The sequence below is a fragment of the Rattus norvegicus genome, chromosome 6 (assembly GCF_021556685.1).
Source record: "Rattus norvegicus strain SHRSP/BbbUtx chromosome 6, alternate assembly SHRSP_T2T, whole genome shotgun sequence".
NCBI lineage: Eukaryota > Metazoa > Chordata > Mammalia > Rodentia > Muridae > Rattus > Rattus norvegicus.
The window spans coordinates 20,519,548-20,763,340 of record NC_141539.1 but is presented as its reverse complement, the minus strand read 5'-3'; the positions used below and the strand labels follow the sequence as shown (position 1 = coordinate 20,763,340).

Here is a 243,793-nt window from a genome sequence, read left to right as displayed (position 1 = left end):
CTCCACTGTTAACTCTTGCAGAAGGGTCTAGCACACTGTAGGGCCCAGCCACGCCTACAGGTGGTCCTAAACCGGCTGGTAAAGCTAGCTAATGGGGTATAAGCTGGGCTGTGAGCCAGCCATCTTTCATGATTCCTGATCTCTATTTTCTTTGACTGTAAAGCCAGTTCCCAGGTCAGCATGGAATAGAGCCACGCCTGCCTTCAAGTTCCTGCTTAGAGGTCCCGATGACTTCCCCCAATGACAGACTATGACCCGGAATTGTAAGCTGAATAAGCCCTTTCCTCCCCAAAGTTTCTTTTGATCAGAGTGTTTTTAATCACAAAACCAGAAATGAAAAGAGTTTACTGTTAGTCATCCTGAGTGCCATTTTATACCCCAGGTGAGAATAACCATTTTCAGAATCCAGGAAAAGGAAATAGCCATGATGGGGCGCAATAAGTGGTGGTGAGAGACTGGCCCTTAGGAAGTTTGACGTGCTTGGTGGAGAAAGCCTAAGAACTGAGCTTGTTCTTGGTCTTGGTGCCTCCCTAGTGCACGTCATCAATTGCAACCGAATGACTCTGGTGTTGAAAATATTTTTGTCATTTGTTTCTAGCATTCTGTGTAGTAACAAGATTTCCTGGGCTGGCAAAATGGATCAGCTGATAAAGGTCCTTGTTGCCAAGCCTGATGACCCGAGTTCAATCCCCGGGAGCCATGTGATGGAGAGAGAACCAATTTTTACAGGTTGTCCTCAGATGTCTACATGTATGCTGTGGTACATCTACACACACACACACACACACACCTGCCTCAGAATATACAAGAAGAAGAGGAGGAGGAGGAAGAGGAAGAGGAGGAGGAAGAGGAAGAAGAGGAGGAGGAGGAAGAGGAAGAGGAGGAGGTGGTGGCGGCAAAGGGGGAGGGGGAGGGGAGGGGAAGGAAAGGGAAGGGAAGGGAAGGGAAGAAAGGATGGACAGAGGGATGGATGGAAGGAAAGAAGGAAGGAAGGAAGGAAGGAAGGAAAGGAAGGAAGGAAGGAAGGAAATTATTTACTTCAGTTAGGTAGAACTCTTACCTAGCGATTTGCAAAGCTCTGAGGGTCAAACTCCAGCAAGGCCCAGGCAGGCAAAATTCCAGTAAAGGAAATTAACATTCCCACTATTGGCCATTGTCCTAGTTAGCTTCAGCTGTCAATTTGACACAGCCTAGATTATCTGGCAGAGTTGCCAAGTGTGGGCTTGCCCAGATCAGATTGCCCTATGGCATGTCTGTGGGGCATTTTCTTGATTGCTAATCGGTGTGAGAGGGCTCAGTCCACTGTGGGCAGTGCCATCCCTAGGCAGGTGGTTCTTGGCTGCATAAGCTAGGCAGCTGAGCGTGAGCATGCAGACGGTAAGCAGCATTCCTCTGTCATTTCTCTTTCAGGTCCTGCTATGATTCCCCTTAATGGTGGACTATGACCTGGAAGTGTACACAGAAATAAACCCTGCCCTCTTCAGTTGCTTTTGGTTGTGGTGTTTATCATAGCAACAGAAAGCAAAGTAGAATGTAAGGATGGCTGCCATCCTTACATCAGATAGACAATGGCCTCCAAGTGATTTCCTTCCTTCCCCAGCTTTCCCAGAATGACTCACTGAAGTCTGGCTTGGTGTTCACGTCTCATGACACATTGAGGAGCTTTCAAACAGCTGTGGCAGTGTACCTCAGGAAACAGTGGTCAGTGCTGAGGAGCTGAAGTAATTGAATCAGAGTGAAAACATTTATCCCTTCGAGACTCCCAAAATCCAGGCATTCAAGCTACAGAGATGTGTAACAGTCTAGATGAGTGGACATCTCTCCTCCACAAACGTTCAGGGATCCTGTGTGGTGATGGAAGTGATGGACGTATGCATGCTAGATAAGCACACTACCCCTGAGCTACATCCTCAGCAGAAGGACCTTTGTACTGGGTGCCCTCCAAGGTTAATTTAGTTATCCCTATTCAAGCCGAAAGGAGGGAAGAAGACAGAGGAAAGCCAGCAGTCTCCTCTTGATGAGAACTACAGTCTTAACTACAGTACCTCTCCTGGTGTCCTCTTAGCAACTTACTCAGCTTAGGTCAGAGCAGAGCGGGCACTGGGAAGGGTGATGGCAGGGCAGGCACAGCATGGCTGTCCGGGTGGCCAGCTCTAGGCTGCAGTGCTCACAACAGCTTCGAGGGCTGTGATGGAGAGGCTGACTCAGTTTCTGAGAATTGACATCAAAGCTGGTTGGGAGAGCACAGTTCTGGTTAAAATCTACTTCTAAGGTCTTGTCGACTGGAAGGTAGGACTTAGTTAATCCACTTCAAGATTCCTTCAGACTACATCCTGCTAAGAGAACGGATGAGGTATTTTAGAAGCAAAAACCCCAACTCTCCAGACCATTCTCAACAGAACCACGTAGAACTCTGATCTTTGTTGTTTCGAAAGATTGTTGGTAAAAGATTCTATGACTGTTTTCAGTACACTAGTCCAGAAAGAAACGGCCCATGTTAGGAATGACACGGAAATAAGGAAGACAAATCCCTGTTAAAGTTCCACTCCCTAGAGCTGTGTTGTCTGTGCAGAGGCCGTTGGTCACATGTGAGCCCTGGAGACGTGGCCACTATGGGTAAAATTGCACCTACATGTAAAAAAACATCCTGGGGCTGTTGCACACCTGTACTCACACCTGTGCACACATCTGTACACGTGCACACATACGGACGCATGTATAAACTTTAAAAACATGTTCTTATAAAGCAATGGTTCTCAACCTGTCAATCACTACCCTTTTGGAGGTCTCATATCAGGTATCCTACATATCAGATATTTACGTTATGATTCATAACAGTATCAAAATTATAGTTATGAATTAGCAATGAAGTAATTGTATAACCATGGCAACATGAGGAACTGTATTCAAGGGTCACAGCATTAGGAAGGTTGAGGACCACTGTTGTAAAGGCTGTCGTCACTAAACAATAAGAGACAGGGATGGGAAGGAGAAAGGGAGGGAGGGGATTGGGCTGGGTGTGGTGGTATCAAGAGGAGAACGTCTATGGATTTATTACTGAAAAAGATTCTCAAATCATAATACTCATTTTTTTTTTTTTGGTTCTTTTTTTCCGGAGCTGGGGACTGAACCCAGGGCCTTGCGCTTCCTAGGCAAGTGCTCTACCACTGAGCTAAATCCCCAACCCCCATAATACTCATTTTAATCCTGTCTAAAGATTGTGTTTTCTTGAGACATACTTAGCTAAAAAAAAAAAGTTTATTTTTTCGAGGCCAGCTAATTAATTCTTACCGGTTGATGGAAGTTGATTGGTTCTTAAACTTTTAACAAGACATATGAAAAACGGGTTGGGAAGTTCTGTTTCCAAGGTTTTTTGTTTTTTTGTTTTTTTTTTTTTTTAATGTGCAGTCATGTGATGTTTCCGTTTTGACATGTAACTCTACTGTTGAGGTTTTTAAGCATCGGACAATCATAAGACCCTTCCCAAGCGTGAGTTTTCAAGATAAATTCCCCAGAGCATAGGTTTCTTTAAAAGAGCAGCTGCTGTGTCCGCTGATGTTAACTCTTGTTTTCCAAAAGGTTGAAGCTGGGTTGCTTATAAATTATTAAAAACCTCTTATCGTTGCTTAAACGTCAACTTGTTTGGAATGCTTATCTCTTTGTTGAAAAGGTAACTCTTTCCCGAGTTGGAGGGTCCCAGTAAGGACTTTGTCTCAAGATAAACAGGGAACCTTTGGCCTCCTGATGCCAGGGTCTGGATGTTTCTGTCTCCTGGGATTCCTATGTTGAACCCTAACCCCAAATGCAGTGGTGACCAGTTGGGGCCTTTAAGAGGTATCCCGGGTTGAAGGTGGAACTCTTACCAGAAGCTCAAGGAGGGCTGGAGAGAAGCTCTCCAATGAAAAATGCTTTCTGCTTTTGCAGAGGACTTGGATTCCATTTCCACGTGGAGGCTCACCGTCCTTTGTCACAAACTCCATTTGCAGGGAACCTGGTCTCTTCAAACACCAGGCATGCTCACAATGCATGTATGTGCGTAGATGGGGATGAAACACTCACACGTAAAATAAAAATAAATCTTCTTTAAAAAGGTTAAAGAGCAAATGCATCTTTTCCACTTAAGTCTCAATTCCTTGTCTCTAGAACTGTTGTAGGAAGTCACTCACGGAGGCTGGAGAGGTGGTTAAGAGCACTGACTGCTCTGCAGAGGAACCAGAGTTCACAACTGTCTGTGACTCTAGCTCCAAGGGATCTGATGCCCTCTTCCAAGATTCTTCAGTGTCTGCACTCACACACACACACACACACACACACACACACACACACACACACACACACACACATATACACACACACACACTGAAAAATACAAGTAGGCCATTCAAGGTTGTGGACACCTTTAATCCCAGCACTCTGGAGGCAAAGGGAGGCAGATCTCTGTGAGTTCCAGGCCAGCCAGGGCTAGACTGAAACCTTGTCTCAAAAATGAGTTAATAAATAAGTCATAGAAACCACTCATTGTGTAGCACAGGCCAATGTCACACTTGTGGCAATCCCCCTGCCCAGCCTTTCAAGTACTGCAATGTCAGACGTGTGCTGCCACAACCAGTTAGTTTTTATTTTTTATACTGATTGAGTGATTGTTTTGTTTTGAGACAGGGCTTCTCTGTGTAGCCCTAGCTGGCCTGGAACTCACTTTGTAGAACAGGCTGGCCTTGAACTCAGAGATCCATCTACCTCTGCCTCCTGAGTGCTAGGACCACCTAACTTTGGCTTGTTTTTAAAAACACAGGAAATACCCGGGTAATTTTCCTACAAAGAAACATTCCGGTGGTGGCACTCACAATCCTTCTCCTCAGAGAGTAGAGGTAAGAGGATCAGGAATTCGAGATAACCTCTGGTTACCAATCAAGTTCAGGAACAGCATAGGCTGCTTCGTGGGACTCTGTCTCAAAAACAAAAAATGAAAAGGAGGCTGGGGAGAGGAGCTCGGGTTGGAGAGATGGCTCAGTGGTTAAGAGCACTGTCTGCTCTTCCAGTGGACCCAGATTATCCCAGCACCACATGGTGGCTCACAGCCCCAGTTCCAGGGAATCTTAAGCTCTCTTCTGGATTCTTCTAACACTAGGCACAAAAGTGGTACACAGACATTGCACATACACAAAATTTCATACTCAAAAATAAATCTTAAAAGCAATACCAGTTTCTAACCACCCAATATAAGGTATTTTGTTATAGCCTCAAACATGAAAATACAACCTCTTGAAATAACCAGGGCTCTTGTCTGAAAACAACAGAATTAAGCTAATTTGGGTAGAAAAGATATAGATGTCTAAAAAGAATAGTCAGAAAGGCAAACAAATAAAACAAACAGTTGGGTGAGCTTCTAAAAGTCTACTACAAACCTGCTCTTCAAGGGACTTGACACTTGTGTCTGATTGTTGGCTCCAAGACTATGTTGCTTAGAAAAACAAACAAAAAGCAAATAAACACTGAGCTGGGAGGTGGTAGTGCACGCCTTTAATCCCACTGGTGAGGCAGAGGCAAGTGGATCTCTGAGTTTGAATCCAGCTTGGTCTAAGAGTTCAAGAACAACCAGTGCTACACAGAAAAACCCTATCCAGAAATTGCCCTACAGGGCAATCTAATGAAGTCACTTTCTCAATTGAAGTTCTCTCTGCCTAGATTACCCTAGTTTGTGTCAAGTTGACAAAAAATAAAAAATTAAAAAAACACACCAGCAAAGCTACTTAGGAAATATAACTGTGGGAAAATATTCATCATCAGGGAAATGTAAATCAGAAGCACAAGTGGGCATGACTTTATAACACATCAGGATGGCTGTTATAACCCCAGTGGCAGGCATGGGGAACCTCCCTTCCAGTGGTTGGTTGGTCAGGGTGCTCCAGGAGGGACCCTAAACAGTAGAGGCTGTTACCATTGGTTGCTTCCCAGAGCTTCAACGTTGCTGAAGACAACACACCCTGCAGACACAGGACTTCGAGGAACTGAGCCAGATCTCACCTGGAAGCCTCCCCACTCAGGCCTAGCTCTCTTAACTTGCTGGTTGTAAGCCTTGGCCTTTAAGGACTGGGTCACCCCTCCAGCAACTGGCTCCCATTGTATCAGGAGGGGCCTTTCAAGTGCCAAGGAAGACAAGAATTGATAGCCCTGCCCAGTGTTAGAACCTGAAGTCACTGTTAGCCAGGACAACCACTGGCTGGGCAAGATATCCCCAATAGTGCCATAGTGGCACATACATCTTGGAGGTAACCAACGTGAGGCCCACTCAGTAAGGAATCCATGTCTGGTACTGTAAAACTAGCCAATTACCTGGGCTGGAAAAGTCATAGGCCACAGAGGGACCCTGCCACTGTCATTTCCCTAAGTCAGTACAGTTCCTAACTGTATTCTAAATAGTTATAACGCATGTCCCTTATACCCACAGAAAGGTGCGGCTTTTACCCCTCATCAAAGAATGGTCCTTGCAGAGATCCATACAACTGCTCAAAATGGAGAGAATGAAGGAACATAGGGAGCCCTGCCATTCATATGTCTACTCTCCAGCCCCACATCTAAGGCTCAGGGGACGTTGTAGAAGAGGTGGTAAGAGCCAAAGGACCAGTTTGCCAGATTTGAGAGACTGCCTTCTAGACACAACAGGGATGCTGCACCCTCTACAATACGATTGCCCAAACCTGACCTGCCTATGGACCACACTAGTCAACAGGCTCCTGTGGATGGGGGAAACTTTCCTAGGCCCCACCCCTTAGCTCAGTGGTTCTCAGCCTTCCTCACGTTAGCTGTGACCCTTTAATACAGTTCTGGTGTGGTGACCCCCAACCATAAAATTATTTTTTTTTGCTACTGTTATGAATTGTAATGTAAATACTTCTAGAGACTGAGGTTGGCCAGGGAGTCTCGACCCACAGGTTGAGAACTACTTACTTACTGTCTTAGATGAAGATCTACAGTCAATCGATATTACGAGAGGGAGAATCAGTCTTCCCCACAGATGCGAGCCCCCTGATTCGATTCCACGTGGTTAATGTGCAACACCAAACGGCTTCAGCAGATTTCTGTATTTCGTGCTTCTGTAATCCCCCTGATCCACTAAACTCGGACTGGCCCTGGGACTCAGGTTAGTTATGGGAAGTGGCACAAATAGCATCTTACCATTTCTGGGCCTCTGTCTGAAGGCCTGGCCATTTCTGCTTTGACACATTTTGGAGCCGTAAGCAGATATATGAGGTCCTACTCTCCTGCTGGAGGGATTATGTAACGAGCCTAAATGAGAGAGAGAGAGAGAGAGAGAGAGAGAGAGAGAGAGAGAGAGAGAGAGAGAGAGAGAGAAAAGACCGACTGTCCGGGATGATGCCATCTTGGCCGGCCTGCCCCCAGCCAGTGTCTAAGCACAGCCACGTGAGTTCCAGGGTCTGAGGAGTCAGCACAAAGACTCATGTTGCCGAGCTCCACTAACCGCGGAGAACTGTGGGAGATAATGCTTATGGCTGTTGGTTTTAGCCCTCACGTTTGGGGTGGTTGTTATGTAAGCAGAGATAACCTAACCAGGCATGTTTAATCTTCTGTTGGGTCACCCACTTCCTGCTCAAGTTCCAGAACACCGATCCCAAAATTCCAAGAACTGGAGAGAGTGAAGGGCTGAGGAGGCGAGATAGGCCCGGAGTGAGGCAGAGAAGAGCCCTCCCTACACAGGGCGAACCCTGAGGGAAAAGGTCCCCTGTGGTTGGAGCACTGGCTGGGTTTTCGATCTCTCAGGGAAAATTCAAACGTGAAAGTTTCCTTTTAGGCATCGCTATTTTCTGCCTCTGTCTTCCTTCCTCCTAATTGTCACAGTTTGCCTTCTAGTGTTGCGATAAACCCCACAACCAAACATCACTTGGGGAGGAATGCGCTTGTTTGAGCCTACAGTTATATCTCCGTTAAGGGATCTCAGGTCAGGAACTTGAGGCAGGAACTGAAGCCAAGGCGGTGGAGATTGGCATCTTCTTCCTGGTTTGTTTGGTTTGCTTTCTCAGACACCCGGGACCACCTGGTCAGGAATGCTCCGGATCGTGGTGGGTTGGGTCCTTCCACAACAGTCCTCGACGAAGCAAATTCTCCACAGGCTTTCATATGGGCTAACCCGACAGGGGCATTACCACAATTGAGGGTCCCTTTTCTCAGATGGCTCTAGCTTGTATCGAGTTGATTAAAAAACAAAACAAAATAAAACGGTATACCAGTCCTTTGTCAAGACTACTGCATATTTTTGTGAAATCGAATTTATGACTGACTTTATGGATAGGTCCCAGCAAAGGTGTACGAAGGACATCTACCCAACTCCTTCCTGCACTCTACAGCTTGGAGAAATTTACCTGGCTTGGGCGTGGCTCCTTAGTCTTCTTGGGAAACAGATGAGCTGTAAGCAGACGTGACAACCTTCCACAGCTGAGCACAGCATTCTGGAGGCAACGTGAGTCTCCACTGAGCTGTTTGGCCCTCTGGCCTCTGACCCAGGCCTTCAGTGTAGCCTGAGTCCCCTGATAAGTCACTCAGACCTGTTCCCAACCTGCAACCTGGATGAGACCTGAGGCAGCCAGGTCACAGAAATTGACCCCAAACAGGAGCAGGACACAAACATCTGCTGCTGGAGACTGCAAAGACCTTTGAGTTCATTGTGCTGTATAGTCTAGCAAAACTCAGTTAATGGAGTCCAAACTTTAGAAGTTTCCAGAAGGGAAAGATGGTTTGGCCAGTAAGAGTGCTCACTGCCTAGCCTGACTTCTTGAGTTTGAGTTCTGGAACCCTCTTTGTGGAAGGAGAGAAATGATTCCTGGTGACTTGTCCTCTAGCCTTTACCTTTATGTCCCCACCACCCTCAATAAATGAAATGAAAGAAAACGAAGGAAGGAAAAGAGGGAGGGAGGAAGAAAGGAAGGAAGGAAGGAAGGAAGGAAGGAAGGAAGGAAGGAGAGGGAATCCTATCTTTAGTGAAGCCTACAAACCCCCACATCCCCTGTCTACATCATGAAATCAAAGAAGAAAGCGAGAGTCTGTGGAAATAAGTCAGACAGAAAAGTACCCACTGGACGAGCATGAGGACCTGAGCTATATGCCCAGCATCCATGTGGGAAACCAAGTGGATGTACTTGGTTGCTCTGTCAGCCTAGAGTAAGCGGGGAGTGACAGGCTGGCCCCTGGAGGTCACAGTCTAGTCAGTCCATGAATGCAGGGTTCAGGAAGAAACACTGTTTCAACACACACACACACACACACACACACACACACACACACACACACACACACACTCTCACGCATATGCACACATGTATGCATATGCACATACACACTCACGTTCTGTTGAAGATACCCAGTATTGGGGTTGGGGATTTAGCTCAGCGGTAGAGCGCTTGCCAAGGCCCTGGGTTTGGTCCCCAGCTCCGAAAAAAAAAGAAAGAAAGAAAGAAAGAAAGAAAGAAAGAAAGAAAGAAAGAGAGAGAGAAAGAAAGAAAGAGAGAAAGAAAGAGAAGATACCCAGTATTGGCCTTTAGCCTCCACCCATATACATACATACACATACACTAAACACAAAGGAAAAATATGTATTGTTGAAGTTTTATCCTACCAAAATGAAGACAATTCACATCTATATCTATTTAACATCTGAATCTTCCAATATAGATATTTCCTGTATATGGTGGTATTTTAGACACACTGCTCTGGTCTTGGCTTTTTATACCTCTTAGAGGTAAAATACATGTCGGTCTACTTAAACAACCTATGATCGTCCCTTTGAGGTGTCCATTCAGCCATTTTGAGGCGATCATATTTATGTAAGGCTTATAGAATAATAACATGCATAGCTGTCCATGAGTTATCAATGGAAACTAAGTAGCCTATCAGGTGGCCAAGTGTGGGAGAGCTTTACTAGCATGAAAACCTGTGAGTAGCCCCTCTCATGTGCAGGAAATACTCACAACCAGATGCAAGCTTGCTAGTTGCTCTTAAAACTCCCCTCGATGACGAAACCATCGTGCCCTTTGTCCTAGTGACTTGACCTTTGGAATCAGAGAAGCAGTCTGGCTCTGGCTCCTGATCCAAGGAGACACTGGAGAAATGGCCACCAGGACACGAGAGGCAGGTCATATACTGCAAATCCTGACTCCCCTTTCTTCTCCATTGTGGGATCAAGCCCCATGCCACCCACAGCATGTCCCTTTTGCTTGCCAACAATTAGAAAGAAACACAGTTCAGGAATCCAACACGGTCCTTTCATTTGGTCCTGCAGGAACTGTAAGGCCAGTCCTAGCTAGAGGAACAGGCTTTTGAGATCATTCTGTCTGTCTGTCCATCAGAGTTTCCCTTCTGTCATCAGATGCCAGGAAACAATGTCAAGGAGAGGAGAGACAGGCTCAGGCCCAGATAGTCCTAAAAGCCTATGTGGCCACACCTCTTCTCTTTCCTTATGGTACTGACCATGTTGAAACAAAGAACCTTAAAAACAAACAAAATCCATCTATTTTGGACTGATTCTAGACTTATAGAAACATGATTATACTGGTAATTCCTCCATGATACATGAGGTATGTTTAATGGTAACATTACATGTTACCGTGGCACCCAATTAACGATCTAACAATGGCATATTACTATTGACAGATTTTATTTGAATTTCTCTAGTTTTTCCACTAAAAAAAAAAAAAAAAATTGCCCCTTCCCCCTCCCCTGTCCTACTAACCACTCTGGGACCACATACTTCTTCCCTGATCGTGACTGCTTTGTGCTGCTTATCTGTGGTAGTTTCTAGGTCCTTCTTTTTCATAACCTTGACAGTCGTTGTGTTTGATGATTGAGATGTGTTCCCAGGGGTTTCGCCTACCCATCCTCCCAACACCTGAACAACAAGCCCAGGCATAACTTTGCCAAAGTTCACCTTCTCCGGGGAACCAGTGAGTCTCCTGGGCTTCCTGACAGAGCTCAGGTGAGAAGTCACGGGGTGAGATGGGGGTGGGGCACTCCTTCCTCAAACAGCCACACCTGAAAAGCCTTATGCAGCAGGGTTGAGGCCTTCCCCACAGCTGCCTAGAAGGAGCCCCACTATGCTAACCTTCCTCTCTGTACTCTGGCACCTCTCCCAGGCCACCTGCAGCAATACCAGGTGGCTATGGAACAGCTGGAGACTCAAGGCAAGAATCTCCTGCCTCAGTCTGCCCCTCTGGGCAGGGATGTAAATTGACAATAAGCCCAGCTGGGATGAGCTTTTACAAGGGAGTTCAGCTAAAGGCCCCAGGATGACAGTTGCTTGGCTCAGAGGACACTCACTCTTGACAGATGGTGTCCTGTAATCCAGGCTGGTCTTGAACTAACTTTTCAGTTCCAGGGTGACCTTGGACTCTTGATTCTCTTTGTGCTGGCGTAGGTATGGACTACCACACCTGGTTTACGCAGTGAGCTACATTCCCAGTTCTAATATGCTATGTCTTTTTAAGATTCAGTTATATTTGTCTTTTGTGTGGCTTAGGGTTCCTATTGCTGTGATAAAACACTATGACTGTAAGCAACTTGGGGAGGAAAGGGTTTACTTCGTCTTACAACTTTTGGGTCACATCCATCACTGAGGGAAGTCAGGGCAGGAACTCGAGGCAGGAACTGAGGCAGAAACCGTGGGAAAATGTAGTTTAATGTTTTTATTATTTGTGGCTTTCTCAGCCTGCTTTCCAGTACAACTCAGCACCACCTGCCAGGGGTGGATCCTCCCATGCCTCCAATTGGCCCCATAGGCTGGGTCTGCTCACATTAATCATTAATCGAGAAAATTCACAGATTGCATCCAGGCAATCTGACGGAAGCATTTTCTCAACCGAGGTTCCTCTTTCTAGATAAGTCTAGCACGTGTCAAATCAGCAAAACAACTAAGCAGGACAATGTGTACAAGTGTAGGCCTGAGTATATATATGTACGCTACATACAGATGCCCAGCAGGTGTGAACCACTGGTGTGGGTGCTGGGAACGGAACCCAGGTCCCTTTACAAAAGTGCTCTTAACCTTTGATCCATCTCTCCAGCTCCTGCTCTTGACAGCTGAGAGGAGGACTGACCAGATGTTTACCAGATCTCTCCCTCAGTCTGGGTTCATCCGACGCTCTTTTCTCACAGTTAGACTGAGGCTATGGGTTATGGGGCTGAGACTGCAGGCCAGAGATAGGACATCATGATTTCTCAGAGGTGATACTGGATGACGTGGCTACGGTGGAGCCTCCAGGTCTCTTCACTGCCACATCACTGTTTCCTCATTCTCATGGTCTGCTCCTTAGGAGAGTCATGAAGCCCACCCCCTACGCCAAGGGGAGGGAGCTGATCCCTGACTCTTGGGGAAGAGTGTGTCCCCATATTTTATTTTAAATATTACCAGGAAAACTGCTTCTGTTTCTCCCTCTTCTCTTCCCACGGCTTATTCAGTCACCTGATTGTACACACAGCATTTTTTTCATTAAATGCAATGAATCCTCTGGGTAGGATATGTGTTATGCCTTTAGTAAAGCTGGTCTTCCTCAAGTGAGCAGAGGTCCGCCTTGGAGCTCCCAGTGGACATTGGAATAGGGGCTCCGAGAACAGACACCCAGACATCAACTCGACTCTTCCTCAGCTCTGCTGCCCAGGGCCAGGTATCCAATTTCTCAATGTTTTTAATTTTAGAAATATGGCTACTGAGACCTGTGAGATGGCTCAGCCAGCAAAGGTGCTTGCGGCCACGCCTGATGGCCAGAGTTCAGTCCCCAGACCTCTGCGGAAGGAGAGAACTGGCTCTACATGTGTGCTATGGCGTGCATGTGAAGATGTACACACACACACACACACACACACACACACACACACACACACAGTTATAAACCCATTAAGAACAGAGGCTGTATTATCTATGTGTATTGCTACAACATTCATAATAGTTAAGAAATGGAATCAATGGGGCTGGGGATTTAGCTCAGTGGTAGAGCGCTTGCCTAGGAAGCGCAAGGCCCTGGGTTCGGTCCCCAGCTCCAAAAAAAAGAACAAAAAAAAAAAAAAAAAAAAAAAAAGAAAAAAAGAAAAAAGAAATGGAATCAGCTTAGACGTCCATCAGTGGAGGAATGGATAAAGAAAATGTGGTATGGTACACAGTAGAATTCTTTTTAGTCCTAAAGAATGAAATAATGATATTTTCAGGAAAATGAATAGAACTGGAGATCGTTACATTCTGTGAAGCATACCAGACTTGGAAAGACAAAGGCAGAATATTTTCCTTCATATAAGGAATTTAAATGTGTAGTGTGTGTGCATGTGTATGTATGTGTGTACATGTGTGTATGTGTACATGTGTGTATACATGTGTGTGCATGTGTATGTGTGTATACATGTGTGTGTGCATGTGTATGTGTGTATGTACATGTGTGTACGTGTGTGCGTGCATGTGTGTAGGTCATGGAAGTAGAGAGGGGACTGAAAGAGCACAGATGAAATCCTAAAACATGGAGGGAGAGGGGGAAAGCAGGCGGTGGAATGTGAGTCATGTGGCACTAAGGCAGGAGAGGACAGATTTGTGGGGGAAGAGCAGAGCGGTAAGACAGGGCCAAGGGGCATGGAGGACGGCAAGTGGGGAGGAGTCAAATGAGGACAGACTATAATGGGAAGTGTGCATGAAACTGCTACAATGGGAGCCATCATATTGTATGCTACCTTAAAAATAGGTTTAAAACAAAAGGAGAGAGCAGGGTAGCTCAGCGGGCAGTGCGTACCGAGCATGCATTAAGCCCTGCGTTTGATTCCCAGCACCGTGGAAACTGGGGCTGCTGGCACACGCCAGTAATTCTAACACTCAGAAGGTGCAGGTGGATCAGGGTCATCCTCCACTACGTAACAAGTTTGTGGCCAGCCTGGGCTATATAAGACCCTGTCTCAAAAGAGAAATGGATACTAAATATGAAGAAATCATTATACAGGGCTGTGAAGATGAGGCACTGGAACATAGTCATATTGATCTATACTATTAGCCATCACTTCTTACAGAATTTTAGCCGATTAAGAAACTATGTGCACATCTGTACACGACAGAGAAGTCACCAGTTGACCTGAGGCTCTGCGACAGAACCTTGCCATTCTCCAGGAACACGGAAACAGTGAGTCCCCAAGGGTAAGAACGCGTGACCCTGCTGCAAGTGTGGGGAGTGACCACCGCCTCATGGCACTGCCGGGAAGAAGTGTCTTGGCAATGTGTCTGTAAGCAGCAACACGCTGCAGACTAGCTGACCCAGCAGCTCCATTTGCAGCTGTCTATCTAGATGGAAATCTCGGCCAGTGATGCATGCAAAGATTTAGTCATACGAATGCCCAAGGCATCGGTAATAACTGAATGCCCGTAAAATTACGAATATTTCTTTAAAAATTAAATTTACTTATTTTACCTTATGTATATGAATGTTTGGCCTGCCTGCATGTATATGCACCACCTTTAAGTCTATTGGATCCCCTGGAACTGGGATTACAGATGGCTGTGGGGCAATATGTGGGTGGGTGCCCTCTGCGAGAGCAACAAGAACTCTTATCCACTAAGCTATTACGGATATGTAACAGATTTAAATATTCACAGTATTTCAGGGTCACGAGAGGTAGTTACAAAAGGGATAGCCAGTGTAACTTTCTGTGAAATACAAGTGTCTGTACAAACAGAAGATTAAAATGTACATGTGTAGAATGTATTATCTCTAGTTCCAGAGGTCATGAGTGAGCTTCTTTATTACATTCTCTCTCTCTCTCTCTCTCTCTCTCTCTCTCTCTCTCTCTCTCCCTCCCTCCCTCCCTCCCTTCCTTCCTTCCTTTCTCTTTTTAATTAGGGTTTATCTATACTTTCCAGATTGCCTACAATAGCCTATTTTATCTATGAAAGAAGAAAAGCCAATACTATTTTTTTTTTTTTTTTTTGGTTCTTTTTTTCGGAGCTGGGGACCGAACCCAGGGCCTTGTGCTTCCTAGGTAAGCGCTCTACCACTGAGCTAAATCCCCAGCCCCAGCCAATACTATTTTTAATGCTCATCATACAAAATTTGTAAAATACTCAATCCAGCTGCAAAACACTACTAAAATGTGATTAGACAAAACATTCGTTGAGCATTTGACAATTTCTTGAGATTGTGAGAAAATATTTGAAGAAAAATAGTAACTGTTCATTGCCACCCCTGTGAATTTAGGGGTTTCCTGTTCTTCTGAATGTCCCCGTGGAAAACTCAGGCTCTATTTGGATTAGGATTTAAGAGGCATCGTCTCTACCATCCACATTCTTCATCAGAGAGCCTGCTGCGCGCTTACTGGGCATTCTTCCATCCCAGAGGGGCATCCAGGTCTGTTTGCGATCTGCCATTGTTTATGGCCAAGGAGCTTGAGCGTGCTTATTAGCGCAAGACCAAACAACAGCGACAACAAAGCAAAGCACCCAGCCAGGGCTAACTGCAAAACCACCGCGCAGCTCCTAGATAACGTTCGCTTACTCAAAAATGAAAGTTGAAAGTTGGGCTTGTTTTTTTTTTTTGTTTTTGGTTTTTTTTTTTTGTTTTTCTTTGTAAAGCAACCCCACCCAGGATTCTACACCACAGAACTTACCTTGTTTGTCGCAAACAGGAAAGAGTACGGGACTCTAGCAGTCGACTAAGAAGCTAGAGCACAAAGCGCAAGCTTTTTGCAATGCTAGCTGAGCATGCGCTCTGGCGAGGGCACCCTTCTCTGTCCTCACCCTGCCATTCCATCCACAACAGACCGAAGAAAAGATGTGTCATTTCACAATGCACCCGAGTGGGACAGATCCTAAGAGTCATCTTGCTTGGCCGTTGCCTACCATGAAGCCCCCAAGGGTCACTGCAGTTAGTAGCGTGATTTGTTCTAGAGGCCAAAGGTTATTTCTACCAGTGGATTTGTTTGGAAGAAAAGGCCCAGGCCCCATGCTTGGCGCCAGTTAAAAAGTTTGTTTTCAACATTTTAAAACCTTTCTTTTTCTTTCTTCCCTTTCTTGAGATAGAGTCTTATATAACATATTTAAGGCAGAATGTTGGGAGGGATTTTCTTAATTTTTTAATTAGTAGGTCATAATTAATTTTGGGTTTGTTCAATTTCAAGCCACAAAGAGTTCAAAAGAGCTGACGTGGTGATGACTGGAGGATTGCAGGGTAGAGGCATGGGGACCAGGAGTTCCAGACCAGCCTGGTCTACACAGGAAGCTCAAGACCAGACTGGGCAACCAGAGAGCCTGTCTCAAAGCAGCAGCAGCAGCAGCAGCAGCAGCAGCAGCAGCAGCAGCAGCAGCAGCAGCAGCAGCAGCAGCAAGGACAGACACCAAAAGTCAAAACACAATCTCCTGAGTTGCAGTTGAGGGGCAGAGACTCTGTGGTGCCCAGATGTTGCCCAGCCGAGTTCTGGGAGGCATTTAGCAATGGGAAAGGGGGCTTCTACTCTGAAGTTGAGGGAGGATGGCAGGGATCCCCAGACAGCGGCTTCAACACAGGTAACAAGCATGGACTTGTTTCTAGTGGCAAGCTAGTTATTGCTGCTTCTTTCCCCAATCCCAAACCTTCCTCCACTCCTCCCACCACTTGAGCTAGCTAGGTTCTAAATTGACCTTTGACCTATTTTGACCTTTGACCCACTCATATACTCAGCATGCATGCCCCTCCCTTCACGTTAAAGAAACAAGTGTAATTAAATTTTTAAGTCTTAGAGGGTGATGAAAATAATTAAAACTTAAATACCTTCTTAGATTACAAAGCATATTAATACAATTGTCTTATTGTTTCATATAATACTTTTTTTCTCAGTGTTGGGGTTTGAACTCAGGGCCTCAGGTGTGTTACGTTGCTTTCTCAGAGAGGAGAGAGAGAGCTGCCAGGCTTTAAAGACTCAGCCTGTGCCTCTGGAGGTCGCAGAGCCATCCTGGATGGAAGTGAGGTAGAATGAAGGGTCCATCACTTCTTTTTTAAAATTTTTTAAGGGCTGGAGAGACGGCTCAGTGGTTAAGAGCACTGACTGCTCTTCCAGAGGTCATGAGTTCAAATCCCAGCAACCACATGGTGGCTCACAACCATCTGTAATGAGATCTGATGCCCTCCTCTGGTGTGTCTGCAGACAGCTACAGTGTACTCATATATAATAAATAAATAAATCTTTAAAATTTTAAAGATTTATTTATTTATTATATATGAGTACACTGTAGCAGTCTTCAGACACACCAGAAGAGGGTTGTGAGCCACCATGTGATTTCTGGGATTTGAACTCAGGACCTCTGGAAGAGCAGTTAGTGCTCTTAACAGCTGAGCCATCTCTCCAGCCTGGGTCATCACTTCTTGATGGCAAGGGATGGATGGATGGATGGATGGATGGATGGATGGATGGATGGATGGATGGTTGGATGAATGGGAAGATGGATAGATACTTAGATGGATAGATAAATGTTTAAGAATAGGGTAGAGAAAGGATTGAGGAATATCTCTCATCTCTGACTTTCACATGTACCCATTGGTTAAGTATACCACACACAAGTGTTTGCATGTACACACCACACACAAACACATATGTACCTGTGCACACATATGTACCTGTTTGCACAGGCACGCCCATATACACATAAACACACACACACACACACACACACACACACACACACACACACACACACACACAGAAAACAGAAAGATTAACTCGAGAGAAAAGAAGTGAAGCAGGTTTGACAGAGACCTCACTCACTATGAATGCTTCTCTCTCTGCGTTTGATCCTGAGTCCATTTCCCCTTCGTAAGTCCACACAAAGTACTCTGCAAGCCGAAACTGAGGACGCAAGACCATGCTGCATTATATGTAGGACTATAAAGGGGCAGAGAAATACGCTGCTAGAAATTGAAACAGAAAGACTCTGGCAGCTTCCTGGTAAGGTTGCCAAGACGTTCTCAGGGCCAAGCATCTGGCTGGTCAGCTGGAAGAGATTTTGTTAGTTTCCCACTTGTAAAAATCCCTACAAGAGCAGTTTGCTGTGTCAGCTGTTCAGATATTACAACCTGTTGGAAAGCACGTGGTGGCGTTCAGAGAGAGAGGGGACAATTTTTCTCATTTAAGTATGACGGCATTAGATGATAGACTAATCATTGGTTTGAATAGAAATTAGAAGACAGAAACGTTTCTGGCTTTTATTAAAATAAATTAAAGAACAGTCAAGGTATATACACACATATACAGTCACTAAAGTGTTTAATCCTTAGCTTTCCTAAACATCTTAAGTTAAAATTTTAAATCCATAACATTATATGTTTCATATAATTCAAGCAAAACTACTTTATAGTAAGCTCTAATAGTTTAGACTATCATTATGTTAATTATTAAATGCTAATTGACAAGAGCTACAATTTCAAGTGATCTGAAATCACCCAGCTTCTGCATTAATGCATTATAAAATGAACTAAGCATCTTCTTCAGCGGGATGATATTTAGAGAAATGGCCAGTGACTACTGTCAACAACTCCTATTCGTTTGCTTTTGTTTTGCTGGAGAAGCCTCACACACTTGGCCTTGGCTAGCCCTGACCTTGGAATCTCCCTTCCTGCCCCTTGATACAAACACGGATCGTCATGCCTGGAAGACTTTAGCCCAGCATGGTCTTGAGCTTTTTATGTAGCCAAGGACAGTGACTTTGAATTTCTAATTTCAGGCAGGTGTGACTACAGCTGTTTTATTCCACACTGGGAGACAAAACCCAAGGGTTTCCTGCACATAGACAAGAACTGCACAGGTTCAGCTATGGCCCCAGCCTTTCACAAGGTTCAGTGTAGCTAAAACAGGTATGATTCTAAGATGTAGAGTAATACATACCCATTCTTTGATTTTTTTTTTCTTTTCTTTTTTTCGGAGCTGGGACCGAACCCAGGGCCTTGCGCTTGCTAGGCAAGCGCTCTACCACTGAGCTAAATCCCCAACCCCTTTGATTTTTTTTTTTTTAATCTAACGGTGATGCGGTCAGAAGTGAAATCCTAAGACACCTACTATGTCAAGAGCATTTAGCACACTTCTACTTCTAGCAAGATCTTTAGATATTTCAACAAATGAAAAATGGCATCTACACATGTAGGAATTATTCCTATCTTATACAGTCAGCGGCAGGGATTTGGTTCAAACAACCTTAGAGGGTGGGTGTTGAGACAAGGCTTTGCTATGTAGATCAGGCTGGCCTCCATCTTGTCCTTTGACTTTCACCCCTCTTCCTCTTTCTCATATGCACGAATAGATTTAAGAAGATAAGAAAGAGAAGCCATGGTGAACCAGCATAGCCTTAGAGGGGGCAGTCAGGGATCGAGGGACATTACTGTGATGTGGTGGGTGATTCCTTGTAGTCTGTCCACTACAGGTCATGTTTGGAATTTTCTCCAGCTCATTTTAAAAGCAGACTCATCAGTTCCTCATAAGAAGGAAAATAGCATCTGCCGTGAAGTCAAGAGGTAAACCTAGGCCACCTTTCATGAGCACCAGGCCGCAGCGACATAAATGCAGGCTAAAGAAAGACCCAGCTACACAGAGAAGAAATTCTGGTGAGCAGGCACAGGGCCATCTCCTCCACAAACAGCAGCCAGCAGATCTGGGTCTGCTTCAGGACGTCACATAGTCAGCTGAAGTGAGACGCTATATAGAGATCGTTTCCTAAGTTGAATTGTAGTCCACAGACTCGCAGTATCAACTGCCCTGAGGCAGCCCAGCTCCGGTGAAACTGGAAGTGTCTCTCATATGTGCCATTTTGGCATTGCAACGTTTAAAGAGAATGTTCTAGGAGATGGAGTTGGTGTGGAAAAAGCACAGGGAAGGAGCCTGTGGCGATCAGAGGTGCCTTCCCATTCACATCGCTCGTTTGCATTCGAGATGCGGAAGATTCCTATCTTGTACATGTGTATACACATCAAAAGAATACGCTGGGAAGGACAGGTTCCCTAAATGTTTGGAAGATGATCAAATTTTAACTGGACGGCTTGTTTTCTCCCATCAGGTGTGGGGGAGATGTGGCTTCCAGGTATGAGGGGCAGCAGTTGATTCTAACAGAACAAGACAAACATGAGAGAGTAAACTCAAAACCATTCCATAGGTACCACTTGGGCTAAAAGTGTTAAAACAACAACAACAACAACAACAACAACAATAACACACACACACACACACACACACACACACACACACACACACACACACACACACGCAGCACAAAGATGTCAAAGGTCACCAACTGTAAAAATTATGTTTGCTCCCTTTTCCAAAAATCATGCTCCTCTGATATCTGAAGGGAAGTGTGGTTCTGTGAGTTATTTTGGGGTTCCCACAGACATGCTGTTGCTTTCTTCAGTATGGTATTTCTGAGTGTGTAGTTGATATTTAAAAGACTTCCGTCAGCTATTCCACAAGAATTCCTGGAGACAACATTTCTGCTCATATCATGCTTTAAAAAGGTGAGGCCTTTCCTGTCCATTGACCCTGGTCTTAGGTCATCGCTTACCACAAAAGGATCCAGGGTCCATGTCTAGGTTCACACTTGAACTCAAGGGGCCAAGCCACAGGAGTGAACAGACCCATGTGTGACCTGTCCCCCTTCCTCCCCCTTCCTCCTCCTTTCTTTTATATGTAATGAGAACAGAACGGCAGCCACCCATCCGGGAAAGGACGCTGATCTATAACCACCCTTCAGGAGGGAGGTTGATTAGGAGAAAGGGCCTGGAGACCTAGACCTGGCCTTGAGGTGGGGGATGAGGGAGAATGTTAGACAGAGGTGGTAGAACACATGTAAGAGACAAACATGACTGGGCCTTCAAGGAAAGGAGAGAGGCTTCCTTATAAAACCTGGAAAGGACTTTATTAAGAGAATGGCAGTGTCAGGGTGTGTCAGGATGGCCAAGCGGTCTGAGAGTGAGACAGAGAGACACAGAGAGAAAGAGAGGAAGAGGCAAACTACCCTAAGACAAGATCTGCAGTGCAATCCCTAGAACAAAGGAGTACTAGGCTTCCCCATGCTTTCAGAGACGGTAGACACGACCTTTTGTCCCAGTTACACTTCCTTTATGGAACACATGGTAGTGAACAGACAAATGACCAGAAACTAGATCAAGGAGGGAAGATTAAGTAAACCTAAATATATCATTCATCAGCCACTGATAAACTGAAAGTTACCATGTGGGCTTATTAGTAAATAGCATCCATCTATTAATTCATCTCAGTGATACATATTAAGTGCCTTTTATATGTTAGATATTATTTATTTTTGATACTGACGGGGAAAAAAAAACTTCAAGACAAGCCTACTATCACGAAGTTTATGCTTTAACTTCGACGTTTCCTGCAGCCAATGCTTCTCACGAGAGCCTGCCATCTTGTTCTGTAATACTAGCCCACTGCATGATAGTTCTTGGTGGCTAGACCAGTGCTCCATCCCTGAGCTATTCCCAGCCCTGGTTTCTTCCTTTTGATCTGGAAAGGTTTGTGCTTGGCTTCTAGGAGAAGCCTAGAAAAGGCAGTCTTGGCTGCTTCCATGGGCAAGAGACGGGCATTCAGAGGCTTCTGAAAGGGGTGGGAGTCTGTCCCAGTGGAAGCAAAATTCAACCCTTGTGGTCAGGGCACCCTTGTTAGGTTTTAGGTAGGTCATTGTATATCCAACCCATATAACAGAAAGGATGCAATATTGGATTCAAACACAAACTGAATGCATTGCTGTTCACGTCTAATCCCAGCTACTTGGGAGGCTGAGACAGGAGGGTCACTTGAGCCCAAGAACTGGAGACTGGCCTGGGAAACATGATCGGCAGCCCCTACTGTAGACTTAAGAGTAAGATTCTTCAACAAGCTGGCTAGCCTCACGGCTGTAGGTTTTTTTTACAGCAATCCCTGATGTTTACTGAGATACATACAACCAAATCAGAACAGCAGCAACAAAAGTGTTGGTGTTCCTCCTGCCTCACTTGGAAAAGTAGAAAAGGGGAAAAACCCACGTCCTTTTCTATTCGCCTCAAGTTAGGAACCGAGAGGTACCTGCTGACGCCTTCGGCTTCTCCCCTCACTGCGGGCTTTTCTTTTCATTTGGTCCTCTTGAAAAGACTCGAAGTAGGTACTGTCCAACAGCTGGGCACAGGTCAGCCTCTCATCAGGATCCATCTTCAGACACCCCTTTGGAAAGGGAAAAAAAGCAAAAGAACTTTAAGAGGTTGGCTTATTTGGTTACTGTGTGCCCAAAGCTCTGGAGTTGGCAGACATGGTTTAAGAAGGCAAGTGGCCAGTCCAGGACGTAGGGAGTAGGGTCCTTTGCCAAGCACACATGAGGTTTAACACCAGGATAACATAAGCTGGTTGCCTGGCTCAGGGTAAAGGCACTTGCTGCCAAGATGGACAAGGGTTCCATCCCAGGAACCCCCACAGCACAAGAAAGAACCAACTTCCGTGGGGCTGGGGAGTTAGCTCAGCGGTAGAGCGCTTGCCTAGCAAGTGCAAGGCCCTGGGTTCGGTCCCCAGCTCCGAAAAAAAGAAAAGAAAAAAAAAAAAAGAACCAACTTCCGCAAGTCTCCCTGTGACCTCCACACACATTGTGGCATGTGTGTGCATACACACACAGTAATGGTAAGATAAATGACCCAAAATTAGACCAAAGATGAACGATTGAGCGAACACAAAATGTGTCAACCATCAGCCTCTGGTAAATTGAAAATTACCACGTGGGTTTATTACTAAATAACATCCATCTATTTAGTTTATTTCAGTGATATATAATAAGTACCTTTGTATGTTAGATTCTAGTATTGGTGTTCTTGAAGAAATAAAAAAAATTAAGGACATCCACAAGAGCAGACATCAGCGTAGAGCTTCACTTTAGTGCCCAACTTCACCTTCTCAACTCTCACACAATAGGATCTGAGGCCCAAGGAATGGTTCCACCTACTGTGGGCAGGGCTTCCCACCCCAATGAATTTATTCAAGGTAATCTCTCATAAACTTGTCTGTGGGCCAACCTAATCTAGAAAATCCCCCACTTCCCAGGTGACTTTAGGCTATTAAAGCTAACCACCACACTTTCAAATACATCTCGATTTCACTCACATTTTTAGGTGCGGTTTCCAATCTATGGAGATATAGGTCACTGTCTTAGTTAGGGTCTTACCACTGTGAACAGACACCATGACCAAGGCAACTCTGATAAGGACAACATTTAATTGGAGCTGGCTTACAAGGTCAGAGGTTCAGACCATTATCATCAAGGCAGGATCATGGCAGCATCCAGGCAGACATGTGCAGGAGGAGCTGAGAGTTCTACATCTTCTTCTGAAGGCTGCTAGTGGAAGACTCACTTCCAGGAAGCTAGGGTGAGGGTCTTAAGCCCACACCCACAGTGACACACCTATTCCAACAGGACCACACCTCTGTATAATGCCATTCCCTGGGCTGAGCATATATAAATCCTCACAGCCACTAAGTGAGTTTTGTTATTTAAAAACCATTTTCAGAGTCTAAGAAGAGGCTGCCACTCTGAGTTCTCTGGAGCTTCAGACTGAGAACAATGTCTTGCTTGACTAATCGTGTGGGCACTGATAATGTGGACCCGTCTTGTCTCTCAGCAAGCAAGCTCCAAACCTGGTAAAAGATCTGGAGTCAGGGTGCAAGAAACAGACCACAGTGTCCAAGGTGGAGTTCTTTCTTCCTAAAGGGCAATTTAAAAGTTGTTTGTGTGTGAGAAGAGGTTATACCTGGCACATACGTTGTGGAACATGTCAGGCTGAAGGGTGAGGGCAAAGGATAACTCTGTGAAGCTGGTTCTCTCCATTCTACGTGGGTTCCAGGGATTAAAGTCAGGTCATCAGGCAATGCGTGTCCTTTTACCCCCTTAGCCATTACCGCTCCCCCTTCCTCTTATCATCTTAAATTACTATTCCCTGCTTTGGTTATATTCCTCACGGCTCCCCCACCTCCATGCTGAATAATTATAATTTACAGTTAATTCCTGCATACCTTCATGAAACTTAAAGCCATAGGCTGAACATTTGAGAATTTTTCTTCAAGAGTCTCCTGGAAAACAAAGAATTTCAGTGTTACATTATCAGAAAGTAATAAATATGTACATGTATGTATGCATGCATGCATGTATATATGTAGTTCATAGTCCTGGGGAACTTTACAGGCCTTATGCATGCTAGGCAAACGCTCTCACATAGAGTGCTCTCCTCTCCACCAGTGTGTGTACCTGACAATAAGAACACTTTGGGGGGCTGGGGATTTAGCTCAGTGGTAGAGCGCTTGCCTAGCAAGCGTAAGGCCCTGGGTTTGGTCCCCAGCTCCGAAAAAAAGAAAAAAGAAAAAAAAAAAGAACACTGGAGAAACACACTTATAGTATGTTTGACAACTCCTTTGAAGTTTTTTAAAAACATGCTTTTACATAATTTCATAGTATAGTGTAAAGGTTCAAGAAATATAAAACTAGGGCTGGAGAGATGACTCAGCGGTTGAGAGTACTAACTGTTCTTCCAGAGGTCCTGAGTTCAAATCCCAGCAACCATGTGGTGGCTCACAACCATCTGTAATGGGATCCGATGCCCTCTTCTGCTGTGTCTGAAGACAGTGAGAGTGCCCTCACATACCTAAAATAAATAAATCTTTAAGAAACATAAAACTAGAGTGCTTTCTTTTTTTTTAAAAGATTTATTTATTTCATGTATGTGAGTACACTGTCGCTATCTTCAGACACACCAGAAGAGGGCATCAGATCTCATTACAGATGGTTGTGAGCCACCATGTGGTTGCTGGGAATTGAACTCAGGACCTCTGGAAGAGCAGTCAGTGCTCTTAACCACTGAGCCATCTCTCCAGCCCTAGAGTGCTTTCTTAATGACTTACTCTTGGTGCTAAGACTCCTGGGAGGGAAGGGGACAAGGATTGATCCACATGTGAAGTCTGGCTGTTGGTGCCTGGCATATTAAGGGGGGGGGCGCTCTGGGCATTCTTGAAAACATAGTCACCTACTGGAAAACACTACAGCAATAAACAGGAAATGAAGCATCTCAGAATCGCAAGGAGGGGAGGAGATGGAGACATTGCAGAGCTCAGAGTAACAACCTACTTTCTTCTTTACATTAAACATGTTACATAAATAATCCTTGCGTGGCATTTTCTTTTTCCATTTTCACATTTGTGTGCATGCGTGTACCTGTGTGCACATGTGTGCACGCGCGTGCGTGTTTCTGCGCCTGTGTGGGTGAGTGTGCACATGTGTGCTTGTGTACACAGAGGCAAAGGTTGTTGTCAGAACCTCTTCTATCTATGGTTCTCTCTGCAGACTCAGAGCTCACCAGTGAGGCTAGTCTTGCTAGGCAGCTGGTTCCAGGACCACTCTCTGAGGTTAGAACTGTAGGCAGGCCACCACAGCCAGAGACCTTTCTATGGATAGGGGTGACTCCACACTCTGTTCCTCACACACACGTGAAGCAACAGCCCTAACTGCTGAGCCATCTCCCTGCTGTTTAAAGATATCCCAATCGTTTGATTTGACTAATGAAGACTGGGGAGCCGGAAGCTGGGGTGAAAGCCTGGTAACTCAGAGAGGCCAAGGAAGCACCCAGCTGACTTCCTCCTTAGACAACATCCCAGAAGCCATGTCCCTCTCTCATGCTGTCTCAAAAATCCCTCCTTCCAACTCAATGCCCCTCCCTTCTACTTCCTGTGTATCTCTTCATGCCCCTCCCTTCTACTTCCGGTATGTCTATCTATCCTCCTCCCTCTCACTCTCTATGGTTTTCTTGTCAACTGGTTGCTTGCTCCGCCTCTTGACCTATGGTTGACTTTATTTAATCCTGTTTACAATATTCAAGCAGAAGGCTCTTGGATTAAAGGTGTGTGCCAAGGCTAAGCCACACCACGACTAAAAAGAGGTTTTTCCAGTAAACAATACAATCTCGGGGTTCACAGTGTGGCCAAATACCCTACAACATCTCCCAGGCCTCTTATTATTTAAGGTTTATCTTTGTAAGTAAACCTTTATCCTCTTATTTCTGAAAATTTTACAAAATGTTTGTAGTAAAAAAGAAAAAACTTGGGGTTGGGGATTTAGCTCAGTGGTAGAGCGCTTGCCTAGGAAGCGAAAGGCCCTGGGTTCGATCCCCAGCTCCGAAAAAAAAGGACCAAGAAAAAAAAAAAAACTTAGTTAAATCAAGGTGTTACATGAAATTATGGACTTAAATCTTATGCCACGTGTCACCATTTGGCTTTTCAGATTTCCGTCTTTAAGCTTCCCTAGTCACAGCATGGTGGTGTGTGGCTCTCCTGAAGGTGCTTTCCTTCCTTTCGTTGGGCAGATTGGAAGACAGAATAGAAATGGTTTTGGTGGTGTTATTCTGAGTCAGAATCTCCTGGGTGTTCTGGAACTCATTATGTAGATCAGGCTGACCTCCAGCTCTGGTATCCTCCTGCCTGCTGCTTCCCTAGTGCCAGGATTGCAGACTTGGACCACAACACCAAGAACAACAAGGAATTTTGGAGGTCAGGCACTAAGCTTAGGTGATCTAATAAAGCTAGACAAGGCCAGACCAGGAGCACACACATCCATGGATCATGAGTTACAAAGGTTTTAATAGTTTAAAAGTTTAATAGGTTTTGTAGAATGAATTTCCAGAGGAAATTATGAAAAAGGGGGTAAGAATATTTTTTATTCGCCTGAGTAACTATCATTTCTGAGGTTTACTGCCTCTGTCTGCTAACCCAGGACTAGCCCTGGAAGCTTCTAGTCTCCATACAATCTTCTCTAGGCCTAAAATGTTTTTAGCTTCTGAGACTTACTGCTGAATAAGCTCACCCTTTCTTATTCTTTCTGAACTCTGGCTGGCTGGTTCAACTCAGCTTCTGGCTCAAACTCCTCTCCAAGATAACTGACTCCATCTGACTTCTCTCTCAGCTTCTGACTTTTTGCTCTGCTTGGCCTCATACCAACTCTGTCAATCTGTTCTAATCTTCTGGCTCCTTCTCATTCTCTGGCTTGTTCTGTCTTCATCTATGTCTAGCTTGGTCTCTTCCCTGCAAGCTGTCTCTCTGTAACTGTCCTGGTTAAACAGGCTCCTCTCTCTCTTGGGACTGCCTCTTAAGTAGCTTCCCTTTCCTTTCTCTTCTTGTGAAAGTTGGGCAATTCCTATCCTGCCAAATCTTTCTCTGATTCATCACTTTGTCTGTCACTCAATTAGACATCACTTTCAAACATGGGTGTTTCCTTCTACAAACTAACTTTACCTTCACTGTTTGGGATTAAAGGTGTGTACTAAGGGTGTGCCTGTATTCCAGCCAAAGGGATTAAAGATGTATATTAAGGGCTGAACAACACCACAACTAGAAAAAGGGTTTTTGTTTTGTTTTAAGTAAATAACACAACCTCAGGGTTCACAGTGTGATCAAATGTCCTGCAACAAAAAGGTATGGGTTTTATTTTGTTTTGTTTTGTGGAGGGTGGTGGGTAGCTCAGAGTCTCCCTTTATGTTTCAGGCTGGATTTAAACTCATGATCCTGCTGCTACTGTCTCCTACAAACTAGGATTATATAGGTAAACTAAGTCTGACTTGAAAATGTTTTTATTTATTTGTTTCTCTCAACTTTGTTCTATGAACTGGAGAATAATAAAGACAGAAGATACCTTCAAAATAAAGAAAATGGTTTGAAGTACTATTCACAAGGAAGTAATTATTTGAAGGCAAATTAACTTCAGTGTTTGACTGAAAACATCAAGGTGTTATCCTAGATACTAAGCATGATTTAAATTTAAATTACTTGAATTATGGAAGAGAAAGGACAGGCAAGCTGTTTTTTTCTCCCATTATCTTTATTAATTATTATCATTTTGATATTATGTGGGGAGTAGGTACACATGTGTGCCAATGTGTAAAACCATATACCCGTACAAGGAGGCCACTAGGAGTCCATCACACTCCTCCTCACTTCTTTGAGGGTTTATCACTGAGCCTGGAGCTGTTTATAAGCTGGGCAACCCTAATGCTTCCTGTTCCCAGGGACTATGCACAGTCACCCTCACTTGTGCTGGATCCTCACGCTTGGGTGACAATTACTCTAACCTATGAGCATCTCTGTTCCTGTTTTGTTGTTGTTTTGGTTTGGGTTTTTTTGGGTGACAGTTTCACTATATAGCTCTGGCTGCCGCATTCCAGAATTTGCTGCATAGCTCAGGCTGGCGTCAAACTGTGTTAGTCAACCTTCTGAGTGTCAGGATTATGACCATGACACCATACCTGAATTTTTATAAATAATTTTGAGTTAGGACATCAAAACTGCCCAGGCTGGCCTGGAGCTCTTGAGCTCAAATGATCCAGCACCTTGAACAGTTGGGAATTCTGTTGTGTCCTACTGCGTGTCGAGTCCTACTGTGTGTGGCTTATACATTTTAAACTGACTTATTTCAGTGTTTCAAATGGAAAGCAGCAGCTCAAAGCACACACATGAAACAACCACCTCCGTACGGAAAGGAACAGCACAAATGACAGACCGTCCAACAGACACAGAGCCGTTTACCATGTCCTCAGGTTCGGGTATGCTGATGCCACGGAAAAACTGGTTACTTTTAAAGATAGACTGATGCCTTGGGATCAGCTTTCCTGTAAGACACAAACAACACAGCTCATCATAAAGAGCCCCTAAGCTGCAGGTACTAAGGAAGCGTCGTGCCTGAGTGCCTCCTCCAGACAGGGGCGGTGTCAGCCTGGGCAAAGCCCCTATGCTCAGGTGAGGACCACTCTCTATACAACGCTTGATAGATCAAAAACCAACTGGGGACAAGGACCTTCCGCATCTGGACGTGCAGATTCAAAGCACTGGCACCAAGCTCCGACACCAATCGGCCTCCATCTAAGCCTACGTGACACCGTACTGGGCTCTTCATCTGCTTTCCTAATGATCTCTCCACAGAATTGCTGGCTTCCTTCCTACCCTGGTCTCCTCCCTCCCTCTCTTCTTTCTTTAGTTCTTTTTATTTCTTCCTTTGAGGCAGGGTTTTGTCTATTCCAGTCTGGCTTCGAAGCCAAGCATGACCTTGAGCTCTTTAATTAATTAGTTAGTTAAATAATTAACTTTACATCCTGACCTCAGTTTCCCTCCCTCTGCTCCTCCCAGCCCTTCCCCATACCCATTTACTCCTCCCCGCTTTCTCTTCAGAAAAGGGCAGGCCTCCAGTGGATATTCACCGTCCCTGGCATTTCGAGCTGAAGTAAGACTAGGTGCTCCTTCTCCTACTGAGGCAGCCCAATAAGGGGAAAGGGTCCCAAAGGCAGGCGACATAGTCAGAGACAGCCCCTGCCCCACTGTTAGAAGTCCCACAATGAAGACCAAGCTACACAACTGTTAAATCTGTGCAGAGGGCCTATGTCACATCCACACCTGCTCCCAAGTGGGCAGCTCAGTCTCTGTGGGCCCCCACAGGCCCCTAGGTTTTCCTATGGTGTCCTTGACTCTGACCTTAAATTCTTTAATATTTCTGCCTCTGCTTCCCATGTCTTGGGATCACAAGCAGTGCCATGATCAAACCTAGGCATTTACGTACACTCAGCGAGCACTCCACCACTCACGCCCAGCCTGAGAGTCAAGAGTTTTCATCTCCATTGCATCAATGAGGAGAACGAGGCTGAAAGAGGTTCATTAGCCGGTCAGGATTCAAGTCAGGTCTGTGTAAGGAGTTAGGGACTGGAGCAAGAGACCCACACACAGACGGTGTGACCCGTAGAGACGCTCTGCCCCACACATTCATGTTGCCTAGGAGAGTGAGCTGGAGAAGAAGCAGAGAACGGACCAGCAGGTGGGAAGCCAGAGCAGCTCCAGGGAAGATTCTGTGGTGTGTCCAGTGGAGAGAGGCCGATGGCTTTACTTCCAGGCTCTTGGAGTAGGTCTGTGGGTTAGATCTCCTTCCAGAAGATTTAACTCCTGACTGTCAAGGATAACACAGTGACCAAAGCTCATGAAACAAGCTTCCAAGTGGACTTGCTGATGGGGAGCTCAGTGGAAGACGGCTTGCTTAGGGCACATGAGAGGCCTTGTGTTGCCAGAATCACACACACACACACACACACACACACACACACCATACACACACACACACACAACACACACACACAACACATACCATACACACACACACACCATACACACACAACACACACACCATACACACACCATACACACACACACACACCATACACACACAACACACACACCATACACACACCATACACACACACACACACCATACACACACACCATACACACACACACCATACACACACACACACACATACACACACACACACACCATACACACACACACAACACATACCATACACACACACACACACCATACACACACAACACACACACCATACACACACCATACACACACACACACCATACACACACACACTAAAACAAATCTTTCATTGTTGTTGCTGTTGTTGTGGGTTTTTTGTTTTTGTTTTGTTTTTTGAGCTAAGGTCTCCCTACATGACCTTGTCTGGCCTGAAACTCACTATGGAGACCAGGCTGGCCTCTGTTTCACAGAGATCCTCCTGCTTTTGTCTCCTGAGAGCTGGGATTAAAGACACGTGCCACCACACCTGGCCAAAGTAAAGCAAACCTTTAAATAAAATATAACTTCCTTAACAGTGTTTAAAGTTATTTTAATATATATATATATATATATATATATATATATATTTTTTTTTTTTTTTTCCGGAGCTGGGGACCGAACCCAGGGCCTTGCGCTTCCTAGGTAAGCGCTCTACCACTGAGCTAAATCCCCAGCCCCCTTAATATATTTTTTTACTTATATAAGGTACAATGCAAGCTGCCGAAGGTGGGGAGCAATCAAAAAATCCAGAACAGCTGCGACATCCGTGGACCAGGACAACCACCAACACTGCAAGAGGTGCTCAAAGGGGCAGGAAGAGGCGCTCACATGTCGGTGGTAAGCAGCAGCCGTCTGACTGGACTGTTTGACAGGAGGGAGGTCCCCAAGCCAGAGGAAGGGTACTGGGCACCTAACCAGCTTCCCTGACCTAACGAGTCACGGACCTTAGAAAAGAATGTTCTACAGACACTTTTCCAGACAGCAGTAGTTCCTTACCACACTCTAAATTGCACTCACACCCACAGGTAAGTAAGGCTGCCACCCTTCATCAAAGAAGCCTCTCTGACGGCAAATGGAGACCGTCACCGATGGCCATAACGGAGCACGATACTGAGCTCCGCTGATCATGGGGAGCTCACCACAATGGATATAGACCTACACCCAGCTATGGTTCAGGTTACACCTAGGAGGGGGACACAAAGATTGCGAGAGCCAGAATACGAGGAAGTCTGCTGCAATGGGGGCATGAAGAAGACTGGATCAAACTAGAGCTGCAGCACCAGACATGCTAATGAGGAAGTTCCCCGGGGTCCCACTCCTGACAAAGAACAGCGGGGCTACTGATGACTGCTGGGAGGAGGAGACACATCCTTGTCAGGGGTAAGCCCCTTTCCAGTTGTCCAGTGCAGAATGGTCAGGCTGAAACCACATACCCACAAATAATAGAAGAGTGTGTGTGTGTGTGTGTGTGTGTGTGTGTGTGTGTGTGTATTAGTACATACACATGGTCTTAGCTAGGGTTTCCATTGTTGTGATGAAGCACCATGGCCAAAAAAAAAAAAAAAAAAAAAAAAAAAAAAGGCAAGTTGGGGAGGAAAGGGTGTATTTGGCTCTCACTTCCATATCCATTGTCCATCACTGAAGGAGCTCAGGACAGGAACTCAAGACAGGGCAGGAACCTGGTGGCAGGGACTGATGCAGAGGCCATGGAGGGTGCTGCTTACTGGCTTGTTTCCCATGGCTTACTTAGCCTGCTTTCTTAGAGAACCAAGAGATGGTACTACCTACCGTGGGCTGGGCCCTTCCCCATTTTATCACTAACTGAGAAAATGCCTTACTCTGCATCTCATGGAGGGGTTTCCTCAACTGAGGCTCCTTCCTCGCTGACGACTCCAGCTTGGGTCAAGCTGACACAGAACCAGCCAGCACACTCACATACATAAATGTGTAGTTATAAAACAGTGATAGTCAAAGAAAAATAAGCTGTCAACTTAAGGGGTGGGGGAGTGCACGTGAGCAGTTGGAAGATGGATGAATGGAGGAAAGATGTGATATATTTCTTTTTCAATTTAAGACATAATAAGAAAACAATAAAAGATTAGTTTGGGGAAAAAGGAATTACTCTAGTTTACGTATGTGTATGTTGGGGTGGAAAGGCTAAACACATGTATAGGGGGTGTGAATCCTCTGGAACTGAGGTTATAGGAAGTTATGAGTCACCCGAATCAGGTGCTGGGAACCAAACTGCTTCTCTGTAAGAGTAATCTTAACCCCTGAGCCATCTCTCAAGACTACAAGGATTTTTTCTTAAAACTGAGAGTTCATAATGTTTAAAGGATTACACAAATGAACTATGTTAATGTTACTTTAAATGCTGGCTGCCATTTAGATCGGACTCTCTGGATTTTCTTGGCAAGGCCTTTGCAGACTCATTGCTGGCGCCGTGTGTTCAGACAGGACTAGGCTTCTGCTACAACTGACAGCTCAGAGAATTTCCCCACAGAGCATTAGAGAAGCAATGAGCCTCTTGCTTTCGTTCCAGTATTTATCATACGGGTGCTACAACGAACACGTAAGCCGCAAAACACAACTCATACCCAATGTCCTGATGATCAGATAAAGTTGGTCCACATCTGATTTTCCTGGCCAGAGTGGCTGACCGGTCAGGAGCTCTGCAAAAACACAGCCGACAGCCCATATGTCCACAGAGGAGCCGTACTTCGTGTCTCCCACAAGAAGTTCAGGGGCTCGGTACCACCTGGTGGCAACATAGTCTGTGTAGGCATCTCCTGGAACTGTGAAGGAGAACGTCAGGCAGCTGATCCAGTCATCATCTTACAGCCCCAGGGTCTCTGACCCAGTCCCTGGAGCAGCAGTCCCCCTGAAGCTAAGACACTCACTCAACCAAGGCCCCAGTGAGCACAGAAGGCACCCTAGCTGGAGACCTCGGAAGAATCACCCCAGGCAGGTATGAGAATTTCTGTCACAACCTTAAGTTTAAGCCAGTGTTTCTATATTTTTTAAATACATTTAAAAAATTTTTATGTACATTGGTGCTTTGCCTGCATGTATGTCTGTATGAGGATGTCAAATCCCCTATAACTGTAATTTCAGACAGTTTGTGAACTGCTAGGTAGATGCTGGGAATTGAACCCCAGGCCCTTTAGAAGAACAGCCAGTGCTCTTAACCCCTGAGCCCTCCCCCAGCCCCACTTGTTTCCTTTTTTCCTTAGCACAGTGCTTATTGTTGGCTAAACTGTGTTTGACTCCAAAAAAACATAGGTTTGAAGTCCCAGTCTCTGGTACCAGTGAGTCTGACCTCATTTGGAAATAGTCTTTGTGGGTGTTACTGAGTTATGGTGAGGCCACAGTAAAGTAAGGTGGAGCCTGAATCCAGGGGTGGGGGAAGGACTGTATACGTGCCTGAGTGTGTGTAGTCAAAGATCAGCCGGCCTCAGGTGCCATTCCTCAGGCCCCTGTCCCTTTTGTTTTGTTTTATTGTTGTTGTTTCAATCATCCACAGTGTCCTTGAACTCCTAATACCCTGCTCTCTCTCTACCTTCCAAGCCTTGAGGTTAGAGGTGAGCCACATACCTGGTTTATAAAGTGCTTTGTGTGCTAGGCAGACAAGTCAGCATCTGAGCCACATCCCTAACCCTTACCTTGATTTGAGAATTCAGATTCTCACTTTTACCTGGACTCTCCCAGTCTGCCTAGGCTGTCCGGCCAGCACAGCCTCAGGGATCTACTTGTCTCTGTCTCCACTACGCCAAGATTAGAAATAGGCAACATCATATCTAGACTTTAATTTGTTAAATGTAGGTTCTGGGGGTTGAAATCAGGTCCTCACAGTTGTCCAGCAAACACTGAACCATTTGAGCCATTTCCCCAGTCCAGGGGGATTTCACAGGGACACAGAGATAGACAGACAGACAACAGTAAGTTAGAGCAGAAGCTGAGGGATGTGGTTGCCAGGTAGAGAACAGCACAGCCTGAGGTGCAGGAAGGAAGATCCTTCCCCTCGAGCCTCCAGGACCAAGGGAGCTCACGTTCTGTTGCTCTAAGCCCCATGGGTTGTGGCTGTCCACTGTGGCAGCATAGAGAGCCATCATGGATGGCTGCACCCAGGGACTCTCTGTCTACGTTCATCTTTTAGGACTACTGTGACAACTTGGTTGGAATCCTTGGACTATGAGTCATGCCTGTCTGACAGAATACGGAGAGCTGGGGAAATCCCTCTGGTTAGACACGTCCTACTGCCCTGAGGGTTGCACTGCCCATGGTCAGGTGGGTGGAACCCTATCCCACCATATGACATGAGCTTGGAGTCCTGGAATCCCAGCTTTTCTCCTCTGAGGCTAGACGGAAGTTGACAGACAATTCCAATAGGCCTTTTGGTGGTAAGAGTCACATGGGAGAAAAATTGATAACATCATGGCTTGCAGGGACTGGGGGATGGGTATCACTCTGTTTTTAAAAAATAGATCTGGGGGGGTTGGGGATTTAGCTCAGTGGTAGAGCGCTTGCCTAGCAAGCGCAAGACCCTGGGTTCGGTCCCCAGCTCCGAAAAAAAAGAAAAAAGAAGAAAAAGAAGAAAAAAAATAGATCTGGGGGGTTGGGGATTTAGCTCAGTGGTAGAGCGCTTGCCTAGCAAATGCAAGGCCCTGGGTTCGGTCCCCAGCTCCGAAAAAAAGAAAAAGAAAAAAAAATAGATGTGGGCCAGTGAGATGGCTCAGCGGGTAAAGGTGCTTGCCGCCCACCTTAACTACCTGAATTCTAACCTTGGAACTACACATTAGTAGGAGAGAACCCACTTGGGTCAGTTTGTTCTCTAAGCTCCACACATGCTCTGTAGGATATACACGCTCTAAATACATATTTTATTTCTTTCTTCCTTTTTGAGACAGGGTTTCTTCATACAGTCCTGACTGTCCTGGAACTCTCTAAGTAGACCAGGTTGGCCTCTAACTCACAGAGATCTGCCTGTCCCTGTCTCCCGAGTGCTGGGATTAAAGGTAGGTGCCACTATGCCAGGCAATGTGTTTTGTTTAGTGTGTTTGAGACAGGGTCTCACTATGTAGCCCTGGCTGACCTCAAGCTCGTAGAAATCTGCCTGCCTCCCCTCCTAAACTCAGGAGCCACTACAGCTTGAGACGGGATTTAATTATGTAGCCAATGCTGGCCTTGAAGTCTGGATCGACTCGGCTTCATCTGTACACAGCTGGGCATGAAGGTGTGAACTAGGTGAGAGTTCTCCTTAGTAAGGGACACACAGATAACGATCCGACCACCACAAAAGGCAGCTCAGAACCCAAGGGTTGCAGCTCATCAATCAATAGTCCTCACAGCAAGAACAGGAAACAACCTTGACTCTCTGTGGCTCTTTCATAAAATTATATAAGCTTTTTTTTTTTTTTTTTTTTTTTTTGGAGACAAGGTCTTATGTAGCCCAGGCTGGCTCAAACTCCCTATGTAGTCAAGGATGACCCATGACTTCGAACTTCTGATCTTCCCCTTTCTACCTCCTGAAGTCCTTGGGTTACAACCGCGTTCCTCCATGCCCAGCTTAAGCAGGCCTTCCAGGCCTAAGCAAGCACTCTGCCAACTGAACCCCAGCCCTTTCCCCTGTGTTTCCTGTGTAATTTCACTCACGTTGCCTGTCTAATTTTAGCTCACTTTTTTGGCGTATGGTGGTGTCTTGAACATTTTCTTTGTTTTTAAATTTGGAATGTATGTATGAGTGTTTGTATATAGCAGGTGTTCGCAAAGATGTGCAGGGCAGAGGACAACCTCTGGCCTCAGCCCGTCACCTTCCTTGTTTCAGGGCATCTCTGGCTTTCCGCTCTATCCTTGAGGCTGCATGCCTGTGAGTTTCTGGAGTTCCTATCTCAGTCTCCCACCTCATCCCAGGCACGCCAAGATTACAAATGCGTGCTGTGCACCCAGCTTTTTTACATGAATTCTGGGAATTCGTGATGTCTGTAGACCAGGCTGGCTCAACTCCCTGTGTAGTCAGGACAAGTGCTCTACCCTGAGCCATCTCTCTAGGCTTTGAACATCATTTCTCACCGGGGTCTCCTACTCCGTGAGATGAACACAGTTATTGCACGGTTCCTGGCTTAGGTGTCTCTGTTTGTCAGTGTCTCTTTTCGGCCACAGGGCAGGACCTGGGGACCATCCAGGTCCTACTGCTTTGCACCACAAAGCACAACCACCAAAGGAAACCTTGGTCACCTTTCTGTGCTGTTGGAGTACTGAGGACTCTCAAACCCCACAGTGAAGTGTGTGTTGCTAACACAGGTTCCTGTATACTTAGAGAGAACTCGTTCTTTCTCCCAGCTCCCTCAGGCTCCTCCCTGCCTAGGCTGATATGCTTTTTCTTAGTACTGTCTCTGAATCCTGGAGTCTCTTTACTTTCCAGATGGCTCTCACAGCATCACCAGCTCTGTGGAGCTTTTCCAATCGCTGGAGCCCATGTTGTGCTCTCTCTCTCCAGGGAGCCATCTGCTTTAGTGCTCCACGGCCAACCATCTTGTTTTATTCTTTCATCTCATTTAATTTAGGTTACAAATGCCTGGAGAGCAGAAATGCACCTTACGATTCCTTTCTACTCATGTGGGACCAAACGCGAAAAAATGTCACCTAATAAATTCTGGCTGAATTATCAACTGATTCTGAAAGGGTAAAATGAGATTCCCCTCCTCTTTGAATAACAAGACTTTTAGCATTTATCCGTTAAGTAAGACTATGAATGATACCAGTTTCTAGTCACCTGAATCAGACAAAATAGGTAAAACAAGCTCGTACTTACTTAGAATTCGTGCAAATCCGAAGTCACAAATCTTTATCACTCCTTGCTTGGCTATTAGGATGTTTTCGGGTTTTACGTCCCGATGGATACACTATAAGATAATATTTGATCAATTATCTGAGCTATCAAAATGACAAAGGATCAACAGTACCTATTATTAGTCTAAATGTTGGATACGTGCCTTACAACTGAAAAGCAAATAATCACCTTCACTTTTCTGGAAAAATTTAGATTGTCAATTTTCACATACGAATCTTGCCAAATAAAAGAAAAAACTTTATCTAAATGTCAGTATGTTATCAAGGAGATTAAAACTATAATTGTTAGCTGGACAGTGTTGGCACATGCCTTTAATCCCAGCACTCGAGAGGCAAAGGCCAGAGGTCCTCTATGAGTTAGAAGCCAGCCTGATTGATCTATAGAAAGTTCCAGGACAGCTGGGGCTACACAGAGAGACCTGTCTCCAAAACCAACACCAAACCAAACCAGTAAAAAAAAAAAAAAAAACCAAAACACAAATCTATCGTTTGTTACACATGGAAACTGCATCTGTCTGGATCTTTTGAAGAGAGGAACACAATACAGCAACTCTGTTCACTTTCTACTGTAGCAGAGGAAGAAACAGGGACAGAAGGAGAGTCCCTGTGCCTTTACCAAGAACCACAGTTATTCAGGAACCATGATTCAGGTTGAATATTGTAGGTTTGAGAAGCTGGACACAAAAGGGCAAACCTCAACATTGCTGAGATGGAAACAAAGGGGCACAAGGAAACCAGTACATCCAGAAGAGAGTTTCATTTCGGGGTTGTTAAATCTGCCTAGAAATTCTTACTTGCTAGCAAGAATGCTCAGCAGGAAAGGGCGCTCACTCAAGTCTGGCCACCTGAGTTTGATCCTTGGAACCCATGTGAAAGTGGGAGAGAACCAGCTCCCCAAAGTTGTTCTCTGGCCTTTCATATGCACACTGTGGTGTGCAGCACCCCATCATGAACATATACACAATAATAATCATACTAAGAAATTTCCATTTTGAATAGCAGCCACAGATTGTCAGGGAAGTTTGCAGTGTTTTAAAGCTCAGAGTACAGGATATGTTCTTTCAAGTGGGGATGTAACATCTGTCGCATTAAACTACAGTGAACACTTGGTTACAATCAGGTATAAAGGCTGAATGACTAGAGAACCCATCTACCTCTCTAATTATTCAACAGTATTTATTGAGCACTTTTTATATAAAAGGTCTGTAAAAAGATTTTAAAAAGGAAGAAGTATGAGCCTCGGACATTGTATCAGTAATTTGCATCAAGTGAGTGTCTTGATGTACAGATAAGAAGCTCGAACACTTAGGGTAAACTGTATTTTTTAAAACCATCTTAACAGGGCTGGAGAGATGGCTCAGTGGTTAGGAACACAGCTGCTTTTCTGGAGGACCCAAGTTCAATTCCCAGTACTCATATGGTGGCTTACAAAGAACTCTAGTTCAAATTCTAGGGGATCCAGTGCCTTTTTTGGCTCTGCAGGCACTAGGCATGGCTGTTGTGCACAGGCACACATGCAGGCAAATATCCAAGTACACGCCAACTTTAGGTGAGCATTCTGCCTCCTGTAGTACAGTGGAAAGCAACAGACTGCACAAATTAAGTCTCAAAACCCAGGAACTTGTTTACAACACCCATCTGCTGTCACAGAAAATAAAAGGCGTTTGCTTTGCTCTAATGGAAATTTCAGTGGCTTTTTAAAAACTAAGTACAGATATTTAGTTCCCTGATCTTACTTTCTTTTCCAGTGATGCCAACTACCATGATACTGTCATCTTGCTGGCATCAGAACTGCCCATATGGTACTTTGTCAATGTATTCGTGACTGAGCACAACAGGCAAAGGCAACAGGCGTCTTGCTTTAGTGTGGGCAGTAGAGGACACCACATGCACTTAGGCTTCCAAACCAACCCAACTTACCCATGAATGCATGCATGTATGCACGCACATATGTCCCCACCCACAGCATGAACCCACACACCCAAACCAACACACTGTAGGCAGGCACGAAAGCGCATGCATGTGCCCCAAACCATACGCATGTATGTGTGCACAATCATATGCAAACACATATGAATATGCATGAGCCTCAACCAGCCACACGCAACGTTTATACACGCATGTATATGACCCCCAACCGAATGAACCCAACGCAGTTAGACACGTAAACATGTGTCCCAAGCAATGGCAAGCGCATGCGCATTCCCCAACCAATCACATGCACCCACGTACAGGCATGCATATGTGAGCCCCAACCAATCATATACACTCACGTAAACACATACGCTTGCATGTGGTTCCAAACCAACACAACACAGGCAGGCGCGCACACCTGTGCGTTCCCATGTACGCACGTCATGTGCTCCCAACAACTCAACTCAAACGCATGCGCATGCTTGTACGCTCAACACATACGCACGCACGCACGCACAAACGCATGCACGCACAAACGCACGCATGAATGCACGTACGCACGTCCACACGCACAAACGCACGAATGCACACATGTCATGTGCCCCCATAAACCCAACTCAAACGCCTGCGCATACTTGTGCCCTAACCCAAAGCACGCGCGAACGCACGCGCGAACGCACGCGCGAACGCACGCGCGAACGCACGCGCGAACGCACGCGCGAACGCACGCGCGAACGCACGCGCGAACGCACGCGCGAACGCACGCGCGAACGCACGCGCGAACGCACGCGCGAACGCACGCGCGAACGCACGCGCGAACGCACGCGCGAACGCACGCGCGAACGCACGCGCGAACGCACGCGCGAACGCACGCGCGAACAATTCTAGGAATTCTGTGGTGAAAGGAAACATTAAGGCCACACAATTTTGAATTCACAAGGCATCATAACTTGATAGTCATGGAACGAGAAGATGAGCCGTAAATGATGGAACTGCGTTCCTCCCATGGCACCTGCTTTGTTCTTCAGATTCCTTCTCTCCATCACTAAAGTCACTACAGAGAACTTTCCAGTGTTAGACAATGTTACTCACATTATGTTTGTGGCAGAAGTTAAGGGCTTGAAGGGTTTGCCACAGCACACTTTTGATAACTCCATCAGAAACTCTGGAGAGAAAGATCAAAAATAGAAATAAAAACTCTTGGAATGGGGGTCCCAGGAGCAAGGGCTGGGAACAGGGCGGGGCGGGGGGGGGGTAAAGCAAAGAGCACAGAGTAGGGAATAGGGCACTAGAATTGCTTTTGAAGTTATCTGTATGCTTCCACCTGCTTGCTGTTGACCATAGTCATCCTGGGCACTAGGGGGCAGAGTATTCAACTTCAAACCCCATTATGCCACCTTCTACTTTTATAACCTTAGAGAGTTATGGAAGCTTCCATTTTCTCCTCTTTGAAAACAGAATAACACCCTAAATTCACTGAGAAAGCTACCACCCAAATGCTTTAGCCTAACACTTGTGTTTGGGAGTCGGAGGTCAGATGAAGCCAACAGAGAGGACCACATCCCATGCACAGAGACCAGAGGTCCCAAAGGCAGAAGATGGCCCCAGGACTGCAGTTTCTGGATCACCTACCCGTTTGGGTTTCTCTCCAGCTCATTTAACAGCGTGTGATCACAGTACTCGAAAACTAAATGCATCTTTCTCTTTCTTCTGAACACCTCGATGAGGTTCACAAGGTTTGGGTGTTTCAGCTGCTGCAAAAGAATTGAAGTACACAGGTTAGCGATGGGTTTCCATTCAAAGCTGCCCCAGATCTGCTCTGGTGCTAAGAGGACAAGGCCCTTTTATCATTCTATCTCCTGGGCAGAAGTTCTTTTCCTTTTATTGTATGTTGGTGTATGTGCATATATGCCAGGTGCACGTGTGTGTGTGTGTGTGTGTGTGTGTGATGCCTAGAGGTTGGCATCAGGTGTTCTTTTTTTTTTTTTTTTTTTTGGTTCTTTTTTTCGGAGCTGGGGACCGAACCCAGGGCCTTGCGCTTCCTAGGTAAGCGCTCTACCACTGAGCTAAATCCCCAGCCCTGGCATCAGGTGTTCTTAATTGCTCTCCCTTTTAACATTGTATTACTAATTGATTAACTAATTGATATATGTGTGTCTGAATGCATGGCCATATGCACACGCATGGATGCACAGTGTCGCATATGTGGAGGGCAGATGACAACTTGGGATTGGTTCCTTCTATCACTTAAGTCCCGGGGATTGAACTCAGGTTGTCAGCTTGGCTGCAAGCATCTACCTGCTGAGCCATCTTGTCTCCCCCTCTCCCTTTATCTTTGAGACAGGGTCTCTCACTGAGATGTGGGGCTTACCAACTCAGTGAGGCTGGCGGTCCAGCAAGCCCTAGGTATCCTCCTGCCTCTGCCTTCCAGACCGGGAGTTTATAGACGTGTGCCACTGAGCACAGTATTTGCCATCGGTGCTGGGATCTGAACTCGGGCCCTCATGCTTATACAGTGGGATGAGCCATCTCTCCAGCTTCTCATACAGAATTTTGTTATGGTGTTTAGATCAATTGATTGTTCCTAGAGCCATCAACTTCAATGTGGAATGAATTTAAGATTTGTAACAAGTCAGTAATGATAGTAGCTAAACTGTTTAACCACCCTCCAACCACCCCCCCCACTCCCCACCCCTCAACCTCCCACCCCCTACCCCCACCCCCCCTCCAGGGCCAAGTTCAAGCAAAGCCCTTCGGAGAAGGCAAAGGCAGGAATGCACAATGCAGAACATAAATGAAGAATTGAAGAATTATCATGCAAAAGACTATAAAATTGTTGTGGTTTGCCCTGGAGTCATCTGTATTTTGATGCTAATTCCACTGCCCCAAGGAAGGCTGCCGAGGTCTACTCAGGACTCAGGTGACTTCACCAGAACCTTCTCCCCATTGAATTTGTAAAATACAGGTGTGGGCTGGTACAGGATAGAAGGAGACCTGTCATTGGACGAGAAGGAAGGATGGATGGGGGGAGAAAAGTTTGAAGGAGGAGGAGACTGGAACGGAAAGAGGAGAGACAGAGGATGGAGGGTAGTCACGGTGGAGAGAAAATGGAAGCTGACGTTAAGATTCCACTCTGTATTTACAGGTTGTTATTAATGTTAAGGGATGGATGTGTACTGGGCTTTGTATGTTTAGGTGGGCAATTATATCTTATCAACTGGGTGAAAGGTTATTGTGTTGTATGTTCTTTTATGTGATGGTTTGAGTGTAGGAAAGTGCGGTGGCTGGAGACACTGGGCTGCCACAGAGTTGGGATGTGTGTTTCTGGCATGGAAACCTGCCTTGGGAACTAGATAGGTAGAGAGATTGCTGAAGGCTCAGACAGAGGCCTTTGGCAGTGTGATATGGGATGGAGCAAAGCGGGCGAGAGGCTTTGCTGACTGAGAATTAAAATATCTAACAGGTATCTCGGGGCACTGTGGTATAGACCTAGAGCAGGATAAAGGGCAGCATTTTTATTTTTTATAATTTTACAACAACCTAAAATGATCAGCATTTACATACCTTACACATTAGACTAAAAAATGGTTTATTTTATTTTTAATTGTGTTTATGCACACATACGTGAATGCCTGCAGAGTCCAGAAGAGGGCGCCAGATCCCCTGGAGCTGGAGTTACAGCAGTTGTGGATCTCCCCATTCCCGCACACCATGGACTTATGCCGATCTTGGCTGCATTTAAATGCAGTCTGGTTTCTAGTGTTGGCTCTTAGCAATACTGGACCCTTGCTCATACGTTTCTGTTATACTTCTTAGGACTCTCCCAGGTCCGTGCTTTTCCCTGAGTTCTGTCCTCTGCTTGATTCTGCTGCTTGCTCTGATGTACAGATGGTTTATGTGTGGCGTTTTACTGCCGTATAGAAATGATTTGGAAAGCAGTCTTTCATATTCTCTTCCTTCTTTTTTGTTTTTCTGTGCAGTATATTATATACATGTATTTTATAGAAATGTTTTGCATGCATGTATGTATGTATGTGCATTACTGGTGTGTGCTCAGAGAGGCCAGAAGGTATCTAGAATATAACTCTTGGAATTAGAGTTATAGATCGTTGTGGAACTAAACCCAGGTCCTCTGTGAGAACAGCAAGTTCTTAGCTGCCGTGCCGCCTCTCTAGCCCCTTGTTCAATATTGCAAATCAGAATTAAAATGCCGATGAAGTTAGGCAACCTGTCCCTAGAGCGACCTTAAAAATCTTAGTAGAGAAGTCAATACAACAGGCAGAAACCAGAACAGTTATAGTCAAGGTCCTGCACATGGCTAGTCTGCCTATGCCAAGAGACACCGAATGGTTCAGTGTTCACACTAGCACACTTCCGAGACTGGGGGGTATTAGCTACACAGGGTGAAAAAACTAAGCCAACCAGGACATATGACCTCACCTATTTGCAACTCCTTTCCCTTGTATATCTACCAGACAGATCAATTTTCCAACACGCACGCGCGCATGCACACACACACACAAGCACACACATGACAACTGTCGCTCAACAGTTAGGGAAATGATAATCTCTTCTACATGGGAAATGTGTCTGGAACCCCAGGTCAGTCTGCATTCTGTATAGGCCACTGGCTGGAAGAGCAAAAGGTCAAAGGGCGACAGGGGTGCTTTCACAAGAGAGCCGCTGCTTTGTGCTCTAGCAAAAATCGCTGTTTGGAAGCTGGACGGTGTCCCTGACAGGTGGACAAGGGATTCACAGACACTGCGGCTACCTAACCTGGCCAAACCGTCTGTGGGCAGGCCAGCGACGCAAGGCTATTTAGCAAATGACGTTGACTTAGCCCACACCGTGGTTGCCTAAGGTGTAATAGGTCGTGTGAGGAAGAGGCCATAGGAGGAGAGTGTGAGGAAAATAAAGAGGGATGTGTTCCCAGGAGCAGTGCGGCAACAGCCAGAGGCATTAGATTTATCTGCAGACCAGGGAGGGTAAGGAAGAAGGTTAAGGCTTTTTTTTGTTTTGTTTTGTTTTGTTTTTGTCTTGGTCCAGTAATGTCGGCCAAGCAGGCTGGCTCACTAGCGCCCTCTGCTGACAAAGTGTTAATATCGACACACACCCCTCCCTTTTTAAATCAAGTTATATTTTAAATGAAACTACAACGTAAGGGGGAAAATTCTGCATATGATATTTGAAAAAGTAGAAACAATGTAGTTGTTCTTCACATTTACAAGCTGAAATTCCATAAAGAATAACATAAGATATTTAGAAAATGAAGGTTGGCTGTGTGCCCTTCGAACTGTAGCGTCTTGATAATGAATGTGTGTGTGCTCGCCCATGAGTGGTGGGAGCTTTTTAAAAACTAGACGCTTTGGGAGCCATCCCAAACCCCTCCACTTCCAAACTCAGCATTTCCGTAGATCCTTAGGGCTTCCCGCTGATGTTCACATTGGGGCACATTATCCCGTGGCCTTAACAAATGTGAGGATTTTTAGGCTGGGAAAACATTTCCATCGAGAACATATGAAACTTCTACACGGAGTTCCATCAGAGGGAAAACAATGGCTGGGTGATAGTTAGGCAGAGGTGGAACCCGTTGGTACCTCCAGGGGTACTGGGGGCCCCTCTCTGCCAGGAAGGGAAGTGCTCCTACAGTTCTGCTGGTTGGTTGGGAAAGTGTGTTGGGGCAATGGTCAGGCAGCTGGTAAATAGTGGGGTCAGGACACTTGGGACAGGGTGGATGTTTCCCAATCAGGATGTGGTGTACTGAAGGCCAAGTACGTCCATGTTTCAACCCTCTACTCACACACATAAAGTCAGAAGTCAGAGTCCAACAATGTTTCCCAAAGTGGCTGACCCGCAGGAGTTAAGTCGGATCTTAAGACTCCACCCACACCTTCAGAGTGCAGATGCCGCCTGCGGAGTGACCTACCTTCAGCATGCGGATCTCTCGCAGGGCTATTTTTCTAACGACGGGATCATCTTCGGATTCCACGAATTTTTTGATAGCTACTACTTGTCCGGAAGATTTGTTTCTGCACTTGAATACGACCCCATAAGACCCTTCTCCAATCTTAGCCAGCTTTTCGTACTTTTCCATTGTAGTTAGAGAGACTTAATTTAGTGAGCCGATGGACTTGACGTACGGCGCGGCACCTGGGAAATAAGAACGACTTTTCTTGATCAAGCGATAAGGGACGGTTTGCCTGGGTTTCCAAGGGTTTATTTCTACCTTTAATGTTTGCTTTCTGAGTGCAGTGAGCACACAAATGGTGTTTTGTTAGCACAGCTCTCTATTCTGGATATTGCAAAGCCCGCAGGGGTCATTTCTGATGGTGGCTCTGTTGCTGACACAGTTTAGTGAAAACAACCCGGGGGAAGAAGCCATGCCGACTTTATTGTTCTTATTACCTGGAGAAATGATAAAATACAGGGCTGTAAAATGCAGCGGAAGGGGCTGGACCCTAGCTAGCTCACCGGAACCCCACGGTGAAGGGAAAGAAGTGTGTAACAAGACAGAGTGCAAAGCTCGATACCCCACCTGGTGGACAGAAGAGGGAAACTCTGGTCGCCAAACAAGGCAGCTTTTTTCAGAACATTTTCCTTACAATGTTTGAATTATATTTATTCTGATTGTTGTTGTTGTTATCATTGTGTGTATATGATTGATATGTGCATAGACATTATGTGAATGTGAGGTGTATATGCCCGTGTTAAAGGTGGTAAATTTGTGGTATGGATTTGAGGTGGTGTGTGTGTGTGTGTGTGTGTGTGTGTGTGTGTGTGTGTGTGTGTGATAGCAAGAGTGTGATAGTCAGAGGACAGATCCTGGGTACCGATCATAAGGATGTGACCCAGGTTGCAAATTTGCCTGGCAAATGCCTTTATATTCTGTAACATCCTGTTGGTCAAGGCACTATATTTTTCTTTCTTCCTTTCTTTCCTCTCCCCCCCCCCCCCATTTTGTTTTATTTGTTTTTTTCTTTTGAGACAGAGTTTCTCTGTGTAGACCTAGTTGTCCTGAAACTTGCTCTGTAAACCAGGCTGGCCTTGAACTCAGAGCTCCACCTGCCTCTGCCTCCTGAGTGTTGGGATTAAAGTGTGCACTGCCACCACTTTCCTTGTTCTTAGCTTTTATTTGTATTGAGGTGACCAATTCTTAGACCACCCCTAAAGAAAATAATTATAATACAACAAAAAGGTCAAATTTTCTAATTTTCCCTCAATCGACAGGACTTCTAGGAAAAATACTGGATCTCGTTTTTATTATTTTTGCATTGTTTATTTTTATAATTGTTACTAGATTAAACACTCAATAAGAAATAATGCCAAGGGGTTGGGGATTTAGCTCAGTGGTAGAGCGCTTGCCTAGGAAGCACAAGGCCCTGGGTTCGGTCCCCAGCTCCGAAAAAAAGAACCAAAAAAAAAAAAAAAAGAAAAGAAAAGAAATAATGCCAAAATGATTAAACAAATCAGGGTATCAGGGTAGGAATTAATTAACATTGTAAAAGTTTGTAATTAGCCTCAGTAAGTCTTCCCATTTATCCAGCAGAACCTTGTGTGTATCATCTGGTAACGGTAGGAGCTAGCCCTGAAACAGCACTGTTCGTTTACATAGTCTGCACACACAACCACTCTAGGGCTGCTTGACCCAGTTCACAGATGAGAAAACTGAAGTGCAGGGAGGCAAGCACAGAAGTGCAATCAGGCCTCCAGGTTCCACAGCGTACATCTGAAATCACCACACTGCCCTGCCTCTGGGTTGATTCACAACACAGCACAGTTTAAAGAACTGTTTTGCTTAGGTCTTGGTAGTAGTGATATTAAGTGGAGGAGCTAACAGTTAGCATTCCTTGTCTAACTCAGATATGCTTAATAGATACTGTCGCTCAATCTTGTTAGAAATCTGCTAAATGTGATGTTAAATGTTTAAGCTTAATATATAGATAGACAGAGACTCCCAAATCCTTTAGTTTACCCCCCAAAGACTCCAAGAAGATATGGGCACAGTGACAAGATTCTACCTGGATTGTGGTATGATAACCACTGAGAAACACCACTCCATTGCCTTGCACACTGTCAGGGCTTGGCCTACGCTGTGGACAGAGAACAGTTGGAGAACTTAATGTCTCTATTGCCCAAGTCAAGGTGAGTCATTTCTCCCATGTTCCTACTCCATAGGAAAAAGCTTCTCAAAAAGCCTGAGGTCCAGACTGTCTCTGCCCAAGTTACCATGGAGACCACAGGGACCTGGGAACTGTTTAGGTCGTGGCCTATTGACCTACCTCTGCCATTTTAATTAATTAATGACATCTAGATTATAATTTATTCTTCCCAGACCTCTGACTACATTGACAGCTAACTGCAGCTTGACAGCTAGAAAACAGACCTCTAGCTCCTTACCCCAAAGTAATCCACTCATTAGCTCATTAGTCAACTTGTTACAGACAGGTTTGCCTAACTCACAGACTTCACAATGAAGAATAGGCAAGTTCAGAGGTAAGCGTTCACAGACGGCGTTTTCTGCTGCTTCCGTATCTAAACTCAGTTCCCAGTGACTAAAACATATTTCCTCCCCTTGTTACGCCACTGTCCTAACATTAATCAATACAGTGCTTATAGATTAGCCTAACTCTAATAAAACATTCTACTATAATATCCAACTTTTATATCACGAGTTCAAATTTTAAGTTTCCTTTGCCTTTTAACTACAGACTTAAAATGTTTCTCATGCTAAATCTATAAGTCAGCTTCCATGTTCACAAGGTCAAGCTTTTGAGTTTCCTTTGGCTTTTAAATGTAAACAACATTGTTTCTCGTTATGCTAAATATATATATGATATATGGTATATATATATATGTATATATATATATATATATATATATATATATATATATATATTCTCCTAGACAGAAGAAAGCCCTTCTTGCTTCTTCTGCTCCACAAAAGGTTTTTTTCATCCCTGAGTTCACCGTAAAGACTCTTCATGCTGTTAGTAAACTTACCTTTTTTGTAAACTTATAAGCTCCAGGAAACCCACTCAGATCTACTTCTCACGGACCAAACAGACTCCATCTAGATAAATGCTCTTGCCAGTCAATAGCCTAAGTTCCCGCTTGCTACCTACTCCGGAAGGTGGGATTCCTCTCCTGTGCCCTGGGATTGTGACTCCCCTCACTCCAACTACCAAGACCCAAGAGTTTCAAATGTACACCTAAGGAAAAAAATTTTCCCCTGAATACATTTAACTTTATGCTCTACCCCGTGTGTGTGTGTGTGTGTGTGTGTGTGTGTGTGTGTGTGTGTGTTTCAGCATCTTGTGAAGTCCAGGCATTTACTCAAAGTCTACATCACCCCAAAGTCAGCAGGAAGTAGCTAAGATCACGACACCCTATTCCTGCTTCATCATCACCTCTTTCTAGCTTTTCCCATTTTAAATTAAACCAAAATGGAGGAATGTTAGCATCCCTTCTAGGCTCTGCCCCACAGCTACCTGGCAACAGCCAGGTATGCCTGGCTTACTATAAAAGGGACTGTTTGCTCCTCCCTGGTCTCTTACTCTCTTGCTCTCTTCTCTCCCTTGACCCCTTTCTTCCTCTCTCTCCTTTCCTTCCTCCCTCCTTCTCTCCACATGTTCCTGGTTGGCCTCTCCTCCCCCACCCCTTCCCTCTCTCCCCATCTCTACTCTCTTCCCAACTCCCCTCCCCATGCCCTAAATAACTCTTTCCTATACTATATCTGTCTATAACTGATACCTCAGGGGGAAGGGATGCCTCAGCTCAGGCCATGCCTGGTGCCTCTACCGAAACACATCCTGGCCTCTTCTCTTTTTTATAAAGTACAACACTAACCACAAAAAATTTCCCATGTTCCAAATGAATATACACATATATACTCAATATATTATTGAATTCAATATATTATTATTGCAGATATTAATATTCAATCTTTTTCATTCATAGATAATCTCAACGGAGAGAGACATAATCTACCCTTATTTGATACATAAAAAGACACACTAGGGGCACATATGCGACTCACCTGGTCCAATGCTTGCCTAGCACGGTTGGAGCTCTGGGTTTGAGTGCACAGTAGTGCTGCATACTTCTTTTTTTTTTTTTTTTTTTAATAAAAGTCTTAATTTGGATGGTTATCTGCCTTCTTTTTTTTTTTAAGATTTATTCATTTATTATATATAAGTACACTGTAGCTGTCTTCAGATACACCAGAAGAGAGGTTTGGATCTCCTTACAGATGGTTGTGAGCCACCATGTGGTTGCTGGGAATTGAACTCAGGACCTCTGGAAGAGTAGTCGGGTGCTCTTAACCGCTGAGCCATCTCTCCAGCCCATTGCTGCATACTTCTAATGCTGGCACTGGGGAGAGGTACAGGCAGGATGACCGGGACGTTCAAGGTCACCCTTAGCTACAGAGTGAGCTTCGGGATAATCTGGGTTAGTGAGACCTTCTCCCAACACACACACATACACATACACACCACACACACACACCACACACACACACATACACATCACACACCACACACACCACACACATACATACACACATACACACACACATACACACATACACACACACCACACATACACACACATACACACCACATACACACACACACACCACACACATACACACACAACACACATACACACACACACCACACATATACACACATACCACACACACACCACACACACATATACACACACACACCACACACATACACACACAACACACATACACACACACACCACACATACACACACATACCATACACACATATACACATACACACACAGACACACACCACACATCCACACACACACACCACACACACACACCCACACACACACCACACACACACACACACCACACATACACACACACACCACACACACACACACACACACACACACACACACACACACACACACCAGTAGCCCTTGGGGATGCTGAGGTGGGAAGATCATAAACCAGTATAGGCTATACAGCGAGACACTGTCTCAAAAAAAAAAAAAAAGGAAAATGTATTATGGTAAATAATGTTTAGCTGGGTAGATACTACTACTACAGTGTTTTTTCCAATTTTGTTATTTTTTTTAAATAGTGGATTCGAATCCCTATTAAAGGGGGAAAATAATAAACCCCACAAAAATAACAGGGAAAATCTATGACAAATATTAAGTCCTGGAAACTTTATTGTATACATTGTATTTTTTTTACAATGTATATTGTATTTATTTAATGTATGTGTTCTATATGCATGTCTATCTGCAGGTCAGAAGAGGGCACCAGATCCCATTACAGATGGTTGTGAGCCACCATGTGGTTACTGGAATTGAACTTAGGACCTCTAGAAGAGCAACCAGTGCTCTTAACCGCTGAGCCATCTCTCCAGCCCTACATTGTATTCTTTACAGAGTTGTCATTAACTTAAAGGTGGCGTGTATACATTTGCCTAATTAGCTTTGCGGGTTATTGGTATATAACTATATAACTATATAACTATTCATTATTTTACCTAGTTTATAAGCACTACAGCTACTGGGGGTGGGGGTGGGGGTGGAGGGTGGGGGGTGGGGATGGAGCAGAATTCCCCCTAGTTAATTGATTGGATAATAAAGACAACAGGAAGCCAATCACTGGGCAAGGAGGAGGGGGCGGACCTTCTGGGTTGGAGAGAGGAAGAAGGGACGCAGGAAGAGCAGCCTGTTTTGTACAGTGAGGCAGAGTGAAAGCAAGATGTAGACCAAGATGTAGACCAGGGACTGTTAGATCTGTGGCAGACTCTGCCACTGGAAGATTTCAAACAGAGTAGTGGATGAGTTTAGGATAATAGATTCCGTGCCCAGTGGTTGTGTCATCTGTTGATTTTAAACTAAGATTGTCTGGTGTTTTACATTCGTTGTGGCTCAGGTGGGCCAGAGCAGAATTTGACCAGCTTTGGAACAGGAAGATTGGGCAAGGACGGAACTCCAGGAGGAGAGGTAGCCGCAGGTGAGCTCAGGGTGAGAGTCCGCCCCTGCAGCTAGCTGAGGAAACTTGGGAGTGCGGAGCGGATTGGCAGCAGCTGGCTGTGGGGACCCAGAGAGTGATCTCGGAGCTCTGGAGAGGCGGAGCCACTGTTGTGGGAGAAGTGGTGGCTAGGAGAACCGTGCGTTATCGGTCTCGGGCTATGTACTGGGCTGGGAACAGACTGAGACCTCTTATAACTAGCTGGCCATAGCGTGGATTGTTTTTTTAATATTACATGCTACTGGGGGGGGGGGACCTGAAAACTAACACAATATTTAAAATAAAACTTTTTGCTTTTGGAGAGCCTTCTGTATTCAGTGTGGTGGTTTGAATATGTATGGCCCCCACAGATTCATGTGTTTGAACGCTTGGCCAGAGGGAGGGTCACTATTAGGAGGTGTGGCCTTGTTGGAGAAGTATGTCACTGTAGGGGAAGGCTTTGCAGTCTTACATATGCTCAAGCTCTACCAGAGTGGAATCCAGTCACCTCCTGCTGCCTTTGGACTAAGATGTAGACCTCTCTGCTCCTTCTCCAGCACCATGACTGTCTGCTTCCTGCCATGCTGATAATGGACTGAACCTCTGAAACTGTAAGCCAGCCCCGGTTCATTGTTGTCCTTTATAAGAGCTGCCATGGTCATGGTGTCTCTTCACAGCAATAGAACCCTAACTATGACATTTAGGCTGCCCTCGAACTCCCTATGTAGCTGAGGACGACGTTGAACCTCTAATTCTGTTTTGCCCTCTTGAATGCTGGGATGATTGCTGTGTACTGTGGCACCTGGTCTTTTAAAATACGGCTTGGCTTTCGTCTATGCGCTTTCCTTATTTCCGTCTAGGTAAGTCATCCCATAGATTATCTACACCTCCCACTTTTTTCCGGCAGCTTTGTTCACTACTGACTGATTCTTCCACACGAGCAGATAGAGCTCAGTCCTCTCAAACTGCTGACTTCAGTAAAATAAAGCTCGAGCCAGGCATGTTAGCTGTCAGGAGGCATCAGTCTGATCTGCATAGCACATCCAGGCCAGTCAGGACTGCACAGTGAGACCTGTCTCAGAAAAAGGTGCTTCACAGAATTCCTCAGTATGATCTTCCCTTATAGGAGGAATCCGAATGCATCTCAGCAGGACTTAGAGGAGGCAGGGGTTCTACAGAGGACTTCATGGTAATTCCCACTCTTTTACCTGAGGTCCAGGCTGACTCTCCAATAACCATTGGCACCTCTACATGTGTGGGTGGGGCTGTCCTGACGGGGAATGTGCTAAAGTGATGCTGGCTCTGCTCTCCGGCCCTCTTCCTACCCAAGGCTCACAATGCACTCTTACTTAGAGATGACACTGTGATCTCTTTGTAGATAGTGCACAAAGCTGTACAAATCAACCACAACACGCAGACATAAACATCCAATACTTTAACAGCATGGACTCTACAACAAATCGCGGAGCAAAGCTCAACTCGGGAAGCTTCAACGCCCTTTTAAAACGTTTATACAGAACAAAGGGCAAAGTGGGTGAGGGGACAAAAGGGACAGGGCGGACTCAAAATCAAGTGCATGTGTACTGATGCCAGCCAGTACAGTTGTTATGCTTTGGGTACAGAAGAGAAGGCAGAGGGACAGGCGCCCATTGGAGCCTCAATCATGAGAGCAAAAGGAGCAAGTGGATACAGTTGGGATTTTGCAAGGCCCAGGAGAACCCTGAAATCAAAGGGCATATAAACCTTTCTTGTACATTAGTGTGTGTGTGTGTGTGTGTGTGTGTGTGTGTGTGTGTGTGTGTACGGGTGACTGCACATGTGCATGCCTGTGAAGGTCAGAAAACAACATTGTAAAGCCGGAAATCTCATTTTGTCCTGGGTTCCTGGGACTGAATTCAGGTTGCTGGTCTTGTGCAACAAGAGCCTTTATCTGTTCATTGTCCCAGACTTTCAAATGAAGGGAGATTGAGGAATCCAAGAATTAGCAGTCTTATCATTCACATAAAAAGATTCTTAAAAAAAAACAGAGGAGTGAGACAGAGGCAAAAAAAAAAAAAAGGTTTTTTTTTTTTTGATAAAATAATTGAATGAAGAACATTGGTCCACACTTTGAAAAAGTTCAATACATTACAACAAGAAAAAGGTATAGACAGGACAAGCATGATGCCCATTCCCTCACGGCACACTGCTGCAAACCACAGACAGAGACCATCAATAAAACAGAAAAGAGCCAGCTTCCCCATAGCTACTCAGAGAACGGCATGGAAACCGCCGAACAAGGCTGGGCCCATGTCAAGATCAGCAAGACAGACCAAGGAACGAGCATTGCCCTTCAGACCCTGCTGAAGGTTCAAGGGGACAGAAACAAACGTGTTCACAGACCCGAAGTAGTGAAGCTGGTTGGACAAATACCTAGCAGGACAAATATACTCAAGAAGAAACAGAGATCTGACTATATAAAAAAGCAAATTAATAAAATAATACTTACAAATCTACCTACAAAGAACAGCCCAGGATGGGATGGCTCATAAGTGAATTCTACCCAATAGTCAAAGAATAACTGATAAAAACATAAATCTTCCTAAACATTCCTAAACAGAAGAAAAATCACACTCCATCTATTCCACAGGGCCAATGTCATCCTGGTTTTAAAAAACCAGAAAAAGGAATCGCTACACACATGAGGACAGTCAGCAAAATAACTCTCAGACCAGCCACAGACACATAGGACAAGGACTGAATGACACGTGGACGTGGAATTTACCCCAGAAATGCAAGGCTGGTTTAACATGTCAATTACAAAAGATGGTAATGCCAATAGAATAAAAGACAAAAATCGCATACCTATCTCAATAGATAGAAAAGGCATTTGACAAACTCAGCCGTCAGTCAAGAGAATTATCAACAAGAAGAGAAAGAAAGGAACGTGTCAAGGTTGTAAGTGTAAAACCTGCAGTCAGTGCTGTGCTTAGTGATAGAACTCTAGGACTCAGAACAGTTTCATCCTTTCTCCCTGTCTGTCCATCTTTCTCTTTCCTTCTCTCTCTCTCCTTCCTTTTCTCTCTTTCTTTTTCCCTCCTCTTCTTCCTCTCTCTCCCTCTCTCCTCCTCCTCCTCCTCCTCCTCCTCCTCCTCCTCCTCTTCCTCTTCCTCCTCCTCCTCCTCCTCCTCTTCCTCCTCCTCCTCCTCCCTCCCTCCCTCCCTCCCCCCCCCTCTCTCTCTCCCCAAAGTCTCATTATGTATCCCTGGAACTCACAATGATCCCTCTGCCTATGCCCCATCCAATTACTTGGATTATAGGTGTGTGCATACCCCTCCCGCAAATGATTTCATTTTAACGATTTATTAGAAGCTCTTGCATATCTAATGATACAACTAAGGAAAAGTGTGTAGACTGGACGTGAAAAGCACCTTTGCCATGATCAGATGAGGAAAATGCTAACGAGTAAACAGAAATGTATTAAACCGATGACCACGTGTGCAGTGCAGTCAGTGAATGCAGGGTCAGCATGCTCAGTTGGATTTCTATATTGGCTGTATCCATCTCGACAACTTGGAAATATAATGGAGAAAAGAAATCTACTCCCAGGGGTGTAAAAATACTGAGAAATAACTTTAACAAGGCTCAAGGCTTACACACTAAAAACTATGGAACACTGCAGAAGAAATTAAAATAATCTAAAATAGACAAAAATGTTAAATTTGTTGAGGGAAAACGGAACAAGATGCCAACTCTTAGGAAAGACTTTTTGTTGTGTTTTAGTTTTGGTTTGTGAGACAGAGAGTCTTACTCTGTATCCCAGACTGGCCTCATCTGTGGCAATCCTCCTGCCTCAGCCGCCTAACTAGTGATTCCAGGTCAATTCCTGGCTGCCAATACACAGTTTTGATCAACTGATTGAAGTTGATCAGATAAATTTGAAATCTATATGACAGTGCTCATGACCCTGAACACCAAATTTAATTACAGAATACAAAATTGGGAGATTTATGTCACCTGACTCAAAGGTTCCCAAAATTATGAATTGTTTTAACGAAGTTATAATAAATCAAGTGAGATGTTGCCATAGAGACATGTGTCACTGGCATGTAACACTGAGCCAAGAATTAACCTTTTAAGTTTATGTTTGCTTTTAGTCTGTCTTTGATGCTGTAACACCACACCTGTGACTGGATAATTTATAATGAATAGATGTATACCGGCTTATAATCCTTGACTCTGGAAGTCCAATATCAAGATGCTGGCTTTTTCTTGCTCTGTCAAATACATGATGGGAGGTGGGGAGTTAAGAGCAATGGAGGGCGGGCGGAAATCCTGCCTTTATTAATAACCCACTCATCCCACTCCCGAGGCCTCATGGCCTAATTACCTCTTGAAAGTCCTATCTCCCGGTACAGCTGATGGTAATTACATTTCAACATGAGTTTGGGAGAGCCACCGCAATTTCAAGTCACAGTGCTTGCTAATTGTCTTTTGATAATGGTGCCAGAGTGCTTCAAGAAGGACAGAAGAGTCTCCACAAATGACGTCAGGACAAATGAGTATCCGTATGAAAGGAATAATAAATGGGCCCATGAGACAGGGACGTCGTAGGGTGCGCTGGGGTTCCGCTTTACTCTAGTACTTGGGTGGCTAGCCTGGGTTCCATTGCAAGACCCCATTTCAAAACACTGACCCCTACCCCAGTACAACAAACAAAACACATACAAACAGGAAAAGCAAGACAAAGCAAACAAAAACCAAAATCTAAGAACGGAAAGCTAGGTTGAAGTGCACACCAGATACACTCCCACCCATGCATACTGTATAATTCTATATACATAACATTTCTAGAAAATACAAAATATCGAGATGGATACAGCATCTCCTTTGTGTTACTTTTCAGCAGGCATAGCCACGATGGAGTGGCTCCTACTGGCCTGGACTCTCACCTGGAAATGCCGAGGTCAAGAAGGACAAAGATCAAAGCTCCAGATTCACAGAGACTAAAGAGGAAATGCAGTGTGGTTCCCTAATCCCCTTCTGCAGGGCAGGAAACCTCTGCAAAGAGCAGTCCTCAGGCAATTGGAAACCTAAATGTCATGTGTGGTCTTGGTTTTAAATTCTTTATTTTGGTAAACTATACTGTGGTTATGTGACAAAATCAGAAGGAGGAAGAAGAGAAGAAAATTGGAGGAGGAGGAAGAGGAGGAAGAGGAGGAGGATAGCTCAACCACTTTATACAGGCACCAGTTATATGAGCCTAGTGACATGGGTTCAGTTCCTGGGGTCCCTGTAAAGGTGGGGGAACCAACTTCACAAAGCTGGTCTCTGACTTCTGCACATGCACTGTGGCATGCCCATACATTAATAATTAATGTTTTAAAAGATTTATTTTATTTGTGAGTGTGCATGTGCAGTGTGCATGTGTGTACATGTCTGTGTGTGTGTGTTGTCCATGCAGAGGTCAGAGTAGGGAGTCAGATCCCCTAAAACATAGAGCTACAGTTGGTTTTGAGTTGCCCAGTGTGGGTGCTGGGAACTAAACTCAGGCCCTCTGGAAGAACAGCAAGCACTCCTAAGCACTGAATCATCTCAATTCCTAGTACAATTTGGTTTTAAAGTACATTATGGCCTCTAAAGGCTGCAGAATAAACTTTGAACTATACTCAGTCCTTCCCACCCAACCCTGTTTACCTGTCCTAGTTTGTCTCTTGGAGCTCAGACACCTTCAGTCTCCTCTGCTTATATCTCGGTCTGGACTGTCTGACCTTTCTTATTTCAGTCTTCTTCATTTCTCACAGTCCCACTCAAATGTCCAATCCCCAAAGGCAGGCTCTTCTCTTCACAGCTGACTCTCACAGTGCCCACCCCAGCCCTGCCCACCCAGCTGACTCTCACAGTGCCCACCCCAGCCCTGCCCACCCAGCTGATTCTCACACTGCCCACCCCAGCCCAGCCCCGCCCACCCAGCTGACTCTCACAGTGCCCACCCTAGCCCCGCCCCGCCTACCCAGCTGACTCTCTCAGTGCCCACCCCAGCCCTGCCCACCCAGCTGACTCTCATAGTGCCCACCCCAGCCCGCCCCGCCTACCCAGCTGACTCTCACAGTGCCCACTCCAGCCCCGCCCACCCAGCTGACTCTCACAGTGCCCACCCTAGCCCCGCCCACCCAGCTGACTCTCACAGTGCCCACCCCAGCCCCGCCCACCCAGCTGACTCTCACAGTGCCCACCCTAGCCCCGCCCCGCCCACCCAGCTGACTCTCTCAGTGCCCACCCCAGCCCTGCCCACCCAGCTGACTCTCATAGTGCCCACCCCAGCCCGCCCCGCCTACCCAGCTGACTCTCACAGTGCCCACCCCAGCCCCCGCCTACCCAGCTGACTCTCACAGTGCCCACCCCAGCCCCACCCCGCCTACCCAGCTGACTCTCACAGTGCCCACCCCACCCCCGCCTACCCAGCTGACTCTCACAGTGCCCACCCTAGCCACGCCTACCCAGCTGACTCTCAGTGCTCACCCCAGCCCCGCCCACCCAGCTGACTGACTCTCACAGTGCCCACCCCAGCCCCGCCCACCCAGCTGACTCTCATAGTGCCCACCCCAGCCCCACCCACCCAGCTGACTCTCATAGTGCCCACCCCAGCCCCACCCCGCCTACCCAGCTGACTCTCACAGTGCCCACCCCACCCCCGCCTACCCAGCTGACTCTCATAGTGCCCACCCCAGCCCTGCCCACCCAGCTGACTCTCAAAGTGCCCACCCCAGCCCCGCCCCGCCTACCCAGCTGACTCTCATAGTGCCCACCCCAGCCCTGCCCACCCAGCTGACTCTCATAGTGCCCACCCCAGCCCAGCCCCGCCTACCCAGCTGACTCTCACAGTGCCCACCCCAGCCCTGCCCACCCAGCTGACTCTCAAAGTGCCCACCCCAGCCCCGCCCCGCCTACCCAGCTGACTCTCACAGTGCCCATCCCAGCCCTGCCCACCCAGCTGACTGACTCTCACAGTGCCCACCCCAGCCCCGCCCACCCAGCTGACTGACTCTCACAGTGCCCACCCCAGCTCAGCCCCGCCCACCCAGCTGACTCTCACAGTGCCCACCCCAGCCCCGCCCACCCAGCTGACTGACTCTCACAGTGCCCACCCCAGCCCCGCCCACCCAGCTGACTCTCACAGTGCCCACCCCAGCCCCGCCCACCCAGCTGACTCTCACAGTGCCCACCCCAGCCCTGCCCCGCCTACCCAGATGACTCTCACAGTGCCCACCCCAGCCCCGCCCACCCAGCTGACTGACTCTCACAGTGCCCACCCCAGCCCCGCCCACCCAGCTGACTCTCATAGTGCCCACCCCAGCCCCGCCCACCCAGCTGACTCTCACAGTGCCCACCCCAGCCCTGCCCCGCCTACCCAGATGACTCTCACAGTGCCCACCCCAGCCCCGCCCACCCAGCTGACTCTCACAGTGCCCCGCCCCGCCCCGCCCACCCAGCTGACTCTCACACTGCCCACCCCAGCCCCGCCCACCCAGCTGACTCTCACAGTGCCCACCCCAGCCCCGCCCACCCAGCTGACTCTCACACTGCCCACCCCAGCCCCGCCCACCCAGCTGACTCTCACAGTGCCCACCCCAGCCCCGCCCACCCAGCTGACTGACTCTCACACTGCCCACCCCAGCCCCGCCCACCCAGCTGACTCTCACACTGCCCACCCCAGCCCCGCCCACCCAGCTGACTCTCACAGTGCCCACCCCAGCCCTGCCCCGCTCTCATCCTCACATCACAAATCATAACGCCAGGCTTGCACTGCCACCGTATTCTCTGGCATACAGTAGGCTAAGTCTTATTAGACTAATTTTCTAATTTTCTTTTTAAAAGCAAAACCTGCAAGAATATGTTAATTATCATTGGCACAGTGTTTGGGCAAGATTAAATGAATACAGCTGTTGGTTGGAAATATTTGCCAGAGTTATCAGTTGCCTTCAACCTCAAGTGGTGTACCTTCAGAATCTGTAAGTATTTGACCGTCGAGTTAATGAAGTTCTGTCTGCAAAGACAAGGACAGGAATTGGCTGGGGGCCACCAGCAATTTTAAGACCCACAGACGAGGGCAGGGGTAAGTGAAATGACCAGATTTTTAAATTCCTTAGAAAGTTGCTACAGAATTTCCTCACTATTAAGGAAGGATTTACAAAATAGGGGTTGGGGATTTAGCTCAGCGGTGGAGCGCTTGCCTAGCAAGCGCAAGGCCCTGGGTTCGGTCCTCAGCTCCGGAAAAAAAAAAAAAGGATTTACAAAATAAAGTACACAGGAGAAAACACTTGGAGGTTAGTTTTCAAGACTGTTTCACAAACTAGGTCCTGGCGGAAGACGCACAAGGAATATATAGGCAAACAAAATTAAGACGGTGTGGAAGGGTGGACAAATGACTTTCCTAACCTAAGAGGTCATAGGAAACTGGTAAAAAACCAACCAGGACCAATCCCTGGCTTTAGGAATGTTGAGAGGCAAGGACAGTTTCAAAGCAGGGAAGCTCACCCAGGATGCTTACCCAGTTTGTAGTTAACTGTTTCCAACAAAATCAAACATGCATTTCTATTTAATAAACTTGATCGGGAAAACGGATTCTACAGATCATTTCGACGTTTCTTACTGAATTACAATTTAAAAGCACACACCTGTGCACGAAGGCGTTCGCGTCAACGAAGTCGATCTTGTTAAAATTCTCAGAAACTAAGCCCACCACGTAATTTACACAACCTACACAACTTACTTTCTTTATGTCCCACGCTTCAGACGTGCGCACAAAAGACTTGGAAGTTTGGTAAAAACCCACTGTATTTCCAAGCCTCTGAGACTTCGCTTGTCCCGTGTCCAGGCCATAAGCGGTCTCTAGGTCTCTAGATGCACAGCTGCGTCCCTGTCCCTCCCTGGCACCCCCACGGCCCACAAGACCACGGGTGGCCGGCTCTTCCACGGGTGAACCCCTCCTGCCCTCCCGAGCTCCCCAGACCCCGCTCGAACCTGCACTTACAGCACAGCCTCTGGCGAAGGTGACGCACTGTATAGCCTCAGGGGGTCCCAGTGGCTGCAACCCTAGAAATCCCCAGAGACTGAGCCGCTGCGGTGTTGCCGGGGCAACCAGGACGCGCAAGCTGCACAGCTTCCACACAACTCGCTTGGTTCTTTCCGTGCCAGGGCAGCCTTTCATCCATCACCCTTAGCTCTTACCTTATTCCTAGTGCTGTTTGGAGTCAGCCGTGGCTCATTAACGCCATTTTCATAACTCAGCGACTCTGCTCAGGAGACCCAGGGTGGATTCAGAGTAGGGCGGGTTTGTCACCCAGTGGGGAAGAAAGCAAGGCAGATGTCATTGAATGTGGCATTGAGAGAAACATGTTAACCTCAGGAATTTTAGAATTTTACTCACAGAATAAACAGAACTCCAAGGCACACACACACAAACACCTACCATATGGTTCTCTTTGTCATTTATCCATAGGTCGTCTGAACTTCCCTTAACAGGCCTCTCCTTTCCCCTTCTACCTTACCTCCCCATTCCCTCAGTGATATACTCAGGGATCACATCTTAAACGAAATTAAACCTGGAAGCACATTTACCTCACTGGTTCAAGACCAGACCACGATTCCACTAAATTCAACTAAACTCACACCTACCCATTTTTATATGATTTCTGCCTTTATGCTAGAAAACACTTCTCATCAGGTGGACAGACATGTTGGCCTGTTTCTATCTTTACTGGACGTGTGTGTGTGTGTGTGTGTGTGTGTGTGTGTGTGTGTGTGTGTGTGTTACACGCTCTCACCTTGAGACAGGGTCTTTGTCCTCTTTTGTGTATGACAGGGTAGCTGGCCTGTGACTTTTGGGAGATTCTCATCTCTCCATCTTGCCCCAAGAGCACTGGGGTAACAGATGATGGAGCCCAGCCTCACCTGGATTCTAGGGATTCAAACTCGTCTTTTTTTTAAATTTTATTTTTCTTGGATATTTTATGTATTTACATTCAAGTGTTATACCCTTTCCCTCCTCCCATACCCTCTCCCCTTCTTCTGTGAGGATGCTCCCCCTCCCACCCACCCACTCCCACTTCAACACCCTGACATTCCCCTACATTGTGGAAACGAGCCTTCACAGGACCAAGGGCTTCTCCTCCTATTGATGCCAGATAATGCCATCCTCTGTTACATATGCAGTTAGAGTCATGGGTCCCTCCATGTGTACTCTTTGGTTGGTGATTTAGTCCCTGGGAGCTCTGGGGGGGGGGGTGTGTGTGTCTGGTTGGTTGATAGTGTTGTTCTTCCTATGGGGTTGCAAACCCCTTCAGCTTCTTTAGTCCTTTCTCTAACTCCTCCACTGGGGACTCCTTGTTCAGTCCAATGGTTAGTTGCAAGCATCCTCATCTGTATCAGTAGGGCTCTGGTAGAGCCTCACAGGAGACATCCATATCAGGGGCCTGTCAGCAAGCACTTCTTGGCATCAACAGTAGTCACTGGGTTTGGTGGCTGCATATAAGATGGATCCCCAGGTGGGGCAGTCTCTGGATGACTTCAGTCTCTGCTCCACTCTTCGTCCCTGTATTTCCTCCTGTATTTTGTTCTCCCCTCTAAGGAGAACTGAAGCACCCACATTTTGGTTTTCCTTTGGACTTCATAAGATTTGTGAATTTTTTCTTAGGTATTCCAAGCTTTTGGGCTAATATCCTCTTATCAATGAGTGCATACCATGTGTGTTTTTCTGTGATTGGGTTACCTCACTCAGGATGATATTTTCCAGTTCCATCCATTTGCCTATGAATTTCACAAAGTCATTGTTTTTGATAGCTGAGTAGTATTCCATTGTGTAGATGTACCACATTTTCTGTATTCATTCCTCTGTTGAAGGGCATCTGGGTTCTTTCCAGCTTCTGGCTATTATAAACAAGGCTGCTATGAACATAGTGGAACATGTGTCCTTGTTATATGTTGGGGCATCTTTTGGGTATATGTCCAGGAGAGGTATAGCTGGGTCCTCAGGTAGTTCAATGTCCAATTTTCTGAGGAACCTCCAGACTGATTTCCAGGATGTTTGTACCAGTCTGCAATCCCTCCCCCACCAACAATGGAGGAGTGTTCTTCTTTCACCACATCTTTGCCAGCATCTGCTGTTGCCTGAGTTTTTGATCTTGCATGGAAAGATCTATGCACTGAGCTATCTCCCCCAGCCTGCTGCCTCCTGTCTTTTCTTTCTTCTTCTTCTTCTTCTTTTTTTTTTTTTTTTTTTTTTGAGACGTAGTCTCTGCAATCCTAGTGGTTGTCCTTGAACTTGCTATGTATAAGAGGCTGGCCTCAAACTGAGAATTTGTCTGCCTTTGCTTCCCAAGTATTGGGATTAAAGATCACGATGATTGGCTCCTTGACCTTTCTTGAGGTAGGATCTTATGTTGTCCAGGCTGACCTGGAACTTGCTATGAAGCCAAGACACTGTCTCCACAGGTGTGCATGCTCCTGATTTCTCCGGGCTGCCTATCTACAGTCTCTTCACTGGCCCCTTTGCTCTCCAGCACTGCGCCAGGTCCTTTGTCCAGACACCCTAAGCTCTACTGCACTTGGCACCACTGTCCCTCGAACATGCAGTATTTTTGCATGTCTGAACTATAGCATCTCCCCTGCCAGCCCATCCTTGTATACCAAGTTCCTTTCCCTCTACCAAGGATGTCTGCAGCTGTCTCTTATGTTCTCTTTCCCCAAAGCACATCCAAGGTATCTTTTCTTCTCTCTCTCTATGCATAGGTGTGCTGTGTGTATACTCAGAAGAGGGAGATAGAGGAAACATGAGAGCACTTTGCTCTACCGTTCCAGCTTGGCTTTGAACTCATGATCCTCCGTGTCAGCTGGGATTAGAGACATGCTTGCCTACACTCCTTACACCTGCTTACTCATCTTCCCAAGCACACTAACTGGACGGATTTCTGTCTTGTCTCCGTTCTGCAAAAGAACCTCAATAGAAGATCACCAGCAAATGTTCCAAGTCCTTTCGGTGTTTATAGGCTACTTTCCCTCGCCCACACTTTCCCTTCTGTTGGTAGTGATGAGAACGACTACGACCTTTATTTTTGTGGTCTCTACTAAAACGTGACTCACACATGTCCACCAAAACCACCCGCAAGCAACGGCTGCTTTTGAAACTAGTAAGGACACAATTAATTAACAAGAAAGCAGACAGAAGAAGATTGCTCCTACCATTTATGTGGGGGATCCCTTTGTGGAACCTAGGAATTGGTACCTGAAACTGTCATATAACGGATTCTTCGAAACCAGTGGTCTGTGGACTTCAATGTAATCTATTGTCAGTGGTTCCTCCTCTGTGGTGGATATCAGAATAATTTATACTTCGTAAAGACAAAGGTTAGTGGGCCTTACTCCCTAAAGAGTTTGAGTTCAAAGATATCTTTTAAGAGCTTATGGTTAATAAGCAATGAGTTATGTGCATTAGGGAGGGGCAGTATTTCTAAGTGCTTGGCAGTTTAACTCGACCATTGAGATGTACCGTACAGGAACTGGGAAGAGGAATAAGCATCAGCTGAGGTTTAAGAGCAGCGACTGCCCCAAGAGCAGAATCTGGTTTCCTTTTTTTTTTTTAAAGATTTATTTTATTTATTATATATAAGTACACTGTAGCTGTCTTCAGACACAACAGAAGAGGGCATTGGATCTCATTACAGATGGTTGTGAGCCACCATGTGGTTGCTGGGAATTGAACTCAGGACCTCTGGAAGAGCAGTCAGTGCTCTTAACCGCTGAGCCATCTCTCCAGCCCAGAATGTGGTTTCCTAAAGACTTTCCTCCAAGTTTGTTTTTTGGCTAGTTAGTGATGTTGAGTGGATTTAAAAGAAAGTGTCATTAGTAATTAATGTTGATTATTCCTATTAGAGAAAGTAATACCCACAATTGCTACGATTCTTAGACTCACTCATGGCTCTGGAAGAAATGATCCAAGGTCACCCTAACAGACTGTGGGAGAAGCAGTGTGTCCTGTTACTCAGCCAGTTTTTCCCATTTCCTGCCCCTGCCCCTCAGAACTCCTTTGTTGTGCTATCCCTGGCTGTCACAGCCTACTTTCTGTAAGGGCCTGACAGTAGACATTCGAGCTTTCAGGCCAGTGTGTTGTGAAGCCACTGCAATGTTGCTGAAGTGTGGGCACAGCCTTAGACACAGGTCATACATAGGTGGTGCTGTGTTCTCTTACAACTTTACTGACAAAAACAGGAAGGAGGTGGGTAGATCTGACGAGGATATAAGTTACCAACTCCTGCTTCAACCAAAACACTAAGAGTGTTTGATTTTCCTGACAAGAATTCAAGAGCCTACAAAAGATGTGGGAATATGAGATTTGATCAAATACTGATTATGGGCGAACTGGATACCTCAGGCCTGACTGAACACAAAGCACTCCCTTCCATGACACTCAGCCAGAGGGTAGGCAAGTACTCAGCAGCATGTTAAAAAACATGTTTATTTTACAGTATGTACAATCAGGAACGTATTTAAAACCATTATCAGTTAAAATAAATGAAGCATAAACCACAATTTAGCTTGTTCTTAGTGTATACATACTCACATCAAAATATAAAGAACACATGAACGTATACCAGAGTCAGAGGCGTGCGCTTCGCTACACCTTGCCATCGATCTTGGTAAGACAGATACACTCCATTGGAAAAACCCATCAATAATGATTTTAACCAAACTAACTTCCTGTGATCTGTAGTAACCATTATGATGTCTGTATGAGGTAGTAACTAAATTATTTTGGCCATGTATTAATACTCTAAATAAAAAGAAATATGGAAGTCATAATAAAATAAGGCCAACAGAAGTAAAAGTCCATGAAAAACGCGACCATGTCACTGTGGAATGTGACGGCTCTTCAGTGTGACTGAAATGTCTAGTGTGGAGTCCTCAGCAGTGCCAGTCTCTCCTGTGCACACTGTCGCCCTGGCGACAGCTGCAGTGTTCTACCACGGTACCGCCATTCTGTGATTTACGTTTTGCAAAGGTGTGTCCTAAGCACAGACAAGCTATCGCACACGATTCTGCTTGATAGGAAAAGATCAGTTACTACAGTAGGTGGTTAACGGCTTTGTTTCACGTAGAAAACAATCCAAATACACGTAGAAAAGATGTTGTAGGACCAAATGCGTAGTCACGGCTGGCGTCACAGCCTCTCTGTGACAGCACATCACGTGGCAATACTCTGTGCAGGAGAAACACCAGTGCACGTGCATTCAAATTAAAAACAGGATTATAAAATGATTACAGCTCGTTACCATTTTAAAAGTTACAAGATTTATGTCCATATTACTAAATTACATATAATAAAAATACGATAGTGTTAAATGTCTTGTTTCATTACCAGCATCCCATTCTGTAATATGACCACACCCAAGAATTTACTAAGAATTCTTAAAATATTAACCCAGCTGCATTTTAATCCACATTTACATCTGTACAGATAAGACACTTTTACATCTCATGAAAGTACATTATCTACATCAATCCTTAGTGTATGCCTTCAGCAATATGAAGTCTCACAGAAAAATACTGCTTCTATGTACAAAGATTACATAACAATGGCTGAAGCACTTGTGTGTTCAATATGCTAAACAGATCCATACCACTTAAAACAAAGCCTTCTCCCATCTGCCTCGCCACAGTAAACTATAAGGAACAGAGCCAGGTTCCTGCAGCGCCCGCATAGCTTCGCGGATCCACTAAGGTTGCAGCGGCTGTGGCCCCCTGTCTCCACAGGTCACTGTCACGACACCAGTGTCAGTAGCTGTTTTCGTGGCCCGCCAGGATGTATAAATTGCTATTTGCTGTTGGGTTGTCAGTTGGTCTACTTTCCAAAACCACAACCCTAAAGGTAATAAGAGACACAAAATAGAACGAAGTTATTTATTTATGAAAACTAACACCAGCCAAACCAACCAACCAACCAACCAACCAACCAACCAACCAACCAACCAACCAACCAACCAAGCAGCCAACCAACCAACCATGGCTCTTTTAAACACCTTTCTAAACACTGCTCTTATGGGCAGAAGCCATTTGCAGTCACTATGATTCCAGTCTGGGAGGTGCCCACTGCCCACCTCTAGATCAGTGTTCTTCTAGGGCCTGAGGGTGAAGGGCAAGGGTTGGGGAGAAACCAGTAATATACAGGAGGAAAGGGGGCCGGGGAGGGAGGGGAGGGTGCTAGTCCTATTAATCCTAAAACAGTTGCAGTTTTCAAACCTAAGGATAATTCAGAATAAAATAATAATAATAATAATAATAACAACAACAACAACAACAACAATAATATTTGTCATGGACCTCTCAGAGCCGTGTTTGTTGACATCCAGCATGCCTGCCTTCTGCTGTAAGTTGCTACCAACAGTAGGACTGAGGCAACAGCACCATCAGAACTAAGGGTGCCATTAGTTCTAGTTGGAAGACTAGTTTTCAGTAGTTAATAACAAGTTAATAGTGTTGAACACGCAGAATTTCAATTCTTCCAAAAAAGGAAGCAGCCTTACACCGGGTTGGGAGCCCATTCAGTACTAGACAGTTCACGAGGCCCAACTTCATACCTGTCAGATCCAAGAAGTCTGAAGATTCTTGTGTTATCTGAAATTTCTTGTGTTACCTGTTTAGTTAAAACATAATTTTTAAGATTACTCAAATTAAAGATAGAAAATCTTTTAAAAATTCTTCCCCTCTTCTGTGACAGAATTAAAGATAGAAAATCTTTTAAAAATTCTTCCCCTCTTCTGTGACAGAATCTTGCTGGATAGCCCAGGCTAGATCTGAACTCTGGATCCGTGCCTGACTCCAAACATACTTTTTTTTCCTTTATTAACTTGAGTATTTCTTATTTACATTTCGATTGTTATTCCCTTTCCCGGTTTCCGGGCCAACATCCCCACATACTAACTTTTGTTTGGACAGTTCATGGACAATATTATATATAGCAAACGCCCAGCCCCCCTCTGAACTCCCACAATTTGTAGGATGGAAAGGGTCTTCTCATTATTATGTATTTTAAGTTTGTAATCACATCAGTTTGTTAGCTCAGGGAAAATGTGGCAAACTTGGAATTAATCCTCAAATACTTCATAGATTATAACTTCCAGCAAAAATTTTAATGAAAAGCACAAAATTCATTTTTTTTCATCCAAAGTGTCCTGTCATCTACATTAATGTGAGTGGCAAGACCACAGACACCATCCAGCCACTCACATCTGGCTTTACGCCTTGAGCAGTTGCTGTGTGGATGACAGGAACATTCAGAGGCCAGCGCAGAGTTTGGATTTATTAGCTGGGATTTCAGACGAGATGTGCACTGTGGGAACAGCTCTGGCTCCTATACCTGGGGCAGGAGTGAGCCTCCCAGCATTCCTGTCAGTACAAGCAAGTCTAACGTGCTCATGACGAACAAGCATCTTTCCCACACCTTCCCTGCTCTCCTCACGACCACTTTCTGATAGAATGCATCAGTGTGACCAAGTACTGACCACCTGGCAATAAAGACTGAGGCCACAGAAAGGGAGAGGAGCTCAATGCTGATGGCTTATAAAACACAAAATAGTCCAAAGCATGCCTCTAGCAATAACTCCTTCAATAGTGAGGCTGAAACCTAGAACATTTAATTTGATGCTGAAATAAAATTTATTCCATCAAAACCCTATAATGAGCTGTTCTAGAAACACTAGTGTTCCTTCACTTCTGAAGGAACTGAACTGGTGAAGGAAACTCCTTTATGTCAGCAATGGTGGCTCTGGCCTGTACATGCAGGGGAGGCAGGGCTTTGTCAGTTAGAAGGACGTGGAGTTCATGAGGATATTAAATATCTCTCTGTGTAGTTTGAGAAATGCCTCTGAGGAACTTTTGGACAAACACTTTCCTTCTGCTACTGAGCCCCCTTTCTATTTAACCTGCTCGAGTGATGCTACGGAGATCGGCTTAAGAACCCTGGGGAAGTCTGTGATGGTTTTACCTGTCAATGATATCTTAGGTCAGCCATTCCTCTTGCTCACGCTAAGGCCCCGCCAACAGAAGTGGTGAGATGAATTAAGTAAGCTGTGTATCTTAGACCTAAGTTATTTCTGTGCAGCAGGAAGGGCTCAGACAGAGGGGCCAAGAGTCATGCCTCGTGAATGAAGACAGCCAAACAGGAGCACTGTTGTTAAGTGCAAAGCCTCCCAGGTCTGGGCAGCTGAGGAGTCAGCCGACGCTTTGGGAGTGTCAAAGGCTCCTGTCTGGAGTCTTAGGGGAGTTACGGAGGCAGGAGAGGTACAGGTTGAAGTCTGCTGGCTCACAGACGAGAGAGAAGGCTCAAGAATAGCAGTTCTCACCTGTGGGGTGCCTTCACAGGGGCTGCTTAAGACCACTGGAAACCCGGTTATTTATATTATGATTCAGAAGAGCAGTAAACTTACAGTTATGAAGTAGCAATGAAATAGTTTTATGGTTGGGGTCAGCACAGCAGAGAACTGTAGTAAAGGGTGCAGCAGCACCAGGAAGGCTGAGGGCTCTGCTCCAGAGCACAGAGCATGTGCTCACCTCACCACTGCCTCAACACTCTAAGCACAGACACACTTACGGGGTCACCTGGGAACTCTAGAGAGTTGAAAGGACTGCCTGAAACAGACTTCGTGTCTTCTACTTAACATTTTTAAGGAGACAGGCTTCACTACGTTGCCGCCGTGTAGTCAACTCTGCTGTTGCTGTGTTGCCTGAGGCAGACCTGAATTCTTGAGTTCAAATGATCTTCCTGCCTGGGCCTCCTCCCATTAAGACAACAGGAACAAGTCACCATGGCTTCATGTGACCTCACAATGAACACACTTCAAAAGATTACTTACCTCGTTAGATCTAAAACTTCTACCTTGCATCCCGTGTTTCCAGAAAGCTAGCACACTGTCTTGTAGACAAACTAGTAGACAAGAACAGCTCAGTTACTGTTAAGTAGGGACGTTCAGTGGCAAGCGTCCCGTCATCCCCACCTATCCCGTACAGCAATGGGTCCATGGATAACCTCAGTACTGCATACTGATATTAAATTTATGAATTTCATATACATGGCACATTCATCTTTTTGATATGAGAAACGTACTGAAATTTGTTTTCTTAAAGTGACTAACAAGCCGTCCGAGCACACGGAAGCCCTGATAACAGCACAGAAGCCGCAGGCACATTCCGTCCATTACAGATTAAATACTACATTTGCCTTTGCTCCAAACAGAGAGGCAGCTGGACCCTCAACGCTGGCCTCGCTGCCCCTGCCTCTCAGACAGTGCTGCATTCACTTCCGCATTACCATTCTCAGACCTGTTTACACGGATTAGCTCCACACGGCCAAGGTAAGCTTTATGCTGAAGTTTCCAACTGTCATCCATTTATAACACGAACAACTATTTCTACTTTTCCTTACTATAAATGATGGCATAAGACATTCCTGTGCATATTTCCTAAAACCTGCACACGATTTCCCAAGGCATGGCATTAGGAAAGCAGTGGGACACAGGCAGAGTCATGAATAAGGCAGCTTTCAGTTTTGTATTCACATCTTTGATAGTGTCACTGCGAGGAAGAAATCCGATTGTTTCCCGCAGAAAACAAACAGTGCTGGCCTCCTTTTCCCAGGGACACACAACCCCTGAGTTCCCATTCACAAGTGGCTCTGCATTAGCCCTTCTTTCTGTCCCATTTTGCTTTTCTGTTTCTGTGTTCACTCTTGGCCTTACTCTGCCAATGTATGTACATGAAAAAACCACCTCACTGGTAAAATACATAAAAAGCCCCTCAAACGCTTGTGCATGTAAGTGCACATGGCTTTATTTCCCCCAGCCCACGAGTCGTTGTCACTTTTGACTTCTCAGCACTTTACTGATCTGCCTGTGGTGGTTTGAATAGCTTGGACCAGGGAGTGGCACTGTTAGGAGGTGTGGCCTTGTTGGAGGAAGTGTGTCACTGTGGGAGTGGGCTTTGAGACCCTTCTCCTAGCTGCCTGGAAGATAGTAGTCTTCTCCTGCTTGCCTTCGGAACAAGGCGGAGGACTCTCAGCTCCTCCAGTGCTATGTCTGCCTGCATCCTGCCATGCTGACAGTGGACCAAATCTCTGAACGGTAAGCCAGTTAAATGCTGTCCTTTAAAAGAGCTGCCTCGATCGTGGTGTCTCCTCACAGCAGTGAACCCTAAGACACTGCCAGAAATCACAACTCTCACGAGAAAATGGCAACGAGGAACTTTTCTTTCTTTTTCTGACACAGGGTCATGTAGGTTTCTGAGGCTGGACTAGACTAGAACTTGTGATGTTGCCCAGGCTGGCCATGAACTCGCAGTTTTCCTATCTCAGCACCCTGAGCTCTGGGGCTACAGGGATGCACCACTACTTCTGGCTGAAGACCTGCTGCCAAAACTCCCTGACAGCAGGCAGGGACAGTGACAGCACAGCAGGAAGCACCGAGGGCCACGCTTTAGAGCCCTTGTGTGGATTCTCTAGGATTGTGGAGGAAGTGTAAATTCAGCAGTAGCACAGGGGGAAGGACAGAAACATTTACAGTGCATGTGACTACTGCACACACTCAAGGGATTCGTAAGAAGGAAACACAGCTACTCTGTCCAAACTAAAAGGTCTTAACAGTAGAATCATTTACAGCGTCAGTAACCATCACACAAGCCATTTTAAACGCTCATGATGCAGAGAAATACGGACGGCAACTCACCTATGGATTCTATCTGGAAATCGAAGGTGAGCTCTGAAGATAATTTTCTGCTGGATTTCAATCTTCCTTGGAGATTCACTATTTTTATACAACCTGGAGAAAAACAGAAGTCACTCAAAAGTAAGAGAAGAGAAATCTTTTCAGCAGACACCCACAGACAGAAACTTACAATCCAAGCACACGAGGATGGTGTCTCTCTCCAGCTGGGTCACATGGGTGACGTTTGTCTGCGGGGTATCTACAACACAAACACAGCTGGTTCACTTATAGAAATCTGCAATACTTACAATGTATTCTTTCTTAAACAGAAGAGAACTGTGGCCCGCTGCACTGGGAATGGGGGGGACATCTCTTGCAGAGCTGCACTGGGACACTGGGGTTCTGTGCTGATGTGGACAGCAGAGCTGGCCCCTCAATTCTACTGCTACTGAGAAAAGTGTTTATATTTAATCTGAAACCAGGAGTCCTGCCTTGTAAGGTACAGTTCTGGTCACTTTCTGATTTTAAACTCAGACCATCTGGGCTGTGCTTTGAACATCATGTGATCAGTGTGTATTAAATGAAAGGACTGGAGAGTTAAACAAATTACTTTTTAACTAAACATAAGCTAAAATATTGAAACATTTTTTCAGAAACTCATCATGTGTCTGTGGGATGGTGTACTTGCCTTGGCTCTGTGTGTAGGCCAGATGTCAACGTTGGCTGTCTTCCATCATTTTCCCATTTTTTTGAGACAGGGTCTCTCACTGAACCTGAATTTTCTGGCCAACAAGTCCCTGACTCTGTTCCCCAGTACAAGGTCAAAGATGCAGAACACGTGGGTACCAGGGATCCAAACTCGTGCAAATCATTCCCTGTATCTTTATCTCCTGACTTCAGAGAGAGATTTCTGTACTTATGGAAATCCTTTGGATAAACCATGTGAAACTTCTGGGTGAAGTTTCTTGGAAGGAGCTGTTTTAAGGCCTGGTCAGGAAATGAGTCCTTTCATTTAACAATTAGTGTGTTTAAAATACTTCAGAGAATTAAGGCGTTGTTGAGACAGACTGATAGCAAACTATTTCTCATCCAGCAACCTTTTCCTGTTAGCAGGATGGACAGCAGGTGGACCCCAGCTGTCTCACCGGGAGACAGTGATGATAGTGTGAGACTCTGAGAAAGCCAGAGAGTCCCCATACTACTGCAAAGAGCTCACCTCGCCTTCCTTCAGCAGTGTCTGTGAAGAGACCTGCTCGGATTCAGTGGCTAACACCCTGGGCTGCAGATGTGACCTGTCTTCTGAGCCCTCCCCGTCTCCCTCCTTCTGAGCCCCACCCCCACCCATTCTCTGGTTGGCATCACTCTTTAGTCCAGGCTGGCTCGGAACTTATTATGTTGCTTGGGCTGGCCTTCACTTCCAACAACTTTCCTGCTTCCGCCTCCTGAGTGCTGGGGTTCCACATGTGAGCCACCAAGCCTTTGCTTACTTTTGCTAAGAACAGTTCCACACACTTCCCACAGACTCCCGCCTAACATGTCTTGCTAGAAAACTGTTTCACATTTCCCTATGAAGTGTGCATTCTCTACTGCATAACAGAACATCCCATAGGTGTCCACGCGTATATATGCGCATATATGAGTGCGTTGTTTGGGGAGAGGTCTCATATAGTCCAGGCTGGCCTCGAACTCACTATGTAGCTCAGACTGGTGTCGAACTCCTGCTCTTCCTGCCACCACTTCCGAAGTGCTGGGATTACAGGTGTGTACCACCACACTTGGCTCTACAGTATTTTTAAAGAGAAAAAAGTAAAAGGGGCTTTTCACCATCAATAAGTTGTTTAAAAACTAAAGATATTGAAAGCTCATGTTTTTTAAGTGAGAGTTCAATTTGATCTATTTACCACAAAATTATTTTGCTACAGTACAATACAAGTTTCAAAGTATAATCAAATTTCTATAAAAAGACTATTTGGACCCAACACTTGTAAGGTGATTAGGGTTAGCTGTCAAAGGAAGTTCCTGTACACCAACTTGACAACATACATTTAATATGAGAGATAAATTATGTAAGAATTATTATTATTATTATTATTATTTTTTTCGGAGCTGGGGACCGAACCCAGGGTCTTGCGCTTCCTAGGTAAGCGCTCTACCACTGAGCTAAATCCCCAGCCCATGTAAGAATTATTTAAAAATTCTCACAAATACTTTAGGAATAGTAATTAACTCACATACGTATCTTAACTTTAAATCACTTAAAGGTTTTGTTAAAGATATTGAGTATTAGAGTACCAACTACAGAACATACCTGTACTCATGGTCTATGCTGACCTCCCTCTGAAGGCACCTTTTCTATCAGTCTGAGATTTGTGTGCACGTGAACTGAAAGAAAACTCGTGTTTAAGTATTGTGGGTGTTTTGCCTGCATGTAGGTCTGTATATCTGTGCATCACCTACCTGCCTGGTACCTGAGGAGGCTCTTAGAAGCCATAAGGGCCCTGGAACTGGAGTTACTGGAATGAGCTGCCATGTGGCTGCTGGGAACTGAACTCAGAACCTCTGGAAGAACAGCCAGTGTTCCTAACCACTGAGCCATCTCTCCACCCTAACACATAAGCTCTTAAAGCATGGTGTCTCGTTTCAACATCACCAGCACTGACTGCAGGCCAGCCAAAGCAAGCACTCTGGGTCTGGAGCCTAGGAATGCTCTCTGAAAGCTCACATTTGGGAAGCACTGGCCTGCACTAAATACTCAGCAGTGACCATGTATATCGACATCCGTACTAAACAGAGACTAAAATGGTAGAATTAACTGATGATATAGACAGGGCAACTGGAGCTAAACAATACGTAAAAGTTTAAATCTATACCACTTAAAATTATATTTAAATGCTTGAAAATACCAGTGTTGTAAAATGTCTATGTTTTTTTTTTTTAATCGAGACAAGGTCCTTGTGAAGTAGCCTAGGCTAGCTCTGGAATCCCTTCTTTCTGCCTCTGCCTCTGAAGTGGTGGGACTCTTGGTGTGCACCACCATATCTGGTCCCTGTAAATGTTCCCTCAGTAATATGATTTCAGTAAGATTTGCTCTTCCTATGAATAGTAGCACCAAACAACTGAGTTTTCTAAAACCCTAAAAATAAGGACAAAAGAAATGGAAAACACTATCAAAATGTTAAGAATATTTGCTCATGTATTAAACTATTACTTGGGTTTTGAAAACTATGACTCGGATGGTCATATTAATATAGCTTTTTCCAGGTAAAATTACTAGAAATGAGTGTGATTTCTGAATTTTAAGAGAGGAAGAGAGAGTGCTTGGGACTGAACTCCTGGTCTCTCTCTCTCTCTCTCTCTCTCTCTCTCTCTCTCTCTCTCTCTGTGTGCTTTTTAATATTTTATTTTTAATTATGCATCTATGCATGGGGCTTTGTATAAATGAATGCAGGTTCCCTTGGAGGCCAGAAGAAAGCACTGGGCTCTTGGAACTGGAGTTACAAGGAGTTGTGAGCTGCCTAACGTGGGTGCTAGGAGACAGAATGCAAGAGTAGCGTGTGTTCCTCAGGGCTGTGTCGTCTCTGCAGCCCCAGCCACAGCTCTGTGTGCACTCTGCAGTATGACTCTAGTCCCCAGCCACACCAGCGGCCCACAGAACCAAAGCTTACTGACGCATGTTGTGGCCTTTGAGAGAAACAGCTACCTAGAGTGTGTGACCTTGAGTAACACAGTCCTCAAAAACGAGGACCACGCTGGTAGCTCCTTATTTTATTATAAGGCATGTTTTCCTAGGAAAGGTATTTAATAAACATGTATGGCTATGGTCTGGATCTGAACTCTTCAATAGACTCATGTCTTAAACTTGTTACCTGACATTTTAAAATTTATTTACTTATCTGTGTGCATGAGAGTTACAGTGTGGTGTGGAGGCCAGAGGACAACTTGCAGGAGCCAGTGTCTGCCATGGATCTCTGGGATAATTCTGGTTGTCAGGCACCTCTGCCCACTGAGCATTCTCGCTGGCCCCTCATGTCCCCTTTCTGCTCCTCCTGGCTGGTGGGACTATTGTGAGAGGCCGTGGGACCCTTAGGAAGCAGGGGACTCCCTGATGAAAGTCACCAACAGGGCCGGGCTCTGAACGTAACAGCTTGGCTCCTGCTTCTGGTTGACACAACCTCAGTGGGGCTCACCACGTGCTCCCAGTGCCAGGAACTGCTCTACTCCAGGAGCCCTTCTCTGCCATGATGGCTGAAAGGTTTTGAAACCATGAGCCAAAATAAATATTTCTTTAGTTGTCCCTGTATGTATTTTGATCACAATAATATATAAATAACCAAGACCCATAACAGATTCACACACCAATTTATTTCCATCTAAAGAGTGTATGCACACTCTATAGACATGTTTTCCAATCAATTGTTTTAAATGTGTTAGGCACACTAACTACATTTTATAGCATGTTATTCCTTCTCCCAGTTTACCGGTATAGTCATGTAAGACTGGCTTTTCTTGCTGGGATATTTAGAACACTCACTGCCTTTACGACAGCCATTGGCACTGTGTTGACAATGACAGAATGATCACAAACCTGACTCTGTGAACCATGACGAGGTAGAATTTGGATTGACGGTCTCAAATCGCACCACTTGGTTGAAGTCTCGCCCTCTACTGACGCCAACACAGACCAGAGGGTACTCCTGCTCTGGCACCACCAGCATCTCGAACATCCGGAGCGGACACGGCATTGGAAACTCTATGTGCTGGAGAGACAAACATGCTGAGCAGAGGGACCAAGGCCACATCACCCAGCGGGAGCAGCAGGGAGGCCGGAACCTCCCCAGACGCAGAAGAACCTTCTGCTCCAGGAACATAGAGCGTGCACATAAACCTGAAGTAAAGTATCTTTATTAATGTTACATTAACAGGGCTGGGGATTTAGCTCAGTGGTAGATCGCTTACCTAGGAAGCACAAGGCCCTGGGTTCGGTCCCCAGCTCCGAAAAAAAGAACCAAAAAAAAAAAAATGTAATGTTACATTAACATTACACAATTTTTGGATATTAGTACTTGGAAGAACTCTTGCTAGTCTTGTCTCTTGAGAGCTAGACAAGTTCAGGAGCTGAGTGATGGCCCCGTGTCACCCGGCTCCTGTAGCAGCCTCCCATCTCAGATCTTCAGTTATACTCGTTGGCTTTCCTTACCAAATGAGCAAACACGGAGGAAAGACAAGCAACGTCAGTCAGCACGCACTGAACAAGAAATCTGCCTCCTAGCTCAAGGGATCTCATCAACACGGTAACTTTGATACAATGCCACTTTTTCATATAACTAAATTATTTTTCATGTTGCTATAAAGAAAACAAAAACATTCCCAGTTTAGAGATCTGGAAATAGAAACCACGAACTTCATTAATAACCAGGAATGAAACAAAGTTTCCCCATGTCCACCAGAATGGCTGAGGTAGAGAGGCCTGAGAGCCCAGTAAGGGGTGGTGGGGACAGACATCAGGACAGCCACTCTGGCTCACTTGCTGTCTCCAGTGTTGAACCTATGCGCTCCTCACGGCTCAGCCACACCTGAGGTAATCTACAGGATGAGGGTGGGCATTCACGGGAGACTACGTCAAAGTGAGAACTCAGAAACATCCAACTGGCTGTCAGCAGTCACTGGGATAAAAATCAGAACACACGGAACAGAAAATCAAGAGCGAGCAAAGGGAACAAAGGCCCTACCCAGCCACTGAATAGGACACTGCACACGAGGAGACGACCGCACACTGAATCATGCTTTCTGACCCGACTTCCTACTGTGACCCTAGGATCAGCTCTCACACTGCAGTAGAAGGTAAAGGACTGGACTTACACATACTTTAGCTCTTTCTTTTTCTTTTTCTTTTTTTTTTTTTTGTTCTTTTTTTCGGAGCTGGGGATCGAATCCAGGGCCTTGCACTTCCTAGGCAAGTGCTCTACCACTGAGCTAAATCCCCAACCCTTAAGCTCTTTCATTTAAACACATTCTTTCAAGTTTGTATTTTGTTGTTTTTATAAGTAGGTTGCATTTTAACTATATTCCAAATGGTTACAGCTAGTACTTAATTAATTAGTACTTAGCAATTAAATAGGATTTGCTTTGTAATCTGGCAACTCATCCATGCCAAGGAAAACAGGTGAAAGGGGTTTGCAAGTCAAATGACTAGTTTGAAGTCACAAAGACCTTGGTGGCTCGAAGGCACAGCTCTGCATACACCTGGCACACCAGCCACCTGTGAGCTCTCCCCAGGGATACTGGACTGCTTCTGTCCCAGACACACAGCTCCCTACTGCATCTCTCTAGGAACTCACCATTTGCTTAGGGCAGATTTTAAGTAAAACCTCTTTCTCTTCCCCATGATCTTGCTAAGGTGCTCAGACTTCCTTTAGACTCTCCATGTAGCCGAGGCTAGCCCTGAACTGGTGACTCACCCACTCAGCCTCCCAAGTGCTGGAATGATGTAGACAGGCATCACTATGCTTGGTCAAACCTGTCATTTCTTAAACAGTTTTAAAAACATAATTTTATGTGTATGGGCATTTTGCCTGCACATTCATGTGTGTACTAAATGCATGCCTGGTGCCAGGAAAGCCCAGAAGAGTGGGCTCTAGAGGGTCAGATCTAGAGCTGAAGTTATAGATGGTGTGGTGGCTGTTCCTGGGTGTCAACTTGACTACATCTGGAGAGAACTACAATCCAGAATTGGAGGGCACATGTGTGATCCAGGTCTTGAGGCTGGAAGACACAGGTTTCTGACCTGGATCTTGGCATGGAGATGTTGAGGCATAGTAGCCATGAAAAGCTGAGGCCCAGGCAAGGTAGTACACACCTTTAATCCCAGGAGACTAAGGCAAGGAGATCTCTGAGTTCAAGGTCAGCCTGGGACAAAGGAAGTCCCAGATCCAGTCATGGTGGGTACACATCTTTAATCTGGGCCACACCTTCCACTGGAGGTCTACATAAGGACACTGGAAGAAGAAAGATTCATCTGTTGGAACTTATTTCTATAGAAGCCCAGCTGAAACTACTGCCTCGTGGGACTAGCAACTACTGGATCCTTGGACTTCCATCCACAGCTGCCCATTATTGGGTTAGTTGGGCTACAATTGTAAGTCATCACAATAAATTCTCCCAATATTGAGAGACATTCCATAAGTTCTGTAATTGTAGAGAACCCTGAGTATTTTAGATGGCTATAGGTGCTGGGAATTGAATATGGGTCCTCTGAAAGAATAACCAGTGCTCTTGACCACTGATCCATCTCTTCAGACCCTAACCTACCATGTATGAATGTATGAATGTGACCACAGGTGCCCGAGGAGGCAGAGGTGTTGGGGCCCATGGAGCTCTTAATGGCTGAGCCATCTTCAGCTCAGCCTTCCATATTTATGATCAGGCAATTGAAAGAACTTAAAGGCTCTTTCAGATGTGGTTAAGATTAATGAAGTAGGCAGAATGATATGTGTGGGTCTTTATTTTTTTCTGAGCATGTAAGAAGCCTACAGGTTTTGACTCTGGGCATCTGGCTTCCTGTAATGATTAGGCTAAGTCACAAGTCGCTAGCAGCAGGGGCTCCTGACTCAGGCACCCACATGTTCTTGGTGACTGCGAGTGGCCCTCACATCTGACTTACTGTAGCAAACAGCACCGAGTCGTCTTTAGAGTAACAACATAGTGTTGCTGGGGAGATCTTTAATTTAATCTTGTTTATGATAAAAATGTAGCCTAACAATGCAAACACTCTAACATGCTACCAAGAGGACAGAAGAATACAGAAAGCAAAAGAAAATATTTGAATGCACCTAACGGTCACAGAAGCACCAAGAAAACTAAATAGATTCAAATTCACAAATAACAGTGCACAGAAGTCATGAAGCACATACAGAAAGGGACATTCAAGAAATGTCAGCTAAGGGTGTAAGACACTCCTGGAGAAGAGCAGGCTGTGTACTGACTCCTGTCCTAGAGCTGACCACAGGCCTCACCAGTCAGTCAGGTCAAACTCTCCAGTGTCATCCACTTAGGAAAGAGAAGCCTCAGAGGGACTGCCAGTGCCATTACTGCATCTAGGAGCACACAGTCCCTCTTGCATGTGTGTGTGTGTGTGTGTGTGTGTGTGTGTGTGTGTGTGTGTGTGTGCTCCTCTGCTAGGATCAGCCCCAAAGGTCCTCTGACCCTCTCCCAAGGCTGGGGACACAAGTACACATGGTCATGTCCTGCTTTTACTGGGGGGCAGGGTGTCCCAAACTCAGGGCCTCATGCCTGAACAGCAAGCACTCTTACTCGCTGAACCACATCCCCAGACCCCGCACACTCCTGATCTTTCTGGCTCAAAGATAAGAAGAAATGGTCTAAGAGAACAGAAACTGACACTGGAGTTTACTCATGCTAAAACTCAACCATCCTCTTCATGTGTGTGGCTGACACCACAGAAGTATTTTTCCCTTTATAGAGGTCAAGAGTAAGGGTAGAGTTCAAGTAGAATAAGGAAGAAAGGCAGGAGGAGACTGTGGAAAACTCAACTGTATAGACAGATACTCCTGCTCCACCCAGGGAAAGACACACGTTTCCACACTAGGCAAGATAAAGGAGAGGCTGAGAAAAAGCTAATTTTGCCATAAGTAGGCTGCACTCTACAGGATATTAACAAGGCTCCTTTCCCTAGGCTTCGGAATATTTTTGAGTAGGGGTCTCACATATTCTAGATGGGCCTTGAACTCTTGATCCTTTTGCCTTCATTTCAAGTGCTAGGATTACAAGAACACAAAATCATACCTAGATCCTCCTTGAAAATATTCTGAAGATGAGTATTAGTCAAAGATCCTAGAGAGACTTAAACAGTTCCCCTAAGGCCATTGGAAGGCCTGGGACCTCGCTCCTGTCTTTCACTAGCCTACCCTACGCGACCTCCCTGGTTTCCTTCAGAACCTCTATGGGGCCACCATGCAGCTTTCACAGCCTACCACACACCTGAGAAGTAGCTGAACTAAAGTCTTCTCTAAAAGACAAGCAAGGCTAACACAGGGTGTGCACTGTAGAAGTCATGAATGCTTACCTTAATTAACATAAACTTCTGCATTGGCTCAACCCATTCTAATAGAACAATGCTAGTCTGAAGTGCTCCGCACAGGTACTTATGGCCCGTGTAAGGATTTCTCACTGAAAAGGCAAAAGAGTAAACATCAGTTTTCTCAGTATATAAAATCCTTACAATAATAGTTTTATGTTCCAAAAATAGAGATTACAAAAAAACGAAAGCAGGCTACCATTTCTTAATACTTGGATATTAGAGGGAACGAGAAAGATTGTTTTAGAGAATAGTGAGAGGTGCCTAGCACTTAAAGGTTTTTGTTTCAGTGCACACATGCAACTGCTGGCCACCATCAGGTGTCACGTGTACAGTGGCAGTGAAGGTAGCTGAGGCTGTGCCATCCTGAGGAAAGTGACTCTGGTGAGAAGACGTCGAATGACACAGTATACACTCAAGTTGTTCGCAAGGCGCTTTTGACAATAATGTACAGAGGCTATAATGCCTGGCTTCTAAGAATAAGTATTTACTTATCTCCTTTCAACTATATCCCTTTTAGGATCACTAGAAAACATTATAGGCACTAATCAATAACACACACTTGAAAATAATAAGATCGAATTGCCTCAATTTGAGCTTTTCTTACATTTAAGATATAATGTAAATACATAGAAATAAGGAGGTTCTTGAAAGCCATATAGAGGACAATAATAAGATCCTTAACTTCACCTAGATTCTAAAGTTAAAAAGCAGAGGCAGTGAGGGACAGTATGACTCAGGCAAAGCCAACAGAAAAGCCCAGGTGGTGAAGCAGGGTCAAGGAAGCCCCGATGTCTCTTTCCTCACACAGGACCAGTTCTCAGGGCAGCAAGGCCACAGCAGCCCTGTCACCTGTCTGTCGGGGCCAGCAGCTCTGATTTCTGTTGAGCTCTCTGCCCAGCCTCAGCCTCTGAGTCTTCCCCTTCCTGTCTCTGCACCGCTCGTGTACAGCTGTTTGCTCTTGGTGGTATAGTGAGTCCCTTCTTGGCCACAGTAGCCTTCAGCATTAGAACCCGATCTGTACGCTCAGATGCACTGGCCATCTCTCTGCTACCTGCATCCAGCCTGCACCCAGCGACGAGCAAGCGTTTAACTTGTAGTGCTGGGATTTATCCCCTGCACGTTTATGTGGCTCCGCACGCAGTGCTCTCCAGCTCCTCGGTTAACTCTTCAGCGGCTCAGCTGCCTGTGCTTAGCGTCCTTCCACACCGGCAGTGTCCTGACCGTGAGCTCGCTCACTTCCCTCTGACAACAGCAGTGAGTCAAGGGAACACCACTTTGCGCTTTGTTGTAGTTAGGTGTAAACAGTTATAAAGACGGGAGAAATACAGTCGAGAGGCCTGTGCACAGAGGCCCTCTGTCATTAGAGCATTAATATCGTGAATACACGGTTCACAACTGCAGGCCTGAGGGTGCAGGCCGAGAGAGCAAGAGCAGCCCCGGGAGCACTCAAGGCAGAGGCGTGACTGTAAGGAGCTGCTCACAGACAATGTGATACGCTTATTTCCTGCGATGAGTTACCCCACTGTTCCATTTATCATCGTCATCACCTATCCCCTATAGACTGCAAGCCTCACAGGCTCCCTTACACTCCGCCATGCAGGAAAGCCACACGGCACTGGAGTCTACTTACCCACGCAGCACTTCTGACACCACTTGGTTTCAGGAATCTTTGCTGATACAGCAAATTTCCTAAATGTGAATGGAGAAGAATATAAGACACAGGCAAGCAAAGTGTCCACTGCAAAGATGAACGCTCTTACACACCAGTGGGGAAAGCATGAGCGAGAAGTTAGTGCTGTTAAGTCCATATTAAAGAAAGAATATGGGGGCGGCCAAATGGCCCATATACTACCAAGCCCGAAGGACACACACACAAATATAAAAAGTTAAAATATACTGGATTGCTTTTTTGGTCCCCATCAATTCCAAATGGAATAAATTTTTAGTTAAAAACAAAACAGAACTGTGAAGTATTTTGAATTCAGAAGAATATGACCTTGGGATTTCTTTTTTAAATGCAGAACCAGTAAACTACATAAAACATACACTTAAGCAGTGGCAGTCTTCATCGTACATCTAGTCTGTCAGGTTACAGACAGCATTCAGTGAGCTGCATCAGTAACTCTGGTTTACCAGAGAGGACCAGTGACAAAAAGGAAGAGAGACTGGGAGCCGGGAGAGGGTCTTTCAACACATGTGATGGCTTCAGCTTCGAGGGGCTGTCTTGTTGGTTGCTGCCCAGCAATTAAGAATGTGTGCTGCTCTTCCAGAGGGTGTGACGCCCTCTTCTGGCCTCTGCAGCTACCTGCATTCAGGTGCAAATACCCACACAGGCACACACAGAACACACATAAATAAAAATACGTGGGATGATGTCATGGGTGAGGCAGGTACAAGACAGACGGAGGCCTGTCATTGGGCAAGAAGGAAGGATGGGCGGGAGAAAAGTTTGAAGGAAGAGGAGGAGACTGGAACGGAAAGGAAGAAGAGACAGGAGGGAGAGAGAGAGAGGCCATGGCAGGTGACGTTAAGACTCCGCTCTGTGTATTTACAGTTGTTATTAATGTTCTTAAAGGATGGATGGTACCAGGCTTTGTATGTTTAGGTGAGCAATTATATCCTATCAATTGGATCTAAGGTTATTGTGTTGTGTGTTCTGTCGTGTGTAGATTTAAGTGTAATGGACTGTGGGCTGGCTGGTCTGGGCCACCACGGAATTGGAATGTTTGCTTCTGGCAAGATATCCAGCAGATGTCTTGGAACACTGTGGTGCATTTCTAACATGTGTAACAAAATGCCCAAAATGGTAATTTAGGGGTAAAATACACACAAAGGGGTAAAATCTTCCACCATGGAAACCTCTTAAAGGAAGAGGCAATATCTTATTCACCTGTGTCTCATCTATTCTTGGAGACTCTTCATGTACAGTCAGTAAAAACTGGGAAAAGGAAACAAGCAAAAAGCCTCTAAAACATGGCCTGTGGGCGATATGACTACAGCAGAACACACACCTGTAAAATATTAGGCCGTGTGACTTTTGCCTGCATGTATGCCTTGCATCACCAAGTCTCCAGTGATCTGGTACTGGTGACCCTCTGGATTCACACAGATGGTTGTGATCCCCCATGAGGTGCCCTCAAGAGACCCTGAATCCTCTGGAACAGCAGCCAGTGCTCTTAACCACTAAGCCGTCTGTTAGGCCCCCAACACAAAGCCTCTTTACAGTCTATGTGCGTTGTGGTTCTGTCTGGTCTGTGGGGGCAAGTTACATGAGTTTCTTAGACACACACTTGGTAGTAGTTTTTATGTCCACACACAGTTTGGATTATTAAGTTACAAAGTCAGAATGGAAAGGATGAATAGGTAGGCAGACAAACAGAAGCACACAGTGGTAGCAAATGACAACTAGGGACAACAACCTTAATTACAAATACAGCTATTACCATAGAACCTGGAGTCCCCAATCACTATCCTGAGCAATTATGAAAACACTAATTAAAATTGATATATCGACTTTAAGACAGAAAAGCTTAAGTTTTTAAATGACTTTCATCAGAAAGCTATTTAAAAAAAACTTTATTAGGATTGGAGAAAGCTCAGCTGTCAACAGCACTTCCTGCTCTTGTAGAGGACCTAAGTTCAGTTCCATCAGCGGTGTTGGACAGCTCACAACCATCTGCAAGTCCAGTTCTGGGGATCCAATGCTTCTGTGGTTACACACACACACACACACACACACACACACACACACACACGCGCACACGTTTGTGCATACACAAATGAAAAAAAAACCTTCCAAAGACATCTGTGCACAAAGGGCTCAATCCTACTGTGCTGTAGACCTAGCAGGTAACAGCAGATCCTCATGGATCTGAAAGCTCAGGGTTCTCAGCATTGACTTTACAGCCAGTCTTAAGAGGGACGACTGGGTATAGTAGAGTTTGACTTAATAGGCTGTTTAGTCAGCAGATGCGGACCAATAGGACAATAAATAAGAGAGCTCAGCATGATTAAAAATGCCGAGAGTAAAAAAGCAAACTCCTCACCTCTAATTATCTCCCAATGAAAAAAAATTAATTCAAATGGCTTAGAAACTGTGCTTTGAAAAAGTTCACTTTATGTAAATTGACAAAGCATTTTAAGAGCAAAGGCAGTATATGTAATGTATAATTACATGAAAAATTAGTTTTAGTTTTGCAGAAAAGATAGAAACAAAAATTGAGGAAGAAAATGTTTATGTATCAGAAAGCACAGATTATGACAATTTCAGAACAAAAGTATGACGAATAAGTCTTGTTAGATAGAATACACTGCACCATGAAGACTTTCCATCAGTCCACCCTCCCTTTCTCCTGAATAAGAGCTCCTGTGTAAGCACGTGACCTCTAAGGACAGACACACAAGTTACCTGGGCAGTATTCGATCCGGGAGCTTGTGTGCTGGGATGGCTACAGGTAACTTCTGCATCTGTCTTGCATAATCGAAAAGCCCTGGTAAATTGTGGGAATAAAGCTGAGAGGCTTTGCCTGTGAAGAGATGAGCACCACATGAGAGCAGTCACAGGCAACAAGGTTCGCTAGGGCGCATGGAAGCCAGACTTACCGGATACGGACAGTAAGCAGTTGTTCATTACATACAACCACGTACACCTGCGGGGGAACAGCTACGGAAACACAGAAAGTTACAGTTACACAGAGAAGCACACAGGAACTAAGCTGCATGTCAAGAGGCCAGTTCACAACTACATCAAAAGAAGCCCATTCCAACATGGTCTGAGTTTGATTATAAGCACAATTAACTCGTCATCATGTAAGGAGGAACCATATAACTCCAAAGAGAATCAAAACATTTTCAATAACATCCACTCCTTTATTTTGGCCCTGGGGTTAAATGATTAAGTCTTCCTATGCACTCCTGAAATGTACTTATCAAGTACATGCGCATATATGATGTAAGACAAAAAGAAGAACAAGGGACACTGACAACTAGGTCTGCACAGGAGAAAGGCTGAGAGGGGGCCATGATGAAGACTTTCAAACTGCAAATGCTGAGGCATGTGAAGGCACGTGGAAGTTGAGAGGAAACATAGGAACCCATCTGTCCATGCGGTGTGGAACAGCTCAGGAAGCCTGATGTTTGAGTACTGGGGCAAAGGGGAGCAAATCAATGTACTTTAAGGACAGAAAATAGCAGCTCGGATGGAGACAGTCACAATAAGCACCAGTGCTCGGCATGGTGGCCCCAGGGCTGCCAGCAGCAGCAGCAGCAGCAGCAGCAGCAGCAGCAGCAGCAGCAGCAGCAGCAGCAGCAGCACCCAGGCCTGTGTTAGAAATGCCAGTTTCCAGGCCTCACTCACACCCAGCAGAGCAGTTCTGAATGTGGGCCAAACATTGCACAGCTGGCAACTCTGAGAGCCGCCAGGGCACACCAGCTTGTTTGAGGGCTTGTTCTGCTAATTCCTATGGGTCTTTCCAAAATGGACTGGGATGAGGGTAGGGAATAGGAAGAACGGAGAGGTGATGAAACAGGTGAGACTCTAAGGAGACTACTTTATTAACACAGCAAGTCATAATGAAATGCAATAATAGAAGGGAGAAACAAAGTAAAAATCCTCATCAATAAACTCAAATAAAATAAAGCGGAAGGCTCGCAGTCCCCTTATCTGGTATGCACACTCATGAACCACTAACAATCACGGGCCCTGAACTGTCTCTTAGATTCAGATTTCAACACATATCTGCTTCTTTCTGCTTTCCATTAAAAAGCTGTAACCAAAGTGGGGTGGCAGCAGCAGGAGGCTGGCACCAGTGCCGACCTGGGTAATCTAATGCGAGCACAAACAGTACTTTGTTGGTGTCGTACATGGGACATGTGTTTTGTGACTGTCAACACTCATAAAGGGAGTGCAGCACAGAAGCCTTTCATGTGTTCAGCACAGGGCTGGCTTGCACTTACGGTTAGTTTTAGGCAAGTGTTGGATTTCATTTTAGATTTGCTTTTTAACCACCTTAAAAAATACTAAAAGTTTTTAGATCATCCATGCTTCCTTTAGTAAGTTAGGTTCTGGGTAACATATTCAGTTATAGAAGAACGCACCAGTTACGAAGGACACAGTCAATGTTTTGCCCAGGTCTGTACTTTCTTGAGTACTATGTGACTTCAGTTAACTTACTTTTGTATTTTTTGTTGTTTTCTTCTTACTTCGTTTTTAATAAAATGTAATTTATATATTGGACTCTTCTCTGGAAGATGGAGTACGTGGGTGTGTGGAGGTGACTCAGTGGTTAGGAGCACTGGCTTTCTTGAGGAGGACCTGGGCTTGATTCTTAACTCCTACATGGCAGCTCAGAACTATGTGTAACTCCACTTCAGGGGATCCGACACCCTTTCCTAGCCTCTGTGGTACTAGGCACCCACAGTGCACAGATACACACACAGGAAAGACACCCATGCTCATAAAAGTTTTGAAAAATTAAAAAGTTGAGGGGCGTTGAGGGTATAACTCAGTTATATAATTCAGTTGAGGGTATAACCCTGCCTAGGTTGTGCAAAGCCTTGGGAGTTTGGTCACGTACCCTCTTAAGAAAAGTGTAAGTAGCTTGTGCCCCTCAGAGACACTGAGGAGAGGACAGCGTGTGTAAGCACTGTGTGTGGCCCAGCATCCTTTTTTGGCAATACTGAGGTTTGAACCCAAGGCCCTGAACATGCTATACAAGAGCTCTGCCAGCGAAGGCGCCTGACTTCACATTAACTTACACAGGCCTTCGATATTAGTATCAACATCACTATCACCAGCCCTGCATAGTGTTTAGTGCTCCTGGTCAAAGTGCTTCCGTCTCTGTATCTGTTTCTTTTTCAATACATTTGCTGTATTACAGTTGACGTGTGTGTGTGTGCGCGTGTGCGTGTGGGTGTGGGAGGTGCATGTATATGGTACACATCCCATGGACGCCCGAGGACACCTTTGTGAAGTGAGTCCTCTCCTTTCACCTCTATGTGGGTTCAATCTGTGGACTGAACATGGATGGAAAGTGGCAACAATCCTTTTGTTTAAATTATTTAGAAATTATACGTGCATTAGAATCTGCCTGCATGGAGGTATGTATGTCGCTTGTAAGCCTGGTGCCTGGCGAGGCCAGAAGAAGGCTCTGTTTTCCATGGAACTGGAGTTACAGATGACTGTGAGCCACCGTGAGTGTGCTTGAACCAATCCCAGGCCCTCAGCGACATCAGCAAGTGATCTTAACCCAAGCCGCACCTTAAAAAAATACTTTATTAATTAACATGTTAGGTTTTTGAGCATCATGTATCTGTGTCAATACGGGTGTATGTACATGTATATGTGTGGGCATTCACCTGTGTGCACAGAAGCCAGAAGAGATCCCTTGGGGCTGGAGTCACAGGTATTTGCCTGATGTCTGGCTTGTTAATGTGGGCATGTGCAGATCTGGACGCCAGTGTTTACAACTGTGTAGCAAGTGCTCCTAACCACTGAGCCATCTCTCCAGCTCTCTGTCTGAACTTAACATATCTTCACCCTTTAACTACAGTCTCATCATCTCCCACTATTCCACAAACAGAGATTTCTAAAACACAGTTCTGACCTTTAGCTGGGTATAGAAAGCTCTGGGGTTTGGCAATCTATTGTTATTATTCTAGATTCCAAACTGTCCAATCACTGCTCCCCAGATGCCACACAATTCCAAACTGTCCAATCACTGCTCCCCAGATGCCACACAATTCCAAACTGTCCAATCACTGTTCCCCTTGCCAAAGCGGAGCTGTGACACTTCTGTAGAGGAGCTTTCCCTTTGAGAGGTGCAACATTTGCCTCTGTGGCCTACCCTTTAGAGAGCTACCCAAGTAGTGCTGAGTCTGTCTTTCACTAATAGTGTAAGCTTCCCAAGGGTAGGAACGGAGACTGTGGCCTTCTTCAATATGTAGCATATGGATGCTCTGTGAATGTTTTACAAATAAAAGAAGTGTCAATCATAGCTGAAACTTATTTCTAATGTCTACTTAAATAACAAGAGAGAAATACAGATGATAGTTTACCTGTTCCATTGATGTTTCATGAAGTTCATTGAGATTAAGGGTATAAATGCCCTCTTCAGCGCCAAATATCAAGTACTGGTCTGAAATAACAGAGGCTTCATTAATTGACTTCAGTAGGCAAGATACTTTAAAGGTTTACACCAACTAAGATTCAATAAATCTGTGTTACCCCTGAAAGATTGTGATTTTTAAAGGTTTACTACACAGTGGAATTAGATTCTCGTAAACTAAGTTACACACAAATGTTATTCTCAGAACAGTGAGGAGGCATTGCCTGGGAGGATAGAGGAACCAGCTGCTAGACTCACTCACAGAGGGTGTGGCTGACTGCCAGAGTCTGCAGCGGCTTTTTCTAAAGTCCCCTAAAGAGAAGATCATGCACAAGTAACGCCACACGAAAACTAAGAACTAACTCAAATTAGAAATTATTTTTACCTATGTGGTGATTTGAATTAGAATGGCCTCCATAGGCTCATATATTTGAATGCGTAGTCACCATGGAGAAGGACGGTTTGAAAAGATTAGAAGGATTAGGAGGTGTGGCCTTGTGTGTTCCTGGGGAGGTGGACTTGAGGTTTCAGAAGCCCTCGCTAGGTGGCTCTCTCCTGGCCTGGGTGGCTCTCCCCTGGCCTGGGTGGCTCTCCCCTGGCCTAGGTGGCTCTCTCCTGGCCTGGGTGGCTCTCTCCTGGCCTGGGATCAGGATGCAGTTCTCAGCGACTGCTCCACTACCTGTGCTGACAAGCTCCTCACCATGAAAACCTCTAAGCCTCTGAAACTGTAAGCAAGTCTCCAGTCAGTGCTTTCCGGAGCTGAGGACCGAACCCAGGGCCTTGTGCTTGCTAGGCAAGTGCGCTCTACTACTGAGCTAAATCCCCAACCCTTTCTTTTTCTTTCTCCGGAAGTGCTTTCTTTTAGAAGAGTTCACGGCAATAGAATGGTGACTGAGTCTACTATCTTTTTGGCCATTACGGTAAGCACTAACACAAAAGCACAGGATCTGGGACTTGAAAGGCAGAGAAAACAAACTAAATGAAATAGGTGCTGAGGATAGAGCTCACGGGAGAGGCCCTGGGTTTGATCCAGCACCACACAAACTAGACATGGTGGCATAGGCGTGTAATCACAGCACTTGGGAGGTCCACGGCACAAAGTGGACCAGAAGTTCATGATCATAACTGTGTAGATAGGAGATTTGAGCCAGCCTGTGCTAAAGACTTGGTCTAAAACCAACCCAAACCCACCAACCCAAACTAGGACCTGATCAATGTTCAATTCCCAGCACCCAGATTGCAGCTCACACCTGTCTAACTCCAGTTCCAGGGGATCCAACATCCTCACACAGACATACATACAAGCAAAACCACCAATGCACATACAAATAAATAAAAAATTAAGACCTGGGTATCTGTGAAGTTACATCTTCTAGATGATATGAGAAATGTAGCCAGCAGCCTATCTGATGGCTCTTAAGACATAAAAAGGAATTCACCCTGACCTTCTCTAGCTGAGCTGAAGTATGCTAGGCACAACTTAGAACACGAGAACTGCTAACCTGTGCAGGGCTGGTTTAGGGCTGGTTTAGGTTGGCTAGGGTTGGTGCTGGTGTAAGACCTGCAGTCAGACAGCAGCGGGTTTAAACCAAAGTGCTCCATCAGCCACTTGTGGACAGTGAATCCCAGTGTCAAAACAAAGTACAGAGTTTAGACTTTTAGGAACATATACATGAGTCTTCTTATGCATATCCATGTAAGAATACATACATATGTGTCTTCTTGTACACATCCATGAGTCTATGGGTGTTCACACAGCTAAAGAGAGCTGCTGTGAGGCGGGCATGCAGATAGGAGGCCTGATCCTGTGATGTCAGGCAATTCCTAGAGCTAACTGCAGCCTCAAACTACAAGGAGAGTACAGATAAATATATTTACCTTAAATTTACAGAAAACGGCAAAACTCTTAGAGAAAGACTCCCAGAAAATAAATAAAATGAACTGGGGCTGGAGAGATGGCTCAGCAATTAAGAGCTCCATTTCCTTCAATAAAATACTGTCGTTGCCCTTCCAGAGGCCCTAGAACACATACAGCAGCTCACATCTGTCCAGGGGGTCCAAAACCCTCACACAGAATAATAAGCAAAACAGCAATGAACATTAAAGAAAAGAAAAGGAGCAGGAGGAACTGTGGAGATACCTCTCGTGTCCGGATTTATCCAAGATGTGGCACAGTGGATTTTCAAGGGACATCCATTAAAAACCTTTGAAAAACATGCTCCCATCTGAAAAAATAAGGACTCATCAACATAACAGTGACAGACAACGGTCCCTGACATAACATATAAGGCGTAACTATATGGGAGAGCAGAGGGTACACTAAAATTAGGATCACTTCAAATTTATAGAGATAAGTGTGTCAAGCCAGCTGTCCATCTAGCTTTTCTCTGGACACCCACAGTACGGCCACACGCAAAGTTTCTTGGTATAACAACAATTTTGCTGGAGAGAAAAAAAATCTGATATTTATTTCCTGTGTCATTTTACAATAAATAAGTCAGTCTCAATAATCAATTCTGTGTCATAAATATCTTGCCAGTAAGAGTACGAACCCTTTATCAAAACAACATAATGCTCTTAGGTAAGAAGAAAATAATAATCCCCACAAAGGAAATGTTCTTGTTTGGTTTTATGATAAAAATGCCATCTTTGAGGTCAGGCTTGCCTATAATTCTAGCAGTCGGGAGTAGAGGCAGGCAGCAGACCTTTGTTATTTTGTTAGTTGAGGCTAGCCTGGTCTACAGAGGGAGTTCTAGCACTTCAGAGAGAGACCCTGTCTCAAAAACAAACCACCACCAACAACAAAACAATCCCCCCAAACAAAGCCAGTGATAACAAACTAAAAACCAAACCAAACAACCACACAACCCCCCCCCCTCCCCCCCCCCCCCCCCCCCCCCCGGCCACCAAAGAAAACCTCAACAACGATGACAACAACAAATCATTGAACTTTGCATTGTAAACTGAAAGCATGCAGGGGTGACTTAAAAGCTATACATATTTCAAACGTAAAACACACACTCTAAGCGGAGCAATCTGCAGACAGGAAGAGGGTGCGGCAAGCAAAGGCCCTTGCCTCCAAGCCAACCTGAGTTTATCCTTAGGTCCCACATGGTGGGCGAGGACTCATTCCAAAAAGTGGTCCTGTGACTACCACAGATGTGCTGTGACAGAAGCACATACATACTTTCACATATATGTGAAAGTAAAGAGACACACACACAGAGACACACATGCACAAATATATACACAGCAATGCACATGCATACACATACTCAGAGAATACACATGCATGTGTACACATAAAAACATACGTGTGTGTGCACCCACACAGACATGTCCATATACACATGTATGTGGACACACAAACACACATACATGGGCTCACATGTGCAAACATACAGAGAAACACATGCACACACATACACAGAGAACACACATGCATGTATGTGCACACATGTGCACACATAAACACACACGCACACAGAGACATGTGGACACACAGACAGACAGACAGACAGACACACACGTAAAGTTTTCTTTTTTAATATGAGGAAAGGTTCAGTGTGACTGTGACAGTGCCTGCTAGCATGTCGGTGGTAGGGGGTGGGTGGGGGAGCAGGCAGACACAGTCCAAGACGTATACTGAAACAATTCTCACTATGTTTACTTTGAAAAATCAGGTATTCGATACCGAGTACTTACATGCACTTTAGGTGTTGGGGGAAGGCCATTACTAATTGGCTTCTAGAAAAGGAATACAGTGTTATAATTTTTTTGCTGATACTTGGCAAGAAAATACTATATTTCAAACATTTCTTTGAATAAAATACACAAGCAGAATATCACCACAAAATAAAAGAGCTATTTTTAATTATCCATGTTCTTCCCAGAGCTACTGACTGCTCCCCCAAACCAGTTTGGCGCCATCCTTTCCCTAGGGAACTGTATAGTTCCTATAGCAAAGGCACCGCTACGACGTAAACAAACACTACCACTACAGTCAGTCCAGACTACAGTATCCGTACAGTAGTTATGGAGTACACACGGCTCTGGTGTCAGCCCATCCAAGAGTGAGAAGAACGGAGTGTGATGCGGACACCGACACTTACTGGCACGTCCTTCTTCTCTTTTCTGGAGAGGTTCGTGCCTCTCTGCTCACTCTGCTGCTGATGCACCGACCCGTCCCGTTCACCATTGAGCTGGAAGGAGCTCACCCCATTGCCTTCAGTAAAACATGTTGTAAGATATTGTGAGAGGACGAGTTTTAATGAAAAAGTTCAATAATTAAAAATTATTAAACAGGAAAGAGGTTCATTCTGAATTTGAGATCTCTCATTAAGAACATTCATCCGTGAAGTATGTGTATGTTCTTCTAGTTAAACCTATTTTGGGCATATTGGGTAAATTTAAATTCAGCTCTTATCTGATTTAACATTTATTTCATTAAAAAGAGAAAAATAGTAAATTCGTAATTATGTTTAAAGAATGGAGAACTCCTATTACAAACAGTTATCAAGAAATGGTAACAGCTCTTTAAAGTTTCTCTGGACATCAGAGGAAAGTTATTAGATGGTACCTTCTAGTATCAATTTATAGACAATATCTATAAATACCAATCATTTTTCTAAAAGTGATGAACTAAAATTAAGGAGTAAAAACCCCAGCTTTATAGTTGCTAAAATGAAAGTAGCTTGCACTACATGTTGTTTGTTCAAAGCTTGACCTCCTTAGACACTGTAGGCAGTGGTGGGATCGAGTGCACAGCAGTCTCCAAAAGAGGGAGCCTAACGGGGTAGACGCTGTGGGGAGGACTCAGTCATTCCATGCACTTGCTGCTCTTTCCAAGGATCCAGGCCCACATCTCAGTACCACTGCCTAACTCCAGGACCAGATCTGACGCCCTCTTTTGGCCTCTACTGGCATCAGGCTTGCAGGTGAAACACACACACACACACACACACACACACACACACACACACACACACACACACACACACAGAGCAGGGAGTAGAAAGCATGTTTAACAGCCATGCTCTTGAGATTTTCTCCCACAAAGGATTTCAGGCATCTCTTGAACAGTACCCTTCACTTCTTGTAGAACAGACCTTGTGAGAGCTGGATCTGTCCTCCACCCTCACCTAAAACAGCAGGCTTCTGCGGGGGTAGCCTGGGGGGTGGTGGTCTAGGAGGAACGTGGGATGGCTTTGCTGGGCTCCCTGATGAGGGACATCTCTTGATTGTGCCTTGATTACTGTCCTCAGAAGAATGTGTATCCTGTGGTATGGAGATGGATTTAGGCTAAAATAACACAGAAAAGGCAATCAGTGATTACATAATTAGTGTGGACCACTGAAGTAAATATTAGTGTGGGTCAGCGATATTCAAACTGTGTTCACAAAGGAGAGCCAAGGGTGTTTAACATTCAGGATATCCTAAACGTGTACACTAACATGTCGAGTTTTGCAACCGTGGAAGGGGTATGAATTGGTTGCTATTCCCTTCTATTAGTGTCTCGGAGCCCTTCCCAAGCAAAAGCGTCCTTGTCTTCTGAGTACATCCACCTTCTCTTCTAAGTCTGAAGCTAATCACTGAGTGTCAGGTCACTCTACACTGTCCCTTACGTAACTGGCATGTTTTTGTTAAAGTGTGGTCCTTCAGGTTAGGGAGAATGGAAGGAAGCGCCTAGAATGCTCACTAGCACAGTAAGACAGGATGCTGGGAAACTTCTGTGAGGCAGGAGAAACACCTCCCATAGCTAAAGGTTTGTAGAATGTATACATTCTTCCAAGTGTGCCCTTAAGGTGCCAACAATCGTCACAAGCAAGTGCAGCCCCTGTCATCTGTGAGAGCTGAGATCTTTCTCAGTAATACAGTACACACAACAGAAGCCAAGGCTGCACGGCTCTGACTCAAGCCACAACATGACTCATCTTATAACTGAAACTTGTTACGAATACCAACCATACTGCTACCACACCCCTCGTTTCTCCTCAGCGTCTGCAGATGCTGTCTCCATGCATCCGGCATGTTGGGATTACTTTACTACCCATGACGACCTTGTTAGCAGAACGCTTGCCTCACATGCAGAAGGCCCAGGCTCATCCCCCAGTGCAGCCAAGGAAAGGAGGGGGTTGTCATTACGTTGTTTTCCAAAGCTGCTCTCTTATTTTTGTATTTTTCACTTACAATTCTTTTCTGAAAATTAAATGGCTGTGATGGTAGTTTAATCTTTGTCCACTTTCAGCAATCAATAGTAAATTTATAGATTTTCAAGGAAAAAAATCTTATGAAAATGTAAGATTTCTAGCTAGGTTGAAAAACACCAACCTCGAGATTATTTCACAGAATAAATATTTAAGATGTGCTACTTAAATTAGTACTAAGTCAGCATTTTCAAAAAGGCAAAAACGAAATTATGTTTTTAGGTAATAATGTCAACTCTTCATTTTTCCTTGTGGATGGGAAATAAAAGTCAGCTATGGTAGCCAAGGCAGCGCTAGTGGGAGAGCTCTCAGAGCTCGTGGGCAGTGGGCGGGCAGTGGGCAGGCAGTGGGCTGGCAGTGGGCGGGCAGTGGGCGGGCCTACCTTTGGTGGCAGAGGAGGTGGGACTTTTGCTTTCAAGGTTGAACTAAAAACACAGAAAAAATAAAGTCAGAACTCTCCATTTGACAAATGAATAATTAAACACAATTAATTTTCAAAGACATAGAAGAAAAACCTTCAGAGACAAATACTGTTTTCTGGGTCATGAGGTTTTTTTTTTTTTCCCCCAAATTATTTTTGTAAAATGTCCAAATTCTCTTGAATGAACCATTTAGAAGTGGGTAGATGTGCGTCTTCTTGGTCTCCAATGCTGTAATGGATCCAAATGGGAAGATGGCCACAACTCTTTTATTTCCCTCAGAAGGTAAATAGGGGGATAGGGAGCCATTGTGCTGGGATGGTTAGAATATAAACACTGCACACTGTCTTTCTTGGTCTCTTCTACTGCAAGGATAGAGTCCTGACAAAACCGACATAAGGTACAAAGGGCTCATTCCTGCTCCAGTTCAAGGTGCCTCCAGTCACAGCAGGGAAGTCAGGTAGCATGGTGAACTTGAAACCTCTCCTCAACCAGAGTTCAGCAGTGCTCAGTTCAGCTCACTTCTCTCTCCACTACAGTCCAGGGTCCTCCCACCCACAGTGACAGGGCCTTCTCACACTACTTATCCAATAAGATAACAGACCACAGGCATACCCAGAGGCTGTCGGACACTCCACTCTGGATCGGTCAGGGTGAAAATTGATACTAACCTTTCAATTTTGCTACCAATAGTCAGGGTGGTAATTGATACTAACCTTTCAATTTTGCTACCAATAGTCAGGGTGATAATTGATACTAACCTTTCAATTTTGCTACCAATAGACATGGCACTATAATAAAACTACACACACACACACACACACACACACACACACACACACACACACACACACACACTGATATATAGTCTATGAAGTGACAGGGAATCTCAATAAAGCCAAGATTCACTATAATTCAGAATCCATTTCAGAAACAAGGCTGTAAAAGATGATCAAGCACAACATTTTTCCTAAGCCCACAGGACGAAGCGACCCAGGGTCACAGGAAGTCTGTGTGCCTGTCAGTCTGGTGCTCCAGACTGGTGCAGGTGTCTACTGTTAAGTTGCCTTATCTTTCTTTACCAACCCAAACCAATTCACATAAAGGCCCTTATCCCTTTCAATGAACCTCTGTAAACGTGTTCTCTCTTTAAAAATTGTTATATCCAAAGCATTTATTTTCTTTGAAACACATCAGATGAGATAATTAGGCTTTCTAGTGACGGCAGTCAATGCTGACTGACAAGGCTCTATGTGGACCTTTCCCCAGTGGCCTTTGCCGAGCTCTCAATCCTTAGCTGGTGTTCAGGTCTGGGGAGGCTGTAGGCTCTGGGACATGGTGCCTGGGTGATGGAGGTTGCTAAAAGCAGCCTGACTGGATCTTCTTTCCAGTTCCAGCTCTGCTTCCTGGTTAGCACTACCCGAGAGTTCCGAGCTGCAAGCCCCTACTGCCACGGACGAAGCTGCTTGAACCACCATTCGGCCCCCTACCACTACCAACCATATTCTCTGAAACTGTGTGTTGTAAAAACTGCAACAACTATGGGCTGCGGCAGACCTCTTTCTTTTTTTCTTCTTTTTTTTTTTTTTCCGGAGCTGAGGACCGAACCCAGGGCCTTGGGCTTGCTAGGCAAGCGCTCTACCACTGAGCTAAATCCCCAACCCGGCAGACCGCTTTCTTTACTGCGCACCTCAGCAGACCCTTTCCCTAACTGTGTACCGCGGCAGACCCTTTCCCTAACTGTGTACCGCGGCAGACCCTTTCCCTAACTGTGTACCGCGGCAGACCCTTTCCCTATGTTGCTTCTTCTGGCAGGTGTTAGATCACAGCGAGGGAAGAAGTAACTATACACAGTCTAAATGACAACTTAAAATGCTCTTTGTTGATGACCTTTTTTCTTTCCCAATACTATGTCTTCAGTTAGCATTGTAGACTGACTTTTATTTCCTTAAATTATCACATTATGAGAGAATTCCCAGTGTGTTACATACATGGATAGGGCTTTTAGGAGGTCATTAAGTTTCTGAACTAAGTTTCTGTCTAACCCACTCAGATTGTTCTCCCAACCTGAAGCTGATAAATCCAGGTGGAACGGAAAAATGACAGCACGGAGACTGGTTCAACCTACATAGCGTGCTAATTACATTAAAATTATTATTGAGCTGCTAGGACTACACCACTAGGTCAAATGAAATCTTCTCTTTGTGCCAAAAAAAGAGCAACGGAGCTTACTGTTTAGAGTCGTCATCGTCCCCTTCGTCATCTTCTAAGTGTGCCACGTGTCCTCTAGAGAGCAGAAAGCATGGTTAGACCTGCGCCTCAGAACAGCTGCAGCAATTCAGGAGGGGCCTCTGCAGGACAGGACAGATGCCTGCGTCTTTATAGGACAGACTGACAACTAAAACTAAGAAACCACACGTGACAGACAAGGGGAAAGGATTTATCTCCTCTCTGACTTTAGTCCTTCAAGCTTAATTAAAAGCTGTAATTACCGCTGGTGCAGCTCCTCTTCAACAGACTTCAGAAGACTCCTAAGGACAGACAGGAGCGAGGTGAGTAAACCGTTTCTAGTGTGTGCTTCTCGTAGTTTCTGTTTACCCATCAGTTTCCTGAACATATCTGCCACACCGACCATTTCTGTGTCACAAGGCTTATGTTTTAGTGAGACACCTTGATTTTAAGTTGCTACTGTTTTTTGTGTGTGTGTGTGTGTGTGTGTGTGTGTGTGTGTGTGTGTGTGTGTATATATATATATATATATATGTATATATATATATATATATATCCTAAGTGAACAAAAAGAAACAAACTCTAATTTCAACTGAGAATTACTGACTCAAACGTGAGACCGCTCAGCACGAGAAGCCACGACAGAACTGACAAGACAGCTGTGGGTCAGAGCAAGGATTCCCAGGCTCACACTCCGTCTGGAATATTACACCTGGCATTGGAGGTTATATTTCTCTTTCTTAAAATAAGGAGGGTGACATACTTTGGCAGACCCATGCTCTCAGGCAATCCTGCACAATGGAACTCAGCCCGTTGGTTCTCTGCAGAAGCGTGCATGCGTGTGCCATGAACACAGGAATGCGGTAGCAGGCTGCTTTCCTGGAGGACACTCACTCACCTGAGGACTGCTCTTTGGTGGTGTAAGGGCGTAGGGGCAATGTTTTAAAAAGGCTTTTGTTTTCAAGAACGTGAGGGAACTGGGGTGCTCTTGAACACAGCAATTAGGAAGCTACCCACTGTTTGTGTGCTGAAACTCAAACCTTCGTCAGGCTGCTGCAATTACTAGGAGAAATGTCTCTCCCTCAAGCTTGTGAGGTTGTACATCTAAATTGCTTTTCTTACAGTTATCATAGCATGAAACCCAAAGGCATTGTTAGCTGTCTACAGTAGACAATGAGCAGAAGGCTTAGCTACCAAATTTATTAAGCAGGCCAGTCTGAGACATTTTTAAAATGACAAGTTATGAGTCTGAAATGGTAAATGACACAGAAAAACAATAAATCAATTCCAATTTCCATTGCTAGAAAGAACACTGAAGTATCATAGTTCAATGTCATGCTGACTGTGAAGCTCTCCCAGGGCCATAAGCAACAGGAGCTTTTGGCCAGAGTGGCAGGGCAAAGGGAGACAGAGGTGGCTGGCTGCTGAGTCCTGCTGTCCCCTCTGCAGGCCATGTGGCCTTGGTATTTCCACATGAATAGGCACACTTCAGTTCCTGGTATGTACAGTGTGAATTACAGCAGCAGAGGAAGTGTCCGCACTGAGAGGTGGCTGAGAAAAGCACTTCAGCGGCTTGCGGCAAGCACTGAGCACCTATGCTCTTAAGGACACCTGTGGGACACACTCGCAAGACCCACTGTTTGCAGAATACATAACTTTGCCTACTCTTATTTCTGCTGTGGCTTTCTACAAACTATGTGCTATGTGATATGACAGATTAAACAAAGTAGCAGTCATCTTGCAGCAAGTAGAGGAAATATGAAAAAAGAAAACAACACCACTTCCTTACTATTATTACTTTCTCAGAGGAAAAAATAGCTCTTTTCATAAGAATATTGCCTGTCATTGCCCCAGCAGTTTGCTGGACTGCATGGGTGTAGCTGGGATGATTTGCTCCAGACTTGTGAGAACCAGGGGTACTTTGTCAGACAGCCAGGAGCTAAAGAGGAGACACTTGAGCTGGTCCCTTAGGGTAAGACTTTTGTGAAAAACTGTATGAAATACATACTTTATTAAATGAAGATATATCATTATTTTAACATAGTTAAATAAATATATTTGGAAAACCTTTTGTTTGATTTTCCATACTAAAATACTACACTAGCAACAGGAAGGCCTTGGCATGGTGATGAGGCTTTCCCAAGTTAAGCACGGTCTCTGGGGCATGGGGGTCTTTATCATCCCAGAAGATAAGCCAAAAACAGCAGCAACTGCCTGCAACTGGGCCACAGGCCTGGGCTAAACAGTGAACAGCCTTTCATGAACAAACAAGTAGAAACTACTTTTTCCCCATCATGTGGCAGCATTTTTTAAAGGCATTAATATATGAAAATAATTAGCAAGATAGTTTATAGTTTTACTTTCTGTTACCAGAACCAATGGGATCCATATGGCATTTGGCTTTGTGTGTGTGTGTGTGTGGGTGTGGGGGGGGAGGATGGGGATGTGTGTGTGTGTGTGAGATGGGGTGTCTGTGTGTAAGGGGGTGGGGGGGGGCACAGGCTTTCTCTGGCCCAGGCTGGCCTCAATCTTGCTCTGTAGCTGAAGATGGTCTTCGATTCTGATCCTCCTGTTTCCACTCTCTGAGTGCTGGCGTGGATCACTTCATCCATTTAGGCTTGTATGTGGGTGCGGTACTGGGAATGCACTGAGGGCTCTGTGCACACCAGGGGTAGCTGTGCCCCAGCTCCCACACTACTGAAGCAAGAGTCCTACAGGGAGGGCTCTCTCTGTGCCAGCAGCACTTCTACTCACTTCTTCTATGAACGAAGGCATGTTGCTAACAAGTTACAGAGCCCGTAGAGTGGAATAAAGGACATGTGTCAGACTTGTGGCTTTAGAGAAAATGACACATAGCTCAGTTTGCTGAGAGATCCATTACAGGTCCCATAGCAGAGAGCGCTGGAGAACATGGGGCCCTGAGTTATCCCCAAGGCTCTGTGCCGACAAGAACAAAGTTACCTCTGACACTCACTTGCCCTTGGCTGTTGAGGGAGGTTTGGTAATAGAACTGAATGACTATATTGAAATGATGGAAGGTCTGGTGAAAAACTCTAAATTGGAACAATGTATGAACACAGATTTAAGTGACAAGGAGGGAAACTGAGGTGGGAAGCCACCGTCAAGCACAGAGTACATCTGAATTAGCAGAGGGAGCCATGCGGCAGGCTACCAGGCTCACACAATGGCCAGGCTGACTCAAAACAACTTGTGTATGCACTTCCCTGACTGTATGTAAGCACAAGAAACTCGGTATTTTTCTAAAGTGAAAGAGGAGTTCTATCTACCTCCTAACACAATCGCCAACTACTAGGTTGCTACTTACATGTAACAGTCAGTACCTGCTGGGCCCCACGAGTACTAAACAGTTCATGATGGTTATTCATTTCTCCCTCAGCATCCTGAGACTCAGGCACTACTAACCCTCATTTTACCAGAGACAACAGCAGTCAAGGGAAGTGTTCACGGGAAGAGCCAATGCAGGCATGGCACTGGCTTCTAGCGCAGTCTGCCGTGGGAATGAGGATTTGACTCAGGCTTTATTCCTGTCCAGAGACAGTTATCTTTACAACTATGCTCTACACTACAGGCAAAACCAGACAGAGTTTAACTTCCTTTAAAAAATAACTGCTTTGGTTAAAAAATAAAAAAAGGTCAGAAGAACTGATCCCATTGATACCAGAATTCAAGAGAAAAGGAGTTAGTTAGCTGGTATTCTGCTAGGGAAAGCAAAGGCCTGCAACAAACCTAATTCAAAGGTCCCTATGGGGCACCAAACAGGCAGAAGCCCACTAACGGGATCTGCCTCCCTCAGTCTTAAAGCGCTGCCCACTGGAGAATAAAGTAGACATATCGATACAGTAAGAGAAGTGCTACATCCACGCTCACGTCACATGTATGTACACACCTACACATGTCACATGTATGTACACACCTACACATGTCACATGTATGTACACACCTACACATCAAACAGCCAGAGCTAAGACTTTGGCAAACCTACCTTGCCAATGACTCGTTATATAGAATACAGTTCCTTAAGCAGGGATCCAATTCATCAGAAAATGAAGGGTGGGCAAATTATTAACATTTTACCTGGCTAAAGTGGCTACACACACTAAGAAAAGGTCTAACAGTAGGAAAATCAGACAGTGGGATCTGGGAAATCTAGAAAAGCATTTGTAGCTGTATTGTTTTCTAAGCACATTAGTTTTAAAGAAATGGTGAGTAACATATAGTCAAATTATTCAGCCTCTTTAGGTACACGAAAATTTGGCTGCAACAGGGTCCTAAAAAACCAACAGCATTATCTTTAGAAAAGAATGTTACTCAATTTTCAACGTCACTATGCCACAGTGGCAAATAATTTATTCATTGTTGTCCACCAAAACCAGACAATGAGTGGTAATTAAAATTAACTACTGCTTAGGTAAAACTACATCTTCTGTCGGGGTTTTAGACTTATCTTCCCACGTTAAGAAAGAAGGGTCTAGTGGACGGCATCTTTAACTTCAGCACTCGGGAGGCAGAGGCAGAGGCAGAGGCAGGAGGAGCTCTGTAAGTTTGAGGCCAGTCAGGGCTACATAATGAGACCTTATCTCAAAATATACACACAAATAAACAAACAACAAAAAAGATTGAAGAAGAGGTAGGCTAATAAATGACAAATTCCTAATATTTCATATCTAACAAACTTAGATTAAACAAAGTTAGCACACTTCTTTAGCTTTTCATTGAAAACCCTTTCTCTATACTAGGCAGTGTATTAAGTGAAGACAAAAGAAGAGAGTGGTTTACAGTGCTACCCATGAAACTAAGGTGTCTCTCAGTAATCGGTATTCCTCAGTAAGGCAATAGAGGAATCAATGGTTTGAAATCTTAAGTTCTAACTTAATAAATATGTACATCCCCAGAATACTTTGGTAATTTAAATACTCCCTTACAGACTGGTTTACAGAATGAAAATTCATCAATGGAATCAAGAATTAAGGAAAGGCAGGCATCTTGGATTCTCAGCCCTGGCACATGACGAGCTCACAGAAGTCTGTAAACCAAGCATGCCGTGCTTTCACCGCCATGGTGCCTGGTGCGGAGCAGTCATCAGTAGCCGTGGAGTCTACTTCTCCCATGAAACGGCTTTCAGGGATGCACGTCTACTTTTATTCATTTTACTAGCATTTTATTTTACTAGTATACTTTAAGAGACCAGCACAGTGAAAGTTAAAGCATGGATTTCTAAGCAGGGTGAATGATTTTAAATGGTTTTAGCTGTTCTTAGTGGCCAGCACATCTGGGAGATGTGCCAAGCCAAGCCAGTTTTGAAGAGGGTGAACAGGTCAACGTTAGAAAGAAATCAACCACTGAGATGCAGATTCATCATAGCTGGGGTAAACTGTAACAAGAAAGATCTGCAGATGAGGTCAATACACAACGTTTAGGCTCATGCTCCCAGATGACAGTTCCTGACGAAAGATGGCCAGTGGAAATGAGAAAGTCAAGGGCACGTTGCACAACATCTACTGGCTCGATACCGTTTACTACCTTAAATATTAAATGTAAAATATAATAATACTAAAAACAATTTTTGAATTTAGGTTTTAAAAGAACTTTACTTACTTGTTTCCACCTAAAAAGTAATTACTTTGGTGTCCTTGCCCGTACTCTAATTGTAGATCCTAGTGACACACAAAGCAAAATATTTAGCACAAAAGCGTAGCAATCAGCATGCACTAGTATATATTACTTTTTAAAAAGAAAAGCCCCAAGCCCCAAATAAATCTGTATTGCTATACACTCTTGAAAAGGAGGCATGGCGGCACCTCCAACAGTACAGGATACAGGGTAGTATATCTTGGTTATTTGAGTACTTTTCTGGGAATTTTTTAAACAACATCTAAAAGTTTTATTTATGGATATTGCTATCTATTATAATTTGTATTTGTAAAAATTAATTAGTTTATTATCTCATAGAGAGAAACAAGCTCACATAAAGCATTGTCAAGCTATAATGAAGCAAAAAAAAAAAAACCCCAAAAAACAAAAAACAAACAAACAAAAAAACCCAACAAAAAACGGAAGACAAAACATAATAAGCAACAAAGCCCATCCTGGTTTGACTTGTGTGTGGTATCTAGAATGACCGTGTCAGTGTGTGTGTGATAGACACACACACTCACGTTTCTATTACTGCTTCATTCATGCAAGTAATTCATTGATGTTTTAAAGACATAAAGCTACTGCAGAAGTGAGGTATGCATGTGAACTAGTACAAGCCCAGAAACTGCACTGAAGGAGGGTTAGGAAGGTCTTACAGATTAAAACAGTAAAGTTCATTCAAATAAGTACTGAAGAGTTCCTTGCCTACAAAAGCATTTTGCCTGAATGGTGCAGCCTGGAGAGAGCTAAGGATTAAAATTCAGAAGAATGAGCAATATACAGGTTCTACTTAAACACCTTCTTGAGAACAATGTATATCCACCAACCATATAAGAATTAACTGAGGAACAGCTAATGGCTGAGAAGCACATAAAGAAATGTTCAACATCCTCAGTTGCCAGGGAAATGCGAATCAAAACAACCCTGAGATTCCACCTCACATTAGCCAGAATGGCCAAGATAAAAAACTCAGGTGACAGCAGATGCTGGTGAGGATGTGGAGAAAGGGGGACACTCCTCCATTGTTGGTGGGATTGCAGACTGGTACAACCATTCTGGAAATCAGTCTGGTGGTTCCTCAGAAAACTGGACATAGTGCTACCTGAGGGCCCAGCTATACCTCTCCTGGGCATATACCCAAAAGATGCCCCAACACACAACAAAGACACGTGCTCCACTATGTGCATAGCAGCCTTATTTATAATAGCCAGAAGCTGGAAAGAACCCAGATGTCCTTCAATAGAGGAATGGATACAGAAAATGTGGTACATTTACACAATGGAGTACTACTCAACTATTAAAAACAATGAGTGCATGAAATTCTTAAGCAAATGGATGGAACTTGAAGATATCCTGAGTGAGGTAACCCAATCACAAAAGAACATACATGGTATGCACTCACTGATAAGCAGATTTTTGCCTAAAAGGTTGAAATACCCAAGATATAATTCACAAACCACATGAAGCTCAAGAAGAAGGAAGACCAAAGTGTGGATGACTCAGTCCTTTTTAGAAGGGAGAACAAAAATATTCATAGGAGGAAAAATGGAGACAAAGTATGGATCAGAGACCAAAGGAAAGGCCATCCAGAGACTGCCCCACCTGTTGATCCAGCCCATATACAGCCACCAAACCCAGACAGTATTGCGGATGCCAAGAAGTGCAGGCTGATATAGCTGTCTCCTGAGAGGCTCTGCCAGAGCATGATGAATACAGAGGCAGATGCTTACAGACAATCTGAGAACAGGGTTCCCAATGGATGAGTTAGAGAAAGAGTTGAAGGAGCTGAAGGGGTTTGCAACCCCATAAGAACAACAATACCAATCAACCAGAGCTCCCAGGGACTAAACCACCATCCAAAGAGTATGCATGGTCAGACTCATGGCTCCAGCTGCATATATAGCAGAGGATGGCCTTGTTGGGCAACAATGGGAGGAGAAGCCCTTGGTCCTGCCAAAGCCTGATGCCCCAGTGTAGGGGAATGTCAGGGTGGGGAGGCAGGAAGTGGTGGGTAGGTGGGGGAACACCCTCATAGAAGCAGTGGTGGGAGGATGGGATAGGGGGTTTATGGACTGGAAACCAGAAAAGGGTTTGAGATGTAAATAAAAAATGTCCCCCTCCCCCCCCCCCAAAAAAAGAGAGAGAGAAGCCACTGTACTCCAATCACTGCTAAAAGGGTCTTCTATTTGAACACAGGAGGCTGTGCTTTTGTTTTACAAGGTAACATCAGACGTAGGACTGGAGTTCTACAGAGGTCCCCTTGGAACAACCTCCCAATGTCAGAGATGGCTCTAATGTTTCCACAGTTACCACACAGATCTCTTGTACACTTATACTTACTCACATGCATTTTAATCTGTCTACAAGTCTCTTAAAACAGTAGCCAGGCCACGAACTCCTTGGACACAGCAAAAAAGGCCAAATCTGTACACAGCACCTGACACATGGACTGTCTCTGAGTAACAATCACTTGTTCAAATGTCACCTGTTTCATTTCCTGGAAACAGACAAACACTTCCCCAGTGTACAGACATGCAGAATCACAAACATCTCAAGTCTGGAATCTGTTAAGTCTACGATTAGGATGCAATTCTACACAACACTGTACTTTAAAATTAACTTCGGGACCTGTCCAAAAAATATCTGCTGAAAAATCAAAATACTGATTTGGACAAGGCTCAAATTTTGTCAAACCCCTTCAATGTCTGAGTTCCGTCACAAATAGCATATAGTAACTGTTCTTACTAGTGACAACAAAGACAATCGTAAGTGAAAATGATTAGTTGACCATCATAGTGGGATCACATGGACTTCTAATAAAAAAGGACAGCAGCTCTCTTTAAATTATGAAGTAGTAAATAGGACCACATCACCAGGTCACAAGCCTGCAACAATTACATCACTTTGACTTTTAGTGGCCATGACGGTAGACTTTATGTCCTAGAATCCAGCCAACAGTACACTCAGCTCTAGGGACATGTCTAGGTTCAAACTTGTCTTCAGGGACAGATAACCAAGCACTGGTGCCAGAGAAGTGACAGCTTTAGTCACTACAGTCTCCTGAGTGTTCACTAACCCACACTTCACCAGTATGCATGTGTGCAGGGGGATATGCCTCCTGCTGATGTGTAGGGACACCCACTGAGCTGAGCTGACAACCAGGCAGGTGACAGTAATAACCAGAACAAACGCAGAGCAATGGCGTATGTAAGTTGTAGGAGGTGCAATCGCCAAGTTTGATGATTAATCCAACAAGGAGAGCTAAAACAGAAAGGGCTACTCTTCATTGTTTCTCTCCTGGAATCAAGTTACACTATAATAACCATGTGGGCCGTCAGACGGCTCAGTGGGTTAACATTCGTGACACCAAGCCTGACTGAGTTCAATCCCCAGAACTAACATGGTGGCAGGGGAGAAATGATGCTTAAAGGCTGTCTTCTGACCTCCACCCTCAACATGGTGCCCCCCCCCCATCATGCATTACGAAGTAATGATGAATTTTTTACAAAAAGGATTTAGAAGCTGTTCTATACTAGAAAAATGCTACCAAAATTATGTTCGGAAAGCAATGAACATAACCAAGATGATGGCATCATTTGGCTCTTTGATAAGTTAATCAGAATGTACTTGAATATGCAAGCATCAAAAAGAATTAGCAGTATTAGACAATTAATGAATGATAACGCTTAATCACAGCACAATGTCACAGCAGTAACAATGCACTGCAAACATTCAGTAAGCTCAGAAAGACTCAACTTGGTGCTCAAACAACAATCTGAGAAGCTCACCCTGGGGTAGACTAAGCAACCTTATGGGTGACACATGTTAATTTCACAGGTTCCTTTCACTGAGGGGCCAGGGAGACCATTTCTAAATCTAGGGTGACAATTCTAAGAAATTAGTAATATCTAAGAAAGAACAAAGAGCTGACTGTGAAATGCTGGAAAGGAAGGACATTCATGCTCAAGAAGTATGTGGTTTTTTTATGTTAGGTCACTCTGGAAGACTAGTCTATCCCAATGAGAAAACAGCAGGAAGTCAACAGATCTGAGACCACTGGACACAGACAGACACACACAAATGTGCACACACACACACACACACACACACACGCACAAAGAAAACAGGAAAGAATATTTTTCCTCATCATAAAAATGAGAAAATTATGGCAGGAATAAAAATGGTTAATAAAATCCTTTTTAATATGATGATTACGTGTGGAAATAAACTAGGAATGAATCCAAGAGAATACAAAACAAATTTCTTTGAAAGTCAGAGAGGCAGGCTGAGTTGGATGTGGTTGATAAATGATGGCCACTGAGGCAAGGGCTAAGGGACATGTCTGAAGAACATGACTTCCATGCTGATCCTTAGAAAGACCATCTCAAGGTGGTGGGTACACTCTTCAGGGCAGTGAGTGGACTAGTATTTTTTATGTCCTCTCCTAACAATTAACATGGGGGTTTAGCCCGGCACAGTGGAACACACGTGCAATCTGAACACTCGGAAGACTGAGGCAGGCATGTCCCTACAGAGAGAGCTTTCTCAAAACAAGATAAAACAGAACAAAACAATAAACAGATAAACCAAAAACAATCAGAATACGATTTTATTATTAACTTTCAATGTATTATCAAAAGTTAGTGAGTAAAGTTGGGCATGTAAGTGAAAACAGTGTCAGTTCTCCAGATTTGAAATACAATCTTGTAATTAAAGACATTTTGCAGATCGGATCAGACCATTTCATGACTACAGACAAAACTCTTGCTATCCAATTATTGCCTCAGTGACTTTTAGTAACGTCAGCAACTTTCAAAACTCTGACTTCAAATGTAAACACCTAAACCTAGGTTTTATTCTTCTTTACAAAGGTTTGCTTCTTTAAAAATTAGTTTTGGGTAGCAACAGAGATTCAGGGTATAATATTCAAAATTCATTTACAAAATCATTGATAGTGGGAGATAGTTAATACCCCAGCCTGCTCAGGCGTGAGGCGGTTGTGTCTACTGCAGCTTCCCAAACCCTGTACTGTCATGTTGGTGTCTGCTGCCCACTAAGACAAGAGCTAGACATTTGGTCCCCTATGTGTCTGGTGGCAAGCAATAGGTTTTCCATGTTTTGAGTCAAAGCCCAGGCTATCTCTGAGAGCTCTGTGTAGCCAGGGATGACCTGGGGCTCCTGACAATCCTTTTGCCTCCACCTTCCAGCTGCTGTGATTGCAGGCATGAGCCATACTCCTGCCACAGCATCTGTGGGAGCTGAAGTGGACGGACACCTCACACTCACCAGGACAACTGCTACCACAACTGGAAAAGAGGAGGAAACAGAAAGGTAAGTGGTGAGGGTGTGGGGGCAGAGCCTGTCCAGTGGTATACAGGTACACGAGCAGCTGCTATGGAGGACACACGACAGCCGCTGAGTCATTTAAAGACAGAACTGCCATGCATTCCAGCAACCCCAGCTCTGCGTACAGAAGGGCGGGGATTTAATGTACACTTGCAGATCTGTGGTTCTCGGAATTATCCACAGCAGCCAAAAGGTAACAGCAACAAGTGTCCATCAGTAGATGAATACAAATATAAAATATGGCATTTACATAAATAGATTTTTTTTCTGTGTGAAAAAGAAATTTCGGGCTGGAGAGATGGCTCAGCAGTTGAGAGCACTGACTGCTCTTCCAGAGGTCCTGAGTTCAATTCCCAGCAACCACATGGTGGCCCACAACCATCTGTAATGGGATCTGATGCCCTCTTCTGATGTGTCTGAAGACAGCTACAGTGTACTCACATAAAATAAATAAATCTTAAAAAAAAAAAGAAAGAAATTTCTGAGATGTGATGTCATACAAGGAAACTCTAAAGCTGGAACCCTGTGCTGAGTGATGTGAGCCAGTTGGGAGAGGACAAGGAGTTAGTATTCCACTTAAATCCATGGTCCCTAAAATAGTCAGACCCATAGAGGTAAAGAGGTGGTCACTGGGCTCAGTGAGAGCAGTGGGAGCTACTGAGTTGACACGGAAGTTCAGTCTATGAAGAAGAAATGTTTTGGAGATGCGAGCAGTGAACCTTTAAAAACCACTGGACTAGGACATCTTTAGGCTGCTACTCCTAACGGTAAGCTTGGCTAATGAAGGACAGTGACAACTGCTCAGTTTCTTTGCCTCCTAAATGTTGCATCTGTAAAACAAGGGAAATAACAGTCTCATGTGCCAGGATGACTGTGACATCAGTAGGTGATGCAGTCATGGGGCCTCTGTTAAATAAATACGCTACATTGTTGATGAGAAGTCATACTTAGTGTTTAGAATAACACATGACCTGTAAAACTATCAACTTAAATGCTGGGTTTTTGGTTACCACTAGGAATGGGTTCTTACAGCTGACTCTATATTGTAGAATCTAACAGTGTCTCATTTGTCCTTCTTCCACAGCTGGAGGTTACAGGCTTTGTCCCTTTCTCTGTTATGCACCCTCCCCTGCATCATAGGACGCTCCTGACTCCAGGACAGGGATGGAGCAGGGGTCTCAGCAGATCTAGAAAGGAGGCAGATGCGGGTAACTCATGTCTGATATTTCTGCTCTTACGTCACCTGTTCTGCATGAGGGTATTAGGAAATAGTGGGGCTGGCTTCGACTTCTGAGTCTGTGGCCTGTTTCCTCTCCAACAGTCGCCAAGTGTCATTCTAGTCTGTATATCTAATTTTGAAGAACATTATGATCAGAAATCCCCCTTTTCTTTGGACTTCTCTCACCTGGCCTACCCTCCTCTCGCTTAAGAAGCCTTTGTTTGACGCGTGCTTCCTGCTCTGGAGTCACACCTGTTCACCTACATGGCTTCCTCATGGCCTCTTCCTGACCTCTAACACTGCTTCCACATGATAGGCAGTTTTTACATTCTTTAGGACAGGCTCTCATTCTGAGGTTCAGGATGCCCTAGAATTCAGTATGTAGTTCAGGTTGACCTTGAACTCAGTTACCTTTCTTAGCCTGTCCAGTGCTGGAATTATGGACCTGAGCCTCCAGACTCAGCAGCACTGCTCCTCTACCCCAAGACACTAACTGTAGGCAACACACAGAACTTCACTGCGTCACCATTTCCTCTTTGAGGATTGAGCTCCATCTCGTTCAGCCAACTCTCATTTCTAGTCGTAGTGTTAATTAACCGTGTCAACTACCTCTTATAACTGTGGTCTGTGACCCGACTCCTCTGACACACAGGCACAGCTCTCTCTTCCCTTCCTTGAGAGTCCACAGGGATCTTGTATAATACTGAAGCCAGTCCTAGTTCCTCTCAGAAGCCAACTGAGCCACACTGGCCTCAGACAGCTTTGGCTTCCTGAGCTCCATGGCACCCACTGCGGCTGCTCCACTGGTCAGCAGGTGACAGTTGGCCACATTTTGGTAATAGAGCTTATGGTTTTGTTGCACAGCTAAGAATTTCTATAAGTATTGTTTTATCCAAAGAGATAGAACTTCCTGCAGAAGAATGATGTCTAAAATCTTTTGTTTTATAAATAAGATGTGGAATTCAGCACTTATATAAATATTTAGACTAACCAGAACACAAAGAGAATTCTATCAAGTTAGAGAGGAAGAGAAAGAAAATCCCACTGGAGAGGCAGAAAAGCAGAATCTGGGAATAAATGTTGGGGTAATGGGGTTCTGGCCAGCCGTATGAATAGAAAGACTACTTAGTATCTTAGAAAGCACTAGCTATCCAGCGTTTACTAAGTGAAGATTTCTATGAAACCAGAAGACAATCTTACTATGTACAACTTCAGGGATATAGCGTCCCTGTGAGAAAAGCAGAGATTGTATAATGCTAACAAATGCAAAATTCATCTTACCCTACCATCAACTTAGGGATAAATTACTCATCCAAATTACATATGATGCATGCACTATATATAATATATAAAATATATCAATATAAAACATGTAACATGTAATGCTATAGAATTCATTGAAACAATATACATTACTAAAATTGGACATTTTTACAGGGAAATGTTTCTAAGAAAACTTTACATTTGGTAAGAAATTTAAATACTATTCTTTTTCACAAAAGAAAACATTTGTTTACTGCTGCACGTTTACATTTGAGTAGATTTGACTTGTAATAGGGAAAGTTACTACATCTTTAATATATGGAAGCCTGCCAACTGACAAGCGCTAGCTTATAAAACAATAAAAGTGGTCATAATGTCTGAGCTTAGGAGAATTAAGACTAAACAGGGCTGACACAGAAAACGAGAAGATGAGAAATACCAGATTAGATCTTGCAGTGTAGTACATTTCTTCTGAGCTGTCGAAAAAACCATCACTGTCGGGCTGTTTAGACCAAGAAACCCAGGTTATTGACACTCAGACTGACAGCCACAGACTCACAAGGAAAACTTTCACAAGGGAGCTGGGGCCTGCTAACATAATTTTATTAAGGCAAATGCAAAATCAAATGATAGCAAGTGGCTTGCACACAAGCAACATCACAACTGCAGGATAACACAGTTACTAAGTTAGGACAGACCCACTGTGCAGACTGCCTTAACAAAACACAACTGGCATTCACAGACATAGGACTGCTTCTAAGTCTTAGTCTTCTGTAGGCGTGGCAGGCTTTAACCTTAAAATATGATCATTTGAAGAGTTTAACATCCCCTTCTTCTAGGCTAGTACAATGAAATTGTAAGACAGGCTGATGTCTTCCTGGGTGCCAGTCAAGGGGTGAAAATGCACTTAAACTTCCTAAGAAAGCTCGTGCTTGTGTCCTTCAGCGTGTGTTAACTAACCATTATCTTCTAACTTATCAAATAGGAAGGGAAACCCACCATACTGATAATCTCTGGCCTTGACAAGCAATTTTATTAAAATTATTTTTAATCTCATTTTATTTCTCTATAAAGATACTAATGTATCTCAGATCTTTGCAGAGCACCCTGCTCTGTACCCCGTCTCCAAGACTGGGCCAGAACACTGCAGTTAGACAGCAGCACATGGACGCCGCCCACCCCCTACCCCCCAAGCCTCATGAGCCTTTGCACACGGCAGGTGGTCTGCCGCCCTCACGCCTGCTCTGGCTGAGTGTTAGTCCTCTGCTCCTACACTCCCACGCCACTGGGATGTGCAGAGACCACGGCCCTTTTCCTAGTGGACATAAAAAAAGCACCTCAAAACCAAACACAAATAAAAAAAGTAAAAAGCCAGCATTTAAAACAGTTAATCAGAGTAGTAAAACTTGTCTCTTCAAATAATTTTAAAAATACTCATTTTCAGCAACACAGATTTATTTATTCAGCATTTAGAATTACCATTTTTCTCCAAATATGAAAACATTAAGTCCTAGCTAGTCAGTACCAGTATATCACAAAAGCAACTTTAAGATTCATATTCAGAGGCTAACATTCTAACACTTACAAGTTCATGATGCGGCTCTGTCTCCTTCCTTAAGGGCGGGTCAAATTTTACCTGACCAACTGAGAAGAAAAAGAAGTTATGTGAGGATATGGCTTTTTTCCCTTGTGATTTTGAGAGAGGGTCTTATTATTTTAGCGTAGGCTAGCCCTGAGCACTGGAACTTCCTGTATATATTAACTGGGGTGATATTTTAATGCATGCCTGCCGTGCTGGGGTTGACCAGGTCCTTGATCATCACAGGCAGCTGTTCTATGCGGAGTTGCACTCTCTGTTTATTATGTATTTTATGCTGTAAAAAAAAAAAGAGTAACAAGCAAAATGGCATGTTGAAATCAGGACATAACTTGCTTGTGTGCTGTGGTCCAGCATAAGAGATTTTTGAACTTGGTATCTGGCCAGGTAGCCATCAGTTGGTGCCAGCAGGTGGGTCAATCACATGCAAGATGGTCCCAATAATTCCTGTGTGGTCCTCTTAAACCATATCCGAGTTTGTATAGATGACAAAGCGAACATGGCGGAGTGAACATGGCAGAGCTAACGGCTGACCGTCATGGTAAGGTTCTGTCTTTCTGGATCATCTAGTTTGGGGGAAACTCCTTTGTGAGTCCTAAGATGAAGGCCTTTAGCCAGCAGTAACGGAAGCAACCATCTAGCCTAGCCAAGCATTCCATGACCCCAGTTACAGGTAACATCCTGACAGCTATGTCACCAGAGGCCCTGAGCCTGAAACACTGCCACACTGAGGTGGTTTGAAGAAGACTGACTCCGGATACTTAGTCAGCAGGATTAGGAGGTGTGGCATAGATGTTGGAATAGGTGTTTCCTTGTTGGAACTCCATCAAACAGCAAAACTTGGAAACTTCAGCCACATGGTTCTAGCTTTAGAGTCAAGGACATGAGAAAGGGGCTGTGGGATCTCCAGCTGTGGCTAAGGAAAGTCTTTAAGGCCAAGTGTGTCTTGCATGCTCAGCGAGGCCTTTTGCAGAGTTGTGAAGATGGACTCTGCATTGTGTTTGAGAAGCTGACAACTGGCACGGAGCCAGCTCAGGAGAGAGGTGCGTACAGTCAACAAACTGAAGGAGCGGTGATCTGCAGGGTGGATACATGAAACATGAGATGCATGTTTGCCCTTCTGGGTTTCAGTCGTGCTTTTGGTCCAGTATTTCTTCACTGTGATTCTTTTTCTCCTTTTGAAATGGTTATGTTTGGTCTGGGCCATTTTATGTTGGAAGTAGGTAATCTGCTTTTTGATTTTAACTTATAGTCAAGAGATTCCTTTAATTTATAGTCAAGAGATTCCTTTAATTTATAGTTAAGAGATTCCTTTGAGTCTCAGAAGCGACTTTGGAATGTAGGAGTGTGGTCTTGATGGAGTAGGTGTGGCCTCACTGGAAAAAGTGTGTCACTGGGGGGGGGGTGGCTTTCAGGTTTCAAAGTCCATGAGAGCTCAGGCTCTCTGGGCCTGTGGTCAGGACGTAGATCTTGGTTACTGCTTCAGCATCACATGTACCATTCTGTTCAGCGGCCCTCCCTGGTCCTGTACTCTGTGGAGGAGAATATATTCCTAGGAGGAGCAAAGTTTCACAGAGACTCATTCTTCACAGCCAACGCTGACGTCACTCTTCTGTTATGACGCTGAGACATGCTTCTGCCGATCTCTTCCAGCTACTGTTTAAATGACTGATGACCACCCAGTACCCAACACTGCGTTACTCTTTAATGTCAGGCCTCTGTTTATAACTGTCTGTCAGGCTGCATCTGTGTTTTCCACCACTTCCTTGTACTTACACAAGCCATTCTCTGTAAGCTTCCATCTAACTATCCAGGGGAAACGTTCTGAGTTTCTCTGAGACAGCTGACCCTTCCAAAAGCCACTATAGGTCAAAGCCAATCCTACGATGTGGAGCTATGAAGAGACTGGGAAGGTGACGTAAGACTTTGCTTATCACATTTAGCTGAAGGCAGCAGGGCTTTCTGAAACCAAAGGCAGCACACGGTTTTTCTAGCTGTTGTTTGGATACTATTAGTTAAGATCTGGTTGTACGAAGGAAAGCCTGGCAGCTGGAGACAACACTCTGACCACTGTTCCAATGCCCATCTTTATAGACAACATCGTGGGGCACTCTTCTATATAGGAAACTTCATACATAATCATAAACTACCCTATACAATTTTATTTTATTTTTTTTTTGTCAACTTGAACAAACTAGGGTCATCTAGAGGGAGGAAATCTTAATTAAGAAAATGCCCCACCAGACTGGCCTGTGGGCAAGCATGTGGAGATTTTCTTTACTGATGACTGATGAGGGGGCCCAGCTCACTGTGGGTGGTACCACCCTGAGACAGTGGTCCCGGGTTCTATAAGAAAGTGGGCTGAGCAAGGCATGAGGAGCAAGCCAGTAAGCAGTGTGCATCTATGGCCTCCGCATCAGCTCCTGCCTTACCTTGAGGTCCTGTCTAGTGCCTTCCCTAAATGACGGCCTACACGCTGTAAGATGAAATAAAATAAGCCCTTCCCCCTCCAAGTTGCTTTCTGTCATGGTGCTTTATCACAGCAACAGAAACCCCATGCAAGACACACCTGAAACATTCATGAAAACAGTGAGTCAGACCCGAAAGCATCAGTTACCGGATCTACAAAAAGGACGGAGTGGAGGCCTCAATCCTGTTGCTCCCTCAACACACAAAGAACGTGATGCTTACTATCTGTCTCCACCCAGAAAGAGTATCCCAAGGAGCCTCAGAGAAGCTAGGCCACAGGCGTTTAGGTTCCTGCAGCGTGCACACACGCGCACACAGACGCACACAGACACAGACACAGACACACACACACACAGACAGACAGACAGACACACACACACTCACACACACATTCACATGCACACACACACACACTCACACGCACACACAGACACAGAGACACATACACACACACTCACACACACAGACATACACATAGACACACACAGACACACACAGACAGACACACACATACACACACACTCACACACACATTCACACGCACACAGATACACACACTCACACACACACAGACACACACAGAGACACACACATACACACACACTCACACACACATTCACACGCACACAGCTACACACACACTCACACACACACAGACACACACAGAGACACACACTCAAACACACATTCACATGCACACACCCAGACACACACATAGACACACATAGACACACACAGACACACACACACTCACACACACATTCACACACACACATTCACACACACAGATACACACACACACACTCACACACACATTCACACGCATACAGACACACACACTCACACACGCACACAGACATACACACAGAGACACACACTCACACACACATTCACACGCACACACCCAGACACACACATAGACACACACAGACACACACACAGACACACACATACACACACACTCACACACACATTCACATGCACACACACAGACACACACACATTCACACACACAGACACACACACTCACACACATTCACACGCACACACAGACACACACTCACACGCACACACATAGACACACGTACACACACAGACATAGACACACACACAGACTCATACACACATTCACACACACATGCACACACACACGCACTCACACGCACACACGCACTCACACACTCACATGCACACACACACAAACTCACACGCACACACACACTCACACACAGATACACACGGAAGTTGAGGGTCACTGGTGCAAAAGAGCAAAGAGTGATCAAGAGATCAGTGGGTGGACTCTGGGGCCAATCTAAGACCAGCCCTCAAGAAGGCTCTGGACGAGTGACTCCTGAGAAACGACTCAGAGTCGTAGGTAATTCACAGTTGGCTTGCAGACCTCTCTCTTCAGTTCACACATACAGTGGCCCTTTAGCGCAGGCGCATGCACACACAGGAAGTGTGTCAGAAGACACTCGCTCCATCCCTGTCCACTGAACCACAGGCCGCACTCAGCAAGGTCTCTAGGCAACGTATAGGACCTCAGCAGCGAAGGGGCATTCCCATGATGACATCCATCTTCTCTAGTCTGACGCCTTACTTTTCCTTACAAGTGTAACATATATAATCCTTTTCTTGTTACCCAAAGGTCCAGAGGAATAAAGAAAATAAAATTCATATAGCCTTCTTTAAACTTTACATATAACTGTGTGTTTACAAAGAAAAAAACCTTGCAAAATTAAAAAGATAATACGTCTTAACTAAACTACAGCTTAGAATCTCTTCTTGGTCACTGACTTATGTACGGATGGTAGTTTGTACTCACAGTTTATCTCTGAGCGTGTCTTTTCTTCTCTCACATTCCTACTAGTTGAAGGAATTCTATGTGGTACAGCAACAAGAGGCTTAAAAAAAAACAAAATTATTGATATGTAACACTTGATAATCAAGTTACAAAATTATTCAAGTATAAATGAAATGTTTCATTTTACAAAAATGAGAATTAGTAAAGTTTAATTTAAAAAGTTAATCACAGTACCGGTTCAAACTATGAAGATAAAAGTAATATTTTAAAGTTATCCACTCAAAGCAAATTGTTTTTTATTCTAGTAGAACAAGCTCCCGTGATTGGGTGAAATACAGAATTAAATCATGTATCTGTTATTTGTAGCACCTTAGACAAGCACAGTTCATTTTATAAGAATGAACAAGTTATACCCAGGCAGAGAAGCCAGAAACAGTGGGGAACACGTACGGTCCCAGCTAGTGTGGGGGTGGGAGCTGAGGTGGAAGGATTGATCCCAGGTGACCAAGGGCAGCCTGGGTAGTATAAGATTTCCTTCAAATGAAAGAATGAAAAGAAAATAAAAACATTTCAAAGAGAAAGAAAAGACAGCATTCTGAAGATCTGTAGACAGCGTTTCATAATAATGGAGCCCACGGCATCTTATATTCTTCTGAAATTTTTATTTTACTTCAGTTATTTATGTGTGTACATGCATGCACTTGTGTGGAGGTCAGAGGACCACCTGGGAGAGCTGGTTCTCTCCTCCACCATGCAGGTCCCAGGGATGGAACCCAGGCCGTCAGCCGGGTGGCAAGTTTCTTTACCCACTGAGCCATCTGGCTGGGCCTCAGGTGCATTTTACAGCTTCCTCTGTGACTTACGGGATTTTGAAATGACACATTTCCTTGCACATGGCAGGAGATAAGGACATCTTCACTTTGTGTCACAATGTGACCTGGACTGATGGAAGTAAGACTGTTCAAAACTATCACTGATGTTTCTGTCACCTCTGGCATTTGTTTCTCAGGACCATCTCCCCGAGTTCATTAAAAGCATGTTCTTTGTTCATCTTCGTCTCTCTGGACTTTAGACACGCCATTATCATTTCCACTAGCAAAAGGTAAGCCAGTAAGAACGGTGTAATTTTAAAGGAGTGTTCATAGAGGCTGCTTTTGGAAGCTTACTCTGCACACCTCAGTGTGAGAGCTGCCAAGGGCTCAAGGCATCAAAAGAATGAAACTTATGGTTTAAGGAAACTCTTTGGGAATGAAATCTCTAGCATGTAAGGAATCAGATTCCCAGAAGTTACTTGGCTAGATGAAGACAGATGGTCCAGAGGCCATCTTTTTCCCAGCATGGAGAGCAGAGGTGGATCAAAGCCTGACGGTGTCTTCCTCACATGTACTGACTGACAGCTGTACAAGAGAGCCTCCCCCACAACAACGCATACAGAAAAAGATTACTGAGAGAAAGGGCTGTCACAACACTGATCCTTAGAGCAGAGGGGATCACACTGGGCAGTCTACTCTACAGCCCGGAAGGAAGACATGGAACAGGCAGCATGGCGCTCTGGATCTAGGGAAGGCCAGCTTCTGGAGGGACAAAGGCTGCAGGCACACATCCTCAAAGAAGAGACTATTTAAGTTTGACCTTTCAATAACTACAGTACAACCAGCCACAGAAATCTGCTGTGGTGAGGCAGCGAGTACAGCAGGAAATGATAATTTACAAAAGCGATGGTGAGGTAAGAGCCATCTGAATGACACTGAAAGAAACAGCCATGAGTAACTTCCCACTTTCTCTTTAAACAATAAGACAGAAGTTACTGTCCTTTCTCCTTCCCTCCCCACTCCATCCCTCCCTCCCCCTTCCCTCCTTTCAGAAAGGTACTGGTTGTGTTGGCTAGTTTTTGGTCAGCAAGCTAGGATCAATGCTCCCATCAGAATGACCAGTAGTTAATTCTATGGGACATTTAAAACACTAATACGGGCAGTGTCACCCCTGTGCAGGTGTTTCTGGGTGGTGTAAGAAAGCCACGAAGAGCAAGACAGTAACCAAGTGTTCCTCCATGGTGCCTACTCCACCTTCCGCTGTCAGGTCCCTGCTCTTCTTGAGCTCCTGCCTTGCCTTCCCTCAGTGATTGGCCATAGTGAGACTGTAAGCTAAGTAAGCCCTGCCCTCCCCACGCTGGCTCAGGTCACTGTTTTACTGCAGCAGTGGGAAACAAACCACGTCATGGGCACAAACAGCAAAGATCTGGAAAAATTACAGTAATCTTTCAAAGTTCCTTTAACAGTTTAAATATACTTATATGATGTACTGTATGTGGCTTATTTAATGTAAAGAAATCCATTATTAAAATACTTAGTCATAGGAACCCAGCAAATGAGAAAATAAACAACTCTTTAAGATGCTGCTGCTGGTGCTTATATTATGATTGCGTACATGTGAGTGTGTGCGTATGATGTATGCTTGGCTGCACATGTACCAGAGGTGCATGCAGAGGACAGAGGACAACTGTAGTAGTTAGGTCTCTCCATGGGAGGTTCTAGGGATGGAACTCAGGATGTCAGGTTTGAGCAGCAAGTGCTTTTACCCTCAGAACTATCATGCTAATTCCCACTGATGTTTTCTTACTCATTTATAAGTTTGCCTTGATTATAGTCATTGTATAGGACATTATTCAAGGATAAAGCATGTTTAAACAATGAACTCAAGCATTTAGATATGGGAGTTTCATTCCCAGCACCCATATCTGGTGGCTCACAACCACCTGCTACTCCAGCTCCATGGGGACCTGATACCTCTGGCCTGTCTAGGCACCTACACTCAAGTGCACACACCTATACAGACATGCACACACACACACACACACACACACACACACACACACACACACACCATTAGATAAACAGTCCTGATGTTTTCAATCTTAGGTCCTATGCCTCCCTTAAGTCACACTGTGCCTGATAGTGTCAGTTTTTCTGCAGCACCACCTCTGAGTTCTCTCACAGGAGGGGTCTCTGAGGTCTCTCACAGGAGGGGTCTCTGAGTTCTCTCACAGGAGGGGTCTCTGAGTTCTCTCACAGGAGGTGTCTCTGAGGTCTCTCACAGGAGGTGACTCTGAGGTCTCTCACAGGAGGTGACTCTGAGGTCTCTCACAGGAGGTGTCTCTGAGGTCTCTCACAGGAGGGGTCTCTGAGGTCTCTCACAGGAGGGGTCTCTGAGGTCTCTCACAGGAGGTGTCTCTGAGGTCTCTCACAGGAGGTGTCTCTGAGGTCTCTCACAGGAGGTGACTCTGAGGTCTCTCACAGGAGGTGTCTCTGAGGTCTCTCACAGGAGGGGTCTCTGAGGTCTCTCACAGGAGGTGTCTCTGAGGTCTCTCACAGGAGGTGTCTCTGAGGTCTCTCACAGGAGGTGACTCTGAGGTCTCTCACAGGAGGTGTCTCTGAGGTCTCTCACAGGAGGGGTCTCTGAGGTCTCTCACAGGAGGGGTCTCTGAGGTCTCTCACAGGAGGTGTCTCTGAGGTCTCTCACAGGAGGTGTCTCTGAGGTCTCTCACAGGAGGTGACTCTGAGGTCTCTCACAGGAGGTGTCTCTGAGGTCTCTCACAGGAGGTGACTCTGAGGTCTCTCACAGGAGGTGACTCTGAGGTCTCTCACAGGAGGGGTCTCTGAGGTCTCTCACAGGAGGTGTCTCTGAGGTCTCTCACAGGAGGTGACTCTGAGGTCTCTCACAGGAGGTGTCTCTGAGGTCTCTCACAGGAGGTGTCTCTGAGGTCTCTAATAGACTGTTTCTGATTTCTCCAACAGAAAGTTGGCTGTTCTGTTTTCTTATCCCTCAGACAGACCTTTTAAAGATTAGGGAATGTATTTCACCCACAGTAGCTTCCTAATAATGTTCACTGGGTCAAAGAGAAATATTCAAATCTTCCGTAATCTAACAGCTGTGACTAGAAAGGAGACATAGAGGACTAGAGCATAAAAGTGCTCTTGCTCTGTGTCTTGAAGTCACAGGACAAGGTGAGACTACGTAGCCACTGGTCAGCAGACTGTAGGGTGGGGAGTGGTTGGCATTATTTTTCAACATGAAAATTAAGTACACAAATATTAGCCTTACTTCCTATTATATCTTAAACATTACATAATATTATCCACTTCCCAATATGTCTATAATTGATACTAAGAGTTTTTAATGTTCTGACAAAAATTTAAAATGTAAACTCAATTATCCCATTGAGACTGCTTTTCAGGATTGCATGGTCTAGGGTATCACTGTATACTCCAGGCAGTCCTTGAACTTACAACTTTCATGCTTCGGCCTCCCCGAGTGCTGGGATTAGCATGTACCCACCCCTGGCCTGGAGGTCCCTTTTACAGCCTCTGCAGGGTTCAACCCTACAGATGCAGGACCACCTGTGTACTAATTACATTTCTAAAGCCAAGTTCCCTAAAATTATACAAAATAACAAAAAACAATTTTCTCCCAAGTATTAGATCAAATATACTTCACACTTAAATTTCATACTTCGAAACTCCCTTTCAAAACTCATTAAAAAGAGAGTATTAGTGTATAAATATGGTGGCCTAGAATGATGGTAAATTGACAAAGGGTTGTCCCCGAGGACAATCTGATATCTACCCGTTTATGGAGAATTCTCTTTCCTTCTGTGAGTGCCTTGCAGTTGGACTGAAGGCAGTGAGAGAACGTGGCTGTGTCACACACAGAGTCGGGCTCAGGCACATGGCTGTCTTAAGCCAGGAGTGGTAGATCTGCTAACAGAGACAGTTTCCGCTGACACCAGTGTTCCTGTCATGTTAGGGTGATTTTCTACCCTCATGCATGCTGGCTTGTTTTTATTCCAAGTGGAGAATCAAGGTTTTATTTGCTGACACATCAATTCTACCTTAGCCAACTCCCAGTATCTTATGGAGCCTGGTACAAGGGCTCTTCTAAGACGACTAGGGATTGTGTGGTTTTTCATTTAATGACTGAGCAGCCTACATGACTACTCTGAAGAAACTAGTGGCCTCACGTGGATTAAATGAGCTTGCCTTTGCCTTCTTCCACAAATGTCACCACGTGACCAATATGGACAATCTAGCAAGTGAATTCCCAGGACAAAGAATTGGTCACCCTTCCCAAACAGTAGTTTGTTTAAACAAGAAACAAAAAGATGATTCACTCATACACACACACACACACACACACACACACACACACACACACACACACACACACGCACACACACATACACACACACATACACACACAGAGTTAGTAAAAACCATCCCTACCTCTGGGTCATCATCGTCAAAGTCGTGGTATGTGGAATGATCTGGATTATTCACCTTGTCCAGCAACTCGATTGCCAAAGACCTCGTCAGAGGCTGTGTGACAAAGGGATGCTATAAAACACACAAAACACATTAGACATTTGTTAAACATCTCAACCTGTGAAAGAAAACGAATGTTTCAAGGTAAAACAATACCTGTAGCAGCTTTTCTGCAGTGGGTCTTTTTTTTGGATTTTTGGTAAGAGCCATCTTCACAAAATGATGGAAACTATTTGACCTAAGAAAGGTTGAAAATTAAGCTTCTGTATTTTAACTCTTGCTCGTTTCGCTGTGAAAGTCAATAAACAAAGATACTTACCACTTCAACTTATCTTTTAATTTAGGAGGCTGGAAATTGCTTTTTGTCATTAGAAACAATGCCCTGAAAAACACATAAAACATTTTCACATTCTCAGGACGGAGCACATTCCGATCTACTCCCAGCTAAAGTGGATCCTGACACAGTAAAGAGCCTCCGTTAGCACTGGGCTTATGCAGGCACACTGACCTCATTGGGTGAAGGTCAAACATGGGTGGCTGGAGCTCCGCCAGCTCGATGGCAGTGATGCCCACAGCCCAGAGGTCACACAGCTGATTGTACCCTCCTTTCCGCTCAACAGCCGCGACTTCTGGGGCCATCCTGCAGGAAAGAAGCCAGGACAGAAAAACCTTGTGTTTAGTGTCTTTCCTTACTCTCTTTACCAGAGGCACACAGACTCACTAACAGCTAAATTAAATTCTGTTTAGTCCTTTGATGTCTGAAAATAGATACACCATATTTAAAAGACCCACTTTCCCCAGCTTCTTGAAGTCTCCTGTAAGAATCTCAGGTGGCCAGTGACTGCTTCGTAGGTTAGCTCCCCTGCAAAGTGTGAACATTTCCCAGTCTGACAGTGATCTGCCCCAGCTTTGTTCTCATCTGGAACGCTTTTCCCCAAAATTCCATTAAAAAGGTTGTAACCAGCGGTGGTGACGATTTCACACAGCTTACAGCACCACCCTGCAGTCTAACCATTGTTCAGTTCACATTTACTATACACTTTCCAATGCTTTTAAAAAGTTTACATTCCACTAAGAGGAAAGTTATCAAAATGTGTGCCTCTTTTTCAAAGTGTTTTGTTCAGAGAGAAATTACAAATTTGGTAACTTTTTAGTTCCTTTTAGCTTTGCTACTGTTTTAGTCTAATTATACCTTGACTTGTTTGAATATTAATTTTCCAAATACACAAACTTTGAAATCCCAAACCAGTTTTGGAAACAACTGAGAAAAACATGGAACAGTTCAAAGAGCAATGAGTGTGTCTTACACGTGCACATTTGTTTCTAGCACGACCACAGGAGAGTCAGGTCAGTTACATTAAAGTAAGAACCATACAACTTTCAAAACATTTGGTCTTAAAAGCAATTTGATATCAAAATCTCCCTCATGGAAATTCAAATCACAATAAGAACAGTAAAATGTCGAGTGCTGGGTCTTAATCATTGACAACTAGAATGTGGCCACAGGAGAGGGCAGCCCCTCAGGGCAGGGCAGCACTCAGTCCCTGAGCTCAGAGAGCATCAGCCCTTCCCCAGCAGTGACGATGTCCGGGTGGTGCTTCTCCTCCTTCCACCTGACTCCCACGTACCCACTCGCCTACGAGCTATGTTTCAGGGGTGCTGGCTACCACACACACGCACGCGCGCGCACACACACGCACGCGCGCACACACACGCACACACACACAATCTGATGAACACTCTTATTACAAAGGTAAAAGACTAAGCGATGACCAGAATGGACGTAAATGTTTTAGAAAAGTTGTTGAAGATAAGCTGATAAAGACAACCAGAGAAGCCTAACCACTAAGGTAACAGCATAAGAATCACAAAGTTCCGTGATGGTCCCACAAGGTGTGACTCCATATGCAAGACATCTGAAGAAGGGGCAGCAGAGCTACAGACAGCTCAGAGGAGTCGCCAGAGGTGATGTTTCTCGATGGTGGAGGTCTGTTTTATCTTGATGTTCATCTGCCACAGAACTATACACTGAATAAGAGTGACCATGTCAAAGGGAGGGAGGGAAGGCCTTGGCCCTCCACCAAAGGCTGCTGAGTAAGGGCCAGCTCCACCACCACAGATGAGATGCCTAGGGGGCATTGACTACTAACTCTTTAATTTTCCTGCTTCAGCAGACTTTCCAGGCTAATCACTTTGCAAGAGAGATTCTATATTCTTAGATAAAGATGGGAAAGGCGTGGTGCTAGACAGAGACAGAGAGCAGGAGTGATACCTCACCTAATCACAGCTTCACAAGCTCCAAGGTATTTCCCACTTTACAGCATTTAACCTCTGGAGCTGGAGGGAAAGATCAGTCCTCATCAGGAAACAGTAACTGAGCATGTGTACAGAATTAAATCTGTAGAGAATCCTGAGGTGTGTGGTGTGTGTGTGTGTGTGTGTGTGTGTGTGTGTGTGTGTGTGTGTGTGTGTGTGTGTGTGGGGTATATGTGTGTTCTTCTAAATGCTTAAAGACAAACTGGGCAGAGAGTACGTGGAAAGGGTAATGGGTTGTCTTCAAATCCTTGCTCTTCTCTGAGAGCAAACCAGACGTGAAAAGCAGGATAAGGAGAAACATAAACACATAGCCTTTAAGGTTCTAGGAGACATACCTTACCTGGAGACAAGAGGGACTAAAAGGGAGTATGAAATCACACAGATGAGGGAAATCAAGGAGGCACATGAAGAGGACTCACAGCTGATGAGCCTCAGAGACTGCACCCAAGTTACACGCTAACAATGGTTAGGGTGAGGCTGGCTGAGGATAGGAATAGCAATGAAGTGTCAGTAGTTAATCCTAGAAGCTAATCCTCACCCTCCGAGCCCCAGAAATCAGTCCTTCCTTGTTTGCACAGCATAAGGATAAGTAGGAATATGACAGGATCACTCAGGAACTGCGTAGGTCTGTGAACAGAACATTGCCTGTCCACTTTGGGAACATTTAACCACCAGGCCCCTAGCTTGTCTTTCCTGCACACTGTGATGAGACTCTGCTTTGCTTTCGTATTCTGAGATAGGCTCAATTTGCTCCAGGCCGTCCTCAACCTCTCTGGCTGCAATGAGTCTCCTGCCTCAGTGTCCCCCCAAAGTGGGGCTATAGATATAGACACCATCCCCAGCTCTAGAGCTGGCTTGTAGCACCTTGCTCTTCGGTATGAACTAACATACAATGACTTTTAAACTTTTGAGGGAAGCCTCCATCATACAAGTATGAACCTAAAACACTGAGAAATTCCTGCAGAAATCTGGAGATTCTTTGACCCTCTTAACTCTGAAACAGCGGCAGGCCTGCAACTTGCTCTGTAGACAGACCACCAGGCTAGCCTTGGACTCACAGAGATTCATCTCAATCTTGAACATAACTTTTTTTTTTTTTAAGTGGGAGAAGTAGTTTGGAATGGGCCTTTTATCCCAGCACTTGAGAAGGAGAGGCAGGCAGATCTCTAAGTTCAAGACCAGCCTGGTGTACACAGTCAGTTCCAGGACAGCCAGAGCTACATAATGCAATCCCACATAGAAGAAAAACAAGCAAACAAACAAAAAACAAAACAAAACAAAAACAAACCTCCAATTAAATGAAGTGGGGGAAAGTGAGAAAACTAGTGAGTTGATTCGAGTGGCCCAAGACTTAAGTTAAGACATCCCGGAGAGAGCGGGAAGAAATACAGCAGAGGGATGACCAAGTCAACCCTGGAGAAGTACTTCCCAGGATGGCCATGGAGAATGGGAAGGATGTTCATCTCTGAAATAAAGATCAAATGACAAGTATGAATGAATGAAGGTCAAAACCAAGCAACATATCTGGGATACAGAAATACCAGGAACCATCTTGGAATATGAAAATGAGGCATCCCTACAGATGTGCACTACATTACAAGAAGCACACATCATGATGGCTTCACATGGCACCACAGAAGCTACACGGACAATGCTCAAATATTCTAACCTAGTGCTTTAAACCCAATCAAATGTGAAGCTGGAAATACCAAGCCCTACACTTTTTACCAGAAAGAAACTAAAACATGTTTCAAGGAAGGTAAAAGAAGAATACAAGAAAGGAGCTCCCAGGGCAAAGCTGTTAGAGAGCTCCACAGACTGGGAGAGGATAGAAGAGTACAGAAAGGGCTACAGCAGGAGCACAGCTCGGGGGTGTAGCTCACTGTAGATGCTAGCCTGACATGCAGCTAAGTTCCTGTGTGCCCGCACATAAAGGACTGACAGCCAGGCAGGCTTTACAGGCACAGAAGGTCATAGACACATCTTATGGACCTGGGCAGTGGGAGGAGGAATGGGATGTCCGACAGGAGACTGAAAGAAGATTTAAGCAAATTAAAAACAAAAAGATTGAGGAAAACAGTGAGGAGTGAGTGATGGCAGACTCTACGGACTCAGCCAGAGTACTGGAAGACAAGGAGAAACCTTTTACAACAAAGTCTACAAATGATGAGTGGTGCTAGACACAGCAAAAGGCAGGGCTGTAAGCTTTTGTTTTTAAATAAAAGCTGTTTTAGCTCTAGTTGACTTTAAAAAATTATATTTGAGAGGTTGGGGATTTAGCTCAGTGGCAGAGCACTTGCCTAGCAAGCTCAAGGCCCTGGGTTTGGTCCCCAGCTCCGAAAAAAAGAAAAAAAAATATATTTGATAGAGATAATTCAATATAAGAAATAATGTTCATCATGCTCCCAGCTTAAACCAAAACAAACCAAAACCTCAGTGCACAGCGGTGTACTGAGGGGTCAGACTGGAGCTGTCTGGGGAGGGGCAGCACTGAGCTGAAGGCTTGCCAAGGCTATGCAGCCTTAAACCCAAAGCAGCGCTGTTCCTGCCGACCACGCAGCCAGTGAGGCTGCCCAGCATACGTAAGCCATGACTGCTAGGATGGTTTTCCTGTGATGGGAAAGGCCGCCTACAAGACAGGAACGGCCATAAGGAAGGTCTGAGGATCAGAGTACCAGGAGGAGGGTGAGGAACTGAACTGAGGCCGGCCTGCCATAGACATGCTTTTCACCACAGTCACGCAGGACGGCAGAGGCGTTGGAGGACCCTGCTTGCTGAGCGTGTCTGAGGCCCTGCGTTCAATTTCTGCTAACACCGAAACCTGAAAAGTTTTCGAAAACTGTGAATAATGTAATAGTTAGAATATGGAAGTAGAAAAAGACAGATATAAAAACATCTACTGAAATACGAGTTAAGCATCAGGAGGCTAACAACTGCATGAAACTTTATAGACTTTTCTGTCTGTAGTACTTTTTGACCAAGTAATCCGTAAGAATACACACTTAAATTACTAAACTGGATGATCATCTTGTCTTCAACGGAAGATCTCTGGCTTTTTTTTTTTTTAAAAGAAACATTATATACAATAATGACAGGATAATAAAAAAATTTAAGTTAAAATTACCAATATGGGGTACCAATGAAGGACTTCCGTTTGGCAATTGTAGCTGTTATCTGTGCGGAAACTCCAAAATCAGCTATTTAAAAAATGAGAGAAGAAAAAAAATCACTTAAGATAATACCAAAAGTACCTTCTAATACTTATTTTTATCAATTTCACAAATATGGAACAATCTCAAACATGTTACAGCTTCTAACTTTGATGGACTATTAAAATATCACAAAGTAGTGTGTAGCATAGCCAGATGGATTCCCATGTAATTCATACGGTCCAAACGATACTGAGATGAAAGAACTGGTAAGAAACCACGGCCTTAGGAAAACTGAAACTGACACGGCTATGACGTCCGTTTTGTAGGCCCTCTACTTCAAGGAGTCTTCCTAGAAGGGGCCTTTCAGTAGCTGTACATTCTGTTCACTCTCTGCCAGACAGACTGACACCTGCAGACTTAAATGGACATCTATCTAGCCTGAAACGACACAGGACACAACACCCCGGAGCCTGCCTTCTGCAGCACACTCTGCAGCGGAAGCCAGTGCTGACACGGTTGGGATTAGCTGCTGTTCCTCAAGTATGTTCAGGTCCAACACTCTGCAGTGTGTTTAACAGTTCTAAAGCATCCTGAGGGACAGGAAGGTAGGGAACAGTGCAGCAGACGCAGGTGCTCATAGAAACTGCTCAGTAAGCAGGATGCCGAGGGCACAGGGCGGTACAGAATAGGGTGAATCCTTTCTGCTTTTCTCACTCACAGGCTGTGTAGGAAAACTATCTTGTGTGTTAACACAGATATTTTTGATCTGATTAGTCCTACAGTAGGATGTAGTTTAAAGCAACTTTATCTGTCTGTTTGTACTGTGCGGCTGGGGACAAACCTAGTGCCTTGTACATTGGGAGCAAAGGCTCCCCCTGAGCTGACACCCAGAGCACTATTAGCATTTTTACAAAACAAATGACGATTTTGAAATTTGGTTTGTCCTAAATAGTTCAAAATAATAATTGTTCCATATGTTACCACATTCTCGTCACCATTTACAGTTACTTTATTGAACACATTTTTTTTTTTTTGTTTTAAACTCATACTAAGTCATTACTGGTTTTGCACTTTGTTTTAATCATACCCTGTAAGTTACTGTTTGAGGTAAAGCAACCGTTAGCATCTCAAATATACTCATATCAATAATAGTGTGATTGCTTTTTAAAGTTAAATATATATGCAGGACTTATGGAGTTACTGGATTTTTAATTTTTTGGTCCTCTCATTTCAATTTTGTACAGATTTTCTACTAGAAGCCCAATCTCTTGGTTTAGAGGTAAAAGGGTTACCAATGCATATTATTTCATGGTATCTGTAAAAATCTGTTTCTTGTGAAGTATGTTTATGCTTCTTTAGGGGAAGAAAAATCAGACAGAGAATCTGGCTCAGCAATGATCTCCATTGAAAAAAGGGATATGCTGTCCCGAGGACCATCGAGGACCTGGGATGTGCACTCCTGGAAAACAAGCAAAACCCAAACCAAACCCAACTGCACTTTAGGAAAGACCTGCGTGTGTGGGTGCGTGTGGGGAATTCTGATTTACTTACCTAATTTCACATGACCGTTATCCGTTAGTAGGATGTTAGCGCCCTTCAAAGTGAGAACATTTTAGTTGAGTGGTAAGCAGACATTTTATTAGGTGAGAATATAATAGGTTAACCATACACATAATAACCACAGCCTTAGACTTAGAAATACTTAACTTTAAAGATGTGTTCAATTAGAATGCTACATAATTATAGGAAACACTGTTGTCCACTTCCTAGGTAATTTCACTGATGTGCTCCCTCCCTTTAAAAGGGCTCCTTGCTAACATGGTATGAATGCTAACACATTTCCTAAATGCCATTTCCTGGTTGATGACATACCACTGCTACATTAGAATGTTATTTTAAACTAGTGCTTCAATGGGTCTGATTATACTTTAAACTTGATTACTATATTTCCCATCCTTAAAAGCTCTTTTTCTGGAACTCTGGCATGTGACTGCCCTGCTTCTTGGTACCCTAATGGTTTCTTTGTAAAGAGTTTAAGTCAGCCAATCACTAGCTGTGGGTTCATAACCACCCCCTGCAACATTTAAATGAGGAAGACAAAGTAGGCAGCTCTTTAATCCAAGGTGCTAGTGTGATTACAGCTTGAGGAAATGTTCTTGGACTCCCCTACTCTAACCAACATGAGACAGAGTAGAAGGGAAGCAAAGGAGAATTCTAAACCCTAGAATACCATCCATGAAATGGAGCTACACCATGCAAAATACCCCTGACCTATGGGATCATGGGAAAGGGAGAAATGTTAAGGGGTCACATCAGGGCTTTTACTGTACCCCTCTCCCTATGGCTAGGGACTTCTGCTGAAGTCTTGCTATGTTCTATCCCCACGGTCAGGTCCATTCTCGTAACTTCTGCCGTCACACATACACACCACAGCTCCTGACCCATCTGTTCTTCCCTCTCCCCCATCCCTGTCTCTGAGAGACGACTGACTGACAGCCAGCCACTTAAATTCTGGAGTACAGTCCAAGCAGGTTGTCTTCGTGTATGCAGGTGAGAAAGAAGAGAAAAAAGGGTTATCCCTGGCCCAACAAAGAAAGGCTCAACTTCAGGCAGGACACTGAAGACCAAGTTTGGGAAGGAAGTCCTCTGAAAGCTGAGGATATTTAAGCAGAGGTCTCGATGAAGTAAGGATGGACAGCTACACTGAAATCCGGGACGAGGACATTCTAGGAATAAGGAACAGCAAACACGAAGGCCTAGAACCACGAAGACCTTAAAACATTTCCAATGACAAAAAATTCAGTGTGGCTGAGCCACAGTGAGTAAAGCAGAGAGGAGTCACAGGAGGTGAGCTCAGAGGAGGCCTGCAGGGCCTGGGTGGTGCGGAACACTGCTGGCCATGGTCCACGCACCTGCAGCTCTCAGTGCCCACTACAGGGAAGGAGTGGAGCTGACGAGCAGGGCAGCCACATGCCCTGGCTGTCAAATGCAATGTAACAATAGAAGCACTCAAGAACAGAAGCCATGAGACCAGGAAGAAGGCTACCAGAGACATGCAGGTGAGACAGAGTATGAGAAGGCTTAGACAAGGGCAGAGGCTATGCAGATGGTCAGAATTTACTCAAACTAAAGTCTGACTCGAGTCCTTGCACAACAGAGCACAAAACTGCCCAGACAAGTTTATGACCCATGAAACCTTCTCACTAATATAACACAGATTTTTGTGGTCTCAGACTTCACTGCACATGTTTGTTCATACTGTTCTTTCAGTTTGGAGAACATGCCATTCTTTATTTTTGACAAAACCTACCAGTCCTTCCCAGTCACATATGGCTACCCTGACCTCCTCAGAAGCTCATTTACCTTTGAAGCACAAACCCTCCCCTTTGCCTTTGAAATGGCTTACAGAAAATACCTGCATGTCCACTTACATCCCATGGAGCAGTGAGTGTGTGGGCATACGGGCATTCTCTGAGGACAGAGGCCAGGGCTTGCATCAGGGATGAGGAAAGCAACATGAACCACCTACCCCCACAGAAGGCTAAGAGGTATTACGCTACAAAAACTTAAGAAAATAAAAGAGGGAGAGAATTGTACTAAGGAAGCAAACAAAGAAGGGAGAAAAAAATAAATGAAAGAAAGAACCATTTTGATTGAAGAGCACAGTGTCCTTAGAAACACCTCCAGAGTCTTGACTGAGCTAACCCCAGCTTGTCCAGAGGATACTGCACTCTTCCAGGAACCAAAGAGGAGAGAGAGCACAGAAGGTGTAAGGGTTGCACTTAGCCTCCTTGGTACATTACTAATGACATCTTACATCACCATTTGTAAGATACATTTCCTTAGGAGAGACAAACTTAGTAGAGGATATGGTAAGCACACAAGTTACTGATTTTATGGATGCTATTGAGCTAATCTGTGTCTGATCCACAGTTACAAATGAGCTTTAAAAAACCTATTAAAGCTTAATCCAGCCAGGTGTGGTAGTGCTTGTGAATTATAATTCCAGCCCTCAGGAGATGGAGGCAAAGGGAGCAGGAATTCAAGTGTATTCTCAATGACACGGTGAGTCTGAGGACAGCCTGACCTATGACGCTATGTCTCAAAACATCCCCAAACCAAAACCAATGAGCGACTCCAAACTCACCACACTTTAAGACCCCACACTTTAAGACATTGTGTGTGATCCTGACTCAACAAGGCTACTTAAAACATGCAGTGGAACTTATCATAGCTCACTCGTGTTTATTACTGTAATATACTTCAGGTGGCAAACTCATCAAGTAGCATAATTGCAAGAAGTCTGCTCAGTGATTAATCTAGAGAATTTAAAAGTGATAAACAGGTTATTTAAAAGAGAAAAACAGACCGATAATATAATGTATACCTTTATATCTCTGTGCATTTTTCCTTTACTGTGAAGGTAATACAATCCCTAGAGTTTAAAAAAAAAATAGAAAAATAAGCAAGATTTATCACACAGCACACCAAATAGTAGTCATTATTTTATTTACTCTACAGAAAACCAAGTAGTAAGAATCGACTCATTATAATAAAAGGTTATAGTAGATAACAGAGTCAAGAGAAAGATAAAGGAAGCTCAGGCAGAACTACTGATATGTCTTTCTTTTTTCTTTTTTCTTGTTTTTTGGAGCTGGGGACTGAACCCAGGGCCTTGCGCTTGCTAGGCAAGTGCTCTACCGCTGAGCTAAATCCCCAACCCCTTCTACTGATATTTCTAAAATAACATTTAGGAAACTCTGCAAATATTTTGAATTTGTAAAGTGTACATCTCACTAAAATCAGAATAAATTTCAATTCTTCTGATGTTACTGAACTGTTAGCCCTTCTTTGTCATTAAGAGGAATATACAGACCCAGAGTGCTGATTTCTAGGTTATACTTTATACTTTTATAGTATTTCATTGTAAACGCAGCCTGGATTTATAGCGATTTTTAAATGTATTAAGGGCCAGATACAGGTTGGCACAGAGCACATGTGTGAGGTCATGGGTTCAACCCTAGCACCACAAAAATAAAAAACACCAAAGTAGAATAGTAAAACTGTATTATAGTTTTCAAACTAGATTATCTTGTCCCTTAAGGGTAATGTCTAGTAAGTAAACATTTAGCAAAGAATAGTGGCTGAAATCTGACTTGCCTGGAGTGTTTCCCTGCTAACGTATGCAATCTGCAGCTCTGAAAGGGGGCCAGTTACTGTAAGAGAAGAAGACGATTACGGTTATTACGGTCAGCAGGATGAAGCAACATGTTTTCCAGTAGATGACCAAGTTTATAAATCCCACTAAGAATAGACTCAACGTACCTGATGCCAAAAAGGCAGAGATCTTATTATGACGCTTTTTCTTTTTTTTCTTTTTTCTTTTTTTTCAGAGCTGGGGACCAAACCCAGGGCCTTGCGCTTGCTAGGCAAGTGAGCTAAATCCCCAACCCCAATGACTCTTTTTAAATGTGATATACTCACTGTCTCCAGTTTAGAACAGTGCCTGTCATGTTTGTAAAAAACTGAGCAACTAAAATGATTATATTTTTATTTTACACCTTGCTAGTCTGATATTCATAGATAAAAAGTTTGGTCTATAATCTGTAGAATACACGATCTTCAACTTACAATGGGTTATGTTCTAGATAAATCTATTTTACATTGACAATATTTTAGGTCAAAAATGAATTTCATGTGTCAACATGTGATATCACAGCTAGGCAGCATTGGACGCCAGGAAGGATCAGTTGTTTACCTCAGGGTCTCGTGGCCCAGTGGGATCTGCAGCATGCTACTACCATCTAATAGTATAAGCAAGAGTACATACACTCTCACTGTACATGTTCTAGCTTGGGCTGGCCCCAACTCTGTAATGGGGAGAAAGAAACCCAGCAAGAGCAACGGATGTTAAACACACTGCACCCTTGAGAAGAGCTCGAAGGTGAAGCATCTTCAACAGAGGCCACCACAGTTCATCTCCCATATACAAAATGCCCATGGGAGAAAAGTTGCAAACCCTCCATACAGACAGAGTTCGGCTGGGAATTCCAGCTGACTGCAGTTTCCCTGGTCAGTTTCTGCTCGGTGTTGGTTAAGTCTCCAGTTTGATGGTGCTGTCTTTGCTCTGTCATCAGGCTACCCAAGGCCTTCCTGTTGGATGCTGTAAAATCATGATTTGATGGTGTGCTATCTTCTTGAAGTTTATCTCCTACTTGCTACCTGTCCTTTTACTTTTGCTTGCTATATACTTAATGACTTCACTCACTAAGACCAAAGGATGGCTGTCATAGATCAGTCACTGGATGTATAGAACTACACAAACAGTTATTTCCTGTGTGTGCATTTGCTATGGCTTGAATATATTCTCCTCTAGAATGCATATATATAAAGCAACTCTGGTCTCACCATGATAGATGTCCTGTAAAGAGCCACCTCCACAAAATTCCATGCAAATCCAAAGTTTATCTCGCCTGTGAAGAGAGCAGCCGTGCATTACATCTCTGTGATTAAAATGTTCTGTGATAGCAGCTTATGTGCTATGACGCTACACAGCTACAATGCAGTGCCCTATCTTCTTAAAAAGCAATGAATCCCCGAGTAAACAACCCATCTCATTGCTGCACTCCAACTCTAGGCTTAGTACCAAGACACACCATTTACATGCCATTTACATGCCATTTACATGTCATTGGGCATATTCTCAGGGGACCTCTCTTTAGCTAACACTTCCTGTTCTACAGTTTATCCATTTACCCAGATTTAGCACAGAAAAAGAAAATGCCAATTCATCCTGAGCACATCACTTTGATAGCACTCCTTTTGTTTGTTTGCTGTTTTGGGACAGGGCTTCTCTGTGTAGCCTTGGCTGTCCTGGAACTCACTCTGTAGACCACCTTGGCCTTGAACTCAGAGAGATCTGCCTGCCTCTGCCTACCAAGTGTTGCGACTAAAGGTGTGTGCCACCACAGCCCAGCTTGACAGCACTCTTAACCAACAAATGTAGATGTTACCATCAAATGAAGACTCCAGAATGACATTTCCAGAGCCTACAAAATTGATCTCTGCTGCTCATACAGCACTTCTCACTCACAGCCTAAGATGGTGTGATCATGCAATGACAGAAGTAGTCAGCAAAGATTTACACAACTTTCCCTTGTCTGTCCCTTTATTCAGTCATCTACTATTTTTCCTCTTAGAGCACACCAGGAACTGTACCCCTGTCTGGGGCAGAGGTGGGGTAGGGAGTCTCTGGATCTGGTAAACTCTAACTGTTCTATTGGTGAACGAATGTATGACTGACTGAAATAACAAAGCAATTAGACCAGAGGCCATAGAAAATATGGCCCCTGGCCCAAATCTAGTCCGTTACCTGGTATACAGTCCTGCAACAATAAATGATTAAATGGTTGGGGGAGATCAAGAGAATATATTTGACATGTGACAATGGTGGGACATTTAGTGTCATAAAGCTCATCAGAAACCAGTCACACCCATTCACTTATGTACTGTCTAAGCTGTACTCATACCAAGACAGCGGGTTTGAGTAGCTGTGACTCACAAACCCTCCAATTTTATTATACACAGGTCTTGATAGATACATATTGAAGGACCAGGAAAAAATTCAGACCCCCTAGCAAACAGAGTAGAGCCAAAAATGTAGGTTAGCCAGTACAGTGACTCTGCTCCAGGAACTCGACTGACCATGGAACTGCAATGACACCAGCCGGTTCAGCAACTCTCTCCCAGGAACTAGCTGACCATAAAGTTAGATTAAGATCTTAAAGAACAATCTTGAGAAACAGGAAGCATCTCCTTGTGATTTTTCACTGGTATTCTTGACATTTTCCAATGACGCCATCCCTACCCCCTTGGGTTGTGGTTTCTTCCTTTAAATACCCCTTTCCCCAGCTACTCCTTGTCGAACTCCTCTACTCCTGCGTGGGATACGAGTCTCGACCCCAGTGCACTGGTTCCTATCAATAAACCTCATGTTATTACAGCAAGGATGGTCTCATTTGAGTTCTTGGGGGGCTGCATCATTCTGAGACTTTAGTGAGGGTTTCCCCGCTCCGGGGGTCTTTCAATACCACATATTTTCTCCCGTGCAGAAACTAAAGCACTTAAAAGTACAGTAGGGGCTACTAGGGAAGACAAGAGAAGCCAGAAATGGGGGTGGGGGTTGAGGATGTGCAGGGCCTAAGCAAACTACACACTTATATCATGGAGTCACCACTGTCTTAGTGAGGACTGCCGTTACTGTGATGAAACATCTTGCTCAAAGCGACTCCAGGAGGACAGCGTTCATTTGGTTTACCCTCTCACACCACTGTTCATCACTGACTTAAGTCAGGACAGGAGTTCAAACAGGGCAGGGACCAATGTAGAGGCCAAGGGTCTTCCTCTCCCACAGTAATCACTAATTAACAAAGTACCCTACAGGCTTGCCTATAGCCTAATCTTATAGAGGTTATTTTCTTGAGATTCCCTCCTCTCAAACGACTCTAGCTTCTGTCAAACTATCAACAGGGAACTTAATAATTTATACAAATAATATACATCTATAATTTTTATAAGTAAATAATAGTTATACAAGTAATAATATATATTTATAATTTTTAATTAGAAATAAAGTTACAAGCATCTGATTTATAAAGAAAAGTTTGCTGAATTTTGGCTGTGTGCTATGAGACCCCATGGATGAAAATGTCTTGGCAAATCAAGGTTTTGTGGAGAGACAACATTCAAATTGGGTCTTGAAGTTCAAGTAGGCATTCACCAGGGAGAGATAGAGATGGGCCTGCGCAAAAGAATGGAAATTGGAAAGAAGACACCACATTTGAGAGACTGGCTAGTAGAACACATGCTACCTGAAGAGACGATGACCACAGAAGGTGCTAGAATAGGCTGGGTTGCACTGTAGAGCAGTTCTGGGAATGGACCCGTCGGTACAGCTACCTTCACTAGGAGAATCCTTAGTTTATCAACATCTCTCTTAAGATGTGGCATTTAAAACCAAGCACTATTCTGATGCTACACGAACAGTGCATTAAAAAGCAAGGTTGTTGGTATTAATAGGGGTCAAATATGGTGGTGTGTGGGGCGGAGGATCCTGCCACCAGACACAACTGGTAAGGTTGTAGCAAAAGTTCAGAACCCCAATAAAACTCATAATTGAGAATGGCAGGGGCTTGAAGTAGCTCCCAGTCAGGTTCCTGTCCTGGAGTATGTGACCACGACACCCCACTAGGAGGACCATGACAATCAGTCACGTAAGGATAACACCTGAAGTCCTTCCCCATGCAAACAGGGTGTCCCTAACTTCTCAGACTAGATCCCACCCCACAAATGTTTATAAGGTTCCTGTCAACAGGGAACAAATTGATAAGTCATTTCACCAAAGACCATCTGAGGGCACCTGTCATATTGAGCTGTAACACTCCAGGGCTTGTCTTCTCTCCAGAAACAGTAATTGAGCATCTAGCCGCCTGCCACCAGCTCTGGGAGTGGGGAGACAGTAACACTTTGGTCATTCTGGCCATGCCCAAGCCCCACGAGACCTTCCATTCCCCAGGCTGGGCTAAGGAGTCCCTGGCCTGCTACGCACCAGTGAGCAGAACAGCACTGGTGGTTGGGTTAAGTAGACCTAAGCATTGGCTTGGCTGTGTACACCTCGTGAGCTACCAGGGGGAAGAGGTCAGCTAGGTTGATAGTGTGGAATAGCGAGTTACCATGTTCTAAGGTAAGGCTGAAGAGAGTAAAGCCCTAAAGAAATCAGAAACCACTTAAGGCTGACAGTTTACCAGTGTGCCGTATAAATGGAATGGTCCACTACCACCACGGCTAGTGTAGGCATTTCTTCTGCTGTTTCTGATATGGTACATTCCACCATGGCTAGTGTAGGCATTTCTTCTGCTGTTTCTGATATGGTATATATACCACCATGGCTAGTGTAGGCATTTCTTCTGTTGTTTCTGACATGGTACATACCAGCAAACATAGCCCACAGAAACATGACCTGCTGGCCAGTAGCCACGTTTTAAGAACTCTCAGAATTGTTGGCTATGGTCTTATCCAAAATGCAGAAGGTGAGGAGGACTGGCTCGACGGTTAAAAGCACTTGTTCTTAATTGAGAACCTAGGTTCAATTCCCAGCACCCATGTATCAGGTCACAACGGTCTATAATTCCAGTCCCAGGGAATACATGGCCCCTGAGGGCATTGGACACATATGTGGTACACGTTAATGCATACAGGCAAAACAGTCAAGCATATTAAACAATAAAATAAATTTTAAAAATTAAAAAAGATGAGGGCACTTCTGTCTAGAAGTCACTATGCTAACATGTTTAATTTCTCCATGGAACCCAACAGCTATCTTCTTCACTCAAACGCCACAGTCCATTTCATATGGTGCATGTATATTGAACAATTATGTGGAGGGCAGAGGACGAATGTGGGTGTAAGTCTTGGGGATAAGGTCCACGTCTTCTGAGACAGGGCCTCTCACTGACCTTGAGCTTACCACTTAGACTAGGAAGCCCCGGCGGTTCGCCTGTCTCTGCATCCCTATCACTGCGATTGTAAGCTGGCTAGCAGGCCTGGTACTTTTATGTCCGTCTCGAGGGCTGAAGTGACGTCCTTGTGCCTGCAAGCCAACTGAGCTATTGTGCCATTCCTGGACTTCCATGTATATTGATTATCAATTCCTGGTTGGGTCTAACAAAGATTTCCTATCTGCAGGCTGATCTTCACTTGTATTATAATTTACCTTATAGTCATTTAGTTAATCACATTAAATTATTCCAAGAACTCAATGTAAAGTTTAAAATGTAAAGTTATCAACTGTTCTTTTTTAAGAATAAAAACATTACAATCAGAAGGGATTGATTTGGTATTGCTTTCCACAAAGGCCAGGTCATTTGCCAACTGTTAAGTGCTCGCTGATGACATGATTAATAATTTACTCATGATGTTTGCTGGGGAATGGCTGACATTTGATTTGATTGTATTTTTTACAAGTCATCTTTCTCCCTTTTGCAAATTAGTCATTGATTATCTCTAATCGTCAATGTCTCCTCTACTGTGAAAGGACATCTACTGACAGTGATGACAACCACATCTGCTGAACGTTCACCGTTGAGCTAGAGCTTACATAAATCTAAAAGCTTGGATTCATTTAAGGAGTCAGCTGCCTTGTAATTACCGAGTCACCTGTCTTGTGCTTCGGCTCCACATCAACAATGGCGTCCCTGCCCCTTCCAGCGTGAACAGTTCTCCACCGTACAGAAATGAACAGGGGACCAGTTTTCTGGTGTCTTTCGGGGCCACTGCCTCATCTTCCATCCCCTGCTTCATCTTACTTAAACACGGTGTTAGTTTATTCTAGCAGTGACTTCCTAGTTTATACAGGCAGAGAAATAATATGGCCCGCCATACATGCTGATACTACTTAAGATGCCAAAGCTGCTCACATTTGTAACATTCCATTTGGTTAAAATCTCCTGTTATAAAAAATAAATAAAGCCTGAATAGCCAGAATGTCTTAGAAAAAGGACTCCGTCTGTTCACAAATGTCCCCACTGTGATGATAAATCTGCAGGCCACTGGGTCATCACCGAGCCATCTGTCCAATAGGACCGGGCTGAGACAACCGGCCCAGTTTTCTCAGGCCAACAAATTATATGGGTCTTCCTGGCTAGGCATCTAAATTAAAATAAAAGTAACCACAAGACCAATGTGAAATGAACCAGCACTAATGTTCTGCCTCAATAAATGTTTAGAAGCCTTCTCTTATTTTGTAAAATTACCTTACTCATAAATGAATGAATGAATGTAAGTGTGTGTGTGTGTGTGTGTGTGTGTGTGTGTGTGTGTGTTGTGTCACTATTTTAATCTTCCAGTTTGATCTATATTAGAACTTATAGGGACAATGTTCTAACAACTGTTATATTGATATGAAAGTCTTATTCCTAAAATGTACTTTTTCATCTTCCCATACACCATAGATTTAAAATAATACATTGTTCACAAACACCGGAAAACAAAACCTGTGGTCAGAGTCACCTGGACCCCATCCTGCCTGCTGGAATGGCATGCCCAGCTACTTCTCCCTGGGAGAGCCCTCTGTCTAGCAATCATGGCACCACTGTAGTGACAAAGTGACTCAACTTTATCTAAGTCACCAGTGTGAAAACTATGAAGGTCAGTGAACACTAGATATTTTCATATGGGATAATTCACTGGGAGTCAAATTTGAAATCTGTTGGTTCATTTTAAAATAGATGTTCAAAACCATAAAGGCAGGTGTCCCACCCAGTGTGCTCTGTCCGTAGGGAATATAAAGTGACCAATTTATTCTAGCAACCCTCAGTACAGCCTGAAGTTCTCCAAAGTCTCAATCCCCTTGCAATCTGACAACACCAGCAGAAAACTGAGACCCAAATGAAGTGTTAGGCGTGCCAAGGCATCAGTGTGACGCTCAGGGCCTGATCTCACTGATAGCTGTGTTCACACTGGGACAGGTGAGGGAAGGATCTACACAAAGAACTCTATTGCCTTCGCCACTCTTCTGTAGTTAGAAAGTTTCAAAATCAAGGGTGCCCTTCAAAGGGTAACTGTGACAATAGTGACAACTTTAGTCTTTTTCTGTCTAAAAAAAGTTAGAAAGACCTGGGAGTTAAACTATCCTTGGCTCTAATGGGGTTAAAGGATATCTGGTGATTTTTTTCACAAATATTCAGAAAATATGCATTAAATATGCAGCATGCTATTAGTTAATTCTAAGTCACCAGAGGAAAGCTTAGCCTGTGTGGCCCTTGATAGACTTCATGCCGTGATGCTACACCCTGCTGAGATCATCAAGTACTCAGCGCTATGGATACTAAGTTGGGATCTCTCCACGAAGTGAGTGTAGACAGCCTGCTTGCTTGCTATAAAAAGGTCTTCTGGACCTTAGCCACTCACTGTGCGTCTACTCAGAAAAGCAGTGTCTGATCCCTCGGGGCAGGCCTGTCAGATCACATCTGCACTACATCCTTTTGTCTAACACTGCTATAGTACACTGTAACAGCAACACCAGAAGAACCTCGTGACAGAGCATTCTGGGGTTGTGCACCAAACCCCTACTCCCTTGACCTCTATAAAACAAGCTGTTCCATTTGGCTTTCTGGAGCTAAGTAGTCCTGTAGGCCAAAGAGGCATCAGTGAGGGAATGGGCAGGCGTACATCCTGCCAGTGACAAGCAACTGAGCCTCAAGGAGAAAGCGGTTCTATTACATCCTGTTTTCTTATCTGTGAAAGAGCAGGCTGCAGGACAAGATCTCTCTGTCCTTTCCAGCTTGAATACAATACAAACCTAATTCTTAGGATTCCATGCCCCTCTTTGGTCCAAGTCTGTACTTAATCAGGAATAAAGACTCTGCAGAAAGGAAGGAAGGACTGCTATTTTATTCTTCTGGATGCTTTCAAGTCTGCACCATTGGTAATGCCAATGGCAGAACAGTCACTGGTCTACAGTACCATCTTCCTGTTACATTCCCACAGTACTAAAGAACACGGTTTTATTTTTTAAAATGACCATAACTTTGTTTTAATTTTGGTTTGAGGTGGGGGCAGAATTCACTATAACCTTTTTTTCGTAATAAATCCCTGTATTTCCTTAGAGGCATTCAGAGTGTCAACAAAACAGCCTCGATGTTTACAGCTACAGAGTGGTGTTCAGTGGACAGAACAACAGTGATCTCCGTATACGCTGCTTTAGAGACACCTGAAGATGGAAAAATAAACCCGAGATAAAACCAAAAGAAAAAAACAAAACAGAACCAAAACTACTGTCCCCACATATAACTAATTTGTGCTGTGCACCAACAAGAAGCTGCTTTAATTTCCATGCCAATTGACACCCACCCCCCAGACTGTACCAGGCAAGGTTGGTGGCTACTGAAGATACCACCAGGACAGGGCTAGCTAAAGACACCCTTGGTAGTGTGTTAACTATACAAAAAAAGACACTGTACAATTTAAAAACAAATCTTACACAGCCTTACATTTCAATTCTTTTCTTTAAAAGGAGTGAGTTGTGTGTGTGTGGGGGGGAGTAAATGATTTATAGACAAGAAAACTGTGCTGGAACAACTTATTCATTCATCATCTTCCTCTTTTCCTCATCCTCCTCACTGTCTTCCTCTTCCTTCTTTTTCTTGCTCTTCTCAGCCTTGACCACCCCCTTTCTCACTGCATCAGGTTTTCCTTTAGCTCTGTAGGCAGCGATATCCTTCTCATACTTCTCCTTCAGCTTGGCGGCCTTCTTCTCACAGGGCTGCTTGTCATCCGTGGCCGTGTTGGTCCACATCTCTCCTAGTTTCTTTGCACATCACCAATGGATAGGCCAGGATGCTTGCCTTTGACTTTTGGGCGGTACTCAGAACAGAACAAGAAGAAGGCTGAAGGAGGCCCCTTGGGGGCATTGGGGTCCTTGAACTTCTCTTTGGTCTCTCCTTTGGGGGGTGTGTTTTCATTTCTCTTTCATAACGAGCCTTGTCAGCCTTTGCCATGTCTTCACATTTCCCCTTCTCTTTAGCAGACATGGTCTCTGAGCACTTCCAGGAGAACTCTAAAGTGTTAACAGAAGCATCCGGGTGCGTCTTCTTGTGCTCCTCCCGCAGGTTTGCACAGAGAATGCGTATGAGGGCATTCTGCCTCTCGGCTCCTTAGGATCTCCTTTGCCCATGTTTAGTGATTTTCCTCCGCGAGGCACAGAGTCGCCCAGTGCCCGTCTGGCTCTCGCTTGCCCCTGTGCTGTCTCTATGGAGCTCAATGTACTGCAATGGCTGTGAGAGCGGGAGCCAGACGCAGCCTCCTCATTCTCTCCTCTGTCACTTTCTCAATATCATCTTTACATTTGGATAGACCTAAAAAAAAATAAACTTGGTGCTAACCCTTTCAGGGGTCTTGTTTGTAAGTTGGACATAACATGTACTGGGGCACGCACACTGCTCACGGTGTTGACATAATCACAGAGGCACTGCTATGGTCTGAGGACCATGCTGGTGGCGGCACTAACATGCGGTGAGTGTTGCTATGTTCAACGGGTAGCCCTTTACCATCCACATGTTCTTTCGTCTCGTCCTCCTGGGTACCAACCCCACCAGTGCTGTCACCTCCATTTACAGAGGAGGAGCTGGGACAGGAGGTGACAAAATAATCTGCCATCACCCACATCGTTAACTGCCAATGGAAGGAGGATTCTGACCTTTCCACTCAACCCTAACTTCTACACCACACTGCTGTCTTCCTGCAGGAAGGCTGCGGCCGTTTTACCACATGAAGGCCATTGAATAAGTAGGTTTGGCTTCATATGTTGTACAGTGCTTTTCAAACATGATTAGAACCATGTCCCAGGGAAGCACAGGCTTTCCTTCCAAGACCAGCCTGCCCTAGGAAGCAGCAGGGAAACAAGGCGTTTTGGAGCGGTGATTTTTACTGTATCTGGAATCAATTATTAGTACCCTAAACTTAATTGATTTTAGGAGACTGCTTCTCAAGCCTGGACAGTGACTGCCCTGCTGGGCCTACTCCCACCACATGGGCAGGTGCTGAGATGGACTTGTTGGGCTGCTACCATCGTGCTGAGAGCTAAGAATGCACACAGGACTGTACAATAGCACTGACCTACCCCGTCCCTTTCCCGTCTCCATCCAAACTACCCTGCTTCCCGAGTGCAGCTACAGTGAGGGGAAGAGCTGGTCTGGTTTGTTACACAGACTGAGGAGACAAAGGACAGACCTCCCGGGCTCTTTTCTCTCTTCTGCTCAGCAGTGTTCTGTATGTGGGTTATGTGAGAACGGAGCCTGTAACGGGCATCCCGGCCTCCAACATAACAGAGGAAAACATTCTCCACTCTTCCTGGTAGGAGGATTTTAAGAAGTTACGAGGTCATGACGTCACACTCAGTGAACAAGCAGAAGTGAGAGGAGTCAGGTAAGTCTGGGGGAACCCTCTATGGCACATGATTTGATGAAGCTGGCCTGGTCCTGCCAAAATAGCACAAGAGCTAGGACTACAGCCAGAGGTTCACTTTGGGACCTGGAAAAGTGTGGTGTGGAAAGAATTATAGTTCCTAGTCTTTTGAACAAAATGAAGCAAAAGAAAGAGGCCAGAAGCATAAAACATTAAAAAAAAAAACTTAAAAGAAAAGAGTCTATCTTCTAAGCAAGGATCACAAATCTCAGCGCTGGAGTCAATGTTATTCTGTTAGTGATAGAACAGTACTGCTTTTCAAAAGGGAGATGAACAATGTACCTGAGATAACTTCCAAAATAAGCAACGATGTTTGCATGTTTGCAGTCTTTCATCATAATGATTTCTTGCTGTACAACCGCGAAGTCTTCTCCTAGGACACAGAGCAAGCATGTTGGACACTGAATAGGTAAAATGCTCATTTACTTTAAAGCATGTGAGGGTGATTATACTTAGGATTAACTATTACACAGCTAATGAATTTTATATCCAACACAACCAATGCCTTGACATTACTTTTAACAACAATCTCAGTCCTGGCTTCTGTACAGAATACTGTACTTCGGTGAAAAGTACGAATGCCCAACCCAAACTTCTGGGTCCCAATTCTGTTCTCACTAAGCGCTTAGACAAATTACTATCTCTGTGCTAATTTCCTGCTCAGTAAAGTAATGACTATTGACCTCACAGAGCCGAGTGAGTTACTACCTACAAAATGCCTGGCAGGGTGATTTCCATACACACATTTCCTGCTAGTACTGGCACACCTTTGGGCACTGCAACTAGGAATACATACTATACGAACGACCTTCACTAGGAAATGCCCATGGCTTCCCTTTGTTACTGAACAACATCTGGCTGGTTGTAGCGGCACATACCTATAGACAGGCTGGAAAGGAAGAGGCAGGAGAATCATTGAATAACCCTGGATAGAAATCCAGCAGAAAGATATGATCCTTTTTAAAGTTAAAGACCACTGGTCCAGCGGTGTGTGAGCTCTGCAGTGGGGACGGCCCACATTGAGCAGTGTGAGTTAAGGTGACTCCCATATGCAGCATCTCCACTTAGGCCACTTAGGAAAGGTATTCCACCTATACCTGGACAAACTATCAGGCATCTGCCCTGTCCCCTGCTTGGCCAAATTCTTCAAAATAAGACCTGGCAACCTTAGAGAGCCATCATACGGTGGGATGTTCAAAGAGTACTTGTCAGGGAGAAAGAGAGGTGCAGGAATGTGAACCAGAGGTACTGTAGAGCGAAAACAAAGGGGAGAGAGTGCTCATGGCTAAGCCAAAGCAACTCAAGTTTCAGTATTATAATCAAAGACAGCTCAATAAAGCGGATGTTAGTGACTGCTCACATCCAAGCATGAGGCTGTCAGAGTAAAAAGTCCTGGCATTTCTGGTCGTGGCTTCTTCCTATTGTAAATGTTGCTGAGACCTGAAATAGCCTAGTCAGGAACCATGCCAACCCCGACTCAAGTCCGCCCCACTGTAAGTCCTAATCACAATGGAAGAAGTAGTGAGGAAGGGAGGATTCTCAGAACTTAACTACTTCAGCTTGTGTGTGCAAAACCACAGCTTCCTGGAAGGAGGAGAGGGAAGTCTTCAAACTCCACATGACTGAGTCTCCTTAAGTGTTTCACCCTCTATGGCATCTCAAGAGGAAATAATAGTCATCCTAAGACTACAGGACTGGAACCAAGTTCCATGGCCATGTGGAGTATTCTGGAGGGTCTGTACACGGCCTTCTCACTCGTCCTAGAATATCACTGGCTGCAGTCAGATGGATGAGTTGTTCCTGGTAAGGTTGAGCTAGTCAGCACAGTACGTGACTTTCAGGGGCTGAGGCGCTCTTTCTGGGGTAGGCCTAAGGGTCATTAATGGTCATTGTAAAGAGTGTTGATCCGTGCAGGGCTGGTACTTATGGAATAACAAGTACCTCCTCTGGTAAGATGCATACATATCTGCACAAGACCAGCTCTCCTGAATCATGGGGCCACCTTCATGGGCTTCTCTTACCTATTAACTACAACAAAGTTCTCGTGTAGTGATCTTTACATACATCACATCTGTGTTTCCTCTAGGACAGGATCAGGCCTAACTCATTTCTGTATCCTTAGCAGATGATGCATGACTGCATGACTTTCCTCCAGGGGGACATCAGTTGAGAACACCAGCACTGGCGTTAAGTTTTAAGCAACAACTGGCATGGCTTCTACTTTGAGCCATTTACTCTTCTTTTTCTCTCAGTGGCTTTAAGCTTTCACCAATGTTTCCCATGAAATGTTATTGATCCAACTATGTATTCCCTCTCCTCCAAGTCAACCTCCAAGCCAACTGTGAGCAACAAGTTAACTCCTACATTTCAAAATCCAAAGAAAGTGTTCATACATTCAATTTCTAGAGATAAGTGAAATGCGTAAGTCTAGGTAGGAAGAAAGAAAATACAGCTTAATACATTAGTAACCCAAAGGAGTTGAATAGCTGACTCAGAAGACTTTCTTCAAAGCTTGTATGAAAGTCCAAAGAGGCATAAACAAGGAAAACATTCCTAATACACTTAACTGTGATACCAAAGAGTACTTTACTTATATGAATTCAGATTTCAGAAGGTGCACCCCTCCCCCCCAAAAAAGGCCCTGAAAACCAATGATGGTCCCTGGGGGTGAATGTTACATGGCAAAGGGCCTTGCAGGTATGATAAAAGTGATGACCCTGAGATGGGAGAGCATCCTGACATCAGGTGAGTCATACTGGAGACAACAGGACAACCGGAGCAGGGCGCCCGCCACAGCACTGGCTCTGGAGGCAGAGCAAGGGGCCAAGAATGTTGCTTCAGAAACTGGGAAAGGCAAGAAAGTAGATTCTCCTTTAGGAACTCAGGACTGACATACAAACAAATGGAGAAGCTAGGGAAATAAATCACACACACACCTGATCAAAGGCCCTTTCATAGGGATGCCAACCTTACCCAACAGGGCAATGGCAATCTTTACAACAAATGCTGAGAGAACTGGATAGTCACATGCCAAAAACAGTACTCTGCATGTATAGAGACAAAAATGACTCAGAAAAGGCTTAAAACCTAATCAAGACCAGAAACTATCAAGTTCCTATGAAAAACAAGCGAAAACATTTGTAATATTGGTCTTAGCAAATGATATCAGGAACAAGACCCAAAACAAAACAATGACAAACAGTAAGACTGTGTCACATTCAACCTTTGTGTAAAAAAAGAGACAGAAAAGGCATCCTTGTCTATGGAGAAAAACATCTGCAGACCATCTACCTGGTAAGAAGAAAACACCTGGCAGACCATCCACCTGGTAAGAAGAAAACCCTGGCAGACCATCCACCTGGTAAGAAAAAAACACCTGTAGTCCACCTGCCTGATAAGGGGTTACTGTGTAAAATACAGGAAGCAAACAAACAACTCCACTAAAAACTGAATCAAGAGTGAAGGGGTAACGTAATTTTCATAAGATGTACAAAAGTCAAACATCATATATAATCTAAAAATACATACAATTTTCACTTGTCATTTTTTAATATTTGAAATTACAAAGAATAAGCTGAGAATATCAAGAAATTGGACCCTTTGGGCATGGGTGGTAAGCATGTGAAACTGTACAGCTGCTATTGTTAAGGGGAGCCCACAAGAGAAGATCACTCAGACACAGTTTATAGCCAACTGAAAGTCTTCATTCCAGCTGGCTAGGACTACACTCAGGTATTTGGGTTAGGTGTTTTGTATTAATCTCAGTTTACTTCGTCCTCATTTTAAGTGTTACAGTTTGGATGGAAAGGTATCCTGGCAGTTGGGAGCCAAGAAATACCACAAAGTCACACCGAACACCAAACTCAAATGAGATTTATTGGGAGGGTGGCTACTTGTGCTCCATTTAAGCAGCAGAGAACTGAACAGAACGCAGGGTTTATGTTAGGCTTCTTTGGGTGGGGGGAGAGGTGTGGCGCTTTCCTGGGTGGCCTGGGATTAGAGGTATTATGTGTCCTGATTTTGGGGCAAACTTGAGGATTGGTGGGATTTTTTTCCTGTAGGGTGGGGCTGAGAACAGCAGTTAGAGCTGTTAGGGAAGTCTGGGGCAGGGGGTAGAGGTGGGTGACAGTCATGCACAAGCCTTCATAGTTGAAAAAGTTTACAAAGGGAGTGTCTGCCCAGCACAGAGAATGCCTTCCTCACCAGGGAGTATCTGGCCACTTAAGTTGTGAGTAGCCCTTGTCTTGGCTGACCTCACCTAACTGTCTACAGTAGCCTGAGGGTTGATTCTTATTCTGACTGGGCTAACCATGGGACCCTGCATTCCCAACTGCATGGCCAACTACATCAGAGAATAAACTCAGTTAAGCTACTGGTACCCTGTGCCCCCCAGAACATAACAAGTCCTTCATTTGACTCATTCCTATAGAAGCAAAGGGGAATGTGACCGGGCAAGACAGTGCAGAGGCTCCTGCACAGAGAATTACCAAACTCTACCCGAGGAGCCCAAGGTCAAGATGCCTTAGCCAGCTTCTGCTAAACTGCCTGTGCAGAGACCCCTCCAGCTCGCCCCTTATCTTAGCTTCTGCAAAGCCCCCTGAAGCTGCCGAGCAAGATGCCACGATGTGCCTTTTGGCTTTTTGTTGTCGACACTTGGACTACACTTAGGACCTGAACACCTGAGTGAAGTCCCACCCGCCTGGGATAATAAAGAATTTTCAATTGCTATAAATTGACTGAGGTCATCTCTGGTAGGGTCCCTGTAACACTATGGAAAACAATTCTAAGGTTTCTCCAAATTAGATCCATACAACCCAGCAATACTGCTTGTTAGTAAATACTCAAAAGAATGGGACACATGATCTGAGCATATCCGCAACACCAGCATATCACAACAGCAATCACCTAATACTCACTGCCACATAAACGGCTAGGGACATGTTAACACTTACACAACGTTATATACATACACACACAACAAAGTATCATTCAGCCATAAAATAAAAAGGAGACCCTGGCATGTGCCTTGTTAGTGAAAATTCCTGAAGAAGCTATGTCTGGCTGTGAATGAAAGACCCCAGGAAGGAGTCTGTGTGCAGAGACTGATGGACCAACTGGACATCTAATACTGTGGAGAGATTGGAATTTTACAGGTCTAGAGCATAACCGCCTTAAACTTGGCCTAGTTTTAGCCTTCTGGAATATCTCTGCCAGATTCTGTAGAGGAACTAACATCCTGTAATAATAAATAGAGACCTTTTAGAATCTACTGACTTAGCAGACCACTAGCTTCCGCCAAAAAGCTAGGAATGTCACTGGAGACCTATAGAATAGATAGCATCCTAGACCTATAAAGGAGTAGATAGTGTCTTACAATTATAGAATAGCTAGGATCTTAGACCCATAAAATAGACAAGTGTCTTAGACCTACAGAATTGCTCCCCCTTCCTGCTGTACCCTCCTGTTCGGTGTACTCAGCAATGCTAACATATTTTAAACTTGCCTTGATTTATGAATTTCTTTGTTCTGTAAAACTGTGTCCATGTTGGGAATTGGGGTACTCTCCATCTGTGTTCCTGGGCCATGCCACTGCGAATAGCTCCAGAGTACACTAGCTTTCATTCCTTTTAAGATGTAAATGGTATTGTATGTCGATGGCTTCAACATGAATGGAACTAAAGGCTAATATGCTAAATAAAAAGCCAGTGACACAAAGAAAAGTTCTACATAATTCTAACCTATATGAAGAATTAGCATAGCCAATCTAACAGAAAATAGTCACTATCAAAGACTCTAGGAGGAGTAGGACAGAGAATAGATGTTCAGAGAGTCCAAACTTCAATCATACAAGATCACACACTCTGTTGTATAATATTCTTCTTATAGCAACAAGACTATTTTATACCTAAAGTTATTAAGGGGGGGGTGGATCAGGCTCTATACTCTACTAAGAGAGGGTCCTAGGGACACAGAGAAGTTTAAACATGGACTGTAGAAAACAAACAAGGTTTCTTGTCCCAATGTTGTCACATTAAAAACAAAGTGCTAATAAGTAATGATCCACTGATCAAAGGTGGAAACGAGGAACAAAGGGCAGATAAAATAGAACACCCCGAGTTACTTTACTTCTAAGCGTCAGTAATTTCAGGGGGAAATCCCTCGTCTATCCAGTGCCGTCTGTCTGGAGTTTGTAACATGGTCTGATACAGTAGAGTGGCTAAGCAACAGTGCATCCTTTGAACAGTATCATAAATGATGTCATGACAACTCTACCCGTTATGACAACAGACACAAGGCAGTGCGGCGCAAACAAGTGGTGCCCAGGGGTCTGCTCAAGGACACAGGTGCCGGGGAAGTTCCTTCCCAAAAGACCTGTCCGTCTATGATGAATCATGAGGATGGAGTGCCTTACCAACCTGTAGACACAGAGAACTTACACCAAAAGCTGACAGGGAAGCAAGAAATAATTACCACCGTGGAAAAACGAGTGGGTGAGCCTTACCAGCATCCTGTCACTTTTAACTACTGTACTGCAGTTTAATGCAAGCTGCTCTCACAGAACAAAAATTAAAAAAAAAAAATCTACCCCTCCTCCCATGACTGTTCCTGCTCATCTCTGTCGCATCTTTCACTGTGTTGGAATGGGATACATGCTCTTGTTTCGGAGACTTTCTCCTATAGCTGATAGCTAATTAATCACATGTCTGTCTGAACTTACGTCCTACTTCAGTAACTGGTACTGTAGGTGACAAGTAGTTACTCGCAACTTTAAAGACAGACTTTAAGTCATTAAGGAAGGAAGACTCAGGTCGTCTGTGGCAGACAGGATGCCCCTTGTCCAGTCTGAGCCGAAGGCCCCCGTGTGCGTGCACTGAGCTCCATGCTGCCTGCCAGCTTCAGTGGAACCAGTTATCTTGACCTGTCTTTACATTTTGTTCAGACTGGGTCTCAAGAGTTGGCAGTGTTCTAGCCTAAGCAAATTTAAGAGCAAAGAAGCAGACCTTTAATCTCACAGAATCGGGCTCACTAATGCACTCACGGAAAAGGAGGGAAACGGAGGGGCAGTGAACCATTTCAGCAAGTGCACAGAAAGCAGTTACTCCAGGATAACCCTGTCTGGACAAGAGTGGAGCTGAGGTGAAGTCCAAACAAAGCAGTGTTTTTTTTTTTTTTTTTTTTTTAAAAGGATTTATTTATTATATATGAGTACACTGTAGCTGTCTTCAGACACACCAGAAGAGGGCATCAGATCTCATTACAGATGGTTGTGAGCCACCATGTGGTTGCTGGGATTTGAACTCAGGACCTCTGGAAGAGCAGTCAGTGCTCTTAACCGCTGAGCCATCTCTCCAGCCCCCAAAGCAGTGTTTTGATAGGCTAAGAACGAAGCCACACACTGGGCTGCAAGACAAAGGCAAGGTCCACTCTTTTGGACTATGAAGTCACAACAGACTGGCTGCTGTATCATCCAAGTTATAAAGCAACATGATTCTTTTGAGACTTATTTTATTTTAATCTGTATGAATGTTTTACCTGCATGTATTCTATGGTTTGCTCCTGATGGCTGTGGAGGCCAAGACAATATTGTCCCTTTGGAACTACAATTGTAGGTGGTTATTAGCAACTAAGTGAGACCTTGTAACTGAACCCCAATCCTCTGTAAGAACTGCTGACCCCAGAGAATATTAAAAGAGTCCTAGCTCAACAGAATTAAAGACCCAGAAATGAACCCACACACCTATGGTCACTTGATTTTTGACAAAGGATCCAAAACCATCAAATTGAAAAAAGACAGCATTTTCAGCAAATGGTGCTGGTTCAACTGGAGGTCAACATGTAGAAGAATGCAGATCGATCCATGCTTATCACCCTGTACAAAGCTTAAGTCCAAGTGGATCAAGGACCTCCACATCAAACCAGATACACTCAAACTAAGAGAAGAAAAACTAGGGAAGCATCTGGAACACATGGGCACTGGAAAAAATTTCCTGAACAAAACACCAATGGCTTATGCTCTAAGATCAAGAATCGACAAATGGGATCTCATAAAACTGCAAAGCTTCTGTAAGGCAAAGGACACTGGTTAGGACAAAACGGCAACCAACACATTGGGAAAAGATCTTTACCAATCCTACAACAGATAGAGGCCTTATATCCAAAATATACAAAGAACTCAAGAAGTTAGACCGCAGGGAGACAAATAACCCTATTAAAAAATGGGGCTCAGAGCTAAACAAAGAATTCACAGCTGAGGAATGCCGAATGGCTGAGAAACACCTAAAGAAATGTTCAACATCTTTAGTCATAAGGGAAATGCAAATCAAAACAACCCTGAGATTTCACCTCACACCAGTGAGAATGGCTAAGATCAAAAACTCAGGTGACAGCAGATGCTGGAGAGGATGCGGAGAAAGAGGAACATTCCTCCATTGTTGGTGGGATTGCAGACTGGTACAACCATTCTGGAAATCAGTCTGGAGGTTCCTCAGAAAATTGGACATTGAACTGCCTGAGGATCCAGCTATACCTCTCTTGGGCATATACCCAAAAGATGCCCCAGCATATAACAAAGACACGTGCTCTACTATGTTCATAGCAGCCTTATTTATAATAGCCAGAAGTTGGAAAGAACCCAGATGCCCTTCAACAGAGGAATGGATACAGAAAATGTGGTACATCTACACAATGGAATATTACTCAGCTATCAAAAACAATGACTTTATGAAATTCGTAGGCAAATGGTTGAAACTGGAAAATATCATCCTGAGTGAGGTAACCCAATCACAGAAAAACACACATGGTATGCACTCATTGATAAGTGGCTATTAGCCCAAATGCTTGAATTACCCTAGATTCCTAGAACAAATGAAACTCAAGACGGATGATCAAAATGTGAATGCTTCACTCCTTCTTTAAAAGGGGAATAAGAATACCCTTGGCAGGGAATAGAGAGGCAAAGATTAAAACATAGACAGAAGGAACACCTATTCAGAGCCTGCCCCACATGTGGCCCATATATATACAGCCATCCAATTAGACAAGATGGATGAAGCAAAGAAGTGCAGGCCGACAGGAGCCGGATGTAGATCGCTCCTGAGAGACACAGCCAGAATACAGCAAATACAGAGGCGAATGCCAGCAGCAAACCACTGAACTGAGAATAGGACCCCCGTTGAAGGAATCAGAGAAAGAACTGGAAGAGCTTGAAGGGGCTCGAGACCCCATATGTACAACAATGTCAAGCAACCAGAGCTTCCAGGGACTAAGCCACTACCTAAAGACTATACATGGACTGACCCTGGACTCTGACCTCATAGGTAGCAATGAATATCCTAGTAAGAGCACCAGTGGAAGGGGAAGCCCTGGGTCCTGCTAAGACTGAACCCCCAGTGAACTAGATTGTTGGGGGGAGGGCGGCAATGGGGGGAGGATGGGGAGGGGAACACCCATAAAGGAGGGGAGGGGGAGGGATTAGGGGGATGTTTGCCCAGAAACCGGGAAGGGGAATAACACTCGAAATGTAAATAAGAAATACTCAAGTTAATTAAAAAAAAAAAAAAAAGAGCCCTAGCTCTATATTAATTAGAAGTACTTCAAAGTACTTTAGTTTAACTATAAGAAATAGGGGTAATAACATAAGGATTAAACGCATGCACCTTCTCCAGGCCAGTGGCACAAATGGAGTTTGAATAAACGTTAGCTATTGTAGTAACAGACACCATGGCTCGCACTAACTCATCCCTATTTCCATGTTCGTCTCTGTGCTGTCGTCACTCATTTGATTTATCAACAAGTATTCCCTGAGCGCCTAGGAGACACTGGGACTCTTGTGGAAAACTAAGTTTGTCCTCCTAGAAATGCTAGTCTAGGGAAGTCTGTGGCACCATGTTCTTTTTAATGTGAAAGGGTTTTAATGCTAAGAATATGGACTTATCATGGGGAAAGACATGATGCTCCTCATTGACCTGTGACAAGACAGTGAGTGCTTTTGGGACAGTATCATATTTTGTATTGAAAACTCCAACACTAACCAGGAAGAGTCTTAACGCAATACTCAGTACTTGTAGCAGTTTTTAAATTCTTGGCATTTTATAGTTCTCATTATATATTCATGTGTCTTGCTTTCATATTCTTCTGATCCACACATGTGCACAACTAAAACAGCTGCTATCAAACAAATAACAGCTAAGGGATGATCTCTGCAATTCAGCGATTTCAGCCCTAAAACCAGGAAAATCTTATGCAAAAGCTGATGAAACTGCCACCAATTTACAGCAGATGGTGTTAAAGAAACAAGTTACTACATACAGGGAATCTTTTTTTTTTTTTTTTGGTTCTTTTTTTCGGAGCTGGGGACCGAACCCAGGGCCTTGCGCTTCCTAGGTAAGCGCTCTACCACTGAGCTAAATCCCCAACCCCACATACAGGGAATCTTAAAGGTCAAACAAACTCTCCAACTTCTTAGGAACTGACTATACAAACCCCCAAATCCCACTGTACACCCTAGCCATGTGCTCAAGCCCAGACTACAGCCCCAGGCTCAGTGCTTGGCTCTAACCTGGCATTTTATCACTTACCACTCATAGAGAAATCACCTTTCTTTCTTTGACCATTTGCACGCATGTGAACATGCACACAGGCGTTGGGGTGGGAAGAGTATTAACATAGACACACATATATGTACATATAGTACAGCACAATTTAGAGCTAAGTTCTCCACACTAGTATGTGGGCAACAGCTACATACTAGACTTACGTATTAATTTCCACATTTGATTTTCCATTGGACGTGTATCAGTGTCAGACAGTGTATACACATATTCATAGAAATTCATACAGATATCCATATATACACAAGTATCTGGGGGGAGAGAGAAACAAACCAACTCCATTTTCCATACTGTTTCACGTTTGTCTCTGTCACTGAATGTCAACACAGCCCAGTTCTCATTCTGGGGTGGTAACTACATCTTATGGGTTAAAAAAGAAATGGCCCCACTTTGACCAGAACTCTCTTCTTCTTCAGTTACTCCAACCTAGCTGCATGAGCATCATATTCTTCTACCTCCTTGTGATGTATTGTGTACCCTGAATTACAAGTCCCTCTAACTAACGGTGCACGTCTTGCCTGCCCCTTTTCACAGGAGGCCTTGAGAGGAGACTTTACTGCCTTTTCCACTCATTTCCCCTCATTCTCTCACACAGCTCCTTCCACACGCTGAACTGCCCTGAACGAATGCTTAGCCTGCAGTGCACTGCGATGCACACACCTTAGCATCATACCAGTTCCCATCCCCACCTTCCTTCAAGACCTTTTCCTGGAGTTTGATAAAATATTCATCATGTTGTGTCCTAGCTGAATGACTTTGGTAGCTTGTGCTTAAGGTTTCTTTGCTGAATTCTTCTCTAGTAGACCTCTGACATTAAAATTTAACCTCAGGGGGTTGGGGATTTAGCTCAGTGGTAGAGCGCTTGCCTAGCAAGCACAAGGCCCTGGGTTTGGTCCCCAGCTCTGAAAAAAAGAAAAAAAAAAAAAAAAGAAAAGAAAAAGAAAAAAAAATTTAACCTCAGGCTCCAACTTCAGCCCTTTCTCCTCTATCAATATCTTCTTCCTGGGTGACATTACCATCCCTATATCTTGCTTTAAGAGCTACTTATATCCTAAGGATCTTGAAATTGCACCACTAGCCTGATTTCTGGAACTGCAGATGCATGGCCACTGTTAGCATAGGCATGCTAAGACATGTAAAACAGACCGTCAAACCCAGTTATTAGTTCTATGATCCTGTTTCCCAGGCAGACAGCCCTCTAAAAGCCTTTCATAGGATCCTCTTTATCACAGTCCTTGGGACATCTATAACCCAGTCCTAATTTGGAAGCTCATTTCATTCCAATGGGAATTGGTTCACACTGATGGAGCCATGGTGGCCTGTCTTAATGTTGGTGCCCGTTCTTACTTCAGAACACTGGCCTTGCTTGTGACTACCTGGAATGGTCTTCTCCAAGAGTATCCAATGACTGCTATCACTCAGATCTCAAGCCAATGTCATCAGTTTTGAGCAGTCTCCTGTCAGGCACTATGATACTGGCTGAGGTAGTCCTCAATCACTTTCAAACATGACATTTCATTTTGGCTCATGAAATTAGCTTCCTCATTCATACATTCCATATTTACTGTGCCAGTGTTAACTAAAATCTAAGCTTCTCAAGGGTCAGGCTCATCTGCCTCAGCTACTCTGTCTGGCACTGGACAATTGGCACTGACAGTGAAAGATACTAATCAGATGACTGACATGAATGGTCTTTCTCAGAATACAAAGCCATGAGGTGGAGTGAGACAGCCTCACTAGCCCCAAAGGAATGGCAATTACCAACAGGAGAACAATTTTTGTTCAATAATAAATACACTACGACTTTCACAAAGGCTTAAGAAAAAGAAATCTTGGGACTGGAGAGATGGCTCAGTGGTTAAGAGCACTGACTGCTCTTCCAGAGGTCCTGAGTTCAATTCCCAGCAGCCACATGGTGGCTCACAGCCATCAGTAATGAGATCTGATGCCCTCTTCTGGTGTGTCTGAAGACAGTGACAGTGTTCTCATAAACAAATTAAAAAAAAAAAAACAAATAAAAAAATCTTAAAAAAAAAGAAAGAATCCTAAAAACATTAAGGTCGACCTTTCTGATAATAGCATCTCTAGTAAGACGGCCACCAGTCAGCTCCAACACTGATGACAGAACCAGAGTGCCCTTGTAGCCTGAAGTATGCAGGCCTTTAATGCCAGCATTCGGGTGCCACAAACAGGCAGAGCTCTATGAGTCCCACACCAGTCTGCTCTACATAGCGAGACCTTGTCTCAGACAAGAAAACACACATCCTCTCTCAAACAAAACAACAAAAACATAAACCCCACAAAACAACCAAACAAAACCCCTAATGCCTTGTCAAGGGACTAGAGACGTGGCTCTGTATTAATACAGAGCACTTGCTGCTCTTTTAGGGGACCCGGAGACCCATATGTTGCTACCAACCATTTGTAACTCCAATTTCAGGCAGTCCAAAGACATACATTTGGGTAAAGCATCCATACACATAAAATATTTAAAAAAAAAAAGAGGGTAAGTTTAGAAATAGTAACATAGAAAATACTCATGATGCACTATTAGATCCATAAAATATACAGGTTTGGTATCTGTGATGGGTAAGGCCAGGCCCACTTCAAGCCTGAGGACACAGTCAGAAATGGAGCCTGGCTGAGGACTGACCAGTGCTCTTGCTTAGCAGTGAATAAGGACCATGGCCTGATTCCCAGAGCTGCAGTGCAGTGGGAGATGGGAGTAAGGGAAAACACCAGAAATCACCATCTTTTCTCACAGAACTTACACCTGCTGATGAATGGTATGGCCTTTCCCTACCCAGCCTGATGCCAGCAGCAGGGAGATTACTCACAGTACCTACAGGCACTTGTGAGCCTCCTCTCAGAACTGTGCCCAATACATCTATCACATCTATCCTTCACAAGACTTGTTTTCTGGTGCAGTGGTATGCTAACAAAGTCAGCTGACCTGTAGAGAGAATACTCATGTACTATATGGATGCATCACTTGTCAATTACAAAACCTGTGGCCTATAGGAAAGGGTAGAATAGAAGGTGGGACATCCGGGAGGCAGAGAGAATTCTGGGATAGAGCCGGGCAGGAAGAGTCACTGAGGAAGGTGTGAAGACACAGAAGCTTGGTACCTGAGCTGAGTACAGGAAACCAGCTGTGTGGGAGACTGTGGATTAGTATAAATGGGTTGTTTTAAATTATTAGCTAGTCAGGGAACAAGCCTAGCTATATGGCCCAGGTATCTGTAAATATATTTTAAGTCTGAATTGTTGTGCAGGGAACTTGGGGGCTAGGAGAAAAACAGCACATTATTCTGACCTACAGTATGGTCTTGGTCTTTGACTAGCCCCTCGAAATCTGCTTAGTTCACTGTAAACATAATTATGTGTATATATGAGTATTTCCATGTAAATATCAAAAAATCTGGAGAAAATAAAAAGTTGAAAATGGTTTTACAAGTCAGAATGATGAATGGCTTTAATTTCTACCTCAGTTTTAATTCTATTTTCCTACTTTCATTACAATGATCAAAATTGGTTTTGCAATTTAAGTCCACAAAAAGGTAGACTTATAGTTAAGCAAAAACAAAACAAAACAAAAAAACCCCCAAACCCAAAAAACCCCAACACCTCCCCACGAGTGCGTGAGCGCGCGCGCGCGCACGCACGCGCGCGCACACACACACACACACACACACACACAGACACGGTCTTGAGAAAAGGAAATACAAACTGAAGTCACAGTGAGACACTTCCAACTAACTTCACACGTAAACAATTTTGCCAAAGCATCTCAAGTTTTCACCTTATCAGCTATTAAAAAAAGAAGAAAGGAAATAACGAAGTCAAAGTCCAAATCCTTAAAGTCTCTCACACTGCATTTGACTGTTGCAGCATTATGCTTTATTTTTACAAAGGAGATCGACCACCAGAGCTCTGAAAAGGTGTGGGTACTATACTGCCCACGAAGACAGACCTTTCCCACACCAAGCAAAGCCTGATTCTTCAGTTTTCCCAGCTAAGAATTCACAACATAGTATCTGACACAGAGGGGCAACTAGCACACTTCATCCTGAGGACAAATTATAGGACAGATGATCCAGCTTCTTCAAAAGATACTGTAGAAAAAAAGACAAAAAAAAAAAAAAAAAAAAAAAAAAGAGAGAGAGACACAGACTTAAATGACCGTAAAGACACATCAACTGTTTCTGACATGGGACTTTATCAGTAAGGAACTATTATCAGTATTGTTAGTTGTCACTTGGTTATACATTGAGTACTTTAAAGAAGTTCTGTGTGTGACACACACATGCTTGTGTGTAAGAAGAGCAAGTCTGTGCATATATGCAGAGCCCAGAGGATGACATTGCCTTTTCTGGTTATTACTCTTTACCTTATCCCCTCGAGACAGGGTCCCTCAGCGAACCTGAAGACCAGGCAGCCCCAGGGACCCTCCCGTCTCTGCCCTCCATGGCGATGGGTCACAGGCAGGGTCACTTTATGTGTTTGCCACGATGACGCCAACATGGGGGTATTATGAGTAACGGTGCTCGTGTGCAAGCTGGGTGGCTAGACACAGCAGCATGACTGCTGAGTCAGCACAGCAAATCTACAGTCACTTTTAAAGGAAGACCTAGGGCCAGGCACAATGGCACAAGTCTTTTAACCCCAGCACTTTGGAGGCAGAAGTATGAGGATCTCTGAGTTCAAGGCCAGCTTGTTCTACATAGAGAGTTTCAGGACAGCTAGGGCTACATAGTGACACCCTGTCTCCAAAACAAACACACAAACACAATAACAAAAACCCAAAGAACTCAACGTTTTCCAGAGTGGCAGAACTGCCGCACTATCCCATCAGTAGTACATACAAAGGTTTTGTCACTTTTCCTTTTTTATGCCCTTTGTACACGGAAATATTAAGTTTAGAGATGATTTGATGTTTCAGATCCGATTCAAAACAAACCGGTGTGGTGTGGTGTGGTGTGGTGTGGTGTGGTGTGGTGTGGTGTGGTGTGGTGTGGTGTGGTGTGGTGTGGTGTGTGTGTGTGTGGGGGGGGGCAGTAGCACCTTTCCTATGGTAAGAACTCAGTGTGGGACACCAGGTTCTACTGTCGGAACTTTACTGTAGATGAGGCTGTTACTATCCCTCCTTATATCTTAGGTAACAGGACCAAGTCCTGACCAGCAGGAAAACAGCTGCTTTTAGAGTCTGACTTCAACTGTCCAGCCAAACTCAGAAAGAAGTAAACATTTTCCCAAGCCAGGAACAAAGATACGAGAATAGTGCAAACGAGTGTTTTTCTTGTCTTCCTTTAACTGTGTATCTTCTAATAAACAGCAAAGTTGAAGATCAATAGTACCACAAATCACCCATTACACACATCAGAAAACGACTGAGCTAATGAAGGACTCTTAGTCTCTAGTTTGATTTTTTTAAGGAGATTTTAAGATATACTGAATAGATTCTATGCCAGGACCTTAGCTCAGAGGTGAGAAAATGTGTTTTTATTAAAATGTGGAAATAAGGAAGAGCGAGGGTAGAACTTTAGCAGGCTCATCCCCTCAGAGTTGTAGAAGTTTTGTGAAGACACGCAGCCTATGTGGGAGAATGACATTAAGTCCTGGTGACTTTGGACAACTGGCCAAATCATCAAGTAATTTCTACTCGCTGATTGAAAATGAAAGACCTGGTGACAGTGCCAGGTCCTCAACTGTTGTGCGGAGGTCACCAGCCTCAAGCATCTGCCGTACAAACTGAATAGAAGAGGAAATGAAGAGTCCCTGCAGGTGATACAGGAGGTCGTTATGGCACAGGGAACCAGTAACTGCACCTAACCGAAAATGTGCTTTGTGCTCATGCTATTTTCCTGTGGTTTACACAAGCACGCAACACATCCTCCAGGTTCCATCTCAAAGGTTCTTCTCAGGAATTGACCAAGGAGCGAAGTCAATGGTAGGCCAAGTCGAAGGTTTGGAAGCTCACAATGCTACTTCATATTTCAGCCTGAAGCATCTAGAACATTACTGGTCATTCAGAGAAAAGCTGGCCCATCCCTAAAAAACGTCTCTGAATAGATTTCTGTTCCCTCTGAGGCTAGAAGCTAAAGTGTGGGGCTGCGTCCACACGTCAGCACAGCTGCCTGCTTACTTAGCAAGGATGGAGTGAGGTGGTTCTAGGGAGGATATAGGAGCAATGGGTTTAGGGGAACACAAAGGAGAAGAGAGGAGAGCAGACAAGACGCACAAGGAGGTTCTAAGAGGCTTCCTAATGGGCCGATCAAGTCAAAAGGGACTAATTAGATATTGACGACACACAGGTGCTAAGAGCTGGTGAGAGCTGTTGAGAAACTCAGGACACAGAGCAAGAGGTCAGGACACAAAGACCCAAACTACAGCTTCCCAAATGTTAGGCCGGCTTTCCCCACTGGACCACACTTGCCTCTCATAACAGAGCAATGCCATCTGGAAATAAATAAGCTTGTATAAACGTGTCACAATTAGTCTGAGGGGGTTCTGATGATGTCATCCCCTCAGGACCTCCTCTCCTTCCCAGAGTTAACAACCATTTTTCTAGGAAAACCTGAGCAAAGCATATGCGGGCTCAGAAAGGAAGAAGAGGGAGAGATGGCCATCTCTCTCCCTACGAAGCACTGAGAAAATAGGTCATGGTAGTCAAACATTACTAAAGTAAGCATTAGCCAGGCATGCTTAATCTCAGGACTCAGGATGCTGAGGTACGAAGATCAATGGTTTATGGCCAACTTGAGCTGCAAACACCATTTAAAAAAATCTGAACTATAAAAAAAATCATTCTATGATATCCAATGACTTTCTAGCAATAAGAAACATCAAATTTCAAATAATTTACCTGGTTCCAATTTTATCACTTTAATTGCGGCTAATTCTCCAGTGTTGACATTCCGTGCCTAAAAGAAGAGGAAAGATCATGAAAAATAACTGTTATGAAAAGGTATTTCCATTTATTGTTTATTTTCCATCATACAGAAATAATTTTAAAGTATCTAATTTATATTATAATTAAATTACAATCTAATTACAAACAGCCAGCACTGTGTCCTTCCTCATGAATTCCAGCACTGATCCAAGTGTACACTGACTGCCATAGCACCTGGGTACTGCTCTAAGTGGCTTGACACTCACTGGGTTCTTACAGCACTTGTAAGGTACAAACCAGTACTGTTCCCATGCTGCAAATAAGAAAAATGAAAGTGGAAAGACGCTTGGTTATACAGCTGGCTAAGTGGGAGCACTGGGATCCACGGCCAGGACGTCTCCTCCAGACGCATTATACTACAGAGTTCTTCATGCCACGGCTGCAAAGCTGAGTGGACTGGCATTGGAATCTTTAATTAGAATCTAATTATGAAAGCAGCCCCAATGTCCCTTCAAATCCACATGATGCCAATAAAATCAATGTATTCAAAACAAGCCACTAATGAAAAATAAAATTAATTTTAAAAAATCAATCCATGGGGCTGGGGTGTGGCTCAGTTGGTAATACTTGCATGGCAGTCTGAAGCCAAGTTCTATCCCCAACTTGGTGAAAACAGGCATAGAGGTGCACATCCGTAACCACAGTCTCCACTGTAATCCAGTGGTGGAGACAGGAGGATCAGAGATTCAAGGTAATCCTCAGGTACTACAGAAGTTGAAGGATCGCCTGGGCTGTATAGCATCTTGAGTCTAAGAAAGGAAGGGAGGGATGGACAGACAGATGGACAGGAGCCAGCCAATTCATAAGCGGGGTATCCTGGACATGCCCACCAGTCCTAGCACTCTGGAAGTCAGGAGGGCTGTTAAAAACTGAAGACCACCTTGAGCTAACACAGCCCTGCCTTCTGCCTCAAAAATCAATCAGATATTAGATCTGAGTGTTTACAAAATATCTATGAATTTGGGTTTAAAAAGTGGCAGTAAATCTTTAACAATTTAAGATGCTATAAAACTAGATCAGAATTTTCAATTTCAAGGTACTTTAGGTGTTTACATTTAATTAATTTTATATCAGTCTAAAGGGAAAAAGCACACACAATGCCATGAGTATAGGAAGATCATATGATATGGCCAGGATTGGATTTAGCTGCAATACTCCCTTACTAATAGATTGGGAAAATCTGACAATTCTGACATGAGCCAATGACACCGTTCTAAAAGTACCCAGGCACTAAAAATGCCGGCAGAGGGGCTGGGGAGAGAGCACAGGGGTAAAGCACTGGCTATGCAAATGTGAGGATCAGAATGGAGTTCAGTTTCCCAGCACTCATATAAAACCCAGGTCTCTGGAGGCCCCGGCAAGGAATTCTGGAGCAGGCTGGCTAGACAGACCAGCAGGAATGGCAAACTGGATTCAGTTAGAGCCCTGTCTCAATTTACAAGAGGAGAGCAACTGAATGATGTGAGATCCTTCCAGCCATCAAATCTGGGTCTCTGAACACATCTGCATACATGCACACACCTGTGTCCTCATACACAAAAGCATGCACATGCAGCATACGCACACTCATTCCCTCCACCCACACACATGTACGCAAACACATATATGCCAAGTATACAAGAAAGTGGAAAAAAGGTTAAGTCATCACTAAAACTACAAAATTCAGATTCTCCAAGGTCTGAGAGGGTTCCCTTGGTAATGTGCTTGCTGAATAAGCAGTAAGGCCGGAGTTTAAGTCCTTGGCCCCACAGACAAGCAGAGCATAGCCACCGAGTACAGCAATACACGCCTGTAATCCCAGCATTGGGGCGATCTAGGCTTCAGAAGGTAGGTTGGAAAATGATGGCTGACACTGCTGCCAACTTCTGACCTCAGTACACAAACATGCACACACCCACACATGCACACACCCACACATGCACACACCCACACATGCACACACCCACACATGCACACACCCACACATGCACACACCCACACATGCACACACCCACACATGCACACACCCACACATGCACACACCCACACATGCACACACCCACACATACATATGCCACACATACATATGCCACACACTATTTTCTTTAGAGTCACTGTGGTGGCACAGATCTTTAACCCTGGCACTCTCTTGATGAGAGGAAGAGGCAGGTGTGTCGACACAAATTTAAGACTAGCCTGGTCTACCAAGTTAGTTTCAGGTCAGCCAAGGTTACAAAGTGAGACTCTGCCTTAAAAAAAAAAAAAACAATTGGCCCTAGTCACTCAGCTGCCTCCTCCTCGAGTCCCCTCACTTCCCGACGCTCCCCGCCCCTCCGCCCCCCCTTCTCCCGCTGCCACCTTCCCCAGGATGTTTCCACCAAGGAAAAGGAATTGGAATCCTATATCCGCCATCAAGAACCTCCACTCTTTCGACCCCTTTGCTGATGCAAGTAAGGGTGATGACCTGCTTCCTGCTGGCACTGAGGATTATATCCATATAAGAATTCAACAGAGAAACAGCAGGAAGACCCTTACAATTGTCCAAGGGATCGCTGATGATTACGATAAAAAGAAACTAGTGAAGGCGTTTGCCTGCAATGGTACTGTAGTTGAGCATCCGGAATATGGAGAAGTAATTCAGCTACAGGGTGACCAGCACAAGAACACATGCCAGTTCCTGATAGAGACTGGACTGGCTAAGGATGGTCAGCTGAAGGTTCGTGGGTTTTAAGTGCTTGCGGCTCTCTGAAGCTTAAGTGAGGATTTCCTTGCAATGAGTAGAATTTCCCTTCTGTCCCTTGTCACAAGTTTAAAAGCCTCACAGCTTGTATAATGTAATCATTTGGGGTCTGCTTTTAACTTGGACTAGTGTAACTCCTTCATGCAATAAACTGAAAAAAGCCATGCTGTGTAGTCTTGAAGTCCCTCATTTAAATAGGTTAAGCAGTAAGCCCGGACAGTCCACCCTGGAACAAAGCAATAACAGGATTTCAGCCAAGTCAAGAACCCCCAAATCACAGGAGGCTATGTCTGACCAGAAGTTCCTTGGGACTCCCTCGACACAGTCCCCTGCCCTAGAAGAGTGTCACCATTTGAACAGCCCAGGTGACTGAGTATGGGTAACTGCCCCAGCTATGTCATTAGAGGAGTCTCTCTGGCTGTAAAAAGAACCCCTGGTGTCTGACCAGGTAGGCAGAATCCAGAAAGGGTCACCTTTCCAGAGAAGTCATGGACATTAGCTCACCACCAGGGCAGTCTTTTTAGGCAGATCTCTCCTAGCCAAGGGATGTTGAAACATGAAGGGTAAGGTCAGCCTGGTAACAGTTAAACTTACGACAAGGGAACAAATACCAAGCTGGTGCCATTGGTCTTGTGGCTAGCTGTAGAGGCTTCAACTCAATACAAGGCACTGCTCAGTGCCATGTGCAGGAACAAACTGGTCTTTTGGTTTTCTTTTCCCTTCCAGTTTTAATGTTAAGTAATGTATTTAAATCCTTATTTAAATAAAGCTTATTTTCAGAAATAAAAAAAAAAATCTGAAAAATCCCATGGGGAAGAGAGTGGACCACCCAGGAGTGAGGCTGTAGGACAGACTGCCACCTCTGCACCCCTCAGCCCACATCCCTGGTCCAAGGGGAAACTGCACAGTGCCTCTGGACACAGGGATATAGGAACAGACAGTCACTGGTACCCGCAGTTCTGGTCTGTGCCCAGGACCGAACTGAACCAGCCAAACAGCTCCCTGCACCCAAATCCCATGGGGGAGAGAGCTGGACCCTCAAAAGAGTAGATACTCCTGAGAGGTCACAGGAAAATACCCTCTGCCCACAGTCCAGACCCAAGAGGAAATCGCATAGTGCCGGCTGTGCCCTCAGGGTGCAAGGACCTACACGAGCAATCAGGGGTAGGACCCTTTGATTCCTGCCTGCACCTAGAGCTGGAAGACAGTCTCCAGGAGCACCGACACATGTGAAATCAGAGCACCAGTTCTCAGGAAAGGCTGGAAGAAAACAGGAAAACAGTTCTACAGCAGTGCTGACACAGAGGCCTACAGCAGGGTCAAGTCACTTTCAGAAACAGCAAGACAAGCAAACACCAGAGACAACCCAATGGCTGGAGGCAAGTGCAGGAACCCAAGCAACAGAAACCAAGACTACATGGCATCATCAGAGCCCAGTTCTCCCACCAAAGAAAATACTGGATATCCCAACACACTAGAAAAGCAAGACTTAGATTTAAAAATCACATTTTTTAATGATGGAGGACTTTAAGAAAGACATAAAGAACTCCCTTAGAGAAATGCAGAAAAACACAAGTAAACAAGTAGAAGCCCTTAGACAGGAAACACAAAAATCCTTGAAAGAATTATAGGAAAACACAACCAAACAGGTGAACGAATTGAAAATGGAAATAGAAGCAATAAAGAAAACACAAAGGGAGACAACCCTGGATATATAAAACCAAAGGGAGAGACAAGGAGCCATAGATACAAGCATCACCAACAGAATACAAGAAATAGAAGAGAGAATATCAGGTGCAGAAGATACCATAGAAAACATAGACACAACTGTCAAAGATAATGTAAAACACAAAAGCTCCTAGCCCAAAACATACAGGAAATTCAGGACACAATGAGAAGACCAAACCTAAGCATAATAGGTAGAGAAGAAAGTGAAGACTCCCAACTTAAAGGGCCAGTAAATATATTCAACAAAACTATAGAAGAAAACTTCCCTAACCTAAAGAAAAAGATCCCCACAAACATACGAGAAGCCTACAAAACTCCAAATAGATTGGACCAGAAAAGAAATTCCTCCCATCACATAATAGTCAAAACACCAAATGCAAAAAACAAAGAAAGAATATTAAAAGCAGTAAGGGAAAAAGGCCAAGTGACATATAAAGGCAGACCTACAAGAATTACACCAGACTTCTTGCCAGAGACTATGAAAGCCAGAAGATCCTGGACAGATGTCATACAGACCCTAAGAGAACACAAATGCCAGCCCAGGTTACTGTATCCAGCAAAACTTTCAATTAACATAGATGAAGAAACCAAGATATTCCATGATAAAACCAAATTTATGCAACATCTTTCTACAAATCCAGCCCTACAAAGGATAATAGACAGAAAACTCCAACAAGGAGAGAAACTACACCATACAGAAAGCAAGAATATAATTTCCTGGCAATAAAACCAAAAGAGAGACAAACAAACATAATTCCACTTCTAACAATGAAAATAACAGGAAGCGACAATCACTATTACTTAATACCTCTCAACATCAACAGACTCAATTCCCCAATAAAAAGACATAGACTAACAGAATGGATACGTAAAGAAGACCCAGCATTTTGCTGCATGCAGGAAACACACCTCAGAGACAAAGAAAGACACTACCTCAGAGTGAAAGGCTGGAAAACAACTTTCCAAGCACATGGACTGAAGAAACAAGCTGGAGTTGCCATTCTAATATCAAATAAAATAGACTTTCAACCAAAAGTCATTAAAAAAGATAAGGAAGGAGACTTCATATTCATCAAAGGAAAAATCCACCAAGATGAACTCTCTATCCTAAATATCTATGCTCCAAATGGAAGGGCACCTACATTCATACAAGAAACCTTAGTAAAGCTCAAAGCACACATTGCATCTCACTTGATAATAGTAGGAGATTTCAACACTCCACTCTAATCACTGGACAGATCATGGAAACAGAAATTGAACAGAGACGTAGACAGACTAAGAGAAGTCATGAATCAAATGGATTTAACAGATATTTATAGAACATTCTATCCTAAAGCAAAAGGATATACCTTCTTCTCACCACCTCATGGAACTTTCTCCAAAATTGACCAAATAATCGGTCACAAAAACAGGCCTCAAAAGATACAGGAAGATAGAAATAATCCCATGCATTATTATTATGATGCATCCCTATCAGATCACCATGCACTAAGACTGGTCTTCAATAACAACAATAATGACAGAAAGCCCACATATACATGGAAGTTGAACAATGCTCTACTCAATGACAACTTGGTCAAGGAAGAAATAGAGAAAGAAATTAAAGACTTCTTAGAATTTAATGAAAATGAAGATACAACATTCCCAAACTTATGGGACACAATGAAAGCTGTGCTAAGAGGAAAACTCATAGCTATGAATGCCTCCAAAAAGAAACAGGAGAGAGCATACTTTAGCAGCTTGACAGCACACCTAAAAGCTCTAGAACAAAAAGAAGCAAATACACCCAGGAGGAGTAGAAGGCAGGAAATAATCAAACTCGGAGCTGAAATCAACCAAGTAGAAACAAAAAGGACTATACAAAGAATCAACAAAACCAGGAGCTGGTTGTCTGAGAAAATCAACAAGATAGATTAAATCCTTACTTAGCCAGACTAACCAGAGGTCACAGAGAGTGTGTCCAAATTAACAAAATCAGAAATGAAAAGGGAGACATAACAACAGAATCTGAAGAAATTAAAAAAAAATCATCAGATCCTATTACAAAAGACTATATTCAACAAAACTGGAAAATCTGGAGGAAATGGACAATTTTCTAGACAGATACCAGGTACCAGAGTTAAATCAGGAACAAATAAACCATCTAAACAACCCCATAACTCCTAGAGAAATAGAAGCAGTTATTAAAAGTCTCCCAACCAAAAAGAGCCCAGGTCCAGACGGGTTCAGTGCAGAATTCTATCAGACCTTCATAGAAGACTTCATACCAATACTGTCTAAACTATTCCACAAAATAGAAACAGAACACTACCCAATTCCTTCTATGAAGCCACAATTACTCTTATACCGAAACCACACAAAGACCCAACAAAGAAAGAGAACTTCAGACCAATTTCCCTAATGAATATTGACGCAAAAATACTCAATAAAATTCTTGCAAACCGAATCCAAGAACACATCAAAATGATCATCATCATGATCAAGTAGGCTTCGTCCCAGGGACGCAGGGATGGTTAAATATACAAAACCCCACCAATATAATTCACTATATAAACAAACTCAAAGAACCACATGGTCGTTTCATTAGATGCTGAGAAAGCATTTGACAAAATTCAACATCCCTTCATGATAAAAGTCCTGGAAAGATCAGGAATTCAAGGCCCATATCTAAACATAGTAAAAGAAATATACAGCAAACCAGTAACTAACATCAAACTAAATGGAGAGAAACTTGAAGCAATCTCACTAAAATCAGGGACTAGACAAGGCTGCCCACTCTCTCCCTACCTATTTAATATAGTTCTCGAAGTCCTAGCCAGAGACAGCAAAAGGAGATCAAAGGGATACAAATTGGAAGGGAAGAAATCAAAATATCCCTATTTGCAGATGATATTAAGATAGTGTACTTAAATGATCCCAAAAGTTCCACCAGAGAACTACTTAACCTGATAAACAACTTTAGCAACATGTCGGGGTATAAAATTAACTCAAACAAACCAATAGTCTTCCTCTACTCAAAGGATAAACAGGCTGAAAAAGAAATTAAGGAAACGACACCCTTCACTATAGTCCCAAATAACATAAAATATCTCAGTGTGACTTTAACCCAGCAAGTGAAAGATATATATGACAAGAACTTCACATCTCTGAAGAAAGAAATTGAGGAAGATCTCAGAAGATGGAAAGATCTTCCATGCTCATGGATTGGCAGGATTAATACAGTAAAGATGACCATCTTGCCAAAAGCAATCTACAGATTCAATGCAATCCCCATCAAAATTCCAACTCAATTCTTCATAGAGTTAGAAAGAGCAATTTGCAAATTCATTTGAAATAACAAAAAAACCCAGGATAGCAAAAATTATACTCAACAGTAAAAGAACTTCTGGGGGAAATCGCCATTCCTGACTTCAAGCAGTATTACAGAACAATAATCATAAAAACTGTATGGTATTGGTATAGAGACAGGCAGATAGATCAGTGGAACAGAATTGAAGACCCAGAAATGAATCCACGCACCTATGGTCACTTGATTTTTAACAAAGGAGCTAAAACCACCCAATGGAAGAAAGAAGCTTTTTCAACAAATGGTGCTGGTTCAACTGGAGGTCAGCATGTAGAAGAATGCAAATCGATCCATTCTTATCACCATGCACAAAGCTTAAGTCCAAGTGGATCAAGGACCTCCACATCAAACCAGATACACTCAAACTAACAGAAGAAAAAGTTGGGAAGAGTCTCAAACACATGGGCACTGGGGAAAATTTCCTGAACAAAACGCCAATGGCTCATACTCTAAGATCAAGAATCGACAAATGGGACCTCATAAAACTGCAAAGCTTTTGCAAAGCAAAAGACACTGTCATTAGGACAAAACAGCAACCAACAGATTGGGAAAAGATCTTTATCAATCCTACATCTGATAGAGGGCTAATATCCAAAATATACAAAGAACTCAAGAAGTTCTCCAGAGAGCCAAATAAACCTATTAAGAAATGGGGTACGGAGCTAAACAAAACATTCTCAGCTGAGGATTATTGAATGGCCAAAAAGCACCTAAAGAAATGTTCAACATTCTTAGTCATCAGGGAAATGCAAACCAAAACAACCCTGAGATCCCACCTTACACCAGTCAGAATGGCTAAGATAAAAAACTCAGGTGACAGCAGATGCTGGCGAGGATGTGGAGAAAGAGGAACACTCCTCCATTGTTGGTGGGATTGCAAGGTGGTACAACCATTCTGGAAATCAGTTCCTCAGAAAATTGGACATTGCACTACCTGAGGACCCTGCTATACCACTCCTGGGCATATACCCAAAAGATGCCCCAACATATAACAGAGACACGTGCTCCACTATGTTCATAGCAACCTTATTTAAAATAACCAGAAGCTGGAAAGAACCCAGATGCCCTTCAACAGAGGAATGGGTTAAAAAAATGTGGTACATCTACACAATGAAGTACAACTCAGCTATCAAAAACAATGACTTCATGAAATTCATAGGCAAGTGGAATGAACTAGAAAATATCATCCTGAGTGAGGTGACTCAATCACAGAAAAACACACTTGGTATACACTCATTGATAAGTGAATATTAACGAAAAAGTTCAAATTACCCAAGATGCAATCCACAGACCACAGGAAGCTCAAGAAGAAGGATGACCAAAATGCAGATGCTCCCACTCCTTAAAAGGTGGAAAAGTATCCATAGGAGGGGATATGGAAGCAAAGTTTAGAACAGCAACTTAAGGAATGGCCATTCAGAGCCTGACACACATGTTGCCCCATATATATACAGCCACCAAAACTAGGTAAGATTGATGAAGCTAGAAAAATGCATGCTGAAAGGGACCGGATATAGATCTCTCCTGAGAGACACATCCAGAGCATGTCCAATACAGAGGTCAATGCTAGCAGCAAACAACCAACCTGGAAACAGGACCCTCTTGGCGGGAATTAGAGGAAGGATTGAAAGAGCTGAAGGAGCTTGCAACCCCATAAAAACAACAATGCCAACCAACCAGAGCTTCCAGGGACTAAACCACTACCGAAAGACTGACCCAGGGCTCCAACTGCATATGTAGCATGAATATGTAGCAGAGAATAGCCTTGTTGGGGCACCAGGGGAAGGGGAAGCCCTTGGTCCTGCCAAGGTTGGACCCCCAGTGCAAAGAAATATGGGGGGAGCAATAAGGGGGATATATAAAGGGAATACCCGTATTAGGGAGGGGGAGGGAGGGAATGGGGGCTTATGGACAGGAAACCGGGAAGGAGAATAACGTTTGAAATGTATAAGTAAAGAAATATATCTAATAAAACATTTTTAAAAATCCAAAAGATTCTTTGGTTGGTATTTGTGTGTGATTCCTGACCCCTTGTAAGCCTCAGTTGTTTGAAAACTTGGTCCCCAGTTGGTTGTCTGGGAAGCATTATGAGGAGTGACCTTGTTGGTGAGTGTGTCTGTCATGGGTAGGGGCGGTTGAGGTTTCAAAGCCTCCGACCATCTCCAGTGCACTTGGTGCATCCTGCTTGTGGTCTGAGATGTGAGCTCTCAGCTGTTCCTACCCCGTGCCTTCACTCCATCCTCAAGGACTCTAACCCTCTGGAAATGCCAATCCAATGAAATACTTTCTTCTTTAAGTTCCTTTAGTCATGGTGGTTTATCAAAACAATAGAAAAATAACTAATATATTCCCTATAAAAATTTAAAACTTAAAAAAATACAGGAAAAACTCATTTAAAAATCATATCTTTAGGGGCTGAAGAGATGGTGCAGTGGTTAAGAGCACTGGATGCTTTTCCAGAGAACCTGAGTCCAGTTTCTAGCACCTATGTAATGGCTTTCCACCGCCTTTGACTCCTATTGCAGAGGATGCAATGCCACTCCTGGCCCCATGGCACCAGGCACACACAACACAGACATACATGCAGGCAAACATACATATAAAATTCTTCAACATCTCCTCTCCACAGCTAACAAATGCTCACGATGCTCATATGGAGGCAGTAGACAGATCTGAATACTTCAAGCCAAAGTTCCCTTCTTTTACGTGTGACAAACCTCCCAATAGCACTGAATAAATTCTTTTCCTTTCTCCAGGATGAGACATCACATAAACAATGAGCCCAGAATATCACTGTGGGAACATCTGTAAACAAAGGACAGGGGGATACACAGGGCATCTGCAAATAAAACAAGATGCTACTCCTTGACTTAGTGCATCTTAAAATCAGACCTGTTACAAAAAGTCTTACTTATTTATTGAAAAGAAGTTCAGAGTATGGTGGCTCTACATGGGACAGCAGACAGTATGAAGTCACAGAGTGAAGCTGATTGACCAGAGCTGAAAATTTGCTCCCCGAGGCCACAAGGGGGCACACTCTTTACTGACAAGGTCAAGAATGTCCTTTCAAAATGGCTGCTGCACTCAAATTACTTGGCTAAGAGATGATTTACTCAGAGTTCTCATGAGCTAGCTATATTGAGCTGAGAAATCGACAGTAAACTGCTACTGAGCAGGTAACATAAGCCACTATTCACTACGCTTTCAGAGGGTCTGTCACTAACTCTTTGACTTAATATAATTCAGAAGGTCTGTCAAAAACTTGCTACAAGGTAACAGTTCCAAACTCTGGTTTCTTTGGGGTGAATAATTAGCTTAAGGTGTTCTCTCCAGGGCTGCTGCTCCTCCTGCTTTCTGAAGTGCTACTCATGCATCGTACTTGGCAATACTGAAGCAGTCACTCTGAGGGTAGGGTAGGGGTCCAAAGCAGGTCAGGAAAGTTCCATTTCTGAGCCTTTCCTCATCAGAAAGCATGTTATATACCAAGGGTTTTTAAAGCAGTATGATCGTGTGGCACACAATGGTGGCTGCAGACATGAGATTTCAGTAATTGGGATGCTGAGGCACTAGGAGAGTACAATGCCAATCTGGACTATGTAGCAAAACACTATCTTAAAAAAATACTATTTCAGAATAAGTCAATATTATCTCTAATATTTATTCTGGATTTACCAGTTTTGATTCAGCTCAAACAATTTCGTTTTGAAATGAGCAAGGTTAACATTCTAAGGTATTAAAAAAAACCAAGTCAGTAATACAACAGATTTTTCAAAGTTCTTAAAGGCAGAGCCTAGAGCAAAGCGCTGAGCATCATCTACAGTTGTCAGTGGCAGGCCTCAGAGAGAACCCACAGACTACAGTCTACCTCTCACTGCGGACCCACTGCCCTGCACTTCACATGCTGGAGTTAGTGGAGCACCATAGCCACTGATTCTAGAGCATTTCCCCACCAAAACAAAGACAAAACTGTAAGCCCAGCAGCTCTCACTCCTCCTCTCGTGGCAACTCCTACTCAGCTTCCCTTCCCTGTGGACCTGACTATTGTGGATGTTTCACTAAATGGAATTGAGCAACATGTGGTCCCTGGTAACTGCTTCTTTTGCTCAGTATGTTTTCATATTAATACAAATAATATTATACTGCAGAGAAGTACATTGTGTTTTTCCACTCATTGGCTGAAGGATATTTAGAGAGGCAGTTAATCTTCAGTGTCAACTCCACTGGCCTTAGAATCCCCAAGAAGACCTACTCTGGGCATATCTGTGTTTGCAGAGATTATTAAATAAGGAAGAAGGCCACTCTGATTGTAGGTGCCATGCAATGAGCTGAGGCCCCAGACTGGACACGGGGAGAGGAGGAAGCCAGATGAGTGTTCCATGATGGTCTGGGGCATGGCATGAGTAGTCCCAGATCCACACTGCCAACACCGTGGAGCTACCTGCCCAGGCATGGTGGATCATGCCCGTCTGACCATGAGCTGAAGTAAATCTTCCCTCTTTCCCTTAAGTTGCTTCTTGTCAGGTGCTTGATCAGAGTGACAAGAAAAATACATATAACACACGGGTTCTTTTTTTTTTTTTTCCCCCAGAGCTGAGGACCGAACCCAGGGCCTTGTGCTTGCTAGGCAAGTGCTCTACCACTGAGCTAAATCCCCAACCACACGGGTTCTTTTTATATTTGTTATACTTGTTTTTATGTTTGTTATATATGTGTATATATAGTACAACTTACTACTGTATATGAAACCATATAAATGTCTGGGTAAACCTGATTCTGTTTCTCTCAAATATACACCTTAAGTGTACTAAGAAATATTGGGCTGTATAATATTCTAGGCCCATCACTTTGAAGAGCTGCCAATTGTTTTCCAAAGCAGCTCTTGTGTCTTGTATTAGTTCAACTAACATAGAATGCTCCAGTTTCCCCACACCCTTGAAAATCTGTTACTGTGTGTTTTTTCCTTTAGCTCTCGGGGATCACAGGTGTGCACCACCATACCTAGCATATCCATTTAAAATGCCATCGGATGCCTATATCTTAAGCTGCACACTACACTGCTCTCTCTTACATTAGGAGCTCTTTTCATTTCCCGTCCTGTCTCACTGGACGAGCAGGCAAGCACATCACCATGGAGCTACACTGTGCCTTCTTCATTTCCTTGGTGCATCAATGCATTTATTTTTGATGAAGTCCATGGCTTGTTTTGTCCCTCTGGGTTTCTTGACAGTTAAGAAAGCTAGCATGACAGATTTCTTTGCCAACAGTCTTTACTTTCCACCCTTACATTAAGGTCAATGATCCTCTTTTAGTAACTTTCTGTGTGACATTGCACCATAGGGAGTTTCCAATTTCATTCTTGTGCATGTGAATATGAAGTTGTGAAATACAGTATTTTTAACTTCAACAAAACCCTTTATTATCTGGCACCCACCTATCTTTCTAGTCACTCCAAGATTTTTACTTTACACTCTGGCCAAAGCAAACAAGTTGTGGTTCCTCAGTACTAGCCACACTTCTACTCCAGCCTAGGTCCCAGACCTCATAGCCTAGGTCCTAGCCTTAAGAGCTAGGCTTGGGCTATCCTGACTCTGTCATTTATTTTTACATAGGCACTTCCCAGGCCCTCTACCACATTCCCACAGACCCTAGGTAATCTTTCTCAAATTGGAGAGGGCCTGATGAGAATCCTGCAGATTTAGAAATAATCTCAGTTTACAAATGTTCTTGAAAACTCTTGATTTCAGATCTGCTTGAGATTTTGTTTGAATATGCCATGGGAGGCTTTCAGATTAGACTAGCATGGAGAAGCTGTTTTCCTGAGCTGACGTCACACTGCCGAGGACTCAGGTATGAGGGACATCCTCCACACGTCAAAACACAGGTAAGCAAGCACCCAATCAAGAAGAGTCATGGCTGACCCAGGGCATGCCAGGTACCACACTGAGAGTCAGAGAAGTGTCCTTGGTAAAACCTGAGCCTTGCTGGTGCTGAGCACTAGAGCTTTCAACACTTACTCTGTGGAAGGGGTGTGCCCTGTGGACATGGAAACAGGCTGTGCACTGGCAGCCAAGAATGCAGTAGGCCGCAGGATGGGTCTGAGTTAGCAGTAGCCACTGCAGCCTTTTCCTGACCCTCTACTCTACAGAAACAAGGTGGACGAGGCTATTTCTAAGATTCCTTCTAAAACTACGGACACAACAAATTCATTCTAAACAGCTTCCAAATAGTAACCCGGCTGGCAGGGTATATGCAAACAGTATCCTTAAATAGAAAACAAGCAAACAAAAACATTGGCATTAGCCCTAAACCAAGGGATTCCAAGTGCGACCCAGGAACCTGTCCCTAAGACCAAGCTACTTCTGATGCCCAGCCAGGTCTGAGGATGTGACCATAGACTCCATTTGTGCTTCTAGGTCTGACGACCTCCTTATGATGATACTGTTCCTGCTGAGACTGAAAGACGGGAAGTGTCTAACATAGGAAAGGGGTGACGAGAAAGGACACAGAGAGAAAAGTGAGTTTTGAAGGCCCACAGGGAAAAATACAACAAACACCAGGCTATTTTGAGCAACAGGGGAGGATAACCACCGGGTCTCTCTCTCTCTCTCTCTCTCTCTCTCTCTCTCTCTCTCTCTCACACACACACACACACACACACACACACACACACACACACACACACACGCCCTTTCAGACGGAAATGGATAATCCACACTCACTCCTGAACAAGTATTCTTGATTGCTTTTCCACAGCTGATTGCACCAGGTACATGCCCACTGCAAAGGACACCAGTTCACAGGAGAATGACAGGGTGGCAACGATCCCCAGCTTGCTCAGGATAACTCTTCTGCATGTCTGCTTCTATCATTACTAACAGTGTCCTTCCATACTTTTAGAACTAAAATTTTATTTAATTTTGATGATATATTTTAAGGTTATTCTACTTGAAAACCTTGAATTAGCATGAACAAATGTCTCAGAACAGCCAGATTCTCTAAGGATAAGCAAGCATGCTTGCTTTTATAAATAAAGTTTTCCTAGTATACAGTCACGCCCATTTCCTTTAGTGCTGTCAATGGCTGCTTTCTCAGTACAGTGGCAGACAAATGAACAGCTGGGACAGGGCTCAGTCTGCTGACCACAGCACTTCACGGTCTGATGTAAGAGCTCTGTGCTACCTGTACCTATGTTCCATTGAAAGCTAATCAAGTGAAAACCTGGCCTTTCCAATTATATGTACGTATATAGTAAACCTTTAAATGTTTTACATCTGACAATATGGGTTGTGTAGGTAGAGGATAGCTTTAAAATAGACACAGATGCCACTATGACCACCAGGCCAGCAAAGCTCCATGGTTACAAACCCTCTGGAGAAGGTGGGCACCTCTCGGTGCCACTACAGGCCCATCTGTTGGCAAGCCATGTAATCACTCAGGACGCAGTCTCTCAAGCCATGTGATCACTCAGGACGCAGTCTCTCAAGCCATGTAATCACTCAGGACGCAGTCTCTCAAGCCATGTGATCACTCAGGACGCAGTCTCTCAAGCCATGTGATCACTCAGGACGCAGTCTCTCAAGCCATGTGGTCACTCAGGACGCAGTCTCTCAAGCCATGTGGTCACTCAGGACGCAGTCTCTCAAGCCATGTGATCACTCAGGACGCAGTCTCTCAAGCCATGTGGTCACTCAGGACGCAGTCTCTCAAGCCATGTAATCACTCAGGACGCAGTCTCTCAAGTCATGTGATCACTCAGGACGCAGTCTCTCAAGCCATGTGATCACTCAGGACGCAGTCTCTCAAGCCATGTGGTCACTCAGGACGCAGTCTCTCAAGCCATGTGGTCACTCAGGACGCAGTCTCTCAAGCCATGTGGTCACTCAGGACGCAGTCTCTCAAGCCATGTGATCACTCAGGACGCAGTCTCTCAAGCCATGTGGTCACTCAGGACGCAGTCTCTCAAGTCGCCTCTTGTACTGAGCTGTTGCGCATGCCACTAGCTCATGCCTTTCTGCTGGAATTCAGATTCTGTCCGCTTACCCATTTGCCAGTCAGAACATTTCCTGACATGAACAAATCTGGTTTTCGTTGTTTACTTGAGTGTGCACATGCATACACATCCCTCCAGACCTGAGGATTGAACTCAGGACCTCAAACCTCAGTACCCATAGTCTGAAGGCTGCCAGGGCTGTTTTCAATTTTGGGCAAATATGAACAGAGTTCCTACAAACACCATGTTCAGGTTACACGAAAACTAAGGTGTGGAACTAGATGCTCTGATGGAAGGTCAGGTCCGTGTTTAACTCTAGCGTGATGGGCCTCGCTCATCTCAGTGACGTGAGGGCTCACGTGCCTTTCTTTGCAGTCATCCTTGCAGTCGATGGCAAGGATGACTCTCACAGAGTTTGCATTTCCACAATTGCTTAGGACACCAAACACCTATTTGAGTCCTCGTCTGCCATCCTTTGGTGAAGTCTGTCTTCTAGTCCTTGCCCATGTTTTAATCGAGGTATTTCCTTACTGACTTCTGAGTATTCTCTACATATTCTAGATACAGCTCGTCATTCATGTGAACAGAATGTCTGGACTAACTTCTGCACCCCACTGAATTCTCTGCGTATATCTAGGTCCTCAGTCACAGTACAATATCTGGAGACAAGCAGTTTAAACACATAACCAAGGTTACATGACACTGTACGGGTCAGTTCTGTAGCTGATACCTTTTCAGAAAGACACTAAGGTCTGAGGCCCATGAAAACACAGTGAGAGGGCAGCCAGCGCTCTGCAGACTCAAAAACCAGCCCTGCCAGCTTCTGGCAGAGACTCCATGTGCCCAGGCCTGTGCTAACTGTTATGGCAGCCCCAGCCAAGGAGCAGCACCCCTTTCGGATCTGCCCACTCTGTCCCACGGTCTTCAGTGGACTGTGCTTCAGATCTCATCCCGAGATCATCCCTTGAGCCTATCCAAAGGTCTCCTCCTGCACCTCACTCCTGCACCTCACTCCTGCACCTCACTCCTGCACCTCACTCCCCCTGTACCTCGCTCCTGCACCTCACTCCTGCACCTCACTCCTGCACCTCACTCCTGCATCTCACTCCTGCACCTCACTCCTGCACCTCACTCCCCCTGCACCTCACTCCTGCACCTCACTCCTGCACCTCACTCCTGCACCTCACTCCCCCTGCACCTCACTCCCCCTGCACCTCACTCCTGCACCTCACTCCTGCACCTCACTCCTGCACCTCACTCCTGCATCTCACTCCCCCTGCACCTCACTCCTGCACCTCACTCCCCCTGCACCTCACTCCTGCACCTCACTCCTGCACCTCACTCCCCCTGCACCTCACTCCTGCACCTCACTCCTGCACCTCACTCCCCCTGCACCTCACTCCTGCACCTCACTCCCCCTGCACCTCACTCCCCCTGCACCTCACTCCTGCACCTCACTCCTGCACCTCACTCCTGCATCTCACTCCCCCTGCACCTCACTCCTGCACCTCACTCCCCCTGCACCTCACTCCTGCACCTCACTCCCCCTGCACCTCACTCCTGCACCTCACTCCCCCTGCACCTCACTCCTGCACCTCACTCCTGCACCTCACTCCTGCACCTCACTCCCCCTGCACCTCACTCCTGCACCTCACTCCTGCATCTCACTCCTGCACCTCACTCCCCCTGCACCTCACTCCTGCACCTCACTCCCCCTGCACCTCACTCCTGCACCTCACTCCTGCACCTCACTCCTGCACCTCACTCCTGCACCTCACTCCTGCACCTCACTCCTGCACCTCACTCCCCCTGCACCTCACTCCTGCACCTCACTCCCCCTGCACCTCACTCCTGCACCTCACTCCCCCTGCACCTCACTCCTGCACCTCACTCCCCCTGCACCTCACTCCTGCACCTCACTCCCCCTGCACCTCACTCCTGCACCTCACTCCTGCACCTCACTCCTGCATCTCACTCCCCCTGCACCTCACTCCTGCACCTCACTCCTGCACCTCACCCCTGCACCTCACTCCTGCATCTCACTCCCCCTGCACCTCACTCCTGCACCTCACTCCTGCACCTCACTCCTGCATCTCACTCCTGCACCTCACTCCTGCACCTCACTCCCCCTGCACCTCACTCCTGCACCTCACTCCTGCACCTCACTCCCCCTGCACCTCACTCCTGCACCTCACTCCTGCATCTCACTCCCCCTGCACCTCACTCCTGCACCTCACTCCTGCACCTCACTCCCCCTGCACCTCACTCCTCCTGCACCTCACTCCCCCTGCACCTCACTCCTGCACCTCACTCCCCCTGCACCTCACTCCTGCACCTCACTCCTGCACCTCACTCCCCCTGCACCTCACTCCTGCACCTCACTCCTGCACCTCACTCCCCCTGCACCTCACTCCTGCACCTCACTCCTGCACCTCACTCCTGCATCTCACTCCTGCACCTCACTCCTGCACCTCACTCCTGCACCTCACTCCCCCTGCACCTCACTCCTGCACCTCACTCCCCCTGCACCTCACTCCTGCACCTCACTCCCCCTGCACCTCACTCCTGCACCTCACTCCTGCACCTCACTCCTGCACCTCACTCCTGCATCTCACTCCTGCACCTCACTCCTGCACCTCACTCCTGCACCTCACTCCCCCTGCACCTCACTCCTGCACCTCACTCCTGCACCTCACTCCTGCACCTCACTCCTGCATCTCACTCCCCCTGCACCTCACTCCTGCACCTCACTCCTGCACCTCACTCCCCCTGCACCTCACTCCTGCACCTCACTCCCCCTGCACCTCACTCCTGCACCTCACTCCCCCTGCACCTCACTCCTGCATCTCGCTCTGCAGCTGGATCCGAGCTGTGCAGCTCTTTGTAGATTACCTTCTGACACGTCTGAGCTCACGTTTGCTGAAGAAGCTGCTTAGGTCAAGGAGTTTTGTTTGTTTTCGGGCCCACATGGGACTGTCCCGCTCTGCTTACTAGAGAGGCAGTCGTCCTCCACCTTATACTCCACACTATAGGGACCCCTCGCTCTGTGGTGACCCTTACTAATGTCACAAGCCTTGCTTTGATTCTACTAACTTTTTCAGAGTTCTTTATATTAAGTGTTTTGCTTTTCATGTCAATTTTTAAATCACCTTTTTAAAAAAACTGCTTTTCTTTTTTTAATGGAAAGAATATTTAATCTGATTAATTTGTGAACTATCTTTCACAGGCTGTCTTCTAATCCATGAATAATTATCTGTTTAGGTTTCCTCTGGGCTCTCATCGGTGTTCTACAGCATCAGCAGAGTGATGCTACATTATTTCACTTTGGATTTTAATAGCCACATAAGGCTCATAAAGGTTGTTTTCCATGTAAGCGTGACATTGGAAATGCTGAGAAGCACCCCAAGCAGCCTAGGCGACTCCATTTGATGATGCCATCAGACTGGGAGCCTAGGCGACTCCATTTGATGATGCCATCAGACTGGGAGCCTAGGCGACTCCATGTGAGTGGTGCCATCAGACTGGGAGCCTAGGCGACTCCATGTGAGTGATGCCATCAGACTGGGAGCCTAGGTGACTCCATGTGAGTGATGCCATCAGACTGGGAGCCTAGGCGACTCCATGTGAGTGATGCCATCAGACTGGGAGCCTAGGCGACTCCATTTGATGATGCCATCAGACTGGGAGCCTAGGTGACTCCATGTGAGTGATGCCATCAGACCCATAAGAGCTTAGGTGACTCCATGTGAGTGATGCCATCAGACTGGGAGGGAGCCTAGGCGACTCCTTGTGAGTGATGCCATCAGACTAGGCCAGTAGTACAGTTGGCAGAACTGAGGGGGTGGGGGCAAGTTTCTGAAGAAACAGTCCCAGACAACAGAGAAGAAGTGTACAGCAAATAGACTTCAATAAGGAACACATCTCCAAACTGCCTTGATCCCTGAGGACTTTCTGCCCGTGTCATGCTTCTTCCACGGCCTCTCTTTTCAAGAATTGATTGCAATGGCTCTTCACTTCTTGAAACAAGGTAATTAAAGATCAAAGTTTCTAAGATCATATCATCTTCAAAAAAAGAGAGAAAACAGAGATGACCGCAGTAACTTTAAAAAAAAAATGCAGCTAGCAGATAATGATTGGATGTAGTCCTGGAAAATCATCCGTGGATGATGAAAAAAACAGCAGGCATGAGCAAGTTCAAAGACTTATTCTGAATCCTGGAATTCAAAATGGAATTGAGCCATATCAACAACACTTAAAAAAATAAAAGTTTTCTATCCGAACAACCCATTGTAACTCTGTAATTATGAATCTCGCTTTTTAAATTTATTTCTATGATGTGGCAAGGAATAGATATGTCCATGTGAGCGTATGTGGCCTGCAGACCCCCTGGGACTGGAGTTACAGATGGCTGTGTGCCATCTGGCGTGGTGCTGGGAATCCAACTCAGGTCCTCTGGAAGAGCAGGAAGTGCACTTCACTGCTCAGCCATCGCTCCAGCCCCTCAACAGTACTTTCAAGTGCTAACTCCCAGACAGTAAGTGTCAACCAATAATGAGGATAGAACTTAAGTGGCACCAAGGCTAGGAAAGGCTAAGGAGCCAAGTTACCAAATCCCAGCTTCCTATACAGAACCCATAGTACACGTGTCTGTGGCGCAGTGGTGCTCAGGCTCCAGTGTCTGTAACAACCACACACGCGGGCTGGGGCTGTAGCTCAGCAGCAGTCTTGTGTGGCATGCACGAGGCCCTAAATTCATAATTCCAGGGCCACTTAAAACAAACAACCAACAAGAACCACGGAAGACTTGTACTTAGAAGTATGTCAGACGAGATGTAAAAGTCCTGCCATTAAAATACCTAAATGGGGGCTGGTGGGATGCTAAACAGGTAAAGGTACATGTGGATCTGAGCTTGAACCTGGAACCCTCCTACAGGTAGAAGACTGAATGACTTCCAGAGTGGCCCTCTGATTCCACATATGTGCCAACACACAGACACACAGACACAGACACAGACACACACATACACACACACACATACACACTCACATACACACACAATCATATACACACACTGTCACACACATGCACACACTTATACATACATGCTCATATACACATACATTCACATGCACACACTCATATATACACACTCACAAGCTCATATATGCACACTCTCAAACACACACACACATGCTCATATACACACTCACACACACTCATATATTCTCTCTCTCTCTCTCTCTCTCTCTCTCTCTCTCTCTTACACTGCTGAATGTCACTATGCTCTAACAAAAATTACATCTACCTAGAATTACATTCTCAGTAAAACACCGTACTCATGAAATAGGACAAACCTAGTATTTCCTGGTAAAACTTGAGTTTACCACCAAATGATCTACAAAATGAATTCTAGAATATATATCTCATAAAAAGACTCAGAAAGAAATTTTAAAATGAAAGAAATTCCAATAAAAATGAGCAGTTTTGGTAATATAATCAATATTGATAACTGCAGAAAACAATACTAATGATGTCTAGTTTTTGCTACTGGAAAAAAAAGATTGACTAACAATATTGAGCAATATGTCATAGAAATGAGGGAATGTAGGGGACTGAAGTTAAGTCATTTTAAGGACCGTACACTATTTGGGAAGCTGCAGAGTGACAAAGCTGGCTTCTTGAACAGTAGTAATGGCTATTGAATGGTGAAGACAACAACTTGGGTTGAGAAATGGTTCTGTGAGGAGGAGTCATTGGTTGCAGGAAGGTCTGGGCTAAATCCTGAGCATGTAACTAGAAGACTGGGCACAGTCATTTCTGTTACCCCACCCCCAACAACTGTGAGGTGCTTACAATCAGGAGGCTCTCTGGGATTGCTGGTTGCCAGGTTCAGTGAAAGTCATCTCTGTGGCACAGGGAGGAGGAAAGTGATGGAGCAGGACACCCTACCTCCTTCTGTGACGTCCGCATGAACATACACAGGCATTGGTACACATGCGCATGTACACACACACACACTCACACACACAACTATTACAAAAACAAATGTATTCGTGGTCCTTCACTGGGAGGGACCTCACCCCACGGAGTAGACAGGAGCATTTCAGCTGTCTTGATAACTGGAGCAGAGGATGGCATTCAGAAGGTAGAAGGAATGATGTCACACATTCTGCTAAGTCTACCAAATGCCACACAATGACAGTCCTTGCCAGAATGTCAAAAGCATGCAATGGTTGGGATGTTTGGCTGTATACCCCAATCTCATGTGTTGTTGGCACAATGCCCAGTTGTGAGCAATAGGAGGTGATGTGAAACCTGTAAGAGGTGGGGCCTGGGCAGGCCCTTATATCACTGGAGTGTGTCCACAGAGGATTAAGAAAGCCCAGACTTTTTGGCTTCCACTCTGGTTTGTGAGTCTTTCCCATGACACTGTCAGGTCCTCACCAGAAACCAACACAGCTACCTAGGCTTCCAGTCTTGAATTTTAGCTTCTGAATGTGAGATCAAATAAACTTTTTTCCTATAATACTGACCTGTCTCACGTATTGCATTGTGGTAGTAGAAAATGGGCTAATACCAGTCCTACAGTGGGAAATACTGTGCACCTACCAACAAACAGAAGGCAAACAACTCAATTACAGAGATTAACTCAGTAAACATGGCTTGCTGCTCTCACGCCATTACACATTCACAGATCCTGAACTGGTAGTGAGTTCCAGAACCTGATTCCAATGTCACCAGGTGACTGATTCGATCAACAGTTTACCAGGCAGACACTGAATGGGGTCCAAGAGACCCCACTAAGGGCAGGGCACTGGGGACAGATGTTCAGGGCTCAGGAAACAGAGTTTCTGTGAGAACATTATCAACCATTCCCACCAGAACCTAGAAGGTGAGCAGGAAAAGTGCATGTCCAGATGAACAGCTAGAACAGAGGCAGTGTGCTTTTCTGTCACCTGCGTTAACAAGGCAATCCAAACCAAAGCCATAATCAATCACACCCATGGCAGAAACTCAGTCACGCTCTGACCTCCTTCCTTTGAGCAACGACCTTTCTCCACCAATCCCTGACACCTGGGATATAGCCATCACAGAACTGTATAGGAATGATTTTCTGTGGTCCAGAAACACTGCAAATCATGTTCACTAGTTCTTCTTCCTATAGATTATACACAGCAACACAAAAAAGGCTCTAAAGGATGGGATGAGGAGGGATGGAGAGACGGCTCAGTGATTAACAGTATCTGCTATTCTTCCAGAGGAGCCGGCTTGAGTTGTGGCTCACGCCCATCTGTAACTTCAGTTCCAGGGGATTCAGCACCCTCTTCTGGCTTCCTGGGCACCAGGAATACATGTCACACACACACACACACACACACACACACACACACACACACACACACACACACACACACAGGCAAACACTCAAATATAAAACAAAACCACTTCTCTGTGGGCTGAAGAGATGGTTCAACACACAGGGCTAGTGACCCACAACCACCTGTACTCTAGCTCCAGGAGACCCAATACTTCTGGCCTTTTGTACCCCCCATACGCATAATTTAAAAATTAATAGTGTATGTGCAAGAACCACTTCTCTACATAGACCTGGGCTTTCTGTTTCTTGATTTAAACTTTCGGGCTGTCCTCTCTCATTAGGCTATTGGATCACTTTCTCAAGCCACCCCTACCTGCTCACTTGCTCCAGCTAGAGAAACTGGGAAATATATTGGAAAAAGCTGTTCAGTACCTCAGAGGGCTTCACCAACATGTAAAATAAAATGAAAAGTGAAAGTGGGGGCAAACAGGTAAATTAAACTTCATACTTTTGTGCATGGATAACTGTTAGTCCAGATTAACTACATTATTACTAAAACATATAATGTTCTAGCCAATAAAAACTTGGACTCCTTACCAGCCTTCTGGTAAGGCACAGTAGGCATACAGAAAGGACAGCAGCAGCCCTGACACAGCCTTTACATAGGCAGCTTTAGTTACAACTGGTCAACTATGGTCAGAAAATATTAACTACAACAGTGCAGAAACAGTGAGTGGTACATCAGGCAGTCTTCATTACAGTGCACTGCTAAATTACTCTACGTTTTCATGTTATTATTAGTGTGTCAAAGAAACTTTACTATGGGGATGTATATCTAGGAAAAGTAAAACACAGCTATATGGATGAATGAGTGTTCCCTATACACACACACAACGTTCACACACAGCAGTTTGACACTAGTTCTGACACCCATGAGGGGTCTTGAGGCACAACTCAGAGAATAAAGGGGTAAACTGTGTTCTGTAAAATTTAGCGCCCATACACTTTAGTGTTTTTATCAGTAACTAAAAATTCTATTTTTATAAAAGTTTACATAACAGCAAACTTCATTTTTAAATCCCTTATCTTAGATCTAAGGCTTTTTAAATAAAAAACCAGTGGAATATATGCCTACCTTTATTACAAACAATGGAATACATAGGTGTTTGCATGATGCAAAGTTGAAAGTCAAACCAAATGAGCACTAACCTGAAACACTCGAAAGGGTTTCAACCCCTCCTCCCTGTCACCTTTTCCAGGATGGCTGGCCAGCAAGGGTACAGCCCACATGCAAAGTCCCTGTTTCCAACATCCTCCAGTGGCATCCCATCTGCTCTGTCTCTGCTGGCTTCTACCTCAAACTGTAATCTCAGGACGACGTGAACATGGCCAGGGAGGATAGCGTGGCACAGATTTGACAGTCACATGCCTAGAGCAGGCACTATGTCTCCTAATGGAGATGGGGTGAAAAGGTTGAGATTCTGTGTCTTCTAGGTTGCAGGTCTTCAGAGCAAGTTAACAATGTTGCACTAGCAGCACTTCCTGACAAATCCCTGTGAGTTTGGGTTTGGCTGAACTTTTATTCCAAGAGTAGTCCTCAAAGGAGGAGCAGAATGGTGCAGCCCCTCTCCCCAGCAGCAGCAGAATGGTGCAGTCCCTCTCCCCAGCAGCACACTGGGGAGCTGTGTACCCACACAGCACATTTTCAGACACACTGTCAAAGAGCCTGGCCACATGGAGAGGAATGGCGTGGGAAGAACTGACTGTAAAGAAGAGCATTGATTCGGAGCACAGGATGAGCAGAGTGAAAGCGTGGGGCCAAAGACACAAGAGAAACGATGGCAGGTAGAACCCACAGTGCCAACAAACACTCCTGTAAGCACCCAGTTTGATGCAACGCCTATGGCTCCTCCTGGCAAATCCTGCCCAGGCCTTGAACATCTGACACAAAGCAGCTGGAACAAGCGTCACTCCAGAGCTTCGCGCAGCAGACTGGGAAAGGGCTTGTCTTGTGTGGACACACGGGGCTGGATCTACAATGCTCATCATTCCCCCAGAAACAGAAGCTCACTGGACACAGATGGGAGCACAATTTGTCTCTTAACACCCCAACCCCATTCTAACTATACCAGTGAGCCGCTCACAAAACATGAAGTAAACCAGCCCTCCACGTCTGCAGCTGCACACCCATGATTCAACAGACCTGTAGTGGAAATACTTGTAGAATTACTGCATTTGTACTGGAAATGAGCAGGCGCTTATTCCTGCTATTATTCCCTAAACTGCACAGTGAAACAACGACACTACTGTATGCACTTAGTGAGTAAAGATGCTCACTAGAGTATACAGAAGGACGTGCCGGTTCCATGCAAACGTTACGGCACTTTATGTAAGGCTCTTGATCATATGCAGACTTTGGTACCTGGTCCCACAAGGAGGCCTGGAATGAGTCCCCTCAAATACTGAGAAGCAACTATACATTACTTAAAAAGCTGGAGGTTTCTTTCCTTTGCTGTTGGTTGTCCCTGAATCCTTTTGGAAATTTTTATAACATCTAGAAAAATCAATAAGCAGATGATATGTGCTGTGCACTACAAAGGTGGGCAGCATGGTGACAGTTCCTATGCACTGCTGCCGTGTCACCAAGGTAGGTAGCATGGTGACGATTTGGACTGTCTGAACTCTGGCTCCATCATTCATTACAGACATACACATAATACACTATTAGGTGTATGACCTTGGGCAAGCTTCCTAACATACACATGCTAGGTTTCTTATCTATATGGTATAATGAATGGGGTAAGCTGAATCACAAGGCTGCTGTGGACCAAATTATTCAGGATTTATAGAAGAGCCCTGCATAGCACAGAGAGATTAAGTGATTCCTTAGTTTCAGCTATTAGTCTACTCGTCATGACTACACATGAACACAAAAAATTTCACCTTAAATAGTGAGGGAGATGATATTTAGTGGTTTTGTGTAATGGTCTGCATTTCATAAGTAAAAGAAAAATATTTCTACAATAAGAACTTGTTTAACCTTTGCAAGGTCACATGGCTCCTGCCATCCCAGCACTTAAAGAGCGAATCAGGAGGATGCTCGTGAATCCGAGGCCAGCCTGGACAAAAGACGTACCTTGACTGTATGTATCAGTCACCTTCCCGCTGCTGCAGTACAACACTGCAGCCATGGCAATTATGGAAGGAAGAGCATTCTCCTTAGGAAGGGGCGTTCTTATTAAAAACCTTTTATCATGTATTGTTTTAAGCTTCAACAATTCCAGTGTAATCCACAGCCAGGGGAGGGGGGTTTTGTTTGTTCCCTTTTGTTTAACTAGTTTGATTCACAGGAGCTACTTACAGATGTGCAATATCAATGTTTGGTGCAGTGATATTGATAACACAATTAAATATACATCACTGCTATTTTTTATAATAAAACTATGATAAACTCAGGCAGTGACAGAGCCGCACGTGCTGACAGAGCGAGATGCCCTTGACATGGCACTGAACTAGAAGAGCAAGCTGCGTGCTGATAGAACTAGAAGCAGCACACACCTCAGCACCCCACACAAGAGATCATGTATGTACACACCAGGCTGGGGAGGGGATGCAGCAGGTGAGGCACTTGCACAGAAGCATCAAGACCAGAGTCTGGATCCCTAGCACCCATCTAAAAGCAAAGCTTTGTGGCTGCCTGGAAACCCAGAGCCTAAGAGGTGGAGGCAAAGGGCCCCTGGGGCAAGCCGGCTAGCCAGACTAGCCAGACTAGCCAGATCAAGTTCCCAGTTCAGTGGCTTTACCTCAATAGAGAACAACCATTCAAGACAATGCCAACTTCAGGCTCCATGCACACCTGCACGAGTTCCCACATGTACTCAAACATGCATATCCAAATAGGTAGACCACGGAAGTACAAAAATAAAATAAATTAAGAAACATACCAGTAACTAATGGTTAAATATGGGTCATGATGAAATGTAGTATAGAAGAAAGGGCTTCACTTTTCTAACTAATTTTTTTTTTCATAAGTGGGTCACTGGCATCATAACAGCCAGTAGAGACTGTAAGCTTTGTGTGTGTGTGTGTGTGTGTGTGTGTGTGTGTGGGTTCGTGTGCCAATACCGTTTATCTTTTTTCCATTGGATTTTTTTTTATTTACATTTCAAATGTTATTCCCTTTCCTGGTTTCTAGGACATAAGCCCATTATCCCATCCCCCTCCTCTAGTTCTATAAGGATGTTCCCCTCTACATCCCCCTCCCCCCTCCCCACATTCCCCTACACTGGGGGTCCAACCTTAGCAGGACCAAGGGCTTCTCCTTCTATTGGTGCCCAGCAAGGCCATCCTCTGCTACCTATGCAGCTGTAGCCATGGGTCAGTCCATGTATAGTCTTTGGGCAGTGATTTAGTCCCTGGGAGCTCTGGTTGGTTGGCATTGTAGTTCGTATGGGGTTGCAAACCCCTTCAGCTCTTTCAATCCTTTCTCTAATTCCTACAACAGGGGTCCTGTTCTCAATTCAATGCTACCATTCACCTCTGTATTTCACATGCTCTGACTGTGTCTCTCAGGAGAGATCTATATCTGGTTCCTATCGGCATGCACTTTCTTAACTACATCAATCTTAAATAGTTTTGGTGGCTGTATATATATGGGCCACATGTGGGGCAGGCTCCGAATGGCCATTCCTTCAGCCTCTGTTCCAAACTTTGCCTCCATATCCCCTTCTATGGAAATTTTTGTTCCCCCTTTTAAGGAGTGAAGCATCTGCACTTTGGTCATCCTTCTTCTTTCAGCTTCATGTTGTCTATGAATTGTATCTTGGGTAATCCAAGCTTTTGGGCTAATATTCATTTATCAATGAGTGCATACCATGTGTGTTTTACTCTGATTGGGTTGCCTCACTCAGGATGATATTTCCTAGTTCAATCCATTTTGCCTATGAATTTCATGAAGTCATTGTTTTTGATAGCTGAGTAATATTCCATTGTGTAGATGTACCACATTTTCTGTATCCATTCCTCTGTTGAAGGGCATCTGGGTTCCTTTCAGCTTCTGGCTATTATGAATAAGGCTACTATGAACATAGTGGAGCATGTATCCTTCTCATATGTTGGAGAATATTTTGGGTATATGCCCAGGAGAGGTATAGCTGGGTCCTCAGGTAGTGGAATGTCCAATTTTCTGAGGAATCTCCAGACTGATTTCCAGAGTGGTTGTACCAGCTTGCAATCCCACCAACAATGGAGGATGTTCCTCTTTCTCCACATCCTTGCCAGCATCTATTGTCACCTGAGTTTTTGATCTCAGCCATTCTGACTGCTGTGAGGTGAAATCTCAGGGTTGTTTTGATTTGCATTTCCCTGATGACTAAGGATGTTGAGCATTTCTTTATGTGCTTCTTAGCCACTTGATATTCCTCAGCTGAGAATTCTTTGTTTAGCTCTGTACCCCATTTTTTAATAGGGTTATTTGGCTCCCTGGAGTCTAACATCTTGAGTTCTTTGTATATTTTAGGTATTAGCCCTCTATCAGATGTAGGATTGGTAAAGATCTTTTCCCAATCAGTTGGTTGCCATTTTGTCCTAATGACAGTGTCCTTTGCCTTACAGGAAGCTTTGCAGTTTTCTGAGGTCCCATTTGTCGATTCTTGACCATAGAGCATAAGCCACTGGTGTTTTGTTCAGGAAATTTTCCTCAGTGCCCATGTGTTCGAGACTCTTCTATAAGTTTGAGTGTATATGATTTGATGGGGAGGTCCTTGATCCACTTGGACTTAAGCTTTGTACAGGGTGATAAGCATGGATCGATCTGCATTCTTCTACATGCTGACCTCCAGTTGAACCAGCACCATTTGCTGAAAATGCTATCTTTTTTCCACTGGATGGTTTTAGCTCCTTTGTCAAAGATCAAGTGCCCATAGGTGTGTGGGTTCATTTCTGGGCCTTCAATTCTATTGCACTGGTCTATCTGCCTGTCTCTGTACCAATACCATACAGTTTTTTTTTTTGTTTTGTTTTTTTATCACTTGCTCTGGAATACTGCTTGAGGTCAGGGATGGTGATTTCCCAGAAGTTCTTTTATTGTTGAGAATAGTTTTCGTTATCTCAGGCTTTTTGTTACTCCAAATGGATTTGCAAATTGTTCTGTCTAACTCTACAAAGAATTGAGTTGGAATTTTGATGGTGATTGCATTGAATCTGGAGATTGCTTTTGGCAAGATGGCCATTACTATATTAATCCTGCCAATCTACAAGCATGGGAGATCCTTCCATCTTCTGAGATCTTCTTCAATTTCTTTCTTCAGAGATGTGAAGTTGTTGTCATACAGATCTTTCACTTGCTTGGTTAGAGTCACACCCAGGTATTTTATATTATTTGTGATTATTGTGAAGGATGTCATTTCTCTAATTTGTTTCTCAGCCTGTTTATCTTTTGAGTACAGGAAGGCTACTGATTTGTTTGAGTTAAATTTATACCCAACCAGTTTGCTGAAGTTGTTTATCAGGCTTAGTAGTTCTCTGGTGGAACTTTTGGGGTCACTTAAGTATACTATCGTATCATCTGCAAATAGTGATATTTTAACTTCTTCCTTTCCAATTTGTATCCCTTTGAGCTCCTTTTGCTGTCTAATTGCTCTGGCTAGGACTTCAAGTACTATACTGAATAAGTAGGGAGAGAGTGAGCAGCCTTGTCTAGTCCCTGATTTTAGTGGGATTGCTTCAAGTTTCTAATGTTAGCTACTGGTTTGCTGTATATTATTATGTTTAAGTACGGGCCTTGAAATCCCGATCTTTCCAAGACTTTTATTATGAAGGGGTGTTGAATTTTGTCAAATGCTTTCTCAGCATCTAATGAAATGACCATGTTGTTCTTTGAGTTTGTTTATATAGTGGATTACATTTATGGTTTTCCTACATTAAACCATCCCTGCATACCTGGGATGAAGCCTACTTGATCATGATGGATGATTGTTTTGATGTGTTATTGGATTTGGTTTGCAAGAATTTTATTGAGTATTTTTGCGTCAATATTCATTAGGGCAATTGGTCTGAAGTTCTTTTTCTTTGTTGGGTCTTTGTGTGGTTTCAGTATAAGAGTAATTGTGGCTTCATAGACGGAATTAGGTAGTGTTCTATCGGTTTCTAATTTGTGGAATAGTTTAGACAGTATTGGTATGAGGTCTTCTATGAAGGTCTGATAGAATTCTGCACTGAACCCGTCTGGACCTGGGCTCTTTTTGGTTGGGAGACTTTTAATAACTGCTTCTATTTCTCTAGGAGTTATGGGGTTGTTTAGATGGTTTATCTGTTCCTGATTTAACTCTGGTACATGGTATCTGTCTAGAAAATTGACCATTTCCTCCAGATTTTCCAGTTTTGTTGAATATAGTCTTTTGTAGTAGGATCTGATGATTTTTTTTTAATTTTTCCAGATTCTGTTGTTATGTCTCCCTTTTCATTTCTGATTTTGTTAATTTGGACACACTCTCTGTGACCTCTGGTTAGTCTGGCTAAGGGTTTAATCTATCTTGTTGATTTTCTCAGAGAACCAGCTCCTGGTTTTGTTGATTCTTTGTATAGTCCTTTTCATTTCTACTTGGTTGATTTCAGCTCCGAGTTTGATTATTTCCTGCCTTCTACTCCTCCTGGGTATATTTGCTTCTTTTTGTTCTAGAGCTTTTAGGTGTGCTGTCAAGCTGCTAAAGTATGCTCTCTCCTGTTTCTTTTTGGAGGCACTCATAGCTATGAGTTTTCCTCTTAGCACAGCTTTCATTGTTTCCCTAAGTTTGGGAATGTTGTATCTTCATTTTCATTAAATTCTAAAAAAGTCTTTAATTTCTTTATTTTTTCTTGACCAAGTTGTCATTGAGTAGAGCATTGTTCAACTTCCATGTATATACGGGCTTTCTGTCGTTTTTGTTGTTATTGAAGACCAGTCTTAGTCTGCGGTGATCTGATAGGATGCATGTGATTATTTCTATCTTCCTGTATCTGTTGAGGCCTGTTTTGTAGCCGATAATGTGGTCAGTTTTAGAGAAGGTTCCATGAAGTGCTGAGAAGAAGGTATATCCTTTTGCTTTAGGAGAGAATGTTCTATAATTATCTGTTGAGTCCATTTGGTTCATGACTTCTGTTAGTTTACCTATGCCTCTGTTTAGTTTCTGTTTCTATGATCTGTCCATTGATGACAGTGTGGTGTTGAAATTTCCTACTATTATTGTGTGAGGTGCAATGTGTGCTTTGAGCTTTAGTAAGGTTTCTTTTATGTATGTAGGTGCCTTTGCTTTGGAGCATAGGTATTTATGACAGAGAGTTCATCCTGATGGATTTTTTCCTTTCCTGAATATGAAATGTCCTTCCTTATCATTTCTGACTTTTTGTTGCAAGTCAATTTTATTCAATATTAGAACAGCTACTCCAGCTTGTTTCTTTGGACCATTTGCTTGGAAAGTTTTTTTCCAGCTTTTTATGCTGAGGCGGTGTCTGTCTTTGTCTTTGAGGTGTGTTTCCCATATGCAGCAAAATGCTGGGTCCTCTTTACATATCCAGTCCATTAGTTATTGGGGAATTCAGTCCATTGATGTTAAGAGATATTAAGGAATAGTGACTGTTGTTTCCTGTTATTTTTGTTGTTAGAGGTGGAATTATTATGTGTGTCTCTTTTTGGTTTCGTTGCAAGGAGATTACTTTCTTGCTTTTTCTAGGGTGTAGTTTCCCTCCTTGTGTTGGAGTTTCCCATCTATTATCCTTTGTAGGGCTCAATTTGTTGAAAGATATTGTTTAAATTTCGTTTTGTCATAGAATATCTTGGTTTCTCCAGCTATGTTACAGAGTTTTACTGGATATAGTAGCCTGGGCTGGCTTTTGTGTTCCCTTAGGGACTGTATGACATCTTCCCAGGATCTTCTGGCTTTCATAGTCTCTGGTGAGAAGTCTGGTGTAATTCTGATAGGCCTGCCTTTATATGTTACTTGACCTCTTTCCCTTACTGCTTTTAATATTCTTTCTTTGTTTTGCGCATTTGGTATTTTGACTATTATGTGAAAGAAGGAATTTCTTTTCTGTTCCAATCTATTTGGAGTTCTGTAGGCTTCTTGTATGTTTATGGGGATCTCTTTCTTTAGGTCAGGGAAGTTATTTATATGAATATATTTACTGGCCCTTTAAGTTGGGAGTTTTTGCTCTCTTCTATACCTATTATCCTTTAAGGGAGTTATTTATGTCCTTCTTAAAGTCCTCCATCATCATCATAAAAAGGGACTTTAAATCTAAATCTCGCTTTTCTGGTGTGTTTGGATATCCAATATTTGCTTTGATGGGAGAACTGGGCTCTGATGATGCCAAGTAGTCTTGGTTTCTGTTGCTTAGGTTCCTGCACTTGCCTCTCGACGTCAGGTTGTCTCTGATGTTAGCTTGTCTTGCTGTCTCTGACAGTGGCTTCACCCTCCTGTAGGCAGGCCTGTGTGTCAGCACTCCTGTAGGCCTGTTTTCTTTCAGCGGAGTCTGGGAACAGAGTGCTCTGCTTTCAGGTGTGTAGGTGCTCCTAGTGACTGGCTTTCAACTCTTAGTACAGGCAGAAACCTGATGGGTCCTGCCCATGACTGCTCCTAGGTTCCTGTGCCCAGGGGGCACAGATGGCACTAGGTAATTTCCTCTTGGGTCAGGAATGTGGGAAGAAAGTAGTTGTCTCCTCTCAGTTCTCTGAACATTTTATATTCAGCAAAGGAAAACAAAAATAATACTTCTGAGGGTCCGGCTCTCCTCCCTATAGGATTTGGGTGGAGGGAGCTGAGGGACTGTTTCAGTTCAGTTCCAGGTGCAGACAGGTTCCTGCCACTGACTGCTCCTATATTCCTGTATCCAGAGGCACTATGCAGTTTCCTCTTGGGCCAGGGATGTGAGTAGAAGTGGTGGTCAGTCCTGCGGTCTCAGGATTGTCCGCACTTCTAGGAGTTCAGCTCTCCCCGCCACAGGATTTGGGTGCAGGGAGCTGTGGTTTGGTTCAGTTCCTCTTTCTAATTTTTTAAAAAGTTTATTATTTACATCTGTTGTATGAATGCATGCCACATGTGTGTGGATGCCTGTGAGTCTGAGGAGGGCATCTGATACCTCTGTGCTAGAGTGACAGGTGCTGCGTGCTGGTAGACATGGGTATGGTGAGCTGGTAGACATGGGTATGGTGAGCTGGTAGACATGGGTATGGTGAGCTGGTAGACATGGGTATGGTGAGCTGGTAGACATGGGTATGGTGAGCTGGTAGACATGGGTATGGTGAGCTGGTAGACATGGGTATGGTGAGCTGGTAGACATGGGTATGGTGAGGCAAACTCAGGTCTGAAAGAGCAACAGGTGCAGCTAACTGCTAACCACCTCTCCAGCCTCTCACTTTTAAATTATTATTTTAAATTTTAATTTTAAAAACATTATTGGAGGAGGGGGGAGCAACTGTGTGAATTGTTCTAACAACCTGTAAGGTTTTGTTTTAGACTTTATTCAGTGTGCGTGCAGTGAACAAGAGAAACTGATGATGTACTTTATCAACAATTCAAGTCATGTTATTCTACGTGTAGGCAGGTTCCAAATCTTGAGAAGCTTTAAGCACGCTACGACAGGTACGGCCAAGTAAAAGTAGTTTCAGTGTTGTGGTTTTCCATGAAAATAGCAGTGTCCTTAAGACTTCTAATTAAAAGACTGCAATATTTATATGAAAACGTGCAACTTGATAAATCCCGTCTTTCCTGGTCCGACACTTTGAAGCAAGCATATTCAAAGCCTAAGTAGTTTAAGGCACATGCTCATGCTACTGAAGGAGGGTCACATGACTGTAGAGCAGCGCTTTCAGGCTACAGTCCATCCCTGCCAGCCTCACAGCACTGACACTGGGTAGGCTCTTCTCCGTGGTCTTTGGTTCCACTCCAGCAGGAATGTATGTAGGAGGCAGATAAAAAGCAGCAATCTCTTTGTGCAGTTATCATAGGGCTCAAAAAAATATATCTGACAATTACAAGATACCATATAGGCCTCAAGAAAACCACCTAGAGTTAATGTCTAAGTATTGGAGCGCTCACATTTCCCTGAGACACTAACCTTAACACTGCGGGGTGCCAGTTCAGCATGGCTTCACATACTCCAACACCAGAATGTTTTCCCTGGCTCAGCATATGAATCATGTAGCATGCAGATGGCAGGGGTGCTGAGAGCACGGGGCAGCAAGCATGGAACAGAATGTGGGCCTCTTCCTCAGGCACCCCACACCCATGCAGGAAGTGCCAGGCATTGTGAAAGGTGCTGTTCAGTGAGGGTGTCAGCAGATGCAGGATGAGGGGCGGACAATCAGGGTCAGGCCTGTACTAGGAGGCTGAGGCAGGACCAACTCCAAGTTAAGGCCTGTCTTAACTATAGGGTGAGTTCAAGGCTAGTTTGCAATGAAAAGTGGTTGGGGATATAGGCAGTAGTAGCCTGATTACTGGTATACCTCACATGGGCTTCTAGGTTCACTTCCCAGCACATGCACAGAATGCAGATGAGAGTCTAACTGCTATCACAGTGGCACTAAAAGCTAGGAGTCTATGTAGTGCTCATAGCTCAGATATTCACTAGCAAAGCCAGGACCTTTCCAGTGTCCAGCTTAATACAAGCCATCAGAGATCAATTGCCATTGCTTCTGGGGGAATCATGCGAGCTTCTTCAGCAAGTGAAGGTTAAACAGGTCGTGAAGGAGTCACAACACAACACTGCTTGCGAGTTAGAAATGATCTGATGCTGACACTGCAAAATAAATGCAAAGCCACTGATACCAACTTGGAGAGCAGGCTTCAGTTTGGAGTCCCAGGTATTAAAGGTTTGCTCTCTAGCCCACAGCACCTTCTGAAGGTGATGGAACCTTAAGAGCTGGGGCCTGGTGAAAGAGAGGTCACTAACCGATGCCCATAAACAGAGCCTGGGGTCCCTGGTCCTTCTACTTTCTATTTGATTCTCAGCTATTGTGAGGTACATGATGGGAATTTTCCCTACTACACGTGTCATATTTACTGTGCCACCACAGTTCAAAGTAACAGTGCACAGAAACCTCGGACACTGGTTTAAAATGAACCCTCACCTACTAACTTGACTATCTCAGGGATGCTATCACAGTGATTAAAGTGGACACATTACTGACTTCAGCTTCGCAGAATTTTAATATTATGAATGAATCTAGCATGATATAGAGTGACTCAATGGAACCAGGAGACAGCTCAGATGGAAAAGTGAGGCCTGCATAAATGAGGGGAGTTGGATGTGGTCTCCAGGATGCATGGGGCACCAGCTTACTGCCTTTCTCTTTGTTTTCATGTGGTTCCAGGCTGACCTCAGGACTGTGCATGCTAGACACTGCTGACCCCAGGACTGTGCATGCTAGACACTGCTGACCCCAGGACTGTGCATGCTAGACACTGCTGACCCCAGGACTGTGCATGCTAGACACTGCTGATCCCAGGGCCTGTGCATGCTGGGCAGTGCTGACCCCAGGGCCTGTGCATGCTGGACAGTGCTGACCCCAGGGACTGTGCTGATCCCAGAGCCTGTGCATGCTGGGCAGTGCTGAACAGCATTTTCCAGTACTCACTGTTACTTTAGAATAAATTTGCAGTTGGCCCTCTGTATCTACTCTATCCTCAGGCGGAATCCATTAGGAGGGAAATGCCGCACTGAGCACATACTTTCTCTCCTTATTTTCTAAGCAACGTGGGGCTCTACTCACACCTAAACTAAACTTGGTGTTATGTCACCTAGGCCAAAGCTCAGGAGGACAGGCACAGGTAAGCTACAGCTGCATCACTCAAGACATCTGTGCCAAGACTATGCTGTTTCACATAAAAGACTGTGAACATCCCTGGGCACTGGTAACTGTAGGATCCCTGGGAGCCGTCACCAGAGGAATAAATATAAAGACATTCGCACTATTGTTTGCTACTGAGGCACAGTACAAGTCTCCTTACTAAAACCCACCGTGACGGTTTATTCACAACACAACTGTCCCACAGTGTCAGCAACCCACAGACGCTGCATTACAGCAGCCCCTGGGTAACACCACGAGAGGCATCGTCCTGAGTGCTTGGTGCAGGGACTTCGGGACAGACCCTAGAAAAGACACAAATGAAGGGTGGCAGGGAAGAGTAGGCTGGGACCTCAATTACTCCTCACTAAACTAACCAAACTGCACGAGTCACTGTGAACCGTCTACACGACAAACACCATCATTTCCTTATGCACACGACATTTCTCTGCAGCCTTAAAGCTAGAGGAGGTGTTGTGCTTTGGAGGTGTCGACTGTATACGAATAAACAGTCACAGTGTTTGCTTTGCTCAGCACGCAGCTGTGTTTGGCTGGAACTGAAGGGGTAGAAGACGTGGGTCCCATCCCTGGTCTCACACAATAAACAAACAAATGATAGAACTATTTTATATGCCAACAAGAACAGGCATTCCTGACAAGTGGCAAATGGTATAGACGCCAGTTTCAGTAATAGCTCCGTCTGGTCAGGTGCAGGCTTGGGAGGTAGGCAGTGTCACCAAGCTACCTCAGAAAACACCCATAAGGGAAAGCTGTCTCAGTTAGGCAGCACTGGCTTCTAAAGGGCTTTCTGTTTTGTTTATGTTTATGTGTGCACAGGACTAAAGAGGCCATCGGGTCCCATGGAGCTGGAGTTACAGGCTGTTGTGAGCTGCCCACTGTGGGTTCTGGGGGCTTGCTTGAGTCAGGTAGGGGGAGAGGCGTCTACACCTTGCACCTCACTAGCTCATTTTCAAGTACTTTAGGAACCTAACAACCCATGAATGAGAGATCTAAGGCTAAGCTACAGCTGCATTACTTGAAGTAATCCATGCCAAGAACTTGAGCACTTCTGTTACAAGCACACACTGTAGTGGGTTACAAGGGACTTCTCACTGTAGGGCTTTTGTTCACACCTCAGACCCATCTAGTAACTAATAAGTATACGAGGGGAGTGTAATCTGATTTTTTAACGGTATTTTGTGTTTCTGGAAACATTTAAAGTCACATTCTTAAAAAGAGAACCAAGCTGCTAAGTTCAAAAACAGGAACTCAAGCCTGTCCTAACATAAGCAGACACCAGTTAACCAGACTGCTCCTATGCGCTCCAATTTGCATAACCAACTATGTCATCAGCCCAGGGCTTCAGCAGCGCCCACCCTCAGCTGCAGTTCACCGGTAGTAAAGCTGCTGCACACCGCCCCACCCAAATCCCTCCAGGCACGCCCTTGCAGCACAGGATGATGCCCAACGCAGGCCATTAGCTTACTCTGCAGTTGACGGCAAGGTTCTTCAGCATGAACTTTACAGAAGACAACTGGCAGCCATGTCAGAAGGCTGGACGTGCCTGTCCACGCCCACCCCTCCAACCGAGGAATTACACGTGCCTGCTAAATCCTTCCTTCTGCTTTGATTGCTAGACTACGGAGTCCTAGCCACTGTCTCTTCTCTGGGATATTGCAACGTCTTGACTCTGCCATCTATCTCTTAGGCTTTCACTTTTATTAGCATGAATTGTTCATAATATTCCTTTGGGAGTTTTTAAGTAACTGCTATATTGACAAGTATGTCCTCTTTTTGTTATCGATATTAACCAATAAATACTACTTATGTCTTTTATTTCATGACTGATCTTGGCAGAGGTCTGTCTTCCTGTTATGTATCTTTTCAAATAGCTAGTCTAGGTTTTATTGATGTCTTCTCCCTCTCAGATATAAGCTCACAGAGTGACAAGGCTCTCTACAAAGAAGCAAAGAATACACATTGTAAAAAAGACACACCCTTTGACACGTAGAAGATATCACTCATCCTGCACTAAAAACAACGCCAAAGATTCCAAGACCCAAGAGCCCTAAAACTCTGAAGCAGTGGGGGAAATTAGCCGAAATACCTCAGGACGCAGGCAGAGAAACGAGTTTTCTGAGCATAGGTTCTAGCTCAGAAAATAAGGGCATAACCAACAGTGAGACTCGTGGACTGAAAAGGCTTCTGTGCAGCAAACCAATGGAGGAAGAGATGACCTACAGAATGGAACAAAACTGTTAGCTGTGTCTGACAGAAGACAGACCTAAGATACACAAAGAAGTAAAAATACAAGAAATCGACAACCCAATTAATAAACCGGCTAAACAAATGAAGAGGCAGTGCTCAAAAGAGGAACTGCAAATGGCAAAAAAGCTTTCCAAAAACATGAACAATGTCTGTCTTCACGAGCCATCAGAGAAATGCAAGTCAGAACAACCCTGAGATTTCATCCACAGTCTGCCTATCAGATACAAAGAATGCGGTATCAGATGCTGGCAGAATGTGGACTACAGGGAGGGGCTTTATCCGGTGTGGGCAGAATAGGAGTGCACCAGCCCGGCCTCTATGGGAATCTGTATGGAGTTTATCAAAGGACTTTGAGTACGGGACTGGAGAGGGGGCGCAGGGTGAGGAGCACCTGGCTCTCCCAGAGGACCCACATTCCGTTCCAGCACCACACAGAGCTCATAACTATCTGTAACTCCGGTTCCAGGGGATCTGAGGACCCCCCTTTGTCCTCCAGGGTTCTGTGCACACGCAGTGCATAGAGATACATGCAGGCAAAACACTCATGTGTATAAAACACATCTATCACATGACCCAAACATGCCACTCCTGATATTTAGTGAAAGAACTCCAAGTCAACACATCAGGAGTCCATTAGATGTCTAGAGGAATGGGTAAAGAATTGTGTACATAAAAGAATGTGTGTGTGTGTGTGTGTGTGTGTGTGTGTGTGCACGCGTGCGCGCGCACATACAACACAAAAGTAAAGTCAAAGTATCTAGGAAAACAAAAGGAATAAATAAGAGGGGCAAGAAAAGGAGGGGGAGGAAGGGATATGCCTAAGGTACTATATCTGCACGAAAATTAAAAAATCAAGAAGAAAGAAGAGGTGAGTGGAGAAATGAAAAGGTAATTACACAGGTCTACAAAAAAAAAAAAAACCTTAAGAGAATCGCAGATATATTTATTATTGTTCTGATGGTTTCATAGCTATGTCCATGTGTCACACTTAGCAAGTCATACAATATATTTATATTTTTGGTATCCCAAAGTTTGGCTTCAAAATTGTGATAATTCTCCAACCTTACCCTCCAGGGTGCTGGGATTGAAGGTATGAGCCCCAAATTTGGTTAAACCATATCATTTACATATAGGTTACCAGAAGTCAAAAAAGCAATTTAGGAAAACTTTTTGAGCAAACCCAAACAAACTTACAAAGAATTTCCACATTGTAACTTTTCTTAGGATCCTCAGCATTTATATTTACACTGCATCAAAGTCACTTTGTACTGTGATTACTAAACGCTTGTTAAAGCTGTGAGGTCCTAGACTGTCTTATTATATTCTGAGACCCAGAAAGTGGAGTCCTGCTTACAGAAAGTATGTGTTCAATTCACTGAACTTACGTTTAATTTTTAAAATATTTACTTATGTATAGCACATGTATGGGGTGCCCTGGAGGCCATGGAGGGCGGCAGATGCCCTGGAGCTGGACTTAGAATGGTGTCTGTGAGCTACTTACTACGGGTCCTGAGAGCTACTCTGAGTCAGTAGAGGACCATCTACGCCTCCTCATGTAATGAGGTCTCATGGTAATGCTAGGACGAAAACAACCACCCAAGAGCACACAGTTGTGACTTCCAGGTTTGGAGTAAGTGCTGACGAGGATCATGAAGGAATCAAGGAGTGAACCTGAGCCAGTCTACAAGCTTCTTCAGGACAATCTGGTACGCAGAGAGAAGAAATGAAAGAAACTGAGTAGAGTAGATCCTGAAATGAACTCAGAAACTTAGACAACCAAACATCCAGGACAACTCAAAACTGTAGAAACAGACAGATCAAAACCAACCATCCGGCAGCAGCTCTCTGCTCCCAGACCCGGTGAGAGAGAGACCCAACCGCCTGGTCAGGTGGGCACTCCTGAGGCTGCAGAGCGGAAGAGACCACCAACACTGCTCACCCCTGCCCACATCCCTGGCCCAAGAGGAAACTGTATAAGGCCTCTGGGCTCCCGTGGGGGAGGGCCCAGGAGCGGCAGGACTTCTGCGCCTGAGACACCGCCGGAACCTGAAAGAAACAGACCGGATAAACAGTTCTCTGCACCCAAATCCCGTGGGAGGGAGAGCTAAACCTTCAGAGAGGCAGACAAGCCTGGGAAACCAGAAGAGACTGCTCCCTGCACACACATCTCGGACGCCAGAGGAAAAAGCCAAAGACCATCTGGAACCCTGGTGCACTGAAGCTCCCGGAAGGGGCGGCACAGGTCTTCCTGGTTGCTGCCGCTGCAGAGAGCCCCTGGGCAGCACCCCACGAGCGAACTTGAGCCTCAGGACCACAGGTAAGACCAAATTTTCTGCTGCAAGAAAGCTGCCTGGTGAACTCAAGACACAGGCCCACAGGAACAGCTGAAGACCTGTAGAGAGGAAAAACTACACGCCGGAAAGCAGAACACACGGTCCCCATAACTGACTGAAAGAGAGGAAAACAGGTCTACAGCACTCCTGACACACAGGCTTATAGGTCAGTCTAGCCACTGTCAGAAATAGCAGAACAAAGTAACACTAGAGATAATCTGATGGCGAGAGGCAAGCGCAGGAACCCAAGCAACAGAAACCAAGACTGCATGCCATCATCGGAGCCCAATTCTCCCGCCAAAACAAACATGGAATATCCAAACACACCAGAAAAGCAAGATCTAGTTTCAAAATCATATTTGATCATGATGCTGGAGGACTTCAAGAAAGACATGAACACACTTAGGGAAACACAGGAAATCATTAATAAACAAGTAGAGGCCTACAGAGAGGAATGGCAAAAATCCCTGAAAGAATTCCAGGAAAACACAATCAAACAGATGAAGGAATTAAAAATGGAAATAGAAGCAATCAAGAAAGAACACATGGAAACAACCCTGGATATAGAAAACCAAAAGAAGAGACAAGGAGCTGTAGATACAAGCTTCACCAACAGAATACAAGAGATGGAAGAGAGAATCTCAGGAGCAGAAGATTCCATAGAAATCATTGACTCAACTGTCAAAGATAATGTAAAGCGGAAAAAGCTACTGGTCCAAAACATACAGGAAATCCAGGACTCAATGAGAAGATCAAACCTAAGGATAATAGGTATAGAAGAGAGTGAAGACTCCCAGCTCAAAGGACCAGTAAATATCTTCAACAAAATCATAGAAGAAAACTTCCCTAACCTAAAAAAAGAGATACCCATAGGCATACAAGAAGCCTACAGAACTCCAAATAGATTGGACCAGAAAAGAAACACCTCCCGTCACATAATTGTCAAAACACCAAACGCACAAAATAAAGAAAGAATATTAAAAGCAGTAAGGGAAAAAGGTCAAGTAACATATAAAGGGAGACCTATCAGAATCACACCAGACTTCTCGCCAGAAACTATGAAGGCCAGAAGATCCTGGACTGATGTCATACAGACCCTAAGAGAACACAAATGCCAGCCCAGGTTACTGTATCCAGCAAAACTCTCAATTAACATTGATGGAGAAACCAAGATATTCCATGACAAAACCAAATTTACACAATATCTTTCTACAAATCCAGCACTACAAAGGATAATAAATGGTAAAGCCCAACATAAGGAGGCAAGCTATACCCTAGAAGAAGCAAGAAACTAATCGTCTTGGCAACAAAACAAAGAGAATGAAAGCACACAAACATAACCTCACATCCAAATATGAATATAAAGGGAAACAATAATCACTATTCCTTAATATCTCTCAATATCAATGGCCTCAACTCCCCAATAAAAAGACATAGATTAACAAACTGGATACGCAACGAGGACCCTGCATTCTGCTGCCTACAGGAAACACACCTCAGAGACAAAGACAGACACTACCTCAGAGTGAAAGGCTGGAAAACAACTTTCCAAGCAAATGGTCAGAAGAAGCAAGCTGGAGTAGCCATTCTAATATCAAATAAAATCAATTTTCAACTAAAAGTCATCAAAAAAGATAAGGAAGGACACTTCATATTCATCAAAGGAAAAATCCACCAAGATGAACTCTCAATCCTAAATATCTATGCCCCAAATACAAGGGCACCTACATACGTAAAAGAAACCTTACTAAAGCTCAAAACACACATTGCACCTCACACAATAATAGTGGGAGATTTCAACACCCCACTCTCATCAATGGACAGATCATGGAAACAGAAATTAAACAGTGATGTCGACAGACTAAGAGAAGTCATGAGCCAAATGGACTTAACGGATATTTATAGAACATTCTATCCTAAAGCAAAAGGATATACCTTCTTCTCAGCTCCTCATGGTACTTTCTCCAAAATTGACCATATAATTGGTCAAAAAACGGGCCTCAACAGGTACAGAAAGATAGAAATAATCCCATGCGTGCTATCGGACCACCACGGCCTAAAACTGGTCTTCAATAACAATAAGGGAAGAATGCCCACATATACGTGGAAATTGAACAATGCTCTACTCAATGATAACCTGGTCAAGGAAGAAATAAAGAAAGAAATTAAAAACTTTTTAGAATTTAATGAAAATGAAGATACAACATACTCAAACTTATGGGACACAATGAAAGCTGTGCTAAGAGGAAAACTCATAGCGCTGAGTGCCTGCAGAAAGAAACAGGAAAGAGCATATGTCAGCAGCTTGACAGCACACCTAAAAGCTCTAGAACAAAAAGAAGCAAATACACCCAGGAGGAGTAGAAGGCAGGAAATAATCAAACTCAGAGCTGAAATCAACCAAGTAGAAACAAAAAGGACCATAGAAAGAATCAACAGGACCAAAAGTTGGTTCTTTGAGAAAATCAACAAGATAGATAAACCCTTAGCCAGACTAACGAGAGGACACAGAGAGTGCGTCCAAATTAACAAAATCAGAAATGAAAAGGGAGACATAACTACAGATTCAGAGGAAATTCAAAAAATCATCAGATCTTACTATAAAAACCTATATTCAACAAAATTTGAAAATCTTCAGGAAATGGACAATTTCCTAGACAGATACCAGGTATCAAAGTTAAATCAGGAACAGATAAACCAGTTAAACAACCCCATAACTCCTAAGGAAATAGAAGCAGTCATTAAAGGTCTCCCAACCAAAAAGAGCCCAGGTCCAGATGGGTTTAGTGCAGAATTCTATCAAACCTTCATAGAAGACCTCATACCAATATTATCCAAACTATTCCACAAAATTGAAACAGATGGAGCCCTACCGAATTCCTTCTACGAATCTACAATTACTCTTATACCTAAACCACACAAAGACACAACAAAGAAAGAGAACTTCAGACCAATTTCCCTTATGAATATCGACGCAAAAATACTCAATAAAATTCTGGCAAACCGAATTCAAGAGCACATCAAAACAATCATCCACCATGATCAAGTAGGCTTCATCCCAGGCATGCAGGGATGGTTTAATATACGGAAAACCATCAACGTGATCCATTATATAAACAAACTGAAAGAACAGAACCACATGATCATTTCATTAGATGCTGAGAAAGCATTTGACAAAATTCAACACCCCTTCATGATAAAAGTCCTGGAAAGAATAGGAATTCAAGGCCCATACCTAAACATAGTAAAAGCCATATACAGCAAACCAGTTGCTAACATTAAACTAAATGGAGAGAAACTTGAAGCAATCCCACTAAAATCAGGGACTAGACAAGGCTGCCCACTCTCTCCCTACTTATTCAATATAGTTCTTGAAGTTCTAGCCAGAGCAATCAGACAACAAAAGGAGATCAAAGGGATACAGATCGGAAAAGAAGAGGTCAAAATATCACTATTTGCAGATGATATGATAGTATATTTAAGTGATCCCAAAAGTTCCACCAGAGAACTACTAAAGCTGATAAACAACTTCAGCAAAGTGGCTGGGTATAAAATTAACTCAAATAAATCAGTTGCCTTCCTCTATACAAAAGAGAAACAAGCCGAGATAGAAATTAGGGAAACGACACCCTTCATAATAGACCCAAATAATATAAAGTACCTCGGTGTGACTTTAACCAAGCAAGTAAAAGATCTGTACAATAAGAACTTCAAGACACTGAAGAAAGAAATTGAAGAAGACCTCAGAAGATGGAAAGATCTCCCATGCTCATGGATTGGCAGGATTAATATAGTAAAAATGGCCATTTTACCAAAAGCAATCTACAGATTCAATGCAATCCCCATCAAAATACCAATCCAATTCTTCAAAGAGTTAGACAGAACAATTTGCAAATTCATCTGGAATAACAAAAAACCCAGGATAGCTAAAGCTATCCTCAACAATAAAAGGACTTCAGGGGGAATCACTATCCCTGAACTCAAGCAGTATTACAGAGCAATAGTGATAAAAACTGCATGGTATTGGTACAGAGACAGACAGATAGACCAATGGAATAGAATTGAAGACCCAGAAATGAACCCACACACCTATGGTCACTTGATTTTTGACAAAGGAGCCAAAACCATCCAATGGAAAAAAGATAGCATTTTCAGCAAATGGTGCTGGTTCAACTGGAGGGCAACATGTAGAAGAATGCAGATCGACCCATGCTTATCACCCTGTACAAAGCTTAAGTCGAAGTGGATCAAGGACCTCCACATCAAACCAGACACACTCAAACTAATAGAAGAAAAACTAGGGAAGCATCTGGAACACATGGGCACTGGAAAAAATTTCCTGAACAAAACACCAATGGCTTATGCTCTAAGATCAAGAATTGACAAATGGGATCTCATAAAACTGCAAAGCTTCTGTAAGGCAAAGGACACTGTGGTTAGGACAAAACGGCAACCAACAGATTGGGAAAAGATCTTTACCAACCCTACAACAGATAGAGGCCTTATATCCAAAATATACAAAGAACTCAAGAAGTTAGACCGCAGGGAAACAAATAACCCTATTAAAAAATGGGGTTCAGAGCTAAACAAAGAATTCACAGCTGAGGAATGCCGAATGGCTGAGAAACACCTAAAGAAATGTTCAACATCTTTAGTCATAAGGGAAATGCAAATCAAAACAACCCTGAGATTTCACCTCACACCAGTGCGATTGGCTAAGATCAAAAACTCAGGTGACAGCAGATGCTGGCGAGGTTGTGGAGAAAGAGGAACACTCCTCCATTGTTGGTGGGATTGCAGACTGGTAAAACCATTCTGGAAATCAGTCTGGAGGTTCCTCAGAAAATTGGACATTGAACTGCCTGAGGATCCAGCTATACCTCTCTTGGGCATATACCCAAAAGATGCCTCAACATATAAAAGAGACACGTGCTCCACTATGTTCATCGCAGCCTTATTTATAATAGCCAGAAAATGGAAAGAACCCAGATGCCCTTCAACAGAGGAATGGATACAGAAAATGTGGTACATCTACACAATGGAATACTACTCAGCTATCAAAAACAACGAGTTTATGAAATTCGTAGGCAAATGGTTGGAACTGGAAAATATCATCCTAAGTGAACTAACCCAATCACAGAAAGACATACATGGTATGCACTCATTGATAAGTGGCTATTAGCCCAAATGCTTGAATTACCCTAGATTCCTAGAACAAATGAAACTCAAGACGGATGATCAAAATGTGAATGCTTCACTCCTTCTTTAAATGAGGAAAAAGAATACCCTTGGCAGGGAAGGGAGAGGCAAAGATTAAAACAGAGACTGAAGGAACACCCATTCAGAGCCTGTCCCACATTTGGCCCATACATATACAGCCACCCAATTGGACTAGATGGATGAAGCAAAGAAGTGCAGACCGACAGGAGCCGGATGTAGATCGCTCCTGAGAGACACAGCCAGAATACAGCAAATACAGAGGCGAATGCCAGCAGCAAACCACTGAACTGAGAATAGGTCCCCTATTGAAGGAATCAGAGAAAGAACTGGAAGAGCTTGAAGGGGCTCGAGACCCCAAAAGTACAACAATGCCAAGCAACCAGAGCTTCCAGGGACTAAGCCACTACCTAAAGACTATACATGGACTGACCCTGGACTCTGACCCCATAGGTAGCAATGAATATCCTAGTAAGAGCACCAGTGGAAGGGGAAGCCCTGGGTCCTGCTAAGACTGAACCCCCAGTGAACTAGTCTATGGGGGGAGGGCGGCAATGGTGGGAGGGTTGGGAGGGGAACACCCATAAGGAAGGGGAGGGGGGAGGGGGATGCTTGCCCGGAAACCGGGAAAGGGAATAACACTCGAAATGTATATAAGAAATACTCAAGTTAATAAAAAAAAAAAAAAAAAAAAACCAACCATCCATAGTCCACACCCAGCACGTCCACAGTAGAGTCTAAAGATGCAGGCTGCTCATCACCATAGTAAAACGCAGAGACGGGTGGGCTCACAGAATCTGGTAGGGAGCATGGTTGGGGATGCTGTGACTTGTGGTCCTGACTTGGATAGTTTTTAAGCACTGATTCCAGCAACAGACTGAACCACAGAACAAAGCTTCTGTTCTCCACAGGGCACCAAACACGGAAGCTAACACGTGCACAGGCCCAACATTTGTTTTCTCAGCATTCATAAGCTTTTCTGATTGCATCGAGGAAAGGCTTTGGTCAGTATCTTCTTGGTTTCTATTACACACAGTCTGAACAGAAGCGTGCTGGTCTAGAAGGAGGGAGGAGGGCTACACACCTGTCCAGACCAACTCTGGAATAGGAAGAGGCCTCTGTGTAATCTAGCAGGCTGCTGAATGCTTGACAGATTGGCAGGAGACACCACAAACAGCCTGCACTGAGAGTTCACAGTTCCTCATATTCATCAGCAATCTGCACCAATCAATCCAATAAATAACGCAGACATTCGGAGTTCTAGAACTTGGCATAATAGATCATTCTAATAGCAAAACAACTGGGAATACAGCAGAGATCTCCAATTTTTTGCAAAGCTATCTATCTATGGAAATTTTGATTCTTTGCCCACACATAATAATTTCTAACTCTAGTAAAAACCATTATAATCACTTTGTTGTAACAGCCAAAGATCTTGTTACATGCTTTTGGAACAAATACGCAAGTGTATGAAGAAAAACTGTGTTGAGAAATGTTAAACTATTTATAATGAAAACAGTACTTAAAGTTTTATTTTTAAGGAGCCCGAATGGTTGATTAAAACTACTTTTAGAAACATGAAGGATAAAGACATTTTTTTCAAATTTTGAAAAATTTGCTAGTTTCTCAAAGATGAAACTTTCTCATCAAAACGTGTAAAGCATTATGTAGCAGGACATCACGTGAAGATGTATTTATCATAGTTTCTGTTTGTAGAACTCTAAAAAGGCCTTTCTAAATAAAATTTTCTCATTCACATGAAACATCCACCCCATACAATTTACATGGAATTTTTAGAAAATTTACAAGGTATTATGAAAAATCAAAGATTTTGATGTTCTATCTGCTGTTTTAAGTCTGTGGTAAACGACAGGATCCAATGTTCAGTTTGTGTGAGAACAGGTGCGCGTGCTTGCATGTGTGTGTGTGTGTGTGTGTGTGTGTGTGTGTGTGTGTGTGTGTGTGTAAGCCTGTGCATGTGGTATGTGAGTGAACACTTACATGTGTGGTACTGTGGGGATGAGGATGTACATAAATGCATGTAGAGACCGAGACATGTGCATGTCTGCTCCCCAACAATGGAACTGTGGGAGCAAGAACCAGCTCCTCAGCCCACCCTCTGTGGTGCCAGGGATCCAAAGCCCTGAGTAGTCTATTTCAGTTTTAATTTTTATAAATTCACCAGTTGCTTCGTTTGTGAGTTTGCTGTTCACACATCAGAGCTGAAGTGATACATCCTCTTTCAGAGAAGGATCTTTATTACATGTATTGATTCCTGTATGTGACACACAGAGCTTAGGTGGAGATCAAAGGACAACTTGTGGGAATCAGGTTTTATTTTATTACCACGAGGTCCCAAGGATAGAATTCAGGTCATCAGGTTTGGTGGCGAGTGTCTTTACTGCTGAGCCATCTCACCAAACTTTTATTTTTAAATTTATTTATGTGGTTCGTTCATGTGCATAAGTACACATGTGCAAGTATCTTGCTGTCCCAAGAGTCAGTTTTAAAAGCAAATTGTATTTTATATACTCCTTATGTCTAGGTGAATTCCCTGAGCAGGAATTGAACATCTGTATCAGGAGTGCTTTCTGAGCCTCTATTTTTAGATAAAGCTGTTATTTGAGGAAGCCTAGAGAGGGCCAGTAAATTCACTCCCTCTTTTGTACACAAGTTCTGATGTTTTCCATACTTAAATTATACTACAAACTTGTGGTACACATTCCTAGCTGAGTGCAGTAACTTCTATTTTCTCTGAACAGAGACTGCTTCATCATGTAAGGAAAGAGGGCAGCGTACGGCTGCAGCGTCCTGCTTAGTCACGCGCTCACCGGGAGCTAACGGTCAGCAGGTATCATGTGGAAACTGCTGTTGTTTGTTTGTTTGTTTATGCCTGTCCTGTGGTGAGGCTGCAGCGCTGCAGCTCGGCTCCGAAGGCCACCTGAACTAGGTGGCACCAGTAAGCTTTTATTTGATGAACGTTCTGTCTTTCACTCAATTCTGCTCTGTCAAATATCTCTGTAAGTACAAGACTCCACCAGAATTCAAAAAACAAATAGCAATGTGTAAATAAAGAAAGAATAAAAGAAAGATGTTAAGTTTTTAGCTAGTGTGTAAAACAACGGTCTTCTTGTGCCAGTAAGGCTCAGCAGGTTAGGGGGCTTACCACCCAAGTTCATGCCTGAAACCTACATGGTCAGAAGACAAAACTAACTCCCACAAGTGTGTTCTCTCATCTCCATACACATGCTGTGCAGTAACGGCATTCGAGATTGGGCTTCTTACGACATTTTCACACATGCACACCAAGGTATGTGCTCGTCTGCCTTTCTCACCCTCCTTTATTTGTCCCTCCTTCTCATAGCCCCTTTCTTCCCACAATCTTCATATATATACATATATATGTGTGTGTGTGTGTGTGTGTGTATGCCATATATATATATATACACACACACACACATATATATATAAACCTTCATATATAACAATGCATGCAACATTTCTTTTTCTTCCCCATCAGCCTCTCTTGTTCCCCATCCTCCCTGGATCCATTATTAGTGTGCAAGTGTGTGCATGTGTGCATAACCTCACTTCCACATAAAGACAATTCCAAAGGACTAAAGTCCTTGGACAAGAAGAAAAGAATAGGATTACACAAACTCCAACCCTGATGCTAAGGAGGACGTGGGAGGGACAGGGAATCTCCAGCTCTAGAAGGTGGTGTAGCCACAGCTAAACCAGAGAAAATACCCATAGGGCAGTGTGAGAGCTCAGCAGGTGAGGGTGCTTACACCAAACCTGGAGACCTGGGTTTTATCTTCAGAATCCACATAAGTGTTGAAGGATATGATTCCATGAGTTGTCTTCTGCCCTCCACATGGGCACAGGGGCAGATCTTCCCCCATAATAGATAAAAGTATAAAAAGTAAACACTCAGAGCCAAAACCTGGGTTATGGCCAGTGACCATAAAGGTGAGCCCCACATCCCCTGGCTATTCACAGAACAGTGCACAGCTGGTGGCTGAGGCATGGGATCAGGTGAAAAGTGAGGCTAGTCACTGACGTCACAGGAAAAGCAAATCAGGGGAGCAGCAGCCCACCAGAGATGCGCAAACTGTCTTCTCGAGCTGCCTAGAGAAGCTAAGCATCATCGGCCCTCCCTGTTGTGAAAGCAGCTGCTGGAGGTGCCCAGTGAGGGTCACTGTGCACAGGACACTCCATCGCTTGCTTCCTAGAGGCCAAGCACAAGATAGACATGGGCCCATGTGGCATCATTCCTTCCCCTGCTGTCAGCATCCACTCCTTAGGTAACATAAACACAGAACTCAGACTCCTGCCTCTCCCAAGGGGAACCCTACAGAAAAGTGGGTCCAGGCAAACTCACTAAGGAACAAAGCACCACGGTCAGAGCTAAATACAGCTTTGCACCCTTGTCTTGATTCTTTACATCAGGACATGATTCTAACCACTACAGAAACAGGCAAGTCTGAACGATAGAGACAGACCTTTGACGTCCCTACCAAAAGACAAGATGGCGTGCAGAGAGAAGCAGCAAAACTCTTCAAACGCTGTACAGCAAACAATGGAGAAAACGTCCCAGCCCACTTTAAATAACACCTCCCTGCTATCCTAGCCACTGTCTGAGAGACTGCAGTCTATCATCCTCTTTGCAGAAGCTGCTCTGGGAAAAATAAATGTACATTTCAGGCACACCTTTGCTTGTAAAATATTAGGCAGAAATTTTAAGATTACATTTTCTTCAGAAATGCCCCAGTAACTTTTAAAGATATTATTTCCGCATGCATGCATGTGTGTAGGCATATAGACATGTATGTGTGGGTGCACGCCAGAGTCTAAAAAAGGTTGTCATTGTCACTGAAGTTGGAGACACCAGTGTTTGTGGGACATGTAGCTTGCTCTCTGGGTGCTGGGATCTGACTGCAGTCTTCACGGCTGTACAATGGGTGTTCAATCAGTAGGCCATCTCTGCAGCCCCTCAACAACGTTTCTTAGAAACTATGCCCACACCACACCCCTCTCCCACACCCCACCCCATTCTTTTGCCTCATCTAATGAACCTCAGTCCTCTCAAGCTGGGCACCAACCTGACACTTGGAAGTTTCTAGTGAAAACGAGTGCTGTGGGAATTCTAATGCACTATATAAGTAGTAATATATCAAAAATTAAACCATCATTTCTAAAGGTAATCTCATATACCATCACCATGTCATTTTTCTTCTTTTTCTGAGTTCAAGAAGCTATAATTCTGTGAACTACATGCAACCATAATTAAGATACAGTTGATAACCAGATTTTATTTTTTGTGAATGACGCACCTCAGAGTGAGAGGCAAATTGAAAGCTGCGATCCTCAGAGTTCCAAAGAACAGGATGCTTGCAGTGGACAAAATCAGGACACACGGTCAGTTTCCTTCAAGATTTAAGCAAAAGAAGTCTAATCCCATCCACACTCAGCAAAGACAAAAAAAATCTTTCATTTATTTGCAGACAAGTTAATATGCATCATATTGCTTCCATTTAATTACGACTTAGTGAAAGCAGGCTATGGGAGCAGAGGCGCTACAAAGTGTGGAAGAAAAGCAGCGGCAAGAAGAGGAAGGAAAATGGAATGTTGTGAGACCAAGACAGCTCTGTGCATACTGCCACCGTGTGTCCGTCCTTACTTCCGCCGTGTGCACCCTTCCTCCCACTGTGCCTGTCCTTCCAACCACACAGTGGGTCCTTCTTCCCACAGAGTGGGTCCTCCCTTCCACTGTGTGCATCCTTCTTTCTACTGGGGACCCACAAGAGCCACAGTCTAGTCACTGATTCCCTACTCCTTCCTTCTCCTCCTTCTCTTTTCCTCCCTCCAGCCCTCCGTTTTCCTCTCTCCCTCTCTCTTCTCCCTTCCTTTTAAGTTTTTGTTCAGAGTCAAGGACCTAGAATTTGCACAATCCAGCATCCACTGAGCCACAACCCAGACATAACTATCAGACAAGATGGTCACTGTTGGTGTGCATTAAGAGGAGTTAACATAAAAACAGAATTACAGATGAAGAACGCCTGGAAGAATAGACTCCACTCAACACACTAGTCTTTAAAACTCACACTGAAATATATTCTCATTGAATTACATGCTTTATGAGCCATCCTCAATAAAACTGTTAAATATAAGCCAGATGCTACAAGAGGTGAAGGTAGGGGGCAAAACAGAGTTTGAAAGCAAACTCCAGAGTGACTACGGTCTTCTATCTAAAAGCTAATAGAACTAAATACTAAACAAGTATACAGAATATAGATAAGAAGGCTTCATCTAATTTGATTTTGATCAGCAGCCAATACACGCCTTTGCCAACTGCAATCCTGACCCCTCCTTTCCCCTCTGTGCAAGACATATGTGGAGAGGGTGTAGCCCACACACTTCCACCAGAAAGGAGCAGTGATCTGGTAATCATCATGGAATGGTTCACAGGGAGAAGAAAAGAAATATTGACCATATTTTCATTCCAGAACATTTTCAAAAGCATAAACTCCTGTTCTTGCAAGTACAATCTTGATTTTCCTTTCCTCAGCAAACTTTTCTTCTGTCTGCCTACCTGTCCTAACTGCCATTCTGCCTCACTTCCCAGGGTGATCTTGGACTGTCTAAATCATTTGCAAACCCCCAACTCCTGAGAAAGCAAAGACCTTTAAAAATATACCTAAGAAGCAACACTGCAGACTGCAGAGGTCTACTGCCTACACACCTGCTCCTGTGAGACTGCCCGGCTGCCTGCGAGACTCTGGAGGGGGTTGTCTGGGCCCAAGTCTAGTGCAGCTCCTTCCTAACTGTGGGTCCTCGGGCAGTCACTTACACTCTCTGCAAATCCCTCTATCTGCAAATCAGAATGGAGTTCCCACTTCACAGCATTAAGACTAACCTTGGTTATTATATGGAAACTGTATATTACACAGAGTGTGTATACTAGAACTGAACAAATATGGGAGCCAGTTTCTCCCTACTGAAGACGAGGTGACAGATGGCAAAGGGAAGACTGGCTGGAACCATCAGGTACTACAGTGACGAGACTGTTATGAACTCAGTTAGGCTAAAACGCAGAGATACATACAGAACTCTTTGTATAGCTGGATATGGGGGAGCACACCTTTGATTCTAGCACTCAGGAGGCAGAGGCAGGCAGAACTCTGTAAGTTCGATGCCAGTCTTGTATACATAGTGAGACCTTGTCTCAAGAAAACCAAAACATTTACAGGTGCCTGTATTTATATGGCTCAGTAAACACACACACACACACACACACACACACACACACACACACACACACACACACACACACCTAAGCTTATCAGCTGAGAAAGAGAACCTACAAGCAAGACAGTCCAATGGCAAGGAATACACCCAGAGTACAACTTCCAAGGGTTTTGGGGTTGTTTGTTTTGGGGGGGTAATGAAGGAGAGAGAAGCCTGGGGGTCATGGATGGAAGGCAAGTGCTCTAACCCTTGCTCACGGATCTCGGTTGTCTGATACCGGTAAAAAGAACCACAGCTTACTGAGAAATGCCTGATGCAGGGTTACAACAAAGAATTTACAGATGAAACTAAGTATGTTGTCGTGCCTGAAAATATTAAAAAATAAAATGCCAGAATGTGTTAAAAACAATATGGTGTGGACCTATGAAAAGACACAGACCAAATGGCGAGGTAAACGCCGATGCAGCACGCAGCTCTGCACTGTGGCCACCAATCCGCACTGATAAAATAACTGAGTGGACTCAGCACACATGACATCTCAATCAAAGGCCAGCAGCACCACAGGCACAATTCACAGGGACAGAGGCACAAATGCACATAGGTTTTTTGTTTTTTTAAGATTTTATTTATTTATTTAATGTCTATGAGTACACTGCTGCTGTCCTCAGACACACCAGAAGAGGGCATCGGATCGCAGTACAGATGGTTGTGAGCCACCATGTGATTGCTGGGAATTGAACTCAGGACCTCTGGAAGAGCAGATATCTCTCAGACATACATAGTTACCCGAGTCCTAAAGTGGTGAATGAAGCCTAACTGCCCATTCCCTGCGTGAGACTTGCTTCCAAAGGGTGTGAGAGGCACACCCTGGGCAACACAGCTATGGAGAGCTTCAGCATGCACAGGCCTGGCAAACACTGAGTGCCAGGCGATAAAGGTAGACACTGTTGGGGACAAGCTCCTGCTAACTGCACGGCACCCCAGCTCCACGACTTCAAGCTAACCTGCAATCTTTCAAGGTCATTAAAAACCAAGAAAAACCCCAGAGGAGTCTGCAAGACTATTACGGCCAAGCACACTGTGTAACCCAAACTGGTGAGCTTTAATCCGTCCCTGAGATGGGACCCTAGCACAGAAGACGGAGGGCAGGGAACAGTGAAACTGAAGTGGCATTTGTGAGTAGCAATGGAGCAGTGTGGGGACTTGGTTGTAAGGAACATGGGAACCTGACAGAAGAAGAATCCAGGCGCAGGGAGCGTGGGATAAAGTGATCATCTGCTATGTGCCACTCGATCTGTACAACTCAAAAGAGATTTAAAAAAAATGTTTTAATCATAATTAAACTATTTAAGATTTTAATATTTTAAATCTGAGCCAGATAAATACCAATGCATTCCTCTTTCCAAATAGTTTGAGTTCTGAGGCTCAGGGTACAGTTCGGTAGACCAGGGGCCTAGCTCGCTTAACACTAGACTCTCAGGTCAAGTACAGTGCCTGAAATGCATGGCTTCTGCAGAAAATGTTGCAAAAAATATACCTCTTTACTCCCTAGAAAATGAAATGTTACTTTCCTGATGTTTTCCCAAAGCCTGCCAAGTGGCAAAACTTTACTCATAAAAAACATTGCCTAAAAAGTGTCTTTTATACCACTCTTCACAGAAGCAATATAAATTGTTATGGAAGTATTTCCTAAGTTTTGATTCAAGGATTGCCTCATAATATGACAGAAAGCGTTTAAGAAACTCAGCACAAACAATAAAATGAAAAACAAAAATAGCAGCCCTGCCCAGCAATTTACAGAAACATTCAATTTTGGGTTTTGGGAGAAAAAGGGAGCTTGTCAAACCTCATATAGCCACAGTTTTGCTGGAAGGAAAAATAAATTCTCTGCATCCAAAATCAAAGTATCTCCCTTGATTACCAGACTCCTGGCATGCTGGCAATGTGCCAACACTAACCAGAGCCACAGACCTCAGAACCAGTGAAGCAAAATGACAGCGCTGACAGCCTTCAAAAGCAAACGCAGCTCTGTGGCAGGCCTTCTGCTCTTGCTCAGCTCTCACCAGTGGGAGGACCTGAGGATGGTGGGATACACAGGGGACAAAAAACAAGCAAAGGAACCAACACCCCAAGGGGCAGAGAGGGGAAAGAACATCGTAATACTGGGGTCTGTGCTTCCCACACTGTGATGTTCCCACATGGTCTTCTACCCATTTTCACTGCCTCCCAGGAGTAAAGGGAGAGAGGGACAGGCCTTCCACACAGGAGAAGGAGACCTAAACAAGCACCTAACCCCAGACTCAATACCACAACACTCTAGCTCTGAGGATCGGTGGGTTTACTGGGCTAATTTATTTACAGTAATGTGGGTGACCACCAAAGCCTCAGCGAAGCATGGCCTGGAGCAGCTGAGCAGATGGAGCCTTCACCTCAGTCCCTCTCTATGTACTCTAGCACTTTCTGACTCTAGGCTCTGAGCAATTCAGGCAGAAACACATGTCTGCATGAGGTGAGCAGTGTGGGGTAGCTGAGGTCCCAGGTACACCCAACTCCTTCCATGAGGGAAAGTCAACAGGCACAAGCTCTAGGGTTACTCATAAGCAGTCCTAGCTGCTTCCTATGGAGACAGAAGTTAATGGCCGCTACGTTCAAGGGACATCCTTCTACCATAAGCATGGACCACCCGCACTGAAATGCATGCAGAATCTGAAATGGTGGTAGGCTCTGATACCCGCTGAGGTACTCGTTTCCCCTGTCTATGCAGCACCCTCTTCTTATTTGAGCAGGAGGCAGTCAGTGACCTGTAATAGCACTACAGCTCCCCAACATACTGCAATAGGCATCTGAACCCAGAGTCACAAATTCCGTTGGACATTCAAAATAAAAAGGTTAGAAAAGACTGGTGGCTTGACAACTCAGGCCAAAGATGCGTCTTCCCTCACCGTGTCTTCTCTTCGGTCATCTCACTCTCCTCCAATCCACACAGCACTTCCTGAGAAAGGGCAGCTTTCTACCAGGGAGACACCTCAATCTGTGGAAAGGAAACATAACTCTATACCTGCTTACTTAGTTTCTCTCTCCATCTCGGTTGTCAGGGCTCAGACAGACAGAAATGCTCTGTCAGAATCTAACTCAGCCTGCTCTGAAAGACTAGAGGCCACCTATACCACACCCACTCGTTCTTCCAAGGAGCTAAGAAGTAAGTGGGCCCTGCCTACCAGTAGCTCTCTCCCTTCGATTCTGTTGAAACATCTTCAGTGGTCCCTCCTTTCTTCATCATGTCTAGTTTATACCCTGGAAACTATATGGCAAACTGTACTCGGGTCTAGCTCAACACAGGGAAACACAAGGTCTGCAGCAAAGAGGACCTGAAGTTCACTTGGAGCTCAACTTCTGTCTTTGAGACCTTACACTGACCTCTATTCACCAACTCTACCTTCCATATCTTTAAGGGTCTTGTACACAACCCATGAGGTGCGTTATAGCAAGAACAACTATAAAACACACAGATTCAGTACATATATTCACTATGACTTTTCTAATTAATATTCAGTTTATGCCATCATTCTCTAAAACAAATAATTTCCTTTAGTTTGACCCATACTCCCTGCAAGACCCTCTGACCAGCACAAGGCCTTCTTGCTCACCGCTCACAGGTCCCTCATCTGCGATATTCACCTCTAATTCAATGTGCTACTTACCTCCTAAATCTAAACCACACTTGAAGAAACAACCTCCACCCTCTCTCCCCTAAAGAGTCTTTCTTATTGAGTCATGGAATGCAAGAATTTTTTATGTTTACTGAGAGTCACATAATATAATACTTGTTCAGAAAGTGCTCCCTATCACCTGATGCTGTGATTAAATGGGTAAGTACTATAACCACTTTTATCTAGCCTCCTTGGGATCTAGCTGGAGTCAACCAGGGTTCAGTTTAAGTGTGCAACAAAAGCCTTAGGGACAGAACAACTTGGACCTGGAAGGAAACAGAAGGACTAGACTCCTTGGCAATCAACTATAGAAGGTGTCACCTCCTCCTCTCACCATCAAAATGATTAGTGCTCGTTGCTAACCAGTCCAAGAAAATAACTCCACAGGCAGCAGAAGCCACACATTCTTGACTAAACTCAATGGCTTCTCCCAGTCATTACTTCTCAGCCTTTGACTGTATCTCACTCCACATCGCTGCCCCCTTGCCACACAGAGACACCAGAAGCACCCTCCGTACACCTGCAAAAGACTCCACAGAAGAAACCATCCCATGAAGATCATCATTTCTGACCAGAAATAATTCTGGCCTGGAATTCTGACCAGAAATAATTTTCTGTAGTTTATGCCATTCAATCAATTCAATCAAAGTATGGCTACTTTGTCACTGGTATTTGTTGCACGGTTGCAAACCAATGTAAGTGCCCGGAAATAGATCCACACAAATAGTGCCAGCTGGTCTCACAAAGGAGCAAGAACAATACAAAGACGCTTTTCATAAATGGTTCTAGACCAAGACTCCCACACCATGTCCCCCACCAATGCACACATAGATCCTACACCTCTTACAAAAATCCATTCAAAGTAGATCACAGATATAAGAATGCAAAGCTACAAAACTTCTATATATTTGGTTGTGAGCCTAGCCTTTAACGGCTGAGCCATCTCTCCACCCCCCTACAAAACTTCTAGAAGGTAACATATGAGAAAATCCAGGCCTGACACAGACATTATGTGAATGAAAGGGCAAGAAAGGGAAACCTTTGCAAATCCATGCTTAGTAACAGACATGGACCCGAAATGTATAGAGAACTCTTAAAATTAACAATAGCAAAGCAAAAACAAGCAATCCAACTTTTTATTGTTTATTTGAAATAGGGTTTTGCTATGTAAGCCCAAGCTGGCCTTGAAGTGGAAATCCTCCTGCTTCAACCTACTGAGTGATAAGATTATGACATAATCTTAAAATGTACTCTATATAATAATATATATATAAGTCTATGCCTGGTTCACAATTAAATCTCTAAAAAACTTTACATAGGGTATTTTACCAAAAAAGACATAGAGACAACAAGACCTGCAGTGGGAATTATGTTCAACACTGCATGTTGTTAGGTTTTGCGCATTAAAACGGGTATCAGCATGTGCGCAGTAGAGTGACCAAAATCCAAAACCCTGGAAACACCAACTACTGACCAAGACGTGAAGCAACTGGAGCTCTCAGTCACTGCTGGTGGGAATGCATCCAGCCCTCCGGAAGATACTGCCGCTCCTCACAGAACAGGCTCGTCACTCAATCCAGCAAGAGTATTCCTTACTAGGTACTCAAGTGTGATGAAAAGTTTTGTATATGTAAGAACCTGTGTATTATTTATTGAGTTTCTACTTACAATGCAAAAGCTTGGAGATCATTAAAATAGTTTTCAATAGGTGAAAGAGTAAATCACCAAGGTTCAATCAAATATGGGACTATTAATCAATAAAAGAAATGAGTTATCATGTCACAAAAAGGCAAGGATGAATCCAAGTCACACAGCTAAGTGAAAGAAAGCCAGTCTAGAAAGCCATATGTCATACAATTCTAGTTATATGACATTTTGGAGTGGAAAAATACATATGCAAAAATGTATAATATATAACATATACATATCTGTATACCTGTATACATATCAGGAACTGACTTATGAGGGGAGGGAGGACAAAATTGATACATGAGTTGGTGATTTTCACAGACAGTGAAACTATTCTATAAGACAGGATAGTCTGTCACAGAACTGAGCTGTAACACAGTTCCCTCCGAGGTAAACTGTGGACTTCAGTAATAACAATGTTGCAACCTTGGCTCATCTGTTTTAACAAGCATCACACTCATGCAGGGTGGAAACTGGAAGACTAGCATCTGGTGCTGGAGCATAGGCTTTAAGAATGAGCATGGAAAGGTTGAGGGAAGGGAAAGTCGTTCAAGTGAACACTCAAAACCACATCACAAAACACAGGGGTGAGTTCAAGTCCGGGAGCTCGGTGAAAGAAGCCATATTTAGGGAACAGAGTCCTTAAATAAAGCCAGGAAGAAACCACACCCTTAATGCAATAAAAATAGGGTTGTTTAAAGGGTACTCAGAAGCACAGGTAGGTAGTAACCTGCTTGGGTTTTTAAGAGCATGGGGGATGGAGGGGCTTTTTAGAACTAAAATCAAGCCAGGCATTGTGGTACATGTCTATAATCCCAGCACTTGAGAGCCTGAGGCAAGTTAATAGCAAGGATTAAGGCCCGACTGTGATACATATATAATCCAGGCTGCACAGGAGGTGAGGTCCTGTAATGCGCTTGTTGCTCACTGTGATCTGGAGTTCAAACTCTGACACCAGTAGGTCTGGGAAGTTCCACACTGTAAAGTCAACGTCAACATTTCACTCTGTGTCTAAGAGTGAAAGAACAGACACCTCTGCAGAAAGCAAAAGCAGAGTGGCTGGGAAAACGTGTGCTCCACCAACCCCAGTCACAGATGCTTATGGGGGGAGGAAATAAAAATCTACCATGATTAAAAGTCAGCACACAGAACAAAACCAACAAAGATTAAACCTACTAAAGATTAAAATTATAGAATGACACTTCAAAAGAAAATGTTAAAGAGTAATTTTTAAAAACAAACATAAAAGAAGTCAAAACTGAAGAAATTATGCAAAAGGTATACATAGACTTGACAAAGTGTTTATAAAGGAACTTCTAGAAACACTAATCATTACAATGTAAAAGCAATGGTCTATATAACATGTCCCTCCAGGACCCTATAGTGAAGCAGTGATTTAAAGTATGTGGGGATGAGAATGAAGAGGTGGCGCAGTGATTAAGAGCGCTGGCTGCTCTTCCACAGGTCCTGGGATGATTCCCAGACACGCATGGCAGCTCCAAGCTTCGGTAACTGTGGAGGGACTCTGAACAGCCTCTTCAGGCATCCTCACAAACCAGGCACACAAAGCTCATGGCTCACAGACATATATGCAGACAAACACACATACACATAACATAAAGTTAAATTAAAAGGCAGGAAACACACACAAAGGATATAGAATCATAAGGAGAAGTGAGGTGCAGGAACAGAAGGGGGGGATATAGAACAGTAAGGAGAAGAGAGGTGCAGGAACAGAAGGGGGGGGGGAAATGCTTCACAACTTTCTGGGCTACTAAAGCACGGCACTTGTCGGCCTAGAGAAAAAACACACTTCTACTCACAGGTCTACACAATATTTTGAAGTTTCGGGACACCAGAGCTGAATGGGGAAATTTCAAAGTCAACCAGAGAAAAGACAGATGCGCTGGAAGCTGCAGAGGAGCTGAGAGCAAACCTCTGTCCCAGCAAACTACAACACGGTAGCAAAGATAACTAAGGATACTTGGGGGAATGACATTTATCTCACATGGTTCCTCACTTTAATTCTTTAAGCACTGAATAGTACAGAAAGCAGTCAAGACACCAGGAGGGTCAGCAAGCCAAGAGACTGTGTCAACATGAGGACACCATCTGAGATGGCCATCTGTAGACAAGGAAGGTCTCACAGCAACCAACCTGCAGCGTTGACGAACAGTACAGAAGCAGGGTCAGACACAGCACACACACACAGAGCAGACAGAGTGACCAGAGTCACCATGCATGCAGGCATTTTATGGGCAATCTCAAAACTATAAAAATAAAAGTTAGACCTTTGAGTGGGTGTGGGGGAGAGAATTTGGTGAGAAATGTCACCACATACCAACCACCAGCTTCCCAACATCAGAAAGACAAGGTTGGTACTAATGAATTTGGAATGCACAACAAAATAAATCGTGTTCCTACTTCTTTTCAAAGACTTATCTATCTATTTATTGTGGAAAGGGGTGCATACCATGGTATGATTACGAATGGTGGAGAGCGTCTTGCAGAAGTCAGTTCTCTCTACCTTGGAGATTTCAGGGATCAAAGTCAGGTCATCAGGCTTGGTGATACAAGCCTTTACCTGCTGAGCCATCTGACAAGCCCTGCCAATTCTTAACTGGCACTCACCTGTATATTAAATTTCTGAAACATTATCTATCTCATTTCCCCATATGCCCTTTACTAAGAAAAGTTACCACTTTCATCCCTCGGGAGTGACTATGTGTGGCATATGTATACATACGTTTCTACAGCATGTGTATCTCCCTCGGTCACTCTCACTCTCGGTTTCTTTGAGACAAGGTCTATCACTACACCCAGAGCTCACTGACTAGGTTAGACCGGCTGGCTTCTCAGCTCCAGGGATCCTCTATCTCAATCTGCCCAACGCTGGGCTCAGAGGCGTGTGCCACTGCAGTTGGCCTTTGTGTGGGGACTGGAGGAATCTGAACTCCGATTTTCATGCTTGCTTGGCAAGCAATTTGCCAACGCTCTACTCAGCCCACACATTCTTCTGACTGACTTTGTAGTTCTTTACATACAGAGATCCAATTTTCCTTAAGCACTAAATCAAGATCAGTGTTTCCAGGAAGTCTTAAATTTCTACAGTCTAAGCCTCATTGTTGTCCTTAAATGTTCAACTTCTACCTTAGAAATGCTACTTAGATGTGTCTCTATCCATAGCATATCCTGACACCAGGCCACAAGCTGTCGAGATCAGAAAGAAACATGGTGGGCTCTTCTCAACAATCCAGCACTGCTCTGCTGCTTGTTTTTCCTGTGAAAAAAGCAACCTTCAAGTACATTTCTCCTTCTAAAGTCAAAGATGATGCATTCTAAAAAATATGCACATATAAATATAATATCTCACATATAAAAATAAGCCGAGTGCGTGAGGCCATTGTTTTCATCTTTGACGGTACAAAAATGGGGTTTTTAAATAGCCCTTTTTCTAGTCTTTTCCTTGTTGCCAATGTTAAGAGGAGTCCATATGCTCAGGGCTAAAAATGAACAAGGTTAAGCCAAAGGAGGTCAGACCTCATTAGCACAGTGAGGACTTTAATAAGAAATGAAAACGCGGCTCACAAAATGACTAATGTACTGTCTTGACTATCCCATAATTACCTTTTTGCTGTAGTATCATCAGAATAGGCTAGGGATAAAATTTATGAATTTTTAAAAAATAACAAAAATATTGATGAGATTTTTATAAAATCTAAATATATAGATATATTACAGCCAGAGATAAGAAGATTCAATGATGATAAGACCTTAATTCTCCATAAATTAATCTGCAGATCTCACACAGCTCCAATCAAAATCCCAGCAGGCTATGTATGTGATAAAATATTGCAAAATGATAACGATATTCAAAGAGTGTTTAAACGAGCACACGCACAAGCTGGTAAAAGCAGCCTGAGCGTCAATCAGCTGTGCAGATAGGCTATGGCCATAGGATGGCTGAGCAGATAGGCTATGGCCACAGGACGGCTGAGCACGGGACCCTGAGGCTGCACTACACTTCCTGCCTCCTCCCCAAGTTTACAATTTGTGTTAATTAAAAAAAAAAAACCTACAAAAATTCCAACAAGCTTTTATATTTACATTGAAAACTAATCCTGAAATATGTATAAAAAGCCAAGGCTATAACTAGAAAAGGCGATTGTGAAAAACATAGCAATGCTGGAACATACACATTACCTGATTTCAACTTTCAAATCACAGTGATCGGGACAGTGAAGTAGCCGTGAAAGTACAGCCCTCATCAGCAGAGGAGAGCGACCCCGCACAGGGTCCGGCTATGTACCGCTAAGTGGCTTCCCCTAGAGGCCAGCAGTCATCTGTGATCCACGTACACTCAGCTTCAGAAGACACTTCGTGGTGTCAGGCGTCACTGGAGAACCTGTGGCATGAACTGGAGCAGCACTAACGTGGTTCAGTGGGGGGACACCAGGGAGCCTCTGTAATGTCCTGGAAATGCATGGAACGGTCCATCTTACTACGACACTGGACCACACAGCTGTATACATTGTCAGAACCACATAACTGAAGCATATAATCTGTGCTTCACTGTAGTTTTAGAAGAGTTATCTATTTATTTAGGTGTCTGGGTGCCAGTGTGAGATCACCTAGAAGCAGGGCTGGAGATGACAGCCTGACATGGTCCTGGGAGTCTGCCAGAGCAGTGCCTACTCTTACCCAATAAGCCACCTCTCCAGACCCATGTACTTTTTAAAATTATACAACAGTAAACAGATTTATAAAATATTTGTGTCTAAAAACATTAAAAGTATTTATTTTAAAATATTTTTTCTTATTGTTTATTGTCTATAAGATATATATGCTGGCCCACTTATCCTTTTAGAAGCTGCCCTCTGAATCTGTAGCACTTTGAAAAGACAGAGCTTTTCATGTCTTCCTAATAATGCTTCAGTCCTCAAAAGAAACTGATCTCACCAGTCCTTGTGCAAAGTCTTGGAAGGGATTGGGGCCCAGCCCCTTCCTGTTACTCTGCCGCTGAGCTGCTGTGATCAGAACAAGCCTCCCCACCACACACTACCACGGCCATGAGATACTGCACCTCCACAGGCCCAGAGGTTAAGTGTCTAGGCATGGAAACCTTTTAAGCTATGAGCCAAGCTTAAGCCTTCTTTTTCATTAAGTCGTTTTTCTCAGGCGTTTTGTTATAGCAACAAAGCTCAAACACCTTAGCTTACTTCAAATAACCTTGGAGCAAAGTCCCAGAATCCCTGAAACTTCCTGAGATTCTTTTTGGTCCAGGAAGTCAAAACTATTTTCAGAACAGTACAAAAAATGCTATTTTCCACCATGACTAAGCCTCAGCACAAACCGAGGAAGTAGACACACAGTAACTAGCACTCACATGCTCTTCGCTGCCGCAGATTCAGAGGGCACACTCGTTTCTACCAGAGAATGTCTTTGTTGGAGTACAACATTACTATTTTTATTACATCTTGACTCCACAATCCATACCGTCTCATACCCTGTGTGATGAAACTAGACGTGCACACGAGACACTTGTGCAGTGCCGCAGCTCTTCTGCCACTGTGAGCTGCAAGCCGAGCCAGCTGCTTCTCCATGGTACACCAGCTTTACTCAGAGCGACCACAGGGAAACTGGGCTGCTCATGACTGGGTATATGACAGACATTTTCTTGAAAATGAATTAAATGCATGTTGCACCAGTGAAACAACTGATAGATAGCGTTTGTGGCAGCCACGCATCCAGCCAGCACTGTCAAGCAGAATCAGACTCCTGGGAAGCCTGTTTGGGGCACTTGAAGAAGACCCAGACAACATAGGAAACCTGCATTTTCCCAAATGGCCAAAGCATGATGACAAAAGCCATGTGTGGATGACAAGACTGAGTGCCGCTCCAGCTTCACATGCAAGGAACTGGAAAGAGGCCACCACTTCTCAAGGGGCAGAGAAGAGTATTCTCTCTTCTCCAACTCCACCTATGTGAGACCAGATCGTTTTCTTGTATTTCAGCCAAACATTGCCACAGGCTAGAAAAGTAGAACTGAGATTCTGTGTTCGTTTTAACCAGACAGGAAACACATTTCAAAACACACCAAGGTCACCCTCATTCGATTTTTTGTTTAAAAAAGTTATTTTTCATTAAAATGTGATTTATTCTAATATGAACAGTTTATTACTAGCAATATTTTTTATTTCGCAGATATATTTGCTACTGTGAACAGCAATGAGTATCACTAATATATACAATGTCAGGGTTCTGTAGCAAGTATTTCTGCCCTTCCTCTCAGATCTGTGGTCATGACTGTCAGAACTACAGGACACTTCTAGCACTGTTACTCCCACAGGAAAGCCTTCTATGCCCCCAGAGCCCATGCTGTTGTATTAACCCATGTCCCACAAGTTTGGCCCTACTTATCCAGCAACCTTTTTTCTCCATGTTCCACTCCGAGTGCCTTCCATGCTTGTCAACCTTTTTTCTTCCTCAATCCTTTACCCATCATTACATATCACCTGGATGGCTGCCCACTCTCTTCCCTGCCTCCTCCAAGTTACCTAAATCTTACCGGTTCTTTGAGACCACTGAGCCTAACGTATTAGTAAATGGGTATCCTTTAACCTACAGGCAGTAAAGAGAGAGTGTTCAGGTAAAGACGGTGGAAGATTTACACAAATAAAAACAAAACAACTCAGTACTTCAAATTCCTAAGAAGAGTTTAAGCAACAACAAAAATGTCTTTCTGAAAACCAGTCACATAGTTACAGGACAAAGGCAGCCAGCACCACTGCACTGGGACCCTCATCTAGAATCGCAGGTTGAAGGATCTGCAACAGAAACAGCCTCTTCCAGATCATAAAAAAGAACTGTAAACGCCAAACAACAGCAAAAGAAAACACAATTCCATTTCTTGAATTTAAGGTTTCTTTTCCTACTGCTGAACAAAGTTCTTTCCCTAAAAATTCAATCATGTTTTCAAGCAGCAACATATAAAGAAGAACTTAGTGGTGAATTTTTAGAGTTGAGACTCCCTTAGAAAGTACTTTGAACCAAATGGTTTTTGATTCCCCCAAACATTGAACTATTACATATGCATAGTGGGATTTTGGGCTCAGGACCAAGTTTAAAGATGAAGTTCACCTGTTTCTTGCGCCCTGTTCAAACTGCTTAGAGGAAGTGTTACTAATGTCTTCTCAGCATACCTATATCCGGGCTGCACCAGTGAGATCAGAACTGAACTTCCCACCTGTGACATCAATCTCTGCTACACTGCTTTGGATTTCAGACTATTTTGTATTTCAGTCTGTTGGATTAGGGGTCTATCACACCCATTTATGGCCATGAAATCTTCAGCATAAACGACAGTGACTTCTTGTGCATGACAATGCTGGAATGTCTGGCGTTCTGCGCTCACTAATGCCAGAGCCTTAGGACTGACCCAGCAGCACTGTGCTGTGAGCTCTGCCCGTCGGAAACAATGGTCTGTCCTGCCACTCATGGAGCTGCCATTCTCCTGTGTCTCGTACTTCTTCCTTCCAGATACTCACTGACACTCTATGTATCGGTCACTCTTCTAGGCCCTCAAGATCCAGCGCTGAATCAAGCAAAATCGTTCTGGATTTACACTCTGGTAAAACATGACATGTAGTGAGTGACACAGGCTATACTGAGAAACTCAGAAAAAATGGGGAGAGCTGAACTGTCTATGAATGTAACCAAATGAGAGCCTGGTGCTCGCATGACTTCTCTGGATGCCAAGAGCTGCTGGCACAGGCAGAGTAGACTGTGTGGACACTGCCAGGTTGCTATCAGGAACTATCTCACATGAACACTCCTTCTAATCGGATGCTTAAATCCCGGGAGAAAGAGCCTTTCTCTAAGTTAGTTGATAGTACTTTGTTGGGATATCTTTTCTCATTCTAAATATTTTTTCACTTTCGGTGGCAAATTGTTTAATTCTAATTTACTTGTATTCCTAATATTCTAGTTCTACCAAGTATGGATATTTTCCAGAAAGATAGATATTGGGTGGAGGGTAATGGACAGACTTACTAAAAGTGATATGAGAACTATATCCTAACTATAACCCTTTTAATGATACTAAGTGTGTAGCTTCAACATGATGGAAATGAAAAGACATGCCATCTAGAGGCCAGGAAGGGAGGCAGAGATTCTGAGTAGAGATGGGAAGTGAGGAAACAAAGATGAGGGGGAGGGGTAGCAGGAAAAAGATAGAGTCACATTAGCAGCAACTGGCCACACAGTTCTAACCCTTTCCCAGACAACACCATCACAACAGGAGGACCTACGGCACACAGAGGAGGACGGGGTCATGGAGCTAGTAGGTCGTGACAACAGGGAGCCTGGCTCCAGAACGTGCTCTTTAGACTGCCATGACACCACAGACAGCTCAGCTGTGGAGAGTATGAGAATGAGGAAACCAGTAAGGTTTTGGTCTCAAACTTGGATAACTAAAAGTAGATATACATCTTACATTCCTATAAATACTGTGTACCAAACCCTGCCATTTCTACCACCCACTGTCCCCAATACATCTGCTTTCTATTAGAGCTGTTCAGTGTATGATTGCTGGTCAATCCTTTCTCACAAGACAATTTCCCAATTATTCATCTCAATACAAATCATGTCTACGATGTACATTTACAGAGACTACACACGAACCACACAAAGACTGAAAGCAAACTGTTAGGAATTGTAATGCAAATACCCGTGTTTTCTGATGGCCTTAGGTGACCCTCATAAAAGGATCACTCGACTTCCCCCCACAAAGGAGGTCACGACCCAGAAGTTGAGAACTATTGCTCTAGACTTCGCTCTCCACAGAAGCACAAGTGAGCAGGACTTCTGCCAGCTATGGCCGGCTGCTCTTAAGTGCTTCAAGTCTTCATGTTCTTCATCTGACGGGAGGATGGACAACAGTCCGACCAGGTGAGGTGGCAGAAGCCTGCAATCTCAGGATACAGCAGGCAGCTTAGGCTACGAGACTGTCTGCCTCAGAAACAACAAACAACGGACAAACTACCAACATGGCCCTGAGAGCTCTACAAAGTTTTCTTCTGTGAGTGCTAACTATAATGGAAAAGCCATCTTTGTTGACATCTGGATACCTTGAAAGACACAGTCACAAGGAAGCTAACGCACATTTCTCTAAACACTACATTGACTTTCTGGCTTATTACCTATGCCTCGATGTTTTCTCCTGCCCAATTTCCCACCTACTTCAAATCTTATGTAGATGGATACACAAGTGGGGCTTTGGGGCTTAATTACACTGTAGCCTTTACTTCTGAGGCAATGACTTTCAACCATACGTAGACTTAAAAAGAAAATATTGTCAACATTTCCAAAGTATGTCCTACAGGACACTAGTTCTAAGGAGAAGCAACAGGTATGGAGAAAAAGAACCCAATAACCAAGCTAAGCTTGAAGTTTGCTGGGTCGAGCAGAGTTTGGCAGGCTTAACACAGTGCTATTATTACTATTATTACTTTATTACTACTGTTGTTATTGTTGTAAGGCATGTTTGTGGGGGTCAAAGGGCAACTCTACAGAGTCGGTTTTCTCCTACCACCTTATGTAGAATCAGCCTCAGACTGCAAGGCTTTAAGGAAAGCTCTTTACCTGCTGAGTCCTTTCACTGCCTCTTGGGTCTTTACTGTACCCATGGTGTGGCATTCCCTGAAGCATCTGTGTAGGGACTGTGACTAATGCCTGAAAATCTAATCCAGAAGTCAGAGATCGCTCCAAGGACTCAAGCTATAACACACTGTCAAAACAGAGGCCTCCCTAATGGGCGACAAGATCAGTGCAAGGCAAAGGGACAGAGCTTAAGAGAACACAGGGCTTGGCGTAGAGATACATAATAGGATTCCTGAAATAAACCTAGAAAAGCAAAGACTGTAGGGGCAGCAATAATTTGAACTAAACTGGAAAAGTGCCATGTCTATGGAAAGACAGTACAACACACAGAGATATTACATGCAGACAGTATGAACTATACAAAATGTCCCAATTTCTCCAATACAGTTCCTCCAATGACAAACCTAAGCTCATTACATTCTCATCGAGAACATAAAGAATCCTTACATCCATGTCAACCTTTTAACATGTAATACAGCATATTCATCTAAAAGGTTCACACTTGAGAACCATGGAATTGATATGTAGCAGAGGATGGCCTTGTTGGGCACCAAAGGGAGGAGGAAGCCCTTGATCCTCCCAAGGCTGGACCCCCCAGCGTAGGGGAATGTCAGGGTGGGGAGGCAGAAAGGGGTGGGTGGTTGGGTGGGGGAAAGGGGATAACATTTGAAATGTAAATAAAAAATCCATAAAAAAAATCATACAAAAGAAAGAAGAATGAACCATGGAATTGAAAGAAAAAAGCTAGTCCCCCCCCTTTCTATAACCTATTAGGTAAGTTTATGATTTTGTGTTTGGGCTGCATTCATAGCTATCCTGAGTCATATGGGGCCCGTGGCTAGACATGCTTGCTGGGCCATTTCACACGAAAAAAGGAAGAACAAACACATATAACAATGTTTCTTCAGAGCACTTCATGATCATCTTGGGGCCATCGGCAGCTCTACCTGTCTGCCTCACGGCTCCTAGGTAACCCTTGTACAAATGCTTCATGGCTGATAACGACTGTGCACGGTTACATGGCAAGTCATAGGTAATATAATTTCTCTCTTTAAAAATGTGTGTTCGCGTATTCTCAGACAGTGCAGATGAAATGGACCACAGTGGCTGAAACGAAGGAAGGGACGAGGGAAGGTGGGACAGAGGGAGGGAAAGGGTGAAAAAAGAAAGGGGAAAAAACTTATTTTCGGGGTAAAAGTCAAGTCGTTCACTTTGCACCAACTAGAAGGACCTGTGATGGTAAGAACAGTAGCAGAAGAAGTAGCCCTGTAACGATAAGTGTGTTTTACAAGCTGCATAGGTGCTGGATCCCAAATCGTCAACAGCCCAGGTCAGCACTCTCTAAACAAGCTACAAATACAGTAACTGTTACTGCAGTGGGTGGAAGAGTTTTCAAAATAAAAATCCCTTGAAACACCAACCTCCCAAGAATTACTATAATTAGGTCTAACGTACTTACTTAATAGACCCACCACTCCATTTTTAGCGCCTACTCACTGACAGTTTAAGGAGCAACAACGCTCGTACACCGGCTTTTAGAAACAAGACTCACTTTTCTCCAGCTCATCAGTGGCATGTGTGTCAGAAACACCTAACAGCAAAACAAATGTGGAAAAGCTGTATCTTCACGGTGAGGCTTGGTCGTGAAAAGAAAGGTAGGTTCGGCTTGGGCTGTTTAGGTGGCAGGAGGTGAGACGCAGACACCACATAGTGATTCTCTAGAACAGAGACATCACCAGGGTCTCTGGTGATTGAAAGAGTCTGGCAGGCAGGAATCAAGCTTCGATTTTCTGATGTGCACTGGCAGGCTACAAAACCAAGTGAGTGAGGAGCTGCCAAAAGAGCCACACAAAACTCAGAGTGTGCCACAGTCCAAATGCCCAGGGCTAGTGGGCCTCAGTTTCTTCCCTAGGAAATTCAGCATCACATAATCTATCCGAGTCCATCTTTACAGAGACGGTGCCTTCCACTGATGTAGAATCCAGCCTACAAACTAGTCAGCTTTTACCTTTGCCATGTACCAACTTTAGAAAGTTAAACCTCCTTATGCCTGCTTCTTCAACTGCATCTGCCTCACAACATAGTTGTAGGAATAGGGAGGAAACTTCCAGTAAGTACATGCCGGATAGCAAGCACTTCGGACGTAGTTAGCTACGTCATCATGAATGGCTGACAAGATTTATCGACCTGCCAGACTTCTGTTACATTTAGAGAGAAGAATTACAGACTCGAATTTTTTTCTTTTTAGTCAAACAAGTTACCATCTATATTAAATGAGTTTGCTTTGAGACAGTCTTATTCTGCTACTCATACTCACCACATAGGCCAGGCTGGCCCTGAACTGGTAGCCAGCATTCTCCTGCCTCAGCTTCCCAAGGGCTGAGATTACAGGCATGTGCTGGGAACACATATATTTTTCAGTATACAGAATTTAGCTGTCTTCTTCTTGTTTTTTTAGGTTTGTTTTTAAATATGGTAGACACATAGCTAATTATTCCTATCAGGAACCTACCTATAACCCTGGTAAAACATCATTCTTGGCTACGTAACAATTTCAAACTCTGTCTGAGCAACATGAGACGACCTCAAGAACTAGAAACACACACACACACACACACACACACACACACACACATGCGCACAGAGGCATATGCAAGTGTGCCAAAATTTCTCTGTACACATTGCTACTTGAGACAAAATTTAACTTTTCATCTACTATAATCAAGATTCCCCCAGACAGTTACTAGATCTTGGATTTGGATATATTTCTACCTTAAGTCAAGACCAAATTCTAAAACACCATTATTATTCTCGGGACTGTCCCAAGCCTCTTAACTGCTCGTTCCCCACAATGCACTCTGGCCATCATGACAGGGAATGTTTAAAGTCCAAGTATTCGTGTGTGTGTGCATGTGTGTGTGTGTGTGTGTGTGTGTGCATGTGATACATGTCATGTAACTCCTGTAGTACCCTCATTCCACTTTTCGTGTGTTCTGAGGATCTACCTAAGCAAGCCTGAGCCTGAGCCTCTGCCCAGAAGTCCAAGTCTAAATCAGATACAGTATGCATGCCCACACCTCTCCTGGTCAGGGGGCATAGGGGGAGAGGATTATGACTTTCATGCCAGCTTGATATACACAGCAAAATCCTGTATACTGGAAAGTAAAACAAAAAGGAAGGAAAGAAATGGGGCCTGGAAAGACAGCTCAGCAGCTAAGAGCACAGGCTGTTCTTCCATGACTCAAACTTGGTTCCCAGCACCCTTGTCAGATGGCTCACAACTGCCTGGAACTCCAGCTCCAAGCAATCTGATGCCCTCTTCTGGGCTCCATGGACACGGACACACACACACACACACACACACACACACACACACACACACACGCACACACGCATGCACGCACTTTAAGAAAGAATGGAAAAGTCCATATCTTAAGTTTACTCCCCATAAGACCCCCAGCTAAAAGGTCTACAGGAACCAGGGTCCACGGCCAGGGTCTCTGTGGCTGCTCAGGCTTCTTCTTCCTCAGCTTCATACTGGTGTCTCTGGCCTTTGAATCACCATCCCCCAATGTGGTATCATCCCTTCTCATCACTGCCCTGGGCATGGTCCTATCATCTTTCAGATCTTGTCTAGAAGCTGAGAGACCGGAGCAGGATAAATCAGGCCCTCTTGTTCTGCGCTAGCAACCCTGCCGTCCTCTTTATGGCACAAAAGTGACTGAAACTGCTGTTCAATGTTGTTCTTGTCCAGAAAAAAAAAAAGACTTCAAATAAATCTGGGTCCATTGCTGTCTTTAGTATGCCAATACGTGGCTGCTAAGTTATACACTGTAGTTTTGCTCAACCCACCTTTGTCAACAGAGGAAAGTGGTGTGCTATGTGAGGGACCTGAGTTACTGGCTACCTTACCTTACACATTCCACTGGGGCAAGAATAAAAACTCATTGCTTTAGCATGGACAAAAAACAAAGGGAAAACTAAACTTTCCAACATAATACTAAGTTTCTCTAGGCATCCTCAGGTGTTCTGGAAAACTTTAGTTACCAAGTAAGTAGATAGGCAACTAAATCAAGACTGCTGCCACCTTTGGCACCATCCACCTCCCTTCTTGGCAGACTTCGTGAGGCCAAGAGTTGAGCTGGCCTGAGAGGAATGATTTATCCTCCCACATTTAGAAGTGGTCCCTTTGCAACAGAAACGCTGGACTGCTAAACAGCTTTGAATTCTAACCCTGTCAAACCAATACCCTTCCTAGATCCTCGATTCACAAAAAAAAAAAAAAAAAAAAAAAAAAAAAAAAAAGGAAAGAAACAACTGATTCCTATGTTGATCCCTATGTGACACTGACAAAACCAAACACCACTACCCAATTCTTCTTGGAGAAATAGAAAAACGAAGTTGCTTTCCTACCTCCAAAAACATCTCTCTCTCTACAAAACAAGACTACTTGGAAAATCACAAGAAACTGACAAGCAGATGTTAAGAGGCTAAAGGCTAAGACTGTAGGTGGAGGCTGCCCAGCGTTAGGGCAGATCCAGCAGGCCCAGACGGACAGCAGCTCCCAGCCACCGGCCAATGATCCCAGGTCCCGGAGGGGCACGTAGGTTTGTCAAACGCCAAGCCCCAGCACCTCGGTTCGTCACACAGACCCTGCCCAGGCAACAAGCACCCAGCCCCGCTCCGCACTCCCAGGAGCGCCGCGGCTCCAGAGGCAGCCCTTCCCGGGACTGGGCGCAGTAGAGGCTGGGGTCAGAGACCGCGCGTCCCGGACACCGCTCCGGTGAGGACGCTGAGGGCTGCGGTCCCACGCCTGCCTCTTTGTTCCGTCCGGGCGGCGCAGGCCCGGGCTCGGCGGCCCCTGCCCTCACCTTGTAGACGTCGCCGTAGGTGCCGCTGCCTATGCGTTGGATCAGCTCGAAGTCCTCCTGCGGGTTCCGGCGGGACAGGTCGAAGCCCGGGTTCATGGCGGGCCCCGGGTGCCCCCCGCCTCCCTCCCGGCCCGGGGAGGGGGGGCGCTCAGGGGGGCCGCACGGAGGGAGCGCCCGCGGCCGGCCCGGCTCCGCCGCCGGTCACAATCGCCCGGCTGCACGCCGCGGCCGCCGCCGACCACGACGAGCCGCCCGGCGTCCCCGCCCCCCGCCGCCGCGCGGAGCCGGGTCACACCCACCAGGAGAGGAGCGCGCCCGCAGCCCCTCGCTCAGGGTGCAGCTCCAACATGGCTTCCGCCCGCCGCTCCGCCCGCCCTCCCGTTCCCGGCCCGCGCGACACTGCGCAGCCGCCATCCCCGAGGCCGCGCGCTCCCGGCGAGCCCTGCGCGCTCCCGGCTTGCGAATCTGTCCGTACGCGCTGGACGCGCCAGACTCCCAGTAACAAAGTTGGACTCCTTGCTTCTTGTGGTCCCTGCGCCTGAACAGGTAGTAGTTGGAATGCACAAGATGGTATTCCCCAACTTTTTAGGAGTAGTCACACGCGGGCTACAACGAGAGCCACGACCCTTTTTCCAAAGTTTAGGGGGAGGAGGTCCCCATCAGGAAGGTGAGCAAGACCCTGGAGGGCAGTGACACTTGGGTTCTTGACTGGGGTGCATAGAGAACGGGGGTGAAGATGAGGGTGCGAGGGGAGTTCATGGAGGGCGTGGGCGGAAAGCAGTGCAAAACCAAAGCCGTGATTGACCTCTGTCCAGGGAGAAGGCTGGGTTGTCAAAGCCGGGGGCGGGGACTAAGCAAGCTGACAACCCTGAGACTGGGGAGGTTGTAGAGGGTGTGGCCTGGACAGGATCTATTCCCACACCTGAAATGCAAACACGTGACCATCCCGAGGCTACGTAGCTGCGACCTTACCTGCCCAGCGCTCCACCCAGCATAAGATCCAGATAGCCAGCATCACGTCCAGACTGCTAAAAGTTATCTTAGAAAGGATGTAGGTAATGGAAGGGTCATGTTGGGTTCTAAGTAAACTTAACTACTACGCATTTCCAAAAACTGTAGCCAAGTCACCGAGGACCACTCCGGCGGTCCGTTGGATTTTTTTGCTTCAAAAATGCTCTTCTGATCTCTTTAGGAACCACACCTAAGGACTAATGTGCCTTTCTGCCTAATTCCTTCTCAAAAACTAGGTCTCATCACACCTGTTAAGGAATAGTTGGACGAACTACTTAAAGTTAACGACCTCAAGGGGTTGGGGATTTAGCTCAGCGGTAGAGCACTTGCCTAGCAAACGCAAGGCCCTAGGTTCAATCCCCAGCTCCGAAAAAAAAGAAAAGAAAAGAAAAGAAGTTAGCGACCTCATATTTTTTTTTAAACTTTTCTATCATGTTACTTACGGTAAAATTACCTATTGACTAAATTTGCAAATTGTTTACTCCACACCAAATGTGGTGGCATATGCCTGCCATCCAAGCACTTGGGAGGCCGAGCTGGGGCATCTCTGTAAGGGCAGCAGCAACCTTGACTGCAGAGTCAGGACGTGTGTGTTTACTGGAGTAATTGACTAAAAGCTGTTGGGAAAGGCCCCTCTCTGTACCACATAAACTGCCTTCCAATTGTACAGTGTTTAAGTATCCTAAAGCATCAGATTGTGACAGTGTTGCTTACATTGATGCCCCAGGAGTGCATGTCACAGGATTAATTCAGGAGAAACCTTAAGGCCATGGTATCTGAGCTACTGGGGACCATACGTGGTTTTCCCAGCTTCTTTCTCCTGGTTGAAGGCACTAGCAGAGGCTGAGGAGCAGGCCTGCCTTCTGCCTGTGCTGTGGGTGGAGGGAGAACTGTTTGTCTTCTTTAGGCTAAACAGGCAGATAATTAGTCCTGGATTCAGATAAGGAGATGTTAAGTCTCCCAAATCCACACCAGCTCTGCTTGCTTTCTGCCCTTTTCGTGCTAAAGGAAAAAAAAAAAAAAAAGCCAAGTTTCCAGGACTGAATCACTTGCACCAGAAAGTTCTAATGGTTTCACTGTTTTGTTTGCTGGGATTATCATCTCTGCAGATAACCGAGTGTTTGCATCACTAATAGGCTTCTTTCAAAGGGAGAGACATTTCATGGGGTTGGAACCGGCTTTCAAGTTTTGTTTGTTCCATTTTGGCAGGGCTTAGCTACTCCTTTTTTCTGAGACAGATTTTCTTGTAGGGGCCCAACTTGCCATATGGGGTAGGCCATAAATAAAAAGGTCTTTTTGTAATTAACTGCTCACAAGGAGTAAAAATACTTTGTTCCTTTGGGGATCTACCCATACAGCTAAATACAATACTCTCTACCACCCCCGAGCCCCATCTAATTCGCCGCTACTTTGCTACAAGTAATACTAATGATCAGGCACTCACTTTTTTTTTTTTTCCCCGGAGCTGAGGACCGTACCCAGGGCCTTGCGCTTGCTAGGCAAGCGCTCTACCACTGAGCTAAATCCCCAACCCCTTGAGACATACTCTTTTTTTTTTAAGATTTATTTATTCATTTATTATATATAAGTACACTGAAGCTGTCTTCACACACACCAGAAGAAGGCATCAGATCTCTTTACAGATGGTTGTGGGCCACCATGTGGTTGCTGGGAATTGAACTCAGGACCTTGGGAAGAGCAGTCAGTGCTCTTAACCACTGAGCCATCTTCTCCAGCCCAGGCACTCACTTTGAATAAGAGAAAGGGCTTCCCCCTTCTATGTTTAGAAACATTCTTAGAAACCATCTGGGTTTCACCCTTAGCTTTACTGTTGCTTGAATGCTGTGCGAAGGAATCCACCTTACCAGTAGATTAAATACGGTGAGTGAACGCTCTTAATAACATGCAGGAAACAGTGTTGTCTTCCAGGACTGGGTGCTTACAAGGAGCCAATTACTTCCCGCATATTATCTCATTTAATTCACACAGCAACCTGATAGCCTAGATCATATTACAGCTTTTTATGGCATCACAGGCTAACTAAGCTACTCAAGGTCATATAAGAAAGCTCAGGTTTTGTTTGTTTGTTTGTTTGTTTGTTTTTACAGAGGCAGCTTAATAGCAAAGGCTAGATTCCTAGCCACCAGTCTATTCTGTTTACACAACATATCCCACCATATTCTCTTTTTTTTTCTTACAATAAGCCACACATAGTTTGTGTAATGCTTTTATTTAAATTGAATTGTTCTGCAACGGGCTTAAGGGATGAGCATTCGGTTCTGGTGGTAAAAGAACACAGAAAGGGAGCTGAAGCACCTGCTCTCCAGTTTGTAATGTCACAAACAACCCGGTCAATAAATGGGTTTCAGAAATGAACGGCCCAAAGGAATAGAGATGGCCAGTAAACCTATGAAAAAAAAAATGGCCATCCTCACCAGTCATCAGAGCAATGCAAGCCCAAACTACACAGAAATTCTATCTTACACCAGTCAGAATGTCAGTCAGCAAGAAAAGAAACAGAGAATGTGGACCAAAGGGAGTCCACATGTGCTGGTGGGAATGTAAACTTAGTCCAGCCTCTATGAAAATTGGTATGGAGGTTTCTCAAGAATCTAGAAGTGGATCTGCTATGAGGCCCAGCTATACCCCTCGTGGGTATTTACCCAAAGACTCCAAATCAGCATTCTCACAGAGATGGCTCCACACTGATGTTTATTGCAGCGCAATTCACAATAGCTAAGTTATGGCACCGACGTAGGTGTTCGTCAAGAGAGAAACGGATAAGGAAGATGTGGTATATATACACAATTGAATTGTTTTCAGCCATAATGAAGACTGAAGTTATGTCATTTGTGGGAAAATAGATGCAACCAGAGACAGAAAGCCAGTCTCAGGCAAGTGATATCATATTTTCTCTGGTTTGTAGTTCCTGCATATAGTCACAGAAAACCATGTGGGTATATATTAAGTGAAAGTGGAAGTGAAATTGTCCAGGGGAAAATAGAGGATTGGCAGGAAGGGGAGGAGCAAGAAAAGGGAAGGTGGGAGTAACAAGGCAGTATATGCTCACCATACAGTATATAGCCATAGGAAAACAAAAGAACAAGCAGAAGCACAGAAGCTCAGGGGAGCAACATTACTACACACTGGAAGATCGGGGACTGATGCTAAAATTGATGTCTGAATTCATTGAGGGTAGTCAGGCAAAGAAGGGGAGATGGTGTTCTCCAAGAATGCTCATCAGCCTCGGGCTCTTACGTCGACATCTTTGTAAGCACTGCCCAGCAGAGCTATGTGAAAAAGCTACCCCGGGCTGCCTCCCTCATGGCCAGCATATCCAGACCAGTAACCAGGCTCTCCTGGGGTCCTGCCTTAGAAATTTCTTGATCACAGTACTAACTCCCATTTTTTACTGCTCTATTTTCATGACTTACTGATGACAGCGCTGCCGATTTACCATAACTGGCACTCACACTTGGATACGATAGAGGCTCTGCAAAGGGAACACCTAGCAAAAGTTAGATAAAAAAAAAAAAAAAAAAAAAAAAAAAAAGATTGCCAAGGCTGGAGAGATGGCTCAGTGGTTAAGAGCACTGACTGCTCTTCCAGAGGTCCTGAGTTCAATTCCCAGCAACCATATGGTGACTCACAACCATCTGTAATGAGATCTGATGCCCTCTTCTGGTGTGTCTGAAGACAGCGACAGTGTACTCATATACATAAAATCTTAAAAAAAAAAAAAAGGTGCATACTGTCTTCTAGGGGGTTCTACTTCAGCGCCCAGCACTCATATCGATTGCTCACGAATGCCTCCATCGCTGGCTCCAGAGGACCTGATACATTCATGTGAACACACGAAAACACAGATATGCATATTTAAATTATTTTCAGAGACTACCACCAGGCCATACACTGGAGAGGAAAATCAGACATGTATGTGAAATAATATGACTCAAGTAAGAGTGGGTGCATGTGTGTTTGCCTGGGAAGCCCCGAAGAGGGTGCTAGATCTCCTGTAGCTGGAGTTACAGGTGCTTGTGATCCACCTGATATGGATGCTAAGAACCAAACTTAGGTCCTTTGGAAGCCCAGTAAATTCTCTGAACTACCGAGCCACCTGTCCAGCCTAACTGCGTGTTTCAAGGATGGGGACAGGAAGAGCCAAGGGCAATGAGTCTAAAAAGTCTGATGGCTTTTGTGAAATTTATTTTTCAGCTAGGATCTCATGTAGCCCAAGCTGGCCTCATGCCCACTCTGTGGCGGAGAATAACCTTGAACTCCTAATCCTCCTGCCTTCATTAAAAATGTGGTACCCTATTAACCAGTTCATGTGGTGCTTGGGAACGAAGCCAGGGCTGTGACACACTAGGCAAACACCCAACTGAGTAACATCCCCAGCTTATGTTTTGTAATTAAAAACAAAAACAAAAACAAATTATTCTCTTTTAGGTCTTCCTGGAGTATAATTATCAATAAATATGCTTAGTGTGTGACATGATATATATGAAATGATTATCACAGACCAGCTGGAAAGGTATTTGTTTTAAGAAAAGGGTCTCACCTGCCTTTGCATCTCGACTTTGTCTCCTTTCCTGAAGGACCGCAGGAAACTGTTGCCTAACTAAGGCTGCTAGGGTGGGTCAAAGAGAAAATAAACATAAACTGATATCACACTAAGCCCACAAAGCACTAAGTACCATTATTTGGGGCATATGTAAGAATGTCTGCCCACCAGAACTCGGTGGTAGAACGCTATTGCTCAAGACGCTATACACTTTGGTCACAGAATATGGGGAAATCAAGCTGACACCATCATAGTACTGGGAGGTGCTGTGCAGGCTGCTGAGGAGTGGGGTTGGGAATCATCAGTGTTACCCAGCTGTGAACTCTGTAGTTGTACAACTGATGACACGGCAAGACACGCTCCAGGGCGCAACAGTGGCGTGAAAGGCATTCTGATTGGATTCTGATTGGTAAAGCCTGCATTCTGATTGGACGTAAAGCCTGCATTCTGATTGGATGTAAAGCCTGCCTTCTGATTGAATGTAAAGCCTGCATTCTGATTGGATGTAAAGCCTGCATTCTGATTGGATGTAAAGCCTGCTCGCGCAACAAACATATGCCTAGCACTGGAAACATGGCCCACTATCCACAGAAGCTCATAGGCCATAGGGGGTGACCCTACTACTATTATTTTGCTAATAGAAATAGTATCAGTTTGCCCTTTAATTCTTATCTCTTGTCTCATAAATTGGTGAAGCTCTCAGACTCATCAGAGAAGTTTCTTTGTGGGACAGACAGTGGTTAACAGACATTTGCAACTGTCCAGAGTGCAGAGAATGAGTGTCTTGGCATACTCCTGACCACAACTGGGACATCTTCAACATTTCTCCCTTTTCAAAGCTCAGGGACAGTCTAAGAAGAGGAGAAAGAGTTTATTAAAAAAAAAAAAAAAAGCCAGGCATTAGGGAGTACCGGAGCAAAACAATGTCTTCTAGACATGTCACGCTAAGGTCACCAGTCTCCTCAGATGATAGCATCTGTGGCCATCTGTACAGAATCTGCAAAAAAGATGGTTTAGCATGAAGGGAAGTGGTGGTGGTGGTGTAGCTCGCAAGTCCCCATCCTCAGCTGAAGAGCTATCGACGTTTGATGCTTCTGGAAGAGTCAGTTTTTCTTAAGGGTATGGACCCCAGTGGTAGGTCGACTCTGCTCCGTTGGATGGCCCCACACCCCTGAGTATTTGTGCAGCACGGGTGGACTGGATGAGTTACTAAGGAAAAAACGGGAGCAAAAGTTGGGAGGGGGAAGGAGTGTATTGTGGAATGAGTGGGAAGTGAGTATAACACCTCTGCTTGTATGGAATTTCTCAAAAAAATTTTTAGAACGTTTTTATTCATAAGCCACTTAATATTGATTAAGCCACCTAGAATTGAACCTGGGTCCTTTGGAAGATTAGCCAGTCCTCATAACTGCTGAACTATCCTCTTTTCCATAAAATACCTCTTAAATTGGCTTACACTGTTAGAAAAAATAATAGTGATAGCAAGGTGTAGGACCCATAATTCTGGTACTTAGGAGGCAGAAGAAGAAAGGTCTCCAGGGTGTGGTAAGGCTGAGCTAGACAAGACCAGTCACAAAAGTGATGGATGGATGGATGGGTGGATGGGTGGATGGGTGGATGGGTGGATGGATGGATGGTGAAAGATGCAGCCATGAAGATAGGATTAGAGATCTGATTTAGGACACATATATCAGGGGCCCTGAGTTTAGACCTAGAGTATTGAGGCTGAAGCTAGAATCCACAGGCTCAGGGAGAGGAGAGGACCGGCAGAGCTTGGGTAGAATGCAGGCTTCTGGCTTGGGTAATGAGGAAGCGTGGTATCCGGATCGACACTTGCCACGACAAAGGGAACTGGTGTTTGGAGGAAGGTTCTAACCATATCAAAGTGGACGGTTGTGCTCCCTTTCTGTTGAGTTGCAGGTGCTCAACTGGAAATGACGTGTGAGAAATATATGCGTCGGATACATAGAAAAGAGCTCTAAACAGATGGGGAGTCATTTGGAAAGGCTTACTGAACATTAGAAAGACGCAAAGTCCCAAACTATAACATTTGGATGAGGTGGCAGGACATGAGCCCTGCACTTAAGTAGGGAATGTGGACACATTTTCACCTTGCAGTGACACACCTGCAGGGAAACAGGGCCAGAAGGAGGTACCAGATGCTCCTTGGGAAGAACATAGTTCTTTTTCAAACTAGTATATTTTAAACGTTGTTTCCTTAAAGTATCATGCTTAGCATTTATTTACAGGGGCCAGAGTGTGGCTCAGTGATAGAACACTTGATTAGTACACACACAGCTCTGTGTTTTGTTGGTGACATTGACAAAATTATTAGCCTGGGCATGGTGGCTCATTCTTGCAATCCCAACGTTCCGGAAGACTGAGGCAGAGAAGTCAGCCACAAGTTTGAAGTCAACTTGTATAGTTTTAGGCAAGCCCTGGAAACTTAGTGAGACTTTATCGCAAAACAAAAAACAATAAAAAATTATTTGAGTCTTTATTTGCAGGTAAGGCAGAGACCTCTGCCTGAGAGTGGGTGGGGCTGGGAGCCTTTGGGTGGTGTTTCTCAGTCTTTGGCGTGTTATTTTAATCAGCCCAGCTCCCAGATTTACATATCTCCTAACCCAGTGGATGTCAATGAAGGTTTTGTTAGTGTTTAGGGCGGGACAGTTTCCCTGTGTGGGACGGTCCCCGAGTATGGTTTCTATGCATCCCACAGTGTTGCTCAGGCATATTGACATCACACGCAAACCTATTAACAAATGCCCAGGGTTTGACTGAGCAATGATGTATCTGCATTGAGAGTGCTTATCTCTTGCTTCTCTTGGGAGAACTGTCACCCACACCAAACCACTAAGCAGAGTTTTCTATCTTATATCGTATATTCCCTGGGGGAAAGTTGTGATATGTAAGGTATTGTCCCTTAATTGTATTTCCAGTGTCTGCCACCCAGGTAATGTTTCTGTGGTATCTGTAAATTATACCCAAGATTCACTTGCCCTTTATCACATGGTTCCTGGGGGCACATAGACCAATGGATCTAGTCTTCTTGGGTTACAGAAGTCTTCGGAGAGGGAGGAATATATAAGCTGGTGTTTAGAAGACAAGAGAATTAGCAGACAGTAGTCCACTGGAGTGCTAGAGTTTGGGTGTGGTGTATTTCCACAAAGAGCCTTGCATTAGAGACTTGTTCCCCAGGAAAGGGGTGTGAGTGGTAACAGATCTGGGACCTAAAACAAGGTCCTTAGGACATTTAAAGTGTAGTCCTTTAAAGTCTGGAGGGACCTCTCTTACACTCTGCTTTTGGGTTTTAGTCAGAGGAGATAATTACACTTTAATTCATTCTTTGTTATAGCAAGTATATTTGATACGTAGCTTATTATAAACACTATGTTAAAAGAATAGTTTCCTTTATCTGTTTGTGAATGACAAGGACTCATTGTCATTGATAAGCCAGGCTGGATCAATTTTTGGATCCACCTGTTTCTGCTTCCTGCGTGTTGGGGTTACAGGCAGGTAACACTGTGTGTGACAAAAATGCATTTTTCCTTCTTTCTTTCACATTGTTTTTAATCAGCATACAAAGTAATGGCTTTGTTATGGTGTTTTCATTCATATTGTTTTTATTGGTCCTTCTCCCCTGATTCCTCCCCTACTCCCACTGGTTCCTCTTCTCCTTAGTGATGGCCCCTGTTTTGCTTTCAAATCACATATGTTTTATTATCTGGCTTCACATTTTGAACTGTGATCCCTTCTCCCTACACATGTTCTCACCGTCTGCCACGGGACCCTCACCACAACCAGCACTGTATTGTTTGGATTTTCTACACCCATACTCTGAGCTCAATAAATCTATTTCCTTTATAAAATTTTCCTGGCTTGGCTATTTTGTTATAGTATTGGAAAACTAATGGAAAGACTACATTGAAAGAGTCCAAAGTTGTTCTGTTTGGAGTGGCAGATAAGGTACGAGTGCAAAGCAGGAACAATGGATGAAAAGGCAAAGGCAGGGAATATACCGAAATCTGGTTAAAATGCTTGCCTGCTGCAAAGCCCCGGGGTTCAGTCTTCTGAACACAAAAACGGGATGACTCAGGCTTATAACCCAAGAACTTACAAGGTCAAGACAAGAAGACCAGAAGTAAAAATGAATAAAATAAATAAATAAATAAGTAAAGAAAGAAAGAAAGAAAGAAAATATGAGTCATGAAAAATAATTTGGGCTTTTAGAGAACTAAAAGGAATTACTAATGAGTTCCAGCACAGCCATAGCATAACTTAGTTTGCACCCATCAGGACTGGAGGATGAATCGGAGGCAGATAGCAAGAGTGGAGATATAATAGGGTAATGATGTGGAGATCACAGTGGCAGGCCAGGTGCGGGAAAACGATGGCTGAATTAATGTGTGGTGCATCAACATATCCCGATGGGAGCCTTTCAAACAGTGAGTTATTATGAATTCTCAGAGTGAAAATGGACACTATGGACAGAAAATGAACTCCTGGAGAATCTTTGAGAATTCACTGAAGAAGGCCAGGAAGTTCAGTTCCTGTAGATGTGGGCCTGAAGTAGTGTGGTGGCCATGGCTGGGCACTGTTCAGGGCTCCTTTTAGAGGAGCACCTGTTTTGAGGAGTAGGCTAGCTCACAGCCTCCAGCCACCATGTTTTGGGGGACCCATCATAGCAGCTATGCACAGGTCTCCCTGCTCCCAGCCAGTGAGTGAGCATGCCCGATTCTGCCCAGTTCTCACTCCTTCCTCAGCATTGGTATAGAGCTTGCACTGCTAATTCAATTTTACCATCTTCTGTACTGGTGCAGATGATACCTGCGTGCTGGATGG

General features: G+C 44.4%; 2 protein-coding genes, 2 long non-coding RNA genes and 1 pseudogene across 22 annotated transcripts; 3 read left to right on the top strand and 2 right to left on the bottom strand.

Moving 5' to 3' along the window:
• Positions 1-18,186: 18,186 nt before the first annotated feature.
• On the bottom strand, positions 18,187-60,233 carry Cdkl4 (cyclin-dependent kinase-like 4). Of its 11 annotated transcripts, XM_087554381.1 has the most exons (12): positions 60,162-60,226; positions 46,960-47,031; positions 45,168-45,346; positions 44,868-45,091; positions 40,574-40,695; positions 40,034-40,106; positions 36,990-37,080; positions 32,776-32,973; positions 28,579-28,661; positions 24,031-24,087; positions 22,066-22,200; positions 18,187-20,087 (listed from the first exon to the last, which is right to left on the bottom strand). In XM_087554381.1, the coding sequence occupies exons 4-12, from the start codon at positions 45,033-45,035 to the stop codon at positions 19,986-19,988; spliced, it is 1,029 nt and encodes a 342-aa protein (XP_087410507.1). In that variant the 5' UTR covers positions 45,036-45,091; positions 45,168-45,346; positions 46,960-47,031; positions 60,162-60,226; the 3' UTR covers positions 18,187-19,985. The 11 variants fall into 11 exon arrangements, with proteins under 11 accessions (XP_087410507.1, XP_087410510.1, XP_087410508.1 ...); XM_087554384.1 differs by lacking the exon at positions 45,168-45,346 and having other exon boundaries at positions 60,162-60,233; XM_087554382.1 differs by lacking the exons at positions 45,168-45,346; positions 60,162-60,226 and adding an exon at positions 59,955-60,055.
• A 4,191-nt stretch (positions 60,234-64,424) lies between these two features.
• Positions 64,425-233,732, bottom strand: Map4k3 (mitogen-activated protein kinase kinase kinase kinase 3). Of its 8 annotated transcripts, XM_087552203.1 has the most exons (36): positions 233,377-233,732; positions 160,369-160,426; positions 143,176-143,266; positions 133,282-133,346; positions 132,034-132,089; positions 131,261-131,308; positions 128,425-128,467; positions 126,846-126,918; positions 121,914-122,045; positions 121,725-121,787; positions 121,562-121,643; positions 121,367-121,477; positions 116,109-116,187; positions 111,803-111,861; positions 110,657-110,719; positions 102,351-102,409; positions 100,738-100,770; positions 96,998-97,036; positions 96,738-96,791; positions 94,469-94,511; positions 93,022-93,181; positions 91,993-92,105; positions 91,586-91,627; positions 90,021-90,105; positions 87,831-87,910; positions 84,378-84,438; positions 84,184-84,301; positions 81,406-81,464; positions 79,761-79,864; positions 75,264-75,435; positions 72,370-72,459; positions 70,869-70,937; positions 70,700-70,792; positions 68,837-68,907; positions 66,563-66,618; positions 64,425-65,847 (listed from the first exon to the last, which is right to left on the bottom strand). In XM_087552203.1, exons 1-36 carry the CDS (start codon positions 233,470-233,472, stop codon positions 65,760-65,762), a joined length of 2,808 nt encoding a protein of 935 aa, XP_087408329.1. In that variant the 5' UTR covers positions 233,473-233,732; the 3' UTR covers positions 64,425-65,759. The 8 variants fall into 8 exon arrangements, with proteins under 8 accessions (XP_087408329.1, XP_087408332.1, XP_087408330.1 ...); XM_087552206.1 differs by lacking the exon at positions 72,370-72,459; XM_087552204.1 differs by lacking the exon at positions 100,738-100,770.
• Positions 96,095-100,886, top strand: LOC148005073 (uncharacterized). Of its 2 annotated transcripts, none has more exons than XR_015622777.1 (2): positions 96,095-97,218; positions 99,197-100,886. It is a non-coding gene; the product is annotated as an uncharacterized LOC148005073 (long non-coding RNA). The 2 variants fall into 2 exon arrangements; XR_015622776.1 differs by having other exon boundaries at positions 96,095-97,222.
• LOC148005072 (uncharacterized) lies at positions 160,035-180,518 on the top strand. The gene is made up of 4 exons (XR_015622775.1): positions 160,035-160,470; positions 173,993-174,129; positions 174,662-174,762; positions 179,500-180,518. It is a non-coding gene; the product is annotated as an uncharacterized LOC148005072 (long non-coding RNA).
• LOC102551744 (eukaryotic translation initiation factor 1-like) lies at positions 162,803-163,234 on the top strand (annotated as a pseudogene).
• Positions 233,733-243,793: the final 10,061 nt, after the last annotated feature.

What these genes read in the sequence shown, in the direction of transcription:
- Cdkl4 (XM_087554384.1), bottom strand. Translation starts at nt 45,035, where the DNA reads ATGGAAAAGTACGAAAAGCTGGCTAAGATTGGAGAAGGGTCTTATGGG. An exon ending in TCTGATCATCAGGACATTGG is followed by an intron (nt 28,662 to 32,775) that starts GTATGAGTTGTG and finishes TGTGTCTTACAG; the next exon opens with GAAAGCTGATCCCAAGGCAT. An exon ending in TACCCGAACCTGAGGACATG is followed by an intron (nt 24,088 to 28,578) that starts GTAAACGGCTCT and finishes TTTGTTTTCCAG; the next exon opens with GAGACTCTTGAAGAAAAATT.
- Map4k3 (XM_087552203.1), bottom strand. Translation starts at nt 233,472, where the DNA reads ATGAACCCGGGCTTCGACCTGTCCCGCCGGAACCCGCAGGAGGACTTC. An exon ending in TTAGCAGGGAAACACTCCAG is followed by an intron (nt 131,309 to 132,033) that starts GCAAGTCAGATT and finishes TTTAAACTCTAG; the next exon opens with GGATTGTATTACCTTCACAG. An exon ending in GACACGCTCAGAGATAAACT is followed by an intron (nt 111,862 to 116,108) that starts GTGAGTACAAAC and finishes TTTTCTTCTCAG; the next exon opens with TTGGTCAGGTAAAATTTGAC.